Source organism: Aquila chrysaetos, chromosome 7, assembly GCF_900496995.4.
Source record: "Aquila chrysaetos chrysaetos chromosome 7, bAquChr1.4, whole genome shotgun sequence".
Taxonomy (NCBI): domain Eukaryota; kingdom Metazoa; phylum Chordata; class Aves; order Accipitriformes; family Accipitridae; genus Aquila; species Aquila chrysaetos.
This window is the reverse complement of record NC_044010.1, coordinates 10,963,443-11,207,235: the sequence shown is the minus strand read 5'-3', so window position 1 is coordinate 11,207,235 and position 243,793 is coordinate 10,963,443. Positions and strand designations below refer to the sequence as shown.

The following is a 243,793-nucleotide window of genomic DNA, read 5'->3' as shown; positions in this document are numbered from 1 at the left end:
AATGATGTAAACTCGCATCATTTAAAGACTTAACTCCAAGAACTTAAAACTCAATCTAATACTATCAAAAGTTCAGCCGGTATGACGAAGACTAATAGAAAATTATTGCTGGAGTCCAATTTGGTAAACTGTTGTGCTACAATGCAAAAAGTAGGGAAACATCTTGTGCTATAGAAGAAGTACCCTGTTGAATTTGTAGCTTTAGATCAATTACTAATGATCATTTTGCATCTATTGGTAGGAATCAATGCTTGGTTATACAATAGTGTAAGTCAAGATAGCGAATAGAACAGGCCAAGTGATACACTTCGCCTGCTTTTGGGATGTATTTATGAGAGCAAAACACAAAAATTGAACATAAGCAAAGACAGAAACTGGCAGATGGATCTGTTTGGTAGTCTGAATTCAGTGAAACGTTACTCTTCGGTTGTAGTTTATCTGTATACTATTTGCCACTTTACCAACACAAACTGTAATTGGCCCTTTATGCAAACTCTGAAGCTGATTTGGACTGTGCATAGTAACTACAACAATGCCAGTGTCTGTAAAATGTAAAAGGTATGTGTATTGGTGTATATGTATATCGAAAAGTCACGGTTTTAGGTTTTTCAGAATGGTGAAATAATACTAAGGTCACTTTTGAAAAACACATTTGCAGTACTTTTTGTTTACAGGAAAGTTTCACCAAGTCGCTCAGGTATCTATGCAAAAATAAAGGAACCCTCCAAGGCATGAAAGACAAGTCAATTATCTGCAGTATTTTCTTTTCCATACAACACTCCTTTTTCTAATGCACAACATCCTGGTTATTCAAAGCTAAATTAAAAAGAAACAAACCCAAACATAGCCTGTCAGAATTTTTGCCAGTAAACTCTACCACTCTGGTGGCAAATATAAAAGTGCAGAACATCTGGACCACATGGCTGCCCAAACATCGCTAACAATGGTACATCTGTCCAGGCTGCCTTGAGTTCTCTGGAACAGGTTTTAAATTCATTCTACAATATAAACGTAGGCATAACCTATTAATATAAACCATCTTAGAACTTAAATCTTCATGTACAAAAATGACTAAGAATATCTAATAATAACTAGTGCAGTGCGTCAGTGTTTTTGTTGTTGTTGGTTTTTTTTGTTTTTTTTTTTTTTTTCATTTTCATTTAGAATAACTAGGTATTATACGAAACTAGTTGCCGTACTCTCTGGTTGGTAAAAGAGATGCTGTGTGAGCTAACAGTAAAGGCAGCCTTTTTCACACCAACCACCTATTTACTGTTTAAAAGCCTTCAATAGAAAGCAAGCTCTGGGATCATTCCATTTCTGTTCATTAATAGACAATTAATATCACCCTCCTACATACTGGGTTCCGATTTGAGGACCTGGCCCAAGTTGCTAACATCTGGCTTCCAGTGAATTCTGGGCCACTCAGAACAATAAGCACTTGCTTGCAGTCTATAGTTTCCATCATATGGACTGACTAGCTTCCCTTGGTAAAGACAAGGCTAGGATATTAGGTAAAGCACAATGTTTTACAATAAAGTGGAGCTTCACTGGTCAGCGCAGGAAATAAGCACTGGAGCCTGAGACATTTCATTTGGCTGTCCGTCATGTGGGAGAGGTGTGGCCCTCTGACTTCTGCAAAAGAAGAAAAGAAAAGCCACCCATCATTATTTGGAGCACTGGAGGTGCTTTTATCAGACCAGAAAGGATGGAAAGCTGCACATGATATGATTTAACATCCAACATTACAGCACCCTCACTCCCTGCTGCTACAGATGTCCACATACTGCTGTTACATGCTTTTTTTAGAGGTATTCCTGCAACAGTAACACAATATCCTAAGGGCAACCTGCAATGCAATGCAAAGTCAGGCAAAACCAAGACATGATGGTATTTGACTACACAAACCAAAATGCATGGCTGAAGAGTTAAGTTAAGAGCGCACAAGTGCTGTTACTCATTTTGTAAGGGAGTGACTTCAGCCCTCAGAAGCGGAAAGTGCAGCTCATGTGTGGCAAAAGAAGGTAAGTCCAGAGAGGCCTATGCCATGTTAATGCGAGTCAATAGCCAGCTTTTAAGCAATATGGAAATATACCCAACAGCAGAGTTGCACATTGGGATTATTCCAAGTTTCATGACTTAACACTTCATCAGCCCAGCACAACATCTCTTTCATTACTACAGCAGCGTTAATTTACAAATGATCCCCTGGCACAGGGTATCATAAAAATAAACTGCGCCAGAATTATGTGCTGGAAATCAACATCAATCATGGTAGCAGATGGTCTTGGGAGAGCTCCTTTGCAGCTTGTCTTTTAAAATACATACACAAAGCACGTCACTGCCTGTTATCTAATCTCACAAGTCAGGTTCTATTTTTGTTACAGTATGTGTCATTTGCAGCAATGAAAATCTGGGGCCCACTTCTTATTTACGCAAGGGCCACTTTACCTCACAGCTAAGACCCCAGCAGAAATGGAGGTACTAACGTGCTCCGCACAACCGGAGTGCAATGAAGTGGCCTTTGCACAAAATGCAGCTCAGGCTTACAGCACTTAACTGGGGTATGCTCAAGGTAAATAAAGCTAAACAGAAGCTTCAACTGAAAACCACGCTGTCACTTCCAGATAAGCTCTAATTACAGTTAAAAAAGAGTTTGGCTTCCACGGCTCAAGGCTCTGTAGAATTATTTAATAATTAAATTCAGACACTGAAAAAACATATCAAGCAAACCTCTAATGCTGTTCTTTTCATTTCTGGCTATTTGCAAATAAAGAACTGAGTTGCAAAAGATAACAAACAGTCGACAGTAGAAATGAGAGGAGCACCTAGCCCATCAGATTTAGTTTTCTGTTTTGACTTCCATTTGCCAAGCCTGCGAGAGCTACGGCTAAGTTTCTACTCGGAAAGAGCCCTCCCCTGTTGTCATTTCCCCCCGGGGTGATTACAAGATGGAGTTTGCAACAGTTGCTGGACATTTGCTGGTTTGGTGTTTTCAGGCCTCGTGGAAGGTGCTGCATTAATCTAGCAGCATCATCATGATGAGATGACAAAAGGTGGGAGTATTAAAGACAGACCCAAGCAGAAGGCTATGTAAAACATTAGCTCACTTCAATATGGACAAGAGGAGGACAAGAACTCTTAGAGGAACAAAGAGGGAAAAAACCACAGCGAAGCGAATCCTGTTGTTCTTGTGCAATTCTGGTCAGTGTTAACGGAAATCAATGAAACCACAAGGGTGTGAGTGAGAGCAGAGCTTAGCACAGCACTTCCCCAAGTCTCACTTCGTGGCTTCTGACCACAGAAGATGACAGAAACGAGTTCAGCCTTTTGCTGTTTTAATGGCAGACACTTGTTTTGCAAGGCTGGGAGGAAAGGCCAGGCTGACTGCAGTGTGAAAACACTTCTCACCCAAAACAACACTGCTTAAGCAAGACAACAGCTTCTCCAGAGAAGAGCTAGCAGGCTGGGTTCACCTGACTTTTTTTCTTGTAGGGCCCCTGAGCTTCTAAAAAGCCTTTCAATGTTTGATGCACAGCCTGAATACACAGGACTGGGTTGGTCGATGGGGGCCATGAGATCAACAGTAAACTGAGTTTGTGAATGGTTTCATCAACTGTTGCCTCGTGGAGTTTCTTAGGCAGCCAGCAATCTGTCAAATGCCATTTGCTGAGGCTGTGATTGTTTCAAACTGTCCCAGCATTTCCTCACTGACTTTCCACTGCAGTAAAGGATGGGGTTTCACCTCCAATAAGCTGCAGCATCCAAGAACAATACTGGGTAATTAAGAGCCAAGGAGGACTTGCTGTCACTGATCTCATCCCATCACAGGTCTAGGATGCAGGATCTGACCACGCTGAGCTGATCCAACAGACCTACATAACCTGCACATTCTCCACCTTATCTGTATAGATGGCCTACTTGGTAACTGAGAGGACCAACCCAAATATGACTTTCCATCACCCAGAATTGTTCTGCCCTATGACATTCTGCAGACGCTTTGCCTCCTACACAACAAGGCACAAGAGTAAAAATAACAAATTAGCTTCCTTCAGCCACGTTCAGCATAAAAACTTCAGCTGAAGCTATATGAAATTCTCTCCACAGTCTTAGGCCACTGAAAAATGCAAATCAGCATGCAACAGCTGTTTAAATCTGATGTTATCTGACAAATGGCACCTGATAATTAGAAACCCTCAATCATTAGGTTCTCAAGAAACATATGAACCTGTTTATACACAAAAATTAGTAGGCAAGCTTACCAAGGAGGATCACTTTACTGACTACTGAAATAGATCACATTGTCATTTAGGTGAAGACTTAACACTGCTAAGCAAATGGTATAAAACAGACATTCATAGAAAGCTGTGGAAGAGGAAACACAGGCCAAATTAAACAGTCTGCAATTCACATGCTTTCTGAACAAGCTGGCAGCCACATACTACTCACTTAGACAACAAGGGGAAAAGAAAACCATACCTGTGTACGTTTTCCATGGCTGCTACTTCTGCCAGTGCAGCTAAGCTAAAAAATGCAGACACCGCTGGCATATCTGATGTAATACTATGATTTTCTTCTGTCTCTGCATTTCTGGAGCATTCACTGTTGCAATCTGTTTCTGCACTTGATGTTTTTTGAAGAGTATTTTGTGGCAGCTCTTTTGGCTTCTCCTCTGCAATAAAAGAAAGTTAAGCTTGCAAATCTACCACTTAAATTCACAGCAGCCCATTGATGCTAGTCTGGTGTTAACAGAATCTTCGCCTTTAGGACTTCGATTTTGCAAGTGTAATCCAATTCATACTGCAACCTCTTCTGACCCAAGCTATTGGCAGAAGCACAGTTCTAAGGTTTATGAAGCAGTTTACTGATTTTGCATTCAACTGAGTTTGATCTTTTAGGTCAGGCAAGAGAGCTTTTGTGTACATTTCAGATACAGAAGTCCCGGAAGATTATCTTAACTGCAGAGGACCCCTGCAAGGACTGTGGCACTGACTGTCATATTATGGAATTCATTTTTACATCCTATAAGTAGGTGCAGTGTCATTTCTTTGCTGGACTGGAAACAAATTATGAAAGGTAACTGTTTTCCATTTCATTCTGTATCAGCTCTCAGTTCTTGGAGAGAAACATCCAGGGAGAGAAGACAGATTTGGGCATTCAAACCAAAAAAGTTGGCCATTATGGACTCACCGATTTTCCAGTTGATTGATACCTGTGTTTTAAAGAATGACCTTTCTAAGCAGCTATGAAACCAAGCTAACTGAAAAATACTTCCCTGATAGGTTGCTCATACTCCAAAACCTTCTCCAACCATTCAATTTTAGCAGATTTAAACTCTTAACTTCCTTACCCAGTGTCCCTCCCGCTGGTGACACTCCACCATCTGCTGTTCGGACAAGATGCGTGATCTTGGTTTTCCTCGCTTTCCTTTTCTGGCTGCCAACTAAAGGCTCATGCATCATTGCTGGCTCTGGAGTGTTTAGGGCAGATATAGAAATTTTATTCTTCCAGGCAGACTCACTGGAATTTCTGTCTTCTAAGAGTATGGCTGAAAGAGGACAAAAATGCAGTTTTACACGTAGAATAATTCAGCTACTAGCTATGCTCATTTACCATTTTGCATCTATCTACATAAAGCGTTCCCTCACAGGTACTCAGAGCATAACCCATGGCAAGATATGATCTGAATGCTGCAGATATTTGCAGAAGAATAGTAGCATCAGCTCTTAAAGATATCCCAGGGGATTCAAGTTTCTAATATTTGTAAAGGAAACTGTGAGACGGGCAGTAGCAGTTTATACAGTAGTCTGTATAAAACACTCTGCAACAGAAGATGCCAGCAAGTAGCTAAGAGACAAAATGTATTTAAAGAACAATAATGGTCCTCACGTAAGGTCATCTTAGCTCATAGATGGACTCACAAGCAGAATCCAGAAACTACTGACTAACCCCCAGTCTTCTCTCTATATATAGTCACTCTACGTCGTCTCCTCTAAGCAGAGGGAAATGCTGCCTTGTACAAAACAACAAACCTTAAAAAACACCCAAAAGGCAGCAAATACAAAAGCAGAACTGGATCACAGTTGAAGACAAGAATGCTAAAAAAAGAAAGTAAGCACAGGATAAAATACTGTGATGGAAATACTGCCTACATAAAGTCAGAGAGTGAGGAAGAATCATTTGAATCGTTCTCAACAGTACCAGTGTTGGTGCTTCAAAGCAGCCTTCTGCCCTGAACTGGAAGATGATCACAAATTTTCATGCGACTGAACAGTCGCTTTAATCTTGTTCATGAAGAAACTGGTCAGACAGCAACCACAAAATGTATTTAAGCTTCCAAAGTCTGAGATCAGTGCATAGCCGTCAGTCTGACACCATAGGGTATCACTAGTCCATAAATTCAATCTGGGACATCTTTTTTGCTCCTGTGATAGAATTATTATGAGGCCTACCCCATCTACAATCACCACAAGCTGGGGTCAGAAAGAGACTACCGGTAGCAAAGGGAATGCCCAAGTCATTTCTTACAGATGCCTGTCTAACCCATTTTGAAATTGGGAGCACTCATGGCATCTGCATCAAGTCCTCAGGGTATTTTTTCCCAGTGCACTGCCATCCTGAGTTATTTCATTTTTTTTCCTAATGCCTACACCTCATCTCCCCTGCTGCATTTTCAACTCATTATTTTCTTTACCACCCGTCAGGTTATACCCCATCTCTTTGCCACAGTCCTTTATATATTTCACAGCTGTGTCTACAGTTCGCTTTCTCTTCCCCGCAGTTTATTTCAATCTTTCTTCCCGTTTTACAGATACATTTAAGACCCATTTGCTCACTTTCTGGGCGGCAGGACCAGCAAAAATTTCATGCACAAAACTCAAGCTGGAGTGCTAACAACTGTTCTTTCAGAAGGGCTCAGCACTGAACAAGACCAATCCCCTACACTGAGACTGGTTGTGTCACGCAGGAGCACCCAACTCCACAAACCGCACACAACAGCCAAGCAGTCTGCATGGACTTTGCCCTCTTTCATTTTAGTGTGTATTTACTGTTTATTTATTGTTGGTATTTTTGATTTAATGAGCTTCCTATTCAAAGATATGGTTAATATAACCTCTATCTTTTGCTAGCTTCTTTAACTGTTAATTGTGAGAGGACGTGGACTGGGTGAAGAGAATAGCCGTAACACATTTTATCTTGTTAGCTGTTGCCCTTTGCTCTTTTGTTTTAAATGGGAAGGGACCTTTTAATGTTTTATGGCATAAGAATACAATCCGATCTAGTACATATGTGTAGAAACATTTGGAAATGTTTCAAACCTTGATTTGTTTATGTTCTTAATTCGCCTTCATATCTTCTCTTGTAAAACATTTTTGAACTTGTGCACGCTCTTTATTTTGAAGAAAAGCACACAGCTTCAATTAGCTTTTCTCAGTGTTTAGCTATAGCTGCTAACCTTTCCAGAGCAGAGCTATGCTGTAAAACTTTTTGTAAAGAGAGCAGGAAAAATCACAAGAAAAGATCTGTCCCGTAACAGTCCAATTCAGTAGAAGCGCCAATGACTGCAAATGTAACCTTCAAGTAACTCAACTGGGCTAACAGTGAGATGTTCAGATAAGCTGACTGCACTGACTGAGACCAAAATCTTAATTGGAATGTGTAATTAAATGGGCAGCTTTCTCTCTAGATTTCTTATTTGGGAATTCATAAACTTTGATTATGTATTAATGTAATGGTTTGGGTGTAGTCCAATACTATTTATTAATTCTGATTTGGGGATTTGCTCTAATTAGATAGCACTTTGACAGTGCTGTTTAATTCTAGTTTGATTGAGTTTATAATGGCTCTAATATTAGTATTACAAGTCACTTTTTTTTTACATTCAATAAAAATTTTAAGACATGATTTCAAACAATAAACAACACACAACAGAGCGAAACCTGATTTGTTATGTTTTTAATTTGATGTGTTGTATATTGCAGGCCATGTCAGGTCACTGGAAATTAACTTGATTGGTCAATACAGCAGACAGCTCCCTTTTACATTTGTTTTCTTTCTCATATTGTATGAATCAAAAAGCTTAAGAAATTAAAGATAAGAAAAAGATTTTGAAAGGTAAAAATAAAAAGAGGTGATAGTTATTAAAGACATAAAACTAAGAAAATACGCAACCGATTAGTTGCAGGATGTTGCCACGTTTGACTAAGGAACAGCAGAAGGTGGCTGACAAACTCAGGGTGCAGCAAGCATATTCCCTCTCCATGTTTTAAGGTTTCTTAATCCTTGAAGTGAGACTTGAGAGTCTCCCCTCTGTGTTTTAACTCCTCCAGCTCCAAAGTAAGTTCTTTAGCACTTCACCATAACACTGCTGCCATACAGCTTTGAAGAAGGAAGGATTAAGTGTGAGCAGTGAATGAGTATTCTTGGGGGGGTGGAGGGTGGGTGTTGAAGGGAAGAGCTGCTTTGTTCTTCTCTAGCAGTCTTAGCGAACATTGGGATGAGAAATCATTTCACTGACTTTTTCATGGATCATTATTCGAGCAGACATAAAACCTAACTTGGAAGAAACCGTACAAAGGCTTCACTCCAGCTGTTCTGCTGCTGCAACACCGCTCACGGGGCCAGGTGGCACACGGAGCTGCAGCAAGGGCTGGGGACTAACAAGCAGAGCGACACCGGCTGACAAGGCAGCAGACAGTCAGGCCAGGTGTACGGAACAGCCGCCTGGATGGGAAGCTCTGCTGCATGAGCCCATGCTGACCCAGCCCTCCTCCAGCCTGGATGGATGCCAAAGGCACGGTGGCACAGAGCTGCTGGCTCCCTCTGGACTGCAGGCCCCGCACAACACGGCTTTCTCAGCAGAAAGTAAAAAAAAAAAACGTCATTCTGCTAATTTTCTGCACTTTCTGTTCTTGCTCAAACGTACGTGCTAAGGCTGTACAGACTGATGTGCGTGTGGGAGAGCTGGTGGATGATCGGTAGCAGGCAGTTAGCTCTACCAGCCACAGGAGGCTGTGCTCCTTCGCACATCAGCTACTGTTAAGACTGGTGTATACCTTCGTCTGGTGCAAAGGCCAACACCGTATTTGGTTGTTACACAAACCACGCAAGAACCCTCAGCATGGCTCAATAAAATGTACCTGCAAGGAGTCAACGGTTGTGACTTACCCCTTGTTATTTAAAGTATTGCTTCCCACCAGAAAGCCTTGACTGTGGAAGAAAATACATCTCTCAGCTGAGTGGTGTTCAAACCCCCCAAAGAGGGATGGGTCCAGCTGTGCTTCTGACAGCCTTCCTAAGGAAGCGACATATCTCTGAATATATTCAGTAGCATTACTGTGTGCTCTCTGAATATATTCAGTAGCATTACTGTGTGCTCTCTGCTAGGAGGAGCAGGGGTTGTGGCATGTCCGCTCGTCATTTTACTGGGCTGTATCTCTGTAGACACCTGCAAACTCGTAGTAGGGCGATTTGCACTGCTGATGGCTGTGCACAATGTGGTCACACGGAGTCAAAATCCACTCAGATACTCAAACCAGAGACAGACCCAGACAACATGATCCAATCACATCACAATTTGCCTTTACTGCACTTACTTTTCTTCATTCAAAACACAGACACACACTTCTCAAGATGACAAAACATGAATCCATTATGACCCATGCTGAGAGCAACCCTTCCAAGTGTCTCCTCTACAGCTGTCAGAATATTCAAGCTCCTTCCTCCAGCAAAATGAACTCCGTAAAATCCAAACCCACACATATAGACTTGTGACTCACCACAAGTATAGACTAACCACAAAAAGGAGTAAAATTTAGTGTTTTGATTCACTAAATCCTTGTATATTTGAATTGAAATGAAGATGCTGGGATTTCCAGCTTGAATGCTGCAGAGTATGGGACAGTGGAGTCAAAGAGTTTAGGGCCATGCTGCCTAGGAACTCACGAAAGGATGAAGTTACGTAGGCAGCACGTGATGGTGAGGCTGTACGCTACATGCCAAGGCCATACCTACACTGCACTTTTCTGATCAACACTTTATTTTCAGTGTTACTACATGGTACACTTAAGAGTAGGCAAGACTGCAGATTTTCTCCCCTTTCTAACTTAGAGAAAATGCAGTTCCCCACCAATATATATACCCACTGTCTTTCCTTTGATGATTTCTATGTGAGCTGTGTAATACTGCTAAGCTCCTCGTGTCTTTGCTTCAGTCTTGGGAGGAACTTAGCAAACTGGCCCTACTCCAGTAAACGCACAGACACATCTTTAATGTTTAGACATGATGACGTTATTCACATGCTTAACTTCCAAGGACATGCCTCTGTGTTGTGCTGGAACCAGGCCAGGGTACTCAACACTTGCCAGGCTTGAATCTTTGATCACAGTGCACACTTCACTCCATATCAAAACAGGCTGGTTTCTTTTAACCAAATGGAGGTTTTGACATTTTGTTTAGCCACATTCTGTATCTGCAGATTTTAAGATATTTGTATTTTTGATTCTATCATGTATTAAATGCTTTCTGTTTCTTTTCCCATAGGAGAATTTAAACACTCATCTTTCTTACTAATTTGTCTACATGGTGTATTAATAATTCAGGGACAAAAATATGAACGGAACCCAATAAAAGCTCTGTCTAATGTATGATGCCTTTTTCACACCAGCATGGAAGCAAGATAGTTACTTCTCACCAGCGACTCCCACAACATGTTTGTTGTACAAATACAACGTAACAGCGCAAGTAATTTCAAAATATTTGCACACTTGAATGCAGCAGAGCTGGCAGAGCCTATGTGGGAAAATAGTGCACATGCACCACAGAGGACACAAAACATAGCATCAGGAAAGGAGGGGAAGTGACATGGCCAAGCCTTAGGGAAAGATATTAAGCATAAAGGTAGCTGGGGGAACTGGAGATGGGGATAGTCATTTTATTATCTTAAAAAGAGACAGATATTGATGAGGAAAAAAGTGGAAGAAATTCATGGAGCTACTGAAGTAAGCAGAACCAGAGAGGCTCTTCTATACCACAAGGACAATGTGGGAGAGAACTCCACTGTGGAAGGGCTAAGGAACAGCCTGGGTGTGATTTGGATAGTGTGGGCAACATGACTACAAAAGAAAAAAAGAAAGGGGGGGGGGGGGTGTCAGGGAAGCAGGCTAAGCTATAATCCTGTACATACTTTACACTTGAAAATGCCCCCACGAGTTGTGAGTATGTAGGTATGCAGGACCACAATACTGTAACAAGAAAAAAAGACTCTGTAGACCTGCCAGCAGGACAGAGGGCAGAGCAAGTCCAGGATGTAACTTAAAAAACTGTCAAAGTCATCTTCAATCTGAAGCAAACAGAAAGCTGGTTAAGATTTCTACAGAGGGAGGGTTGGTTTAGGTTAGTATTTCTGAGAGCTGGTGCAGAAACAAGCTTTTACATCCTGACCAGCTGCAGTCTGCAAAGTTCTAGACAGCAGAAAATCACAGGGAGAGGAGATAGGGACATGGATAAAAGCTCTGGCAAAGGGATAAATAATACAGTCTCTGATATAGAAGGGATGGATGTAAGAGCAACCAGAGGACTAGAGCTACTTGCTGTGGAAGATAAAGAGTTCAGGGCCAACTGCAGAACTGCCCTTGCTTTGTCAGCTCTGCTGCATGCTATTTGAAGCAGGGAAACTGTAATTAAGGGAGATGCCAATTAAACCAAACCAGCATCATACTGGAATAAGGTAATATGATCAACTGGATCCAGGAGCTAATGGAATCAAAGCAGACAGGGAAATAAGGGACCAAAGCAATCAAAGACTAGAGAGCTGAGTAGCCTCAGTCTAGAAGCATTTCCCCAAGACTGAATTGAGAGAGAAGGTGTCCCAAAACCTTAACTAAGTAATGCACCAGTACCTGTGTCCGGAACATTAAGCTTCTCCTTTCTGTGCTTACATTTGCTGACAATTTTGTGGAATAGGGTCTTTTTCTGAGACTGGAATGAACCTACAGACAACATTAACAATACATACTTTTAATTAGCAGTTTTAAAAAGGGTACAACAGTCACAGTATGTACTATACAACCTCCCCTTCCACTAATACAGGATTGCATTTCATGGGGAAGCACAGAACCTGACCTTCTGCCCAGAATGGACTCTGGAGGCTTTCAGCAGGCTGTACTTCAATCCATTAGCTCCCAATGCTTAAGTGCATACAAAGCATTTTGGAGAATGATGACCTTAGGAAAGCTTAACCATACAATAAACCAAGGGGTTTGCTTGCTTGTTTAAGATACGCTCTCTTTTGGATGTGTACCGAGTTTGGCTGGAATGCAGTAAACTTTCTTCATAGCAGCCTGGATGGTGCTGTGTTTTAGACCGGTGACCAAACCAGCGTTGGTAACACACCAATGTTTTAGTTACTGCTGAACAGTGTTTACAGAGCATCAAGATCTCTCTTTCTCACTCTGCCACCCCAGCGAGTAGGCTGAGAGTGCGCAAGAGGTTGGGAGGGGACATAGCTGGGACAGCTGACCCACGCTGACCAAGAGGTATTTCATACCATATAACATCACGCTCAGCAATAAAAGTGGAGGGAGAGTTTTTTCTAAAGTAGCTGTTGCTCAGGGACCAGCTGGGCATCAGTTTGTTGTTGGCGAGTGCTGGCTTTTGCATCACTTGTTTCTTCCCCCCGCTTCACTTATTAAACTGTCTTTATCTTGACCCATGAGGTTTTTTTCTTGCTTTTGCCTTTCCAGTTCTCTCCCCCAACCCACTGGGGGAGAGTGAGCAAGTGACAGGCTGGGGACTTACCTACCAGACAGGGCCAACCCACCACAGAATGCAAGAGTTACCTTTGCCTTTTTGGTGACCAGAAATGAGTTTATACTAAGTGCAGAAGTAAAAGCTCCCAGGAGAGGAAGGTGAGGTTATACCCAGCTCATGGTACCATTCCTGCTTTGATAGCAGAGTCTTTACTAGTAGTACTCGGAAGACATCTTATGTGACAGCAGACCACAAGTATGCCACTAGCAGAGGTCATCAAGAAGCTATCCTTTGTCTCGCTAACAGAATAGTGATACAACAGCAACATAGACATAACAGATCAAAGATGTAACAGATGCATGATCTCTACACTGCAAAGCCATTTTTATGGAGTTACTTTTCAGAAACTCCACTTTAAAATCTTATTTCCAAAGATACAGCAGGCAAGCAAGTCTTCAGGCTAGCTCAGAACAGACCGTCCCAAACAGTAATGAGATGTACTGCAGGTGACAAGATGGCTTATAGTCTAGCAAGAGGGTGTCCTTCCCATCTGCAGCTGACCTGGAATAGGATTCTACCCAGCACAAATACCAGCCTCCTCCACTCCTCCTCATCCTTACAAGGAACCAGACACATACATCGGCTATTGAGACACAACTGCAACCATGTACTAACACATGATCAAGGTAAGTCTACCTCACGCATCTGCCATTTGCCACCACTGACTCTCTATACGCAGGGAAGGAAGGAGGAAAGTGTGCAGCATATGGAAGAAGGATCTAGTCTTATGAGGAGAAAACCATTCATAGACACTAGGCTGTTTAAGTAATATTGAAAATTACTAAGAGAAAGCTAAAATCCAGTCAGAAGCAGGCACAGAAACCCTAAGATTTTGTACATGTTGGCTTTGTGGCTCACTGCTACTTGGGTTTTACTACTGAAGAAATCAAAACTTTGGGAAAAGATTAATAATCTCCCAAACCCCTAGAAGTCAAACAACAAACCAAGCGAAGTCCAAGCGAGACACCATCTTAGACAACATCAGCTTGAATCTGAATAGCTTCACTAGAACTTGTACAGAAAATATCATAAAGTTCCATAGAAGAGGCCATATTCACTCAAACTGATTCAAGTGTTGTTGTGCAAATTTTACAATAGCTTCCCGAGTATCACAGAGTTGGAAAAGCAGTCTAGTGTCAGTAGAATAAAAATGCCAAACAAGGAATGAAAAAGCTCGGGCAGGTTGAGGGAAAGCCTAAGTGAAAAGACTGAGCTTTTCTGAAGACGAAGGTCAAACACTTCATCCACATCAACTGTCTTCCCACAACAGTTCCACAAGAAGACAGAGGCAGAGGTACATAACTAGATGATTCTTATGACATTTTTATTGTTTTTTAAAAATTAGAAAATTAGTGATTTTTGCAGGTGCTTGGAATAAGCAACACATTACATAGTATCACAGAAGTCTCCATTTCTACAGCTCAGCCTGCACCCTATAGACCATTTCAATCAGTATTATAGACTTTCAGCCAGTGCCAGCAACTCTTAAGCAGAATAACTGAGATGAAAAATAAAATAAAAAAAAAAGATGGCAAGCATTGCATGAAGTAAACATGTCTTTCACCTCTTTTCTACCATCCAAGGCACCCTTGTCATAAGCTTGTACCTGTGACATGCAGGGTACTCTGAGGCACACACCACTTCCATGTAAAATTTTGTTCCCAAATGAAAAATCCAAGGACACTGACTTCAGTGGGTCAAGAGAAGCTGCCTTTTCAAAAGAAAAATTCCAATTTCCTACCCTTTTAGCTGTTATTCCTGTAAGGCAGTGCCCATTTACACTTGAATACCCTTTGGCCATGAATGCAGTGAAAGAGAAGATGGGCTAATAGCTAAATAGGTCAACATGTCATACTCAGACCTGAGAATGTAACTTCTGACTCCATGAGAAACTTCATCCACACTCCCTGCCTGCACTATGTAAACTAGAGGATATGCTCACTGTGCTCTGTGAAAAGCCAAATTACTATCAATCATTCTCACACTTACACATACAAATTGTCTAGTAATTGCTGAATAGACTATCTGGCAGCTCTTTGAAAATGGCCACATCCCATCCTGCCTTTAGATTAAGGCCTAAGCCAATGAACTACCAAATACAGGATCTGTGCATGGCATATTCAGGTATGAAAACCAGAGCTTTTCTTTTAATAGAAATTAACTGAACTAAACCAATATGGAGAAGGCAAAATGTAGTCTGGACCGGAGAGAACATGTGCATGTAGGAAAGGCTGAACAAGGGGGCATTCCTGAGATCATGTGCTGGTTTTGGCTGGGATAGAGCTAATATCCCTTTTCAGGCTTCCACTAGCAGGTGCCCCAGGGGCACAGTTTAGGCACACTCACCCATGCAGGAGTTCACAGGACGGAGGGCCCGGCTACACCTGTTTCATGGGGACAGCAGACAAGTACTCTGAGACTTCGAACAAATGCCACTCGTCAACCTTCAATCCAGACAAAATCCATAACTGGAAAAACTAACTAACCTAAAAGGCTTGCTGTTAGGCAGCGGACCCTGGATGTGATTCATATAGAAAGTTGAAAAAAAACTTTTAATGTTAGTTTACATGCTATTGTTGTACAGCCATCTGCAAGCGTAAAGTAAGTTCTTTTCTCCTGCTCCTCGTTCTCTATTGGAAATATTTGACATGGCTCTTCCTTTCCCTCGCACTTCAGCAGTTGCCACAGAATTTAAACACCTGCTAATCCCTGGCTTGTCCATTGTGCTCACTGAGGGCGGTAAGGATCCCTCCTGGGAATACTTGCTATGGCCAACGGCAGCTGCTCCAGAAAGCAGCAGGCAAGAAAATGAACCCACCATACATAATGAACCATAACTGCATTTCCTCCACATTTCTGCACATATGCTCCCTCTGTTCCGACAAAGTTCCCTATTTTAAAGGGCCTGATCAAATAGAGAACACTTCAACATGATCATAAGAAAACCAGGACAAACAGATTTGTCTGTGTATTTCTGCATCTCTCAGGAGGAAGATGCTGTATTTTTAGGTCATGATCTTTGGAACACTACAGCATGCGATCTCCAGGCATCTGAATGCTTTGATCCAAGCAAAAAAAACCCCTGAGCTAAGACCGAGAGGAATGCCACAAAGAAGCATCCGTTTTAAGTTGATGCTTTATTTCTAGTCCTAGAGGCCACAGACAAAAAAAAAATTGTAGACAATCCCTTTCCCAAATAAAAGCACACTATGCATTCCTCTCCCTGCCTTCCCAAAATGAAAGCTTTAGTGAAGTGCTTAGTGTATAAGTGAGCATTTCTTCACAGCACAAGGCAGAAATAATGACTATGCCTGTTGCTCATTTTTGCATACAAGCGGCTTAGTGACTCACTGCAGACTGCTGACTTCTGTGTGGTGGGATGTTTTGGCACATATGCCATTGGAAAGAAGAAAAAAAAGAAATCGGTCACAGCTCCAGCAAATGTCAGAGCAGGCCATCTGCACTGATTCAGTGTAGTTGTATTTTTCAGCCATTTTATGACATTATTATTTTATATGCACACTCCCAGTTCAAAATGCTTGAGGTAGAATTTGCCAAAGCATTATGGCTTATTCAATCCTGCTCTCACTGACGGAAGACCCCATTAATTTCAGGAGGAGCAGAATCTGGACAATTTGGAAAGCTCTGGGGAAAAAATTGCCTCTCATTTAAGAAAGTTCAAATTTTCCCTTATACATGTGCATTTGAAACAGCTTTCACATTACAGGGTTCTTCAGGTGTTTTTATATGAAAAGAACCGGCTGAAGTGAGGACTGGACATGACAAGCACAATGGAAGGAGTCAGTGGGCACTGACCCACTCATTTTCCACTTAGGGGTAAGAAAACATCCTGGCACTCTTGGCTGTTTGAATTAGGTAGCAGATCAGGCCTCCTGTAGGTATAGGTTAATGATATTTGACAGAAAATCAATCTGGCACCATTTACTCCAAAACAAAACATATTAAGGCATACAGCCCTAGTTATGGGGGGGGGGGGGGGGGGGGGGGGGGGGGACACGACACCCCAAAACCAACAAACAAAAACATTTCTCCATTTTTATTCACGTAACATCCCGGGGAAGGTTCAGTGCGCAGTACTCCAACCTACTTTCCAGATTTTGTATATAATTTAGTAGGCACTGATCTGTAGACTGCAAAAATTAAGTACTTATCTGAGAACTGAGAATGCCTGGGAAGTTTATGATCCTGCACATGCTTATTCATAAAAAGCAGGGAAGTGTTTACTAAACCTACCCCTAGTGATTATTATCTGGCATTTGGAAACACGCAGAGGCCCCAACTACTAGCAGGCACTATTTGTGCTGGACATCTCTTCTAATTACTTTACAGACAGAGACAACGCCAAGGAAGAGCAAAGCAGCAGAAACAACTCCACATGACGCGGTAACGCAGAGCACAGCAGAACAAAGTTAAGGTCTCCTACATCCCAACAGTCACACCGGTAAGACTATATTGACCCTTCACTGTTCGCACTCATCACATTGCAAGAATAAGATGTTACTTTTGTTTAATTCTGATGGTGTAAAAAACCATGATAATTCAAAAAACCCAGAACCATTCCAAACCAAGCTCCACCATTTTGAACAACATGCCATTTTCATTTCCTGCAATACTCGCAGAAGCCTGGTATGCAGACCTGTATGCTTAACACCTTTGGAGGTCAGTATTCTCTAAGCATCTTTGGACTCGCCACAGTTCACAGGCAAGCCACAGCATGACAAGGCTGAATGGCCTGTCAGTACACCACAAATTAAATTGAGGATTCAGCTTAATGAATGTTTGGCTCAGTTGGATCAGTTTCCCTATTAAGCTAGTAAGCTTGCTTGCATGCAATTTGGTTCAGGTTGTTTCAAAGCCACAACTCACACCCTAATTTTAAGCATCTGAACAAAATAGAACAAGTTAAAATCGACCCATTGACATGGAATGTTTACTTTTTAGCAATCTTTCTTTTCCAAAAGAAAAATAGTTTGTCGGAAAGTTTTTCAGCTACTTCTTGAGAGCTGAACTTCACTCTCCAGGGAGCTGGAATGACTGACACAAGCTGACAGCTTGCTGGGGTAACTTGAGCAAATTCAACATTGGTTGAAATTAGGAGCAGATATCACTAGCTCTGTCTGGATTTAGTTTGGGGCTGCGGTTAGATGTTCACTACAGAAACAACAGTGTCACTATCAGATATTCCTGCCCTGGGGCTGCTTGTTGCAACCCCACAGCTCAGTCAGTGGAAAAGTTCATGTGACTGTTTACCATCTGCTTCAGTGCAAATCAGCTGGCTTAGTTTAAAGACGCCTTTTTGTCAGCTAGAGGCAAATACTCCGTAGCCTCCTCCAAAGGGCTGTGCCAAAACTACTTATATCAGGCTTGTAGCCTGCCTGCAGTTATGCTTCTGACCTTCCCTTGAGGCACGGCCAAATATATTCCAAAGCTCTTTAAGTGATGCAAACAGGGATAAAAATTAAGCTTTTGCATATGAACCTAGCCAAAAGCAGAATGCCATTCTGGGCTACTTGACTTGAGGTAGCATTCTAGCATGCTATTCCCAAACAATGTAGGGCCTGCAAATTTTTTAAACATACAGACACTTGAACAGGTAAATACTGTAGCGAGAAATCCAAGGAGCTGCTATTACAACTTCAACTGCCAGATCACGGTAGATGAAGAGATCTTGTTCCCAACAGATGTTGCTTAATTAACCACTGTATTATCATACTGTAAAGCAATTAATTCATGCTCGTTGAAGAAGTTCTGTCAAATACATAGCATAAAAAAATGAAAGGCATTTGAAGTCAGAACTCACTTGGTATTAGCAGAAGTCTAATTTTGCAAAAGCGACACTTCCACGTCTAACTATATAAGTACAAAAATCAATACCAAAATTGGCATGCACTAGAAAAGAACAGCTGCTCAATCCTGCATACTGTCATGTGTGTAATTTGTGAAGCATTCAAAAGGCATAGATCTAATCCAGGGTCACCTGGTGAAAATAGCCATATTAGATCTGAAAACCTGTCAGTCAGTGGAACTACCATAGTAGCAGAAAAAGAAACCAGCTTCACATTGTGAACTGTGCACAATGAGGATTCTTTTGAGCATCCTTTTGTCTTGTAGAATTACTGGTACGTCATTCCTTCATTTTGTGATCCTTCTGTATGTATGCATCAGTACTTCTGCCACAGTCTAAAAGCAGCTTTCCCTACCATATTCTCACTTCTCTATCACCTCTGTGTCACAGGTTGTCTGTATACAAAACAGCCAAATATGTCATAAGTTTCTCCCTTCAAGAGCATCAGCAACAAAGCTGGGTATGGAATTGGTTTTCCTGTCCTCTAACCTTTTTTATCGTGTCAGGACATTTTTGCTCCAAAGTTACGATAGAGAGTTAGAATCTTGATGAAAAAAAAAATCCAAATGTTTCCTTCAGACACCTCTGGTATCTTATGTTTTAATTTATAGAGCCTAAAATTACAGTGAAATGGAAACTGGCATAAAACTACGTTTTGAAAAATGTCAAAATGTAACCTTTTGATCGTCTGCCATTTTTTCCCCATTTTCTCCTGCGAAAACTCGTCAAATTCACTTACCTCACAAATATTCATGTTTTTGATAAATTTGCTCGCTATGAGGAATATATTTCACGTACAAACTCTAACCAGTTCTACTCCGCATGAAAATCAGAAGTGAAGATTGCAGCCTGAAAACTAACCCAGGTGAGAACCAACTAACTTCAGTGCTAGAAAAATATTTTCGACTTCACACTTCTCACAAATAACAGTAAAGTAAGAACGTATAAATTCCTGCGCTTGTCATAGCATTGTTGTTGCTTAAAAATGTATTGCACATGTTAATTTACCTTTGTTGGATTTTGGTTGTTCGGATGAGCCGCTTCCAACCTTTCTCTTTTTCCTCGGAACAGCTGAATTTTTCCTGTCAAAGGTAATAGGACTGTATTGAGGAAGGCTGTTGAATTTCTTTTCAAATTCTTCTTCCAACTTTGCTAAGCTAAAGGGGAAACAAAATCAATCAAATTAAATGTAACTCTGTTTCTGGAGAAAAAAATATTGTTTAGGAGCATGTGTGCGTATATACATACCTATCTACCTAGAGAGAGTGGGAAAGAGGTAAGTGCACGCACACTGTAAACACCAAACTAGTATATACTAATCCAAACTTGGGATGAGAATGTACACTTCAGCTTCTGCATTTGTAATCCAGTACAAATTGATTACATTAGTTGCACATATTAAAATTAGAAAAAAGAAATAAATCAGCATCATACTGGTGACATTTAGTTCTGCTGCACAGATTCATAAAGGAGATTCGTCTGTTTTGTGAGGGGAATGAAAAAAAGACAATAAAACCAATAAATAAACAAACCAATAAAATAACTTCACATAAAAGTTATTACACCAGAATGAAAACAACAATTCAAACCAGAAGAAAATGTCAAACTATTCAATCTTCTAGGGATATTCTAAAACCTGATGCTTTGGGGTGGGAATTAGCTTTGTATTTGTTCTGGGGGATTATATTTTCTCCTCTCATATTTTATTTGTTGCGAGATGAAAAATGCAGCTAGCTCATGCTTTCATGAAACCCAACATCCCTCATACTTCAGACCAACCTGAATGACTGTAACTAGGTTGCTTACAACTCAAGAAATTCACATACACGGTATTGTTTTTCCTAATAGCCAGATGAAAACAAACCACTCTAACAGGATGGTATGGCATAGCATTTCTGGCTGTAATGACTACGCTGGCTTGCATAAGCACTCTGTTCCAGCAAATTTTTGCAGCCAGGCAGGAGAATAGGAAAGAATTGTATTTTAATAAAAGGCAGTGTGCACAGCTAGGCAGATTATAAATAGCACTGTCAATGACGGGGGAACAATGACATTTTGTACTCGTATTTAATTGTTTGCTATGGAAAACCTGAACTTGACGAAAGTTGGCATAACTGTTGGAGGGATGGCCCTTACACACTGTACACTTGGAATTATCACAAGAAACATGGCATTTTTCTTTGCTCTCTGAAGCAGCACTTCAAACAAATTGCATTCTGAAAGCTTTGCTACACACAATGATACCTCATTTTATCTCTGTAATCATTACTTCTTTCGGTAAGCAATCTTCCATCTTAAAATACAGCTTCGGCTCTTGGCAGACCGCGTGCATGGTGGGGTTGGTTTGGTTTGTTGCGGTATTTTTTTTTGTGTGCGTGCGTGCACATGTTTTGTTTTGTTTTTAAATCACAAAGATACCTGACATTAGTCATGCTCAGCACTGCTACCTTTCTCTTCCATGCGGATGTTCCCTGACAACCACAAAACAAGCTGATTTTCTGCTCTGACAGCTGTCATGCAATTCCATCCTCAGCCCCAGCTCCTCTCCCGCTGCCTGTTGCCACCTGCCCCAAGGGCATATGAAGGGCTGCAGCTCTAATTGGGAAGGCCCAACCCTGAAAGCAGTCGAGCTGCCATCCTGGCTAGTAATTTATAGCTTGTGCGACATGGAGGCAGCGGTGGGTGCTGCTATCACTATGTCAGCTATTCATTATTTACAAAAAAAAAAAAAAAAAAAAAAAAATCATTCACATTGTCATGAATTTTCAGAGCATCTCACAAGCCTGGTTAGACACACGTAGCTGAGCTGAGGTCTTCAAGCTGTACAGCCCAGTCCTGCCAGGAGACACACGCAGGCAGAGCGCTGCTCGGCAATGGAGTGGGCTGCACGTGGACAAAGCACACCTGACGGGGACCATCGGGGACGTGTGGGCAGCTACGGGTGGAGGGGGTAGGAGGATGTGGGGAGAAAGACGTAATTCCGAAGGGGTGAGGACCCTCCCCCCTACACACTTACATGAGATGAGGCTGAAAGGCGATTCTGAAGGGAGCAGAAGGAGTTAAGAGGAGCAGGTAGAGGTAAAACCAGCTCTTCAAGTAGCCAGAAGATCAGGTATGGCAACGAACAGGGAAATGGATACCTTCTCCAGCACTTACGCTCCACAAATTAGCGATTCTGCCTTTACAGAATTCACTAAGTAATACTCATTAATGACACGACTGAATCAAGAAGCAAGATTGGTGAGTATGTATTTTCCCCATCCAGCCAGCTAATGATGGTAGAACAGTATTTGTCAAATGAATTAACCATTTACACAATTTTCCTAGCTACTCTGAATAAACCATTTGTAACTACAGGGGTTTTTTGGCTAGGAGATACATTCAGTTTTCACGCCATTAGGTGTGAGAACTTTTCAAGCTTTCAATTTAAATTTAAAAAATATTTACAAAACTTATATACAATGCACTAAAAATACAAGAAGTGTTCCATTAATTTTTCTTGACTATTCCAAGCAAGCAAGACTTGGAGATTTTCATCAATTTAGTATCTTTGTTGTAAAGTGAGCTGCAGCTAAATTTCCCATAGACTAGGTTATAGGAAAGGCTACCACAAGCCTGCACAGAAGAAACATATTACAATTTTAACCAGGAAGTGTGGAAAATCTACTCCTTTTTAATTCATTTTCCCCCTCTGAATTCAGATAATTAGGAGTCTTCAAGAATTTGCAAGTAAGTATGAATGGCTAAGCAGATTTAACAACTATGCCTGCAGTTAAACACATCTGCAATACTCTGACAAAAATTGTTATTCATACACTAGAATAGTAATTCTGTGTGGCCTTGCTAAATTTTAATGCATTTGTAATCATTAGTTATTCTTCTGATATATTTAATTTCTTCAGGGTGTACATGAACAGTTTAAATATCTTGTCTCTACAATGGAAAAATGATCTGTTTATCATAATTATTTGCCAATATTAGAACATTGTTTACTCTTCCTCTGTAAGTGATCTCTCCAAGAGGGCAAAGAGTTCTATTCTTTCTAGTCTAATTCTGCTTATGATGACTGAACACCTACATAGAACTTTAAATACTGCTCGCGAAGTGCTCTGAAAATATAAGTAATCCTCTTCACCACCTCTTGAGCAGGTAAATATTGCACTTTGGTTTTTTCAGAGGTGAGCAAATAATCTCTTTCAAATCTGTTTACAGTGGTGTAAACCAGGAAAGATCTCAAAGGAATTACTTTGATACATAAACAACAGGTATCTAGCGCATGACTCATCCCAGCAGGTTTTGTTATTTTCAAGAATTCTGTCTAATTGTGATTATTTGGGTGTTGGATGCAGTTCACTTGGCTGCAACGAGGACGATTCACTCTTAAGTTACCAGGCTGACCTAACTAAAACTTTGAACAGTGTTAAGCTGCAACTTACCCGAAAACAAACTCTTCCTTTGGCTTAGGCTTTTTCAGTTTTTTGTTCCCACTTGTCCCACTTTGGGAAAAAGCCCAGTTTTCCTCACTCCAGCATCCTTCATGATCTGAGGAGTTGCCTTTTCCTGAGCTTCTTTTTCCTGGGATGAAGGCAGAAAATTGTTTCTCATCTTTAGAAAAATGTGCCAAAACAAAGTGGGCTCAGAAGGAACTGGTGTACTCATTCAGTACTGCAACTTATGGTGCTTGACCTTCTTGAAGGGTATTTATTTATTTTAGGCTGGATAATGATGATATTGGCAATGATTTCCTCCTCCTCACCCCCCACCCCCATCCCGGTTTTTATACGACCTCTAAAGTCAGGATCTCTTGAGGTATAAAGGAGCAGAAAGAGATTACTAGATTCAGAGTAATAAACTTCCCTAAATTACAAACATATTTTTCTTCTCTGACTGTTCTATTTACACATATAAGTCTACTAATCGGAAAAATACATTTCAAGACATCTCACTGAAAGCTTCCAGAAATTATCTCAAATTCATCCTTCCACAAGGTAAAGGGTTCTCGCTCACCACCTACAGCAAAACTAACAATCAAAGCAAAAGCACAACACATTTGCCTCTTGTAGGACTGAGAACTATGCTCACAACCACAACAGTTGTTTATATAGAAACAAGCTAATTGTTCAGGGTTACATACAACACAAGTCCTGCATACATCTATCAGCAGGCTGACAAATTAACCAGCAAAGCCTTTGGCCAAAAAGCTAAATCTCAGATCATAAAAAGACTAAAAGGGACAGGTTAAGAGTTCGTGAGGTAAGTAGGAACACAGATGGCAGGACTCCAGACCACCTGCTCTGGACCATGGAGTCCATCCCCTCCACCTGCCCCCAGCATCTCAGGTGACCAGACACAGCATTCCCATCACACACTGCTCAAACTCCAGCTTAAACAAGGACTTTTGTTTTTCCTCCCACTCCAGGCAGGCTTTTGCGGTCCATGCTGTAAATGAAACTCAAAGCCACCCACCTCTGTCCACGTTAGCGCGCAGAGATGTAAGCATGCCCTCTGACACCAGAGTTTTATAAAGAGCACCTTTGCAAGATCTCTCCGATTTCCTGGAGCCACAGGTTTCTATCTTTTTAACACAGTCATTGTCCTCAGTTTTGACCTGTCCTGGTAAGCTTTGGGGTACCACCTCCTCTGTTGGGGTCAGTGGTTCCACTTTAATGTTATCAGAAGCCTCACATGGTACTTCCTTGCTGGCTGCAATAGTAAGGAAATCAGGAGGCTTTGATTCTTTGGTGGTCTCCGTGGGTTTCTCCTTTGATGTTTTCTTCTCTTTCGATTTCACTTTTTTCTTTGGTGATTTTGTATCCAACACGCTTCCCTTCACATTTGAGACAGGGCGGTTTTTTTTGCGGGGAGCTTCTGCGAGTCTCTCAGCACCCCAGTCCCCCTTTGCAACGGCTTCAATTGTATACATTACACTTTCAATGTCTGACTCTGAGGACTGCCTCTTTTGTTTCTTGGGGGTGGATTTTTCATTTGTGTGCCGGTCCAGCTTACTTTTTTTCTTTTTCTTCTTGATCTTTTCTGGCTTTAGCCCGAGGATATTCATGTCAGCCATTGAAAGCTCTGGAGAACAGCACATGTGATCCTTTGTGTTATCATTTCTCTCAAAAGGACTGTTCTCCATTGCAAGACTAGTAAAATCTCTGCATTTTGCAGTTTCTGATTCCTCAGCTTTTGTCTCATCCCGGTTTTGCATTTTCTCCATCTCTGATTGTTCTACTTTTCCTTTATAGGAGTCTTCTGTTGTTGTTTTCTCCAGTTCTTCTACTTCCATTTCTTCTGGAACTTCCCCTCCCACATCTTCCGGTGCTTCCACTTTTGTTTTCCCAGGTTCTTTCACTTTTACTCCTTCTGAAGCAAGGCACATCTAAAACAAGTTTAAAAACAGTGCGATGAAACAAACACCAACTATTAACATTACTTACCTATATTAACAGGAGCATTACACAGGGAATCTCGCTGGCATTAGTTCAGGAAAGCAAACTATGCTAAAAGAACAGTACTGAAAAATACGTTGAAGCCCTACTGAAACTGATGTGACGTGATGATAGCTGAGCAGTAGAATAAGGCTGGCGCGTTCTACTGCTCTAATAGAAAGAGACTCCAACTGATCTCAGTGGTGATTCTGTGATCCTTTAAGTGCCTTTTTTATAACCTGGAAACCCACTGCTAGACTGATTTTCAGAATACCCCAAATGCAATGGAACAATACAGTATCTCTCACTATTGCCACAGACACGTTACTTGAAATCTCATATCCATAACCCCTTCAACTCCCAAATGTCCCTATATCATTCTTCCGTCCATTTTCCAAAAGGCCCTGAAGGAGGGGGGAAAAAAAGTTAACTGAATGTCAGCAATTGAGATTATTTTCTTTTACTTGAATGTGCAAAATAATTTGGAAGGTAGTAAAAAAGCCTTCCAAATCTTTCTTCTCATGTCACAGACTTATTTTGCAAAGAACTGCAAAGCAGCAGTGGTTGCCATGGTTATCTCCTCCTGAAGATAACATTAATGGAAACCAAAACCCTCATACTGTATGAGGAACAGCAATATTCAAAAAAAAAGAGCTGTAAAAAGGTCCTTAAACTGCCATGTTCCTGCAGCACTGACTTGGGAGATCCTCTTGGTTTTGGATCACCTGTAAGCTACACTGACACTGCTACACAGCGTAGTCCTTCACAGCACCAAGCAATTGCGCTTGGGAAGACATGCTTTCTCCTTCTTAGTCTCACCCTCAAAGCCCCCAAGCTGAATTCCCAGTGTTATTTTGTTTTTAAAATGAATGTCAACAAAACAGCCACCTGGAGCAAAACCAGATGGAAGAGGCTTGCTTTGAACTAGATATCAGGAGCTTTCCTATCCTGCAGCTCAGCCCACAGGCCATGTGGTCAGTATGGATGTACCCTCCAGATTATTGGGTTCTCTTTCGGTCAATTTTAGATTTCTCAAATCAGCAAGGCATTTTTTCCTTGCAAAATATAAATATCTTACACCAATATACGTATGAGTCTAACACCAATGATAGAATGCTTTGTAGTAAGTTTCTGAAATTCTTGCTGCACAGGGTAGAAACTCCTGATCTGGTTCAGGTCAAGCTAGGTTGAGCACTGGAAACAACGAAGCTTGGGCAGCATAGCGTCTATTAGGAAGCAGGTTAAATTACACAGAGGAAGAACCCCACAACTATGCTGAAGTGGGTTCTCGGTACTTCTGTGACTTTTTTACTGCACTGCAATGTAAACAGAGCCTGTGATTTTCAAAAGCTAAAGATCAATCTTTAAAATGCAACTCATTGGACAGTAATAATATTTTGTGAATTCAACACGCACACCCCTCGCCAATGGATTTTTTTTTTTTTTTTAAACCTTTGCTTCTTCTGCAGTAGCCAATAGTACAGAGGGCCACAGATGTGGCTACAAAAAAGCAACTTCTGTTTTGTGAGCTCTAAATAAACTTGCAATTCACAGTCTTTAAGACTGGGAAAGCTTAAAAAAAGAAAAAGCTTAGAAATAGAAGAAATACAACATTTCAATATGAGGCCATTGGTTTTAACTGTTCCCAGAAAGAGGATCTGGTGAGAGTATAATAGCAGAGTTTCTACAGAAGTTATTGACCCCACTTCAAAAAACGGTAGGCATGAAAAGCAAGAATAAATGAAAGCAACTAATGACCCTTAACAGCAATTTGTAATGGCAATGCCCTAATCTGAGTAACAGACTCTCTCAACAGTACTCCAGCCCTCTCAACTCCTTGTGCCCCCCGGCTAAACCAAACAGTCAAAACCCCAAACCCTAAAACAAGGAATTGAAACAATTTCAACTGTGATTGGAAAGTCCCTTTTGCCACCAGGGACTGGTACTTCTCAGATGCAGCACACTCTTAGAAATCTCCAAGTTGATGGCTAGTCTGGGGAAATCTTGACTTACGGCACCCAAGCCACGATAATTTATGCTTCGATAAGCAACAGTGTAATTATAACTGTAGCACTGTTCTGTCTTCCAGACTATGGGAATCAACATCATTAACTTCTCCACCCCACTGCACCTGTGGTAATTAGTCACCAGTGTTTTAATATTACCTCTGCCAGCTGAAATAATGCTGATGTTCCACACTGTTTTGTTAAATCAGAAGGACCTGAATGGGATGTACGTGAAGAAATCTAAAGAAAAAACAGAGGGGGATCAAAAAAACCCAACATTCTTTTACCAGCACAATTCTTTTATGTTTACCACACAGCTTTTGAATGGATTGTTTCCTCCCTCTTCCCAAAATTAATTTGTAAGATTATATATTGAAAAAGAAGTGCAGACCTGTGCATGCTGTTATAAATAAAACCCTGCTCCACAATTGCTCCGGTGGTTAATACCACTGGACACTAAAAGGTATTTGCAGATTTGGGGATCTGCTTGTCAGGACTCCCTTTGAAGAGTACGATGAACTGAAGCACATGCTCTCTCACACAGGAACAGACTCCAGCGGCTAAACACGAAATCTACACCAGGATGCAACCCAGCTGGTGGTGTTTTTGAAAGCTTAGTTGGACATTTGATTGCACAATCATTTCATTGTCATAGCTTAAAAAGGTTACTCCTGCCAGGCTATGGCACTGCCTGTTGGTGTCCTATAGGACATAGAAAAGGGATGCTATGAAACCTAAGTGAAGTAGGAGCCCTTAAGTCTTCGGTAACCTTTACTAGTCCTCAGACTACAGGAGGCTGTCTGGCAAGCAGGTAGCTGATTATTCTGCAGAATCTTTTTCCTGTATCAGGCCATGATCCTCTTCAATACTTTAGAGTGGTTTGTATCAGTTTTAAGCTAGGTGCAAAGAAATGATCTTTTTCTAAACAAATTAAAAGCATCAGTCTCAGGATTAGCCACTAGTATGAAGAAGAAAATGTTCTGGGTTTAAGGACATATCCCACAATCTCTCATCAGGCTTGCAGGTTTCTTATACTTGCTTCCTTAGAAACAGGTGGAGTTCTAGGGACTGGGGAACTAAAGTGATCACAACTTTTTAGCTCTCCCTATCTCCCCAAACTCAAGTTTTCATTGCTGTCAACCAACATGGGCCCACAAAGTCGATTTTGCAGAAATCAACCCATCGCCGCCATAAAGGAAATAAACAAAAAAGGTTAACAGTGCTATCTCTTTGTCTCCTGGAAGCTGCAGCTCTTTGCAGCATTTCCCAAGCTCTGACCACTACAGCTCAAGTCTCCAAACGTCGCTTACAGCCAAGCATTCTTAGTGCTGTTAGCCCTCTGTGGCAGAAATGGCCGCCCTGCCTTGCAGAGGTGATGCGCACCCCCACCGCTGCCTCCCTTCACGCTCATGCCTCTGTGCTGAAGGCTAAAGACAAAGCATGCATTTAGGCACAGCAAGAGACTTAGCAGAGCTGATCAGCAACAGCCTCCCAGGCTTCAGACTGCAGAGCAACTGCTCCAACCATTTTTAGAAAATTAGAAATTCTCAGAATTTTTTAGAAAATAATTTAACCCACTTCTGCATTTTATTTTACCACCATCTGTGAAATACTGTGAAATATCAAAAAGGAAGGCATAGGGAAGAGGGGGGAAACAAACAAAAAAGAAGATAAAATTGGTTAATCCACATAGCAGAGAGACAAAGGAGCAGCAGAGCAGTGTGGTGTGCTGAAGCAGACAGGCTCCCACACGCCAGACCCCTGCCATGCCAGCAGCATGGAGAGCGCAGTCCAGTCCCCTCCAGTGCACAGCATCTGTGGTTTGGAGTTACAGCAGCATGGCACAGATGCTTGCCAAAGGAACTTGCAAACCTAAGACAGCCGCAAGGTGATAATGAACACAGTTTATATGGGATGCTCCAAACCAGGTCCTGAACTGCTGTCTGAAAACTTAAGCCAAATTTCTCACATTTTATTTATCCAATTACAATCCAACATTATGGAGAACTCCAAAACTGGGAGGAAAAAAAAAAAACACCAATAGCACTGATGTCCTACAAGTGCTAGAGACAAGGAGAATGTGCTTAGCACATCTGCCATGCTTTTCTCAGTTTGAGTCAGAGCCTTTAACATTCATTTTGTAGGAATCCATCTGAGCAATAACTGAGAGAGAGATCACAGAAACCTGTCCAACATGCAAACATCACGCTGCCAGACTTAGCTTCACTTTTCTGCACTCTTGTGGACAAGCACCTGTCCTTTCCCCAAATTAGGGCTTCACAAGCTTCACAGTCACATCACAACTTTCAATGCTGACTTCTGAAAGTCAGGCTGCACTCAGCAACAGCCTTACCCCAGAACAGCACTACTCAAAACCTGCTGCTGTCCCATAAGAGTACACCTCAAAAACTTCTGGTGCCCCTGACTAAATACTACCACCCTTTCTGCTGTCCCAGGGCTACAAGAGCCAAATGCCCTTACGGATCACTGATCACAGTTAGGTATAAGCACTCTTGCATAGGCACTGCTGACAACATAGCATACACCCACAAACTCTACAACTGCCATGGACTGCCTGTAGGGTAAGGCAGGTTTTCTTCCACTCATCTAAGTCCCTATAAAGTCAGAGAGTAGCATTACTATCCATGGAACAAGGCACGAAATATTTTTATTTCAGTGCTTTCAATCTCTGTCTTTTTTTCCCTCCAAGAGGGATTAACCTCACCAGCAAGAATATATGGCTGGATGCCACTAGATGGGATCCAGAGAACCATTTTCCTCACTGAAACAGGATGTGCTTTTGAAAAAAAAAAACAAAAAAAAAAAACCAAACCAAAAAACCCACACCCAAGCAAAAAAAGTGTATGAGTAAGGTGCTAGCATCCTCCCTTATTTACCTGGAATACAGCATGTATTTTCATCTTTCAATCATCAAGAAGAATAGTATTTGCACACCAAGCCTCAAAGGTTTTTGGGCAATTCATTCATATCAAAGAGGAGAGCTCTACAAGATTATATTTAAGAATCACAGAGAATTTCTAGGACTTCTGGGAAACCTGACCTAGTATTCTTGATTGCTGCTGACGGCTGCCAGTTTCAGAACTTAATACACTGCTTCAACTTCCAACTCTACATACAGATTCCTCGGAGTCTACTTTTCTTATTCTTCGTCTCCAACTCAGCAATGCACCTTCCAGTGCTTATAACCAAAGCTTTACTTTTCGAATCCTGGTATTCAGCTCCTCATGAAGAAGAACACCATTGTCTCATCTTTGCTATTGTCCTGAGCATTGTTTTTATTATAGTTATAAGGCTAATTTTCTAAAAAGAAGCGTAACTTTTTCTGTGCTGTCTCCAAGAAACTATGCACATTAACAAGTGTATAAGGAAAAGCTAGGTCCCTGGGGCCACTGCCACTGCCTAATTCTCTTGCTATTCCGTTATTTACTAATTTATGCATCTGGAAATACCAAATTTGATACTAGAGCAGACCTTACACAATTCATACTTTTTGGGGGAAAAGATACACACATCTTCCCATCGTGATGCTAATCGGTATCACTTTACCTCTGCCAACTGGAAGAGTGCCAACTTCCCACAGTGCTTTACAGGCTCAATACTTGACAATTGGGAAGTATTTGATAAGATCTAGGTTTTAAATGAACAGACGAGAAAATATTTCAGTAGCACACAGGGAAGACAGAAAGGAAGGGTGAAAAAGAAGCAAAAAATTAAGGAGTTAGTTAAATCAGCTACTTTTAGATCTTTCTGGCAGAAGGCCCTACTTGAGAGAAGCAATGCAATTGCAAGAAACACTTAACAGGCATTTAGAAGTCAGCAAGATACAAGCAAATATAGAATTTCTTCCTTAGATTAGGCTCATGGATTGTCTTCTACGTTTGTATTGTCCACAGCTAATAGTCTATCATGCCCAGTGTTCTATGTGACTAAGTGAACAAGACATACCAGTTGCATAAAAACATGAACTCTGGTGGTCAAGGTTAAATAAAATTCTCTCGGCAAGCCTGGGCAGCATTTCCCATTTGGTTAGATATAGAAGAGGACCATTTGTCCTCACAGGCACTGCTTGTTTCACTTTCTTTAGTTAGAAAAAAGAAGTAAGACCTTGAGTCTGGAGATCAAACCTAGCCTTCTAAACAGATGTTGGTGTGCCAGCACCAGCACTCAGTAAATAACTACACTGCACTTCAGGGAATTGCTTTCACAGCTAATTTTTTTCTGACCTGCTTCCAAGTGCAGCATTATGAGTTCACCAACACAAGAATTAATCATTATTTCTTATAGTTGATCTTTTTTGGCATGGCATTACATGGTAGTATTTGACCTGGAAGCCTTGAAAAGCCCTAAGATTAGGGGAAGACCACCAGTGTGGCATCCGCCTCACCACAAAAAACATGCTTATGACCATGATCTTTCAGATGCAAAAATTATCAGCTTAGCCTTTCTCTTTACATTTAATGTCTTTCTTTTGAACTAGATTATTTGAAGAGTTTACTTTTCAGTTGTGAAGGAGATTGATTACACCACCCCACCACACACCCCCCTGCCAAAATCCAGGACATCCATTTTACTGCAAGCTGTTTAAAATATGGTGAATAATATTTGAATGTGGAGTACTAATAATTTTTAATATTAAACTAAAATAATTCAAAATCCTAGTTTTGCTTTGAGACAGTTCAGTGAACCTGCTCAGGACCCACTGCAGTAAGTGATATTGTACGCTGCACTTTGCACGAAGAAGGCCTCAACTTTTTATCTTTCTACCATCATAAATTCTCAGCTCTTAATGATTTTTTCAGTGCAATATGAATGGCAGAAAAGGGACAGAAAAACACCCACACACTGAAGTATAACCTGAGAACATGCAGGCATATCTTGCCTCCTGATGCACAATGTGAAGAAAGAGTAAAGAATTTCATTTTGACAAGAGAATGGGTGCTCCTAACAAAATGCAAGTGAGATCCCTGTAATACTAATAGAAAGAGAGGAAGGCAACATTTCACTTCAGCAAAAAAATCCTCTTCATAGTCAAGAAAACAAACTGCAAGAGACATAAATGTAGAACTCATTCTGCTGAAGTTGCTGGCCAAACATCAGAAATAAGAGGATGGCTGATCAGTTGGCTCTCAGTGAGATTACAGATCTCGTTCCCTGTCTTAACACCATCTTCCAGTTTTAATTATAAAAAATCAGAACCTGCAGTACTACAACCACAAATAGCCCCTTCTTATGTAGAGGTTTAATCTGAGGATCATTAGGATCAAGTTATTACCTTTTATTACAATGCAGGCCAGCATTTCAGCCACTATATTACATTCTGTGTGTCTAGCCACAAACATTACATTCTAGTTTGCATAAGAAGCATGTGCTATGGTACATGCCACTTTTTCATCTCCCTCCTAGAATAGGCATTTCATTTCAACACAGATATTTAATCATTTCAGTATACAGGCAAACAGCAAATATATTTGTCTATTTTACGTAACAGGTTTACCTGGGAAGATTACAGCTTTACCTAAGGGAAGGCTGGAAGAGAAGATACTGACTAGCTCTCACACTCCCAATTTCAAGGCATTTTGACCAAAAGTTTTGGATTCAAACCTTCTGTTCAGCACAGAAATAAACAGAAAGGGTTGCCCGCAAGCCTGCTCAAAGTGAGTATGTGAGAAGGCAGCAGGGACAAAATCATCCTCAGGCATGCATATTTCTTAAATGATAGTAACCTACTGGACTAGCGAAGAAAACTCCACCTTATTGCATGCTGCATGAGATTGTTTTTTTGATTAAATCACCTAAAGAAAAACTTCAGAAAAGCAGCTGAACACTAGGTGTTTTGGCTTCATATTGTTTTTCAGATGGTTAAACTAGCAATTTTATTGCTTTCACTCTCCGGAAGCATTTTCTTTGTTTAGTAACAGATGAGAGTTTAGCTAAGTAAGTCTAAGAGGTACTCCTGTTTCTTCTCAACAAAGCAGTCATCACCATCTGTTCGCGTTTGCCAAACACACATCCAGAAAGGCCAAGAGAGCAAGGGGTCCCATCTGCTCTGCTTCCCTCACATGGCAAGGAGGATGACAGCAACCAGCCCATGTGAGCAGACAGCTTGCAAACAGCCACCGCGTTAAAGAACACAGCCCACTGCTCAGAAATCACTGGCCTACATAATGTCTTTCCATAAAGGTACAAATGACAAGGACAAAAGTAAGACCAAGTATTTGCAAGATCAGAGCAGAACGAGAAAGCCAAGAGCGTAACTTGGCAACACGCCAAATTTCAAAAGGCTCTTAGGAGGACATCACATCATCTTTGAAGACCTCCAAGGTGCTTGCCCACGCGTCTGCAGGACCCAACAAAGTCCTAGTCCTGGGATTTTCATCATCTGTGGCAAGTCACTGGGCAGGCCTCATTAACCGTATCCTCAACAGCTTTAATTGACGACTATAGCACTTTGGACAGACACCCAGATGAAAGGCTAACTGAAGCTGTAAAGATGAGAAGAATCCCATGCTATGTCTACATATAACAAGCTGTTTCTGAGTGACAGGGGGCTCGTACTCCTGGGGTAAAGGTGTCCATTTTAAATGACAAGTCTACTCAATGGGATCGCTGTCTTCACAAAGAGGCACTCTTACTCACCCTGTCGCAAAGGAGGCGCAGAGAGAGGGAACATATGAGGAACACCCAGCCAGAACCAAAACTGAGCTGGGATGGCTGCCAAAAGTCTCCAGGCACATCAGAGCACAGCACACTTCACATTTCTTCACAGGTCTACTTGGCTACTGGCTAAATAACTACTTTCTCTCCCTCTCATTTTTCTTTTGTAGCACTGTACGCTGCTGACAGCAGCCTACTGCAAATTGCTTACTATAATTTAGCTTACTAAATGCAGTAATGCACTCATATAGACAGGACCCAGTAAGAAGTGGCACAGTAAGGAACGGGATTTTTGCCAAACTTGACAAAGACACCCTGTGCAAATGAAAGCCCTTATATTTGAAAGGGCACAAGCAGCTTTAACAGCGGGGGCAGAAAGCTTAAAGAGGTTCTGTAGCACGCTCAATACTTTTCCCTGGAACAACCCAAATGAAATCAGGCTGCAATCTTAAAAAAATGCCATTGCTATATTGCTATAGATAAAACATGATGTTGGTCACTGCCATTAAGGTTTCACAACAACAGTATAACACAGGAGGAATAACCATGGCCAACAAGGTGGGTGTTTTCGGTGGGGTTTTGTTTGTTTGTTTGTTTTGTGGGGTTTTTTTTGTTTAGTTGTTTTTTTTTTTTTCTTTTCCAGATTTCTGTCCCATATTTCCAGACAGTGAAAAAACACAACCAAAAAATACCCCCCCTCCAGAGTGCACACACGTTTTAATGTTTTTACAAGAAAAAGAGATTAACCTTGACTTTAAAACTGCCCTCACCAGTTTCTAATTAACTTTCTAAGCACCTCTTCTACCTAACATTTGATGATTCATACATGCACTCCAATGTGCCAAATGAGCTGGCTCAGCGTAGTGGTATGCAACTCAATGCACTGTCACATCCATATGACAATTTTCACGTCTGTCATTTTGTTGTTTGTTCAATTAGGAGAGGACATGATTTTAGGTTCTGTGAAACTTTGACAGTATGGCTAAGTCAGGTTTTACGTGACAATTTGAAAATGCTGTACTAAAGGCAATTCATACCCTGTTCAACTCTGTAGGTATCTTAAAATTGCTGTTTAATTACAATGTAAGATGGCTAAGATTTTGGAAACTAAGTTAGCAGATTCACTCATGCAATATTTTGCAATAAAATTCACAAGAAATGTTCTCCAACTTATATCTTTTAATTGGTTTAAAAGGTTGGCTTCAGCACATGGCTTCATCCTGCTCAATTCCACTAATTTCCTCAAAAGAGCTTTCCAAATTTACTTGTAACTTTAATACCTTTTACTTGGTTTAAAAGATTGGCTTCAACGCATGGCTTCATCCTGCTCAATTCCACTCATGTCCTCAAAAGAGCTTTCCAAATTTACTTGTAACTTTAAAAAAAAGTGGCACATATGAAAACATCTTCATGATTAGAGATATTAACTCTATTGTATCTTATAGGGGTATTTGTAGTCAGGTATTTTATGGCACCTGAATCAGTAAACTGTTTTTTCTTAATTGGGCCTCCTAAGAAATACAAGAAGGCCCATCCTAGCCAAGCTAAAAACACACAGTACACAATTAGCTGAACATTTAACAGAAAGAAGCGTGTTGTATGTAGTCAACCTCTGTAAATACATGGAATAACAGGGCATCTTTTCATCCCATTATCTTCCCCCACAATAGCACCAGCTCCAATCCCAGTCTTTTCAAACACACCCTGAATATACCTTTAGCATAACTGATTCTGCAAGCAGTACCAGACTCCCCCAAATGGGCAGGAAGAGTATAAGTGTGGAAAGTCAATTCATAGAGGCACATTAAACACATGCGAGAAGAAATCCTTAAAAGCAACCTTTAAGAACTCCAAATCTTTAATACGTGGAGGAAGGAGGATAGCTTACATACTTATGGGTAATTTATAGGCTTTATAAGCCTAACAATGCTGTTACCTATCCTTGTAGCTGTTGTGATAAGCTTCCTTTGACCTGCAAGGTTATTTTGCAAAGCATTCCTGCCTCTAGGGCAGTTGCCATTTTGCACTGCTGCAGCCTCTTCCATAGGCAGTGCACAGTGTCATTTCAGAATGTCTTTTGTTTGTTGTTTTCCTAGATGCAAATTAAAAGGCCATTTGGAAAATATGTCTTTTGGTATGGAAGGCCAGGTAATGTTCACAAGCCAGGTACCTTTTGTGTATACTACAGTTGGTAGAACTGGCCAGTCTCGTCCAATCACTGGTTATTCCCCCCCCACAATTTTCTTAACACAATGCTGTCATGAAGATAAACATCTACTGATGGGAATCTCTTATCAGACAGGGTGCTTAGCCATTCAGTGACAACTCTGGTTCCTTGCTTCCTCCCATCCTCCCCCGCCATATTTCAGCCATTGTACCTCAGCAAACTGGAACAATGCTGACTCCTCAGTTTGTTTTACGGCTCCAGGTGTGCTCGAAGAGATCTGTCAGGAAAACAATTATGTTTGTATTACCTAACTCTCCAGTTTCAATATCAAACTTCAACGTGCTAAATTTCTGATCCATCAAACAGAAAGACTCCTGGTACCTAAAAGCATGCGAACGAGTCCCAGCACACCCAAACAAAGAACAGTATCTGCTTTCCAGGAGACACATAAATGGGTGATCTGTGAAAAGGTGATCTTGAATTATTTTTCACAAGGAAAATATTTCCTAGGATCAATAGAACAGGCTAAGACTTTTTTGAAGGGCTTTTTTTTGCCCGCTGATACGTCAAAACAGGGTTAGCAACAAAAACTTAACACTATATTGCATTTCACAGTTCAGTGAGAGACCTGAGACAGCAGAATGGTGGTGCTGATAGAGCACAAATTGCTACTTAGTGTGGAAGGCAAGTGTGGACAGGGACACAATGAGTGCAGGTACTTTGAGATACCAGATCTATCCCAGACACTAAGGTAACTGCATTTTACACTATTTAACTTGTGGCAATTATTTTTGTTGCAAACGACACCTCTGATTAATGTTAGATCTTGGTACAAGTACCAATTATTTTGCCATTGACACACATACCTACCATGCACTGGTTAGGTGCAGCCTCACTACAGGCTGTTTAACATCCTTGAAAAGTAAGACTAGGTAAAATGCATTTTTAATTACTGATCATCAGTGAGCTACTTCTAAACCTCACGTTTTAGCAGTGCAGATGAGCTTGTTTCCTGGCACCCACTGAAGAAGTTCTTCAATGGGTAAGGAAAAGCCAGTGGTCGGTCACAAGCCCTTAGCAAGAGCCTGTCTTGCAGCACACAATTCCTGCCTACTACCACATGGCTCTGGCACTGTCCTGCTTGGGCACTGTAAAATGAACCGAAACAATTAAATGAGCTGGTATTTGTCTTACTCTTTAAAAGATTTAGCAGTGAAATTCAAGAAACAGACTGTTATCAAAAGGAACTATGCAAAGTATGACATTGCTCAACTGACAGTATAAGTATACAAACACATCTTAGAAATACTGGAAGATGGATGTTGAATTATTACCGCAGAAGTATCACAAGTGACACTGGAATTAACCAATTTTAAGGAGCTTCTAAGTATTGCTTTTCATTGCTGGCACACCAGGCATTTCCTCTACCTAATAAGAAAAGCCAGCAGGCTGTTTAAGAGCCTAATTACAGGTTACGTACTTAACTTTGGCCAATACCTTCAATCAGAAATACAGGATCAGTGCTTTAATTTATTTCTAAAATGTTTTGAACGCCTCAGATCTTAAGTTGGAACTTAAGGTCTTGTGGGTTGATGTTAAAGCAAACAAACAAAACTCAAAACAAAACTAAATCACATTTTCTGTGTGCTATGATTTGCAATGTATCTGCTCCTTAAGTGATGATGTTTTGGGAGGAGTATGAAGGTACACACAGCAATGAGTATTAAAGACACGGGAACCAGATTCACAGCTGGTGTGAAAACAGGTAATAAAAAGAAGCCCCTGCTATGACAAAATTTCTTTCCATATGCACTTACTCAAACACTACCCAGCATCCGGTACAACCAATATTTATACAGCTAAATATTTGTATGTCTCTTGATTATGACCATTTCAAAAGCTGGAAAGATACAAACAAGCAAGTGATGCTTGCAGAAGACCAAGATTCCTTGCAACCTCATTCTTGTTGTGTTATTTATGTCAATGAAATCCATTAAAACCTGGATGAAATAGTGCATACTTTACAAAAACCAAACCACCACAGTTGTACTTCTAGCAATAACTGGAAATACGCTGACAAAAATATTGTACGGTGCAAAACTAAAGCATACTTGCACAGAGCTATTTGGTGGTTATAGAAGAAAATTCTGGAAATTCCAGAACTACAGTTGTTTTTGATGGAGTCAACGACTAAAGCAGCCACAATAGATAAAGGACATAATGTAACATCTAAATACAGGTTAAAACTTCAGTTAGTAAGACTTTTGTTTAAAACTAAGTGCAGGAATGACATCTGCAAATTACTGCTTAAACCACAGCTCCATTACTGCACTAGGGTTTCCACTATGTGCTTAAACACACTCTCCTGCACTTCAAGTCTGACCGATCTACCCGATAAATGATCCAGTACCATAAACCCAAAAAGAAGGAACAAATAAAAGCATGTGTTAAAGATTTTTGATTTCTCTTTCAGCTGACCATCAGATGCTTCTTAAAAGGAGAAGACAAGCCTTTTTAAAGAAACTCACCTCTGCGAACTGAAACAATGATGACTTCTGACAGGCTTCTGTAGAATTAGTTGCATCAGTCGGGCAAGTACCTGAGGAAACCTGAAACAAGGAGCGTGCAGAGTAAGACCTCAAAGGTGCTTTTTTCAAGCTAAGAACAACAGTGAGCAAAACAAAATACCAGGCAGCAGTAACAAGAAACGGTGTTTAAGAAAAGATGGGCACTCTAATGTTTCACAGTCCTGGACAGGTTAAATCAAATTTATAGATGAAAACATAGTTCAGCACCCACTTTAATGCATTTGAAAAATTACCTAAGAAGAAAGACCACAAAAATACCAGGGATTTCTTTGTCTTTCATAATTCCAAACTTTGCAAAAGAGTTTCATGCAACAGTATACTAAACTGACGATATTGGGCTACACGCACAACTACGTTGTATTGGTGATGCTATCAACACTGCTATACCTGTAATTTGTACTACCATTCTGAATAAGAAAATTACTTAGAAGCTAAAAAAATTTTTTTGGAGACACTGAGAGTTGCTAAGTGACAGAAATACTTACTAGAAAAATAATCCCCAATCACCTAACAGCATGAAAATAAGTCGTTAAGGGTACCACAAGCCTAAAATTGATCAAATAACGTACCTAAACATCCATTTAGGGGTGCTTATGAGAAGCAGTGCAAGAAAGAGTCATAACTTCTGAAATCAAAGAAATGGCTGTTCAAAAACAACAGCCTTATTTGAATTAACACAGAGCTTAGCTGTACTGTTCTTACTAGCCAGTTAATAAAGCATCATTCTGTAAGGGAATTGTATCAAATATGATATATTTGTCAAATGTCACATTTGAGTGTGAAAGGTTTACATGTGTAACTCCTAGAAGTACGAGGTACTGTTAGTATAAAATAAGGTACATAACATGGCTTACAGGAAACAGAAGAAAGGAAGGAGGCTTTGCGGGATTTTAGGAAAAGCAACAGGATGGAAATCTTTACTTCTCTAACAATTTTTAATTTTTCCATGAAATTTCAGTTTATTTAAAACATTTCGATGCAAATATGTTTTTTCTCTTATTTACTACCAAAACAAGTATGCCAATAGCATTTACTAGTGAACACATACATGAGATTTAGCTAGCCACTGCATCTGTTGCCAGTAAGCACAAAGCACCACCAGAATAAGCAGGCCTACAGCACATGCAGTTTGTATTGCTGCTCCCGCTGCTGTTTATCCAAGATGCTTAAGCATTGCAATAGCAGCAGTAGCATTTTGTTTCAGGAATCCGCTATCCATACTCCCCTGAAAACACTAAATCCAAGAGCAGCAACCCATAGGCCAAGGAGAACTATGGCACACGACTATTTGCTTACATACACAGTCAAACTTTTCTTCCCTACCATAAAACCAAGCAGTAACAGTGCCTCCTATGATCAATGCTTCCTTATATTTATTAAGCATCAAGAATGATGTTTTATCAGTGTACTATGGGAGTATACCAACCCAAAGGTTTACAAAGAATGTATTTCTAATGCCTGTCTCTTGCTTTTTCAATTTGTGTTTCAAGTCTGTGTTACTGTTTTCACTGATATAATGTTTATTACTGCTTTTCTCTGGTTTCTGTATGAACTGTTTAAGATGTTTGCAGTGGTGTGGATTGTACCAGGGATGCGTACCAGTCTTGCTGCTGAGTGACCCGTCTCTGAAAGTCTGAGTCTCTGCACTGGTGTGAAATATATAAGGATGCTGCTTGCACGTTTGAGCGCTCATTTGGTTATTTCAGCCACTTCACTGGTGGGATTCTCCCAGGAATAACCAAATTTGGGATTTGGTCCCCCATATAACTTAAATTTTCTGCAGTTCGACCAGCTGCCTTATGTAGCTTAGTTTGTGGTGTCTATTGAAGCAGTTTGTTTGCAAGCGGAGCCTATTCAATGTGCCGTATGAAAGGGCACTACTTTCCTCAGGAGAAGCGACGTGAACAAAGAAGCCGTGTGAAACCCTTCTGCTCCCCAAGGCAGGGGTGCAGGGCCACGCATGCTGAACTCTGCCCACCCACCATAACGGAGACCATGGCTTCGCAGATTCCTCTGCCTGTCTAGGGGCACGTCCACATGAAGGCGTCAACACACGCCTGGCACAAACCAGCTCTGCGTTAGGAGCCGTTGACTCACGCCACCCCAGGAGCACCGTGCTGGAGCGGAGAAACCCTCCCGAGAGGGACCACTACGGCTCAGCCTCTGCAGCACAAGTGCTGTAAGGCACTACTCGCTCCGCGGGCTGGCGCGGAGAGGGAGGACGAGAAGCTGCCTCCGAGGCCACGTGCTGCGGGTCGGGCACAGGTTGTTCACTTTGCGGTACAGGAACCCCAAGCCGTGGAAGGTGTGAAGCCCAGTTTCCTACAGCTTTGTGTGCAAAGGACAGATTGCTGGTGCCCAGTAACTCGGAGGTGATTTTGTGGTTAGAACAACTACACTCCTCCTGTCAATTTCCATTATCTTTAAAGAGTTAATGCTGTTGCCTTTGCGTGACAGAAGCACTAATTTGAACTTGTTTCTTCTACTCTGCTGCTCCCCACACACTCCTGACTTGTGGGAAATTTATTATCTCCAGGACTTCTAACCTCTGCCAGGCTGAACCTGATCAAAGCATTAAAATAATTACCAGAGGGAACGGATGCACAGATAGTGCCATTGTGTACGTCTCATTTCCTGCCGTAATAAAACGTCCTCAACATCTCCTCATTTCTTCTCCTCTTTCCCCCTCCCAGCCTACCCTCAGCTGCACCAAGGGAGTTTTCACTCCTGATTTACACCCCAGGCAATACCACCCCGCACAGACCCGGCATCGCAAGCAAGGTAACCTTTTGTTCTTAAAGAGATGGAAACCACAAGCATAACACCTCCATAGCTTCCCTTTCCCTGCAGGTTACCGTAACCTGCTCTAAAACAGATCACGCCGAACGAAGGTGAAGGACAGCCCCTGGCTCACCTCCCACCCCGACCGACGCGAGGCTTTAACGCTGTCCTGATGTGCAGAGCAGCGGCAAGGGGGGAAACTGGTAAAGAGCCAGGTTTTGGACTACACGGCAAATTCCAGGATTTCTGGGCAGTAACCTACAGACAGGCCACTAGGTGCTGCTGTAAGGCAAGCAAAGGAGTTCAGCAGGGAGGGAGGTGAGCGGGCAAGCAAGGAGCGCTTCTCGCCCAGCTTCAGCCTTTCTGCTAATAGACCTGCTGTGAGGACCGGGCTTTGCCTAGCGCAAGGACAGTAGCTGGAGCAGACCCGTCTGGCGTTTCTGCTCGGATGTTCAACAAAATACGCTTATACACGCACCACAGTCTTGAGTAACTGATGAAAGGACCCGAAAGCCAGGCAGAAACACAATGCATCTCCAAGTCCTCTGTTTACTGCTGGTAAGGCCTGTAGTTTCTCCTGCCTCTCTGCTTAGTAACTCCAGCCGCTGCTTGGAAATAATCACGTACCGACACTGAATTCTGTTATCAGAAGAAAAACTCTCTAGTCCATTGAAAAAAATTACAAAAATAGGAACATAACTGGCGACATACAGAGATGGCAACCGAAGCCTCAACACATTTTTGTAAGTATCGCTGTTGTGCCTCTTCCAGTCTTCCCACTAGTGCCTGTTCACTTTGTTACCTGACATCTGGGCTTCTGACAACTCGAAGGTTAAACACCTGATTTGAAAAGTCCCTATACATCCATTTAAGATACACTTGACAGGAAATCAGCAGGTGCTGAATACTTTTATGTGGGATTAGCAGACCTTAAGTATCATTTCCCTCATCTTCTCCCAAGTTCTCTCCTGAGCAAACAATGCCAGTGCTGTCCTCCTTTCTATTAACAATTTTTAAGACAATAATAGTATTCAAGATGTATGCTTACAAGGCCACCCAAGTCTGCATAATCATACATACGCACAGTCAAACTGCATGTTGACAGGTAATCTTATGTCTAGCAGTCCCCCAGTTCAAGAACCATATATATGCACATGTATCTTACATGTGTACACACACACTTTTAATGATAATGAAGACTACGTGATATCATTTAGAGCATTCTTTTAAAAATGACATTGCATTTTTTTTTAAATAGAAATGCCAGGGTTTTAGATATACAACATATATTTATATACTTACATGCACATAAAACCAATACCTGTATTTTCCATAGTTAAGCAGCTTCTGAAACTCTTCACTGACAATACCTCAGCAGTCACCTTTCTCCCTTTCTCACCTCTTACCAAATTCTCCCTCACGTCAATACTAACTCTAACACAAGTAACCCCCCTCCACTGAAGAGGAAAGCAGCTTACCAATTCTACAACAAATTCTTGAGTTTCTTACTGAGCCTGTCATACCACCTCCTAGCACGTTCTGCTAACCTCCCAAACGCTGGTTTGAGCGTGAAACTGTTTGCAAGCATAAACATGGAAATCCAACCCTACGTTTTCCCACAGGCATGCAAAGATGAACATCTTGTGTATCCTCTGTGCACACGCCTAAGGATGGGAAGCCAGAAATGCTGTTCAGTTATCCAAGTCTAAATAGGTTTAGGATCTTTACTGCATTTGGGGAAACACAAGCCTAAGAAATATTTGCTCCATATCTAATCACCACTAAAACACTGAATCAAAAGGAAACAAAGGAAAATGGAAGACACAGCAGGGCTGCCATGCAAAGAAACTAAGGAAGTTTCCCAGTGCACAGAAACACAGCTGGAGACTTAATTCCTGCTGATACACAGTTAGGAGGACTGAACTTCGTCCATCTGGGTCCCTTCAAGAATACCAAGCACCCAGATTGTTCTGAGGATGTACTTTACACATAGGGGACCGTCTGAAAGAATCGGAGGTGTGCAGTTTTGTTCCATGGGAAAGTGCTCTGACATTTACCTGCTTCTCAGATAGTGTAGGACAATTAAAATATGGTAACTCATTAGTAAGGATGGGCTAATTTCTGGCCCATCATGATTCTAAAAACAGCCAACAAATCCCTCAACCAGTTTTGTTCAGGCTGTATTTATGACAATTATTTTGCTCTACATTTGGGGGGAAAGCAGATTACACAGCTTGCCTCTTTGACGTGGAAGGCCAGGTTTCAAAAGAAGACTACAGGCCTAAAAGAGCACAGCATAGTATAGCTTATACATGAAGTAAATATTACATCACAAGCCATGTTGTGTGCTTCTATCAGAAAAAACGGGGTTCATGTAGGTGCATGGGAAATGTGTCTTTTGCTCAAAAAAAGAGAGTACCGATTAAAAAAACCATTCATATACCAAAACAATTACACAACATCCTTTTTGTCTCTAAATTCACATGTAGATTTTATTCCTTGTCGTGCTTTAACCCCAGCCAGCAACGAAGCACCATGCAGCTGCTCACTCACTTCCCCCCCCCCCCCCCACCCCCGCAGTGGCATGGGGGAGAAAATCGGGAAAAGAAGTAAAACTCGTGGGTTGAGATAAGAACGGTTTAATAGAACAGAATAGAAGAAACTAATAATGATAAGGATAACACTAATAAAATTACAACAGTAATAATAAAAGGATTGGAATGTACAAATGATGCACAGTGCAATTGCTCACCACCCGCTGATCAACACCCAGTTAGTCCCCGAACAGCGATCCCCCCGCCCCCACTCCCCCCAGTTTATATACTGGGCATGACGTCACATGGTATGGAATACCCCTTTGGCCAGTTTGGGTCAGGTGCCCTGGCTGTGTCCCCTCCCAACTTCTTGTGCCCCTCCAGCTTTCTCGCTGGCTGGGCATGAGAAGCTGAAAAATCCTTGACTTTAGACTAAACACTACTTATCAGCAACTGAAAACATCAGTGTGTTATCAACATTCTTCTCATACTGAACTCAAAACATAGCACTGTACCAGCTACTAGGAAGACAATTAACTTCATCCCAGCTGAAACCAGGACATTCCTTCACTGCCATCTGAAATTGTACTACTTGAGGCACTTTTCATGTAAAATCAAGAAAGCTCAACTCAAAAGGTCATAGCAAAGACCGTTCTTAATGGAACTGAGTATCTGTGACTACAATACACCTTTCCTCTCATTTAAATGTAACAGCATAGTAAAAACAGTTTTTAAACTCCAAGCTGAGAGATTCAAAAAGTTTGAAAACTACAGGACATTCTCATTTTAGCAGAAAATAACTGATTTCTTTTCACTTCTCTGCCAAACTTACCCTCATGTTTCTTATTTTTCATGCTGCAGCCCAGAAAGCCAGTACCCACATCTGCACAAAGACTTCCACTGCTCAAACTGGTATGCAAAGCATTGAGGAGTCTTGGCTCAGTCTTGGCAGTACAGGAGCCATCCATCTCAACTGCACTACACATTTTGCATTTGGGGGTATCACATATAGATAGTTAATTATTGCTTTTCTTCCCAATTACAACAAAAAAAGAAAAAAGAAACCTTCCTCACTTCCACTGCTCTTCCTTCCAGACTAGAGATTTATGGCAGTGATTACCTATTTCACCCAACATACAAGCCACCTTTTGAACAATTTTCAAAGCTGGCCCAAAAAATAGATCACAAATAATACCAGTCTAAAGAAAGACCAGAGGTCTCTGCACTACTGGAGATACATGGGAACAATTTTATTTACTAGACTCCTTCGTTTATTTACTAGACTCAACGTTTGTGATGGCAACTGAACTACAAACTTCTTTTTAGACGTAAAGACTTCGTGAATAGAAGTAGCCTGGAATACTTTGATTACTTGTTAGCACTCACATGGTTTCAGAATGCATATACAATGACACTGACTGTATGGAAATTATTAGGTATTTATTTTGCTATTAGTGCCAAGGCCACAGTTGCGCAAGGCATTGCACAAACATATGAAATCCTTGCCCAAAAGAGCTGGCAAACCACCTATTTGTTAACACAGTCACTGCATTTCAACCCTTCTACCTGTGACGATATCCTCTCACAGGGCAGAGTCACCTGGTCTGATCAAATATTCAGTCTGAAGAGTTAATATTGAACTGATATAAAAACTGGGCCCAACCTCTACGTTCACGGTTTGGATACAAGACTCGTATCGCAGGCCTCACACTTCAGTCCCACCTGAGGTTACCCAAGATGTGTCTTAAATTTCATCTCCCACTGGTCAAACATTCCTGTTCAGAGCTCTCTTTAAACTGAGGGCTCGCGGTAAGGGAGAGAAGAGAGTTCCTTACCTCTTGAGCCGTGAGGGCGTGTTCCCCTGCGAGAAGCAGCATGCTGAGACCTCCCATTTGCGTAGGATCTGTTAAAAGAGTAAACCCAAGTCTTAAGTTTATTCATTTGCTTGTTTAAAGAACCTACCATTTGCAGTGTTAAACCCCCAGAAGACTACTTGTCACAGACACTCTAAGCAAGCTGCCATAAAAGGCAATTCAAGAGAATCACAAATAACCATTTCTGTACCCTCTGGGAGAGGCTTTCAAAGCTGTTTGAAGGATTTAATTGGATTTGTGTGCTTAACACCCCATTGCGTGGATTTACAATTCTACTGCCAAAGGTTTTATGTACTACAGAGATGGATATCTTTAAAATTGCAACTGTAACGATCTCTCTCATACATAAATATACACAAAGATGCTCTAATATCGCACATGTTTATAACTCAATGGACGCTCCTACCAAAGGAGTGGTTCCCTTCCTTAGCCACTGAATAAGTAAAACGATGGAACAAAATGACATGATCAAGCTCTGAAGCAAAATTTCTAGTTTCATTTAGCTTTAATTTAGATCTGCGTTTAATGGTGAAAAGTGCCAGCCTGACAGCTCTGAAGCATGAAGCGCTTGATCCTCTGTGCCAGAAGAGTGCAGGCACTGGCCAGGCAAGCTGCCTGTCTACTTGCTGCCCTGCCAATACAATACACAATTAAGGAAAGTAAAATGGAGATAGAAATGTTCTTTCTCCAAGTATTTGATGCTGACAGCTTCTCGCCTCCAGCCTTCCTGCACCTCAGGAGCTCGGAAAACAACAAGAAGTGAAAGCAATGAACACTGGCACTGCATTACTCATGGAGTGAGTCTACATGGCTTTTCTACTCAGAACAGTGGTTGCTCTTCATCATTATGAAGACTAATTGTCTGATTTTGGGGAAGTGCCTTGGAAGCAATGCAGGGGCCCGATTTAACAGTGTCATGTAGAGAGAGGAAGACACTCTGTGGCCCAAATGTCTCACACAACAGCCACAATGCGAGAGAAAGGGAAGCATTATCCTTGCTGTATTGCTGAGACACCAACTTCAGTGATGATGAGACACCAAAGTAACTTTCCCCAGGTTTCACTAAGCATGCACTCACGTTTTCCGATTTCCTTTCACTGAACTATACAAAAACTCTCAACAACAACAAATTACACATGCCCACGACCATTCCCTGGAATGGAGGTGTCCTAGTTCCAGCTGTTTTACCTTTGTCCATTTGGTTGCATTTTGTTATGCAAAATTTGGATGCAGAATAGCTGCAACCAAAATGCCCACTGGGAAATCCCCTGGCCCATTCCCACTCATGAGTGGTGCCGAGTAATTTGTTGAGCTTTTCAGCTGACACGGGCCAAACCTGTACCTGTAAACCTCCAAACGATTTAGTGCTACAGGTGATCAAGGTCCAGTTCACGGGAATACTCACTAGTACTGTTTAATTCAATACCACAGATGCTGCCAAAAGTTCTCCCTCAGACACCATCTTGCACTGATATTTGCAGGGTAAGTTTTTTCAATACTCTCTTGAAATAGCAGTAAATAGAAGCAGAGGAAAGCAATATGAATATACCAGGCTCATCCACTATCTCAAGGATAGAAGAGTGGCACAGTATCTTAAGAACACAGCCTAAATAGCATCTGGCTTCAAACTCAATGTTTAACTGGAATTAACTTTTTCCTTTACCATAATAAACAGGTAGAAATTGTGTGTGGGGTTTTGTAGTTAAAAAACAAAAAATTGTTTTTTAAAAAAAATTACTTTTAAATAAAAAAGGGAACAAAAGATATTAAGTTACTACAAAGAGACAAGGCACCATCAGAAGTGTAGGGCCTAGGAACAAGCAGTGGTTGAAGAAATGGAGACAGAAAATGGAAAGGGCCAGTAAGTATACCTAAGCACAATTCATGAGTGAAGCAATTCTGTCAGCACAGCACTTTTTGCCATCAAAATACTTGATCAGAAACCTTTCAGTCCTTCAAACAAGAGGACATCAGAGCAATTAAGAAGTGGTAAGTGAACACGTCTCTTGAAAGGTAAAGCCTGAGCAGGCAGTTAATTTGGAGGAAGGAGAGATGGCAAGAGATCTCCAGGCCCATCATAAACTTACTGAGCTCCATATTAAACAGTAAGGGCTTGGCTGGTTGCTTTCTACTTTCCTTATTCTCATTGGAAGGCTGTTGCAGAACCCAAATTGTCTAAACATTAAGAGCTTTCTTCCAGTTTTCAGCTTAAATTTACTCAGGGCCAGGTGGTACACGTTTTTTCTGGTGCTTGCATCTTTTAAGATTAAATAACTGTTCTCCCTAAATAGTATTTCCCTCTTCTGCGTTTGCAGGAGTCATCCTACTCTTCTTCCGCTTGCTTTCCTAGCCTAAGCAAATCAAGATCTCCTGACGTCATCAAGCATGTCCATCTCCCACAGTCCCAGCGATGCCTGTAGCTCTCCTCTCCCGTTATTCCAGGTGGAGTTCATCCTTTTTGTATGTGAATGACCAGCTGGGCAATCACATCAGATGAGCTGTGCTCTATTCAATGGCATTAACTCTCCTCTACAGTTCCTGAAAACACTCTGCCTGACATGCTGCAATATAGCACTTTCTGATGCCCACATCACACTGATGGCTCCCAGCTGCTTTCTTGTGCTTCACTTTAGTTACCTGAGGGTCTTCTTCCTGCTCCTCAGTTTTGGCCAACTGGAGAACACCCAGCTTATAGCTCTAAAATTCTTCCCTCTCTTCTAAGTATCTTCTTGGTGGTCTTAGCTTTCTGCCCTTCAAATAAGTAGCTTACCATAACCAGACAAGGATAGGACTGTTTTTTGCCCAAGTACGCAAAAACTTAAACTGTTTATTTAAATGTAAAAATTAAGAGGAAGGAAAGAAATGACAGCTAATTGGAAAGTGAAAGTTTAATTTGGTGCTTAAACAACTTGAATACTTACGCTACAGCTGTAGCAGAGGGCTGGTGCTTAGATGTCTGATGATGATAAAACCAAAAATCCTTTCACTAAGGTTTCAAATTACAAAATAACTTAATCTAAGGGAAGACAAAATGTATGTATGCAAACACTGCCATATGTTTATAGTGCCTTCTCAGCACAATAACGTTTCTCTTATGGCACTAAGAACTTACTGGTATGAAGAATAAAGAATTTTAAGTGCTATTTTAAAGCAATTTACAGTTAAATCAACAGTAGTGAGAAAATAGCACACATTTGACTTGCAGAATAGGAGGCAATTCGTGACTTTCTCAACAGCTTTTAATATTGATGAAACTTACAACCATCTCACTACTTGGGAATGACATACTTTGTTAGTATTGGTCTGGTTAGATACTCAGCAGGCTGGCTTGTTCACCACCGCAGTTTTTCAGTCAGAGGAAATAAAGAACTGAGGAAGAACTAAGCAGAAAGAAGGCCAGCAGGTACCAATTTCAACTTTTACCTGGGTGCAGAATTAAGCTTCTTTCTAAAAACCAAAAATTGCATCTCTATCAGGATATTGCCTACTCTAGAAGTGTCTTTTTTCCACCCTTTGCTTCACTAAAAAGCTTTTTGGCACAGATGGTTTTCTTCTGATGCAGAAATGTGAAAGTATTGGGAATCTTGCACATTTGTATAGCAAAGGTGTTGCTCACTTAGCTCTGTAGTTGGGAGGGTAGATGCTGCAATGGTCATGTTCACATGTGAACAGTAGTTGTCTTTGCCTTATGCCCTACAACAGATCACAGGTAAGCCACGTTATGAGAAAAACATGCTCAATTACAACTTCCAGGCTGGATGAGCAAGGACACCTCTAGTGGGTCTGCAGGTCAGAAGCCCAATGCTGGTGCCACACCTCAGGTTCTTGACCCAATGATAGGTCAACACAAGAGGCTTAAAAGTGGGGTGGTTATTGTTGGAATGCCAAAAATACAGGAGAGAGATTAAATCCTGTGTGGGACTCAAAATAAGAGAGGAATATCTTACACTCGATACACTACATCCTCCAAAATGAAATATAATATGTAAAAAGCAATCAAGACAGGATTAACAACTACCAACAAGTGAAACAGATTTCCTGGAATGATTCTGGAATCATATAATCCATGTCCTAAGGAAGCTATCTGCCTTGAAGATGCAAGACAGTCAGTGGCATTTCAAAGGTGTTTCTGAGGAGGTTCAGCTAGATCTTAGTTCATCAGCTACTATACAGCCTGGATTTTAAAAGAGGTTGTGCTGGATGGAAGAGTCAGAGTTGAACTGAACTATCACATGAAGTCAAAGAGAGAAGAACACAACAAAACATGTTTAGCATGAACTGGTATATAGTTGACAAAACAGTAATCCATTTGGCATGGCAGACTTGTCATGATTTGGATGCTGCTAACATCTCCGTCAGAAGTTGTTGTTATTTTATGAGCTACTGTTATACTGAAGAAATAGCCAGCCTTCAGTGGCACGAGGACTGGAGTCAGACCCCTATGATGATTACTATGCTCACTGACTCAGTCTGCAGTAAATAAATAAATAAATAATAAAAAATTAAATCACATGTAGCATAGAAGGGCCTTCTTCAGAAATGAATGACTCTATAGATTGGATTACATTACTTTCTAATTAATTCTTAAGTTCTCTGTCCTCCGCTCTGACAGGTCTTGAGTCAAGATCTCTCTGTACTCAGAAACTCTACATTTGGATAGCCCGGCAGCAGCATTGGGGATGGCAGCCAGGTAGACCAAGACCTATTACTTGTTCTTTGTGTTAAATCAATAAACCTTTAAGGAGCATAGAAGTTACTCCTCTGATAGCAAAAGCAGAATGGGATGAAGGGCCTTGTGATTTTTAGAACTGGTGTCCCATATATCATAACTACGTAGCATGAAAAACTTATTTTGATCACATTTCACAGTTCCTTCATAGCCAGAAGGAATTTCATTACAGGCATTTTCATACCGCTATACTAGCAAAAAGGTATATATGCTTTTTTATCCCTTTTTATCCTTTTAGACTTGTTCCATAAAACCATTTTCCACTTTCCAGCTCATATCTCTCTAAGCACAAAAGTCCTATCTGCCACACACTTGTCAAACTAGGTAGGATACGACAAAGTTTCAAATACATCAGTATTTATAAAATTAGAAATGTCAAACTGCAAAAAAGAAAAAAAAAAAAAGAAAAAAGGATGGAAGGATGGTAGGGGAAAAATTATTTTCTACTTTGACTGTTAGGTTCTTAAGCCGCCAGTACTTAACATTAATGTCTCTGTATTTCAAGGTCATGATTGCAACAGTTCTGCTATTTGTGGGTATCAGTGAGAGATTATCTGCCTTTCACCGGTTCAGGCACTCCATGTACACTTATTCAAGGATTTGTTTGGTTTGGTTTTTTTTTTAATGTTTAAAAGGTTAGAATCCACACTTCCAAGGTATAATGGGTAAAAGAACATATTTTAAGTGAAATTAAATTACGCTTCTCTTGATTTAACTACAAATAGTTAGCTCCACCAGTACATTCGTCCACAAGAATGTTAACACCTCCAACTTCATAGATACCCATAAAGTATTTTTGTAAACAGCAAATTACTGAACATAGTACAATGCTCTATGAAAAAGAATGCACACAATCAGCATTTTTCCTTTTTTACTAGAAAAAGAAATCTCTAACAGCAGATAAGCCAGAATTAAAAATCAATCAAATCTGGACCCCAAAAGGGGTATGGGTTATGATGCCACATATCTGGACTCAACTCTTGAAAGCAATCATGCACTAAGGAAAATTTTAGGAAGTTGTTATGCAAAGGTCTAACTAGAGTCTTGGCAACTTCATTTGGGACATGAAAGGTATTTGCACTACAGTACCATGTGCAATAAAGAAAACTGCTATCGCAGTTCAGTTTCAGTGCCGCATCCTCAAACAAAATGGTGATGCTATGTCTGAGTAACATGGATGGAAATCTCACCTGCCATTCCAAAGTTCAGCTGTGGCATTTCTTCACTTTTTGTTGCTTTTCTTGGGCTTGGCAAGTCTTTTGCGGCATCTGATGCAAAGGCCCATAACTTTTTCCTGTTTGTTACAGCAGATGTCTGAGTTTTTACAGGTTTGTTTGTTGTAGGGCACCACTTGTAGCCTGGATTTGCTTTCATAAATGCATCTTTGTACTAGAAAAGAAAAGGAAAATTACCAGTCATGTCAGTCATGACATTACACTATCCACAGGGCAATAAACTGCACTGTGTGTAAGAGGATTTAATACAGTAAATAATCCTTAAATATCTTGATTTTTAATAGTTTAATCACATGCTTAGAGTCTGACCGCCAACACCATTTAATAATAAGAAATATTAAGTAGAGCTGTACTTAAAATAGTGGGTTTTCTCTTTCCTCTCCTAAGCGTTTATCACCCAGAGCAGGCTGAAGTTCTGATCCTGCAGACTGCTCCCCAGTGCTTGTATGCTCACTCCCTCGAGAAACACAGGTATTTGAATTCTTTTGCAGGTACAATCTTTGTTTACTTTCTAGTTTCAATGAAATGAAAACATACATTTAGCAATAAATGCAGCATGATCCTCCTTACCTTGCATTCATCTTTCTCTAGTAGTTCCATATTTTAGAATATTTGAGTATATGCTTTCCCAAACCAGGCACCGAAAATAAACCACTACCAGTATCATCTCATTTCCAGTAACTTCTGATACATCATCCCAGCGTTCCTTCCAAAATGTACCACGCTGCATGGCTGCATAAAATAAACTGGGACCATTTAAAACTTTCTTTGGCCTTGAGGACACAGCACACATCTCAGTTGTTTGCTATATTCTTGGTATGAGGCAGCAAAACGAACAAAGCCACACTAAACACGGGAGGTGGGAGAAAAGGTCTGGATCCTACACAGTTTGGGGGTGGGGGGAAGGATGGGGACCTATTTTATTCACAAAATGCAACAGTGACGTTTTCCAAGTATCTTGCTGACCAGACCAAAACAAGATTTTTGAATGTTGACAGCAATAAAGAGAGCACACAAAAGAGTATTTTAAATGTGTTGCTATGCAAGGGGGAGAACGGGCGAATCAGAGCAATACGCCACGCATTCCAGCTGCAAATGTTCGCCGAACAACTGATAGGGTCGTACAGCACTGGCTCCTGTGGGAGCCTACCCAGTAAGTACCAGTGCTCACCGCAGGGAGAAGGAACCCAATACCTCTTCATGCACTAGGTAGCTCTCAATGGTGGCAAACAACCAAAAGAGTGGTTTTATCCTGAAGTACATGGCAGGGCAGCTGCAGGAAGTTTCTTCTGTGATTACACATGTTCCCACCCACCCAGCTGCCATCAGTCCCAGTTATGGCACAGAGAAGCACCTACGTTTCATGCACAAGCCTGCACAGAAACACGAGCAGAGGGGAAAAAAATCCCTTGGGTATCAAATAAAGAAACAGCACTGAAAACCTTGTCCTCTGACACTGCAGTGTTTTCCCAGATCAGTAAATGGCATGCCTTGTGGCAGGCTCACCACTGCATGTGTATCACTTACTTTCATTTCCATCTTAACCTATTAGCTGGTACTTGCTACCTTCAGACTGTAGCAAGCATAAAAACGTTTCAGTTTACAAGAAGCACAGCACCGTGTGAACCCGCTGTGTGAAGTCCCGTATTTATAGAAATGGCTATAAATAATAAAAATCTGCAGGGACTGCTGACCCACATACACACTGTTTTTTCTGAATAGGGTGTATGTATCAAATCTGCAAACTAAGGACTGCGACACCTCTCACCTCACCCCTTTTCCCTTTCCCTCAGTTTGGTTTGGGAGCTCAGTACACCACAAAAATAGCCTGGTGGAGGGAAGGGAAGGGGAGGGGGTAAAGGAAGAGGCGGAAGGAAAATACACAGCGAAGCAGCTTTGCCTTCCATTGTTAAAGCCACAGCCCAGTCACAAATCATGTTTCCAGCCTGCAGAGTGCAAAGCACAGAATCGCTAGCAATGAGGTACATAAGCTCTTCCTATCAGCATTGCTGCTTTGAGTAAAGCAACTGAATTATTCTATGGAGTAATTTGACAAGCTGACAGGCTGCCCATCAAATGAGAACCAGAATGCATGCCATTTGTGAGACGAGGCAGCAATAAGCTTTTAATCAGTTTCTAACAAGAGCAATTCAAGTGAGCTGGTGTATTAATGGATTTTTTCCTCTGCAAAGCCAAGAAGTGAACATTAACTGCACTCTCTGAAGGAGAGGAAGAAAACTGAGGGAGGACAACTCATCAGCCCCTTTCACAGTTTCAACACTCAAGATAAATGAAAATGTAGAAAGTTAAACAGTGGCTAAGAAGTAGTTTTATAAAATACATACAGGGGCCTGATCCAAATCTCAGAAAGACTTTCAGTATTGATTTTTGTGACTATTAGACCAAGGCCTAAAATGAAGTGATAGATTCTGCTTCCCAGGTCATGAGAAGATAACTTAAATGAGCTACAGAGTCATGAGAAAATGCCAAAAGCATTAGCAGAGCTTACTGTTTTCCTCCATTTGACCAACTGTGCAGTAAACCAACTTAACACAGCCAGCCTAAGGACATCTCTACAGTTGCTGTAAAAAAAAAAAAAAAAAAAAAAAAAAAGGTAAATCCTTAAACTGGAATGCAAAGACACCACCTTGGCTCCCGCGCAAGTCGCAGGGACAGCCCTGCAGGGTCCTGTCCCAAAATTCCAGGTAAGATAAAAAAAGCACAGGATATGTTTGTGGAATCAGTCTGATGTATCATTTCTGTTTTGTGAAAGCTTGGGGAACGATGTGCTATGCAGTGGGACCAGTGCCATTTTAGAGCTGAGGTTAAAAAAGGCACTGTGCTTTAGTGCAACTCCCTGAGTTGCTTTCATCACCAAATAAAAAAAGATTTGCTTTCTCCAGTGTGGTGGGAACAGGAGCTCACAAGTGGATTCCAGCTACACCTCAGGGTAGCAGTTAGCACATGCTTAACTTCAAATGTATGCTTAAATCCCACCAACTGGCTATTAAGTGTCACATGAATCCCAGAGATCTAACAAAAAAAAATTTTAAATAAATAATAATAATAAAAAATCCCCAGAAAATACTACACTCCGTTTTTCAGTCCTGAAGGACGCAGGGTTCACATTACACGTTACAGTCCATACGTCACCCAGTGAACTTGCCAGACTCCAGCCAGCATGCCAGAACATTTGTCGCTTCCTACCCTGACACAACTGCCAAAGCAGCGACATTGCAAGGATAGCAAGCTCCCAGTTGGGCTGACTGTACCTGTGAAACCACTGGCCGAGAGCTCATGAGGAGAAATGTCCAGCTCTGCCACTGAATTTATCAGGCTGCTCCCTACAGGAAACAATCCCAATTGCTTGGGTCCTACCGATGCAAACATACCGATGAAATACATTCAAAATGAAGTGTTTTCTAGCAAGGGAGACAGGGCTTGAACAATAATAATCTCACTGGATATTTTCCAAGGCAGCTGAATATTCCCAGTAAGCCCTGTAAGAGTCAAGAGAAGAACGCTACCCCTATTATTGTAGTAACCAAAAAATGCTGGAGCATGTTTATGAGTGGCCAGAATTCATTTTCCCCTCAGTGAAGGGAAATGCTAATGAACAGGATGAACACTCGTGGGTCCAGTAGGAGTATTTATCAGCTACTGGGCTTATATCCTAGATAATGAAACTTTCAAAGTTAAGTTGATCTAGGAAGTCTGCAGGATACAAATAGAAAGCCTACTCCTAAAGAAAACACCAGCAGAAGCTGACACCGAGCTCCGCAGGCACAGCATGAGGTCTCCAGAGAAGGTGTTGCTACAAGAGACCATAAACCACAAGACTGAAAATAGAGGGAGCATGGGGCAGACAGGTACATAATGGGATTTCCCAGAAGTGCCTGAATTAACTATAGACCTGATCATCCTCTCAGTGGGAATCAGGAATAGATGTCTAACTCACCAGGAAACGTCCCATAATTCCACTTGGCAAAATGTTGGGGTGCCTGGATTTTCCAAAATCCTAGATCTTGCACATAGCTAGACATATGTAAGTAAATATACAAATGCATTGATTTTTGCACTGCTGAGATAGTATCACTGCTGGTACTAAGCAGGTAAGAAACTGAAAGCTTCTTGCTTGATGCTTGATCTAAGCTAACTGGCTTTCTAAACTATGGCTTCAAGTAGTAAAAACATTCTCGAGACTATAAAACAACAGGGGTTGTAGCCACTGAAGCAGGGACCACTTCCGTCAGGTCCATTCGTATCTCTGGAAGAGCAATTCAGATGCTCAAGGTACACAAGACATGTTGCGGGGGTAGCGGATGTGACACAGGGATCTCCTTTGGGAGATGTGTGCCCTGCCAGGGCAGCGGCTAGAGGCTATGAGGTGAAAACTGGAAGTCAAAGGGCACTGAAAGGCTACATTTAAGTAACAGAAGCTCATCCACTGTATTTTAAACCTCCATGAGCTTATACATACAGGTACTCAAACAGAAGATTACTGGTACAATGGTAATTTTATGTCCTTCCAAAGGCATTCACCTTCTTGACTTTTACATGAGCTGACCATAGAAAAATACCAATAAATGGTTCGCGCTAGAGTTGACATTAACATCTTTCTGACAGTCTCAGCAGTAAGCCTAACTACAAAAATGAGTGTTAAAACAAAACAACCGATCCACACACACAGAATAGGCCTGTTGGTGAAGAAGGCCCAAATACATTCAATAGCACATTATAGCTGCTAATTATTGTTTTAACATACAACTGTTTAAAGAATAAAAATTATACGCTATCTCTCTTCTACACATTCTTGGAACTAGTTGTAATGATGTAAACTGCTTAGATTTCTTGTTTCGCTTTGACGTTGAATATGCAATTTGTTCTTCATGCCAAGAAAAATAAATAAATCACTACAGGAACAATGATTTCTCCAACAATATGATTAATAGTTTCAGATCTGTCACTTCATATAGAAGTTCTGCAATTATTTTCCTTCTTAATGAATGAGCTTCCTTCAGCAAGACAAAAGGCTACAAAACCCAGCCATATCAGGTTTGTTTCTTCCAAAAATTATTTCTTCATTTTCATCTTTCCTTCCTCTGTATCTGTACTGGATCTCCTAATTGCCCTTTTCCCACACATTGCAAGAACCATTGCTAATTTGTAAGTGGGAATGCAGAACAAATCAGGAATGGCTGGACAAAGCTGAGACTCAAGTATTTCAACGCTGTGTCACAGACAGGGAACTACAGAGGTACTACAGACCCTGCTTCAAAAAGGACCTGCCATGCAGAACACTTTGTTTTTCCTGCGGACCTTTCCACGCTCACACAAACCACTGAACAGACCTTATATACATGCGTTAAAAGTAGTAGACAACTTCAGGTGACAGGGCAGGTACAGATAATAGTTTCCCCAATCGTTTCACAGCTATCTGTACTTCCTGCAGCGTGCTAGCATTACTCGACAAATGAGAGAGATGTTCTTCCTTCTCACTGGCCCTCCATTATTTTTTCTAAGATTGAATTCAATGGTTGCCTGCAATCTACATCACACAGGTAATTACAGGGATCTGTTTTGGGGTGATGGTATCAGCCTAAGTAACTGTCTGTGTGTGTCTCACTCTGCTATCAATATCCACAGCCTTCTTGGGGCCAGCTTACCAAGCAAGCTACTTCTTAAAAAGCCTCATTTAAATTTTAAGTTGACATCAAGATACTTTGTGAAATATGGGGATAAATCTCTTTTCCATGCTCCCAGTTAAAGGACTCTGACTATGTACTGCTCTCTGATTTGGGTATTGGACTCTGCCTCACTGAAGGTTGCTCTATCAGAAACTGGTTAACAACACATAGGGAGAGTACTTAATGAAACACTAATAATTTTTAAATTCTTTAGCATCACAGGAAAAAAAGGACTACATTTGTTGGCTATGCTTTTGGTTTGGTCTACCTGTATTATAGTAGCAACCTGTATTATCAATAGCAAATGCACAGCTTGAGCTAAATATCACGAGTCATCTGACACTGAACTGCATGTTATTGCTTTCAGTGGCCACTATCCACACACTATCCACGTGTTAATGCTTGTACTGCAGGAATTATCAGGTGATATCTATCACAAAGTGCATACATTTGTACCAATGACTACTACAGCCAGGTTAGTTTTCGTACACAGACCGATTTCTTTTCATTCTGGTCCAAAGGACCAAGTGAATCAAAGCAAGAACAGCAGCTGCTCTGGGCACTATAATCCCACTGGGGAAGCTAAGGAACTCATGGAAGAGAAAGACCCCACAGAAAACATTTAATACACAGAAACAGAAGACAAATAGATACTGAACTCCCTTTACATCCACCATTCAGACAGAACATACCTCCTTGGCCATGTCAGTGTATTTCTGCTTTTCTTTTGGATCTAGAACAGCCCACCAATCCGCCAAGATCTTGGTCGCGCCACGATTATCGAGGCGAGGGTGTTCTTTTCGCACGAGAGAGCGATGGCGTTTGCAGAACAAGAGAAATGCATTCATTGGTCGGCGAGCTCGTTGTTCTGAGGACTCGTCATCTTCGGTTTCATCAGCATCCTGCTCTAAACCATCAGCGCCAAGGAGTGGCACCTACCAGAACCAAAAGGGAAGGGGTGTAAACTCAGTTATCCACGCTTCTCATGGAGACTTAGAGTCTGTGTGTGAACACGGGAGATGCACGTGGATACACGCAGCTGTCTCCAAAGGCCATCTGTTCCATCCAGAAGACCCGGGGTTCTACATCAAACCTCCTCACCTGATGGTCCAAGGTTCATTCATGCTCTCTGCAAGACTTAAACTCCCACTTGCAAGTGGAGCAGATTTCTAAGCTGAGGACCATTCTCTAGTAACAGTCCTAACGGGTTGGAGGGAAGAGATCCTTCCTACCCAATTCCTACAACCTAGAAATCATCTCAGTGGGATGAGGTGAGCAGAGCTACCTTGGACCTCAATCATACATGTTTGCAACTACAGAGTGCATAGTAAGGAAAGCACATAGGTAACAGTTGTTTCCCCATCTCCTGCCGTTCATTACTCAGCCTCCAAGCTGTGCTGCAGTGCAGCCACTGCACAGCTGCCCAGTCAGAGACAGAGGGCAAATCTCAACACTGCCAAAATATGGTCTCTCCATTTACAGCCCAGTGTATCATTCCTACAAGGGACGCACCACAGAAGACTAGCTCTGACTGAATGAAATGAATTACTGTCTGAGACAGAAAACCACCTCCTACCTAACTGCAACGCTGCTATTTTATATCACGTTGTGAAAGTGACCCGTAAGGTCAACAGAAAGCACTGTCAGTGTCAGGCTCTTCCTTGCTGCTCCTTATCCTTGTCAAGGTCATCCTTCCTTATCAGGTATGTGGCTCAAGGCAGGTCTCCTCAGCACTGACCTCTCCCTTCCTGCCTCAGGAAGGCATCAAGGAAATGCAGATATGAACGTTATCCACGTGATGGAAACATCACATTTCCATAACCCATTCCCACTTCCTGTTACAGAGGATGGGTTTAACTGTACATTCGTTTGGTGCCACATTGTAGGGTCCTTACAGAAAAAGGGCAAGGCCAGCATCATTGAACAATACCAAAATGCCAAGCGTCAAACCAGAGACAGATTATTCCACCTGTGCTCTCAATATTCTGGAAGATAAGTTGAATTTCACATGCAAAGACAGTAAAAATAATTCACAGCTTTTTCCTTCTTTTTCCACTTTTAATCTTTCTATTTTTTTAATCTTTAAAAAAAGAAAGAAAACTATTAGCTTCCTATGTCCTCAGAGCCACTAGAAGCAGGTAACAAGCACAGGCTAACTTCAAGTCTAAAATAAACAATTAAAAAACCCATGTCAAAACCCCACCTTGAGCAATTGAGATGTGCAACACATTATTAAAACAACCCAGTTAAAACACTTACAGTCTAATTCTAAAAAAGAGTTCTGTCCAAGATTTTAAAAGCATGATTGACAATTCATTTTTTTGTGTTACTTGCTACTTGCCTTTATAGCCTTATGGGCAGAGCATCATTCTTTTCATCGGCTGTGTTCGTTCACAAAACAGAACAGCAAGAAGCAAACAAAATAAAAACACAGCTAGGGAGAATCTGACCCACGATTAACATTGTACCGTCAAAGCATCCAATGAAGTCTACCTTATCAATATCTTCGTCGTCTTCCTCCTCTTCCTCCTCTTCAGAGAAGTCAAGGAGTTTCTTGGCAAGCAGGGGATGCCACTGAAGACACTTTCTTTTTGGTCGCTTCCCAGTTCCTTCTCCTTCTGTCGAATGATCCTTATTCCTACTACTGCCTTTCATTACTGTGACCTGTCATGCAAAAATAGTCAGAAGTTCACAACAAACCCTTAGGCATAAATGACCATCATATAGATAATTAAACAAACCAGTGACAAATATATGGGGCTTTAATGCAAGACTCTCAGAAGTTTTGGCAAGATACTAGATAGAGAATTTATTCCAATTATCAACAACAGCATGGATGTATCTTTTCCACTCTTAACATTTCCACCTAATGCCCAGATTAACTAGCAACATAAAATTTAAGAGCATGAAGCAAGGACACTAGCCAGTCCAGCTCTCAAATGTGCTCATGTCTGAAGGATAGCAGAGAAGCCCTCACACTTCATTAGTCAAGTGAGTGAGAGACCACAGCTCTCGCACACCTGTGTCCACTGTAGTTTTTCACATTTTGCCACTGAAAATGTCAGGATATCCCTCTTTTTAGCAGTGGAACATATTGCCAGCCACTCATCTGTTAATGATGCACTTACATATAGCAATGTTGATGCAGAACCCCATGACACTATGAGCTAGGATTTCCCAAGTGCCATTAAAAGGTGCAATAGAGAAATCTGACTCCCTGCCTAAGAGAAGTGAATTTTAATACACGAATTTGAAGCAAACAAACAGAAGTAGTTACCCTGATGCTTCCAAAGTACTCATCAACAAGAGCCCCCACACAGCAAACGAAACAAACCATCTGCTGAACCAAGTGCATGCAGAAAAATTAAAAATGGCATTTTCCTGGATGAATATTAGAGTTTTTTAGTTCCTCCCTGCTTATCAGCAGTACCTGGTCCCCACCAGTTAAGGACGCCTGGTAACTTTGTAGTAGCTTGCCATTAAGCTCCACACTTTGCGGTCCCCATCATGCCACTTCTATCTGGAGCACATTTAAACTTTGATTTCAAGGCACCCACTCCTCTGTTCATGTTCTGTAACCAACTCCTGTCTTTTCAGCGAGTGTTACATGGCACATAATCACACACCATTTCACCTAAATCTTTGTCCGTAACTTGCAAAGCAGATCCAAATACACAGAAACAACCAACTTTGGCTTTAAAAGAACATTAAAGTGTGGAAAATCAAGCTGCAATCCAGTATCATGAAATGCAAGTCTGAAATTGTTTCTATCCCACTGTGACCTTCGCCATGTACCACATTGTACCATGCTCCCCATCTGTCTCTCTTCCTAAAGGGCTGAACCATCATTTGCTTCTCTTTGGGCTATTTTCGGACACAAATCGACAAAGTAGCTGAGTTACTGTTTGAGCAGTGACTTCAGCTCCTGTGGGTAGCACAGATTCGTTAAGTCTCAGAGTTTGTTACGTGACAGAGATCTGCCTATTACCGTAGTCAATAAAGTACGCGGCCTATTTCTGAGCAGGATAAATGTACTACAGGTACAATGGGGAGTCAGCTACTCCAGCCCTTACCATTGACTTATCTAGGCAAGCTTATTGTATGGTTTCTGCCTACAGTCAGTCCTAAGTAAGTGAAACTAAATTAATGTTTGAAGAGTGCTCCATGATTCTCCTTCACAAAGCTCAGCTGACGTCTCAGTGCTGTTTGAACAGCAGCATTGCCTTTAGCTGGCCCCTCTCTGCCTCCTGCCCTTGGAAAGATGAGCAAGAGAAAACTTCACAGTACTTAAGTGATCCCACAGTGTATTTTACACATGTTCTCCATCACCCCGGAGGCCCTGCCTATGCTCCACGCTGAGCTCAGCAAGGCAGCACAGACCCTAGGCATCGGTCACCTTGTGAATTCCTGAGGCGCTCGCAGTGCGTTACGTCTCTTTACTACCGCCCAGCTCATGAATAATTTTTGTTTTCCATGCATGAAGGCTAGGTATTGAACACCCAGTTATGCCCAAAGTAAATTAACCAAAACTCACTGCACATTAGTGCTGAAATAGAAACGTATGCTCAGCTCCAAGAATTCAAGGGATGTTCATTAGGTTGTCTTCTTAAATTGTTAACCATTTTACCCTACTCGTCACCCTGAAGCAGCAGTTCTACTATAAAGAGGCTTTTTAACAAGATGGGTCATCATCCTATCAGCTGAACAAGCATTTAGGAGATCCCACACACAGAGTAAGTCAGATCTGGCTGTTATACAGGCACCATTTATTACAGACAGACACACAGTCGCCTCTTCGCTTGCACTTTGGAGTAAATCTCTGCAACTGTCAACAACAAAAATTCTCCCGATTTAACACCACTGATGGAGTGACTGAGGCCACAGACTGACTTCAAACTTTACTTTTACAGCACAGCCTGGAAGCCCCCCACCCCTTAAGTATGTCAAGATATATACTCTATCCTCTATGCTCTCTCTTCTTTCCTGTAAAACAGGGTGTCATTCATAACATGAACAAACTATTTCAGCCCCTATTTTTTAATACTTCTGTGTTTCCAAATCTTTTTTCCCATTTTTGCTTATCCAAGTTCTCACAAGTTTTGACCTACATTTCAGAGACTTTCTTGGTGTTTACTTTTTGCTGATGCCTCTCAGTCAAATGTAGGATTGGCATAATGAAAAATGTTGTAATTCTCTATTACATCGCATGGGACTTTTCCTCTTAAACATGGATGCTGACATAGTGTGATGAATTTGTTTTTCTTTGGATTGCTTCATCTTCCATATTACTACCCCCACACTTCATGGGCATTTCTGACATAACTGTTGATATATTCACATACAATTATATAATTATGAAAGAAGCTGGCCCATAAAAAAAAATCCAGCCAAATGCAAAACACAGCTAACATAGACACTTTCATTCTTTTTTTGTATGGAAGATTTTGGCAAGACATAGTGTAACTACTTAGACAAGACGCTCCACGGTCAAGTGAATGCATGTATGATTAAATGACAGCACAAGTTTTACTGGCATTATTTACTTGTTGAATGGCAAAACATCAATAGAATCCACTTAGTGGACTCTTCAGATTATATTTATTTATCTGATTTTTTTCCCCTCGACACATCATCAATAGCATGTTCGTTGCTCATTTTGTATGGGAGACGGGAAGCTGGTAGACAGTAGCAAGCAAAAATACCAGCTCCTTCTCTCCCTCTCAGGGATCCCTGATTGCTGGCAAGCAGCCCTACCAGCAAGCTTTTGAAAAGAGAGCTGGACTTGGACCCTACAAGAACTGAAGCATGCATTTAAGTTTGGCAATGAAATAGTTCCATAGTAAGTCACAGAACAAGTCATGGGCAGTCTTTGCAGGATTTAGGGCTTAAAAATACAGGAGACACACAGCACCCAAGATACACTGCACCCAAAGTGCAACGTTTGCAATAACTGGAATTTATGAACCATATCACAAAAAAATGTAATTTCTTCTACAGTTATCAGTAAAAATATCGTGTACCTTTTAAGGCAGATGTAAAGGCTTTTAGAAGTTAGCAAGAGGAAAAACAATTAAAAGCAGCTAACAAGATTTTACAAGGTATTTCACAGCTTAAAGATGACAAAAATTGACAGACACTAGGGACAAAGTAGGAATATTCCAACAAGACAAGACAAAAGTATGGACAGCTTTGCTTAAAATAAGCCACATATGCTTTATAACATCACCAGAGGATACCTGTCAAGGCTGAAATTCATGATCCACTGACAGCAAGAGATACCTTCAGGGTGATGTTCTACACCTACCTTTTAGCGCACATACAGATCAAATGTAGCAGAGATACTATACCAGTAAAAAAATTTAACAATTTTTTTTTTTTTTTTTTTGGTATGCTGGTTGTATTATTTCCTTTCTGGTCCTAGAAACATTAACCAAAGAATCACAGTTTTCTTGGATGTCTTACAAATACATATACCTAATAGGGCTTCAGAGGAAAAAAAAAAAAATATTCCTTAAGAAAAGAGCTGGATGGTGGGGGGAAGCGGGGGAGAAGGATTGTTTAGCTTTTTACAGCATACGCTTCTATTTCAATTACACAACTGTATGCAAGTCTACCTTTTTTAAGTTTTCATTAACAACAAGCATTTGATTCCCTTCACAGAGTTTTGTTTTCCTCCTATCTTCCTCTGTTATTTACTAAACCTGATATAGGCAGGTGACCAACTTCTGCAGTTCTAATTTTGGGACTATCTCACCCCACAGTTGATCTGTCACCAAGAATGATGCTAGTGCTTGTGCTGAACAAGCTGCACTCACCAGACATTCCCCAAACTACATCCACAAAACCCAAAATCCTTATAAAGGTTTTTAAAAGTAACCAAGCGCTGTAAGGCACATGGATTTCTTTCTAGTTTATAGTACAAGACCTGTAAAAGCAGAACCCGAGATGTGAATTGTGACTACGGTGTAGTCCCTGTTGGAAAGTTCTCTGTGGAAGAATGTCTGAACTTCAGCAACACTCATCTTATTTCCATGAGGACAGTGGAAACGAATTTCTGTTTTCCTGTTACCTTAAAATCACATTTCCTGGAGTCCAGCTGAGTCCATGCAGACTGCTGGTCCAAAGGAGCAAAGGGAAAGTTTCAAGTGGATTTCCCACACTTTCTGCTCAGTTTTACACTATCTAAATTCTCTACTACTTTACAAAAACAAATACCAAAGAGAAAAAAGAGAACCGAACTATGACACTAATGGCTTGGTGTTTTTGGGACTACCGAGTCAGTGACCTGAGCTGTTTCAACAAAGAAACAGGAAACTGGGAAATGAGTTCATGTTCTCACTGATCTAGTGGGCTGAAGAGGTATTTGAATTTTCAAAATAAAAGCAAAAGGAGACTGCTGGCAGTAAAATACACCTACATGAATACAGGAAGTTTTTTAAAAAATAAGTATCTTTTAGGTCTGGAATAACTGAACCAGAATATTTCTATAACAAAGGACAAAAACTAGTTGGCACTAATTACTGACCAGTCAGTGAATATAATCTTGTTTCACAGCAGAAAGCCATTAATGAGCTTTCTAATTTTTGGAGATATGATGGTTTAATGCGGGACATGCTGTGACTCAATGGAGTCCTGTTTGCTTGCAGAGGTTTGGGATAGACACTCACCACACGAAACACTTAGCAACACAGCAACAAGTCTTACTTAATTTTTAATGACATGCTCTTCCATTTTCATAAATGATTTTAAACTATTCCTTATTCTCTTAAACTCAGATCTGAGTTGCTTTGCTCTCCAATACAAACTTAATCCCAAGATCATCAAAAGAATGTCAACAGCACTTTTTTGAATTTTGGGGATTTTTTTTAAGTGAATCTTTCATGCCTACCAAAGAGAAATAAAAAAAGTCAACAGATTTTAAACTTCAGCTCTACTCTTCCTCTGCTCATTCACTGATGCACAAGAAATAAGACGTTCTTTGGCATTTTTTAATGCAAAAAAATCAACCACATTTTGTCTAGTATGAAAAGCACTTTATGTTGAACAACTGTACTCACCATTAGCATGGTATCAGGATGCCTCAATTAAAAAAAGCAGGGGGGAAGGAGGGAGAATAAATTTGTTACTAGTTTTCACTTGCCTTTTTTATGTGCATATTATTTAGTGTTGCTTTTGGTTAAGCCTTCACAGCTATCGGTAAGAATGGTTGTAAGGGCATTTCACGTGCTAGCTCTCTCCAAATCTGCTTTTAAAATGGAAACCACACAGACAGCAGGTGCGCAGGATGGCACATGAAAACCTCACATTGAACAAGAAAATCTCACGCATTCAATACACAGAAAAAACTTGCCTATTCTGTGCAAGGAATACTCTGTCCAGATATGCTTGTGTCACCACTTCAGGCAACTGTGTTTTAAAAGATACTAAATGAACATGAATCTCTCCATGAGACTTAAGCATAATACAAGAAATGAAGCTTGAAAAGTCATGAGGAGATACATAATCTACTGCAAAGTCTTTTAATGATGGCTGATTTTAAGTAACAATTTCTCATTTTGTTTTTCTAGTTCTCTTTTTTTCTTCTTTATTTATAGAAGACAACAGGAAGAAATATAATAAAATAATATTTTACTTTGTAGGGAGTTCTTCAGCCTTTAGGAATGTCCTTTTTAAAATAAGTGAAAGACAGGGAAACCCTGCCTGCTATAAAATTGCCCTCAAAAGACACACTTAGGAACTGGATCCTATCAATACAGTGCATGAGTAAACTGATTAGAAATTAAAAAGACAAAACTTAGCATAGATCTCAACTACTGGGTTTTCCTTAACGTCCCTGCCAGAGAACAAACACAGCTGACTGCACCTTACTCGGCCAAGTGAGTATTTCAACCAACACTCGGCCTGAAATTTAGTATGTAACCCAAACTTGGGAGTGCTACATTAGCTACCATACTGGAAAACCAAAGTTTAGAGTGTATCATGGTTAGGCTGCCAGCAAGTGCTTGTTGTCAGAAGGGCAAACTACTCGTTAAACTACAACTTGGTACTTTTAGTCTAGAAAATATACTCAAAAAAATTAAAAAAAAAAAAAAAGGAAAAGGAAGCAAACAGTAAAAACACGGGGGGGGCAAGAGTGAAAAAAGTGCATAGAAAAGAAAAAAGAATTAAGAAAAAGGGCAAAGAAAAACAAAGGAAAAGCTCTGTGAAAACTAGCATCATTTAGCTTGACAAAGACAAAACAGCAGGCTTTGAATACATAAAAGACATCAGCAAATAATCTATTTTCCACATCCATAATGCAGAGCGCAAGTGGGTGGCCTCTGCTGACGGGAAGGAAAACGGAGGCCAAGCCCTGGAGAGCGTTCCCTCGCAGGCAGTGGTACAGGAGCAGCAGCAGGGAAGTGTCTGCCGGGGGGGGGTCACCCAGCACCCCGGGACCCCCAGGGCTGTGGCATGCAGGGCAATGGCACTGCTGAACAAACCATCCACGTCATCATGTGTCATCACCCCCAGCCCATACGCTAAACGTAAAAAAAAATGAATCTAATTATGAAAACTAAGTGGTGCATGATATTTCAAATACATAACTAAAAAAGTATTTTACAAATGTACTCAAAATATACTGAATGCAAATATGATGGTCAGATAGGAGTTTGGACAATCTTTGTAAAAATGACCACCCTCCCAGTTCTGTAACGTCTTCATTATGTTGTTGCTTGGTTTTTTTTTTTCCCTCCATTTGGATGTTTGTTCCCCAGTGTGAATGCCAGGTAACAGCAACTTATTAGGTAAAACCAAATCAGTACACGTATCTTCAGTTTATCAGTGCTAGAAGGTACCAGCAGGAAGGCTTGCAGGAATCAGCTCCCGGAGCTACACAAGTAATTTTTATAAAGTGAGAAATAGTTTAGAAGATGGTCAAGCTTTTGTTTTCTACTATGCTTTACCCTACATAAACCTAATCTCTGAAAGAAGTCAGAACTTCAAACGGTAATTATTAATTTTTAAATAACCAAGTGACCAACACTTTTCAAACAGACCTGCTGAGGCCGGGCACAACAATAGAGGTTCGGCTCTATTTTGGACCAAGCTTTTAACGAAACTCTCGTGGATGAAACGTCAAGCCACCGACCCCACAGGAAACGTTTGCTCCGTTCGGGCAATGCAGTTTCCGTTTGGCAGAAGCACACCGCTTCCACGTCAAACCAAAACACCGGTGCCACTCAAAACCAAGGCACGTCCACAAACCCAACGCCTCCTCAGCAGGCGAGCATTAAATCCCGAAGAAGGAGGGGGTACGGGAAACACGCCTGCCCAAATGGCACAGCAGTTCAGGCCCAGGAGGGACTGGCACGCCGCGGGAGGGTGGCTCAGGGAAAAGGAGGAGGAGGAGGCATCGGAAATGCTGCTGCTGCTGCTGCTCCCCAGAGTCAACAGCGACCCGCCCGGGGCTGTGAGAAAGGAGCCGGTAACCGCGTCCCGGCACCGGTACCCGCGCTGGATGGAGCGGGGCTGATAAGCAGCGCCCGGGCTGCTGGAGGTGCAGGGAGGTGCGGGCAGGGAAGGGCTGCGGGGCAGCCACGGCGAGGGGCTACGGGTGGGTGCCCAGCAGCCGGTGCTGCTGCTGGGGCGCGGGGCTGCGGGCGGGTCCCACCGGCCGGCCGGGCACCGCTCCCACCGCACCGAACCCGCGGGCGAGGGGCCGGGCACGTCGGCTCTTTTGGGGCTCCCGCACCGACGTGCCCAGTCCCCAAGTGCCATCGAGCCACCCCCCCCCCCCCCACGCCCCCCCCCGGGTGTTTTGGGAAGAGGGAAACGGCAGTAAGTACCTGCTGCGGGGGGGAGAGGGGAAGGGCCTGGGGACAACCCCGGAGGTGGCGGAGGCTTTCTCGGAGCGGGGCTCCGCGGGAGCTGCGCGCTGGCGGAGCGGGGGACGCGGAGCCGCAGCGGCGCCCGGCCGGCAGGTGAAGCGCCTTGGGTTGTGTTTACTTCCGAACGGGCCGCGGCCCCGGGGGTTCCAAACCGCCCGCCCGGCGGCAGGGGGAGGGGGCGGGCAGGGAGGGCAAGGGGGGCTCCCACCTGAGCCTCGCCCTTTTCAAAGTAAACGTAAAAGAACCCACAACACCCCCCTCTCCCCCCCCCAAAAAAACCCAACCCCACCAACAAGCAGCACGCACCGTGGAAATAAAACACCAGCCAACCCACCCAAACAACTTGCGGGCAATTGTCTCTGCGAAGCAGCAGCTCGCTGGGGCAGTTGCAGGGAAGGCTGCTCATCTCCCCCCGGGGCCGCAGAGCGTGCGTCTTCGATAGAAGAGTTTGCCTTGCTGAAATAGGTTTGGGGGTGTAAATCACTAACATCTTTATTCAAACGCATTAATGATCCAAACAGGAGCCTCCACAGAAGGATGCAATTTAAACGGTTTGAAGTAACCAGCCATAACCCTTTCGTATTAACTTTTTTTTTTTTCCCAGATTGTGTGGCTTTCTTCCAGAGTCACTTGAAAAAAAGCAGTTGTCTGAAGACTCAGGTCTTAAACCAAAACAGGCCTTTTTTTGCCTTGAACTTAAGTTACAGTAGGACATTTGCTATGGCAGGATTAATTTCAGCCCTCAGCAGCTGCAAAGGCAGAAACAACAAAACAAGAAACCCAGCGAGTCACAGGCCACAGCTACACTTACTTCACCAAAATGTTAACGGGACTCCAGTGACACACTCTGCTAGCCAAAAGCTCCGCGTCGTAAAGTGCAGAAGACAAGCATTTGTTAGAGTGAGAGCCGCCTTTCCGGACACCAAGCACGAACCACCCCACGTGCCAACCCGATGGCCACAGCAAGCACGTCTGCCCACAGTCATGTGCATCCCCTGGGAAAATCCACCTGGATTAGCCTAGCGGCTTCCTTTGCCTGGAGCTCTGGGAGAGCAAGCCAGGGTTTCCCTCACTGCATCCTCTGCGCAGTGCAAAGGAGCCAGGCACTGGGGAGCAGCGTCCGGCCTCCTGCGTACGTAGGTGAGGTCAGTCACCCAGGGGATGGATACACTGGGACACCTGTGCTACTAAAACTGGCCCTGCTCCTAGGTGAAGGAGATGTGACCCACCCAGCCAGAAAGCTTTGGCGTCCTTTCGCTCCAAAGCAGCATTTCTTTTTGCTCCTACATCTGCTGCCACAACAGGAGAGAGCGCCAACAAACCCAGGAAGGTGAGCAGCATAAATGCCTGAAATTCAAAACACAGAGGAGGCAGAGCCCAACCTACTTTGCAATGCTTCCTCCCACGAAGATGGGGGATAATGACAACACGCGCTACAAAAGCCCTCTGCTGATGCCAGAGCAATTTATCGATAGCGCACTTTTCCGCCAGGAACACAGAGTAGACTATGAAATGCAACCACCTCTCGGACAGGAGATGGGTGCTTGTCGGCAGAGCATCATAGACCGCAGCAACAGCACAATCCAAAAACCACTGACTTTTAGCAAGTTAAAGCCGGAGAGAAATTTTGACAGAGAGAACAGTTGCCCAACAGCAATGAAAACAAGGGTCCAGAACTCAGAGAGCATTCACATACACACCCCGAAAAATTTGCTTTGTGCTCCTGTGTGATCGGGACTACCTGTGCCTGCATGAAGAGCAGCTTTTCTAGAAAGACAGCCATCACTCCTGTGTTTTGCTGTTATTTTAATATAATCCTAAAATGAAAATCTTTGTGATTTGTTAACTGGATCACCAGGGGTTCCCTCTAGCTCTTGCAAGGCACTAAGCGGTTAATCTCGGTGTAAAGAGCTTTAGAGCCAGTGAGATCACAGACAGGTAAGATGGCCACAGGAAATACTTAATGAATTTCAGTGCATGGGTACTCCCATCAGCTCATTCCCAGGAGGGCATCTGCAGTTCAGCAACAGCTTTCTCACTGAAGGGCCTATGGGCTAAGAACTCAAATTTAAATTTTATGTGAACGTGAGGCACGGCCTGGAGTTCTGCTCACAGCCTTCAGATGATGACACCCTCTGAATGGGGGCTGGGGGGAGTCAATCTTTTTGACTTGCCACTCCAAAAGCTTCATTTTTATCTTTGGTTAGTAGGCATACAAATTGCTGTAGGGTCCAGCCACGGCAGAAATGCAGCCAAGTGCTTTTGCGCAGCACGAAGCAGCACAAAAGAGGAGACGTTACTGCAGCAGACATCGCAGGGTGAGCGTGGCTGAATGGGAAAATTGTTCGACTCTCCTCTTCACCTCTTGTTGATTGTGTCCTAGTGTCTTCTGCAAAACTGGGACAATGCGGCTGTGTCCACCGCTACTGTAATCCATTCTAAGGTTTATCATGTGCGTAACGAAGCTTTCATAATAAAATTCAGTCATAATTACTACCAGTGTCAGGGGAACCATATACAGCTGTATAAGCAAATGAAAGAATTAGACCCTTAATACATATTTAATAGGCCATAAAATATCCTTGTACAACCCAGTATTACAGTGTGTCTACTTTTGCTCTCTTCAACTCAAGTACAATAGGCTAAGACAGTTGTCCAAACAACCCCTCAAAACAGCTACTACCCACTGCTCCTACGGAAGAAGAATCAAATTAATGGCTACAGACAGTATTTACTCAGCTTTGCTCATCTTCAGTATTATTAGCTCGTAAATCATGGTAACGTAACCCTCATGCATCTCAGAAACAACAATAAAGAGGCTACATGAAAATTTGAAATAAAACAGGCTTGTACAATGATGACTGACAGAAATACCACAAGATTGACTTGATAATAAATTCCTAGCTACTATCATATTTTCTGCAGAATCGAATTGTCACAATCTCCTTCCATCCTCTCCCCCTACCAAGAGATAAAGTGGGTAAAGCAAAAAATTAGTGAACAGTGAACCCCTGGGAGTCTGTTCCCTGTCTGAACCCTCCCCTACTGGACTCTGGGTTAATTTCCAAGCTATTGACCTAAATAGTATTAAAAGGAATATTAAAGCAGCAATACTTTGTCAAAATATGTTGTATCTCAAATTAAGCAAAACCCAAGAAGGTAAACAGAATGCCAGGGCAGTGCATAGTTTTGTTTTAAAAGCTGGATATAAATAAAAAAAAGTGGAAAACAAACAAATTTGCAGAGATTTATCAGTTATACGTGTATTTCTCTTCTTTCTAAAGGCAGCATTTTAAGCATCAGCAAAGAGCTTTTAATGCAGACTAGATTCCTTAGTGCAGTGGTTTAATTTGATCACAGAAGAAGGAGATACAGCTAAAAGAACTTTAAGGCTGTTTTTAGAAACACCACCATCTCTCAGAACTATGCAGATCCACATAAAATCCTTTTGGGTCTATCAAAATTTGTAATGATTTTGAAAGCAGATGTACTATCTCAATATACAATTTTCAAGTGCCATCTAGTGGTTATTTTCATTTTTATTTCAATTTGGTATTTAAAAATAACTTTCCCACTTTTTAAATTAAAAAAAAAAAAAGTTTGTTATTTCTATCACTTACTGTTACTTTATCATGCGACTCTCAGTTCTACAATGGTAAGTAGATGCTTAAATTAAGCCTAAGTTTAAGCATTCTGATGGACTGAAGTTGGGCCAGAGGACAGCTGATTTCAGGACTATGGAATTGAAAGAAAAAGGGGGAGGGGGGAAATCTTATCCATCTTATTCATAGAAACAAAACAAGGCATAAATGTCAGTTCATTATTTAGAGCTTTTTCAGTAGAACTTAATGACTTCTCTTGAGAAAATTCTGACATGTTGAAGTCCATTAAGTAATTAGGGCCTCAACTGAATGTATGAGAAAATTAAGTCCCATAGTTCCGTATCTCATTGCCTAAATTGTTGCACTTCATTATTCAATTAACCCATTAAATAAAAATTATTAGCAAAAGACTTCCCCCAGGATGCCACGCAACACCAAGCCTAAGTCTACTGCTTTTTTGCAGGTGAAATGTAAGCTAAAATTCTGCATGCAGTCTTAAACTACTTCATTTGATGGAAAACATCTAAAGGTCAAACCCATACAGCTTAAGCAAATTAAGAAGAAAAAAAAGGAATATTTTTACGCTTTCATACAATAATTTAAAAAATTGCTTTAATTGAGAGCTGCATGAATACCAGTATGAATTAGAAAATCCTGTATAATGGTAAACAATATTCACAAAGATCAGACCTGTATAAATGAATGCACCCATATTTAATGGTTGGCATTTCACTGTAGCATTATAGCCACATTCTCCTGAAGCTTAATGGATGTTGGGCATGAATGACTTCAAACTCCTGGAAGAAAGCAAGCTACCAAGAAAATCTGTTCTTTGCCAGGGAGGTAGCTTTATGCCATAAGACATGGTTTTCAGAGGTTTTCCCTAAAAATCTCTTTCTCAAATAAGCTTCAAACTAAATCATCAAAAGTAAGCAGGGCTGTGGACAATGCTCCCATTCTTAAGCCATATGCATGCTCACTAATGTTGCAAAAATGCATCACCACCTCGAGTTCTGCTGAGCATAACGGTCTCTTTTAAGGAGAAAGAGACTTGGCTTATTTTTAATTCATGGAAAGACAATCACATGATTCAGCAATGTCCACTTCAAAAGATCTAAGGCTAGGAATTTGACATGAGCTGCATGTGAAGGATTTAGGGCAAATATTTTTCCATCGTTCCCCTTAAAACTAGAGAATATAATTATTAATTTTCATGCTGTAATGAACCATTACTTCAAGAAAAGGGAAATATTAAAGACTACATTCATAGCACCTGGAGGTCTTTAGTCCTGCTCAAAGCAGGCCTAGCTTCAAAGCTGGATCACGCTGCTCATGAGCCCACCCAGAGATGGAGAATCCACCACCTCTTCCAGCACCTGCTCCACCACCCTCACAATGGAGGATATTTTTCCTTATGCTCAACCAGAACTTCCCCTGCTGCAACTTGTGAATACTGCCTCTTGCCTGTCCTTTCACTGTGCACCCCTAAGAGGAGTCTAGCTCCATCTTCTTCATAACTGTCCTACAGACAGCTGGAGTCAGTTGGAGCCTCCCTCAGCCTTCTCTTCTCAGCCAAACCACAACTAGCTCTCGCAGACTTTCCTGCTATGTCATGTGCTCCAGGCCCAACCACCTTGGTGTTCCTCGAGTGTGTTCCCTCCAGTTCTTTGGTCACTCTTGCATGGGAGTCCACAGCCTCAGAAGCGCAGAGCAGAGCAGGAAAACCCCTTCTCTCAACCTGCTGGCTACGCTCTTGCTCACACAGTCCAGCCTTCAGTTTGCTTCTGTGGCTACAAGGTCATGCTGCCGAGTCCAATTCAATTTACTGCCCATTAGGATCCCCAGGTCTTCTCTGCAAAGCTGTTTTCTGCCTTTGTTTTTCTTGAACTTCATGGGGTTCCTGTTAGCCTACTCCAACTTTCTGAAGTCCCTCTGAATGGCAGCTCTGCCCTCTTGCATATCCATTATTTCCATCAATTTGGTGTCACCTTTGACTTGCTGAGGGTGCACTCCATCCCATCATTTGTATCATTAATGAAAATATTAAACAACACTGGCACCGATATCAGCCCCCAAGGAATACTACCAGTAACACTCTGCCAGTTAAATGCTGAACCACTGGTTAAGCCAATTTTTCACGCACTGGGTAATCTATCCAACCATTCATCCAGTCTGTAGCCAATTTGGCTCCAGGGATGCTAACAGAAGTGTCAAAAACCTTGGTACCATCCAAGTAAGCAAGGCCCTCTGCTCTCCCATTGCCCACAGCACCTTGTCTCCATCACTTCATCACACTGATCAGGCACAATTTGCCCATGGTAAATCCATGCTTGGCTGTTCCCAGTGACTTTCCTGTCCTTCATGTGCCTGGAAATGGCTTCCATGAGGACCAGTGCCACAATCCTCCCAGGGACTGAGCTGAGGTCAGCCAGCCTGCTGTCTCCCAGATGTTTCTTTGTGCCTTAGAGCACAATTAAACACCTCAGGGTCTGATCTCTTCCTCTTGCATGATCCATCAGAATGATGACACTGCTTCATTTGACCTGCAGTAACCTGAGATTACAACCATGTTACCATACTTGCCAGCAATTCTAAATGCCGAAGAGCTGGAAATACCAGTAGCTGGAGAACAGGTAGCACAGCTTGTTTGGCTCATCGCTTCCTGTATTTTTTCAGAAAGCTACCCAGTACTACAAATTCAAGTTTGCAAACACCTCTCCCCCACTTAAAAAAAAAAAAAAAAAAAAAAAAAAATCCGTAAGATATAAACATAGCATGGTATTTTCATTGTGTTTGGAAATGTGAGTCCAATTTAGTCCGAGCTTTCCCTCATATTTGATTTTTTTTAAAGTTTGTTTTTCAGTAGGGGGAAGAGCATGAAGCTACCTTGATTCTGAGGAGCAAACAAGAGGGCAAGTGAGCTTCCTGGTCACATAATGTGTGTAATTTAAGAATAAGGTAAGAGCACCTGGCACCTAATGAACAAATTCTAAAATCCAGATGTTTAACATCCTCAGAGATCTGTTGTGGACAGGCCAGTTCAGAAGTCTGTTGCTCTATGCTCAAAGGCCTAAACACAAACAAGTCTTCCCTGAAAGTCTAGGTCCCTCCCTGGTGAGCTGCTAAGCAACTGGACAGACAAGCCCACGTGATTTGCTGAACAAAAGCTTACCAGAAACTGTGAAGATGCCCAAGAACTTCAATAAGCTTGGACAGGTCTTTCCAATTCAAGTTTCAAAAATAACTTGCTCTGTTTGCCACGGTTTGGAGTTTGGGAGGAAACAGGTGGAAGGTCTTTTAAATACTATAGAATTGCTATGGGATGCATTAATTCGGCAGCTATTTGTGATACATGGGTCTTTCACAAGCCTTAAGTGGTGACACAAAGGATCTCCTTGGAAGAGACTGAAGTCAGCCCACTGAAAAATCAAACACTTAAAATCAACTGAGACAGTTCCTTCTACGAGTAGTCGAGGTTTGCACTGAAACTTCATCAGGAAGCAGGAAAGGATTTTTCTTTTCTTTTAAAAAGACTTTAAGTGGAGGGGCACTTTGGAACACAAAAAACCTCTCAAACCTGGCTGTGGATCCTTCCTTATTAAATGCTGGGCTCTTAACAAAGCCCTCTCAGAATGGGTGGATTTCATGCGTATGTGAACGCAAACACATACCATTCATTAAGCAGTAACTCAGAAACCTCTGTCTCTGAAACACTGAGTGGTCCTTTGTCTTTATCTTCTGATGCCCATTCACAATCAAATACAACTCACAAAACTGTACACTTTTTACCATTTAATAAACCAAGATCTTAAAAAAATCTCAGTTAAAAAAAACCTCTTAAAATACCAGTCAACAAGCCACAACTCATTCAGGCTCTCATCACTCTCAAAAAATTATTCCCATGTGTATCCAACATTTTCAAAGCTTGGGGAAACAGATGGGTTTCTCCTGAATGCTTTACGTTTCAATAATGGCAGGCTACTGTGGACCAGAAAATACTCATTACACAGCTTACTGTTCCTTGTGCTCCTGTAGAGAGTACATTCTACTACCTATGCTATATTCATTATCTATGACCTGAGTTCCTTTGCAGATTTAAACTGCGACATTATGGTAAGGGAAAGAAGAGGACTTAACTGTGGATGTGCCTGGTTATTTGCTCAATCCTAACTTCTTTATGCTACTATCCAAACTCAGCAGGGGGACTCCTTTAGTTCAGTGGACTCCAAGGACATTTATTTTCCCTGTCAACGGTAACAGAGTCCTGAATTCCTGCTCTTTGGGAAACACTACAACATCTTCATGAAGTTACACTGCAGACAGCTTAAAAATCTCCTCCTGATTGGAAAGATTTTGTCTGGAATGCAAAAAGTGGAAGATGAACTAACACCTCTGTGCTTCAACATCTTTCCTGCTTTTCTGTTTTCATTGCGTCAGATTAAATGATTCATCCCAGTCGTAAAGACTAAAACTGGAGTTGTGAAAACTGGCTCTTGATAACTCTTTCTGACACTGGTATTAAATACCTCACTTTGCCTTACATCACAGTTAAATTATGACAAGTCAAACATTTGGCTGAAGCTTAGGAAGAGCAAATGAGTTCTCATCATTGTAAATATTCTCAGTACAAGGGCAAAGTCAGCTCAGAGGAAAAAGTATGCCACTTCCAAAGTCAATTATTTTTTAATTCACACTTCCACTGCACAGGCCTACCATTGAAGAAGAAACCCACAGAGATAGACAGCACAGACAGGTTCCCCAAATGCAAAGGCAAATTTACACACTGAGTATTTTCTTGAAAAGAAGGATGCCTCAAGACCACCCATGGTAGCAACAGCAACTTCCAGTAACAACACAACCACCCAGAAAGCCGATTTAAAGAAAAAAGTAAAGGAAAACAAACTGTAGGAAAACATTTGACATAGGCACTCCTAACACTGGGGGCTGGAAAGAGAGCACTAACACATAAAACACAGGTTCCCTCTGCTGCCAAGTCCCATGGCCTGGGATTCAGCTCTTTGTGCTCATTATGAATATAAAAAGTGTGGATAACAGCTGCCTCTTCATTTGGAGTTTTGTTGTTGTCAGCTATTCCTTTTTAATAAAGCCTTGTACACCTCAAAAATATGGAGTAAAATTTTAAGTTGGAAAAGCTGCAGTCAGAAATGATGTTGCCACAAGTAGAGGATCTCAGCCTGCACTGTTTCATTATTATCTCCTCTTGGCAGGGTTTTCTGGAGAACCACCAAGAAAGCACCAGAGGCCCATAAAAACTGAAAGGAGAAGTCCTCTTAGTAAGAGAGATTATTTAAACGTTGGGTTCTCATTTTGTTTACATTATCACCTATTTAAAACTCACATTTCTTAACTGACAGTCAAAGAAGAAGTGGCTTCATGAAAAAAAACTCCAACACTCTGGCTCCAGCTGGGTGGCAAAAACTGTTTCTGTAGTTCCCTAGCAGAAAAAAAAACCAAAACAAAACAATAAACCTCCAGCCAACATAAAAAAGCCACTTCACAAGTAAGCCACACCTCAAACAAGATTGGATAGTTAAGAATACAGGTAGGCATTATGGTTTTTATCTTCATATCTTTATGACCACAGAGAAACAAAGATGGAAATACTGTTTTTCCCAGTTCTTTTGATCACTACTGGGGATCTTTGCTGATTGTTTAACACATGTAAAATTGAGTTTTTATGAATGCCTCCAAAGTTTTTATGAGCTTTATTAAATGTATTATTATGCCTATGCAGATATTCCTAGATGGAAATACAGATACACGTTTAGACAAGATGTATCTACATCTAACTATGTATATACATTAGGTTATAAACTCAAGGTTTTACATCTAGCTACTCTGCCACCGGCCAAGGAGAAACTGCAGCTGTGCTTGCAGAAAAGTCAAAACATAGTTTACAGAAATGAAACTATCAATTCAAAACTATTCCTGTAAAGAGAACAATTGCTGATGAAGCCCCTTCCTCTAGGGTTAAGGACTGAATCTCTTTGAGCAGAGGAGAATTTCCTGTTTTCTCTGTTCAGTGGCACAGCAATGACATCAAGGTTTGCCCTTTTAGTAACTATTTGCTGCATGGTCAATGATCAATTAAAGAATTGATAATCTCAAAGTAATTGCAAATGATACAACGAAGTCACAGATTGTGGAATATTTCCTATTTGCCGTAATTTTGGTTTAATCAAATGTGGTAAATCTGCCTTGAGTTTTTCTCCAAAGCAAAATCAAACTCCCTTTTCCATTTGCATCAGGAACCAAAGCAGGTAGTTTTAAACTACAGAGCAGAACAGTAACAGTCACCCTCCACTTTCTCTGCTTCCTGCAGTGAACTCACTTGTTGCAGCAGAAAAACTATTTGCCCATCAACCCTCCCCCAAACTTTGCCTTGCCCAGAACATTCAGCCATCCCCTGGAACAAAGGGGAGCAGAAGCCAACAGGACAGGACACTGACCATCCAGTGCCAAGTAGGAAAGAAATAATGACCCCACACTGCACCCAAACAATAACTGCCAAGTCTTCCTTACTTCTGCTGTGTCCTTATGAACACAGCTTGCTTTGAAAACATCCAAGTCAATGCAGTAGTCACCATCTCACAGCATTCTTTTAATCACACTACCTCATGGCAGGTGAGTGCCTTTGGCCACCCACATCCCTGCCTGCAGCTACCGCAGGGCAACATGATGTGTTAGAGCCACCAGGGCAGCTGAACAGCATCTTGGGCCCTTCTCACTGCATGCGAGGGGCTGCAGGAAGGTGAGTTGTGGGTGTCCAAGGACAACAACTGGTGTGGCAGGGCTGACAAGTGCTTCCAGCTACACGATTAACCTCTAGGTGTTGTGTTTTTTTTAAGCAGCAGATTCCCTTCCTCACTACATACCTCAGTGATCTTCCCATGTCACCACAGTCAGCAGAGATTTCACCTGAAACAGCCACAGCTGCCTCAGAGCACTGCCAAGCTCAGGGCTGTACATAGCACCATCCGCTCCACAAAGCCCGCTCCCAGTCCACCACCAGTCTCCCCTCCAAGCGCTTAAAAGTTAGGACTTCTGTACACCTTCCCATCTGCAAGACTCACACCTGCAACAGTGGCAAACTGACTACAAAACAGCCTAAAATCATTACAAGAGAAGGGGCTGCATAGTGAATAAGCAAACAAAAAGGCCATAAAGACCAATACCTTCCAGTTGTTATTACTTAGATGTTTTCTCTAAGGTTGATAAAAGAGTGTGTGCGTGGAGAGGGGGGACGGGACAGCAGATAATATTAGACAGCACACCTTGGACATTATCATTTTTTGTAATAAAAGCTGCCACCAGTTATTGCTATGCAAGTAACAGCACACCAAATATACTAAGTATCTGCTAGTACTTGGGACGACTCCAGGCAAAACTCCAGAGGATGTCTCCTGAAGTCCTAAGATGATGTTAGGTCTTTGTCTTACACAGAATGTAGACCTGAATTTACTCCGTTCAGCTGCAAAAACATCTTTAGAAAGCAGTGTAATGCCTGAGAAAACATCTCTTCTTATTAAAAAGACTGTGCATTTAAGTAATTAAGTTTTTTCCTTGACATTCATTAAAAGAGAACAGTAGCCTCACACACAAAATTATAAACAGGCTGTGTCTGCAAAAACCATCACATACAAAAAACTCAACCCTGCAAAGACATCTCTCTGGAGAAGAGATAAGGGATCAAAACAAACAAAAATCCTAGGTTTCTCCCCCTGCCCCCCCATCTTGTTTTGCTAAGGAAGCCCTAAAGTCTCTATTGTGTTATCAGAGAAACCCCATAAAAATATACAAGGTTACACCAAGCTTAGACTCAAAATGAATTTAAATCTGCATGCACAAGAGATGGGAATACAGACAGACCATTACTGCACTACTGACACCCTTGTATTCAAAGGGTTTTCTTATTCATCCTCAGACAATTTGAGATTGTGCCTTCCCTGTTGCATGGAAAAGCAGCTTTTACAATTCAGGCAATGACTTACAATACCTATACCAGGCTATGGAAATCAAATCTTGTCGAAGGAGAAAGATCCAGAAAGAGCGAAAACAAACTGACAGCTTGTATGATGCTTGAAAACGTCTCCTGAACCACTCTATGACGTTACTCTGGAGCATCTCTTCATCATATAGAGTCCCCAGCAAAGGCAAAGATAAGTAAGATAGATAAGATAGGATAAGTAAGATAAATACATTCAGGTTTGTAATTTCATATTTGTAGACTCGACAATGTAACTGAGCATCTTGTATGCATTGTTATCGCCTTGAATGGGTATTTAGTGAAGAAAACCTGACTTTTGCTGGTTTTTTAACTCCCACCTGATAAAGTTCTAATGCAGTTTTTATTGCTTTGCACAATAAAGGCACATGGGAATGCAGATAGTGTTTTAAAATGGTCTCACTGGAGAAAGTAAACAATAAATAATTTGCCAGAAATCACACTTTTTATTCTGTTGTATTATACATATAGTGGAAATAATGCCTAAATTGAAATAGTTGAGATACAGTTTAACATGTACAACTTTTGGATTTTGTGGCTCTATCAAACTTGTTTATTTTACTGTACACACATATTTAGAAGAACCGGGAAAGGGGATTTTTACCCTCAGAAAGAGATTCTTCTGAATTATGAATTGCTTTGTGACATTAACACCTAGCAAGATGCATCTCAAGACTATTTATGCTGCAGCCTGCTAGAGCTCAGTGACAAGACGCACTGTATGCAACCTCTACATCAAATCAGAAGCCAGTTACATCACTCACTGAGTGTTTGGTATTTGACATTTTGCTTTCTCCAGATTACCTGTGTCACATCATTTTTCATAGGACATTAAGAAAATTCAAACAGCAAACAGACTTCTAAAATCTCCTACTTGTTTAGGCTATGGAAGTTACATTACATATACAAGAATAAGCCCTTATTTACACAGGAACTCACGTTAGCAAATGAAAACCAACTCAGATGCTTCCAATTCTTCTTTCAGTCTAAGAGTCATTTATTCTCAGTTAGCTTAGGCTGGTTCCTCAACACCATGGAGCTCAGAGGATGCCAGGGGAATAAAGCTGTACCAAATGTGGGAATCCATGACGTATGTGACTGTCAGTGTGTCACAAAAACCTGACTGATTTCTGATGAAAGAAACCACAAAGCTGAAGCCTCACAAGACAAATCATTTAGAGAGTTCACTACTTTGATTTAGGTTAAATGGATTTATGATCTTAGAAATAGGACTAAGTTACTACAATTTGAGTAGCTGAGCATACATGCCCACTTTAGCCTACAGCAGAAGCCAGGTTAGGCACACTTTTGGCTTATAAAAGTCAAATGATAGGAGATTTGAATGGAGAAAATTCAGTGAAAGATTTGTGGAGTCTACTTACTTTACTTCACCACTGGGACAAGAGTATTCCCAGCGGAAGCTGCAGACACTCAGTTATCAAAACTTTCTGTTGAAACATATCCTTGACCAGTGGTCTGCTGCAAGGTCCATCTCACCAGAGCACCAGACTGGTGTTCACACCACACCCACCAGGTGCCCACCAGGTGTCTGTGTGACCACACAGAAGTCTCCACGTGGGACAACAACGTGCATGGTGCGTCCTAGCACATGCCTGGCCACGTACCCAACACGTAATGGCCAGCTCTTAACGCATCTCTGATGATACAAAGGGTGACACAGCAACAACTCACAAGTGACTGCAGCAGGCTGGCCACCGCTATAGTAATGGAAAGCTGTCCTACTACAGCCGAAGTCTGAGTTACAGGTTTGCAGATCAGTGACATTACGCAACCCATTTGTTCAGGCCTGAATGCACTGTTAAAAGGCTCAGACACAAATGCTGGCCAGATACTCATTATCCAACTCACCCTAACCCAACAAAGCTGCTGCCCAGAGTCAAAAGCAAATAACGATTGTCTGGAGCTCAGTGTGTGCCCTGCACTCCCCAATTTCTGCATGAAGGAAACAGCACAATACTGGATTCGGTAAGGCTTATTCTAACATGATATTAAAGATATAAATATCAGCTTGAGTTAGAGGAAAATGGGGAAGCAGGCATCTTCTGGCAGTGAGAGATTATTAGATGCCACAACTAACCACCACACTCTTGAATCTTGTTACCTATTTTAAGTCACAGGTACTACACTGATTCACAGTACACAGACGATCTGCCCCATGTTATCAACGAACTCCCTGTGCCCCCCGAGCTCTACAAACCATTATCTCTGGATTGACAGGAGTAAAATTTACCCACCTCCTTCCCATCAGGACTCCTGGATGAACGTCAACTGCTGCTAAAACCAAGCCTAACTGGAGAGAAGAAATACTTCAAGATTTTGAAGTATTCACCTAATCTCTAGCAAAAAGATTACTGCTGGTAAAGATGTTATAGTCGCTGCAGGCCAGAGATGCCTGCCCAAGCCTGGGGACATGGGCTCAGGAGCCCCCCAGGACTCCAGCGGGCACCATCTCTATGGGAAACAGAAGCGCCATGGCAACACAAGTAACGGAACACTGAATAGCCGCTCCCAATGCTTGTCAGGACACCTCTTACCTGTTTGCTTAGCACCTGCTAACACTTCAAGTACTCTCCCCTTTTGGAGGGATCAAGTTTGAGAAATGCCATCAAGCAAGTGGGAACTGCAAGCAAACCTGCAGGGGTATCCCTACAGCCTACAACAGCTGGCTTCACAGCAGTGGCTCAGTTTCATTTACCAGCTCACTAAGAGCCACCGATGCAACAAACAGCATCCTCTAGTAAAAAGCTTTTTCAGGAGAGAGCTGTATGATACCAAAACTTCCTATGTTTCACATATGGTCTTTTCCACACACGTGAGCAATATAACCCTTGGCCTAAGGACCTCACAAGTTAAAGAGCACCTGATACAGAAAGCTATACAAAACAATAACCAACCTCTGAATTGGAAAACCCTCAGAAAGAAGCTAGAGATCTGAGAACTATCCCGACTAATCACATTATATGTTACGATCCTGGGTATAGAATCATAGAATCATTTAGGTTGGAAAAGACCTTCAAGATCAAGTCCAACCATTAACCATGCCCACTAAACCATGTCCTTAAGTACCCCGTCCACTCGCTTTTTTAATATCTCCAGGGATGGTGACTCAACCACTTCCCTGGGTAGCCCATTCCAATGTTTAACAACCCTCTCCGTAAAGAAATTTTTCCTAATATCTAACCTAAATCTCCCTTGCCTCAACTTGAGGCCATTTCCTCTTGTCCTATCTCCAGCCACCTGACAGAAGAGACCAACACCCACCTCACTACAACCCCCTTTCAGGTAGTTGGAGAGAGTGGTAATGTCTCCCCTCAGCCTCCTCTTTTCCAGACTGAACACCAGAAAACGCAATCCCCCCTAACTTCTCAGGGGCTTACCCACATGGACTTTGTCTGAAAATCAAACAGAAGGTAGTGATACAAGCATGGGAAGTGCTCTTCACCATCACCTCTCAATAGATCCCAAGTCTTGCCTACTAACTCCTAAGAGACTTTAATTCTAAGACACTGGGGGGGAGGGGGGGGGGGGAGGGGAAGAGAAAAAAAAAAAGACAACATAGAGACATCTCATCTGAACACCTACGGGCATGCTATATACATCTACCAGAATTAGTACAGGTTGTTGCTACCATCTTTATGCTACATTAAGACAGAGGGTGAGATAGGACTGAGAAGAGAATGGGTTTATCCTGAGTTTCAAAGTAAGTTTTCCTTCCTTCTCCACAGCTTTCCCTTTGGAGGGAACAGGGTGAGTGATAAAAGGGCTTATCTGATGATATCCAATCGATAACCAATTTCAAAAGGAAAAACATAACTTTCATAGGTTAATTCAGCTTACGCCCCCAAATAAAGTCATGCAACAGAATTTCTAATCAAGACAAAGCTTGGCATAAGGCATAATGACTCCTAACATTATCCGTATGAGCAGAAGTTACTTCCACTTGAATGTTTATATAGCTTGGACAAGTTTGCAAACATGGCTGTCAAGAGAGAGTTGAAAAAAACAGTGGTATTTCCTTATGTGTGCTCCTGGGCTCTTTCAGACCACTCGAACTACTGGAGACCAGCCTCTTTGCCTTGCCAATCTTTTCCAAGCCACCATACCTGCTCCCAGAGATGCAGAACTGTTCAGCAAAGAGGTTGTTGACAGTGCACATCTGCCTGTGAATTGGGCACAGCAGAGCCACAGAATTGCTATACCCACTGCTACTGCTATGCAACAACTTCTGAAGGAGAACAGCAGGAGCTCCCTGTTGCCCACGTGGGAACACATTAACCATGAAACAAGGACCTGCACAGTGGCAATGAAGTTAATGAGACCAGGAAGGTGCCTGTGCACAGACAGCTGAAGCATGGGAAGACAGGTCCTGAAAGTGCGTCAGTCTAATTCCAATACATCTAACAAGTTCATTTTAGTGTCCTCCCCAGTCTGAAATAGCTCTATAATCTTGGTACAGTACCTGACATTTATTTAGTACCACATATACAATATATTACCGCAATGAAAAGCTTCTGGGAACTATAAACAGGTAACTGTCAAGCAGCATAAGGCAAATTTTAATTCCACTTAACCCATTCTCTTAATTCTCCAAGTGTTCCTCAAAACGCATCCATCGCAAGCAACTGTAGATCATCAAAATAATCTGTAGTCCAACACATTTTGCACTGAAAAAATGTTTACCTAGAGCATGAAATGTTTAGTGCAAACAAAGGTTAATCATTTGATGATACCAGAATACCTGTATGTAATGATATTGCTTGTTTCCCTGAGCACCATTTCTTAAAAGTACATTAAATGGGAAAGAAAAGAAACTGTTCTTTTATTTTCAGCCCCGATTCACCCAAGTTTCATCATTCCTTAGAAATATTCAGGAAAACTAGAAAAAGAAATTAAGCAAAACATTAAAGCCAAGTCTTCAGTAAGGCGGAGAGAAGCATAAATCCAGCTTCTTGTAGCTACAGAGTGGGCAGTCAGAACAAGGCAAGTGAACAGGACCATCTAAAAAGCAAGAGCTGAGCAGTCCAGGGAACCACAAAGCAGAGCAAAACCGGAAGGCAGTGAGGTGGAGGTAGAAAGGGAGACAAGGAGTTCCAGAAAAGACAAGCTGAAATACAAGCGTCAATCAGTCTTCAATAGCCTTTGGGACTTCTCAAGTGTTTATTCAAATGAAGGTGTCTTCATGGTATGTCTTGCAACAGTCAACCTCTTCAGCATACACCTTCTGAAGGCTGCCGCAGCAGCTCTTATCAGGCAAGCACAATGCTGCAGTCTAGTATGACCTTCAAGTATCATAATTTCAATCTGAGTATACTGTACCTGCTATTGTTACAGGCAACTGGTAATATGCTTATAAGTGAGAGGAGGTGGGAAAACATCTTCCATTTGCATATATTCTTAACTGTTACTCATCTCACATTTTAGTCTTTATCAATGAGCCACACAAATTTAGTGTCCGTTCACACAAGCTGCAGAATTATTCAGCTAAGAAACAAAGGCAGAAAACAGAGGATGTTGAAAGAGTTCTTTGTACTAAAAGGAAGAAATCCTACTGCATTTTAAATCTTATGTGTGAACAATGTCCATGTCCTTCGCTTCAGCTCTGTTGAGCACTGCAGCTCACAACAGGTCTTTGCCAAACTGAGAGGTACGTTTGTGCATAATTGAGGTCACTGCTCTTTTCTCAGGGCCTGCGCAGGGGGATGTTTAACAGTCTTCACACTAGAACAGCTGAAAACGAAAATGCACCGAGTGAGCTCAGGGAAAAAGAAAGATAAGAAGAGGCCCTTTTGGTGTTGTTGCTCTCATATATCAAGATACTTATACTATTAATAAGGTAAGTAGAAGATACAATCTTACAGAGAGAATGTCTTAAGACCAGAGGAGATTCCAGGTAAATGGTAGAGTCAACAATTGCATTTCAAATAAAAGTCATTATGAACTCTGTAGTTCAGTGTCTAACTCTGAAGCTTCAAGGACTTGCACTTGCAAGATTTTGTTGGGTTTTTTTTAAATAGAATCATCAGGGGGTTACTTTAATTAAAGTCAGGAATTTTAAAGTCAGGAATTTAAATGAACATAATTTTAAGAGCTGAACCTCCAAAACAGTCATTAGATAGCATGAAACCCATGAAAAAAAGAGCTGTTAATAGCAACATCTCTTTGAAGACTATTTTTATAAATTCTTGTGTATGAAAAGGAATTTTATCACAAATAGCTGATAACCACCACCACACCACCCCCCCGGCATTCTTGTGCCAGGTATCAGCACACTCAATGTCTCTATCAACTAATCAAACTGCTAACACCATTGCTCAATAAACCTGTTACTACAATATAGGCACATCCCAGATGTTCTCTCGCTGTTTTTGAAATTTGGATAATAAGCAATAAAACAGTTTTGTTTATGATCCACAAGACAGTGTTGAGCAAATCAATTCTGTTACTGTATTTTATTAACATACCTGCTATTGAAGGATAAAAAAGGGAAAGCATAGCCAAGACAAGTAAGTGGGCATGAAATTCTAAGATTAGGAAAGAGGTGCTTTTTATTAATCTCAATGTCATTTAAAAGAAAATTACTAAAGGCATGAATTGTAAGGTATTTCCTATGTTATACCTTAAAAATACAAAGTTTGGCTTTATTCTCTGTTGGTGCATGTCATCTCTTATACCAGTGCAAAATGCTTCCCACCTGCGTGGTAGAACAGTCTTCTAACTTCATACTGGGAAAAGAATTACAGAGATGTAGTGCAATAATGGTGGTTTTGGCCCCAAATATCAGGCAACTCATTTCTATCTGCAATATTCTCTTGTTAGTTCACTGAAAGGAAAATTTAGCAGGCTCAGTAGACTTTAAGCACAGAACATATGAATATACACAGCTTCTAATGTACAAAGCGGGAGAAGGAAGGCAATCAAGCTTGCCCACCAATCCTGTCAATGTTATTTCAAATAAATCATAGCAAGCAAATTTCAGAGGACTGAAGCAATTCAGAAAACATAGCAACAATGAAATCCTTAATGAGGCATCTTAAACTAAAATGAAAATGGTAGTTTTTCTATTTGCTTTATTAAAAAAATCCAATGCATCGAAAATGTTTATTTTCATTAGGCAACTATTTCTACTTCTTTGGATCTAATTAATTATTAGTTTGCAGTTACTAATTTATTCAGAGAAGTACAAGTCTGCCCTCTAGTGACTAAAATATGCAAATTGAGGCGATATTAAAGCCGTTATCTTCCCCTCCCCCTCCCCCTTTGAGCATTAAAATACTTCAATCCTGATGTTTCCTGCTCCTGAGATTAAGGTGGGACAGACAGAAAAAACAGGTAAGAAGGTTGGGATTCACACCATAAAGATAAGTTGACCAGTGGGGTTTGTTAAACTTGTTCTCATCCAGAACAAAATTAAGCCAGCCTGATTTGGTTTTCTTTGGCACCATGGAAGCCACATGGTTTGCTACAGGAAGGCAAACAAAAAAACCCCCTGAATCTTACAGGAAGGTCCTGGGCTGCACAGAATGCTGAAGACATGCAGACTGCTCCAGGTAAGACAGAGACAGTAAATGACACAAAAATAAAACAAAAACCAAACCAAACAAAAAACCCCAAACATACACACACAAACACCCCACAAATAAACCCCACCAACCTGCAAGTGGGATTTGCTCTTTTTTAGGATCTGAAAGGAAACACCCAAATCCAAACACAAAAAAAGGAGATCAGAGGAACTGGGTTTTTCAAAGGGAGTGTATGTTTGATTTGAGGCTGAATTAATTGGGGAAAAGGAAATTATCTCTTCACAAATTATAACTATGTATTGCAAAAACGAACATTTGGCATCCCTAAGTTACAGGTTAAGGCCAAGAATGTTAAAGCACTATTGGATGAATCATTTCTTCAGGTGTCCTGCAGAAGATTACTGAGGAAATGGTTCCTGAACCCTGATCCTCTTAAAGATCCTCCTCATGCAATGGAATACACTTGCAAGGCTGAAAAGCCGCCCTGGGAATGGAAACAGAAACACCTCCACCCATGTTGCCAGATTAGACAGCTTTATAGCTTGCTGTGCGGTATTTGGGAAGTAGCCTTTCATACCTCCAAATCATATTCTATGTTCAACTCAGGCATACAGATATGGAAAGTTGGATGGTATGATTATTCCATTAGCATGTTGCAAATTCTTGAAATCCAGTGGTTTCTGCTTTCCTTCAGAGGAAAAGATGACAAAGTTCATAGCTGCAGAGGAATGTCTGCAAACGTAATTCGTATGCATGGGAATTAAAACCCACAAAGTTTAAAAAGCATCCTTGTCCAACTTCATTAAAAACAAGGACACATCGGTAAGCAACCATTGCTCTTGGATGCCATTTGTTTTGTGTTGGGTTTGTTTTTTTTTTTCCCAATGGTTGGAATTGGCCCTGTGCTAGAATGAGAAGGTTCAGCTGCCCGCTGTATCACTATGACATTCAGAGCTTAGGATGATAATACAGTTTACAGGCCATATTCATTATTGCATGCCGACCCATTTGTACTAAAATTATCTAGGCAGTTGAAACTGCCGTCCTCATCTGCTGAGGAAGGACCAGCACATATCAAAGGATGACATGGAAACTCCTGGCCTCCTGAGGGTTGTCAGACATTGGAACAGGCTGCCCAGGGAAGTGGTTGAGTCACCATCCCTGGAGGTATTCAAAAAGCACTTAGACAAGGTACTCCAGAACATGGTTTAGTGGGCATGGATGATGGTTGGACACGATGATCTTGAAGGTCTTTCCCAACCTAAATGATTCTATGATTCTATGATTCTATAGTAAAGTGTCAGGCACAAAGCAAACTCCCTGGCCAGCATTTGATGGAACCATGAAGATATTCAGAGAAAAACACTGGGAAGGGCTCAGATTTCACTTCTATAACCTCAGCACCTGGGGAGGAAATTTTCAAGCCTCCTACTTAGTATGCAATATACAAAATTATATAAAGTTATTTACTACATACATGTTTTTTATATTTTATATATATACACACACATATAACCTGAAAAAACAAGAAGGAAGTTTAAGCTTTCTGCAAAATTTGTTATACTGCTACTTTATACTCCACAAGACACATTTTTTTTTGTTAAATTGTCCAGTCCTATGTGGAACTGCAACCTACATGTTATTTAATAAATAAATAAATAATAAATACAATGATGTCTCATTAATTCTGCAAACTGTAGTAACAAGGGACATTTCAACTCCAGCGCAGACACATGTGTACCCCTTTATTATTCTGAACAATACTAATTTCAAAATCTCATCTGGATTTCTTTAACTACATACATTTTAACTGGACTGTCTCAAATTAAAAACTTTGCACTATCAAGCTGCTGTTTACTATACAAAATGGAGAAAGTGTATGTGCACGAAATTACATTAGGAATAAATATCCTTTCCCTATGTACACACTCCTAAAGTAGCAACGCGAAACTGACATTTTCTGACTCGGCAGATAATCTCCCTGTCAGCGCTCACTTTAATGACAGAAAGAGTTTTATTAGTTCTTAGTCCTATTACCACCACGGAGCCAACAGAACAACAAGCGGATAAACAGATCGCAGCCTCAGCTCTGCGTCACCAAAGCCACCCGCCAGGTTTTGTCTGCAAGACCAGTTTCTGTGCATGTGACCCGTCTCCCTTTCTCCCACACTCAGCCCGACAGGAGAGCAGAGCTGCCAGGCAAGGCAGAATCAGGCCTAGAATTAACTTTATCAAGCACAGTAAAACCCCAGGAAGAACCCAGTTAACTCCGCTACCCCACGCCGAGTTGAGCAGCAGGACAAACAATGCGCATTCCTATCATTCTTCCAGCTTTTGCATTCAGCAGATTTGTCACAGAAACCCTACAACTAGCCTGCAGCCTAACAAGCCTTTTTCATATGATAACGCTGAATTTACCGGGAACTCCTGAGCGCTCTCTTCCATCTCCTACTGGCATGCTTCCCCAGTTAGTCCACACACCAGCCACCTTCAAGCCACACTTGCAGTTTTGCAGAAGCGTTTCAGTGGAATGGACGGACAGACAGGCAGGTGTGCAAAATCGCTGCAGCACTCCTACGTCTGGAACTGTAACCACGCCATTTGAGAAGCTGAAGCTACTGTGACTCTAGATGGTTAGTGCTTGGGAGTACAATTTATCTTTCGAGGCTCATTTGTGCTATGTTCAGCTCAACAGGATCCTTATCCTTATTCAATTCTCTTTTAATGCTGACAATAAATTGGAAAAGCATGAATATGCCCTCATAATAGAAAGAAAGAAATAAAATTAATGATAAAATCTTCTCCATTGTTTTGTTTTTAAATCATCTGACAGACTTTAGTATTAAAAAATTAGAGCTCTTTTACAAGAGACTGGAAAACAGTACAGTGAAGAGAAAAATTATGACTATTAATTCTTCTTAATCCTACAGAACACTATCAAATACTGAATGATGATGCATGAGGGAAAACAAAGGAAGTATCAAAGAAATTTTCTTAAATTCTCTCACTCAACAAAATCTTGAAGCACCTCCCCCCCAACACCAAACCAAAAAACCCCCACCCCAAAAACTATAGTGCAGCAAAATACTCAGCACTAAAATACCTTTTCCTACACTGCAGCTGTCAGTTTCAAACACCAGCTAGAGTGGCTACTTCTGTTTTCACACTTTGTGATCAACCAAATTATAAAACACAGTCTAAATCATGGGCCCGGATATTAAAAATATCTATATACACACACCTGCAATTTAGCATTAAGAAATTATTTTGCCCCCAACATGCTGTTCCAGCATCAGCCAACAGCTTTGCAGTCTCTTATTTCCTGGTGTACAAAAATAAATAACATCTCAGAAGTGTTGGCCTAACAGTTATCTTCAAGTTTTGTTGGATAGACTTCCCACAGAAGCCCTAAAGTAGAAAAACAAATGTAAAAAAATTAGATGCTAGGCACTCTGAGAATCTGGAAAAGCACACAAATATGTATCAAATAAATTGCAGGAAAAATATTTTTCCTAGTTAGTTTGGACAAGACTTGTTTTTCACAAGCTCTACATTTACCCACGTTGTTGTGTACATTTAGAAGACCGTGTGCATACCCTGTATCAGGCTTTCTATTAAACCCAGTAGCTATACACACTGAGAGCAGCAGGATTAACCCACGTACAAAAAGGTTACTATCAAGGTAGAATGGCAGGAAAAGAAAATTATCCTTTTCCAAACCTATCTGATGTGTTTGTATCCATAGAAATTTTCAGTGTATCAGCTCTAACAGAGCAAATGGTCTTTACTAAAGGACACCACCCAAGTAAGATTTCTAATCCAAACTAATATGAAGGAAAGTAGGAACTCTCACAGTGAGGCTGCTTTCTTCACAACCCCTCTCAAGTCCGATTTTGTCTCAAAATGGGAGGTACTGCATTTAAATTAAGGAAATAAAGATATTCTAAGTATGATTACAAGTCCACAAAGATGTATTTAAAAACACTCTTACAAGAGTTTTAGAACAAAGCTGCTTTTTTAAAAGGTAAAAAGTAATCCTAATTGCTTTTGCTGTTTCATCTCAAGAATACAACATTATACCACGGTACCAAGTTTTACACACAGATTACACAAACTTGCTATAAATGTATAGATTTGTGATGCTCTGCAATCTTTGATAATTTTCATCCAAGTGTGCCTTCAGTTACATTTTCAGTCCCTTTCTTCCTCTTCAGGTCCATGGAAATCACACAGAAGAGGCAATAGCTCAACTTTCGAGTCAGCCCTCACATAAATTTGGGTGCAATAAAAAGGAGGTGTGCTGGGATGGGAGCATCATCTTACTGTGGATTGAGTGGAGCTTTGCTGGCAAGAAGCCAGGTAGCCCATATGCCTACGTAGGGCCTCATGGCTTTTCCAAAAGCTTTTCCTATTTAGATCCATGAAAATGGACCTGTTTGGATGCTGGTCAGTGATGGCACCCACCCCTTTGAGGAGCCAGCTGTATGAGGAAAACCTTCCTACACAGGCATCCTCAAGGAAGTGTACTCTATCAGTAGGCACCACTCCAGAGTCTTTCCCAAATTCTGGATCTTAATTAGGGAAGTTTGTTATGTTTAGTGCTGCAGGTCATAATGGGCTTTTCCTGTAAAAATCGAGAGGCCATGTGAGCCTGGACAGCGCTGGAGGTGTTGAGAAGGCTCTGCTCCAGTATCTGTATCTAGCTGGCACCCCAGGACATCCATCCTATTCCAGCTTTCTGGAAAACAGGGACACCACCAGTTAACTCCTCTGTGAAGAGTCCCAGTAATGCAGTAATAAGGAGTATTAGGTGTCAGCTAGGGATTATTATTCTCCATTGCCAAATCACATATTTGTTCCTGTACTATACAACAGAAAGCAGCTTTAAATTCACTGCAGGAGTAGCCGTTTATGATGTAACAAATTCAATGATGATCAGTTACCCAAAATTAGTTTCACCGTAACTGTAAGTGGTCAGTTACAAATCACCTGAAAAACAATTCAAACTTAAAGGATGAAAATAAAAAAAAAAAAATCCACGATTTTTTTTTTTTTAAGAAATGCTGATGTCTTGCATCCTTAACTGCTTTGTGCAACCACTCAGGAGATACAAGTATTTATTTTAATATGTAATTACAGAAAGCATCTATATAAGTAATTTCTCCCCTCCTCACAAAAGGCATTTACAGATACCACAGAGCTGTTTCTTAAACATTATTAACTGGAAGGGTGACAGAGAACTGAAGCAACCTGAGTGGGCTGAAGGACAATGTTTTTTTCCCCCTCCATCAATACCACACACAGATCAACTCAACCACTGTCATCCATCAGTCCTGCACCTCTTCCTCAGCACGAGTTCCAACTCTGTAAGCATTCCCAGCATATTAAAGAAAACCACCCATGATAATCATGACTGCCTTGGGAGATTGATGCAGTGGCTGGTCACGACCCTGACAACAATTTCAGTAATTACTGTATTTTTATTAAGAGTTTCAGAAAAGCTACTTTTTAAAGTCTTTGAGGCAGTACCTTTATCTCAGTTTCTTTACTGTTCAGTAAAGAGTTCATTACTCTGAAACAAACTACTTAGGACAGGATGCTGTTGTCTAAAAACAGGCCTTCAGTGCCTGTGAGGACATGAGAAGTGCTGGAGTAGCCGAGACCTTCCCAGGGCCTGGCAGATAGGCCAGCGGACCCCCAGAAGATACCCACCCTTCTGGAGCAGTAGCTGGAGGCCGGGCAGACCATCTGGATTGCCAGTCAATATCCTGGGGACAGGAAAATGACCACCACCCTTCGCGGCAGTGCATTTACACCCTGCTTCCCTGTTCTTTGGTCACCAACTTGTGAGCGCTTACACTTGGGCTCCATTTCAAATACACAAGTCATCCCTGAGGTCAACAGAAGGGAGATTTGGTGGAAAAGTTATGCCTAAGTGTAAATATTCTCAAGATCAAGATTTAAGAGCTGTGGCCTTTGAGCCTTCACTCATTGCAGCACTCCTGTTATCAAAGTTTCACGAGGTCAAGATGGGCTCCACACAGAAGTCCCTGTCATACAAGCTAAAATTTTTTTGTAGAATCTTAAAGCAGAAGGTACAAACAAATAATAATAACAATTATTAGTAGTATTATAAAAAGGATAAAGACCATGGGATGAAGAACAGATTCATTTAGTCTTGGGAAAAAAAAAAGTAATCAGGAGAACCAATTCTTTGTTCTACCACATCCTCTTATTTGAGGGCAGAAAGGTAGGGTAAACTGGCTATAAAAATCCTGATTACACAGAGGCTGCCCCAGAAGAGAAGGAGAGTCATAGGGGAGCACAGTGCACTCAACTATCACACCCTGGTGCACAGCCAAGAGATATGCAGAAGCCAAAACACAGCATGCTAGGAGTTGCCTAAAGCCAACTCGGAACAGGGACGAGCTCCCAGGTAGTTCCAAAAATGCATCAGGAGAAACTACCTTTGCTCTACAAGCTGCTCCGGGGCCAGGCACAGGCAGCAAACTGCACAGCTGGGCAAGCTGTTATCACTGTAGTTAAAATGGGAACTGATTAATTTTCCTTTAGACGTACATATATGAAACTTTCACTTAAGGAGATGAGTCTGCACATTAACACCAGACTTAGCCATGAAAGGTCTTTGGTGATTTTACACTGAAGAACAGTATTTCTGTCTTAAGATGACATGGTAACGCTCAAATCCTCTTCCTAACAGCACATTTTGAAGTTACAGCGTGTTCTGAGGACATCGCATGGCGAGGCACTTTTATCATCTCATAATTAACTGTAATTACTATACAGTCATTTCCAGACTTAAATGTAGTTAACCATTAACCTGTATTTGTAGACCGTATTTGCTGAACAGCATGGTATGTTCCTTCATTCCCCAACGCTATGTAATCGTGCAGTTATAGACCTTATCAGAGTAGTCAACTAAAACAGTTTTTGTGGGGGTTGGAGGAAAGGCCACAGATATCTAGTTATTATTTAAACATTTTTTTAATAAAAAAATGCCATTTTTTTATAAAACTTTGTCAGGAAACAAAAATAAATTAACATGGGACTGCTAATTTTCATGCTTTCTGGACAAACCCCCTCAAACCTCCAGTTCCAGTCCTTGTGCCTATACCAGCATAGGATAAAGTGGCATCAAGACAACTCTTCAAGCTTCCAGCTGGAGTTCCTTACTATGCCTGATCTGTATATGTCTATTAGACAAAAAAGAAAGCATACTTTGAGTCTCCAACATAGTGTAATTTAGTTGTTTTTTCCATAATAATGAATGTATTATTAACATATTTGTAAAGCATTTGCAGTATTCAGCTGTTGTGAAAAAATAATTCAACAATACAGTATAAAGAACACTCTTCAGTATTTATTACCCATTCTAGCAGTGTGGATAGTCAACAACAAAACGCCAAGGATTACTGCAGAACTGTTGTATACACGAAATTATGCATATTTATTCTAGGGTTGGGGTTTTTTGTTGTTTGGGTTTATTGGAGGGGTTTTTTGTTTTGTTTTGTTTTTAAATGAGTAACAGTTAACAGGTTTGTGCAATCACATCTACGGAGCTTGCTCTGTATTCTATCACAAACTGAGGTATTACAGACCTCCACCAACTTTAAAGAAAAGTACTTGATGCAGAAATATACCACAAGATAAATTGAGGTAACTTGTCAATCACACATATGTAATGGCTACTATATTCAAATAAATATCAAGTACTGTATGTGAAGTCTGTTTTGCTGCTCCTTTAAATTTGAGAGGGAGTAACAGAAACGATTTAGAAATTCAGAATACATATCAACTAGTTACCATCAGGACTCTACTTCCACACAGGATCTGCTGCAGCCCATCTCAGGCTGTAAAAGCCCTGCTACAAACAGTTCATCTCTTCGGAAACTCAATCTACAACTTTCAACTGCTTGAGAAAGACTCCTAGCTGCGTGCTTGGCCAGTGTGAGGTGTTACTTCGAGGTGTCTAGCACCACCTTACACAGAGTTTCTGCTGCAACCTCATTTAGGGAACCAAGCTTTATTAAATAAACACGGATTCTTTATCCTCCTTACTGCACATGCAAAAAGCAAATGTGTCATCTTGTCCAGCATGATGCATTGGCACAACCCGTTAAGCAGATTGTTTAGTTGCAAATTACCTGGAAATACTATGCTGGAAAGGAGACAGACTGAGATTATGACTGACTTCAAAGGATTCTCAATAAACCAGTGAAATTAGCACTAGTATCATCCTAAAATGAGGTATTAGTACTAGCAACTGGTATTGAAGTATTTCGGGACTCTTCTCCCATAGGTTTCCTGTTCTGAAGGCCAGGAAGGGTAAAGAAAATGGTAGGAGTTTGGTCACTCTGGTTGGGGAGGACTTCTCTTGCACCGTAGGGTGGCCTAGGCAGTTCCCACACAATGCACTGCAACAGGCTTTTACACCAAATCCAATTCTCAGCAGTACAAAAAGCATTCATCTTAAAGCAGCTTTGGGAGGATGAGGAAATCTAATCCTAGAGGGAACCCCCGTGCCCATGTACAATAGAAATCCCACCCACACCAAAACAATTTTCTGGATGCACATCAAAGAACATCCCCTCTTCAGAACGAACACTAAATATACCCGTCGCAGAACTGTGTCAATATTGGCAGTAGGAAATGAAACCTGACTTCTAAATCTGATGCTGGGAAAGATGCCAGTTGTCAGAAACTTCATGAAAGCCCAAGTACAATGTTACCTGTGCTTCAGCCAATAGTAATACAAGTACAGACCTTTGCAAAATACAAGGTTAAGGCATGCAAATATCCTGGATTTTTGTAGGACCAATTAAAAGTTTTAGGAGCTCTTGTTTAAAGACACATCCAGTTTACAGTTATCTAATCCAATACATAAATGAAAAGGCAAACTTCTTCAAAGACATCTGCAAAGAGTCCTCAACAGGACTTTAAGTTCACAATTAAATCTTACTTCATAGTTAAATGCTTGTATTTGAGCGGAAAACTGTTGCAAGTGGGTAAGAAATATCTGAAGCTTTACTTCTTAATCCTAAATCCAGTAACTTGTTGAAGTAAAACTGCTGTAAAACCTTGTCTCAAACAAAATTCTCCTTTTCATTCAAGTTTCTCAGACTCTGAAGGAGTTTGTTTTGTGGTTTGGGTTTTTTTCTAAATAAACACAACGAAACCCTCATTATCTGTCTCAGCCTGACCATTCTCAGTACTCCCTTCCCTGGGTCTCTGAGGCACAACAAGACATAACATTACCAAGTACACCAGTTGACCGCTCTGAAAATTTACTATACTAAGGGTTGGAACAAAGAATTATCAAAGGGAATGGCTATTCTATCACCACATCATAGTCGATGAACAAGGAAGAAGCAGAAAGGCAGGCAGGCAAGCACAGAGAGTCCTGCAAGCTAGAGAGATCTGCAGACGGATGACGGCACCTTGCTCAGCCTTTTCCCTGCTGCTGTCGGTACTGCTACTTGATTTAATTCAGCCACTTGAGAGAGGAAGTTGAACATAAAATATACCACCGTCACTTGTGCTCCTGACTGCTGCAGCAGCCCAACTAATTCCTGAAATGCCAGATGCCCTCACAGTTGATAACCTGTACACATCCCAGCATGTCACTCGGGGCCCAAGAGAAGGCGAAGAGGGACCAGGCAGAGGCTGGGGGAGATAGGACCAGCACACATGCACACACATGAATGCCTCTCCCTTTGGATAGTTCTAAATAAAATTAAGCCGCTCATGTCATTTCCACTGCCAGATTAGGTCAAGCATAGTAAATTTCCAATTCAGCTCATTCACCTCACTTTGATCCATGCTACATGCTGCCTTCTATTCATATCCACAACCATCACTGACAGCAGCAGGAAAAGCATAAATCCAACAATAAAACACTTTCAAGAGTGATAAGTTAATGGGAACTACAGGATTAGGAGTTTTTTTCTTTAATTTTTAAAAATTTTACTAGTCTGATATTAACATGCTGCAGTGTAATTACTACTACTAATTTTATTTCTCTTGCCGCACATAAGAGATTAGAGCACTGAATTCAGCCAAACCAAGTAAGTTTAAATAGACCGTCATCAGCTTCCTCCCTAGCCTTGCCCCTGAACCTTCCTCCTTGACCTTTCAATTAGGCAAGGCAAGGGATCTCCTTAGAACTATGGCTTTCAAGTAAATAGATAAAAACATGGAAGTCTCAGAAAGCAACTTAAACAGAACATGCAGTTTAACAAATGAAATAATGAAGCAGCAGCAAGAAGGATGGAAATTATTTAAGCAAATACCCAAAACCAGTTTCCTTATTTCAATATTTCTCATCAGTTTTATCATACTCATCAGTTTTATCATTTACAAAACATTAGTCTATTTTAAATTATGAGTCATGCAGTTTCCCTTCAGACCAGTATGAAATTGCTATAGCATGGCTTCTAAACTTACAAATCCCAAAGTATGGGGTCTTGGGGCAGAAAAGAAGGTAGGGAGAAAGGGAAGGATGCCTATGCATGTATATCAAAGCATGCATATTTTGAAAGTGAGAGAGCGACCAAGAGATAGGGGATGTTTGCATATATATGAAGAACTGTATGTATTACATACACATTCTACATGCATAAATAGAAAGTAACTGAAAATCCCCATGTAACAGCTGCTTTTGTATCATGTCTTTGTGACACATCCAAAGAACTAAACCCCAACATAACTGCTGGGTAAACATAAGCCTCGAAAGGGACATAGGTTTGGGTTAAGAAAATTCTAGTCCTGGTTTGCAAAGACTCCATCCACAATTGCATTTTTGGAAGCTAATTCAGAAGGGGGTTTGGACTTATCAACAAGTCTTATGTATTTAAGAGAGAAAAGGGAAAACTTTAGCTGAAGAAACTTCCAAACACGATAGAAGTGGAAAGGCCGGTACACTTGACCCTTAGTTAAAAAGTAGATATATACTCTTAATGTATATTAAGTTTAAAAACAGGACTAGCGCTGTGCTTACAATGAACACTGAAGCACTCAAGCATTACAACTTCAAAGAATAATATAAAATCTTCACAGATCAAGCCATAGTTCAAGGCCAAGTCTCATCTCCATGGGATTCCTGGCTGACAAAAACAATTTTGAAAGAACAGTATCATCAGCCACGTGCACTGTTGTTTTATCCAGCACATACTTTGCAGCAGGAACTGGTCATATTTAATGGCAACTAATGATTCATTATTACACCTCAGAAATAAAAATGGATGTCAGAGAAACAGATGGAGCAACAATGCTACCGCCTCATCATCTAATTACCTTGATAAAGTGACTATATACTTAGTACAGACACTGGTAAATACATGCTTATGGAACTGAAGCAACATTTATGCTATCTCTAAATGACAGGAAGACTACTTAATCCCGAGAATCGTAGGGTGAGTGGACCCTCTGAGTATGCAGTAAAATCTGTAAGGAGTTTGTGGAAACTCTGCCTGGGCCTTAATTTCAATATAGTAGTCTCTTCAAATTTTTTCCAGCCTAACGGGATTCATCCATCCACAAGACGCAAAGAAGAGGCAAAGATAGCGTTATGTTCCTGCTGGTTTGGGTGGGGTTTTTGTGGGTTTTCTTTTTTTGAAAGCTTGCAGAATTGGAGTTCTAACAGCAGAGCTCGACATAAAACCAGGCATCACTTGTAGTCTAGTCAACAAGTAGTACAACTTGTAAAATTAGCTTCTTCACATGTTCATTGCCTCAATAAATCCACCCGGACTTTAAGGAGGTCTGGACCTTTGTCTTGCAAATGCTTTCAAAGTACCCATCAACAAACCTCACAAATTAGTGACTTGTAGAGGTTTATTATCCTGTAACTACTTCAACTCAAACTAAAAACCATGTTAACACTTCCTTCAGTTGCGAGATACATAACCTGTTTATTTTGGTGGATCTCATTCAGTATGGACCAAGAACAGCCCTCTCTTTCCCGTACCAGCTCTTCACCTCCACTGCTTTTTTCAGCTCCTAGTTTACCTACCAGCAGGCTGAAGGAGTCATCTAGTGGCCACAGATAATTCCTGCAGCCTCACCAGCTCCTGCGGTCCAGCTGTCAGGGCAAGACACAAGATTTTTGAACCCTTAAAGCACACATAGCACTAACAAGAGTCTGTTGGCAGGGCTTCAGCTGAAGGTCCAGTATCTGAACCGTGATACAGTCCTAGCAACCATGTTCATGATGTTCCATGTTCATGCTCCCTATCACACCCTAAGTGTTAGTTTCCCACTTCTGGCCCACGGCAAGGCCAAATTCAAGTTCTGTCCTTCCCAAACATGCCTGGGAGTAGACACGGCTGTGTTGTTTCCAACCCATACATAGCTCACTGTTCCTCTTCAGGGGCAGGCAAACAGATTTTCTGAGTAACATTGCTACACATGCAAAGCACCAGTTCAGGTAACAGACTTGCCCACCAATTAAAAAGCGAAGCAGCAGCACAGCAAGCTAACTGATCTTACTCAGTTCCCGTCCCTCCTCTACCACAAACTCACTGCGTAGGTTTGGACAGAGCACCTAAGTATTTAGGCAAGGTATTTCAGTCATGGAAGAACCATTTGCCTAATAACATGCAAAACTCACTAAGAACTGTAATATGTTAAACAGGTATTCAAAGCATGATTTAAAATAACACTTTGATAAACAGTTATTAATATCTATAAAAATCTTATTAAGCTTCATAAAAATATGTAATGCTTTATCAGTTCTCTGTTCAACACCTCCAGTCAGGTAAGCTCCAGAAATTTAAGGCACTATTAATTTTATTGGAAAACCACAAATATTCATCCCTCAGATGAATGGTCATTTCAACTATATTAGAAATAAAAAAGTGAAAAATCAGTACTGATTTTTTACATACACACCTTAGTTTGAAACAAACTCAGATTCTGAACAATTTTTGTTACTCTGTGTTAATTTGTGTCATCTGTTGAGTGACTGAACTGCAGGCACCTGACCAAAGAGCAAGATTGTCTTAAGTTTCTTTTTGTTTCTGGAAATCACTTTGCTGCAACAGTAATGCCAGGCTCTGGAAGAAAGAGTTGCTACTCTTCCTTCACAGAGTAGAGATTGCTGTTTACATCTTTTCTTTTTAAATGCCTGCACTCTTGCTCAGAGATGATTCTAATGCAGTGAGCATCAGGTGTTAAATATCCGCCCCCCAATTTTCTAACGCACACACACTACCTATGCGGTTTAACATCTCATAACTTAATCTTGGCAGCAGTAGCCCCCCCCACCCCCCCGGAAATCAGGAACTGTAAGTTCTTCAGACCTCTCATGGATGCACCAAAAGACTTCCTTAAATTCATACTCAACCTCCCTGTGACTCAGAGCATCTATCTGCCTAAATCACCTCTGTCAGAAAGGTGTCACCTAGCTTTCTTCATCAATCCTATAAATCACTTGGGTAATTCAAGTGAAAAGTGCTGTAAAAGTGCAAATTATCATTATGGTATTGTTAAGGAGCTCTGACCTATTTCAAGCTGCACTTGAAGGTGGAAAACAGTGGTACCACAACTATACTAGCAGGTGAAAAAAAGAAAAATAAGCCTTAATGTCAGAATTAAATAGAGAAGGTTCCTTCAAAGTGGTGTGGTATGAGCAGCAGCTAAGTAATCTTTAAAGCTAGTATTTAGCTCAGCTGCCCTCTGAGCTCAGTAGACAACACCTTCACCTTGCTCATTCACAGGTCTAAAAAATTAAGTGTTGGTCAGATCTGCCTTACATGGAGGACCTGGAGAAAGACTGGCTCTAAAACACATTTATTTCTGTAAGGTAGGGGACACCTTATCCCTTTAGGTCAGTAAACCACCAAGACCTGTTTTCTTCCCACTCACTGCTCAGAGGCCCAGTCACAGAGGTGTCTGGAAGTTAGAAAACAGTTCTGCAGCACTCCGAGGTTTGCACAAGCACACACTAGATCTATTTTTCTGGTTTTTCAATAGGTCTAATTTGTATTGTCAATAAAAATAATATTGATATTCTGCAGTCTTAACTGGCTGTCCTGGTTTCGGCTGGAATAAAGTTAATCTTCTTCTTAGTAGCTGGTATAGTGCTGCGTTTTGGATTTAGGATGAGAATAATTTTGATAACACACTGATGTTTCAGCTGTTGCTAAGCAGTGTTTATACTAATTCAAGGACTTACCAGCTTCTCATACTGCCCTGCCAGTGGAGTCTGGGGGTGCACAAGAAACTGGGAGGGGACACAGCCAGGACAGCTGACTGAAACAAGCCAAAGCGGTATTCCTTACCATATGACATCATGCCCAGTATATAAACTGGGGGGAGTTGGTCAGGGGGCACCTCAACTTGGGGATTGGCTGAGTATCGGTCAGTTGGTGGTCAGCAATTGTATTGTGCATCACTTGTTTTGTATATTCTATTATTATTTTCCCTTCCTTTTCTGTCCTATTAAACCATCTTCATCTCAACCCACAAGTTTTACTTTTTTTTTCGATTCTATCCCCCATCCCAGTGCAGGAGGTGGGGAGTGTGTGAGCAGCTGTGTGGTGCTTAGTTGTCAGCTGGGGTTAAACCACGACACTGGCCCACATCATATGAAGGGCAAGGACACTCTTAAGACTTTCACAAATTTAACTCACTCTAATTTTATTTCTTTATTTTATTTATGTATTTTACATGTAAGATCCTCTTTGGAAAGAGCAATGAAAGAGTGGGTTCACTACTGGTCTAGAACAGCATGCCAAAAAATTTCACTGATGAAACAAACTGTAGACAATAGTAGACGTCTACTGATGTATACCATGTTAGGCCAAGTCACATTGCCCTGTCTCACATCATGCTCTCCATGAACTGCAAAGAATGAATGAGGAACAGTAACAGTCACGCAAGCCCACTCTGTCCTGCTATTACAAGAAAGATGCACACCATTTTTATTATACACATATACATACACACATAGACGTATGCGTTTATGTGTGTATGTATCTATACATACTTTTTTGCAGGTACATGCAAGATAAAAACAAACACCACACAGTAAGCTGGTTTGCAAAGTGTCCAGGCAGAAGAAAAATAGTGGCAGACTGGAATAAAAAGACAAATTGCAAAATACCACAGCCACTCTTAAAATACCTACCTCCCTTTGTGCATTGAAAGTAAAATGTGAAGCTCCTTCTGGAGCTTCTACTGCTTCTTAATATGCATATCAGCCAAAGCATGGCTGTACTTTTGTTAGTGCTGCAAATACCTGGGTTGACATACTTCCTTTTGATAGAAGGTTTATTATATTGATCAGGCTTTTATCATCTCAAAAGACAGACATAATTTGTCTTTCCTAAAGGTCTTACCACACACTACCTGGGAACTTTGGTTAGCTGGGTAGCTGCTCCCCCCCCCCCCTGCCCAAGATGTTTCACAAAGGGATCATATTATACTCATCTTCCAGAGATGGCACAATTTTCCAGAATTATTTCCAGGTATAGTTCAAGGAGGCTGACCATCTTAAAATAAACACATTACTGACTGAAGCCTAAATATCTCAAAACAGCCTCTCTTCGCACCTTAACTACTCAGCAGAAATCTGCTAAACAATATCAGTCAACTGAAGATGCCTTTCTCTAAGGGCCCTGTCCTCCTATCGTTCCTCAGCTTCCTGACCTGCAGGACAAGCTGAAATACCTCTCTCAGAACTGCCAGGAGCAAAGGATTTATCGGCTTTTACATACATTTGTCAACTAATACTGCAGGAAATTTAATCAGAAGCAACAGTGTAAATTGCTGGTAATATTTAAAATACATTCACTTATTCTGAAAGCTCAGCCAGAAAGTACCTTTTTTCCTCTGCCTAACCACCACTTCACCAATGCAGCAATCTGGATTCCTTGTCTCACTAGAGGTCCACCAGAGAGCAGATGTCCCCTACCCGCAGTGAACATTTCCAGGTGGAGATTCAGAATTCACAGAGCAGAGACTCCAAGTCAGACATTCAGTGAAAGCCCAGCATCTAATTCAGAAAGCCTCTACCACATTCCTGTGATCATTTTGAATAAACCATGAACACCACCACAGATGGGAAGACCTCAGTTGTGTTGTTAGAATATGTCATAGTCTTTTCAAATGGGGCCTGGCTAGCTGGCTGCCTTCTTGCAGCCTTGAAGGGGGAGGAAATAGCTTAAATCTAGTAATTCTTTATTGGCCCTGACTAACAAGAACCTGCTTCTTCAGTGAGTTCCACCAACACGGGAGGTATTACTGCTGACTGAGATTTTGCCAATGTGCAGAGGCCCACATGGAATTTGCTTGCAGTTTTACCCAAGAAACTTCTGAGTGTTTACACACCTGATTGCTACTTCTGAGTTACTCCATACATTAACAAGCTTCAAGGGGCACCATGGGTCACAAAAAGAAAGTAACTTAGACAAGTATGGAACACTTACAGCCACATTTTAAACTTAAGAATCATACATTCTTGTAGCCAGCTGGGAACAGGAAAACTCAAATTATTTTCACTTCTCTTACAGTTTCACTTTTGAATTAGTTTGGAAACAAATATTTTGCTAGAACATCTGCATAAAGATATCCCTTCAATTTGAAAGTATTTTAACCTCCTGATATCATAAAACCACTTTACCGTACAGTAGTGATCTAACAGATAAAAGGGGAGGGATCCATTTTGAGTAGCTTCACTCTGCAGTGGATCCTGCCCATCTTCAGTTGAAATGCACAAGTTTTTCTGGTAGCACCTTTTGGGGGGTGGGTGGAAAGTCCCCTGTGAAGCATTAGCCCTTATTACAAAAAACATGTCCCACCACACTCAAGTTTCACATCTGAAAAATCCCAGATGCTGCCAGGGTTTCAACTCAGGTTAGCTAGCCATCAGGGAAGACTACGACCCGCGGCAGTACACCACACCAGCTCCCTGCACCACCCCTCCACAGCTGTGACAGCACTTCCCAGTGAAGCTCTCCCAGTATCATCCCGGACAGAAGGCCGTGGAGAACACTGCAGCCATTACAGCATGTCCATGCAGAGGGTGGACACAACACTCTTAGAAGGTGCTGCAACAGGGGCAGTGACTCCATGTCCTCACCAACAGAGGCTGTGTACTTCCAGAACCATGGTTATGGCCCAGATGCATCAGCTGTGGAGGTGTTAGGTCCCTTGTATTTTGCTGTAATTTGCCTAACAAAGAAAGCATTACTTTTGTGATTTACTCTCATTAACTAGCTTCTCCAATTACAGAAAGAGGAGGGAGACTTATTTTTCCCTCCAAAAGAAAGATACAATCAAACCGAACTGCCAAAAATTTTTATTTTTTTTTTTATGCTTGGGATTCTAGGTAGTTCTTTCAATCCTTCTGCTTTTATAAAAGCCAACTGAATTTCACGCTGTGCAGGCTTGATAGGAACATTTAAATAAAGTTTTCTTTCTCGTCCTGAAACTATCATTCCTTTTGTTCCTCTCCCACAAATACAATTTTTGTTTTGTATAAAGTTTTCATTGGACAGCATCGTTTTGTAGCTTCAGGTACTCTAAAGTATTACTCAAAAATCTGAAGAGTCAGTGTGCCACATTTTGCTATGGGTTTTCAGTTTACTTTGGTAGGGCAAGGGAAGGAGTAGAGATGGTATTTTCAACTCTTAACTCTACTATCTGAACAACTTCCAAGCAAAGCAAACATCGATCCTTTAATCCCTTGTCAAAATCCACTAGCATGGATTCCTGTACTTGCACGGAGTATCACAGAGGGTAACAAGGTCCTGAACAAATGCACCCATCTCCACTAGCAAATCTCAAAATTGGATCTTTATCTTGGGATGTAACATTCGACTACCCTAGCCAAAACACAGCCCCAGGGAATTCATGTAGAAATACTTATTGCCGCTTTTTGCCAGCACCTAACACACATAACAAAAGCTTGAAAACCACTAACAAAAACTTCCTGCACTCCACAAATCACACACAAGCAACAATCACCCTGCTATTTAAAAAACAAACAAAAAATACTATAGTACGGGCCACAGATACATACTCTTCTTACAGGCCACTGGAGGAGAAGCTACCTTCTCTTTTAGATATTCTGCCACTAGTCAAGATCTCAAGAGTAACTGATCATATGAACAATCTACAGCACCAGCTCCAGACTTAAAAATGTAACCAGCACCTTGAATCTGTAGTAAACTGGTATTCTGCATCCACAGAGAGCTACCTTGCTAAAATCACTTATCAAACACACTCACTGAAAGTCCCATGCAACTTTTAAGAACAGCACAACATGTAGCATGCTATGCTGCTTCACTCGAAGGAAAGCTATGCAAGGTAGCACCTACTTCAGAAAGGATCACAGGAGAAAGATAAAAGCAACATCACAATTAAGACATGTTATCTTCAGCATCAGTAACCAACTGATGCTATCTGGACTGGAAGCTATCCAGACTGCAAAATCACATTTAAAAGATGCATATATGTCCCCAGTAGAAGAGATATAGACAACAGTGGTCTATTTCTGGAGATATATCCTCCTTCTCTTGCATTTTACTTAGCCTGCCCTTAAGGCTCTAGCTTGACAAGCAGTAAGATAGCATAAGCCAGCTCTGAAGCCAAAAGCAGTCCTGTCCCCTTATCCTGCTTCTATTCCCCACGCTCCTGGACCCCTTTTTTGGGGCAACAGAGCCGTTCAGTTCTCTGGTCTCATTCATGACACAATATATGATCCACCCAATGGAGGTCAGTTCTATCGTTAGTGGACAGAAGAAGTTAAGCTAATAAAACCCATCAATTTTAGCTATGATCTGTCCTCCAGTCCAGTTCATTACACAACTGGAAAAACACTAGCACGGCCCCATGGGGTAGGATGCAGGTATCTGAGGCTGGGACTGTTTCTTTCAGTGACAGTGCTGCCATTTAAACATGGTGCTTCACTATTACCTCTGTCAAATAAGTCTTATTCACTTCTTTGTCAGGGAGCTGCAGTTCAAATAACGTATCTTCTATCTATGTTGAAGATGAGGTCAGCATTACACATGTAATGAACAGAAGGTGAAAAAAGACTCTGGGAGCCATACCCTTCACTCTTCTCTTCATGCCTACAAATCAAGAGCCCTTATTAATACCCTTGCAATCTCTCCAACAGAAGGATTGAACTTGCAGACAGAACTTCCCATCCCCCTCCAGTGCACTCCAAAATAAATTAACAAATTTCCACAAGTTAACAGAAGACCAGGTTGCCGAAATGTGACACAGAAGTAGCAAATGCTTTGACCCTAGCTGTCAGCAAGGCTGGCAAATCAGTTATAAGCACAAAATTTAGAGCCACTGGTACGAACTCCTGACTCTACTGTTACACGCTGGACTTTTTTACAACAGCCTCCTATCAATCAGAATGAAAATTTTGAAAATAAGTACAAAATGAGTAAAACAGCACAGAAGTCCAGCAGCTGTTGGGCTTGATGCTTAACATCACGTCTGTGTTCTCAGTGCTGCAGAGTTCCTCTACTGGCAGAACACGAGTAAAAAGGTAGTAACTTTGGCAAATAAGAGTTGGGTACTTGGGCCCACATGGGAAATACACTTGCATCTATAGGATAAGCACATTTCTCACCCATTTCTTGTGGAAACATTAGCATTATCTTTAGAATCAACACACTGAGGCAAAGGGGCATGCATCATCTTTCTAACAGACCAATATGAACAGCACATAAAACGTCTTTAATCGTGGTTTTATCCCTCAGAGTGATGCCATAACACAGGGTTAATTTCTTGAGCACAAGTCTATAGCAAGAAGTAGATATAACAGCAATGAATTTACAGATTGCATGGAGGCAAAACCAGGCAGTGCAGTATACCCAGCACCTGAAACCAAACACAAAAGATGCAGGGCCATACATGAGTGGAAGTTTTATTATTACTTCCTATACAATGCTCTTCCACCACTACCACAGACAGGCCACAGACTGGGCAACAGAAGTCATTTGTTGTTTTTCTTTTGACCTTAAACATTTATCTACAAAGCTTTTCAATTACAAGTGGTAAGTGTGGCCCAGTAATACAACACACTCTTAAGAAAATACGCTCCTACTTGCCCTGCAACTGAAAGAAGCTGTGCTAATTTCCACCAAGGAAAAAAGGATAGTCGGTCATGCCCAAAAATGTTACCACAAATCAAACCCCAGTTTCTAATTTACCATACCTCTTTCATTTTCCATAAAAATGCATCAAACTTTGAAATCGAAGTTTCCCTGGAACTGTTTTCCGCACAGCTACTGAGGAACTTCACTGGAAGAGAGGTGTGCCCCACTCCTACAACTAATCAAAGACTAAATTTATTTCATTTTATAGCAGAACCAATAACTTCAACTCAGCATCACCAAAACCAGCTACTCAAAGTGTGCACTCTGGTCTGGATCAAGAGCACAAGCAATTCTGGTCAGGCCTCAGAGGTTGGGACACATCGTACCTCCCTTGATCCTGAACAAGATCCTTGATTTCTTCCTATTGTTCCTTGTCACCTGGGAAGCAGCTGAGACCTGAGGCAGTACCCTGTAGCTATGATGGCAACATCCAACACCGGCTGGCCCACCACAGCTACGCTTTTTGAGTGGCTTCCTATGAAGAGTCCTCTGCAAAATCACTCAGGGCACCTCAGTCAGAATGAGCAAAGTTGTCCCATTAACCTGACTGTTAACAGGCAGTAATGAGAAGGCAGCAAAAGAAGGACCACAACACAAAGTAAGTAGCTACCTGCCACCAGTTATGGATTAATGATTTTAGAGCTCCATTAGAAGTTACACAGAGAACGATGCTCACCTGTTTAAGAAGCTGAAAGTTGTTTAATGAACCTGTGGTATTTACATTCTTCACTCGATAAAGAAAAATAATTTAAAAAAAAAAAAAATTTGCAACAATGTAAGAAGACACCTTTCTATACAAGTTGCCCGTTTGTTGCAACTGAGATAGTCTTCTGAACAATCTGCTTTCTCTCAACCAACCTGGCTTCCATCCTGAGAGATGCTCAGCAACTGTAAAAAGAATTTTGTTTTTTTCCTTTTTGTTTTTTCTGTGTGTAATTTTATTTCCACACATTATAAAATCATGTCATTCCTTCATATACATCACATTATTCTAGACCTGCAGTTACTACTAAATCACTGTAAAGTTTCTTTCTGGCATTCAATTGGTCTAAAAGTTCTGAAACTACCTATCCGACTGTTTTTTCTATCGTAAGTTGTTTGGAGCGAACCTTGCCTTTATCATTTGTCCTTTATGGCTCTATTTGTGCCCTATCTATCTACACTTTTCAATGAAAGAAAAACAAACTTACACACTATAAACTTTCATTGACTACAGTTCTTCGCTACAGCAAAATCCATCATTTCCTGAGTAAACTCCATTACAGTATTAGTAGGAGCAAAAGCATCTAATCAGAGAGCATAACAACATAATTGCTCATTTCTTGTAATTGAGCCAGGGTAGGTTGCGAGTCTCGGTTCCACCTCCAACAACTCCCTGGACCTACGAGACGTAAAACCAGCACTCACCTCCTTCGCCTTCCACAGTCACAGAGCTGGCACAGAAATGTTTTCGGTGCAGCAGTCTACCATTCTGCCTACAGCTCTGGTTCGCTGCAACAGAACAAAATCACCATGATACCGCTTTTCCAGCTCGGCGTGTTAGCCTGTCAGAAAGAGAGCCTGCAGCCACCCACAAAAATTAACTCCAGACCGATGAAAATAACTCTTTCAGGGGAGGAGGCACGGCGTTTTGAGGAAAATGAAAAGCAGGAAGCTGATCTCAGCAGCGCAGGGAGCACGGACGGGGCGGAGCAGAGGCACGGAGAGAGGAAAAGTGGAGCAAAGACTCGCCGCTTATAGCTGGGCTTTGGCACTACGGCCAAATACCGCCGCATTACTGACATACCAGCCTCACGGCTAACGCGAGCGCCAACGACACCCCCGCCCGCACACGCAGACCCCCACCTCCGCGCGCGTGTGTGTGTGCGTGTCTGTGTGTGTGTGTGTGTGCGTGTCTGTGTGCGCTCCCCCCCCGCCCGGGCGGGCCGACGTCAGCGGCGGCGCGCGCCCCGCGCAGCGGCACTCACCGCGCAGGTAGCGGCCGCCCACCCGTGCCGCCTTCCCCGCTGCCACCGCCGGCCCCCGGCCACCAAGCGCCCTCGGACGCTGCCCCGCTCTCGCCCCGGCCCAGATGAGGGCTGCCCGCGGGCGCCACGCCGCCGAGCCCGCTTTCACGCGTGAGCCGCTTCGAAAAGGCATGTCCTGCAGGACGGATTCACGGTCCTGCTCCTGCAACTGGAGGAAACTCTTAAAAACAACACACGATGCTATCTTCTGACAGATCGAACTGCCGTGTTTTGCGCGTAACTAACTTCCTTTGATGAAGTTATATAAAAAAAAAATACAAAAAATAAAAAAAAAACGGGGGGGGGGATTCTTTAGGAAAGCAGCTTCGAGAACCACAAGGCTTTTCAGGCTAAAATTCAAACGGACACCAAGCTGGGCTTTAACTCAGTAACAGCATCTCCTGCTCAGCGTGAACCTTCTCTCCCAAAGGTGTACGGTAGCCCCACCGAGGCCCCCCTTCCCGGGGGACGGCAGGCCGCAGGAGCTGGCTCCCCCCAGGAGGGCCGATTCTGCTCCTGCAGCGCCGGGCTCCCCTGCCCTCTGCAAGCGTCGGGCTGCATCCACTGCTTGCTGTGCTGTCCCCACCTTCCTCAGGAGCGAGCTTTGTTCGCATCTTTAGGATGGCATTACAAAAACCCACGTAAAACAGAGCGGTACGTAACATTCGAAATAAAGGGGAGTTCGGAAAATGAAAGTGTCGAGGTAAAGCTAAAAAGATACAAGGCAGGGTGGACTGACTACCATGGGAGCCATCAGCTGTTGTTTCAAAAGAAGAATTAAAACTGATAATGGAAAACAGCATGTCAATGGATCAGCCTAACACTCACACAGCCAGGATCTGATCTGTACCTCTCAATTAAAAGAAGATAATCCCTATTCGTTTATGGGGTTTTTTTAAATGAGACCATGGAGATAACCACGGAGAGTACTGGGACACTTGTCTTACTGTCTTTCAGGTCTGAATGTTACGCCTCATTAGCTCTGCATGGCAAGATTTGCAGCTATTTTGCACCGGGGGGTACAGAGGGGACACGGGACCAAAACAAAACAAAATAGTACATCAGTTTAAGTCAAGTTCTTAACACTTTTTAAAATCCTGTCTGATGTCCTCTACGCTAGTACTGACAGGAGAAGGGAAAAGAGAAGCAAGGTGGCCAACCAATTTGATCTTTACCACTTCTTCCATGTATTTTCTCTTGTCTGCTCAACATGGGAACCTGTAGTATGTCTTTAACAGACATTTGGAAGATCCCATTCCAGAAGCTTATGAAACCCAGCAACTTTTAACAAAGCATTGAATGACTCCTTTGAAATTCACTGTGCCTTTTTCACTTTTTGACACTGTTTCAAAGTATGTCCTATACTCAGTCTGTAGTCAAATCCAGACTGAGCTGGAGATGAAACCACACCTCTCTCCCTATCTCTCTGCAGAGCCTGGCGGCCTTCACTTCCAGAAGTGGACAGACATGTCCCATGCCTTCGTCTTCAGCCTTCCCAGTTCACAGTCCACCTTTGGTGACTGAAGTTACATTAACTCCACAGGCTGTAAGTTGAAGGTCACTGATGCAGACATACATTCCTATCTACAGCTACTCTGATGGAGCTAACTGCTCCAATGGAGTGGATGCAAAGCCTCATTGCAGCAGTATCTTCAGGTGCTGCAGCAGCATCAGCACAGCCACAAGGAGACTAAAGGCAGCCTACATCTCAGCATGCAGACGAGGCCAGCCAGTGTATGAGCAGCAACTCGCCAGATCCTATCCACCTTAATCTCAATGCCATGTCTGCACTAGTGTCCATGTAGTTTGGCAGCTTTATCCCTTTTTATTCATATACTAAGACACTCTAGTTTCACTTTCAGGAGAACTTACTCGTTCTTGTTGGGGAAACTATTAGCACTGAAGTGACATAGAGCTGCTTCCTTACTAAGAAAACATACAGTTTAAAGCCAGAACTATATCAGAAGTGGGAATGTAATTTATACACTCAGCTGAACAGATTTAGTGAGTATTAAAACCAAGAATCCACAAAACCTGCATGGGATATCGTGGTGGCAGTGGTGTGCGGACCAACAGCAGGCAAGGTTAAAATACAGGTAAGAGCTCAACTTAAGAGAAACAGCAAAGATATTCCCAAACCTTTTCTGATACAATTACTGTTACATAAACGCTTAGGCTTCTCTTCAAATCAAAACCAATACCTGTACAGCCTCACTCACAGCTCTGGGAGTCCAGCACATCAGAGAGACATGAGCTCACAAGTCCACCTCCAATCCCAGAATTATTCTGTGTATTTCAGAGAAGCTGGTTCCTACCTGCTTTATAGAAGGGAGATTCTACAGCACCGAGTACTGGTTTTCCCCTGCTATTCAAGCTGGTACTTGGTTTTGAAATGGCACTTCTCAGTTCTCACAAATACTGGTCAGGTATGCTGTTGCTACAGTGTACTAGCCTCCTTCCTCCTCTCTACTTCTTCAGTTCAAGTACATGTGTACACCAGTGAGAGTATTTCATTAGATACAGAAGAGCAATCTCTGGCACTCTTGACATGACAGCCAAAGACAATTTATTCCAGCAACACAGAAAACACCAGAAGCACTAAAAAAAAAAAAAATAAAATTATTCTTAGTTAGTAAATAAAAATCATTAACCAATTTATGAGGTTCACTAACAAATCACTTAAGGCACATCTTCAGCAGTGTACATCTTTAACAACAAAGGCACATCTTCAGTCTATCTTGACTTAGTAACACCCTAACCACTCTCATACATGTTTTTAAGTAACTTGCTATTACTTATTTTTTGTAAGTGTTCTGAAAGACCCTCCTCTATCAGCCCACTTCAGTCTTTTACTGTTGAAAGCACTTCATCCTTGAGATGATAGGTCATACAAAGAAAAAGTTGGAGAGACATCAGCTGAAGTATTGCATTGTTTTCAGTACAAAAAGCTCCATTTCTTTAATGGAGAAAGGCCCTGCCTTTCTACGCAAGAAACTTCCTTGAGAAATTAGAGTAGCATCTGCTTGTACTTCAAATAATTATTCTCTGCTTCTTTGCCCCTCCCAAGTTTCCTTGACTGAGGTCATGAAAAATAACAAGTACATTTTAAAATCAAAGTGTACCATTTGTAGGATTTCAGGGGCAGGACTGCAAAAGTCATTATTAGGCAACCATTCTTCTCAAAGTGAAACAGTTTGTGCTTAACGCTACCAAACAGTTAGACTTCTGTCATTATCTTTGCTGGCTAGTGTTATTACCCTGTCCAGAGGTCTCTGACTTCAGTATAGATACAGCGTTACATCAGCAGTTTTTACACTGCAGTCATTATTTCCTACGGGTCTGCAAAAGTAACTAAGAAGATTAGTCCATTGTTGGTAGGCTTACATTCATTTTTCAGTCATCCATATCATCTACAGGACACTTTTTTAGTGTTGTTAAAGTAATTAAAAAAAAGTTGAAAACCCACTACTTTAAATTGAGTCAGCTTTTCTTGCAAGGAGAATACAAATTTTTTGAAAGCTTGAAAATGGTCATGAAAAGGGATCATCTAGCACATAATCATCTATTTATCATCAATTTAGCTACCTGACAAGATGAAAACCTACATCAGAAAGAAGGCATGAAGTAGGAAGTAGCAAGCACCTATAAGTGTCTGCACTCCTGTGCTTTAAACTCATTCACACACACTTAGAAGTCCAGGCACTTCCAATCAAGTAGTTATTCTGTACTGTTTTAACAGTAACTTGAAATTTTTGTATTGCTTAAGCTACAGCTGTCAAAATTCATTTATATGTGACAGTTTCTGACCTCTCATTCTCTACATTAAAGGCAGATGGAGATTAAGCACAAAATTATCTCTACATTTATTTAAAACAAGCCAACCTGGATATAGTTTGATCACAAATTTACTCACTCCATCAGTACATCTATCTTCTGAACTGACATGACAGGATGACTTCTCCTGGCTTGTTAGTCTGGTACTTTATGAGCATTAAAATTACTTAGAAAATGACCAAGATGGGGAAGACCTGGTGAAAGAAGATACAAAGGGAAAAAGTAACACTGATGAATTGTGCATGGCTGAAAGCTTTCTCCTGCTAACCAACAAGGAAATATAACAGCAAACAATCAAAGAAACAAACAAACATTTTGAGAGGATATATAAAACACTCCAAAACTTAACCTGGAAGTGACTGTCAGTGAAGACATCCAAACAATTCCCCCATCAATCAAATTTGCACTATCAGTCTACTACTGTAATCTTGCCTCCTGTAAAATTCACAAGAGAATTGTGCTCACATACACATACAGAGTTTGCAGTAGTATCAGTAAATTATCATCTCCACTGAAGCTCCATGTTTTATTCCAATCCCATGAAGAAATACAATATTAATCACTAAATCTAAACAAAGTCACTACTCAGCTCAAAATGGATACAATCTCACAATCCAAGGCTTACATAACTCTGCAATACTACACGGTTAATAACACCAAACAGAAAAATTAATTCATAAAACATTCCAGAAAACACCATCAACAATCTGTGTATTCAGAAACAGCAGAATCACCATTTTAATTATTCCTAGATCTCAGCACTTCTAAGAAGTTGTATCACATATTTTCATATATGCACATGCACACACAAAAGCTTTCTGAGCTATGTAGTATATTAACAGCATACATGCAACAGCAGATTTCCATCACCAGAAAGCCACTGCCCCGTTACCTACTACACACACCTACACATCACAAGTGTCAGAACAGCTTTAGGTACAAATGTCATACCTAAAAAATGTGTAAAATACCCAAGCCAAAAGTCCTACCACAAGCAGCATGCTGTCCCTTCCTATCCCTCCCCCACACCGTTATCCCGAGACGTTAAATCCCAGTTCTTTTCTCCTATAGGTGGAAAGCACTCAGATACTACATACAATGTGGCAGAATAAATCCTAACACTGCTGCCTCTTTCTAGCTTTATTACCAGAACAAGATACTGGCACGTTTAGAGATGCAGAAGTTTACTTTCCACAATGTAAAAATCACGCATTACCTGTAGCACAAAAAACCCACCACATTTCCAATATCAAAATTTCTTAAAATTAGGAGGGTTTTGTCTAGTTTTTGCTTTACAAATAATGAGAGCTGTTCTCCATGAGATTAAAATGCAGAACAGACTTTTTAAAAGAAAACTGCATTAGTATAATCTTCTCTATTTTCTAGTTCTATCAGAAACAATTTATTAGAAAGACATGTACTTCTGGCTTCTAAAAGAACCCAGTTTTCTTCCTAGATGTACTGCTGCAATATTCTGTAAGCATATTCTTAAAAGAGATACGAAGGTTCAAAGAGCAGTTGCAAAGAAAGCTATTTCACTCTGCTAATTTGCATCAAGTTTTATGGTTCCCATCCTCCCTCCTAAATGGAAAACTAACTGTGATAAAACATCAAGCCCAATTAGAAACAGCCACTACACACAACTATTTATTTGAATTATTTCCTTTAGAGTACATTTAATTGTTTTTACAGAATCCTTTAGTGTTTGGGCCAAATATTGTCATCTTTTCTTCAGAAAAAAAAAAACTTCCTCCAGCTTCACATCTCATTCACCAAGTACTTCACTGAATTCAAATCTGGACAGATATAAAAATAAATCTTTCAAATGTAATTTATTTTAGTGAAATGCTGGAAAACCACTATGGCATCCCGAGTTCTGCATTCAGGATACACTTGTGATTTTCTTCAGGTTACAGTATAAGCTTGCACATTAGAAAGCCCAAGTTTGGCACTTATTTGAATGTTAATTATTGAGACGGTGATCAAGTGCAATGTAGGACTTTAGCACCAGAACTAGAGCTCAGATTTTTGGAGCTTGGTCCCACTGGTATCACATTTGCCAAAATCCTGAAGTTTAGCTTCATTTTGGGCGGTAATCTATGATCCGTTCCTTTCAGATTTCAGGGCCAAAAATCTGACAGACCTCTGTAGGCACTGGAAAAAGTTGGGGGACGAAGCGGGCAAGATTTAGAAAACAGGCAAGTGACTTAAAGAAATGTGTTTTGTCCACATCTGTGGACGGCTGGTGGCTGTGCCAGCCATAGCAGGAGATGAGATCAGCCTCCGTGGCAGCACAAGCGAGAGAGGAAGCAAGCACAGAAGAGAGGTCAGGTCCCTGCAGGTGGGCTGCCATCCCGTTTCTTGGCATATCCAGGTTATATTTTCCTCCATAAACACGCTTTCTGGAAAAGCGAGCAGGGCAGCAAAAGCGGCAGCGAAATCGTTTTCATTCAGTTTGACTTAAGAGCAAACCCAGCCTGACCTTTAACTGTCCTTACACTGCTTTAACCTACGGCTGCTCTCCCACCTCCGCAGCCTCCCCTCCCGCCCTTGCCCTCCATCAGAGGGGGCCCAGGCCCCCCACCCTGCCCCGGGGTGCCCGCCCCGCCGCAGGGGTACGGCACACCAGCACACACCACCGCTTTGGCAACAGCCGGGCCTGGCACAGCCGCCCCCGGGAAGCAGAGCTGCGAGGAGGACGGCTGGCCCCAGCCAAGGCCATCGCAGCTGTGAGCGAGGACTGAGGACTCCTCCCTGGAAACGCGAGGGGGGGTGGGCATGCCAGCAAGAAAGCGCCGTGTAAGTACAGTACCCAACGTGCAAATCCAGCAAATAAAATTTCCAGTCATCCCCGTGGGTTTATGAGATGTCACCCAATCTTTAGCTATTCTTTTGTTTCACCAACAAGCAATTCCTCTGAATGACTGCAAACAAACTGAACTCAAGGTGCTTCTGCAAAACAATTAATTAGCCTTGGCTAATTGCAAACTCACTTGAAAAAAACCCCGTATCATTTCATCTCCAGTAATAAGTGTTTCTTAGGATTTCATACACCAGAGCATCTCTCGTGATGATGTCCACCCTTATCCAAAGACCTGACATCAAAGCCGGACGTGTGAATCAGTGGCTATCACATGGTCTTCTCTTAACTAAGAGTTTCTCTAAGTTTTGCCAGCATACTATCTAAAACTAAATGAGTCATTTTTCTCATTCAATCAAAAAAAAAAAAAAAAAAGGCGCTCTTTCTTCTCTGGTCTGTGGTTTCTCCCCCCAGTGTTTGTGTGGGACTCTAAAGCTAAAAAAAGTTTCTATTATGCAACACTTAACTATAAAATAACACAAAACGGATTACCAACATTCAAAATCCATATTTTACTTCAAACACATAACCCCCCCCCAAAAAAAACAAAACCAAACTTTTTTTTACATTCTATGCTCAGCCACCAGAAGTCAATGCACTATGTAAAGTACTGATTGATGCACATATAAATACAGCAAACCTCTTCATCAAGGAAAATCATACAGGTTTCTTGCATTCAGGTCTAAAACACATCTATGGGATACCATAGAAGAGGATGGGTCTCTTCCTGCCACTCCAGCATGAATGCAAGGAACACTGATACCAATCTACATGTTAGCTACCTGCCTGTATAAACACAGTAATACCATTAATATATTGGCCCTTCTGTAATATACAAGAATCTTTTTTTTGTTTTTAATTGACAGAAAGAAAAGGTTTAAGATAGGCCACTTGTTACCAAAGGATGCAATGCTTTATAGACCCAAACTAAGTCTTTGGTCTATGTAGAAGAGCAACAAACACTCTAGTTGTTGGCATACAACACCAGCTTCCCAGTAACACAAATTCTCCTATTCCTGCATCTGTCCTGCACTCTAAGTTAAACACGGGTTAACAATAACAGCTATTTACATGAAAACCTTATGCTGTGAAACGTGGCGGCTGCAGAGCTGACCCACTGGTACTTTTGCTACCGATGCCTTTTAAACTGCCACAGAAAGGTACGATGGCCCACGGGAGACAGTAAAACTTCTAGCTGCTGCTGTTAAACTTTAGAAGAGTCATCAGTTGCGTCCCTGTGTCTCTCACCTAGCCAACCACCACCGCTGCTCTCTGGGACCCTGACTGGTACAGCCCAGGAGAATGAAGGAGAGCGAAAGCAACTGCTAGCTTTGGTGCTGAAAAGACCTGAGAAAGGGCAGGTGCAGTCCTCTAGGAGCAAGAGGCTGCTGTAACAAGCAACCTGGAGAAGTTCAACATCTTCTCTGACATTCACGTCCTTGTCAAAGCAATTCCACTATTGTAATTTGATCTTCTGACTTGGGTGTAGATGTGGGTTTTGAACTTAACTGCATCACTTGTAGACCAATGTGGTATTCAAACCACACAGACATAGTAATTCCCTGTCAATGGACACTTATTTAAGTCTTCAGCATACTAAATGCTGTATTGATTATTATTCTTTTTTTTTTTTAGTTCTATTTTTTCTATAAGAGAGTGGAGGGACGATAGGGGAGAATGTTAAACACGGCCTTGAAGGATTATGTTGGTATACAAGCACAAGGCTTGGCCCGGTAATTGGAGCACTAGCTAGTCAGCCATCACATTTACAGTTTCTTTTAATTTGGACATACCTGACTTCCTTGAAGTCACTAAAAGACCCGCTTGATCTATTTAAGGAATGGGTACTAAATAGATACTAAACTGAATGGCACACACTAGATACTTGAGATAAACACAGGTAACTTGGCCTCAGTGTTGACTTACTTCTGTATTTCACATACATTCCCAAGGACTCTAGTTTTCAATTACAGCTTCTTTAAAGAAAGGCAGAAGAGCAGGGCAAAAGTTCTACTCTGACCACCAAAGGCAATATGGTCATCCTCCCCTGCCTTCCCCACTCCTATAAAACCCAAGAAAAATAATAATAATCTTAGCCCCAACTAGTTTTCACTTTCACCAATGAAACTTAAAATAAATACCAAGTTAACTGAATAATAATTTCCCAAGAGAAAGTACTAATTTCAACATCCAGTGCGATAAAAGAAATCCATAAACAGGATTTGCAACTTGCTAGTGTAGGAAAAGTTGTTACTGCAGCCTAACCAGATTTTGCATTTTGAAGGAATGTCCAAGACATGCCCCCACTGCATACGGCACCAACTGTCAGTGACTGGACCCAAAGACTCCAGATGGTTTCAGCAGCCCTATGCTCCTAAACACAGAAACCTGATTTAGACCAACTAATCGAGTACAAGGAACTAACTACAGCAGCCCTGCCCAGCTCTGCATAAGCTAATTTCCCCTTACTTGTGCAGGCTAAATTAGCACGTACAGAGCTCCATGCTATCACGGCCAAGCCACTTCTGACACTTGTTCTACCTTATTGGAAGCACACTGAGGTAACTACAAAACACAGTGGTCTACAATGTAGACATACCCTTAAGGTTTGAGATTATGCTAGGTTTTATCCCTAGGTGGGATTTTAAAATGCTACATTTTAACAAGGTGCTTCCAAAATGTTGGTAGTAAAGAATCTTGAGTTTTTCTTTAAAAGACCCAACTCTAGATGTCAAAATCCCTCAAATCCAACTGCAAATCAGACTTGGAAGGGATGCAGATAACTCTTAACTTTGTTAGTAAACAGGCAGTACATATTTGCCTGTTTGGCTGGCTGGACTCTTCAGTTGAGTTTGGCATTTACCAGAGGCCAGTGATGCCCTGCATTCCCAAGAAGGTCATGGAGAAGAGGAAGCACTCGGCACCTCAGTAGGCGATTTGGTGGATGGGACGACTCCCAATTGTCCCTGAATTAACTAAAATCAACAGAATAGTTGAGACATTTAAGACAGCGTTTGGCAGATAGGGAAGACCCCAGGTTTTCTTGAAGAAGATATTTACACTGGAGAGGCACATTGCCTGGGTAGTCCTCTTCACCTCCCACCTTTATTTCCTCTAGTAATACTGAGATTAATTTGGAGTTATACAGCAATTGGCATCAATTGCCAAACTATGCAGTAATCTTTACTAGGCCTCCCAGTTCACTGTAATAATTTTAAGTACACCACAAAGCAGAAATCTCTCATGATCATTTGTTTGTCGCTGCTGAGAAATGCCACCCAGCATCCACTGTTCTTTGGAAAGCTACCACTCTGCCCAATAAGACATGTCACTATACACTCTGGAGCCTTTTTCTGTATTGACTCTGCGGTCGAATTAAAGCAAGTTGCTTGCACTACTCTTTCTACCCCTGGCATTATCATGATCACGGACCTTTTGTGCATAAAGAAACTTAAGAATCAAACTTTACCTTGCTATAGTATTCTGAACGTGCAGTGGTAGCAAACTCTGTGCAAGCCACATTAAGGTCCACGTGTTTGTAGCATGCAGGAACTACGCTTAAAGAACACTCGTGAACACAGACACCTTGGTAATACCTGATCTCCCATCTTGATGTTTAAAACTGATTTATTCCATCATATTTGCATACAGATGGGGAGGGGGAGTTGAGTATTTCAAGTCAACATAAGTGACCCGTTGCTTCTGAGTTGCAATGGAAATGAGGCATCTAACTCACTTGCATGACTGAAAATCTCAAACAGAAGTAATGACAGATACAGCTAAGTTTGTTTCAATAAGCACCAACTGCTTAATAATTCACAGCTGATAGTAATTTAATTTAAATACTGATAGTCGGTCCAATCCTGTTGGTACATAACTGTGTAAATCACGTGCCTTTTCAACTGCATAGAACAGATTTCAGTAGTGTGCTCATCAAATGCTGAATCCTTGCTTAATTATTTACTTTCCTAATCATTATTTTAGGATGTTTATGTAAGAACCAAAATCCTTTTCAAATTACAAGCAAGTGAAAGGTGTAACCATTGGAAAACACAAAATTTTCACTCTGAAATTGTATCGTCTGACTGCATCCACTAACTAAAATTATTCAGGTCAGCCCTAACAACAAAGATTTTCCTAAATTTCATGCATTGCTGCAAATAGCGGTATAAAAAGAAATGCTTCTGAAGCTCCCATATTTTGGCAAGACAATGGTATATACTACTCCTTTATGGCAGCTGCTGAAAACACTCATGTCTACATCTTGTCCTGCCACCTCTGTCAGTAAAACGATGTGTAGGTATTTTACTGGACAATGCATGCTAGTGCAACAAGTCTGTAAGTCACTACAGAACTGATTTTAAATGTTCTCAACTTAAGTTGCTTCCATCATTGCTAAAAAAAGAAATAACACTATTTCATATACAGGCATGGAAGAATTTTCACTCAATTCACCTCATATGGCTATTCCAGATACCCCCATCACAAATGCTTACATTCTTTTTCTACAGCATAATGACAAGCAATTGACACAAAGTGGGATGGGAGAAACTGAAATTCTGTGTAAAAGCTGAATTATTTTTACTCCTAATACCTGTCTACTGGTTAAGAAAGCTACCTATTCTCAATTTCACTGTAGTCCTACTGAATTGCATTGTCTGTCCACATAAACAGGGTTGTCCAATTCCCAAAGATACCTGGCTAATATACAGATCTGTCCTCTCATTCAAAAAATAAAAACGGACATTTACTGATTTAAAATAAAATCTCTTAACACAGATCAAGAGATTCACAAGTCTCCAAACCAACACTTTGTTGTCCACTGAATCAGGGCCAATCACTTCATCTTACTACTGTTTTGTTCAGTGTTACTTCTGCCAACTAGAACCCTAAAGTCCACAGATTTCTTCTAAGGCAGGCCAGAGAGATTTTACAAAAATGAGAGACTCAGAACTCAAAGTGCAAGGTTAAGCAAGCATGAGCATATAACCACAGGTCTCAAATCATGCCTTTGATAAGACATACTTGATTAACCCCCTTGCTCTTTTGCAGTGCTTTACATCCTGATCACATAATGTTTCAGGAGAGTGCTGACCATCAGCAGGTGAGGGGAAACAAAAGCAAGAAAAAGTGAAACAAAAACTCCAGCAGCCTAAAGAAAGATCGAGGCACTGGGAAGAGAAAAGAATACCTTTCAGCCTTCTGCTCAATATACTAGCCAACACAGTCTCAATAGTTGGGATGAGCTATTTTGATTACTTCCAATAATCCCCAAGCTTGGATACTTTTAATGCCATTTTTATTCTTCAAAGTTTCCAAGGAAAAACATCTCTATGGTCTCATTAAAGCAGCAGAGAATTCCCTTACTTCCGCAGTCCCTCAGCCCCAGCTGCTGTGTCCCACCTCGTGATCGGCATTCCCACGATGTCAAGGTGAGTTTGCAAGTTAGAGAAGCTTACTGCCAATTTGTTAAACTGTGAACCTCATATGCCAGCAAGTTCCTGCATGGCTTCATCCCTGCTCTCCATTCACAGCGATGATGCAAATTACAAGCAAATTACCACCGAGTGAAAATAAAGGTCCTTTTTGTTGACAAAGTAAGAATGCTTGAACTTTCTCTTTTGAAATAAGATTCTTGAGGATAGAATCTCATTCATTTGCCCAAATTATTCAGAAGTCCAAGTAACACCTATACAAGGTCGGGTTTTGAAATTTGGGTCTAACTTGCTCATGATTCAAATGCATGCAACTAGCAAAATCAGTTTATTACCTTTACCTTCCTTCAGACCATGGCTCTAGTATAGAACAGTTAGCTCCTGCCACCTTGTGGGACTCCATGGATTTCCCTGAAAGCCTGTTTCAGCAGCAAGCTAGTCACTTAAAACAAATAAAACATGCAGGAGTTACTTTCCTTGTGTTTCACCATGGTGAATGTTAAAATAAGAGAGAAATATTTATGGAGAGGGTACACCATTGTGATTATTTTCTGGTTCATTATTCCAAGCATTGTTTATATAGTTGAACTGCTAGATATAGTAATATTATGGAGGGTGTTTTAAATATTTAAATATCTGTCAAGAATCCCAAGTTTTGGAAGCTCATGCATCTTGAGTTTAAAATAACACTATGATCAAATACTTGTCACCAGTAGTAAATTTCACATATTTGAAATAGATTCCACATAGAAATAATAGGAATTTAGGCTGAAAATCCTTGCAGTGAGGTGCAACTTCGGAACCCATAATAATCTCAGTCTTACAAAGAATTATGCATGTGCTTAACTTTTAATATGGTGATAACACATGCCCAGTTCTCCCAAGAGATCTGATTACAAGTGATTGCTTTTTAACTGCAATTTGACTTTCTGTATTATGTTCTTCCTCTTATCCCCCTCCACCCCTATGATACATGGCCAACTTAATGAATGAGTGAAGTTCTCCAAAGAATTGAGACAACTGGAATGGAAGAACTTTTTCAACACAGTAACAAGCACGTGAAGATCCATGGATCTCTGTCCTCATGTCTTACATGTTGTCTACTGCCTCTCAGACAGGTAACTCGTCACACCTACTTTGTGGAGGTGCAAGAGACAACAGCAGCTGCAAACAATAGAGAGATGAGGTTCTCTTATTTAAGCAAAACTTCTGCTGCTCCAGATCTCAAAAATGAGAAAGCACAGAGGAGTGCAGATGATGTGACTCCATGAACCTGATCAACAGCCTCAATGAACCTGCTCCTTTCCATTCTGAGCTAAGTGATTTGTTACAGATGCACAGAAATGCAAAAACAGTTATGGAGCACTTCTCCCCATCATCCCACAACTGCTCCACTGAACCTGGTGGAGATCTATCATGCTATGTACTTGATGTCAACTGTAGCAAACTTCTCGGAACTTTGTTCTGGTAAAGGAAAAACTGTCAACAGACTCAAAACAGGAACAACTCTTCCTGATGTCACAAGCAAATCATCTCTAGTAAAGGCCTTACTAGCTCATACAAAAACTCAAGAACAGTAATTGCAGATCCACAGCCAAAGGAAATACAGCAGGAATGTCCTCTCTCATCCATAAGCAATATGCATTTTTGCTGAAGAGTTACAAATTATCAGGCAATTACAAAATATCAGGCAATGAATCAAGTTGGTACAGTATACCTGAAGGACAGATATTTTGTGTTCTTGAATAAAAAGTTTTATGATCTCACAAGCTTCCCTGGTAATTTCACAAGTGGGGTTGTCTCTGATAGCCATCATATTCCTCCCCCACCATGTCCTCCTGTATACTCTTAAAGTCCTAGTAGCCATACAATTAACTTAGAAGCCAAAGTTCAGAGGTGTCCGTGACAATCTCCAACCACACCTCAGCTCCAGTACTGAGAATCCCTCCCAGACTGAACTGTGTCCTGACTGTCTGGAAGACACCAAAATGCTCCTTACAGTTGTCCTTACCCATCCCAACCTCCCCTACAGGAAACCCAGACAAACAGGCAGGGAGCTCTAGAAGAGTCCTCAGCCTGGATGATCAGGGAATCAGAACTGCAGGGCATACCCTACTTGCCCCAGATACAACTAACACCTTGCAAGGACAGCCCAGGTACCACTATACTCTTACCTCACTCTGGGTATCAGGAATACAGACATCCCGTCACGAGTTATTTGGTTCAGCCTTTTCCCTGCTCTGGAGTACCATGATGTTAAGTCAGTCTCACTGTAACTGCAGACATGTATCTAAGAGCCACCTTCAGTCCTTGGCTACAGAAAAAAAGAAATAGCATGCTCTAGCACCAGAACGGATCAGATCTAACACTGCAGGTCTCAATAACACCATAAAGCATGAGAGGAAAATACTAGGACCCTACAAGAAATTCCACTTCGATGGAAGTGAATCATATCCTGCCATATCCTCTTATTCCCACTTTGTTTCTCCACTAGTCCTATATTCTGCAGTATCACCAATGCAGTGGGAAGCCTGAGCTTTCTGCTTGCCTACATGCCCACAGCAGTCTAACTGCAGTACCAGGGAGTTGAGCTTCTACCTTATTCTTCAGGATGGTTTGAAACCAGTGGTAGCACAGACACTTCTCATACTCTGACTAGAAGTCCTCTCCTTGGCGAGTGTAACTTAGTTGGACCTGATAGTAACAGCACTCCCAAGCAGCAACAGACTGAAAAGTACCTGATTATTTTCAGTTCTCACTGCTGTCCACAGCATTCTGAACACCAGCAGCAAAAACTGACCAGCATTAACTTTGCCTGAAGTTGCAAATTCTCTAAGGAGCCAAAAGCATCTGGTCCAGGTAAAGGAAGCGTCACGGCATGGCTTCAGCCTGGTTCCCATCTGAAACACTACTGCTTAGCTGTCAGGGTAAGATTTGTTTTACTTTTTCTCAGAATATTTATTTTTCTGCAAAACCATTATTTGGCTTTTGCAAACTTTTGTTGAGGGAACTTTCCAAGCAGTTACATAAATTAATTACTTTATTCATGCATTAACTGGAGGAAGAAGTATTAAAAAAACCCAACAAACACTATTGGGCCACTTACCCCTTCTGTTTTTATTTTATCTACACCCTTATTGATCTCCCTTTGCTGTCAACTGTGTAGCCTTACATTTTAAGGAGAAAAGAGGAAAGTTCTGAATAATTGTCTCTATTTCTTGAGAAACATCTCTAAAAAGCACTCAGGTTGCAGAATTTACAAACTCCTGTATGTAACAAGTCTTATCAGATTTCCAAAAGGACCCTTGCTGCTTCATAAACCAGAATCCACAATCAGATCCATCTTCACCGATTGTTTCACTGATGCCAAGCCACAACAGCTTACCCAGAACTGTGCACGTGCCCAAGGATCTGTGCCAAAATGTCTCAGAGCAGGATCAGGTCCCTGTAAGATTAGCTGCATGTAGGACTTCAATCCTGCAACTGCAATAGCTCAGGGAGACTGCTATGACAGATGCATTGCAGGACTGGGCCCTAAAATAATCAAGTGTATAAAGATCTTTGTCCTCTCCACAACTGAAGCACAATTCTTAAAAACCAACGGAACAAAAAACTTTTGTATTTGTGAAATAAAAAAATCAATTCTTTGGACAGCAAGCAGGACCAGCGTTCTTCAGGCCAAGCTCCTTAAGATCTATAGGCTGTTCCCTAGTTTTTGTTTTGTCAGGGTTTTTTTAGAAGTTGTTTTTCAGTTGCTTTTTTTCTTGAAGATAAATATTTTTATTTTAGTAAAATTCTTTCCCATCCTCCTCAGATGAAAACCCCACACGGCCCTTTGTCTTAAAGATAACCACAACACAGGAAAAACTCTGTCAAAAAGATGCAAGTTTGGCAGCATTTAAAAAAGGGTCAGCAGTTGAAAAAACTGATAGTGCTGGCCAGAACTGTAGAGCAAGGATGGGGGGTAACTCCCTTGGGATCTACAGGTTTTTACTGATTATCTTCTTAGCTTTCTATCATTTTATTTCACAGTATAGCACACAGATGGCTGGATTTGAAATCAGAAGGTGAACAAGATATTAAGAATTTTCTGTGAAATCGAGTTCTGGTATGCTCAAGACTGTACTAACTGAGAAAGTGGAACATGCTTTAAACCCTAGGCTGGCACAGAAGTCCATAGCTCTGAACAGTAGTAGCCTAAGAAAAGAAAGCACAAGATCCATGGATTCTCGATCTAATCTGCTTTAAAAGACAGTCATTAGGCTTCCTTGTAGTTTCATTGCAGGTCAGTAACAAATTTAAACTTGGGACCTGAACTACAAAGTGCCCCACAAAACCCCATATTGCCGACTTCCTTCAAGACCACTTGCGCCAATGCTTACAGCAAGAAGCTCAGGCTAGAGAGCTGAACTGAACACTCTGAAATATATAAGTACAGACCAAGCCTGGCCTAAGAAGTCCTTTTGAGCAGTAGGACATTTTAGCTCATGCCTGGAACCAGCATAAATACATTTCTATCACCTTTACACATCTTGGACCACGTAACAGAACATGCTTATGCATCCTTGCAAAAGTCACTTTCAGAGAAGTAAAAAGAATGGAGGGCAATATTCACACAGCACTGAGTTAAGAAGACACCCTGGGTTGGAAGAACAAAACACCAGGTTCAAAAGCTCTGACCTACAAGGTTAGGTTTCTATCATGCAGCACAAGCTCTTGAACGCAGAAGAATTCTGAATTGAACTTGGATGTTAACAGATTTGCTAAGTTCACAAATACTTAACCAGTAAGCCTGAAATCAATACATGACAGTTCAGTATCATTTTTTTCACCTACCAATACGGAAAAGTAATATGTGCATATACACAGGGCAGATGTTTTAGTCATGAAGAGGTAGCTGGTGTAATAAATTTGACAGTGACGTAGAAACTTGCACAAAGTTCAGGAGTTCTGTACTTGGCTCTGCCACAAGCCATCTGGTCTTACCTGAACATCCCTGGGTCTACTCTGCAATCTGCAAAACAGGGTTGGTAACACTGGTTCTGAAATGTTTGTAAAATGTAGTTAGTTGATGCCTGTAAAAGTACACAACAGGAGAGCAAAGTATTATTACAATCTAATAATGTGCTGTTTAACAATATACGTAACACATAAATGACAACACCGCCTGTGTTCTACAGTACACACTCTCAAAGACTTTGTTTATATACCTATATTCATGTGAAAATGAACTGTTTTGACTCTCTGGTAGGATGAAAAGCTGAAAGTCAACCTGAAGTCCATCTCTCTAGAGAAAGAAGGAGGCATATTTTCTAGATCTTCACAAACATTAAACGAAACTGAGCCTCAGCGTAAAACTTTCCCCAAGTACTGTCACACCACCACAATTAATGGAACTGCTGTTTTACCCTATGATAGGGCCAACACATGGTAATTTAAAAAAAAAAAAAAAAAAAAAAAAAAAAATCTGGACAATTCTTCTCAACTTTCTGCCCTGCTACTCAGAACCAAGTTTTTGTTCCAGAGATTGCACAACACTTTACAAAGAAGAAGCCACCACCATCCCAAGTTCGTAAATGGAGAAACAGACAAAGAAAGAGGAAGTGATCTGCCCAAAATCATGAAGCAAGTTAATAGTAAAAACTTCAGGACCAGTGGGGTCTTTTTCCTGTTGCATGCAGCACAATTTTCACCCTTTGCCAGAATCCTGGAAGGAAGTGCTAACGTTTCATTTGCTTGCTAAAATGTAAGTGCAGAGTTGGAATGTATTTTCACCCATCCCTCTGCCTATATTTGAGCTTAAATAGTAAATTGTACTAGATAGAGCATTGCGTATGCCCCGGGTCATATTTCAAGAAGTTCATTCAGTGTCTGGAACACATTTTACTAGAAACTCACTCCAAGATCACTCTTCTTCACTCCTAGCACCACCAGAGTATAATTTATGCATTATTCTATGAATTTGTCTACCTTTGAAAATCATCGTTTCAGCTATACGAGAACACAACTGGAACAAGTACTACAGCAACAGGATACTAGTCTATACCTAGCAAGTGATTTTTTTGTGTGCGCGTGCTTCACTTATACACTAGTTATTATACCAGCGCTACCTCGAGGGACAAAAAAGCAAACTTGCAGAAATGCAAGCACACCCTTGTTAAAGGGATTTTAGTGGGTTTTTTTTAGTCTCCGTAGCTGAAAAAGTTGTAGTGACATACTGTACCTTTATTCTAAGGTTACTGCATCCATGCTCATACTTCCACCCACATTTGTACAACAGTAAAATTCACACCAATCACCAGTATCATTATACTGGTAAAGTATTGATGATCCTTAAAGAATCCTCAGTGAGATTCACGAAGGTTTTCTTATAAGTCGAAATTTATTTCCACTGAAGTCAATAGCAAAGTTCTCACTGAGCTCAGCATGACAGTGATTAGACCTAATGGGGCACAGCTCCTGGGTAACAGCATAGCTCCTTTTTGGATGGGAGGTGGGGGACTCACACACATGGTTAGCTGCCCCTGTCACTTTTGGGGGGGGGGGGGGAGAAATACCTGGGAAAGTAACGCAATCCATTTGGCAGACAGTGAATAATATGTATGATACTTTGCAAAGGATATTCCCCTGCAGCTTACCTTATACAAACCTGGAGTGCTCGGACTAAGATAGCACACCTGCCTTTCCACTCCCTCTATGCTTGGCTAGAGCTGCCATGAATGCAGACTGCTTGGCAGCAACACTAGTTTGGTTCAGCACTAGCAGAAACGCTTCTGGTTATGAAGATACGATTTTCTGGAAGTTCCTGAGTATAAAACTGTTTCAAGAAAAAGACCGACCTGTCATCTAAGTATCGACTGTTGGTGGGATTATTTCACGAAGTTGATCCATCTGACTAACTCTCCAAAGCAAAGGCAAAAAAGTGAGCTTTAATTGTAGTGATGGGACCAAACCCCCCCCCCCCCCCCCCCAAAAAAAAAAAAAAAAAAAAAAAAAAAGGAGTGAGGGTGTCTCATTCTTCTGATCAAGTGTTACTGATGTAGTTACAGCAATATTTTAAACACACACTGCTCCTAGCTGGTTTTGCCACAATCCCCATGACTAATGCAGCCAAATTCTGTTCAGCAGCCTCGGTGGAATTGCACAAGCTCACACCAACTCTGAATTCAGACCAAAGTGAATTTTATATCCAGATTTTTTAGCCTGACCAGTAGCCCATTCCAGTGTAACCTAGCAGGAAAAAACACTGCTAAGCACATGCTGAGTAACAGGCTTCTCTGAGACATCTCAGACAGAACACCCCCAAAGATACCAATTCTCCTGAGGAAATCTTGGCTCAAATACTTATTTTTTGAAAGGGAAGAAAGCCTCAACATTTCACATGTTGGGGGGGGGGGGGGGGGGGGTAGTTAGAAAAAGAATAGTTCAATCCTATGGAAATGCAATAACTATAAAATCAGCTGCATTTGTAAAGCATTCCGTTTAAACACTAATGCTAAGCAAGAGCTAATTGTTTTAGGGTAGCTTCATAAAACATGAATGCTTCAGCAATAAACAGCTTCCATGAGAAAAGTTGCCTAAATACACAACTACTTTATTTTCTTACTGATCTTGTACCAAATGTATGTGAAAATGAAAATGACGACCCTTTCAGGATGAGTGATTCATCTTACTTTGGCTTGTTCTCATCTTAAGAAAAGGAGTGGGTAATACTCAGTAATCTTCCCATTTCAATTTTTTAAGGAAGGTTTTTTCTGTTTTTTTTCTTTTTAAAAAATTGACTGTTTTAAACATGTGACCTACAATAGCATTTTGACCTTTGCTTCGATTTTCTAATTTCTATTTACCTTTCTAATCTAATCTTTTTATATTTAGTTATACAAGACTACAATAACTGTTGAGACTTTGAATACCCTATATATTGATATGAAAGAATACAGAAAAACAGGACAAAGACAGATCATGAAACCTATGCTTGTGCTGGGGAGAGAAGCGCATAAAAACACTTCTTGAAGTGTGTAATTCCTCCTTGGGCGGGGGGGGCGGGCAAGCAAAATTGCAATATGTGAGTAGTTCGTATAACTGTGCCACCAGGCCTCAGGCACACTCTAGATTTCTGAGCACAACCTTTCTACTACCTGAGGTCTAACTCTGCATTCCTTAATGGTCACAGATACTGCTACACAGTTCCCCTGCTGCAGAAAAACTGCGTGGAGCTGCAGAGTCAATACATGTTATCAAGCTCTTTGACTCTGCCCAGATGCTATTAATATTTTGGTAGGGTGGGGGTTAGAATTCTTTACCTATGTTAGCCCACAGAGTTGCTATGACATATTTACCTTTTTTTTTTTTTCCTTATTCTTTCTTCATCTAATACATTAATAATACATTCAGCATCCAGTAACCAGCGTGGTTTCACTTTTTGGTTTCTGGACACCAGTGGTGCTAGATTCATTCCTGGAAGTTATAAAGTCCCCCTTCAACCATTAAAGTCACAGTCACATGCCACATAGTCTAGAGAAAAGCTTGCAACAGCAATTTTAAAATAATCACTTCAATTTTTTTTAACGTTAAGTACATATCTTTGTAAACAGACAGGTATCTGTTGATCTGTATCAGCTAGGAGCTATGGAGGGGGTCTAGCTCCCACAAATAAAAGGTTAATATGGCCACAGTATCACCTAGTGAGCTAGTCCGCATTCCTTGATGGCAGAAGATACTGCCCAAGGCATCTGTTATTACAAATAGAAACTTCAGATAATGGATACTGAAGTCGTCTGAGAAAATATATTCAGCTTAACAGAAACAGATACAGTTACAAATTAATCCTTTCTGAACAAAGAAATCAGATCCAAATTTTAATCAGATGTTATTGGTGCCAAATGTATTTTAATAAAAATACCTAATTATAAATTACCTTTCAATTATGACAAGCCAATGTTAAATTCTACTATAATATTATATAACTCAATTTATATTAGATTAAAATAAATTGCAAATGTTTGATGTCAAAACTGTAAACAAAGTTCAAATACTGAACAGGTAAGTCTTCATCGAAGGACCAAGAACAAGGTTTAGAACTAAGTTACCTGAAAGCAGTAACTTCCACTGCATTTGCAGAGAAAATGTATTTGCTCCGTAAGTCACTTAGTGGAGTTTGGTGCAAAGTTGAGAAACTAACTGGGAATTGAAAAAGCAAGATCACTTGTTCTCTTCCTCATCTGAGAAAGCAAAGCAGAGAAGTTTGAGTTTTACTAGTTCTAAAAGCTTGCGTTCGGCTACAGTAGAATTGGTTACCTTATTAGGGATAATATTTTACTTATATTTTAAGTGCAAACTCTATTTGCATTAACTTGTGTGTACGTGTGTGCTCGTGCATGAGTGTGGCTTTATTAAATAGGACATTTTTTAAAGGCCACAATTTAAAAAAAAGCACAATTTGTCATGTCCTAAATCAAAACTTTCTTAACAGTTGCCATCTAAATAAATGCATGTAAGTCAGGTAATCACTTAGAAAGTGTGCAAGCATACAGTGCATCCGCTGAACTAAGAAAAAAGTAGTGCCAAATGTAGTGTAAAGGCTATATTTAGCAACATATTTTAACAGTCGTCTACCAATAGAGATTGCTTCTGAGAAAACAAATACAGAAATACCAAAGCATAATGAGATTAAAAGCACAAATTTAAACCAAGTGTTTACTGACCAAAATCATTATTTAAATCAGTTCAGTAGGTATAACGGCAATGTCAAGGCAGCAGACACGTACAGAGGGGCTCACAAGGGCCAGGAATACGAAGTGTAAAAATCTCCCTGCTTTCGCTGTGCCTGCCCCCACTCCCTCCTTCAGCCCAGCTCAATCTCTGCAAAGCCTGTTAGCGCTCCACAAAACACCATCCCCCACTCACAAAGATTTTTTTTCTCTAGAATCCTTGAATAAGAACACATACTGTCCTCACTGAAGACCTGCACTGTGCCCTTCTCTCCTGAGACCGACTGCATGGGGATGTCTGTGATGACTGCCTCACCTCCCGTTTTGATGTCTCTCTTTCTGTCTCCGTAAGTGAAGAGTAACAGTAAACTTCAAATGCAGCCCTGCGAGTCCATCCAGGAAAGCAAAACTGTACACAGAAACTAGATCACCCGTGGCACAGAAACCAGCAGGACAATTCTTAGACAAAACAGTATCTGTCCAGTTTTCTCAGGTGCTTCCCTCCCCACACTCCAGCATCCTCTCGCTTGCGTCGGCCCCATCACCACACAGCGCAGCAAAACAGAAAGCTCAACAGGGACATCCTCGAGAGTCCACTTCACTATCTAAATAAATAATCCGTTTCCTCTAGACATGTCTCTCAGGAGGGCAGGATCTTCCTTTGCTGATTAAAAACCAGGAAGACTTTGCAGGCATGCAGGCCCAAAGCTTTGTTTGGAGCTCCCACCTGAACAACAGGCCACCCCTGAGTAACAGCAAACTAAGCGGAGATTTCAAAACCTGCAACTAAGCATCCAGATCCCTTCGACAGCTTCCTCCAAAGGAAACTGATGGTCCACACTGTGGTGAGGGCCCTCACACTGTGAGATTTTGCCTGGGTCACTTTTAACCATAGACTTTATTTACATTCTGCTGCTTCTGGTACACAACGCTGAGGTGAGACAGATGAGCAGAAGCAAGCACATACAAGAGATGCAAGGAAAATACTGAGTTACTACCAAGGGAAACACTTAAAAGATAATTTTCCCCTCATACGCACAAGGGCAATTCTCCCTCATATTAATGGGAAATGGACACATTCAACCAACCGTTACATTTAGCCATCCGTAATTTACTTCCCTTGTTTAAGGTTTTCTGTACTAAGAAATAATGTTTAAAACTTCCTCCCCTTGCTCTAGTTCTGACACTTGTGCTCTTTATTTAATCCAACAGTTTTAAAAGAATGGCACTGGAGCTTGTGCTCATGTTTTCAGCAGCGGAACCCATTTTTAATCAATAGAACAGAGGAAGTAAATTGTGAATAGTTACTTGCATTAATGTATTTGCTACCAGTTTTGTCATTCTTCATTTTGCAGACACCAAACTTCCCCCTATAAACACCTCTGTTTCTCCAAAAGCAGCTGGAAATTAATGATGCTATTTTTATTTTCTTATTAATTTGTATGCCATAGCTCTGTAATCAGTGCTGGATCATGCTGCAATTTTGCGTACTTGTTTCAAAATATATTATGAGCACTTGATGACTGATGTTTAACACAATGTATGAAAGAGTATCTTAAACAAATTAGAGGGAATAAATACAAATAAAGACACTTTACTTAAGTAAGAAAAAAAAAATTACAGACATATTCAAACAAGAGGTAAACCCTGAAACTTACAAGTTTGTGACACAGAGCACTCACTGATTAGAACTGAGCCGGGCAGGAAGTTTGCATTATTCAACATGAAATCTGGGTACAAAGAAACCTTTTGCAAAGAGAAAGAACATCTGAAGCCAGACTTACCAATGAAATGGAGGCAATAATGCTACTTCCTTCCAAATCCATCATCTCCAAACATTGATTTGCAGAACATCAGAATGTTTTCTTTGCCTAGCCATATAACCAACTTGGGAAGCAAACATACTTGAACAAAATGGCATACATGCCAAAAGATGTATCATCTACCAAACGGCATTCTCACACTTCATGCTCTTCTACCCTCTTCTTATTTATGGGAACTCTGCATATTTCAGCAATGCCTCTGTTCCCAGCTCCTCCTGCATTGCTCATCATCAGGTCAGGGACTGTCTATAAGCTTGTGCACTGATCACTCAGTACAACAGGTGCATGACCCTGGCAGGGCTATCTGCACATCAATAATTGAGAATAATGTGAAATCTGCAGCTTTTCTGAAGAATTACAGGCCGCCAGCAACTTCAGGCAGCAGATCTGTGAAGGGGTGCACATTGCTGATGCAGCTCTGGTTCTGGCTTTTTGTTCAAGAATCCAATTGCACAGTTGTAGCTGCAGGATTGAGCTCTTCAGTAGTTAGGACAAGATACATTGATGTCTCTGTACTTTACCCCATAAGGAAAATAAAATAAAATCAGCATGATGTGGTTCACTGTAGAACTGCTATTGCTCAAAGACCACTTGTGGAAAGCAAATCAAACACGGCCAACCACAAAAGTGCCTTTTACATCAACCTGGCAAAAAAGAGTGACTTCCTCTCAACTTTCACAGACAGATTTTAATGCAGAACATCACAACGTTTCAGCTCCACTGACTTTTGTGGAGTTACTTCACACTGAAGAGGCTAAAAGATAGGAAATGAAGTTCTCCCTCACTCCTTCCATTCTCTCCCAAGTTTTTCTTCATCCAGCTTCCTCTCCAAATCTCTTGTGATGTCGTTCTCTTAAATATTGCTTTGACAACCACAAAATAACGCGTCCTCTCACATACACAAACAAAAACCTAGGATTATTTGCTTCATAAAAGAACACACAGGCTGAAGAGTGAAGACTTAGTATTCTGCAGCAAGAGACATAATCCTAACTATTACCGTGTGACATGCCTTCCCCACTCCCATTGCTGGGTAACTCCTGATTGTGTAGGACATGGGTGCAAACAAGAAACAAAAAACCCAAAAACAACAAGAAAGAGACAGACAACTTCTGACGAGGCATATGTTTAAAAGTCCTTACACAGCTGGCAGAAAAAGTATGCTGGGGAAAGAACTGAAAGGTAAGGGTTCAAAGCCATTAACCCAACAGCATTAAAGTACTGCCTGGCACACTCAGCAGTACGGTGTAGTCACCAATACATGACCCAGCCCACCAGAGACCCAGGACCAGGTTTAAGCTTTCCTCACTTGAGTCCTGCCACGGGCCACTTCAGCTCTCATCAACAGTACCAAGGAGGAGCCCTTTCACGTGCGTGCTCGGCCCTGCCGCGGGGAACTCTGGGTTTCAGAAGAGCAGGACGAAGCCCCTCCTGAGAGCGCGGACAACAGAAATCTTCCTGTTGCTACAACTATGTAAGAGGAGAGTAACCCCACAGCCGGGCACGCAGTTAGTGTGGTTTCACAATGCCTCAAAGCCGACTCCTCAACAATTTGCTACATACATATTGCCTTTCAGAAATAAATAAATAAATAAAAACCAAAAAAACCCCCACCACCAAACAAAAATCACCAAACAGGCAGAGGGAAGACACACCTTCCCACTTGCCCTCAGCAAGGGAAGGTGTAGACAGGACTTGTTAAGCTTCCCGTCAAGAGAGCTTGAATTAAGTTCCATAGATCCCATGTTGTGCAAGTCCACTCAATTATTCTTCTTTCCTGAATGAGGCTCTTTGTGACACCAAGGGTCAATAAAATGCTGTTTCTTATTTTCAGCAATTGGTACGTTTTATAAAATCTCTTATATGGAAACACCCACGTAGAAGATTTCTGACAATAAAAATTCCATGCTTCCTAAGCAACTGATTTTCTTCGTGTAGTCTCATAAAATCCTGTTAACTTTCCTTCCCCTCGCTAAAAATTGGAATTTTGTTGTACTAGCTTTATTTGTACGCAGATATGCCTGAAGCTAGTTTATTTTCACATGTTGAATTGTCCATGCTCATAAGGACTTGCTATTACATTATGCATTTGTGTGCTATAAAGGAAAAGGCGTGAACGCTGGAAAGTGTCAAAACCATGCTTTTCCTCTCTGTTGATTCATCTTTTATGTAATCAAATTTATAAATATTAAAAATAATAAAATGCTGCTATCATTGTGAGAATACTACAATTAGGTCTATGTTTAGGCATTAAGTAAAGTATGCTCTCCTCCTCAAATACAACTCCTATTTTAAAATCAAAGTCAACCCATATGCTCAGGAACAAAACACTAGTAATCAGCATATCTGAAAATCTTACAGGATGAAATATGTTTAGCAGGTTTAGAAATAAAAGTTCAATTAGTAAGTTACTCTCTTTATGACAATACTGCTAGAGCGTCAAAGTAACTGCTTCTGTCAATTCCATGTTTCATAAGAAAGTTGTGATTCCGCATTAGATTACGAATATGAAAAATAATTTAATTGTGAAGAACTATTGCAGACCAACGCGTATTTTTAAAACTTTGCTATAAAAACCAATATCTTCATAAAATTAATACAAGGAAGTTAGTATAATAAATAGTGTAACATACACAGCAGCTTAAATACCACGTTTAGTGGCAAAAACTATTAAGTAAGCTCTCCACCTACTTTAGACTCCCCTGTCAATAAATATAACTGAATTGAAAGTCACTAACTTCACACTATTCTAAAGGTGTTTTGGGTTTTGGTTGGGTTTTTTTTTTTGTTTTTTTGGTTTGGGTTTTTTTTTTTTTTTTTTTTTTAAGTAGCATTATGAATGAAAGTTGAGTATTAGCAAAAGATGCTCACCTGGCACAGAATTCAGTGAGACTACTCACATGTCAAGACAGTTATCTACAGGAAGTCTTCAGAGTGGTAGCATACACCAAGGGAAAGGACACAAAACTAAGGAGTCAGATACAGATTTTATTCCATTCCCTGCTAATGCTAACCTACTAAGTGACTGCAGGCAAGCCTACGCTCCTTCACTGCTTTGTATCTCAGATGCCTAAAACAGGGATAAAAACGATGGTTCCTTGTTTTGAGGAGTGTGATTACAGTATGACTTACATACTTCACCAGACAGGACATAAGCACATGAATAAGGACATAAGGCTACAACTGCCAGTTATTAACAATATCATTATTATTGAGAGAGTAACGTGATTTTTTTTTTTTTCCTTTTCTAAGCAATGCAGTCAAACAGCAGCCCATGAAGCCATTCTTAAAGTTAGTGTAATTCTTATGCTGATTCAGGTCTCACCCCTTCTGAAACTGTCAAGAAGGTTGACAGCTGTAGGAGTCTTTTGTGAAGTTCACACGTCCACTAGTAACAGGCTCACCTAATTGCTCTCGGACAGAAACACTGTATCCTCACTGATCTTAAAAAAATAAAAATAAAACAATAAAAAGGAAGTAAATCCTAATAATCATTTGACATAAAACAGAATGAAAAAGCTTCTCACAATGATACACCAGGTAAGGGGGAAACATGGTAGAAGGAAAAGAATTAAAGTTAATACTACAGAAGTCAGAAATTTGACTTTTTCCCGTTTCTTCTCAAGAATATTTTGAAATACATACAACTGTTATTTCAATCCAGCTTTAGAAACTCCTAAGTAATAAAAGAAAAACATAAATTAAGGTTACAGTAAGGTAAAACACTGCTTTAGAAAAAAAAAACCAACTTAATTCACTCAGGAAAACTGCTCCAATATAGGGGTACCATATGATTTAATGATACAGGGAAGTATCATTAGTCTCCACTTGCAGGTGGCCAAGGGACATGTGGCTGTGCTTCCAGGAATAAACTCTGACCCTGGAAACCACCAGCGGGGCCATGGCAGTGCCACTGACTCCACCGACGGCTGCGGCAGGCCACCCCAAGTGGCAGTGCATGGGAATTCCAACTTGGGTCCAAAATTTGGAAAGCAGCCTCTGGTTTTGACTGCATCGCTTGTCAGAGCTCACAGAGACAGCCTGTGGCACACCCAGAAATTAAAATCAGAGCTTCATTTCAGTTCCAACTGTAATTTACAATACCTGCCTCCACCAACGAGCCACCTTCAGATAAAGAGGGAGGCCTGAACACTACATGTGCCACGTACCGTCGAAAGAGAGGCAGTGTTTCACCGCCCAGGTGCCCAGATTTCACTGCAAGTGCATTTACAACCTTCACACTACAGCAGAGCCTTGCACACCGCAGGTGTCATCTACCTTACCTGCACTTTCCCCACCGCCACATGCTCTGGAAAAGTAACTCTCCCCAGCTCCCTGGGTCAAAACTTCCTTTCTTCATACCACTCTGCTACCAGCTCTATGCCAGAAGACCGCCCTGCCTAACACCACGTTGACTGAACTTCAGAGTCGTTGCGCATCCTCAGCCCGCAGACCACGAGTGGCAGCAACCTGGAATAACTTTAAGCTCTGAATGTGAGCAACTGTATCAGTGAATTTAACAAGACTTGTCATCTGCTTAAAGATATTCACATGCTTACAGGATCGCAAGCTCTGGAACCACTAATTTACGAACAAAGTGTGTTAAGATCATCCTGCATGAAAAGGAAAAATGTTACCTATGAAATAACTGCACGATTGCCTCTGATATTTTATGTGGAAAACTGACATTTAATATCTTTAATTATTCACACAGCAGCTATGAAAGAGAAAGGTTTTTCTCCTTGAACAGGAAAATAAACATGGACAAATTCCTCTCACCATCACTCCTACACTCCTTTCCTAAATAAACCTCCTGCTGAAACCAATGGAAGTTTTGAAGGTGACGGGTTTACAGCAAGCAGCCCCCAAAAAACTCAAAAGCAACGAGGGCAAGCTTCTTAAATATTCCAAGTTTACCTCAACACAGAAACCAGTTACGTTTCTGCTAAATTATGTGTCTGCTTGAAATGGTTTATCAGCTTGCTGTGCCAAGAGGGGCAGTAGTATGCAATGAACTTTTGAGACCGTGGGCCAATTTTTGAAGCATTCACAAGGCCCCTCGCTAAGCAGCTCACCCCCTTATAGCTTGTGACACACAAGCACTCCACCCTGCGCTTGTTAACCAAGACCAGAACCCAGGTGTCTCTCCTGTATGTCAAGACTGAATTACTAAACTCAATTCATGAACAGTTACTTTACTGAGAACTGTATAATAAAAGAAATCTTTGCTTTTACCAAAATAAAAGCTCTCTAAAGTAAATGGAAGTTTCTGGTCATGGACAAATCTAACAAAATCTCTATTCTCCCCTTAACTAGGCACATTATTTTTATTACCTTTTTTTAAGCTAAGAGGAAATGTATTTCTCTGCTTTCTCTAAAGCTTCTATTATGCCTTTTTCTTCAAAAAGATACCCTGCCCTTCTTTTCTTTGTAATTTGTTCACACCAGTTCAACATCAGGTAAGACCTACATTTAGCACTATGCACAAAATTGAGGTCCATTCCTCTTAAAGCAGTGGGCAGATTATGATCACCACTTCATTTCTAGGATCAAAATTCCATGCATCCAAAAGACTTCACCACATAAAATCAAAACCAGATAATGACTGAAGATACTACCTGAAGCAAGGTCCCTGAGCTATTCTTGTTCAGTACCCTTTACTATTACTCCAAATAAAGAAAAAGTCCTTGACACTTACAGCACTCTAAACTGACTCTTACCTGAAAACACAGAAAATTAAGTTCAGAAACCAGTGCATTTGTATTTGCCTCTGAACAACAGTTTGAAGCCTATCTGCCAGTTTTTTAATTTGCCAATGCGTTTTTACTTTGTAAAAATTTTTGCACCAATTACTCTACACAGAACACGACCCTTGTAAGTTATGCTATAAAACTGAAAGCAATATTATCCTATGCAACCAGTCTGTCAAAGAATTTCAGTAACTTAATTTGGCATTTATACTCTCAGACCTACGCATACCAACCTCACTGCCCACAAAATCCGAAAACTGAAATTTGGGTGTCATTCTACAGGAACTGGAAAACAGGCAGAATCCTCCCTTCGAACTATCTCCCCACAGTGGTGATCCCAGCCTCAAGACTAGCTTTGTGGTCATAATATCACACCAGAACAGCTGCTACCAACAGCCCCCTTCAAGCCAGTGTGTTTGGGACCATCACTTATCCTACGTCTGCTATACACTGCCTGGAAAAGGTCAAGAGTATGTTATTAATCATTCGCATTTAAGAGTACTAAGCTTACCCCAAATACATGTCTTGTCTTGTTTTTAATTATGTACACAATAGTACCATGAAACAAATATTACCTCCCACTTCCCCATTTTGGGCCAAATGCAGTTCAGTGCCACCATGGGTGACTGTATGAGAAGCGCTCCAAGTGCCAGTCATTTTATGTCATCTACAAACATGACCCCACAAATTTAGAGCCTCTTCTTTAAACTACCACTTCAGCTTAGAAGATGTCAAACCCTTCAAAAGGTGTCAAAACTTTTCCCAGCACACAGGTTAAAAAAAAAAAAAAAAAAGTTTGTGTACCTGAAAGCTTAGGAATACTAGTAAATTAGTCACTAAGATTCATCTTTCAAATTGATAGGTACCTGCATTAATCAATGCCAAAAGAAAAAACACAGAAAGAGCATGGATGGAATTCTAATTAGCTCTCCGTTTATGTGTTAAAACTGAAACAACTCGTGTTGCAGTAGTATTACAGTTCTGCTAAACTTCTCACTGATTCTTGACCTCCAGAGATTTCTAATTACCTATTCTGTTTATATTTTCATACGCTTCCTACCACTGAATTTTAAAAGGACTTCACGTTCCCATTAAGTTTTCGACCTGTGTGCTGCACTTTGCATATTCTAATGTTACTTTGGGTTAAAACTTTTGCCCGAAGTCAATCGGCTGGTTATCTTTACAAAAACAAGGTTTAAGAAAAAGAAAACGAGAAAAAAAGAAAAGAAGTGAAGAGAGATCTGAATATGCACAGTCTTTTAATTCTCAGGTTATTCAGACCCACCCCTACATACAAACTTTGTAATCTAGCAGTTGCTATGAGCACCTGGAGAAGACATGTTTTCTGAGGCACTAAAACCTGAATAAGCATCTTCCACGCAAAAAGTGGCAGCGTGAGGACCTCTACCTTATCAACGAAAACCGAATTCTTTTTCCGTGTGTACAGTTTACATACTTACCCAGGAAGGCAAATGGAAATTACAGACAGACGAAGATGAAGCTGTCTCAAAGCCTTTGTCATGTGATAGTGACCTATAAAGTATCAAATAAAGGCATATCATCAGCACACCATGATTTTACAATATTGCAACTCACCACAACGCCAACAAGAGGAGAGATCCCAAAACTTGAAACTTGCTTCCTCCTCACCCCCACCCCAGATAAGTTGTCATTAAAACAAGATGACAGTCGCAGGAAACCGTAAGGAGCAAACAAAAGATGCACCGTGTCTTTAAAGGGCATTAGGATTGGGCAAACAGAGCAAATCATCTGAGTGTGCATCAGCAGGGTGGGTTATTTTTCCTCTGTGTCCCTCGTACACAAGGATGCGTGTTTACACGCGCACACAGACCCACATATGTATGCGCAGGGATGCATCATGTAATTATTTACACGCACACACAGAGAAACACGCACGCATTATCAAAATAAAAGGCAGAAAGTTGACCCCCATCTGCAAGGAGGCATACATAACAATAACCCACGGGAACTTACACAAGTGAGCGATCAATCCCCGCGCGTGGACAAGCCAAACAACGCAAAATTAACACCAAGAATAAGCCGCCAGGCTGTAGGTACGAGATCCACCCGGGGAGACAAGACAGACAGACAGAGGGACGGACGGAAGGCTGCAACACCGTAACACAGTTCCAGGTAATGCCCGCTCCCCCCCGGCGGAGCCCAGCCGAGCCGGCCCGAGTCCGGCGACCGCCCAGCCAGCCCCTCCACCGCCGCGGCCCGCGGGGAGAGCGGCGAGACCCCCGGCCGCCGCGGGGGGAGCGGCGCTCGCAGCCGCCGCCCGCCCCCGCCCGTGCAAAGTGTAGGGCCACCGGAATCCGGGCTCCGGGGTGGGGTGGAAAGAAAAGGTATTAAATATGGAGAAAGACCGCCGTGACCCAGGGTTTTCCCGTCTTCCCCCCCCCCCCCCCCGCGCGCCCCCCCCGCCCCCGGTCACCATCAAGTTTGCATCTTAGTTACAAAATGTCGATCTTGAAGGCTGACAAGACACAGGGAGAGGGGGAGAGAGAAAGAGAGAGCGAGCGAGAGAGAGTGTGAGTGAGAGAGAGAGAGAGAGAGAAGAGAGTCCATCTTGCTTTGAGGGGGGAGGAGAGGAGCAATAATGCAGCGCATAAATCTCACCCTCCCGGGGGAAAAGTCTGCACAACACCTTTGGGGGCGGGCGGGCGGGCAGGGAAGGGGCGGCGGCGCGGGGAGGGGGCGCGGGGGGCTCCCCGTTCCTCCCAGCTGCCCTCCCCGGCGGGATCTGGCGAGGCAGGCTGGCAGCAAACACCTCCCTGCTGCTCCCCTCCTCCTCCCCGCGGGCCCGGGCGATGATCCCGCTGCTGCCGCCGCCGCCGCCGCCGCCGCTGCCACCGGGGAGGAGGTGCCGCCGCCGCCGGGAGAGCCACATGGAGACCGGCACCCCGTCCCTGCCCCGGCGGCCGGGCCGGGCCCCTCCGCCGCCCCACCGGGCTGCGGGACTTGGACGTGTCACCAGCAGGACGGGCAATGGTTTCGGCGCCCCAGGCCCGAGTGACCACCGCCGGCCTGGCGGCGCCCCGGCCTCCCCGCACACACTCACCTCCGGAAAAAAACTTTTAACCGCGGGCCTCCCCCGGAAAAAGTGGCGAATCCGCCCCGCACACGGTTAAAGCCCCGCGGCCCCCCGGCTCGGCTGGCGGCGAGCGGGGGAGACCCGGGCACGGTCCTTCCCCGCCCCGGCGGGGAGGGAGGGAGGAGGCAGGCAGGCAGGCAGGGAGAGAGGGAGGGAGGGAGAGAGGGAGGGAGGGGGCGGGCAGCCGCCTGCCGGTGCCTCTCGCCCCGCCGCCGTACATGTCGCCTCGGCGGCTCTCGCATCGCTTCGTTTTACCTTCCTCATTCAGCGGCGGCGGGCTGCCACCGATATTTCTAACGCAAACCTGCTGCCGTGCGGCGCCCGGGATTAACGCGATTGCCTCCCTTCCCCTGCCTCCAGCCCTTCCTTCCCCGTCCTCCTCCTCCTCGCAAACCTACACTGGATCGGCTCTCCTCACAGCCATGCAAGTTTCATACATTGCAAATAAACCCGAGAGGAGGAAGAACGAAGCGGCTGGCGGGGGGGGGGGGGGGAGGAGGAGGAGGAGGAGGAGAAGGAGGGCTGCTTTCTGTAATTTACCAGCGACCCGATCTCGCAGCAGCAAATAACAGCCGAGCACCCATCCGGCTGCCGGCGGCGGAGAGAGCCCCCCCCCGAGGCGGCCGCCCCCTCCCCGGGGCGCCCCTCGCCAAGTTTTCTGTCATCGCGACCACCCAATGTCACAACTTACCTTCAGAAATAGGACTTCGCGCGGCCGAGGCCTGCCGCCGCCTCCCCCCCGGCCCCCGCCCGCCTCCCTTTCTCCCTCTCCACCTTAAACTTATTGACACAACATAATCCCACATCCACGCGAAACTCCGGCAGGGCCGCCCGCCGCCGCCCCCCGCTGCCCACCGCCGCCGCCGCCGCCCCGGGTGCATCGCCGATGACTACCGGAAAACGCACAGCCCAACTCTCCGGCCGAGCCCGGCCGCTGTTGTTGTCGGGGTCGGCGCCGGGGTTTTTCCTCCCGCTCCCCCCCCCCCCCACCCTACGCCCCGTGCGGCCGCCGGATCGGCTCCCTCGCCCTCTCCGGTTTTATATCCCGGCCCCCCCCTTTCTCCCGGCGGCGGCGCGGAGCCCCCCCAGGCCGGCGGCAGCCGATACCGATCCGCACACTCGTCCCTGCGCCTCGCCTCGCCGCCCCTCGGGATGAAGTTTCGTTTCTGCCTGCCGCGATTTCCCTGTCAAGTCCCCCCGGAGGCACACACCGAGCGGCGGCCGATGGCCATCCCTCCTCCTCCTCGCCCTCCTTCCCCTTCCTCCCTCCGCCGCGGCCGCCGCTGCTCTTGCCTCTCTCTCTGTGGCGGCGAGAGGTGCCTGGTTTCAAACGCAGCCTGGCACTGGCTGGCCTACCCCTGTCGCCTTCTTCTTCTGGGTTTGTTTTTTTTTTTTTTTTTTTTTTTTTTTGGTTGGGTTTTTTTTTTTTAAATGCACTGCGCTGTACTGCGATTCACCTCGCCGGCCCCTCCCCGGTAAAACACCCCCGGTCACCCCTGCCCTCCCGGCCGGGCAGAGGGCTGGCGGCACCAACCCACCCGTCCTCCCCTGCCCAAACTTTCAAACGAAGGCAGGGCTGAGGAGAGGGAGGAAAAGTGACTGGGAGCCGCGGCAGCCGCCGCGCAGGGCAGGGGAAGCTCCGCGCCTCCCTCCCGGCCGCCAACGCCGCGGGGGGGGCCCGGGGGGGCTGCCCCGCCGCCGGGGCGCGGAGGGGAAAGTGTGGGGCGAGGGCACCCCTCTCCCTGCCCGCCGCTGCCCGTCCCCGTCCGTCCCCCTGTCGCCCGGCGAGGGGGGGCGGGCGGCGCGCACTCACCTCGGCGGGGCCGGCGGGCGGGCGGGCAGCGCGCCGCTGGGCCGGAGCGAGGCGCGGCGCGCAGCGGAGCCCCTCCGCCTCGGCGCCCGCGGAACGCGGCTCCACACAGAGCCATGCAACCCGGGCAGCGCCACAACACTCCCCGGGATATAAGGCGGCCCGCCATTGGCCGGCGCGCTGAGGGACGGGCTCGCCAGCCATTCAGCGGCGCCGTTACACCCGCGGCCCGCGAGGGAGCCGCTGGCGCACACACTCCCCGCACACACTCACACAAAGATCGTCGCGCTGCTCTTCGCAGGGTTTGAGGAGCCGGCGGTGGCGGTGGCGGAGCGGGGCAGGTAGTGGGGGCCGCCGGCCGCCAGCCCCCGGCGCCGAGGGGAGCGCGGAGCCGCGCCGGCCACAGCGCCGGCAGCCGCTGTCCATCGGCCGCCCGGGGAGGGCTGCGAGAGTAAACTACGCCGGCCCCGGGCAGCGCCGCGGGGTAACGGCCGCGGCGGGGTGCGGGCGGCGGGCACGGCCCGGCACGGCCCCGCTCGGCCCCAGCCCCGGCGGCCCCCCCTCCCCCCCCCGCGCAGCAGCCCCCGGTAACTTACTCTGTCGAGTTGGGCGGGTTTCATTCAGAGGCCAAAACACGGCGAGCGGAGAAGTTGAGGGAGGCAGCCGTGCATCCGCACAGCCCCCGCTCGGGGAGTAAACACGGGAAGCCGGCCCCGCGGCCCGGGGGGGGAGCCGGGCAGACGGGCCGAGGCCGGCGGTCGCCCCCTGACCCGGCGAGCGGGTTTCAGGCGGCGGCGCTGCACGGGGATGCGGCGGAGCACCGGGTGGTGCCTGCTGCCTTCGTAATCCTCGCCCAAACGTGGCGGAGAGGCCCTCACCGGCCCAGCACCGGCAGCCCGGCAGCCTTCAATTCACATCGGCTTTCCGTAGAGACCGCGGGCGCTTGTTTGGCAGAACTAGCAAAGTATAACGCTGGCGTCCGCGCCACGCTCCGTGTCCTGCCCGGTTCTCTGCCCTGCACCTCGTGTACGTTGCCAGCCACATGGATGTGAAATTCATCTGAGAATTTGTATGGCTCGCAGGCTGATACAGACAAAGCGACAGTGTGAGGCCAGCAGCTTTTGGGTGACTGCGTGGCGATTGTGCTGACGGGTGTTGGAAAAGCCCCGCGGAAACCTAGTCTAACTTTTTGGGGAAAGCTCCTTTCTCCTGCAGGAATCGAACACAACCTGAAAGCCTACCATGCACGCTGACCCAACGTATTAATGTTCGCAAGGGTTTGAATATATGCAACGCAAGACCTTTATCTTTTTCAGGAGAAAACACGTGGCATTTATTCTTACAGTTAGGAAGCACTAATTTTTGTGCGGCACTGTCTCCAGGTGGGACTCCTGACTTCCAGTTGGCAGGTGGCATATTAAAAAAAAAAAAGGTCAGAAATAATAGTAGTTATAACAACAATGGAAACTGAAGTGCACTCGTTTTTTCCCAATAAAAGAACAATGTTTGTGCTTCACAACGGCTTTACGTAGCCAACACTCCAAGGTTGTTGCAGGGTTTATTCCGTATGTTCTCTGTCCTGATCTTTTTTCGGTTGTGGTATGGCCGATTTCAGCATCTTCCCATTGCTTGCCTACTCTCCTCTCACAGCACCCCCCCCCCCCAATTTTTCTTAATGGCAGAATTATGTTAAATAACTGAAATAGTACTTCTCATGTCTGAATAAAATGGTGGGGTAAAGTACAAGCTGATTTTAGAAAACTAAATTGTGTCCATGTTTCTGAGAAATTTGAGATTAGCCTGCACATTTTTTGTTAAGATGTGAGAAAAGTATTCTAAATGCCCCACCATCTTGCTTGTTCTAAGCAGGGGTGGGTTAGTCCATGCCTGAATAATATAAAAATAACAGGATAAACATACTCTGTAATTAATGCATTCTACCTCAGTTTTTCATTTTCAGTGCTAAGAAAGGAGAGCTGACCATCCATCGGCTGGAAGTCGGGTGCATGTCAGGTGTCACAGGCTGGGACACTGGCAAGTGAAGGCACACAAATTTCATTAGTCACATATGAAAAAGTTGGCCTAATTTTTAGGCAGAGCTTCCTCCTGTCGTTTCTAGACTGTGAAGCGCCTTGCAGTTGTAGGTAAGCAGCATCTTTTCAGTATGCATGAGCAGTTGCTGGTAAGAGGCCTAAGTGAGACAATTGGAACTTACATGGTATAGCTTCTTGCTTGTCAGTATTAGCGCCTTGTTTCTTGGATTCTTTTACCCATGTTAATAATGGTATACCATGGAGCCTCTTGTACCTCTTCATTGCTAAAATCCTGCCAGAGTAGGTAATTACTGAGTAATACAAGTGATGTAGATGCTCGATAGTATACATGAAGTTAATTTTAAAGGATGCTTCATTTTGTTGTTAACAGGACTCTCTATTACACTTGATGCCTTTACTGGCCATTTCAGAAAAGAGGTCAAGATAGGGACACCTTGCATGTAATGTAGTTGTTTACAGCTATATGAAATGGATATACAGGGCTACTAAGTAGAACAATCATGTTTTGTGTCCTCTTTGTACAGTTACAAATGGCTTCATGAGTTGCAAGGCAGCCACCTATTAGGCCTGTAGAAGCAGAAGCAGAAGTATTTTGTCACCCTTTAAGAGAGATGAGTAAGCTAAGGTACACTGGTATGGTCAGAAAATAAAATGCTTGAGTTTCCACTGCCTGTGATTTATTTTGCCCATAGTGAAAGAGAGGACTGTATTTTCTTGGGCTATCAATCCAGGACCTTCTGCAAACACTGAGGTCATGAGGGGTAGAGGGAGAGGATAGTGGGTATTTCTGGGTTTCCAGTTCTCTCTATATGCTTTTAAACAAATTAATCTTTTTGCATGCCCACTTGGAGATATTTCTGGCTTTAGTCAGTCACTGTTATCAAGACTTACGAGGTGCTAGCTAGAGTCTGTGAGGAATTTTTTGAGGGACAGCGAGTGCTGAAATTTTTTAAATTGCTTGCTGATTATTAAGTTGTTTTAAAACTCCTCACAAGTTGCATTTCCAGATTTTTCTGCAGAAACTTGTATCGTCAGATGGCACTTTTCTGTCACTTCTGTGTAATTGGTACTAGTTTTTAAAAGAACGATGCCCCAACCTTACCTTGTGGACTGTTTGCCTGTGCTCCTGTGTACAGCCAGCGCTCCGCTGGAGGCGATGCAGTTAAGCACAGATGAAGCAGTTTGCTCAGATGCACGTGCAGCAGGATTTGGGGCTTCGAAGTTGCACATTTGTGGCATTTGAGTTCATCTGGGTTTGCCTGTTTTGCACTCAACTGATGGTGGAGTATGTCCCTCCCAGCCGTGTGTCCCCTCTTAATTAACCCATGGCACAACATAAAAGACATAAGTAGCCTTGTGTCTATGCTCTGTCAAAAGGGAAAGAAATATTTCCCTTCGCTTTGTTGTTATTTAATAATAACAGGAAAAATAATAGCATTGCTATAAATAATAGTAACCAGGATTTGTTCTGTTCCCTTCCCTTGGGGCCTGCCATGGAGCTCACTAAGGCTGGGAGGGGGGGCTGAATTTGGTCCTTGATTACCATTTTCTCTCCTCCTCCTGCCCAGGGCGGAAGCTACCTGCTGCCTGTGGAACCGAGCTGACCACTGGTAGCTCTTCTGGGCTGAGATAGACGCATGCTTCCATGGCCATTTAAAATGTATTCAGATAATAAAAAGGAAGCTTGGACTAGCCAGCTGCAGCCTGAGCCTGCAGGCCCTGGATCCCTTTGAGCTGCTACCATGGCTGACTACAAGTGACGGTTGTCATGTGAGCAGGGAAGGAAGGCCATAAGGCAACTCTGGGAGCATATGCTTTATCTGCGTTAAGCTTTGCACACAGCCTGGGGAGAAGCATGGGGAAGAAAGGGTGAGGCAGATGCAGCCTTATGGAGCCTGTCCCACCTCTGTTGCTTTTTTCCTGTGGCTTGTGCCCACCCACAGTCCATGGAATAGCATGGCATCCTCCAGGTTAAAAAACACTGGAGCAGGACAATGCATTAGCGGGCCTATTTTCCTCCCCAATGCACTTGTATAACATGGTAACATTAATAGCAATTTATGTGCAAGCACTGAAGGGAGGAGGCATTTTATCTGAACTAAAGCTGCAGACTATCCACTGTAGAGTAGGAAGAGAGCCACAGGATCAGTGCAGGACAGCCGTTCTTCAAGAAACACACTTTTAGGAAGTTACCATTCCCACCTCAGCCCCTTTTAGGAACACTTTCAGTTTCTTGAGAACTCAAGAAAAAAGTTTGTATAAATCAAAAAAAGGGCCAACTTTTTCTGTTGGTTTCTCTGTAGAAAGGCACAGTTAAACTCTGACTGTATTTCTTTGCTCCTATTCCTTTCACAACATTAAAACAATAAGGATATTTTCTTCTTTGTACTTTTGAGACACTGTTTCTGAACGTTCTCTTTCTATACCTATGTATCTAATTCCCACTGTTTCCTATTAACTCTTTTTCTTATTTTTTATGCCTCTTTTTACTAGCAGAGCATTAACTACTGCAACGCTCTGACAGAACCAGCCACTAAGAGCGTTAGATCCTACAAAGAACCTCTGGCCTAAGCTGCTAGCAGTTTCATTTGACAAGTTAGACAAGAGAGTAGGAAGGGGAACAGACAGGTGAAAGGACTTGCCAGAAGTCTCATAGTATGGAAGCAGAAAAGTCAGGAATCAAATTCTAACTTGCAGTGGATTGCTCCGTACATTTCTTTCTCTGTTGCTCTGAGATTTCTCTTTCATAGCACCTCCCTTTTTTCAGAGAAACATTACTACACCTTCAGGAGCTATTTACCATTTTTTCCTGTTTCAGAAGAATTGAGTAATAGGTTAGCCAGAGCATCCAGATTCGTTTGAGTCGCTCACCTCTGTAAAAACTCCTTCTGATTCTGCAAGACATTCAGGTATATGTTAAACTAATATGTATTAACTACTTAACATACTAGTATATGTGAAATACACAATGTCCACAATAATGAAACAATTGTCTGCTAAGCTCTAAACACAGTAGATTTTCCTTGTCCTTATACAAGTACACTGCATTACAAAAAATACGTAAATCAGGTCAGACCTACTCACCTGAGGTTATGTAGCCCATTGCATTCATTTAGTGCAGGCAAATCGGTTTCCATAGCCAGTGACACACAAGAGCAGTGGGTCTATCATTCACATCCAGTAACTTGGGATTCCTTCAGACTTACTGACAAAGTCCCCATTAAAAGCTGGGCTAAAGGATAGCAGCTTTCCCTCAACCCCGTACTTTTGATTCTTACAGTTACTGCTTTAACGCTCATGTAAACTGCAATAATATTTAACTGCTTTAAGCATAAAATGTAATTGGAACTCATTTTTCAATTTTAGATTGTTTGCCCCTTATTACATTTTAGTGCTATCAAGTAGCTTTCTCCCTCTTCCACCCAAGGGCCTCTTTTTCCTATCTCTGTTTCTGGTATTATTCAAACATTTGTTTGTTTGTTTGCTTGCTTTCCCTTTTCTATAAATGGTGTTTTAAAGAAACTACAACTCTGTTCTAGTGTTGTCCTCCTATATACCACCAGAGACTTCAGAGCTACCTCACAAATATATATTTACTTCTGTCTAGAAGAACAAGGACAATCAAGGAGCAAAAAGTTTTTAGCCTGCTAAGTCCACTGCTTAACTGAAGAGGATGTCATTGAGTCTGTGCTTGACAAGTGGCAAGTCTCTGAAGTGACTCAAGTGAAAGAGCAGCACCCATTAGGTCCGAGCATAAATTCTTACAGCTTGGTGAGCTTCCCAGATGCACGTCTCATTGCCCCACTGCCATGCCCATAGTTATGTCCATTTTGAGACCACAGCACACTTCTTTGGCCGCACAGTGCTGCTACCATTTGTAAAGTAAACAAAGCAAGTGACCATTTGACCTAAATAACAAGAGCATGCATTAGTCACTGAGCTACTCAAAGATATGGTATTTGACTCTTAACTTGTTATATCTAGGGAAATACACAGCACTGCAGATTTAATATTAGTGATCTTGTTCATCTCTGCAAAGGAGAGGCTTCAAAGAGGCAGAGATCAGAATTTTATTCCTTCCGGTGGTAGTCATGTGGGGACACAGTGAAGGAGTCCTGGCTCAGTTCCTGGCAAAGAGGGAAGAAGCATCCAATCCAGCGGAACCCAGAGACGGGACCACATCTAGCCTTGCCTTTTTGAGGAATTACTTTTGGAATTAAAATTACCAGCTTTGAAGAATGATGTAGGGTGGGGAACAAAACTGGATGGATCTTAACGCCTTCCAGGAGAAAAAAAAAACGAAGGAGAAAACAATTCACATCTTGGACTAGTGCAACCCACTATAAATATTCTTGCAGGAGCAAGGCTGTGCACTGCTTCAGTGCATCCAGGTGAGAGGCCTCATGGGAGGAAATTAAATCAGAACATTGCATTGTTTCTGTCCCACTGGGTTAAAATGGAGAAGAAGGTGAAACTTAAGAAGGGCACTTTCTCCTGCTCCTCCCTGCTCCAACATGAGAGTCATTGGCAGGCCAGCCTGTAAGAACTAGCCCATTTAAAAATATACAGTGTGCCTTCCTGCATGCCCACTTCATGTGGCTTTTCCCTGAAGTCACCAGGTTCTCATGGCTTTCCCCAGTGCCAGTGCTGTAGCAAGGAAGATATTTTACTCTATAAAGTAGGCAAATTCCACACTGGAGCCTGTCTGCCAATCCTGCTTGGTTTAGCCGTCCCAACACCCGTGGTGGATGTGCATTTCCCTTCTTTTGACTGTCTGCAGCTCAGGTGAAGCATTTGTGTTGAGATCTCTGCATCACTAGAAGTTACAGCCTTCCCCGGTTGTAATGCTGTCTCTCCTTATAATTTTGTAAAATGTAAGTGGTGGAGCTGATCCATATTTTAAGCTTTAACTTTATCAGCAAAAAATCAGTTTGATAATAGTGGGTCATTTTCTTCAAATGATGAGTTTTGTCAATTGCTGGTTTGGGGATTATGTTTATGTATGTGGAGGAGAGGTATAAGGACCTGTATTTGCATGCAAAAGTCTAAATTTTCAAATGCTTTCTAAATGAAACATTTTAAATTATGAAACAATTAAAAAAAATCCTTAAAAGTCCTCAAACCTGAAACATAGCATTTTCAGTGCACTTTCCTGGCCTTCAGTGTCAATTTTCTTCAACGAAAGTTTTTGAAAAATAATCAATCCAGGTTAACACAAGTGATCTGTTGTGCCTTTTTTTTTTTTTTTTAATGTTCCAAAAATTTGAAAAATTGGTGGTTTGCATAGCCCTGTCTGCATTTTTTTCAAATTGAAGTTGTGGAAGGCATGCAGAGATCTACGGTGAGATTTATGGTCTGTGATGAACTGGGTGTTCATAAAGAAACCTTAAATCTGTGACTCTGTTGAAGTACTACTGAGAAGAACTCAAGTTGTGCATGCTCAGCAGTGTTCAGATTAAGTTAATAATTATTTCCCCTTCATTCTTAAATTTCCAGGCTGACTTGTTGCTTCCACTCCGCTTTTCCTGCACATATAAAAACCTTATTTTGAAAAGTACTAGAGTGCCTTACGTCCAAACCTAGGTCCAAGTCAAAGGGAGGTTTATATACTCATCCATTGACTTTGAGGGAACTGTTCATGCATTTAAGTTTAAGCCTGTGCATGATTTTCGTTCTTCCAAGACCTGCCTGGAAACAAGTGACTATTGCTTCTAAAGTCTGTCGCTTTTCGATCTTCCTTGCAAAGCTGGAGCTTTGTGTTGAGACACCTTTCTTGCTCTAAAACTTTACAATCAGTGAGTGAAATCCCGACAGCATGAAAAGCAGTGATGGAGCTCTTGTTGACTGCAGTGGGATATTCTCCTGCTGTCATCAGTTTATAAGTACTTGTCGGGATCTCTTATTTTGTAATACAGATGGCAACGGCTAGACTGAAGACCTGGTCTGAGATTTCTCAGTCAACCAGTGCTGCATCCCAAATTTTTGTTACTGGAAAGAATTGAGGGAATTAGGTAGTATAACTACATTTGCTTTTATAGCTGTTAAGTTTATGATCATTTTTATTTATTTATTTTTTCACTGTGCTTCTGAGTTGGTATGTGAAGTAGCAAAAGCCAAACAAAAATTGCCTCTCACTGGCAAGTCTGTGTCAAAGCTGGTCTCCACATACTTCAGTAACAAGAAAATACTCCTCGCTTTCATACTTTTGGGGTACAAAGCGATTTTTATCTGCGGATGAAATGTTGTGTATGATGTTTGCTAATGGGGGGCAGAACTAATGCTTCCTTGGGGACAAATCCATCACATCAGTGCTGACGAAAAACTCATTAAAAGGCAGTGTAATGGCACTGGCCGCCAAGCAGGGTGTCATGTGGAGGTTCTCATGTCAGCGCATCAGCTCTAGAGTGGGGAAACCCACTGCGCTCTCTCAACTCCTCTTGTCTGCCTGCTCTTGCGCCAGAGGCCCGTTCCACTGAATATGGGTTATAAAAGCAGATGAGGAAGCAGACAAATTAACCTGGGCCCTCGCCATCCCAAGTGTATGAAGACAGCAGAATGTGGCCCTAAGGATTTGGGGGAAAATCTGGCAGATGCCATGGTGGAACAGGAGGTAGGTTCTCAAGCAGCTGAAGTGACAGGTAACGGTAATATCTCTGCATGCTAACAGTAACAACAGTGTGCACGTATATGTACTGGGCTTTCTACAGAAAATCGCTGACACAGAGGGCTCGTAGCAGCCTTGCAGAGGGATTCAGCGTTAGCTGTGAGGGAACCTAAAGGTCTCAACAAGCCCTTGTGGGCTTGGGTCACTGAAAAGATAGAAAGGAGCATGCAGCTTTACCTAAGCTGCCTTCTGATTCAGTAGCAGCTAAGGTTCAGGACCAGAGTCCGGTCCTGTATCCATTCTTTTACCCATGGTGCTTACATGTAAATTACTGTACTGCTTCTGAACTGCAGGCGTTGTATGTTCATCTTATTTCCAAATGGTAAGAAAGTAGGTATTATTATGTCTGTTTTACAGGTAGAAAACTGAGGCACAAAGAGGAACAATGGCTCTTTCCAAGCTACAGTGGAAGATGGTGGCCAAACAGGAGATTAAACTGAGTTTTCTCCAGCCTGAAGCTGTAGACAGACACCCAGAACCATCCCTATGCCTATGGGCAACCTGTGAACCGGCTCAGGGATCCCCCAAAGCCAGTCATTATAACTGTTTTTTTAATGTTCACATGGCTTTCAATTTTCTGGCCTATTCTCACTGTTGTCATATACCTGAATCTGTGCTCAAACTGGCATTCAGTCCTGTATGGTCACACTCATGGTTCTGTCCTGCACCAGTGCAACTCCTCAGTCAGCTGGAAGCAGTTGAAAACAATTTTTTTAAATGCACTTTTAAAGCACTCTGTGCACGCGTTATTTCATGAATAATTGTGAAAGAAGATGCTGACTTCTCCAAAAAAGTTAAGTCCCTGCCTGGCTGCCCTCAAACTGATACACAAAGTGATGGTGTGTGAACCCGTTCTAAGGAGGGTCCTGTACCAAACCCTGTCAGAGTTATTGGAAAGGATCACATTCATGTCAATCAGCACAGGGTGGTTCTCAAAGCTCTGCTGTTCTGATGGGATTGGTATAATTTAGAGCTCAGCATCTTTGCGTCCACACATGCAGGTGTAACAGGCGTGTGTGGATGAGTGGAGGAGAAGCTGTGACCATGCACCCTCTTCTGTTTCCTTTCCTTACCACATAAAGCGTTAGCTGACGTGGGAGGTGTTATTTCCTTAAGGACAAATCCTCCTAGTCTTTCACATTATAGTCGACAGGAACCCCTTCACCTTCCAATTTCAAATGAATACAGTTCATTAGAAATTTTTCGTATTTCTTGTGCAACATATACCAAGCAGAACATTTATCTTTACTGAATTGTTTGCATTTACTATCAAAATTAAAAAAAGTTTAAGTGGAAATAACTTTTCCCCATAGACATTCTTATAAAAACAAACAAGCAAGCAAGCCAACGAAGAAAACCCAAATAAAACCCAGTCAGCTTCCTGGCAAGAGGCAAATTGTATGGGTAAAAATATCTGCTTGCTTGATTCCACATGCAGCTCTTCTTTTCAGGGAATGGAAATGCCTTCATTGTGGAGGCCTCTAACCGCATACAGGCAGAACCTGATTATGTGAGGCTAGATTGTGGAGCTGTAATACGTGTTGGCAAGCACTTTCTCAGCAGGTACAATGAACTAAGTAAATGCCCACCAACACGAATAAGGTCTTCACAGTTCCACCTGGCTGTTAATATACTTATAGAGTGAATATTGGACTGAGCTTCATTATGCACACAAGTTTATAAGCAGGAACAGCTAAATACATGGGAATGGGGTAAGCATGCAAGTCTGAATACAGGTTATTGACAGGGATAAGTTCACTTACACAAAATGTACATTCACCCAGTACGTTTGTGAGGTTCATCCCACGCACGCAGGGATGAACATGCCCAAAATACAACAATTTTTCCTAAATTGGTGCCTTTCCACATAGGGAACAGCATGGGTTATACAACATATATCGCTATGGATTTGAACATTTAATTGGTGAGTCCATTCCTAGAATGTTTTATCCTGTTTCTGAAATGGGGGAGGAAAAATAAATTAAAGACACCATTAAGATATGGTGTACACAAACACGAAATATGGACTGAAACTATAGGATATCAATTGTGATTGGAAAAAAATTTCTGGGGGCTAGGACAAGAATCACTTCAGCTATCTGCTAGTTCAGTAATTGGAGATGTTTTACAATAATGAATTCTCTGAGCGAAGTATTGCCAATCCAAATGAACTAGCAACAATAGGCTCAAAATGGTGCTAGATGGAAGGGCCTAGTTTCACAGGTGCCTGACTGAGCTGCTTTGAACGTCAGTGCCTCTAAATCATTCAACAGTTAGACACAGCTTGTGTCTGAGAGGCTATGAACTTGCATGGCTCTTACTAGCATAATGGCTGGAGAATAAGCACCTCTCCTTCAACGTTCAGGTTAGGTCTAATATGTCCCTAGTCCTATGGGAAGGTATCTTGTAGGAAAATGAGAGCACAGGGATGCCACCATACATGGAAACTCTGTTATTGAAGTAGGTGGTTCTACGCTAGGGATTTTTTGTAGTTCTTCTTTTGTCAGTGTTGCTTCTGTATTAACTTGGTTTGATTTCTGATTATAAGCATTGCCCCCCGAGGGAAAAACTCTTGCTGACTGTTTCTGTGTTATGTTTTCTGCTGAGTCGTTCTGTAACTGTAGGAAAGGCTGGAATGCCCCTTGTCCTCCAAGACACACTCAAGTAGGAATATGGGGCACACTCTGTTTAATGTATTTTCTCCACCACCTTCACTTCTCTTTCTATCTTTTCTCTGTGTTGTTTTTTCACTCTGCGTGCACTCAGATGGGTATTGCCCCCATTGTTTTTCCTGCTAGTTTATTTTATTGCTTTTCTTATTTCAGAATCTCTCCTTACACTGAACACAACCTCAGTAGCACTTTTAATTAAGGAAAAATGAGTTCATTCACATCTATACTCCTTTATGGTTTAGGGCCAGTAATAGATACAGAATCCTTCCTCAAAAGTAGTTTTTGTAATCAACTGCAGTGGTTTAATGAAAGGTCCCAAATACTTGAGGCATTTTCCTGTTGCCATGAATAATAATGGACTTTCTCCAAAAGTATTATTTGATTTTGGCTAATCTGTAACACCAAGAAAATTGTGTGGTTGCTACCTTCCCTGTTAAGACCATTCAGCATCTTCCCAAGAAAAGACGTAGTTGGTGAAATCTTGGTGCTGTTTTCATTAGAATGCCAACTGTTATTTAAAATATTGTTTTGACCTCTTTTGTTCTCCAGCTTTGTTCAGAGCTTTTACAGTGACACTGAAGTAAGTCCAGGGTGTGATTTTGTCAGGTTGTCGTCCCCGTACCGAGGTCTGTAGGGGTAGCCTGCTTTCTTGTGGCGGTAACCGAGCACATACATTGCCACTGGAACACATTGCTTTCTTTTGCAAAATTTCTGTGTTCTTGGAGAAATTTTGTGGATCGCTAAGTAGTCAGTTTTCACTCTGAACAGGCATGTGTGTATGTGTATGTGTGAAATGAAGAAGGGAATAATATCCTACAAAATGTTTCAGTATTGCAATTGTTCTAGTCCACTTTGGGACTCCTTTACGTATGGTGAAGTAGTATTTTAGCATAATAATAAGATGAAGGTCTTCAGGTGAATTAACTTTTAGAAGCCCTCATTTTCTTACTATCCATGGATGCAGAGATAATACAAGGATGCTAGCACAGACTGTTTCAGCATTTACCCTTTCCCAGCACATGGTTCTTGATAATAGCATCTTGTTGATCTTTGTCCTTTGGATCAAGCTCTGTGAAAGGCTGTTAGGAAACAGTTGTGGTGCTGGGGACTGATGAAGCCATAGGATGCTGCTGTATCTTTGTTTCAACCAGAGATTTTATGAAAGTATTAAAGGGTTATTTCTTATCTCTGACTAAATCCAAGGTTTCATTCCCCAGCACCATCAAACTAACACCTTTCTTTAGTATAATGCATACATGCCTTTACAAATATTTTAAAAACAGTCATCCATCATGTGTTTTAACAGAAAACTAACCATTAAGAAGCAGACTTCCTTGCTTATTCTCCAAGGGTGGAATTCAATTATGCAGAGGAACAAAACAAGGTTTATGTACTATCCAAGTCCCTCATAGTCCTATTTGTGCTGACTCTTTACACACGGGTAAACTCTACCACAAAGAAGCAATTTCTGGGTGATGTTTGAGTGCCACAATCAATTAAATTTTTTATGTAGGACCCCTGTCAGTATTGTGTGTGGAAGATGGAAGAGATGCCAAGTGGAGTTTTATGCCCAGTGGGCCTGGCTCGTGCCCAGCTGAAGTCAGTGGAACTTTTGCCACTCCTTCCAAAATCAACAGGATGGCTCCTCCACTCACTCCCTATTTCTCTTGCTAAACCACAGTTTTCTGATATTTTCAGGCACTCGTGCTCATCAGCTTGGAATCCACACAAGGTTGGGTTTCATAACAAAAGGCAGTCCTGATTCTTTTAAATTCGAGTAGATAGAAGAGAGCAAGGTGAGTCATTTTTTTTCCTTGCTAATCTTGATGGGATGCTGCAGGTTTGCCAAAGATTACTTGAGTTTTCCCTGGCTAAGGTGTGAGTGAAGACTGCAGCAGTTTGAAGCAAACTAACTGGGGTGTTGTTTTCGTAAGTTTTGTTCTTAATTCACTGGAAAGGACAAAATGCACGTGCAGGACTATCCTAGTGCCACTCCCTCAGCTGTTTGCATTTTAGCAGTGAGTGTCACCTACTTAAAAATACTTTGTATTATCCTCAGTAAATGATCTCTCTTAGTCCAAAGCAATATGTTGTTCCAGAAAGGTTCCCGTCTCACAGAGAGCTAACAGCACCTTGCAGGCCTGACACAGAGCCTTTGAAGTAAATGGAAAGTCTCTTAATGACCTCAAGGGTTTAGATAGTGAGCCCTGTGGACTGCACAAGACAGGTAACACTGTCAAAAGCACCTAATAACTACTGACAGTCAGTTCGTCTTAGTCTCCAAATCACTTGGATGACTCTGAAAATATTTATCCCAGGGCTCGCTATACATTCTCAGCAGTACAGAGCACATGAATGGTACTCAATGAATAATATAAAAATTCTTCTAAGTACAAAAATCTCTCTGTTCAGGAAAATGATAATTTTATGCTTTGCTATTTCTTTTGTGTAAAACTCTTTGTAAGTATCCCTTTGGCTATAGTATTTACTTAAAGTACAAATATGTATTATGTGTCAAAATAAAATATTTATTGAATACATTTACTTTGTGTCTGTTGAGTTACGAGTGGGTTCTGAAGTGCTTCTTTGCTGCACCTGTTGGGGCCATTTTACATTCTCTTGGCTGGAGACAATGAAAACTTGATGCCTCACAGTTCTGCAAAAAGAAATGGTTGAAGGGAATTTGAATTAAAACTTAGCACAAACATTCACTGTTGCTGGCACTCCAGGACCAAACACAGGACCGCTTAAATCCTCAGGGTGGGGTTATTTATCTCTACCAGAGCCAGTCCTGACTTGTAGGTGGGCTGAAACTAAACGGTACTGCAGACTGATGGGTGCAACTTGTCCGAGGATGCTCGAGGTGAACTATGGCTTTCCTGATGTCCCCAGAGGGGGCAAAGCCCAGGGCTTAGTTTCTTTTCTTCTCTCTTCTTGCAGTAACCCAAGGAGGAGAAGTGTGAGCCAGTGGACGACTGAGTCTCTCACGTCATGGCCTGCATCACCCAGGCGCTAAAATGGGTTTTGTAGACGACCTTGACATTACTGAAGGAATGTACCGCTACGACCTCTGAGAAGAAAAGGCAATGTACCTTTCCCAGCCTCCGGGGAGTCTGCATGGTAGCTAACAAACTGAAGAGATTTCTGGCACTAGCAGAAGTTCAAAAAACCAGCCTTGGGCCTAGACAGGTGGTCCTTCCAGTCGGAGACGTTTACTCCTAGCCAGAAGCGCAAGCTCCTTTTCAGATACTGACAACAGCAGATACTCATATTGGGTTTACCTGATGGAAAGTGATTCGGTTGGTGACAGATCATCAGGAAACAGGAGGGCACCCTCTCAGAACCTCATTGTTCATGTAAGCACCACCGAGGTGGAGGTGGGCATCGGAAGCTCAGGTCTTAGCTTTGTGTGAGACTCTCCTTTGAGACACCAGGTGCTGCAGCTGCTGTCCGCTTCTGTGGTTGCTTCACAAGGTGTCCTGCAGCCCTCACTCCGTTTCTTTCCCTGAGTATCTGTTAGAAGAGATAGCCTTGAGGCATCTTAAGCCTCTTGCAAGAGGTGAAGGACAAACAAAGCCATTGTTATCCAGTTATGTGCTTTAATTCAGAGACAAAAGCAAAACTTTGGGCACGTTTTTCAAGGAGAATCTATGAATGACTAACTGGTCCTGTGCACAGGCTCATAACCAAGGGGTTTGTGAATGGGGAGATTAAGTTCTATTGTAGCTGTCTCTTTGTTAAGTGATCGGGTCCTTTGAATATGTAAGCAATAGATTATGAGGCCCAGAACAAGTAAAATTAGGTGGGGAGTCAGTTTAGGCTAGTGGAGAGTGGTGAAGTGGTGAAGAGACATACAGGCTCCTCTTGGACCTAGACTCACTCTGGATTTCTTTTGGTGGTTGCTCAGCTCCCCTCACTGTCTATAAACAGAACCTGAGGAGACTGTCTTTTGACAAAAATACTTAGGTGCCTGAAATTAGGTGGTATCACAATTCCACCTAGCTTTCCTGTATGAAGATTTAGAAGAACAGAGAACCCAAAAAAAATGCTAATTTCCTATCCACTGGATTTAAATTAAGCATCGAGGGATCCCTGCCTCAAATAATCAAGTTTGTACAGTTGAAACACATTCTTCAACCCAAACAAAAGACCCAGTTCAGTCACTATTTTATTTCTTCACCCTGTTGCAATCATTGCAACCATCAATATGATGCCATTATTTTTAATCCAACACAGGAAACCAATTATTTTTACTGATTAACTTTTTTACCTGCAGTGGGATATTGACTGCTAGAGGATGGGAATAAAGGTCTATCAAACCAAAGAGACCGAATAATGACTGGTCCTTCAAATGATAACTAATTTCTTAAAAAGCAAAGAAATATCAACCCCTTCTTTTATCTTTCTGTCTCATATCATACAGAAAGAGGTCTTGACACTCTTTGAAAGCAACTCAGAAGCTTCCACATGAAGCATGCATAAAGAGCTTCAGCCGATACGTAAAAAGTCTTCTTTAAAAACAATTCTGCAACTGTGGTTAGATCCACTGGGATCGAATAAAGTAGTCTTTAATTATACCTCCCCTGAAAAGCTATGCACATGCAGAATGTTTCCACAGTTTGACTATACCTTGAGAGTTGTTTGCGAAGACAACCCTTGCACATGTTGTAAATGGGGTTTAGCCAAGTTACAGAGATGAGCTTATGCAGTTGCCTGTATGATCAGAACCAAAGACCCTCATTTTGAAAAGATTCAACATATGTGCTTGCTTTGCAGGCAGAGACCTATCCTATTGAAATAAATACACCTCTGTGAAAAGTTAAGCATGTCCATAAGCTTTTGCAAGCTGGGTCTGAGTTTGTGAAAATGTCTTGGGAAACCTGTGTAGGACCTCCTCAGTCTATTTCAATAAGAAAACATGTTAAAAATCCTGTCTGTATTGCTGTAGAATTACATGGTTAGCTGTATTAAAAATAACATTTTCTTGCAAAAAAATTTCTGGTTGTTTTAGCAGATTTTGTTCTTTGACAGAAAATGTATTGATCTGATCCTGGGAAAGTGACTGTAGTGCTCAACAGAACAGTTCCTGCCATATAATTTTGATGTTCATAAGGTTGTGTAATATTTCATATGAAAAGCCTCTGTCAACTTCCACTGATCGTTGAAACTTAAAATGATTCATCCACACAAATATATTTTTCAGGAAAGCTTCTGAAGCAGGAGGCTGACCTCATTGCAAAATACAATTTAATTGAACATATGTTGATTTTAGAAGTATGTACATATCTATATATGTTTCTTTTCTCTTTTCTGATTTATTTTTTGTGACTCATGTGGAAATCCAATGTTTAAAAATATATGAAAAAAGAAAATTCATTAGAAGTAATACATTTTAAAGAATAAACTTGCAAAAGCATGTATTTCTATTTTGTAACTTTTTATGTTTACATATAACTAAAGAAGTAATGAAAGTTAATATGTGAAGCAGTTAAAATTGTCAACATTTCTCAGTTCTGAACTAAACAAACTTTATATTTCCAATAATCTCAGTCCAAGTTTGTATCTTCAGATTTTCATGTCAGTATATCTGAATGTTGTTGCCAGTCAGATTTCCCATGTATCAATGGAAAATCTGATTTCTATTCCTGCCTTTTACAATTCCTCTTGCTCTTAATTTCATGAGAAGAACCATCCATAATAAAGTAGAAGAGGAGAGACTGGTTCCACTGACAGCAAATTAAGGTTTTCCAGTTAGTTCACTGAAGTTAGGGGTTTCAGTCTCAAGACATAATTACAGATAAGGACAGACATGTTGAAGTTGGTGGTTAGCCATTGGCATTAAAGGGGACACATTTCATCCTCAAATGTTTTATTTCATTAATGTTTTAAAATATTTGTGTGACTGTATCTATACAAACACACACACACAGAGGTTCCTCTCACTCATGTTTAATATGAGAGAAAACATGATAGGCTCAAAGTAAAAGTGCACAAAATACGGAAATAACTTGCAATGAAATTTTCTGGTTTTTGCTCTAACCCAGACAAAAAAGACTTCTTTTTCATGAAAGAAAGAGTTTTATCGGCTTGTCTCTGACTATGTTGTCAGGACCACTGCCTCACTCGTGTGTGATGTTATGTTTTCCCATAAACTTTGGTAGGAACTAAATATAGAAACTTTAATTTATTTCTTAGTCCTACAGCAGTCAGTATTTTACAAACTTACGACTAAATTTCATAGTAAGTGTTACAAAGATCATTGTGTTGCATAAAGCCACAATTTCTGAAGCATAAATATATTACTATTTAAAAATCTTCCAACCTTTAAGATAAGCTTACAATTTTGTGACCTGTTGCACGTTCACATGTTGCAGTATTCAGCTTGAAAGCTGAGCAAACTGGAGGTGAATGCAGTCCAAACGTGCCAATCCAGGTGAGACCAATTTGGAAAATTGTATCTAAAAAAAAAATCAAAATCATAGAATCATAGAATAACCCAGGTTGGAAGGGACCTTGAATGTAGGGGTTTTTTTATATCTGCTCTCTAAGAACAAAAGAAGGCCCAACGCAAGTATTGTACGTCACTAAAATCACTCGACATGATTAAATTTGATTTAAAGTGGTGTAGAGGTCTTGAAATGGTCTGATTGACTTCACCTTTGCTGACATTGGGGATTAAGCTATGGATCTTCAAAGTGAAACACCGTAAACCTCTGCAAACCATGAAGACCTGAGAATTTTAACAGACATTTTCCATGAAATGGCTGCGGATGGAGACAAGAAAAACACCCTGATACCAATCAAAGCTTTATTGGTATACAGTTAGTGTAATGCTTCTGCAGTAGCTGGATGAAACCAAAACCACCAATTTGATATGGATTCTAAGCAAAAATCGGATGGAGAAGAGAAACATATCCCAATACTGACTGAGTTCTTCGCTGTATAATTTTCATTGCCCCTGATAAAGAATTTCAGTTCACAGATGCAAAACCCTTTCAAGAGAGCGATGCTAGAAATTAGAGACCTCAGAAGCACTGACCTAAATAAAAGCTGCTCCTTCCCTAAATGTAACTTTTGAGGTTTCTTTCTGATTTAAGGGCTATTTCCCCCTCTCCCATTCTAATTAGTGCCAAGGAAAAGTGCTGAGCTGCCCAAGAGGAATGCTGTAGCTTTTTGCTGAGTCCAGTTGTTCCACTCAAGCAGCAGTCTTTGGACATCTCCTGGTCCTGTTAAATAGTTGTGTGTTGTCTCCATAGAGCTATTGGGTCATTGATGCTGTTTTACTCTTTTCTTTTATTTCCAATTGCTAAATCACTTAAAAGAAGAAATGATATAACACTGTCCTAAGATGACTATTCCAAGTGAGCAATTGCTGTTGTTGCCATAGGGATACTGAATGAATGCAGATGAGGTAGGAGATATCCAGAAGGCTCTGTGAGCACGAGTTTCTCCTCAGCAGCCCAGTGCGACCAAAAGAAGGAAGATTTCTGCACCTCCACAATGCTGGGCCACGGCTGCTGCGTGGCCTACGCTGAAATGGCCGCCTGGCTGCCTGCACGCTGCTTCGACTGGAGACATGGGCACCTCGCTCACCATTGAAAGTGGAACTTGGGCTCTTAGGTGATTTTGAAAATGTTACCACAAGTTCCCTAGGAGCAATACTTAGAAACAGCTGCTTACCACAAGGACTACAATACCACTAATACTGCATTCATAATAAATCCACCAAGGGAAACTGTGGAAGCTGCATACAGATGAGACCAAGTGGTGTATTGGGGGACCTACAGAGTCTAAATAAAATCAACTAATATTTGGAGAAGAATAGCTCCTCCACAGAGGAAGGAGCTATTATATAGAAGGTGTTCAACACTATGACAGAGGCAAACAGTCTTTCCATGGAAGAGGACTGATAAATGAGCCATCTCTCAGGAATACTTTGGTTCTAGTACTATTATTTTATTGATGACATGGGGTGAAAGTGGTCAGCTGCATATAGAATGATGATAATTTTTAGTTTGCCTGTGTATTTGTGGCTGTTCCAAACAGGACTAATTCAAGGCTCTATTCATTATAGATATAACCTGTAAATACAATGACATAATTGTTTTAACGTCCTCAGAAAACACTAATGAACTTAAATGATAACTTGGCAACACACACCAGTACTCACAAACTCTACCTTTGGAGCACCATTTACTCCCAACTTACTCATGTAAAGAAATGGATCTTGTAGCCTAAAGGTCTCCATATTTGTGCTTTCCACTGAAAGCTACAGAGAAAAAGACCACTGACATTTATGACAGCAAGAGTCAACTCTGCCCTCAGGTGCTTATTTGCAGTTGTGCACGAGGACTGAGTTTAGCACTAAATTCTTTGGTTGAAAATACACAAATAAGTACAGATTCAGACTGTACTTTTTTCCACACTGACATAGCTCTTAATTATTATGGCAGGGCTAGAGCCTCAGCTATTGTGGATCAATGTACTTCAATTGTCTTCAGAGAAATTGTAGTGATTTAATTCAGGTCACTTAGAATATCAGCTCAGGCTTTCAGTCCCCAAAATGCAAATTTGTGCTGGAAAAAAACCCATGCTGGCTGGGAGTAAGCTGCAAATCTAATGCTCTTTTTGGGCAAGGTGGTATGATCCCAAGCACTGTGCATTGGATGTATTAACAGTGTAGGATACTCTTGAAAGGATTAACTCTAGAAGGTATACCCAAGTTTGAGCCAGGCTAATTAATTTGAAATAGTGAGAGGTGTGAATGGGATTTTATGAGAACAGATGTAAACATTCCCCAACTAAATGGAATGAATTAGCAGCCAAGGAGGAATTAGAAGACACATGGTTCACTGATAAATAAATACACAAAATCTAACTTGTCTTGCTCAAGAATGGACTAGATGGCTCAGTAGCTTCTCTATTCCCGTGCATAAAAATACAGTCTGTTCTTCCTGTTTACACCTACTTTAAGCTTAAAGATCTGCAACTTCTTCTAAAACATCCTTCCCCCTCATTTTTAGGATTATTATAGTATTATTAACTCTATGCATTAGTACCTTTCAAAGTTGTCTGGTGGAGGTTAGAGGGTAGGTTCAGATTAGGTATTAGGAAGAAATTCTTCACTGGGAGGGTGGTGAGGCACTGGAACAGGTTGCCCAGAGAGGCTGCGGATGCCCCATCCCTGGAATTGTTCCAGGCCAGGTTGGATGGGGCTTTGAGCAACCTGGTCTATTGGAAGGTGTCCCTGCCCATGGCAGCAGGGTCGGAACTAGATGATCTTTAAGGTCCCTTCCAACCCCAAATGTTCCATGGGTCTGTGTATCAATCCCTTTTAAACTACTCAAGACTTAATTGAAATAAACAAACATTACCGTATCCATCTTCCAGCTGAAGGAGATTAATCACAGAAAAGTTAAGTTGTTTCTAAAGTCATAAAACAAGTCAGTAGGCAAATCAGGGGTAGAACTAAGCAGCCCTGGACTTCTAGACTCCTACTGTAATGATTGCATTAGCCTGACTTCCTAGAACCAGTATGTCTGAATGAGATAATATTATTCAAAAGAGTTCTCAATTATGTTCACATTTATGCTTGATTCCAGTATTACTGTAGCCAGTGGGAAAAGAGCAGCAGAAGATTTTGGTAATAATACATCCTTTTCAGTGAAAGATGACTACGAGACAGTGTGGGTGAAATAATTTTCCTAATGGGGTATTTTTTTAATATTAGCAGGTGTCAGTATTATAAACTTGGAAGAAAGGCCAGGTGCTGTGTTCCGGTATGATCTCACCTTCCTTTGTAAATGAGCATTTAATATGTCTCTAATTTCCTTGGTCAGGCACACCTCCCTCTGCCTACTTTCCTAGACTATTCAGCCTTACCCTATCCACAGACGGTGATGACGATGGGTAATACCTAGGGTGCAGGAAGGGTCACTTGACCAGCCATTACTGTTGCTGTGGACCCTCCCCTGCTTTCCAGTACTTGATAACAGAGTGTACAGAAGACAGGAGGGAGGACAAGCGTGAAGGAGGGCTGCTGTTACGCACGGGTGGTGATGCAGCTCATGCCTGGGGGCTGCTGTTGGGGGGAAGGCCCCCAAGATCTGGTGGCTGTTGCAAGTGGGTCCAACCACCGGGAAGCAGGGTACGCTGCAGGTTCTTTGGGGATGGTGGCCTCTGCAGGATTTATGCAGAGTACCTAGCCTCAAACTGACCCTTTGGGCTCCACAATATACTGAAATAACATGGGCAGCAGCTTTCTGAGGGGTGCTGGACATACCCTCCATCACCCTGAGGAGCAAAACCATACCGGGGCAGGTCTACCAGGCCTTCCTCCTGCTCCCTCCCTGAGGCAATAGGATAACCATCTGTATACCACTCTGATATGTCAGCACTAAACACCCAGCTTGTACATGACACGCTTTATCTACCATTCTGTACACAGCCTATTGACACATGACAGCGGTAGCAGGACCTCAGCGATTTTCCTGATTTCTCCTGTTTATTCCTGATTTCCACTGGCACAAGAGAAATAGTTCATTGCTAGGCAGCTTTTTACAGAGTGACTAGACCAACAGTGGAAGGAGAAAGAGCTCCCATTTAATTTCTGCTTGAAAAATACCAGTGATGAAAAGGGCTTGTGCTAAACTTACGAAAAGGCCTTGTGCTAAACTTCTGCGATGGTAGACTTTCACCCTGTTCGGAGTAGTTTAGAGGAGACAATTGAATAACCCTTACTATTCAGAGCAGATTTAAAATATCTTAATCAATGCAATCATACACACAGAAATTTAAGTGTAGCTGTAAACCTCATTAGCACATGACACCATGCTCAATTTCACATGCAATTACCTGGATAGACCATGTAATTATGCCACATAATTACTCTTGCATTTTACAAATGAAGTTGCATGTCTGCAGCTCAAGATGATGTAGCTCCTTCATGTCAACCAAAGTCCTCTGGCGCATTTTCCACCTCACACACCTTCTCTTTTTTAAAAGCAAGGTCCAAAATATGAAACAAGTCCACTAAGAACACAAGAAAAAAATTAAACATTGTGTTTTTAGGCAGTGAATTTTGCTTTAGGACATTAGGACCAATTGATGGAATTTATTGGCAGAAGCTTGTTTAGAACCCGTAAACTATTATAAATGTAACCTGTTATTGCTGGTATCTATTAAGCCTGTTAATATGCTCTAGGCTCTCTCTGAGGCCATAAAAGAGACAAACAAATAGGAAATTCCCGGGCAGGAAATAATGCCAAGCCATGTTCTCGGCTGTATCTAAATCTACTCAGTGCAGCAAATAGCAGGAATTACACTGATGTCGGTTATAATTCCCAAATACTCTGTGATAATCTGTTTCAGCCTCCGCATAGTTTTAGCCATATAGACCTTATCGTAGTTTACACTACAGAAAAGCAAGACTACCTCTAGAGGCCACCTGTGTCAACTCTGGCTGCTGGACTCCTGCCTAAATCGTAGAGGCAGCGCACAGATATCACCCTTAAAGACGAAGGGCCTGATACGCCATTGCCTTGTATCTTACTTTGCCCTTTAATTGTATTTGTTCAAACAGAAGCGGGTGTAAAATGCCACAGGTCTGATTGCATCGGTCTGCAGTACCATGCAGAGAGTGGGAGGAGAGTCTTACGACTGACTGCTGCTGGATGCATTTGTCATTCAAAAAATAAAAAAACAACCCAAAGAGGACTATATTAAAAATATATTTCATATGAGCTCACTCAAAACATTTTATTCTGAGAGTTTGAGAGTTTCTTTTAATCATTTTATTGTTTCTTCAACAAAAAGAAAGCAGTTTTAAAACAAAAGCAGTTTGGAGAAAAGAATTTGGTTGAAATAAAACCTACCAAAAAGAAATGCAGTCATTCAGTAATGCAGTGAAACAAAGTCATACTCACACCATGTTTTCCTCATCCCAAAAGCAAGGTATGTGCCAAAACAAATTTTGGTGATTAATATGCTCACCAGTAGTGCCAGGTCAGCTTTATTTTTAGTAAGTAACATAGCCCTTGTGCTCCTACAAAACAAGGCCCATTGCAGTAAGTGCAAGCTCAGCCCTAAACACATGGGGAAAAAGGTAAGGTAAATGGTAAGGTAAGCCACATATGGAGCTATAGTCCCAACCGCTGACATGGCCTTTAGAAAATTAGGCAGTTTTAATGGGTCTGCGTTCCCTGGGAAGTGGGAGTAGCCCAATTGTTCCCTCTGTGAGTATCTTCTAACGCTGGCAGTTAGCTACATCTTGCTCTCTGACTGGGGCGAGGGTATTTGGACAAGATTAAGAGAGAAAATATACAAAGGAAATGCCCAGACAGAAATTGTAGTGCCTTGTCTATATAGTGTGACAGTTAATGTCAGTCTAGAAATCTTAACATTTGGCTTTGTGTTAGCTATGTGCACTTGGTAGCCCATTAAAGAAAAATGAAGTAAGGTGAACTACCATCATGAGTTTTCTCTTGGGTGTTAAATCAGAGCAGAGTCAACTGAAAATAAAGCTTGCCTTATTCAGAGGGCATTGGGGGATCTTGCCCCCAGTGCTGGCCAGCATATCCTCAAAACTATTTGTAGCAAATTTATAGCATCCTAAAAATCTAAGACAAACTAATTTGCCATTTTTCTGTGAACATCTATTTGCACTTAAACTTCAGAATTCCTGAGCAATTTTGCTCTAATTTAGATTACAATTTCCTTTTTTTTTTTTTTTTTTTAATTGCTAAGGCTGATATTTAAAAGGGCATTTTAAGAGTTTACTTCTTAAACACTTTTTAAAAACATACCCCAAGGTCCTGTTGTCCATGTAGACTTAAAGAGTATACAGTATCGTACTGGATAAAGTTTACAATGAAATCTCCTGTCACTAAATCTGTGGCAAATTAATAGTATCTATTTCATACAGTAATTTAAATGTGTAGATCTCAAAGCCCTTGAGGAGAGGGGTTGTAATCATCAACACTGACGATCGCTGCTGATGGGGAACCTCAGGAGATAAAGGCATTCGGTGAAGGTCATCCCGCACGCCAGGGCCGGAGCTGCACCCTGCTCTCCTTGGAGCTAGGCCAGCACTCTATCCCGTGGGTCGTCCTGCCACTTTAACAAGTTGAATTTTTTTTTTTTTTTTTTGCTTCAGGTGGGTTGGAGCTAAGAGTGCAGCATTCAGCCAGAGTGCACGCACATGTTTCCCCCGCCACGCCACCTTTTCCTCTCCTCCCACATTTAATATGTCTGAGCTAATTTTTTTTACAAGGATTTGCTGGAAGCAGTGATAGATAACGGGAAAGTACTCCGAAGGCTGTAATAAACAAAAGCCATCATTCGGGTTTAACTGATGTATTCATCACCTTGCTTTGCCTAAAAATCCTTGCATCCAGCTCTCTTCTATCACAGGCAAACAGGTCGTGCTATCTCTTTTATAAATGTATCACTTTACTGGATAGATTTCCTTCCCTCACCTTCCTCCTGGAAGGTTGCTCCAGAGCCTCTCTGATGCAGGAGGTAGAAACTGTCTGTCGTCAACTTATTCATAGCTAATTTTGGACCATCTGTTTCCGTGCCAGCATTATCCTTTAGGTTAAACACGCTTCTAAGCTTTGCGTATCTCTGAGTGTATACCCCCACAAGCCTACAATTGCTGTACTGAGTAAGAGAAGCTATATAATACATTAATCTAATGAACACAGGGAAAAAAAAGAACTTCCTTCTACTTGCCTTATCTCTAGCTAAATACTGTTTAGATGGCTTAAGTAAGATATAAAATCTGTCATGGCTGTTGACAAAATTTAAATTCATTCAAGTTTGTTTCACAGTTATAAAAAATTGTCCTGGCTGGACCTGTTTGAGTATTTTTCTGGTAAAATACTTTTGTCAGAGACATGACAGTTTTTTGAAAAAACAGACATTCATTGAAAGAATATTCTGTCTTTTAATGTTTTGTTGTGAAAATCCATTTTGAAACCACATTTTGTTTAACAAAATACCAAATATAGAGCAATTGTTATGGAATTTTGAATGACACCTTCCCTTTCACCCAGTAACATTCCCTCCCTGGGAAATTCTGTTTTTGCAGAAAATGTCAAGTTCCTTTGATTTCATTCTGGTTTGCCATGAATAGTCCTTGAAATCCTGAATGCTTTCATGGACAAGAAATTCTGTTCCTTCACAGTTCTGCTCCTGATCCTCTCCCTTACCATTGATCAAGTGTAGATCTATGGTAGTGAATGAGACTGCACCTGTGCTTGGACATAGGTTTTAGCCTGTGGTAATTATTTCAATTTTGCTAAGAGGTTTTAACCTATGATTAATATTGGCAGTGTTAACAATGCTTATTATTGGCAGTACTCCTGAGAGTAAGAGTGGTGAGGGGGGAAAAGCCCATGGAGAAGTGACTTCACAACAGAACTTCAAACGAGACTGAGGACAATGTACAGAAAATTTGATAAGAAGAAAAGATAAGACGATAGAAAACCACCTTGCAGTCTTAGGCTTTCATAACAGTTTTTTACAAGCTGCCCTGGCAGCTCTGTCGGGGTGTGCACAGACTGCTTAGACATCCATGGGAGATGGCAAAAGAGAGACATTGCAGGAGTTTGGAATTACCATGATTGTCATCCTGCTCTCAGATTATAATTTTCTCAGGCTGAATCAGTGTCCTTCCTCCACCACCATGACACAAGCATGGATCCATCATCCCTGTCTGCCCTGGGCTGCCCTCTGTATGTCCTCAGAGTGGTTAAACGCCACAGTTCCCTTTATGTGCTGTTTGATGGAGGGTTTCTGCAGCTAACTCGGAGATCCTGCTGCCTTGAGAGATGCTCCAGATTCATTCTGAGTGCACTGTCCAGATATTTCCCTCTCCTTTTTCTCTGGATGACCTAAGAGCCTGTGGAGCTCTCTGCTACAGCATTTGTTACAAATTCAGTATATCTAATACATAGTATTTTCTCTGAGAAATTTACTTTTGAAGGTACTTGATCTCCGTCTATGCCTTTGGTGGATTTCTGGCTCTCACTGTCATGTGCTGAGATAGAGGTAACTTTTGCATAGGGTATCTGTAGTTTTGCATTGGGAATCTGTAGGATTTTTCTGACCAAATCCTATTTAAGCAGACAAATGTATCTCCCTTATTTCTTATTCCTCTGGACATTTCCTTGGCATTACAATGCTGGTGAATTGATTTACTTGTTGTATTCTTTCTGCTTTCTAATAACATGCCTGAGTCGCAAGGGAAGGAGTCTCCAATCTGCTCTTTGAAACAACCGGCTTTTCACCTCATTGCGTTGCTGAGCTCTCCTCCCATCTTCCTTGCAGATTCTTCGGGCTCCATCATCAGTGCAGTTTAGCTACTGTAAAACGCAAGTATTGAACTATAGAGTGTTTACGTCTGTGACTATATGAACTCTGCTCCGACAAACTGTTGTGAGGCTACAGATAGAAAATTTTGCTACATTAGGATCTGCCTCATCCTAATGAGACGTTCAGGATTCAGGAAATGGAGAACCATAAGAAAACATGAATAGCCCTGTCTTCTTGTTCTCAAGAGGCTAGGAATTACTGAAGAACAATTGTATTTTGGAATAGAAAACCAACACTCCAGCATAAAATCCTTACACCTAATGTACAAATCCAAGCCAGCAGCTCTCTGACTAACCCATCATCAGATCCTTGGTAGAAGATGAAGATTGCTTTTGCTCATTCTTTTCAATTCAGTGTTTATTACCAGCAGCATTGCCAAGAGGAAGAATGAAAAAGGAAAAAAGGAAAAGTACATGTAGGAAGCAATTTCACAGAAAAAAACCCCATCAAAACATACAGTCACTTTCCTTTTAACTGTGAAGAATATTTGGGGATGAGTACCAAAGAAAGCCAAATTCAACAGAATTAATGCCTTCACCAAACATAAGGGTTATGTTTCTGGAAAGCTAAGCTGCTCTTATAACAAGTCTATCAATCAAAGGTAGGATCCATCTAACATTATATAGATATCTATGGTTTAGGCATCTGGACTGCAGATATCCACAGCTGAACAAGTCTTTCCAGGCTTCCTTTGAGTCCATGGAAGGAAAAATAGGCATGTCTAGGCTGTGATTAATTCCATCTAAAGTAGGTCTAAAATAGGTCATATGAATCACATCCTGCAAGTGCCTGATTCCCTCCACTGGCTGTAAGGTAAAACTAGCCTAGATGCAGGTATCTATACCTTGCAGCCCTCTGAAGATACACAAAGTGGATGTCAGTTCAGACTGACACTCTGTTCTGATACAAGGAGTTTCAGAGAGAAAATCTAGGGGCAAGAAAAGAAATCAAATATAGGCAAGAGACATGTTAGGACAGGTAACTGAAGACATTAACAGGTTGGTCAGAAATTAGTCAGAAAAAACCCCATAAATTGCAAGGCATTGGAGCTTGCACCATCTGACTGTACAAAATGAATGTGATGGATGTACTAAAGAGACAGAAGAGCGGTGTTAGTAAAAGATGACAAAGCAGGAATCTGCTTGATTTAATCCATCTTCATACATTCCTTCATACCTGAAGCCATACTTTTTCCTTGTTATTAGTGGTTTTGGCAAGAATTAACTCAAGTCCGAATTTGATCTTTTGGATCAAATTTTCGCAGCTCCACTGAATCCACACAGTGTTTTTGTCTGAGCTAATGCCAGTTAAACCACCTAGATGATGTAAAATGTCCTGATGTCAGTGGAGGTACAGTTTTTGCCTGGTGTAAATCCCCGTGGTCAGTTTTTGCCTGGTCATTGGTTCTCTTGTCATTTATTCTCCAGAAGTGGTTCTGCTTCTCTGAGGATGGTGACACCAGAGAGCTACCTGCTTAAGGGAGACCAGGGAGAAGCTGTTGATGTGTGTGCTACATGACCAGAGTTCACCACTGAATTTGGCCCAGAGTCTGCAAAAAGAAACAGGCAATTTATTAGAGAACTCCTGCAATTTACTGTCTCATGGAAAATAAGCTTAGCAAGATTTTGAAAATATTAATGCAAACTACTGAGTTGTTTTTTTAATGCCTTCAGATGATCTGCACAGATGTCATATAACACACACATACGGGGGAGCTTGAATTTATCTTAAGAGACTTAACTCATTTTTCCCCAAGAAGTAAATGGACTCAAATAGATTTTCTTTCAGAAAATAATTAACTCAGTCTTGTGTTTCTCTTTGGACTGATGGCTGTGTTTACTGTGTGTTCTTTTCTACAAAACCACTCGAGGAATTTCATATTTGCAGAACAGCTTTTTTTATTGAGACCCATTTGCTCAGAGTACTCTTTTCTTCATGATTTAGCTACTGTTTTAGATCATTTATTTTTATTGACAGTGAGACTAGTCCATTTGGTTGACTTTCTCAAACATTAACTGCTGTAACTTTCATTTAGACTGCCAAGGGTTCCTCATTTACACATGAAATCATCCCATTCACCTCTCTAAGAAAAGGCAAGTCAGACCTGGCGTTTCTTGCTCTCAAGGAGAGAAAGAGGAGAAATGGTAGCACCACCTCATTGGCATTGCTCTTTCTGATTTACAGCTGTCACTACTGAGGACTCAGGGAAGACGGGCAAGGGCAGCCACCCTCCATGTTATCTTCCCAAAGCTTCTTACAAAAAATGTTGCTGTGTCCTTTAATCAAAAACTATTTCTTTCTGATTCACCACCGAACTATAGCAGAACACTGTCAAACTTGGGTCATCTTTTAGAGCATTTGTGAATCAAAGACTTCCAATGGCTAAGATGGAAAAGCCAGGACATGGGATAAGCAGGCAGTGATGACAGTAGGGTGGCTGCCTGTGATTGCAGTGGATGGGGTTTGGTCTCTGCAGTGGTTCTCCATTCTCTGTTTCTCAGCCTCAAATCTCTAGCTGGAAGCCAGAAAATTGGGTCTGACTCTCCAGGGAAGTAGGAAGAATAGCTTTAGAAAACAGACTAGGTTTATCAGCTGTAGATGTGATTTTTAAAATATTTTTCAATGCCCTAGTTCATGAAGCCACCACAAGCTCTTATGAGCCACAGACCAATGGCCACAGGACAATTAATTGAGAGTATCAGAAAGTTTACCTCATCTCATTTGATGAATATTCTGATCACCTCACATAGCCTTCTCCAGGGGAAACACTGTAAGTTATTAAAAGTGAATGAAACAATTGAGTTACGAGTGTTTACCACCAGGAATTAGATTGCTATTTTTCAAGGATGCATTTTTCTTTAGTTAAAAGTTCCTGGAAATAATAATTGGTTTTGTGTTGCTCAGAGAATTCTATCAAGAGAATTATTTCTTGCAGATAAGGCATCAATTACTTGATGACTTCTGCCCCTTTTAAATCAGCAACCCATAAGCACTATTAGATGTTGAATCAGAGGGAGCCTTAAAGATATGATCTAGATCCTGTGCACATATGCCTGACCCAAACTGGGAAAATCAGAAATAATCCCAAGAAAAGAATATACAGTGTTAGAAATAAGATCAGGATTTTACTCTCTGTTTCATGTCTCTGTAATCTTGACTAATACTCAGTTTGAGGGACTAGATCTACAGTGTTACCTCTTCTTGTGTTTTCTATACCTTTTTTCTAATCTGCATCTGAGAAGGATGCACTAGAAATGCAGGGCTGGACATACATTTCATGTAAATTAATGCTCCACTGAAAATCAACAGAGCTACAATGCTCTAAAACTGCTAAGGATCTTTTCCTACATCTTATTTATATATTTTTAGAATGGACATAATATCTTAGTTCATATTAAAATGTAGAGTTCATCACAGCAGTAATCTCAAAGACACAGGCCTGCCTATTTTTTGTGATAAAAGAATTACATTTCTTGTAGTTGTGTTGATAAAAATCTACTGTTCCTGGGAAGATGACTTTCTGGAACCTGGGTAAATTGAGCATACCCTTACTCAATGCTAGGAGTTGAAGACATGTTATTGCTGACCTAACCAGTGAAAGAGGTCTCTGATGTTAATGCAGTTAAGCTAGCAAGACTGTGCTGGTGTCACTCGGGGTGGATAGTGTTGGGGTTTTTTATGTGCTGATAAAAAAGATACAAGTTTGTTACTATTATTGTGGCCATGCAAAATGCATGGATCCAGTACAGGGTACCAATAAATTGGCACAGTATATATTGTAAAAAATGTAATAATTTCCAGTAGGCAGAGTTCAGCTGTGTCACAAGATTTAATCCAGTCCACCGCTTGCTCCTTGTTTTTCCTGAAGCCTGTCAAACGTGGCAAGGGAGCAAATAATGTTCCCAGCTCAGAGGTTTGGTATCTCTCAGCTTGCTTCCTGCTGTCCTTTTTCTTAGGGACCTCACACTGTCTGACTGCACTAATAAGGTGCATACATACGAAGTGACCAAAACAGAGGTGTCCCTTTATTCATGTGGCTGACTGTGGAGGTGTGTCAAGTTGTTTGATGGGGCTGTAGGACATGCTCCTCAAGTGTTGGGAAAGCATGGGATCAGGAACACAAGCCAGAAATGTCTGCTCATTTGATGGAGGAGGCAGGTACGGTCTGTTGTGGTCAAAAGGTTGGACAATGTTGGTGCAAAGAAGTGGTTCTCAGACAATGGCTTGCAGGCAGTATCATGCCCTAAAACTGGGGCTAAGAGCAAAGTATAAATTGCCTGCAGCACATCACCTCCTCAGCAGCTTTGCCTGCGGCTCAGCCAAGTCACAGGTCTCTGGCTTAACCAGCAAATATTCAGCCTCTTTTGAAGAGGCTGTGAACATAACTTATTCAATTATCAATTTTCAAATAAATATTTATTTATTTTTTAGACTCCTGAGTGCACTTTCTCTTTTTATTGATGTTACTTTACACTACTAAATGCGTGAAATATTTCCAGTTGTAATTATGCAGCGGAACATTTCTTTGTTGTTTCTGTTTGAGTTTTATGGTCTGGATAACATTTAGTCATGGTGAATGCCTGCCATTACTACTCATTATTTACTGTTTGTATTAGAACAGGAGGGTATGAGAACTGGACAGCTAATACATCAGATGACTTAGCTGAAAGTGCGAGTACAAAGCCTTGCTCCAGACGATTGTCGAGGACTTCTTCAAGTCAACGCTGCCAGGAGCGAAGTCAGGATCCCTGCGTGCATGGTGCACACTGCCATGGATGGAGCCACAGCATTGACCAGCAAGGTGGAAGCCCCAGCATCGGGGTGGCCGCTGGCCTGCTGCCGTGTGGTGTGATCCAGCCGACACAAACTCACCGGTATGATCAGAAGGGAGAGGAAGAGTGGGTCTAAAACAATTTAGGGCTTTCTAGCTAAACCATACTTTGAGAAACACAGAGTCAGACACATTGCTTTGCCCTGCAGGGCAGTCCTGAGGGACAGTCATGGAGAAGGGGACCGGAGAAGGCAGCACAGGTGAAATGGCTTGCCTGACATGAACTTTTAATTGCCATTAAAAGTGGGAATAAAACATAGCTCCCCATGTTCCCAGCTCAGCACCGCGACTACTCAAGGACATTCAGTCCTATTTGCTCAGCTTTCCAAAATGGCTGGTCTCACCCCGCCATCCCCCACCCCCCAAGGAAGTAGCAAGCCACCTACAATCTTTTTTCTGCCCTAGTTTCTTTTTTAAAAAAAAATCACAACACCGCCAACCACTTCTGCACGGCAGTCTTGGTCGTCTTTCACTACGCTGGTCCATCCAGCCTGTTATTTAAGTTCGCCTTAAAAAAACCCCACCACTTTCCTCCACGGTGCCCACACAAAGTGAGTCAATGTTCTTTTCCATTCATCTCAGAGAGACCAGGATTGCATCCAACATGTTTTCTTAAAAAAAGAAAAAAAGAAAAAAAGGAAGAAGCATGGGTAAAACCACCAGGATATTCATACAAATCAGCTGAATAGATACACAACTATGTTTCTACAACCCTTAATCTTCCTCATTCACACCCTCCGTACTATCAAACATACCATGTGGGCCTAGCTGGTTAACTATTAACTTACTTTGTGCATAACAAAATATTAAAAAAAATACAGTGGCAACTTTTTTTCCCATGTGATCATGCTTTTCTTCCTGAGATGGATCACCCAGTCAGAGATTTTGAGTAAGAAGGTCCCCCCTATAGAAATCTAAGCTCTGGCTGGTGGCTCCATCTCTGCAAAATTTTGGCTCTTCAGTTGTCATAGCACAGGCCTTGTGGACTCGGAGAGCAACATAAGTGCTTAATTTCCTTGATACTGATCTTGCTTGTTTCTGTGGAGTACTTAGATTCACCCTTGTTATCTGTAAGGCTTGTTTCACTTGGCCATGGTACCCCTCAGTGTTCAGTGTGAGGAACAGCGCAGTCCCCTGCCATAGCCACTGGTGTGCACTGCCATTACTGGTTTGGGGCAAAGTCTAATGGGTGAGGAGTGACAAATCACCAACAGGTTCAAAAAGTAGTATCAGATATGCTTAAGAGTTTTTCTGAATTTTTCCCCAGATTTCAGCTAGAATTAGCACAGAGAGCTTTACTTCCTATCGCTGAGGTCAGTGATGACAGGTTAACTCGCCAAGGCATCGAGACTGCTTTGGATTTTGTCCGATGCTGGGCTGCTCAGTCCATGGCCTGTCAACCAGTTACAGTCTGCCTGAACATGTCAGACCTTCAGCCTCCTTCTAGCAGCTGCTTGGGAGTGCACGGTGTTGACTTTGGGTACGGTGAACAGCTTCGCTCCTGGCAGCATCTTGCGGCAGTAGGGTAAAAAGGGTAGAGCAAGAGGACTTCTGCTGCCACTGGAAAAGCCCCATTGCTTGCTGAGACAAAAAAGTTGGGCATTACTTGTCTGGTCTTTTAATGGATAGGTTTGAGTAGTATATTTATATATGAAAAAGGATTCTCACACAGCCTCACCATACTTTTGTACTGATATGTGTCTGGGGTCCAGGTACTACCTTAGAATGTAGATTTTGGTGTGCTCGTACTGGTAACTGACAAGGTGTGACAGTAAAGATAAGGTTTCATTGATACAGGTCTTTCCTTTTCTTCTAAGGAACCAGCTTTAAATACCATTAAGCCAAGTTAAAGGTCCATACTTTATGGAGCTGCTTCACTTGAATCACAACAGTTATTGAGATAGCATAACTGAGCAAATGATACAGAAAAGGCTTTCACATGTAGCACCTGCAGTCTCTTTTCCTAAACTATAGAATAATAGTAATAAAAAGGAACAGACTTTTTTCCTAGGTGAAGCCTATCAAAAAACGTGAGAGACCCATGGTCCTGCGTGCCATCTTTTTCTCTTGTCAGGAGATGCACAGGGGTCAGGAGGGGAGCAAACAAGGCATTTCTGGATGCTGCATGTCAGTGAGTTTCAGACCTCAGCCAGACTTTAACAGCCCTAGTGCATCCTCATGGGGTTTCTGTAAGGTAGAAGCAGCGCATTATTCCCATTTTACAGCTAAGACGTCGGGCTGCTAAGCGGCTGTGTTCTTTGCGCCTGTTCATTCAGGAAACCAGAAGAAAAAGCAAGATTTGCACCCCCATCTTTGAAGACTCAGGAGATGCTTCTGCGAGCCCCAGGGGCGATGCTCCATGGTTGGCAGTGGGATGCCGGTGGGGGGGACTGGCCTGTCCCACGGTGTCGCAGCATCAGTGCCCAGTGACAAGGCCGCCTGTGAGGAGCATCGCGTGGGAGGGGGGGACCTGCACCTGAACCTCCAGGTCCAGGTGGGGGGAAGGTGTCTGTGCTGTGCTGGGCACAAGCGAGCAGCTCGCAGTGCTCATCTTTGCATGCTGCAGCTCTTACCCCCGCAGCACAAAGCTGCTGGCTGATCAGCATTTCTGAATACCCCCCCCAAAAAAAACCCACCCCCAAAATACCCACCAAGCTACTTATTTTAAGTGCACAAACAATTTTAGGAACCCAACTTGTTTTATAAAATACATTCAGATAAAAAGAACAATTTAACGGCAATTTAAATATGGAGGTGCCAAAGCAGGACATTTCCCCCCAAGATTTTTCAGAAACCTCTACATTCAGTTAAATTCTGCAAACCCAGACATGAAGCTTTTTGTAGAAAGGTAGCGCATCCCATTCCTGAGTAATTATGGTTCATAATAAATTTTCAGCTTCCCTGAAGTCAAATTAAATTGTAGAATTGATTTCAATGCGATCAGGATTTCATTCATAGTCTGTAAGGCAGCATCCTTGGTTTTGACAGACTTAACCTTCCTCGTATTCCAAGAACAGTGTAATTGTTGAGGGTTTTCACAATTTGTTATAATTTAGTGCCAACTGTATTCCAAAGTCAAAAGGAAAGTTTTAACCTGAAAAAAATCTGATATCGTTAAAACAAATACACTCACCACTTCCCTCTGTAGTAAGTCACAATTATGAAATAAATGTGAAACATTCTAGGTCTTCTGCTGTCAGCAATTAGAGCAACTGTATCTGAGTATGCTTAAAGCTATACCAGGGTACAAGATATGCACACAAAAACAGAATCAGGGCCACTGAATGCAAAAATGCTATGCTAACTGTTCATTCCTGAAGTAAGGAGAACAGACTACTGGATTTTCAGAGGCAACATGTGTGTGCTAAAGGAATCAATGTGCCACTGCTGTGTAAAATTCACCTCTGTGTAGAAGGCCCTTATGCAACACTTCTAAAGTGTGTTTTAAGGATGAAGTTTTACAGAAGTCTTCTACTGAGCTGGAGGGAGGATTTCATCCCCTCCAAGCAGAGACTTCAGGAGCGCTCATCAGTGAAAGGGTGAGAAAGCTCCCTTTACCTTGTCTCTAGCCTTCCAGCAAGCCAGGAAAGACAAGGTTTGGTTTTAAAAGTAAATAGGTGAGTTTTAGCTCCTCTGAACCGCCAGCTGGCTTCACTGGGTAACCCATTGGAGCTTTCTGACTCTGTCTAAGCTTTGCACTGGGTCTGTACATTGGTTTAACACTGAAGTGTGGGTGAATCACAGGGGAATGATAGACCACAACTTCAAAACAGAAGGAAGGAGTCCTGCCAAACAGGAATAATTGGCTGCAGACATGAGCTTTCCCCAGTCTCCAGCCCATTCATTTCTGCAGAACGGCTCTACAAAAGCGTCAACATAAATTTGACATTCTTATGGAAAACCACCTCTAGGTGGAAGTATTGACCCTGCAGACAGAGATGAGGTCATAAATATCTATGTGGCAGAAGTGATGGCAACGTTTTTTTAAAACTACTTCCTCCAATATTTTGCTCTTGAAACTGTAATTAGATGAGGTGCCTTGAGATTTATGTACCTGAGGGCAGGTTGCAAAGCTCACTGGAGCCAGGAATTTGTTTCTTGGCCCAGATCCAGATACCATGGTTCAAAGAAGCGCTTCAAAGGTGCTGGACATTCGCCTTTGGTGAATGTTGCAGCGAAGGGTGCATTCTTGGCTATAAACATGTGCTTACGTGCAGTCCTCAGACACTGTGCTTGCTATCTTGACTGTATTTTGATCAACATTATGTCCTGAATCTATGGTTCTCGGCTTATTCAGTGTAACAGAAAGTTTTGATTTTAACTGGACGAAACAAGAACATTGCTGCGATTTCTCTTTCCCTCTTTTGAGAACAAATTGTGAACTCCTGACTCCATATTTGAGTAGGTAATTCAAAGGATTAGTCCTGTACGTCGTGCGCTATGGATTGTAAGCGATATGTAAGACTAGGTACTGTCTCTATTACTGCCTTGTAGAGTGAAGGTGTGATTCACAAGGGATCAGAAACTGGACTTCTCGGACTAATTTCTGCACAGATGCCAGAGTAGGATGGATTGTTTAGTTCGCTTACCCAGATGATCGTGACACTTTCTCCTTTCTCACTGTTTAGGCTCTTTGTTAGAAATTACGAGGGAAATTTTCAAAAGGCACAGAAATGCTGACTTCCACTGAATATTGACAAGAGTAAGATGCCCAACCTGCCCTTTGCACTCTAAAAGTAAACAATATATCATTATGCTATCAGAAAGGCTTCATTTCCTTTATTTACTTTTTTTTTCTGTTTCTGTTTTATACTGGAACCTGCTGAGGGTTTCTGATGTGTTAGGCCAATGTTTTCATAAATGGCTAAGTGATGTGGGAGTAGACCTGAGCACTTTTTTTCACAGGTAGGTTTTATTTACTGTCAAAACCATTGTTTATATTGACTGAACATCTCTCAGTGACCATTTTTCATACAGGGGAGAGGCTGGAAGAGAGATGGGGCAGCTGCTGGTACATCTTAGAGCTCTGTGGTCACAGCTTGTACCTGCCTACAGGGACAGTGGTTCAACTCCACTTTCTATCTGAGTGAATTTACTCGTTTCTCCCACCCTTCTGATGAATGCCATAAATGCTATACTACTGGGTACCTGAAGATGCAGCCTTGTTGATAACTACTGGTAGCTCTGTTCCTCCCTGCCTGCAATACTCCTCCAAATTAGAGAGCAAAGTTAAGTTGAAAGCAAGGTACTGATAGAATAACTTTGGATCTGAATTCACTGCCGGGTAGAAAAGCTTGTGCCTAATGCTTTGTGTAGCTCCTGAGTCTGCAGGAAGGGCTCTGACATTTGTGCAGCACCTAAGTGGTGTTTCCACCAGTGTAGTTACTTCTCACTGGCTTCCAGTGAGGAATTGTTTAGTTTTCTCACTATTGCCATCAGGTCATGCCTTAATCTGAGTTTCCTGGGTGCCGTTGAATTGCACCCTGGAAAGGAGTGTGTGTGCATGTGAGCAGCCAAGTCAACGAAAGAATTAATTTCCATCCACACTGGAATGCAATGTCAATTAATTCAGGCATAAAGCAGTGTAAATCATTTGTTCTTTGGAGGGAGGTGGCCAAAAGAGAAAGAGGGAGAGGGCTAACCCAGCAAACTGAGGCCAGTAGAGACTGGCCAGCTCTCCAAAGGGAGACAGGAATTGATGGAGACAAAAAGTATTTTGTAGCCCATCTGTAAAGAAGGATATATCATATTTCTATGTATTTTGTATCTTTATATCTATATCTGTCCTTACGTATATTGAGACATAAATACATATCTTTCACTATGCATCTCTCTCTATAGATTTACACATACATAAAGCTAATTTCCCTAGTCAAGATAAGCTCAGATCCATTACAAAGACTCAGCCATATCATGAACACCTTTAGACTTTCCATCATGACACACCCAGCTGCGGTGGTGTGTAGACTGGACCAACAGTTTGAGAGGGGCAGGGAAATTGTGTTACTCTGCTGAGTTTAACTCTCTCTGCCAGAAGATGCCAGGGAGCTTGACTGTTAGTGGACTCCAAATGCCAGCTCGTCCTAGTGCACTTCTCACTGAGACTGACCACTGGTCCTGTTAGAGCCAAATGTGAGCATCTTGTGCAAGTCTGGAGCTGGAGAACTGTTTTTATCACCCACACCAGATGGAAAGCCAACACAGTATTTTCTAGATGCTCTTATTTTTAAGTAAAAAACTAGATGACCAGGAGAAAAATAAGGTTCTTATTAATAAGCAGTTGTGAATGTAACCTTTTCTTCAAGCTGCAGTGGCACAAGCCTATACACTATGTTTTATACAAAACATATCATTTTCTCATGATCTCTTCAAGTATCAAGTACAAGGAAATGGCTTTTTGTTCACAGGGTAGCTCACCAATTGATTATATGTTCGTACAGAGTCAAGGTCTGATCTTATTTATACCACTGAAAACTGCATGAATTGCTACATTCTTTACAGAGGAATATCACTTTAATGTTAATCTTTGTCACCATTAAAATATTTGGAGTAGTCACCACTGATTGCTCGGAGTTAGTCTGGAAATTCGAACCTTGCGTTCTACCTTTCTTATCTAGTTATCTAAATGACCAAGAAAGAAGCTCAAAGATGCAGTTGCACACTTGGGTTTGTGCTTTGGATTCTGGCATCTTTTTTGCACCCTTTCTTTATTAGGGAAAAAAAAAATCTAAATGGCAGAGCATACATCCTCCAAGCATTTCATTCCACCCACACAGTTCTTTTTCTTTAAAAGAGTGGCTTATTCCCAACTGGAAAGGCAGCAGTCTAGCTAGAAGACAGGTTATGTTCAAGAGAGAAAGGAAGGAGGTAGCTGAATCATAGCAATTTAACTCCGGCTGGGTGGATGTAAATCCAGCCACTGGTTGCTGCTATCACAAGCATAGTATGATTTCTGATACAGGGAATGGCATATTGTTCTGGGTAATGAGGGCTAGAGGTCAGAGCAGGCTATGCATTTGCCTTTATTGCTTGCACTCCAGCAGGTGCAATATTCATTGCCTCTGCTCTGTGCACAGCCATCTCTAGCATTACTAATGAAATGTCAAATCATATTTTTATTTACTTCCTTTCTTCATCACCTGCAAATAACCACATTGACAACTCCCAAACTGATCATTTGGGGATTTCTATGAATGCCATCAGTAAAAGTCAGTCATCAGTAAAGAGCACTGCTTTCTGGAAATAAACTACACAGGTTCATTTGAGGCTTTTCATAAAACAAATGTTGCAACAAAATTAATTTGTCCAGCATTAGTCATCACCCTTTCTGCATGTTAATACAGCTTCTTCTGGAAGAAACTGGATTTTTTGTGGTTGAAAATATCCTCTGTTACACTCGGCACTCACAAAGGGCAGAAAAGGCACACATCTGAGTGTGTCATATTAACATGCTTCACTGTCCTGCATGGCCAAGTCATGCAGGCTGGTTTTGGTCACAGATCAGTTGTTATCATTTTCCCGTGGGTAGCTACTTATACCTGCTGTCTTGTCAAAATCTTTGCTGCAACAGGCAGGAGAATGGCTCTCTTTTGTGTTGATTTGCCTCAGAACTAGGAGTCTTTTAAGGAACATAAACATTTAAGACGAACAACGTCTTCAGGAATGTGGTAGAGTTGCCATTGCTGGAAGTTTTCAAAATGCGGTAGTACAGGGTGCTAGATAATCTCATCTAGGCTCCCTTTCCCTCGAAAGGTTGGACCAGATGATCTTTTGAGGTCCCTTCCAGCTTGGGCTGCTCTGTAATTTTGTGATTCTGTGATTTGGTCAGATTGTACCTTTGCACCAAAAATCTTCCAAGAGAAGCAGTATTTGGTGAGTTTCATTCCCAGATAAGTTTCTCCTGTGATGCATGCTGTGCTAACATAGGTGTGGAAGTGGGTGTGTGGAGGAGTCTTCTCTAGACGCATCCCCTCAGCCTCCTTCCTTTTGTTTCTTTCTTCTGGAGTTTGGCTTTTGCTTTTTATGTTGAGGGGTTTTTAGGGAAGGGAGTATTTTGATCACAGAGGGTTGCTCAAGAGGCAGAAATTGCTGTCCCAGGGCTCTTGGTTACTCCTGGGGAGTGCTAGGTTTGTGGCTGCCCACAGATGGCAGGGAACTCACCAGGATTCATCTTCAGTAGCTCAGAGATGGATGTCTTCTCCACATCTGAATGGCCCCATGTTTACTCATGGTTGGAAACAGAGAAGGGGATGGGAGTTTACTCAGAGCTCTTGGGTGGGACATGTTGCTGCCTCTCCCATCGTTTAGCCCCGAATGTAAATTTCCAACAGATGGTTGACAAAGGGCGGTGTTTGGGGCTCTTGTTTCATATGCAGATATTGGACACGAGAAAGGCAATATTTTCTCCAAGGAGGTGAGCAATCCGTCTGTACCTACAGGTGTCTCTTTGATTACAATTAATTAACCACAAGTACATGTTAGAAATGTGCCAAGCACTCTCTGATCAGAGAAGGTCCCAGTCAAAGGACAGACACATAGAGAAAATTTAGAGGAAAGCCAGGCATTATGTTACCCTTTGTGGAGTAGCTGCTGCAAGAACAAATGCATAATATTTTGATCTTTTGTGGGGGGAATATTTTAGGAAGCCTACAGAGAATGCCCACTAGGATTAGAAAAGTACTTCATAGTTTCTGATGAAGAGGATGTTTGGCCTCCCAGCCTTTTCTTCAACACCTGTTGCTTTTCCAACCTATGCCAATCCAGCTCCTGCTCAGAATTAATGTGGTAGGTAAGAGAGAAGTGACAACTTTCTGTCAAAGTGTGCTGAGGATAGTTCACCTGAGTTACATTGCAAAGTGTCTCAGGCTTTTGAATCAAGTACTGCTTTCTTAGAGGGGTTTAGACACGTCTGTTGCTTTTTTATTCTGCTGGAGAACTTATAGAACATGGGAGATGGTGGACACTTACATTCCTCTGGTCTTTCAGTTTCTCTGTCCTGGAAATAGCCTTTTGTTAGGTGGACACTTGAGGGAGGGGAAGAAAAGCTTTGATTACTGACCCACTCCGTTGTGACTGGCTGGAAAGAGATGATTTCAGGCTTGCCTACAGCTCCTCCTCAGAAGCAGTGCTCTCTTCTTTGAGGGGAAAGCATTAGCCTGATACTAGATCATTTTAAATTTAATCCTGTGAGGGCTTTAAAGATTTATATAGATTATCTGTATGTCCTTTTGGGTGCATAATTTCATAGTCATTGACCTAAACTGCCTTCACAATCACTGCGCTGTTCCCCAGCATTGCAGAGACGTTTCATCAGCTCTGCCTTGTCCTCTGATTGGCATATCACAGCTTTACTTAGGATGAGACTTAAGTACTTATGCCTAAGTGCAGATTCATACCTGCCCACCATAGGCTCTGAGTACCTGTCCTGGAAAGTTATGAGCAATAGCAAAATTCCTCACAAACTCCATGGGATTCTTGCTTCTGAACATGGAAACTTTCCTTAGAAGGATTGGAAAAGATCGTGGTGTGCTTTTCAGTGAGAAAGAGGTGTCAATAATGTGATACTCAGCAAACCGAAATTTCTATGGAAATGTGACACCTAAAGCACCTTCCATGGTGCTTTAAGACACTTCCAATGATTTTACTCTTCATTAGACAGCTAAATAACTTCCAGGTTCTGGATTCTAGCACGTTGCTGAATTAGTGTTATTAAAGAATGACATAATATGAAACAGTAACATAACTGTCAGACTGTTATTTACTGTGGAAGCTCCTGCGTAAGTGTGCTCAGATTCATCCAAAATGAGGATCCTCTTTGTACGGACCTCAAGGCTTTTTTCATTGACCGCAGCTGACCTGTTAGCTCACAGTGACAATCAGCAACAATGTCTACAATGTGCTTGCTCCCCTTTGAGAGGTGTCTTGCCTAAAGCTTAAAAGAACTGAACTAGTACCTCAAATGACCTTAATTCCTCCAAATTAGAAGTTTCATGTCCTACATGTCCCACAGATGGAAAATGAAATAGAACAATAAAATATTAGTGATGATCTTTTTGTGACAGAAATACTAAATTTTGAAGTTGTTTTTTTCCATAATCAGAGGACCAGAATGAATTTCAAGATCTCAGCTTAAAGGGAATGTCAGTGTTTGAGACCAGACTTAACAAAAAAGCTGACCTTCCGGTGATGTCAGAAAGAAAGATAAAAAGTAAAATTTGCTTCTCCTCCAAGTGCTTGTATGCAGCTCCATTCCTCATGTATGAGTATACCAAATTTCAACAGCTTAGCATCATGGGAATGTGGAAATCAATTCTGTCAGTCATTCACCCTCATGCATACACCTGTATTATCCTAGACTGCATTTCTCCAGTGATCAAACTCTGGTGGCTCAAAGGATTGCTTGCTGTGTGGGAGACATTGCAAAAATCAGTATTACAGTTATAGTTCAATGCATTATTTGATACTATGGACTCCATTACAGAGGGTCTCTCTCACAGGAAAAAAAAAAAAAAGCTTTTATTTTGTGCTTTCCCTCAGGAGAGTCAGTTCGGTGGGAACAGCTGCTAAAATTGTTAATCCACCAACTGACTGGTCATATGACTTCATGGAGACCTGCTATTATTCATAGGCAATGTGCTCTTGCTTTCTTTCTCCATGCTCTGGGTTATGCACATCTGACATCAGTACTGCAGCTGTATTATACTGACTGCTTTTTATTCTGAGGCCTCACTTCTAATTACTGAAGAAGAACGGAGATCTCTGCCACATATGTTGGAGAGGGAGAAAGGCTGAAGTCCTACACCAGCTCCACCGGGGTTATATGTTTCGTTCAGGCTCCCCGTGCTCTGGTCAACAGCAGACTGCTCACATGTTACACACTGTATTTTGTTGTCTACCAAATTAGCACAACCCTTTATTCCTAAGACCCGAGGATCTCAAGCCTTTCCACAGCCTAGCCATGGCTGGACACATCAACCTTATGGTCCCCCGTCTTGCATGGACCTGAGATGTTCATGTCTTCAGTAGCTTGAGAGACTGAGACTCTATAGCAATGGCCAGGGTAAATTGCTATGGATGTGTGGTAGCTGGAGATGGTCGTACTTCTTCCTTGAGGGTCGTGAAGTACAGTAATGCTGGGTCTGTCAGGATGTGTGAGGCAGGCAAAGCATTGGCATATTAATCACCCCAAGAAAAGGGGCAAACAGAGCTTGCCAGGGCACTGAGGGGAGATAGGAGTACGTTACATGGACAGTGCAGCCTGGCATGAGGATTTTTGTGCTTTTGGCTAGGACCTCTGGGAAGTTTCAGAAGCAGGCTTGGTCTGTGCTAAGGTACAAATCTGGATAGTACAGAAAGGAGGAAGATTGGTATTTGCTAGTAGCATTTCTTTTCTGGTCCCTACAGGGGTCATTAATCCCCCTTTTTTGGCATGAGTGATAGATGAGGTCAGGAATGCATAGCTTGTCCTGTAGTATAATATTGACCACCTGTGGGCTGAATTATGGGGGAATGTGTACTGTTTCCTCTGGAGAACGCTGCAGGGGCCACTGTGGGCGATACGCGCTGGACTCGATGCATCACTGGGCTGTTCTACACGGGCAGCTGCGGTGTCCCTCTGAAAGGCAGCGTGCACTGCGCCCGTGCTCTGCCATTCGATATGCCTTCCTTCCCTCCTCCAGGAACAGCTTCACAGCCTGTCACAAGGGTGACCAAGGGAAAACCAGATGAATCACTAAAAAGACCTCTGACTTCTTGAAAAAGAAGTGAGTTTTAAAAATACAGAGCCATTAAGCAGCAGCACCCTGTGCATTCAAAGCAGACTTCAACCAGTAACAGTTCAAGATACCCCTGCAAGGCAAACACACCACTATTTCCTCTGTACTTCACAAGTAAGGAAACTGCAGCATGAGTGACATAGCTGAAGTTTCAAGCTAGGTGAATATCAGAGAAGAAATTAGCATTTATGCTCCTTAACTACCAAACCTGGTGTTTGCTCTTCAAGGCAACAATGCCTCCAAGGTCTTGTGTTGCAGATTGAACAAAACTAATGCAACTTTAATAATGTCTATGTATATTTTATACCTCCACCATAAGGACATGGATTCCTTAGGCTATATGATTTTGACATATAGTTGAGAGCGGTGCAGATGTAATGCAAGAAGATGATCATGTCATAAAATCTGTAACAGAAGAGTTTTTCCCTCGCTGTGCATCTGATTCCTTTCTTAGCATGAAGTCTCTGGTTTTGGGGTGGGAATGTGAGGTTTTCTAATTTACCTGGATCCAAGTTCCTCAAGCTAAAACAAATGTTGATTTTGCTGCCATGCTGTCTCATTGCCACTTTCATATCAGAGGTCCTCACTGCTGAACAGATTACATTTTATTGTCTGAAATATGCCAGTTCTTCTGCTCTGTAACTGTAAGTAAATATGTTTCCAATGGGCTGTTTTTTTCCTGTCCTGATTGGGGCACAAAGAGGAACTTACATATCTTATTTTTATCTTCACAGATTAATGGAGCTGGAGATTTTTTTTAGGAGGGTAGTTTTTTCCTCTTCAATGCGGGGAGGGAGTTAGGTACCTAAGAGTGTGTGTACGAAGATATATGAGAGGATGCACCCTGCTTTCTGTTGCCAGTGTCAGACTTGCTTAACTGCATAAATGTCTCTGTGCAGCAGCTACAGGAACATCAACGTGCGGGTGAAATATCTGCATGCTGTAAAAACAGGGGAGTCGCCTTTAAATTCAGGATATGAGTTTCCAAATACAGTTTTCTGGAAAAATACCATCAGAATTGGCACTGCTTCTCCGGTGGATAGTTGTATGTGAAACGACACGTATAGTAGGGCTCGGAAGCCGTCGCTTTCTACCTAGATACAGAGGATGGGATTTCCAAAACAGAGCCCTCAGCGATGCCAGGGGTAAGGCAGGAGGGAGGAGGTTTCCCCGCGTGGGGCTGTCAGCCTGCAGAGCCTGCCCGGATCGCTCCGTAGAGCAGAATTACGTGTGGGGAAGAAATCTTCCTCTCCCCGGCTCACGGGTAGAGATATGGGCCATCTAGTGGGGAGAGAAATTAATAGCTGAGGAAAGCTCCCATTTCTGGTCTCTGGCCCGCTGCCCCCCCAGCCTCTGCGTATGCCGACAGCACAAGAGTTAGAGGTAAATAATTTTTCTCAAATTCAGGAAGGAACAGCAAAAGTCAAGTCAGTGTAAAACATCCAGAGGTACTAACGTTAATGGCATTTAGACCGCACTAGTATCACGAGACCTTTGCAGAAGTAATGAACTGGTTTTGGTCCTTCGCTTCAAATGAAGTGCTCTGCCGATGTGAAAATGAAGCCAGACTATTACGTGTGCCCTCTCGATATCTCTGTGTCACATTACTTGGGTAAACTATTCAATTGCATTTAGTCCATGCCCTATAGTGTCAGCTTAGCTTATACGAACTGTTTCATAAGTTCATAAGGCTGGGTTTACACTGACTTATCCTTATGGGCCACAGGGAACTGACACACATCACATAAAGATTTGCATTTGTTTTTATTGAAGCCTGATTCTTTACTTTTATTTCTTTTCTTTTTTTTTTTTTTTTTTTTTTTTTTGTCTGACGGTACCTATAAGGCTGCTCTATGCTAAATATCATGAGTTCATTTTTAATTCCTAAAATAGCTTGTCCCTATTCTGCCCCCCCACCCCCCCAATTTGATGAATGCTCTTATAATAAACTTATTGAAATGTTGTTCCAAAAGGCAGTGCTTTCACAGGAACAGTGCTCAATCTCGTGTAACAAAGATCTATATTAAGATCCATAGATTGAATCTAGACACAATGCAGTCACCACGACTGCTGACAGCAAGAAGATCCCCCCTGCTTTGCTGTGCTGAAACACCCATTGCAGATGAATCCATGACCCAGCTGCAGCTGTACGGAAAAAATACTGCTGCTGTGAGGAAGGGAAGGAAGACACTCCTGTTTCAGGTGCCACATGGAAAAAAATCTACCAAAATTTATTTGCATGAATAATTGTTCTTTCCCCTCCAGTTGCTGTGATCATTAAGATGCTTCATCAGCTTTCATGGCTGGGTCCTGCTGTTGGAGTACAGGGGTGGCTTTGGCCACATGCTGAGGTTGTTGCCTTAAAAAGGGGCAGCTGTGGTTTTGCTGCCAGTGTCAAACTGGCCGCACAACGTGCATCCCTCCAGTTCCATCACCTTTCTTCCCGCTCCTGGGCAGGAGACTGGGCAGCACCTCTGGACTGGCTCCTTCAAGCACAGGAGCCAGGGTCCAAAAGCTGGTGTTGCCTGGAGCTGGAGAGGATCCATCATCCAGAGAAGGCAAAGCCCTGGCATTCTGGATGTTGGACCTGTTTGGGCCAAGGAGGAGGTTTCCTTGGACTGCTAGGAGAATAATGCCGCTCACGGAGGGTGGTGGAAGACATCAGAGTTGGGGTTGTCATCCCTGGAAGGGTAAAATCATTTTTGTTGGCGCTGCTGAGGCTCTGCTAGGGTGTGTGGGCTTCCCGCACAATGGGGCAGCCTCCCGTGAGCAGGTCTGACACTCCAGCCAGCGATGGATGTGCCCTGTAGCAAGACAGGGACTGATCACCTTGGAGAAATGGATAGGACAGAGAAGGATATTTACTGACAGCAGAATGCCTTGGGTGGTAGTCCCAGTTCCAAGAAAAAGTCTTCCCCAACTCTTGTTTTCAACAAACACTGAAGCCATACAGGATTTGAATCTGGCCCTCGAGCATTACCTCACTGGCATTGTCCCACAACTGCTCTGGGGTGGGAGCAAAATCCACCACAAGCCATCAGGTGGTCAGTTATGATGAGACTTGATAAAGCCTAACTAACAACCCTCAACAAGGCTAACTGCAAATATTACTTATTGATTGCAAACATTCCTCCCACAGTATTTGATTCTTAGGGCAATTAGTGCTAGTGATTATATGGCAATTGTATGATGTAAATATAAGCTTGAATGTAGCAGCCTTTAAGGTAATGTCTCCCTTTTCATTTTACTGTTTATGAGGGGGGTGGAATATAGTGAGAACTAGGGAAGCTGTATTTGCTGCTCTGCTATTGTTGCAGTTTTCACAGTTTCGAAGGCAGTGTCTTGGACCATTTAGATCGGTGAGCTCTGCTGTGTTGGAATTCCTCTGTGAACCGGTTCCCTCCTGGCCTCTTTCACATTCGTGGCTTGCCGTGATCCCAGAGAACATAAGCCCTGGCTAACAAGGTCCTATATTCAGAAACTTTCCAAGCGAGTTCCTGGAAAGTATGTGGTAGATGTGTGATTCTTGTCTGTATAGTAGACTTGACCTTATTGGTTGTTTTTAACTTCACAATATATACATAAAATCAAATTATGCAAAGTGCTGGAAATGAAAGCAAACTACAACCCCAGGTTTCACAAATTCCTTGAGCGTCTGCATAATTCAAAATGTGTGTGTCATCCCATCGGCTGGAATGCATTTGCCTAGATTTCAGCTCATTTTTTATGTGTTTCTGGAAGCTCAGCATCCCACCAAGTATCTGACAGAGTGATTTTCTGCTGCAGTGAGATCCCTGTAGTACTGACCACACAGGCTTTAAACGCACTGCTTGCATCGCTGCTGCCACGACGAGACTTGCACCTCCGATGGACTAACGTCTTTTTTAGAAGCCGAACCGCATGTCGCAGTTACTCATGCTGGAGTTCCTGTGAGAAACACCTTTTTTTCCCTCCTGACCGCATTGGCAACGTTTACAATTCGGGCAGGCACACGTCATTTATTATAGCTCTGTGCCTCCCTCCCCTGCCGCCGCTTCTCAGGGGCTGCTCTGGGACTGGGTCTTCCCACCGGTGAGCAGCAGACGGGTGGCAGGGATGCCCCAGGGATGCCCTCCTTGCTCTTGTCCTTGGGGACAGCTCACTGGGAGCAGAGCCAGCCGCGAGCAGCCTGCAGATGCAGCTTCTCCGTTGGAAACGTCAACCGCCTGGCCCTGGGGAAGCTTTCGACAGAGCGTCCTCCGAAACAGCGGAGAGGAGGCAGACGGCGCGCGTTCACCTTCAGCCGTTCCCGAAGCTGCGTAATCAAGCCGCAGCCGGCGCAGCGTGGCTTCCCAGGATGGAGACGGAGGGACGGTCGCCCGGCCACCGTGAGGGTCCATCAGCTAACCGGACCCCCAGGAACACCCCCCCGCTGCTGAGGGGGTGCTGGCGGGCGGCGGGGAGGCCGGCTGAGGTTCGGCGGGCGTCCTGCCTCCCGCGAAGGGCCTGAGGCCCTCTGGCCGTGGCGGGTACCAGGCCTGGCCGAGGGCACCCGTCCGGCCCCTTCCCGCCCGGCTTTCCGAAGGGACCCGCCGCCCGCCTCAGCTGGGCCCGCGGGGGATCGGGGCGCTGCCGGACCCTGGGCAGCCCCTGCCCCCCCGACACGCACGCGTGGCCTCGGCCTGATAACTTCATTACCTCCTTTGTGTTGCAGGGCTTGAATACTGCGATTGTTTCCACGGCGCAAAGGCATTCGTTTAACAAGGAAGGCCCGGCCTAAGTTTAGTTTTTATAACTCCAGCTCCTAATTTTTTTTTTTTTTAATGAGCATTTATTGAAACGCTCAGAGGGGCAGGAAAGCCATCTCTGGGCTTCGCATAAAGCCCGGACCTCCCTCTTCAGGATTCGCTCAAGAAATTTCTTTTCTTTTTTCAGTCTCTCAGCCTGCATGCTCTAGCCGGTGCAAAAGTGAAATTGTCGTTGTTTTTACCAAGCTGCTGAGATGCCATGTTAAAATACCAGCCCAATAAACTCATGGGGGGGATCCTAATTATGCTGGCACAAGCATAATTTAATTCAAATTGCTATAACAACAACCAGTGTCCATGCTCGCTGTAATCACGTTAAGGCCTATATACAAAATAATTAGCATCTTTATATTTGGTAAATAGAGGTCCGCTCCAGGTCAGCCTCAATGAGGACATGGCATTGTTAGAAGCCGAGGCCTTTTAAAGCTTGTGCAGAACGGGCATTTGCAAATAAAACTCTGCTGAAAAGGACAAAAGGAGGGCTTGATTATCAAGGAAGCACCTCCACTTGCCTCTTACTCAGTTTTTGTTCCTCCTTCTGAAGAAAAATAGCAATTCATTTATTCAAGCACGAGGAATCAAAGGAAACTGCGTATAATAGACGCACTATTTGCTCAGTTTCCTTTGCACAGCCGAGCATGGTCTAACAGACTTCTGAAAAGCCAAGGGTGCATTCCTGCAGTCCAAATCTGACAAAGTGCAGGGACGTTTGTTTATTTATTAGACATTTCTACGGTCATTTCGCCTGGGACAAACTTGCCAGAATTTCCAGCAGTTCAGAGAAGTTGGAGGACACTTCCACAAGTAAGCCAGGAGCTGAGAGGCCTTTGCTCCAAAGCATCCCAGTCATTTCTGCAAAGGTCTTTGTTACTTACATTTACATAAATAACATCCCAATAGTTTGAAACTGGTAGAGATTTTTAGTTTAGCTAAACAAAAGAGGATATGACAAAGGTAGGTATGCTACCAAGTGATATGGAAAAAGTGCGCGCGTGGAGGGGGTGTATTCTATTTATTCAGAGGTAACTGATGCTTTCCAGTGAAAAATGGACCCTGCTTTATAATTATAGGACTTTTCACAAAATGAAGTCACTGCATTTGATCTTTCCAGTATTTTGTAACAGTGCCACAAAAATCCTTACCCTTTTAGATTGATTCTAAAATTGAGAGAACATCTCAAACATTTTTACCTTGCAGTTTTGATAAACAGAAAATGTTGGTTAATAATTTTAATAAAGTGCCATCAATTAAATTGCTTGAAATTCTCTGGAAACTCTCACAGAAACCTACATTTAGGTCCACAAGACACAATATTGAAATTTCAGCTGCTTCTCATCCGTCTGCTATGCATGTCTGTTTCAATACAAGGTTGGTCTGCTCTATCAAATTAAGAGACAGCTCATTCAGTCAGAGGGAATCGTCATATATATTAACGTCATCAACGTGTAGATCAGCCTGGCATGTGGATATTGTTGAGTCCAGAGCTCAGGATATTTCAACAGCATTTGTTATCCATTTCTCTGGCTCATGGAAAAAGCTCTTATGCTTCAAGAAGAACAAGTACCTTTCTCCCCACAGACATCCTCTCCCTTTCCAGTGCTGTGCTCCTGAAGCAGCTAAGTTTCTCAGGAAATTTCAGGCACGTTCCCCTTAACCTTAGGTCTTCATACCCCTCTTTTTTTTTTTTTTTTTTAAACTTCATTTAGTTAATCTCCAGTCTATTAGGCTTGGTAATTTCACCCCAAATATAATATTGAATGCAATCAGAGAGGGAGCATGATGGCCTGGCAGAGCTTACTTCCTCTGGGGATGCTTTTTCCTATAGAACAACATTAATAAACCACCCTGTGAAATTCTGCATGCCTAACCAATGCTTGTTTACCTAAAGTGTGTTTTCTGGGCTGTTTTCTGAAAGCTGGTGAATGTTTTTGGGCAAAGGTGAACTTTTGAAAGTGTATGTAACAGAATCATTTAGGGCATTTCCAGTCGAGATCAGACAATAGTTTCTCAACAAAACTAGAAAAAGCTCAAATTATCCTTTTAAATAATTACCCATAAAAATAAGTTTAAAAGGGTTCCAGAAAAAGGAAAATTGTGGTTTGTTTATTTTATTTTTTTCTTTTAATTTATGTTATCTCAATTTGTTTTGGAACCAAAAGGGTACAAAAACACTTCCCTTTTGAGTTCACAGAAAAGTTATTTTCCTGATTTTTTTTTTTTCTATTTAAAAAAAATAGTTATTCAGGTAGCTTTATATTCTCTCAACTGCTCTGAAGTTTTTTTACCTGGACTTACATGTGCATGCTCATACAGGTACTGATGGTTTTCTGTTCCTGGTCTTTTAGCACTGATCATCAGAAAAACCTCTGTAACTCCCCCCTGCTGCCACCAGAGGTCAGAGCATCTGCACGGTGTGTGAATGGGCCCGTGGGGAAATACGGTGGTGGCAGTTTCGAAGGATGATGCCTTTCAGCACACCCAGCCAGAAAATCCCCTCTGTGATTTATATCAAGCTCCAAGTCATAAATGTGATTGGGGCTTTCTCAACTCCTGCTCTGAAGTGAGCATGCTTAAACAACAGCCAGTATTTTATGGAATTTCAGTAAAACCCTCGGACAAAAAGCACGGGGTGGGACTGAGGGGGTTACGTGCTGGGGCACTCCTGTAGCCACAGAAGTTGGGTTTTGAAATTTGGGCTGTATGAATGAATGGATCTCTACATTTTCTGCCTCTCTGAAGGAGAAAGTCTCAAGGCATACGGATGGTGGAATATATTTATCAGTAGCAAATCTTACATGATTTGTGCTATTTCCCTCAATGGTGTTTGTGGTTGGAGTGATTCTGTATCATTTACACTGACAAACTAAGGAGGAGATAGACGTTTCCGTTTATTTGTCTTTCTCCTACTTATATGACATTTCAGAGTCCATGTCTCTTCCTGACGTCCTGCCCTGCAGAGGTGTCCCTCTGTCTTTGGGGCTGCTGATGGCAGTGACAAAAGCGCTGCGCCAAGACCTTGGGGTCCTCCCAGATCTGCTTTCACACCTGTAGGGTTTTGCAGATGAAATCAGCTCAGAAGAGTTAAGCTAGAATTAAATTTACCCCTGCCCCAAGCCATTGCTTACTGCTTGCTTCGAAAATCCTGTTCTGCATATTTGGTGATTTACACACTTTGCCCAGAGATTGGGGATGAGCCAGATCTGAAAAGATGTTGTGGTAAAGGTGCTATCCCAGGGGAATTACTACAAAGCTTCCTATAGGCATCACTTTGCAATTTTTCAGGAAGGCAATCAAATATCCTCGTTAGGCACTCTGTGGCACGGTCAGGACGCATGTTACTAACTCATACACTCTTGCTGTACTTTCCACTCTCTGCTATATAATCATGAGACCTGCCATTGTTCTTATTATTTGTACTGTACTGGGCTTGAAGGTCACACCTGAGTTCAGGGTTACAGCTAGCTAGGACTTTTTTGGTGAAATGCAAATGTGTCACAGTTTGCAGGTTTATTGGAGCCAAAGTCTTTTGTCAGCGCACCATGTTGTGGTGTCACCCAGGTTTCAGCAGGAAGGGGTGTACCATGTGTGGGGCTCCCACGGCAGGACTGCCTGGGGCTGGAGGAGGTTGCACAAATAAATGCTTGGGAGACTTGGTTCGGTGCCAAGTGAGAATGTGAGCAAATCTGGAGAGCTGTCATGTCCTTATTCTGTCCCCATCGCTTTCTGGAGCCTGTTACACCAGGCACGGTGCAGAGAAAGGGCAAGCCTGCCTTCCCCGCTGTGCTAGCGACCTGAGGCGGCCCAACAAAAGGGTGGGAGAGCAGCACTGTTATTCCCATAGAGCACTGCGTGGCTCCTCTCTACCCGGCAAAGCGGCATGGTTTCTGCTGCTGAACTGCTCCGTGTGTTGCTGTGAAAAACTATTTGCAGCTCTCCTTACACAAGAACTAGGAAGAAGCCTGTGGGAGGATGCCCTTCAGCTTCCAACAGAAAAAACATCCTTCTCTCTTCCTGTAACCCTCAAAACTGGGCAGCAATGGCCAAAGCAGTTCACCACACTTCTCCTGCAAAAGGCAGGAATGCAAATTACACGTATGTGTCTTGTCAGAAAACAGCCCGGCAGCCTGGCTTAGACCTCGGTGATCATGTTTTGTACCATTCATCGATGATCTGCTTTCAGAAATGTCTGGAATAGTGCTATTATCGTACTGACTCTTATTGCCCCTCTATTTATGATTTTTTTCCCCTGAATAACTAAAAGAAGCATTTCAGAAAAAGTTGTAAAAAATCTATTGTGGAGAATTTTTCCTTTTGCTTAAGTCACCATTTGAAGAAGTTGCTTTCAATGACTGAAAGTTACAGGCATGTATATGGCCTAAGGAGGGATTTGCTTCTTTTTATGTATTTTTTTTTCTTTTCTTTTGTAGCAAGAGTTTTCTAAAGCACTACTGAAACACTTTATTTCATCCTTTCTCCAGCTCTTTTTATGTTCCACAGGCAACTCAAGAAAAATCAGGAATGAAAACTTTGCCAGGCTCATTTCATAGATGACCTCTTGGTTTTCTGTTGCAAGAATTAAAGACAAAACTGCTCACTCTTCTTGTAATCATTTACTGTTTTCCACAGCTGTCACACTGCCTCTAGCTCAACAGCCCTATTGCCACCAAGATCTCCATGCAAGAAATTCAGAGCGATCTTCTACTCGCTTTCATGGCTTGCTTTTGGACGCCACCGTACGAGGAGCAGGGGATGGTGCAGTCCTTGCAGAGGCAGAGCTACATGTGCCACATAATTTGTCCCCAGCGTAGGACGCAGCAGTGCCGGAGCCCTGGGCGATGCGGGAGCACAGCCTGCCGGGAAGCGCAGCCCAGCTGCACGGCAGGACACGGGTTTCCCATGCTCGCATAGGTGGAGCTTATCCTCTCTTAAGGTAAGGGGGAATTTTTTTCGTCCTGTACAAACCATGCGTGAGGATACACTACAAAGCATACGTTGTCCACCCTCCCCCGCTTCTTCACCTGCCACAGTGTTGAGGTGTCTTCTCCTCTGTAATTAGGTTAAGTAGCTCTTGCAGAATGAGCTAAGAGGAGATACAGGGCTGGAGCATGGAGACACTGAAGGTCAGTTAAGGTTATTAGGCTCCAGCAGCATTGCTGCAGGAAGAATGCTTCCCTCGCATTTTTACCCTTTTAGCAAATCCTTGTGGGGAACAACTTGCCTTTAAAGACAGAAAATTTTGTGTTAGAAGAGAAAGAGCGAGAAACCTGCTTTCAGCAATCAGCAGACTCTCTTTCTTACTCAAATGAGAGACCGATGTTTCCCTGCAGTGTTCTGGCTCTCCTGCCTAATATAGCTGCTTGGCTTTAATTTATATGTTGCCAAATGTGCCTTACTGCTGTTTCAAAACAAAATGTCTTTACAATGCATGTGTGTGTGTACACGCACATACACACACGCACTTCAATAACTCGTTGCTTGCTCCTAGTGTGTATATGTGGAAAAGAATAGTTCCAAAAGACAGGCATTCCTATGTCCAGAAAAGACCTTTTGAAAAGCTCATTTGAGATGGTAGTCATCTCTGTTTTTAATTGAGGAGATGATGATGGGGAGCTCTGAGCAGAAGTTGCTGATAATGTGGTACTCAGTGCTGTGCCTGGATGTAGATTTCCTCAGCATCGGTATGTTTGTTCACAGCTGAACAAGGGAACTCTAAAATACAGAGCTGGGCAGATCAGGTTCCAGAAGCAAGGTCCCTGGTGATTTTTTTCACTTGTACTGGGATGAACGCTTTACCTTTCTTGCAGCAACCCTCTTCAGGCTTTGCCTCACACATCTGAGTGAGAAGGTGGTTCCCAGCGGCAGCCAGGGCAGCATGAGAGAAGGTGTTAACAGAATTGCACAACCAGAGTAAAATGATGTCCAACGATATCAACGCCTTCTTCATCCCACAGCCTGCTTCCAAGCAGGGCATTCACACAGAGCCTTGCAGCTGTCTGAAGGGGGACATGTTTGCTTTGGGTGGAAATGCCCAAGAAGTCAGTGTGGCACAAGAGGTTCCTGCCAGATGTTAATCCAAGATCTTACGCAGATTTTGGTGACTATAACCATAGGGTCCTACAATAAAGCCAGTGGAAAGACCCAGTCCCAGCATTTGTACTGGGAGCACAGTCTCTGCTGGACTAGAACATCAGGAGCTTAGTGAGGGCACAATCCTGGGGCAGAACCTTAGGGGCACTTCATAAAATACCCTGATGCTTTCTACAGCTGAGCAATGAGCTGAAATAACATTATACCAGGACTTGAGAATTTCCATGCTGGCACCTCTGCCCTCCCATTTTGACCACTAAGTGAGATTAAAAGTTCACTTATGAATTTCAATGATGAAGCCAACCACCTTGTTTTGAGGAGGTTGCAGTGAATTAGATTAGCAAAGGGACAAGGTAATACGAAAAGAGAGGCTTACAGTTAATTAAGTGAGCAAGGAACTTAAAAAAGGAAGGTTATGGGAGGTTGGTGTTTAAACGGAAATAGGTCATGACTGCTGCTGCAGCACCACACTTAAGGCTTTACATTCAGAGGAGTCAGCCTCAGCTGGCACCTTTTGTGCCACCACACTGAGCCTACTTGTTTGTCCAAAACTTGGAACTGGCTGGCCAAGGGCATTTTATAGTACACATGCAACGGAGCTGGCAAGGACAATATTGAGCCGTGTGATGGGGAGGCTTGGGTAGGGATGGTGGCTTTGCAAAGTCTGACAGTGTTCAAGAGGTGGCTGAGGGAAGGTGTTTTCTGGACTGCAGATACTGAGCAATACTGTCACTCTGGTGCAGCTCAGTGTCTGAGTAAATAGCTTTATTTCATTTTTTTTGCGGCATGAGCACATGTTTATCAGTAAAGCACTGGGAGGAGAGAATGAGTACAACAGGCTGTCCCATGGAAAGTGAAATACTTGCGTTTCATTGAAAGTCACAGCTTGTAAATGCATTGGTTGCTTTCATATTCAAGGCTTCTAAAAGCCAGTATCCTTAAGCTTTCTGAATGTCTGAGAAATCAACATAACACGAAAAGTCTCTGCCCACTTGAATTAAAACTCATAAGGGTGAAAGCACATGGGCAAGGAAGAGCATAAACAATGAGAAGTGGGCAATGAAAGTGAAAGAGTGAAGGGATGGAGCAAAGGGTAAATACAGGTCAAGTGTTGGAGCTGGTTCCGTAACAAAACTGCGGTTTCTGGAGTAATGAACTAATACTGAAGTCTTCACTCCTCGGGACCTTCTGTTTCTCTTTGTTTGGAAACATTTAGATAGCTGTGGCATAGTCATGAAAATGTTTATAAATCCAAAGCTTCATAAATCTGCAGGAGATGTAAATCATTTGTCATCTGCTATTTGCTAGTCTCTTATAAAAATGTCAATCATCCAAGCAGGGTTTGGCTAGGGTAGCCAAATTCAAATAGAAAATACTGAATAGGGGCTAAATCAGGAACTGACAGCCAAGACAATCTGCTTTCCTTGAACACATGCTTTTTCTTAAGAGAGGCCAGGGTGACTTAATGTCTGGGCATTATAGATCTCAATAATATAGGCAAGAGCTTTCCCTTCACTTAAATTGGGTTTACCATACCTTGCCGTCTGTCTGGCGCTGATGCCTTGGCTTGCTGCTGCTTCGGCCCCTTTCCTTGAAGTGCACCTGGGCAATGGTGAAATATTCTTCAGGGAGAAAAAGGCAAAACAGCAGTTCCCTAATCTCATGGGTGAAAATAGAGAGATACAACACACTCCCCTCTCCCCACTGCCTTCATCTCTTGTGTCATGCTTTTTGCAGAAATTTTCCTTTGAAAAAGAAAACATGTAGGGTGTTTTACTCCCTGCCAGCATGTTTGAAGCAAGTGGCAAAGCCGGGGTACCCCTCCGCTTGGAGCACATTAAGCTTGGCCAGCCCCATCCCGGCATAGGGCAGGGGCCCATGGTGCCAGCCTGGAACCTCTGCCAGGCCGTGGGGCTCAACCATTGCTTGTGTTTGTGCTTGTCACCAACCTGCTTGCACAGCAGTCACATACCACTCTGCAACATGACAGATCCGTCCGGAGTGCACTTGTCCACATCTCGTATCCCTTGGGGCTCTCGCAGTCCCGGAACAAGGCATGGAGAGGCCATCAGGGTGGGAGAAAGAAAATGTTGAGTTGTGAGATGAAATAGTACCAAAGACACATTTTTTTTTTTCAGAGCTGTGCTGGGCTTTGTTGGTCTGCAAATATCCTAAAATGACAGGAGGTCAGCATGGCACTTGCTGGACTCCAGTACTTTCTCTCTACTTTATGCATGGGACCTTACTGACAGAAATGGAGGTGCTGCCTCCAATGGTCTTGCCACTGTTTGGCAGCAGGAATCCCATTTTTGACTGATTCAGTTATACACTGTGGTTTACCCAGCTTTTACGAGGCTGGGCATGGCTGGAGGATAAGGTGGAAGGTCTCAGGAGCCCTTTTGCTTTATTATAGACAAAGTGTAGGATCTTACTTTCACAGCTTAATGTGGATTCCCGTTGCAACCCTTTCAACAACACTTGCAAATCTCTGCATCCTCATGCAGTCAAGCTAAATTTACATTAAAATATGATGCCATGGAAGTATATTAGCAGTAATTGCTCTTAAATGAGGCAGGAACATTTTAAGATAATGATTTTTGTGGGGAAAAAAAAACAAGCAAAAAAAAAATTAAGTGGCTTAAGAACTTGCACAGTATGGAGAAATGCTCTTCATAATAAGATGACAGACAGGTTCATCTGTGACAGAGCTATCCTCAGTTCCCCAGCTGCAAACCCCCGTGTGTTTAGGACTCTGAGGAACAGCATGAATTACCAATGACTGGCTGATGCTTTCTGTGCAAGGATACACCATGGATAGACTTGCGTGAAATATTGTGATAAAAAATATAGTCGACCAAAAAAATTACTGAACACCTCCTTTCCTCCTACCTCCTCCAGTGGATATTTTTGAGAATTGTTGCTGACACGAAAACTCCAAACATAGTCATTTTCATTTTGCACTGATCTTTTTGCTCTGCTTATTTGGAAACAGGCAACAAGTTATTCTTTTTTCAAGATCACTGTTAGTTGTTTTTAGCACCATGCAATTACACTCATACATCAGGACCAGAGCACATTAGGTCTGGAGTGACCTCACTCCAACAGTGTCGTCCAAGCTACAAAGAGCAACAGAGTATATATCACGTATCATAAGAGTTTTTTAGAAGTTAAGTTGCCTCATCTGTACCAGCTTGGAGGAAAAGTCCAGAATATTCTGGCTGGCCAGCAACAATTAACAATCTTATTCTCTTGGATGGCCAACTTACCACCTTTAGAAACTACTAAAACAAACAAACAAACAAACAAACAAACAAACAAACCCCAACCCAACAAAGTTGTAGTTTTCCTTTCCTCAGCATCATCCTTGGACTTCTGCCTGAATCTCCCTGGCCTGGTTAACTCCTGCTGGCATTCCAGGAAGCACTCACCCACGTGGTGTCTGCATTGCTGCTGATGGAATGGTGAGATAAGATACGCAGCAATAATCCTGAGAGATTACTTTGTTCCACTGCTATTTAATACGTGAAAAAGTATCCCTGAATTCTTCTTATATGAGGCATAATGAAATAAATGTGACATTATTTGAAAACCAATTTTTGAAGGAGTTTCTTCATAATAAAAGCAAAACTATCCATTTGTGGGTGTTCATAAATGTGAAGGTAGACCACTTTCATTTGCTGTTTTTGAGTGATCAGATCTGTGGTAGCTGGAGCCTTAGAAACACAGGAGTCTAAGCCATATGGTCATAGGAAATAGGATCACCCCATCTATTCCCCTACCTCACCCAGGTTACAATGTCATTCCTAGCAGATAGTTCACTCAGGTATCCTTAAAAACCTGATGGTGAGACTTCATGGCTGTTTCAGGCAGCCTTTTCAAATCCTTCATGATCCCCACAGTTACTCCACCAGTCAGCGAGGACACGAAATGGTTTTCTCATGCCACAAATGTTTTGGGGATGTGGTGGGTTGACCGCGGCCAAACACACAGTCAGCCGCTCGCTCACCCTCCCCAGCGGGAAGGGGAGAGAATAGAAAGAACGAGGGTGAGAAAACGTGTGGGTTGAGGTAAAGACAGGTAGATTGCTTACTGTTGCCTGCAATTACTGTTACAGGCAAAATAGGCAGGGCTTGGGGAATTACCTTAATTTATTGCCAATTAACATAAATTAACATTACTGATTCAGGCATTGGGAAACAAAGAAGACAAACATTTCAATACTTAGGGAAAAGACTTTCTCTCTGCCTTTCCCAGGTTCAGCTTCACTCCAGACAGCTCTCCTCTCCCCTTCCTGGTCTCCACTCCCCTTGTTATCGCTGCACGTCGCACTCACTCCCTTTGGTGAGGCGGTGGGCAGTGCAGGGGCTTGGGGTCAGGGCGCAATGGTTTCTTTCTGCCACTCATTGTTTCTCACTCTTTTCGTCTGCTGCTCCTTCCTTCTCACTCTTTTTCTGTCATCCTCCGTGGGTCCTCCATGGTCTGCAGTCTCTTCGGGGGAGCTGCCAACAGCTTGCCACACGCACCCAAGACAGGAGATTTCAACCATTTTCCGCTCCATGCCTGAATGAAATAGACTTCAATGTTTTTGTACACAAGAAGTCAGAAAGTGAGACTCACTCATGGCTAAGAGCAGGTTGGCTACTGTCACAGAGCAGAGATGCTCACCTGAGTGTCTCAATTCGCAAAAAGTGTCTTAACCTGCAAACTACTAAAGCTTGGGGTGGAAAAAGGTGGTGGAGACAGGAGTGGTTTTCTTCTTTTGGCTGTGGGTCACCAATGCTAAAATACCAACATTTTCCAAAGTAAAACAGATCTGCTGAAAAACCCTGATCTATTTTCCAACCAAGCATGTTTTTGGAGGCATCCCCATAGCAATTCCCACAGAGAAAGGTTGCTGATCTACTCCACCACTGAAGGATAGGGCAAGTGAGCACCATCATGAAAGGAGAGTGCCTCTTCGATCTCAAGGTCTGCCTACAAGCAACAAGGATGATGGCAGTCATTTTGTTAAGAATTTTCAGGGTGATTGAATGATTTTGATTTGCATTTCTTTGCTTGAAGGGTGAAGAACAGGCCTTACCCCATGAAAGCATGTTCCTGCCGACATGTTCCACTCAAGGACTTTTTGGCAGTTTTAAACACACATATTCTGGTCCTTAGCTAGTGTAAATTGGTGTAGGTCCACTACAGCCAACACATCTCTATGAAAAGATGAAGTGTGGACCTATGTGTGAGGTAAAGACCAGGAATAATACTAAAATAAAATTGGTTTAATGGCTCTCATTCTCATCTAAACCCATGTGGACTTTGTTTGACCTAAGTACTCTGATTTCACTGGTGTTGTTACAGTAAGGGGACCTCAGAGTCTGGCATTTTGTACTTGTAGGTAGAAGTGGCAGTAGATTATATGTATTATAACAAAGGATGTAGTAAATACACACCCATTTCCGTCCCCAAGGTAATATATTTCTCTTGAGAAAGCAATGCAATATTAGGAAAGCATGATTTTTATAAGCCTATAATTACCTTTTTTCACAGTTCTATTTCCCCAGGGTTGAATTCACATTTATTGGATTACCGAAGTAATCCGGAGCAATGTCACACTGTTATGGGATATATTCCAGGCGGCCAAGGCTACTCCAGCAGAGGGAACTGCTTGATCATCTGCTTTCTCTGAATCCCTGGGAACTTTAGAAAGACTCCAAAGTCAAAATACCAACTTTTCTATTTCCCTCTGCTTGAATGTGTCCTCACTGTGATACTGTAAGCAGACTGTACAAAAAGTTTGCCGTTTTGTGAAAAGAAATCTCCAAAGTGTCAGAAGTTTGACAGTGAGTCCTTTATGGCTTAAAAATCTTCAGATTCATCACAAAATTCTAGGAAATATGGGATCAGTCTTTCTATCTTCTCCCTCTAAGTCTTATAAGACTTGCGTGACTTGGTCTCATCTTCTGATACACTCTACCTTGTTTTTTTACTTCAAGTCTCTTTCTTATCTAGGTCTGTGGTTTGATAGCAATATAGAGAATTAAATCCAAGGGACACATTTTTAAAACTCACAAAATGTTAAATCACCACAATATTCCAACATCATACTGTGAAAGAGCATCTTTATCTTAGGAGCTGGAAAGCTGCACCACTCAGCAGCATGCCCTGCGATACTCAGGATGCTGTAAAGAAATAAACCTGCATCTCTAGAGTGCTTAAACCACAACTCTGTACTTACTGCCATACATTTCTTTGACATTTAAGTTGTAGTCATCCACAGAATACCACACTGATTCAAATTAATTTCTGTATAGATGGAAGGTAGGATTGCAGCAGGGATGGTCTAAAATCGTAAGCAAGAGCAAGTTTGCGGGCTTATGGAGAAGGAAGGTGTGCTCGCATGACTGACTGCTTGCCAATTTTTACCCCATTTGCATTAGTTAGTATTAAAAAAGATAGATTTACATACAATCTACATACATACGATCTACATAACAAGTCCTTACCTTATTGCACGCATCAAGTGTATCTTTTACCAGTATCCGAGAGCCTGATATTCCTTCATAACACCAATCCTTGCCTCACCTCCCCGCGGACAGAGATTATTATCGCTGTATTTATGGTGGTATGTTACTGCCGTAGGAATCAGTGGGAATTCTACCGTCCCATCCCCAGTGGTGAAGCCTGCCCGGGCCAGGTCCCCGAGCATGACCGGGTGCTGCCCTCGGCCCCGTGCCCTGCGGGGAGGCTGCGGCAGGGCCAGGAGCAGCCGCTGGTGGATCTGGCAGGGCTGCGCTCTGGTGCTCGCTGACCCCCCTCAGGATCAGGATCTGCATGGATACACCCAGAGTCGCACGGCAAATCCAGGGCACCATGCCTGGCTGCTCTCACTGCATCTGTATGCTCACGCAGTACGGTGCACGCGCCTCCCTGACGCATTGCTTCGCTTCAGCTGAGCTCAGTCCCAAGAGCTCTCGGTGGGAGTAACGCTGACCGAATGCTAAGGGCTACGTTGAAGTGAGGAACTGCTCTTTTCAGAGTCATCACTTTTGCATTTCTATGTGAAAACTCAACGCCTTGTGTTAAAGACTAATACCACGCAGAAAGAAGGAAGGTCTTCTTATAGATTTTACAATCATGATACTACACCATTCATAAGCATTGCACACCACCCATTTTCTTTTTGGTCTACAAAGGGATAAGTAACTCTGTCTCATATAGGCTAGGAGACAATCAAATCCTCTGCAGCAGGAGGAGAACCGGTTCACAAGTTCTATTTCTCTTCCAAGGAGAAGCCATGTTTTTAGCAGTGATAATGAAATACTGGACTTGAAATTGGATCTTTCAATTAAAAACAAAGGTTTCTTTTAACTATTTAGAATATAATAATGTCTTATATTATTGAGTTGTCTGCCATTCCAAGTTACAAAGGGTGGCAATGAAGGCAGACCAGCTCTAGAAAGGGAAAGCTGAAAAATAGTGAACACCACAGATTTAAAGACATTCTGCGATAGAAAGTTATTTCAGGACAGAAGCCGACAACAGGAAAGTGAGGGGAGGGGAGGCAAGGACAGGAAAGGGAAGGGGTAGCATGTGAATGATTTATAGGCAGTCATTTGGCACCATGCAAATACTGCATATGTGGCTTTGCACCTTGGGTGTGAGACTGTCACAAGAGATGCAATGGAAGCTCTGAACTTGAGTGGTAAGACTGGGCCAGCTGCTCTTCGGACCAGGAGAACTGCTGAGGGTGGAGGTCCCGTGGGGATGCACCAGCCACTGAGGGCTTCAAAGTACTGAGAACCCATGCAGTATCCAGAGCGAAAATGGGAGCAAAGTAACTGGCCATCTGTACGTATAATGGTGTACAGGAGCCTGTCATTTGGTGTGTTGGATTTGTTTAAATATTAGTGTCCCATCCTATGTCAAGACACTGTGAGAGCATGGGCTTGCTTCTTTTGCTGCCTGTGCTGCGTTTAGATATTTGGGAATGATGAGAAGCTGACCCAGTAAAACATCATTGGTCTGCACTGGCCCACAGGATAAAATTCAGATCATCAGCCTTCTCTTCCAGGAGGCCCTTTCAGTGCCATACAGCTTCTGTTTTCTGAATAGAGAAGCCTAAAGGAGAACTATTGGTTTCATCTGACAGCCTAAATGAGGGTGGGGTGGTAGGATACCAGGAACAGTAATAAAGTGAGGGTTGTTCTTTAGATGTTCTTCAGATGTTCTTCCTTCTTCCTTTTGCCGCAGTCTCTTGACACCCAAAAGGAATGGAATTGTGTTTCACAGAAGTTAAAGTTTACACAAGTCTAGTAAAAATGAAATGAATGTGACAACAGGAAGATATATTTCTCTGCTGAAGTCAGAAGGATATGGAATAAAACAGGCATGGTAGTTAAAACATATTTTCTATTATTTCCTCTGTTCTACAAACTGCATGTGGCCAAAAAATATCAACATTAACTTGCTTTATTTTCAAGAAGAAAAGTATTGGATTAGATCATTGGGCTGTAGATGAAAATGGCCTTTCTGAGGCATCTGGTAGGCCACCACCTGAGAACACACAAAAAGCATAGCTGAGGCACCTTGGGTGGACCATAACCATGTGGAGCAAAGCCCCAGGCCATGGGCTCTGTCGCTGCCCCTCCTGGACCTTGGTGAGTGCTGGTTTTGGAGGATCTCTGCCAGCTTGTACCTCTGAGGTCTGAGTGTGCACTGAACTGGGGGAGGGGGCACTTTCAAATTGCAGACTGTCCTCTCTAGTGGTATTTTTGGGAAGGCTAGGATACAAGAACTGTGCACACTGGAGCCATCATCATTTGTCTGGAAAAGCAAGAACATTTCTTTTCTAAGCTCCCTCTACTTTTTTGCCTTTTTTTTTTTTTTTTTTTCCCAGAGAAGAGGGGAAGAGACATAAACGATGAAACAGCTCAAACAACAGCTGTAAACTACTCTATTAAAAATACCGATGGGCTGCACTGGTCCCCAGAGGTGGGGCAGCTCCTCTGCCCTCCTTGTTTTCTGCCTCTGCTGTTGGGTCGGGGAGCGCTGAGGACCCAAGAGGTGGACTTTTGCCTGGGCCATGGCACAGGGATGACCAATAACGTTTTGGCACCCTAGCATACCTGCCTGAGCCTTCCTCCCTGCAGCCTCTAGGGACACGGATAGTGTCCTGCAGAATATTTATGTCCCCATGCACACAGGCAGTGCTGGCCGGTAGAACAGAGCATTTCTGTCATTGGGAAAGTGGCATCAGTCCTTGATGCGGTTCAGCACACAAAATCAGATGCCTCGGAGAGCCTGCGGATGGAAATAAAAAGGAAGCAGCTGAGGAGCTGGAAGGACTGAATGTTTTGTTTTCTTTTTTTTTAATTGATAGTATTAACTTGCTTCTTGAAGGAATCACAGCAAGGATGAGTCATTGGCAAAGGGAGGGGAATGGCACAGTGGAGAAACGCGTCTCCCCTTTGCCTGTGACGGCATGGGGCAAGCCATGGAGATTGTCAGATGGGGGGCGAGCAGGGCCGGAGGAGCAGGGGGCAGAGGAAGCAATGTCAGCTGAGGTGTCTCGAGGACTCTGCCCTTCCAGCTGAGTATTGCAGGAGAGCCTAAATGATGGGGAATGATATTCACTGGTTATGGTGCTTTTCACAGAAAGGACGTGCAACAGGGTACTATCACTGGGAAGAGCACAGGCTGTGCTACAGCTCCCGGGAGGCCTCCCTGACGCCCCTGAGGCGCAGGGTCCTACGAGCTGAGCGCGCTCGCGGGCGCAGGTGGAGAGCAGGGGGTGCTGCCTGCAGCTGGGACGTTCGCAGGTGCCGGGAGGAACACACCGCACTGGGCCCACTAGTGACAGTGTCCCCCATCCCCAGCAGCCCAAAGGTGAAAGGAGGGCATGCCCTGAGGGGCAGGAGCTTGTGGGGGTTTAAAGCAGCCGTCAGCCCACAGTGAAAGACAGGGAGTGTGAGAGTGGTGGTGGCACCAGGAGAAGACAGCACGGGGGGTACCAGTCTGTGCTAACTATGCGTGGCTGCTCGCAGTGCTGCAATGTTGATGTAGCTGAGCACATTCATGATAAGCAACATCTCGTAAGTTTCTGCTCCATAAGAAGAAGAACAAAACCCAACCTATTACATCAAACCTCTTCAAAATACATCAAGCACCGTGATTGTGAGCAATATGCACAATTTGACCTTGAAACTGCCATCACGTCCTCTGACTATAGCATACTCCTGGCAGTTAGCTGCAGTGGGACCTGAAGGTTAGCTGAATTGGGACCAACGTCTTAAAGATGCTGCAGATGCTCACATAACACACTGATAAGGTGCATCTCATTATCATTGAAGTGCCAACAGTAAATGCATATGTTCCTGGTGCCAAAAGGATGCTCTGCTGCATTTCTAACCACTCATTTGAATGCCTGCAGTTGTATTCTAAGATGCAAACCTGGTGTCAGGTTGTAAAAAGTCAGCTGCCTTTGGAAGAAAAGGAGAGTGACAGTTTGCATTACTGTCATTATTAAAGCAGGGATACAAGCAGAACAGCAGACTGGAAGGGAAGCTAAGCCCTCTCCCACTGCAGCAGTAAAAGGCCTTGGAGACAGATAAATCTTATAAAAGGTTCTTGTGAGCCTGTGCTTGTACACAACAGAAGAGGAAAACTGATACAGATCCAACCTCATGATATAACACCACGACATCCCCGTGAAGGAGTCATCTCAAAATCTCCCATCCAATTGGTGCAAAGCTGCATGTGAAATGCTCTGTAGTGCAAACTATTACTATGTTTTGTGAGATCTTCCCCTTTCAGCTGGGGAAGTCAAAGCTGAATGAATCATGAACAAAACCTGCAAATTCCCCAAGTATATGTATCATCACCAGGCCCAGTCACAAACCATCTGGATACTGTTGATGATTAACTGTCTCTGGTCAGGAAGCACTGTCTTCTAGTCAGCTGCAGGTGTACCTTTGATAAGACCTTCTGGCTCTGAAACCCAGAATCTTAGGAAAGATGGAGCCAAAATATCATTTGCAGCCACTGTCTCAGAGGAGAACAATGATATTTGTTTTACAGGTATGAAGGGGGAGGGAAGGATTTGGTCACTTCAGCAAAGTGAAGGTGGAGAGCATGATTGCTATCTGTAACACACAGCAGAAGGAAAAAGGAAAAGAGCCATTTAAGCTGGCATGAGGACAAATAGATACCTGTGATGCATACCTACGCCTAGGTGAGGAACTGGAAGATGCCTAACTTTCTTTGCTCTCTGCTGCCAGCTACTGTGAAGATATAACGTGATACTCTGTGAAGGGCATTACAGGGTTTGCTGCCTGTAATGGCAAGGGGCTGTGCTGCCTTTTGCTGCTAATTCTCTGTGGTGTGTCAAAATGTTACAGCATCTACATTTGAAAAAGCTGGTGATTGACAAGATGACACAGGCTTCTGAGCTCCTACAAGAAAACTGGGACTTTCTGAGGCATGGCCGGGTGTTGCAACACAGAGAAGCAAGCTGGTAAGTGAAGGAGAAAGTGCTGGTTTGAAGCACTGCATATATTTGCCTTATGAGATCATTCTCATTTTGACCGTGTGCTGCTGAGGTCTTACCAGTAGGTGCCAGGACAGAAGCAAAATTATTATCTGCTGTTCCTAGGAATCTACATTTAGAGGAACTGGAAAATGGTTAAAGAAAGTGAAAGAAGATATCAAGCAATGACATCCCAAAGCATGGTCAGCACATTGGTTTGCATAACCTCTCACAGGATAATTGGACAGATGTCCATCCTCTTAGTCAGACTGCAGTTGCTGGGTCTTGCTCCTATGCATGTTTTGAGCAAGGACAATAGTTGCTCAGAATCTCACCTTGACAGGTAAAGGGCAGCCTGTAAATTCAAGCCTGAGAAACTTGAATAAAGTTGGTTTTGCTCTACAACTCAGACTGAAAATGAGGGGTTGTTTCAGCTGTTGTTCCCTGGTCTGAAAGTGTCTGTAAGATATGGGGGATTCCAGGATTATAGTGAGGCTACAAAAACACCCTGGCAAGAAACTGTCCATTTTAGGGGAAAGCATTTTAACAGGACGAGTCTGAACAATTTTGTTCAGGGACCACTTGCTGACTGATGAGCAGCAAGCAAGCAGCAACAGGCATCGGTGCCATGGCCACAACCTTCTTCCCCATTGCCTCCTGCAGACTCACCAAGCTATAAATGTCATCCCTGTGCCCGCGAGTTGTCCTTACCAGCCTGTGTGAGAAGCAGGTCCCTAAGGACCTGCCTTCACTATTCACCTATGCAAAGTCTCACAAGCAAAACGTTGGGTTGCCCACGAGTGCCGTTGCCCACCCTTGTTGTCCTTGTCTAATAACCATGCGCATGCAGCTAGTGAGGGAGACCGGCTGTGTGACACCGCACCGTGCTCACTGGTAGGCTCAGACAGCTTCAGAAGCAGTGTGTTTTCATAGGGAACTCTATTTTGCTTTCCACAGGCTGTTTGGGCAAAAATAGAATCAACTTATGGCCTCTGATTTTTTCCCACAGCTTGGAGAAGCAGCAGAAGGCTTCCTAGAGGAGTTAGCTGTCTGCTTGCACAGCCTCCAAATGTCAGAACTCCTAGCATGAAATGGGGAGGTTGCTTTCCTCTCTTCCCATAGGCCTTTATTAATGTAAAAAGGATATACATTAGTCACAGTAGCTTGGAAAAGGGAAGTCCCCAACCTGGACAACAGTAATGTCTGGAGTTTCTTTTAAAAAGTCTATACAGCCACAGAGTTTGATTCAAAGAACGCTGTTGACTTTGAAGACCACTGAACAGGCACCATAAAAGAAGAATTATACAAATTCTTCAAATAAAAATACCCAGTTGTTCTCTTTGAGTATTGGATGATACCTAAGTGCCTTCCCTCCTTTTTCTCTTCTCAGTCAGTTTAATGAATCTGCCAAAAATAGGTTTGTGCATTGGTGCGCAAAAAGCAAAACCAACTTCCCGGTAATGTAAGTCCAAATCCAAGTGGATGGCAAAGTTGTAGTTGTAAAAATTTAACAGACAATATTTATAAAAGCCCCAAAAGGGGAAGGCGTAACTGCAGCTCTCAATCCTTCAGCAGGGGAACCCAATCTGGATGCAGGTGTTGGAGCATGAATTGCCTTCAGGCCTTGCTATGAGCAATGCTGGTTGAAGGGGAAGAGCCTGGAGTCTGGCTGACAGTGTAAGGAGATGCATGTGTCCAGGCTGAGGTGGGGAAAGTGTGCAGCTGGCTAAACCCAGCTGCAGAAACATCTCCGGTCAGCTGCAGTAACCCAGGAGCTTCCACTTTCCGCTGCAGTGGGACTCCAAGCAAGTTACACCACCAGCAGCTAGCATGTTGCAGCATTAATGGCACAGAAAGCAAACTCCTTTCCAAAGGATATGGTCCATACGTGACACCTCCCATAGTAAAAGTAAAGGAAATACATGCTTATAGAGCTCTCTGTACGGAGTCAAAGTACCTGTGAGCCCAAAAAGCTGTCCAGTTGTCAGTTAACCTAATAAGGCTTATTACTTCTCCCTACCAACCTTGCCTTTTTTGTATCCTCAGACTTTTATCATAGCTAAAGCAAAAGCTCTACCAGGAATAAATAGTTACCTTTAAGCAGCATAGGCCTATAATGGTTTAGGCTCTCTCTGTGAAGTTTGTTCTTCTTCTGTGCTATCAATAACACATGTCATTCGGCACAGCTTAATTTCCTTTCTCAGTCATCCAGTCAGGAAGTAAGAACAATAACAAGTGATGTATATGATAAATATGAGTTTCCATGTCCTTGAAGTAAGCCATGTGTAAATGTCTAATAAATGGGGAATTATTCTCTCTCCATCAATACTGAAGTCTGGAAAGGACCAGGGCAGTGCCCTCCCCTCTTGCCCTTATTTCCTGAAACTTTTCCTCAAACTCCCTGCATATTCATTTCCTAAATGAAGGTGCATAAGAAAATGGGACATGTCTGTGAAAAATTCCAGTTTACAAACCCAAACAAAGCTTTGCTTTGCAAAATAAGATTTTTTGTTCTGTTTCCCTCCCCAAATTTCCTCTATTAAAGAGAAGTTTTAAAGGTAAAAGGTGTTGAAAGAGAACTTGTTGTTGAAAATTCTTGCTAGGAAAAAAAGTTAGAGGCTTTTCAAACTAAGCCACAAACAGGTAACTAACAAAAAGAGAAGGCAACATTCCAGTAATTTACAGAATGGAAGTAAAGTCTCACAAGTTGAGAGATGGGCTATGCTTTCACGGAAGGTGTATCGCAGCAATTTAAAAAAAAAAAAGATCCGGTTTATCATGAACATCTGAAGACTTTTATTAATGCCATCTCCACTGCCCAGCTGATTCGAGCAGCCATCAGCCTGAGGATGGATACTTCAGGTTGGGGGGGTGTTGATTTTTTCCTGCTTCCCCGGGCGAGCATTTTTGGTTCGCTCTTGCCCCCTGCTGTCAAACTGCTAGCAACGAGCCCTGCTCCGGGCTAGCCCGATTCCGCTGAGAGGAAAAATTGCCTGAATGCCCAAAAAACCGCGATCGGCCAAAAAAAAAAAAAAAAAAAAAAAAAAGAAAAGCTGCAAGAATAGCGGGTGCTAAAGGTGACTGCGTGTCCTTAGTCAGACTAATCGGGCCCAAACCTTTAAGAACGGGATTAACTGACAACAAGTGGCAGGCCAAAATGGATAGAGGGTGCTGCTTCCCTCTGCTTGGTCGTGGGTGACGTATCTAGCTTTTTTCTGCAAAATGTAATGTGATGTCCTTAGCGATCGGATGTCCTTATGGCAGAAATCTACCGCACTTGGAAAAAAAAAAAAAAAAAAAAAAAGGTTTCCAGTTATAACATCTTGTCAGGAATGAGTGTGTGGCATCAGTATTACGACTTCCTTTCAAGAGGAAGATGTGTACATTTGCAAACACCTTGTAAAGGGAATAATTAGGCTCATCTCCATCAGAAAAAAAAAAATTATCAAAGATGGGGAAAGTAAAGCAAAAATCTGCTGACATCTTCATTTCATCCTTATTATTCACAGAAACATTTATATATTGCATAACAGGTATTCAGAACTTAAATCACTGCATCACCCACCTTTGCCTTTGCTAATAGGACTGGCTTTTATTGTTTGTGTTTGCCCACTTTCCGCAAGCACCCTTCAGGTGGTACCGACAAGGACACCAGGCGCTCCACACAGGGACCAGCACTGTTGCTGTCGCGAGGCACAACATCAAGGCCTGATTGTCCCAGGCGTTTTCTTGGAATCTAACAGGGGACAAACTATTAGACAGCTTCGCTTTTCTAGCTGAGTTTGATTTTTCTTTAAAAGTTGTGTGTCTAGCTGACATATTTTTCCTTATGAGGCTCTCCAAAAGCAAAACTTTAGTTTCTCCAGATTGCTCAGTGCTCTTTCAAGCCTTATATTTCTGCTTGACCTTGACAGGAGAACTTTTGCCTCACAATTCCACAAAAAATCATCTGATCTTTAAGAGATTTAAGCTCCTCGCCTCTTTCCCACTCAGCTTTCTAGCCACCATCAAGTTGTTTATAAATTACTCACCCTGAATTTTAAAGGCATTTCATCCTCCTCAGATGGTTTGGGCTGCTCTGTTAAACCAGCCTGTCCTTGCAAACTTTGCCTCTTTTACGTCAAGCCTCAGTGCTTTGTACAGCCTCGCCTTGCTATCGGGGCATCCCTTGGTATGAGTTTGCCCCCTCGCTACAGCCATCCCCTCAGCGGCCCAGGCAGGGACACGTGCCATTGATTCACAGGGGATTTATCACTTTCTTTCCAAAGCAAAACCAAATTTACCCACTTCTCACCTTACACGAGACAGTTCTTTCCCCCTACACCCTGCCTCCGTGGGCAAAGGGGTTCCTGAGACCCCCCTGGAAACGAGGAGGAGGAACGGCCACAGGGTGCGGTGCCCTGGGCAGGCGGCTGAGCTTGCCACCCCTCCTGCCTGCTGGGACTCCCAACCCAAAATGAACCAAACCCACCCCTCCACCACTCCCCCCAGCTTGCAGAAAGAGGTTTTGTTGGCAGTGGGGCCAAGTGTGTACCTGGGACGATTGCAGGGGTTGGAGCTCAGTTGGTGACCTGGTTGAAAAAATTAATAAATGTCAATGTCAGGAAGCATGGAGTGAAACAGAAAGGAAATGGGAGGCTGTTTCCTCAGGGGTCAAAGTTGTTGAACAGCCATGAGACGATTCGTGCACGGTCCAGATGGTACGTGGGATAAGTGGGATGCTGGTGTGGCAGCAGTCCTGAGCTTGGGGTGATGGTGCTTTGCCAGCTCAACCATGTGTTCCTGTGCAACTCACCTAATTACCCTGTTTTAATTTTTCCCTACCTATAAAATGAGGTTGCTACTGTATGGAAAGACTAGATTGGAAAAAAATGAAAGACAAGATAGGCAGACTTATCTGCTGTCTGGAATAGAGCAGATGTGGGAGAAAATAACCTTAGAGAAGTATAAGGGAGGGTTACCTGCCTCATTGGGAGCTGAAAGGGGGGCAGTGGCACAGTGGGCAAGTACTTTCCCTGGCACCCGTGCATTTGCCATTTGATTTTTAAAGGTGCAGATTTTTTTTAAAGGACACGGGGAGAAGAGGAGAAGGGAGAGCTTTAGACTCCAGTGAAATACCATTTGAATTTTAGCTGTTTAGGAAAGAATGAATATAGGGTAAAAACAAACAAAATGAACATTTTTTGTTGACAGACTTGTAATGCGGCTTTACTGTAAGGCTGAAGAAAAGTTGGTCTGAAGCACTCTGGCTTTATGCTTATTTTTCATAACTACGGATGTTTCACAGACTCTCTGGCCATTTCACAATTGATCTGTGTGGACACTGAAAGCTGAACACGTTAAGCATTAAAAAGACTTTAGAGTTCAAATCTGGTTTAGAGTCCACGGTCTGAGCTTTCAGAAAATGAGTGTATAAGCGCCAAGAGGGTGAACACAAAATTGTGCTGAATCACCTCTGAGCAAGCTGATCTTGTCGTGTTTCCCTGAAGTTGAGTCCCTAATGCTGGAGGCACTGCATACAATGTGGCCTGGATACACACCGTATCACTCCTGGGATCCTCGTGTTGTATGGATAACTTCGGGTGTCTGATGGCTTTGGCTGTACTGCAAAATGCATGAAGACACTAGTGCAGAGAGATCAAAGGAAGGGAGGGACAAGCGTGTACATGGAGCAGGGGAGCAGTTACCCGGTGCGACTGGCTTCACAGAGAGATGCATGGGAGGACTTGATAGCCAGAAAATTAACATTACATGCACAAGAAAGGAAAACGGCAGCAACAGAAATGTTGGTGTCAGAAAATGAAAAAGTATCTACAATGCCACTTCCACTAATGGTATCTTTTCATTGATATGATCCCCAAATGCCAGTAAAAGAGGTTGTTCCACCGGAGAGTGCAGTAAGATCAGAGGGACCCTATTAAAGGGGAGATCTAGTGGGAAAAATGCAGCGCCAGTCCTTCAACACACCTTTAAATGTGGCAAACATTGAAGGAAGAAAAGCCACAAATGTAATATCTATTAAAAAAAAGGGGAGGGGTGAGGGGGGAGGAAGAAGGACTCAGGCACAGAATATGCAGAAAACAGAGACATAATGAAATCAGCTGAGAAGAAGCACTAAGAATGAGACTTGGTTGCTCTGGAAACTAAGATAAATTGGAAACATGGACCCAGGAACCCAAATGATGCTGAAGCTACCAGAGATGAATAGATGAGCAAAGGCAGCATCTCAGATGCATCAGATGCTTTCCTATCAAAAGCATAATCACCAAACCTGGGACAAAAGCAGAGCGAGCAGGACACACCAGCTCAGCCTCCTTACAGGCTCGGCAGTAAGCGTGCATCGGAAAGCACGGGTGCGGAGAGCCATGGTTGCCTGGGACCAGTAGCTAATGGGCAGGGTTGAAAAGTTAAATGCAAATCTCTCTTTGGTATTTGCAAATTTCCCTGGATAAATAAAAGCTCTGTGTGGAAAAACAATGTTGTTGAGGTGTAGTCATTAGTGGTTCTTGATTTATTTTTCCTGCCTCAATGTAACAAATATTCTCCTGGATTTAAATGACAATCCTTTTCATCTTGCATCCTGTTTCTGATGGTGGTCAACACCAGCTAAAAGTGAGAGTAAAGCCTGAGAGGATAAAGGTGAGAGGATATTACTTCTAATGCTAAGAAATGGAACCTGGCTACAGAATTTATAATCAGCCCATGTGAAAAATGTGCTGCAGCGTCAGAAACTGGCATCAGCAAATGATTGCAGAGTCTGTTCTGGATCTTCAGATGCACAGACGGAGACAGAGTAGCTGGTCTTCCTTCCCTCCTTCCTTAAATTGCTTATTTCCACTGAGGAAGCTGAGTCAGCCTGTCCACAAAGATGACAGAGACTGATCACATCAAACCCCTGTTAGCAAAGACAGACTAAAATAGGTGACTGGGAAAACCTTAGCCCAAAACTGAAAAGGTTTTTTAGAAGATTGATGGGCTGTATGCATAATCCTTCATATAAAGAACCAGTTTAGCTTCCAACATCCCTGTCCCCTAAACAAACAAACAAAAGTATTCCTCCTCCCAAATACTGAGAGATTCTTCTCATGATTACTGAATGAGGTCTTGGCAGACATGAGCAAAACAGAAACCAGTTGTTCAGGTCTGGCAGTGAATATTCTGTTTAAAAGTAGCACTTGTCTGTGAACTGCTTGATACCTTATGAAGAGCAACCATTTGGGAAATCAAATAGCTGGTGAGAGATGCTACCGTGCTTTCTGGGAGCTGCTACACATGCCCTGAAGGAATCCTTGTTCATTTCCTAATGACGTTATTTCCTTGAGGAGAAAAGAAGAAAATGTTTCTTGTGCCAGAGCTAGAACTTGCATTTATCAGCGTAAGTGCTGCTGCATGTGTTGTTTCTGTTCAAAGGCTGTGCTGCTTCGTCCCTGGCAGGCAGCTGTGGTGGGGTTGGCCTGAAAGCTGCATCCATAAGGTGCATTAACTGGGGGTCTCTCACAGGAGTGAATCGAACCTTTGTGCCTAGTCCCAAGTGTTAGGTTAACCAGGCCATGACATGAATGTCTGAAGGAACTGGTAAGGTAGGTGTGGGCTCTGTGGATCACACATCAGTGCGGGAGCACTCCCTGTACTGGCTGAAATGTCCAGCGGAGATTTGAGCTTGTTCATCCCTGGGAGGTCCAGTGTCATGGTGGTGAGATGCCAGATTGTCATAACGCACTGTTTTTTCACAAGGTGGGTATAGGGGCCCTTTCTGTGAGTACATCTGTAAGTTTGGAAGTTCTCTACCCAGAAATCAATACATCTTTATACACTTAAGGTAGGTAATTTTTCATTAAATAAATAAATAACCCAAAGAAAAGAAAAAAAATGAGGCCAACATCTTGTAAACTTATAGTTCTGTCATGGTTTAACCCCAGCTAGCAACTAAGCACCATGCAGCTGCTCACTCCCCCCACCCCCAACCAGTGGGATGGGGGAGAGAATTGGGCAAAGAAGTAAAACTCATGGGTTGAGATAAGAATGGCTTAATAGAACAGAAAAGAAGAAACTAATAATGATAATGATAACATTAATAAAATGACAATAGTAATAATAAAAGGATTGGAGTATACAAGTGATGCACAATACAATTGCTCAGCACCTGCTGATCGATGCCCAGTTAGTCCCTGAGCAGTGATCTCCCCCGCCCCCACTCCCCCCAGTTTATATACTGGGCATGATGTCCCATGGTACGGAATACCCCGTTGGCCAGTTTGGGTCAGCTGCCCTGGCTGTGTCCCCTCCCAACTCCTTGTGCCCCTCCAGCTTTCTCGCTGGCTGGGCATCAGAAGCTGAAAAATCCTTGACTTTAGACTAAACACTACTTAGCAACAACTGAAAACATCAGTGTTATCAACATTCTTCTCATACCTAACTCAAAAACATAGCACTGTACCAGCTACTAGGAAGACAATTAACTCTATCCCAGCTGGAAAACAGGACAAGTTCCCTTATTCCTGGCTGTTCCTCTCCCATCCCACTCTTCCAGAAAACACTCTAGCTTCAGATAACACACCTGCTAGTTCATGGTGCTATGTCTTTTGAGAGGAGAAAGGGGAAGAAGAAACTTAGGAGGGGGACTGAAGAGTGCTCTTGTATTTGGAAACCAGTTCCCACTTGGCTGTAACACAGGTAAATAGCCATAACACATGCTACCTCTGTGGCCTTGGTTTGACAGCAGTACTGCTAATTCATACAACATACTTCATTTGTATGATTCATACAAGGTACGTTATATTCTACCTTGCTTTTTAGTAGGAAACCTTTTCCTCTTTCATAGCTTGGCACAAAAGCTCTTCAACTTTTCACCTGGAGGTGCGAAGCAGAAAGAGCCCATTTCATAATTCTTGTGGCCAAAGAAAGGGAAGTCCAGCCTCAGCTTTTCAGTGTATCTTGTCTCTTCACTCAGAATATCTGTTTCTAGGTTGCAAATCATCCCTTTTAAAATATGCAATAGACAGCAGGGAAACACTCTGCAGCCATGGCCTCTCCAGGGCAGGGAACTTGAGTAAACAGTTGTTTATTCTTTTATTTTATTTTATGCTCGCTTTTCATTAAGCTGAACAATACTTTCCTTTTATTGGGATAGCTCATACATTACATGTACTTTCTTGCAAATATTTACATTTCTAGGTGTAAAATGTCAAGTAGAAACTTGTGTGTTCTCATCATTTCTGGAAGAAATTCTTTACTGAATGTTTTGATAAAGGGCATATTTCTCTCACTGGAGATGGGACCTGTAAAGGGCAACCCCCACTACTTTCTTCCTCTTCAATACCTTCAAAGTCTTCTGTCCTATCTTTATTAGCTAAAGCTTCTCCTTTTCTGAGGGATCGTTAAACCAGCTGAAGCCATTAAGTCAGTTCTGCACACAGACAAGACTTTTGTGGTGGCATCAAGGTTTGCAGAGGCCCAGTGGGTTATCTTGATGCAGCAAAAGCCATTGGTATTGGCAAGCAATTTTCTTTATATCCTGCAACACCTTTCCTGTACTAGTGTGAGAAGTCAGTGTCAGGTGGCTGATATAATTACTGAAGGTTACGGTGGCCTGCTAAGGCTATGTTATCCTCCCACGTTGTTTGAAATGACACTTTTGCCCTCCTTCCCTGCAAAAGGGAGAGCTCTCGTTCAATAAGTGGGAGGCTGGATCTCTTGAGGGAAGAGACATCTCCCATCTCTTGTTTAGTGTTAGGCCTGCCAAGCAGCCCTGAGTGCTGAAGGAAGGGAAGCACACGCAGATTCTGCTTCGTTGCTGGATTTAGAGACATGCAGGAGTACAGAAGATAAACCTATAAATGGAACTTGTGATCAGAGGGGAAAAAAATAATCAAGATCTTTCATTCTTCTTTAAGATGCCATTGTGCGCATTCAGAAGGGACCAACCATATATTTTTTCATGATGTGAAAGACCATCAGATGGTAACATTATAGTAGAAGTAGGCTAGCTCAGTCATTAGTGATGTGTAAGGTAAAAAAGAGAGTCTTAATTGCTTTTTAAACCAAAAGCACCATCTGTAAGCAGTTTTGTATTTCACAGAGAGGAGATGGTGGTGTGCAACGAGTCGGATGAGCTGGAGATCTCAGTCTGACAGGTAGTGGGGCCACTTAAACTAAAGAAAGAGAGGAAATCCCTAGACTTTGAAACCCAGAGGTAGTGCTCCCATGTGGCCCATTTTTGAAGCAGCAGATATGACTTCAAGTGCAGAAGAGTGACTGCAGTCAGACAGCTTCTTCCCATCCCCAGCTAGTCCTGTGTGTCACAATATTGTTTGCTTCTAATCTCATACCTCTTCTCTGTTTAAGGATCCCTTTCCCCACTTTATTACTTCTGCTCTCAAATTATATTCCCTAAACACTGACCTATTGTACAATCTCTAGTTCCTTCAAACACACTACTTTAACTACCTGAAAGCATTCAAGGAGAAGAGAAAGGAGAAACCTAAATTCTTTTTAGATATATTTTACTGTATCTTTAGCTACATTTTACCCCAACCTAGCAAGCATCCCTGACCATCATCACTCCTTTTATCCTAACTTCCCTTTTATCACTGTTACCTAGGGCAAGCCAGTTTGGCTTCTGCCTTGCTTGAATGGTGTGACTGCAGGGCTAACTCATTTCCCAATCAAGCTTGAGAGACCAGACCCTCCCCTTGAACCTCTTCCTTGATAAGTCAGACTTTTAAAGAAAAATAAGCAAGTCTGTTTAAAAGGTCAGCATGTGAGTCTGGGGCTGTCAAGTCACAGGCAGCTGGGATGACATGGGACTCCCTCCCTCCCTCTCAAGTGGTAGCTATGAAGACAGTGGTGGAAAAAGGTGCATGGGTCTAACTGTGTAGGAAGAGTCCAAGCTTTATGGGAAGAAGCGCAAGAGGGACTGCGATGGTTCACTCTCTTGACAGTCGTGTGACCCAGGCTCCAGAAATGGCTTTTGCATTTATTCAGTACTTGTGTAAAATACAGACTGTTTGGGGAGCAAAACTAAGCAAGCAGTCCTCTCTCTGCTCATCTGAATATCCTAACTCCTAGGTTGGAAAGTCACATTTCCTTTGTGCTGCTTTTTTCTGTTTCTGCTCAGGATGCTCAGGGGTACAGACAGGATCCTATTTAACATCACAGTGAAGCAACAAGCTATTTCACATCATTTTTGCATTAGCATAATAACCAGAAAAAGACTACTGTGAGTTCTAAAGAACCTTGAAAGCATGATTTTTTTTTTAAAAGATATCTCAGCATCTGATGATGCAGATCATCAGATCTGCACTCCACTTAGCTACACTTTTTCATATTTTGATTGGTTCTCCTGCAGTATGTACCATGCAATATGGGGAAAAAGGGTGCAGTGGAAAAGCCAAGGGCTGGGTGCATGTTGCATTTGAAAGGCTTTACAACTTTCTGCCCCACAACCATATTGTCTGTATGTGCACCGTGATGTCTAGATCTGTAGGGACCAGTGTAATGGCTATGTTTGTGTTAGTACCTGCAGATAATGGGTCTGGCCTTGAAAACATATCCTTCAAGGCTCCATAGAGGCTGTTCCACAGCTGGGTCAGAGTTTCAGGCCACCTGAGTGCCTAATGGGCCAGTTGCACAGCTCCTATGGATCTCTTTGGATTTATGTACGTGAATGATTTTGAATGAATGCAGCAATGAGGGTGCACAGCAAGAAATGAGGTAAAGTAGGAGAAAGGAGACAGGTGTGCCTGAGATGGTGTCATGGCTTGCAATTCACTAAAGCAGGATGGCTCAGAGAAAAAACAATGTCCCCCAAAAGCCTAGTACTTGATGAGTTTGCCCCACTAGTGAGCCTAACTAGTGTGCTGTTTTCATCCATAGAGATTTGCTGTCATTTGTACCAGTAAGAAGTGGCTGATTTCTTAAAATTTCTCATCCTCAAAGACTGTCAACTACATCGACAAATTGTCCTGGCACCTGGAAAAAGGCTTCCAAAAAGCAGGAGAATTTTTTCTTCTCAATAACCTCATTTTAAGGGGTCTGTCACGAGGACCAATTTCTACCACCCTCCAGTGCTATTTCCTAGCTGCTAACCGCCATCAAGGCATGTGATGGCAGGGGAGAGACAAGGAGGTGAAGACCAAAGACAAGGGCAGCCGTGTGTCCCCAAGGCCCCTCAGAGCACAAGGACACACGCAGCTGCCTCCTCACCAGCGCTGCTTGCCGCTGCCCTGCCGAAACTGCTTTGGGGTCTTCATGTCCTGCCTCACACCACTGTGTGGTGGAAAGGATGGCGATGAGTCACAGATGGGTATACATTGTGATGGTAGATGGGGACAGAGGGGATGAATTCATCTCCACATACAGGAAAGTTGTTTTATCTTTCCCCTTCTTATCCCAGTTTTCCCTTCCTTCCCGTGTCCTGCCATGAGCCTGCAATGCTGAACTGGCAACATCTCCTGCCTTCCCCCTGTGGTGAGTCACCATCTCTCAAGCACAACAACAGATGCCGACTCCTCTGGCTGATTGTTTAGGGAAGATGCTGGGCTTGGAGACAGAAAGCTCATCTCCACCTGGAGAGATGTGAAAGCCCTTCTGGAGGGATGATGAAGAGCAATGCCTGGCATCTGTGGCTCAGTGCTGTAGGGCTCTGTCACAACCAAGTCAAAGTTACCTTCAAGAGCAGGTTGTAAAAAAACCCTCAAATTGAGCATCCGTTCGAGCTGATGAATCAGCTTGACACTTCGATCACAATGTGGTTATTTCTGTGGGGCTTCGGTCCTCTTTCCTTTTTGTCCTGAATTTGCAACCAGTCCCACTGATGTGGTAGGGTGAAGTGGTGAGTGATGGAAGTAAAACTGGTCCTTCCTGCAAGTGTCTTGTGCTGGCTTGGGATGGGGGTTTGCGGCCATGCTGATTACAGGGAGTCAGTCTTACAATTTTAACATCCCCTATGGATGCTCATATTTACACGTTCTGATCTGATGCAGCACATCAGAAGCTAGTTTATCCAAACAGCTGAACTGCGTGGCCATGACTCACACCTAAGGTAAATACAGGACAGGCGTGTAAAATATCTGCATACATCTTTGAAAGTTCATGCAACTGTCTTTTAAAGCATTTACAGGAGCTGACTATCTCAAAGTGTATTTGTAATTGGGTTTTTTTTGGTACAGATTCTTCCTAACCTCAGTGCCCTGAACACAGAGCAGCACAAGTGGTTTCTGGGACTGTTGTTTTTCCTTGATGGTCCCCAGGGTAGGTGAAAGAACCTGTGTGTTATTTTCCCCCAAGCTAGTGGTAGACATTAGAAAATTGAATTTAACATTCCAATGTGCCAGGCATAAATATGCTTTGCATATCTCACAGCAAACCTAAATGAAAGGAAGTTCTGAGAAGGCAGATAGCCATTTTTCAATTATATGTGACAAATGTGCCATTTCTGATAGCCTTGTCAGTAAAAAGCAAGAGCTGGAAATGCCAAGCCGTTTAGCGAAGCAGGATCAACATTCCTAATACTTCATGGGATCACTAATAGCTTCTGCATCTTCCGAGACAATCAGCCTTGATTGTTCCTCTGGATGCATTCCTCCAAACTTCATCCCACTAATTGCAATATTTCAGAGCTGATACGTGTAAATATTAACAAGGACTGTAAGCGTGAGGACTTTGAAAAGAATGTCCCATTACCTTAATGTTGTCAGATTGTTTGTGGCAAAGCAGTTTACAAAGTACACAAGCTACAAATCAAAGGAATGGGATGTACTCTAGTTTTTTTCAGGCAACTTAGCATGGAAAGGATGAAATTGTGTTTGTGAACTTTATTATTCAAGGTGACGAGTTAATGTGTGGGTGATGGTGAATCTTGTAGAGACATTTTTTTGCATCTGTGAAAGTAAAATATTGAAAGATACAGGTTTTCAGGGGCCTAAGAATCACGTTCCTCCTTCAAAAATTTACAGGCAGCTGGACCTGAAATAAAAGCAGAGGTTGCCTGTTGCAGACATGCCTTAGAATGCTGCGTACACAGATTTTTTTCTTCCCGTATTTAACTTTCCCTTCAGTGATTTAACATTGCAAAGAAAACCAGTTAAAGATCTTCCACAAGCACAGGCAGTGTTTTCGTATAAAAGAACCAGCACTACAACAAAGTGATCTCTCCAAAGAATTAAACAGCAAGAATACTCAGTTAAAGTTTTCAAGACATTCTTATTAATCTTCACAGTCTTTGTGAAAATAAAGTCATGTCTAAAACAAGCATTTCTCCATGTCAGCTTTATTTATGGGAGGCTGCAATTACTTCATATTCCTCCTTGGTATCTGAACAACAGCTAGAATCACTGGCTCTCCTCAACTTACTCCCACAGAAAATGTCAGCAGGATCTAATTATCTGAATGAAATGCACTTTCACTGATGCCTGCTTTCTTATCTGCACAATAGGTGAGATAGGCATTCTTATTATTGTCGTTATGAGTTTGCACATTTCATTCTCTTCCTGGAAAAGGTGTTCAGATGTACGTACCCCACGTATGACTAAGCTAAAGCAAATCAAGCCTTGGGTGAAAAGGCTGAGAAATGGTGTGGCACTAGGTGAAGGATTTCTTGCAATTCCTCAACTGGTTTTAAGGATTTCTCCTTCCTCTGAAACACGATGGGTTCTGGTTCTGCAACTCTTGGACCAGGCACGCAGCGTCCCTGTGAGCTGCAGTTTGCCTTACGCATTTCTGCAGGGAATGGCTTAGTGTTTTTCATCTGAAAGAAAGGTGGTTGTGTGACTGTGCTGCAAAAACATGTGGGACGCAGAGTACTACAAGCCCAAGAAGCACACAGTTCATTTTCCTACCCTTGGGCAGGGTCAACTCTCTATCGGAAAGGTCCAGAAGGTATGTGGTAACTTTTAAATGTCCTCTGCTAATGCCAGCGCTGAGCAACAAGTCTGATCAGTGACTGCGGGAAAGCTATCTACAAAGAGTTTGAAGAAGTTACTGAGGCAAAACCAACAAAAGAACCAAAGAGTATACAGGAAAGAAAATGTCAGAAGAGTGGTAATGGAGTGTTGGTAGGGTGCCTTCATGCCTAAACCAATTGTAACTGGATTAATCAGGCATGTGCTTCTAGGCAGCAGGATGGCCTGAGCTGAGCTCTGCTTGTCCTTCTGCCTGTCCTGCTGATGTTTACGGCATTTTTAGCCCTCTCGCCTGCACTGCGCTCAGAGATTTTAAGCTGGGTATGGACAAACAATGTGATTGATTGTTCTTTATAACTCCAACCAGAGAGCCTCCCCGCTCCAATGTGCTGCTGCTAGCTCCCCAGGAGTGGCAATGCCAAGGAGCTTGGATGTAACTCTGTTGATCCAGACTAGGAATTGGGATGTAAAAGACTCCTCTTCACCATTTATCTGATCCTCTTAGACTTTTGGTTGAATGAGAAGTAGCTCTCCTTTTCTAGCCCTTAGGTGAGAGAGTATCCATAACCTCCTTCTCAGGGGCAGACAGCTCCCTCTCAAGATGGATGGGAAAGGCAGCCCTGCGCTCATTGCGTTCGCTGGGATATCGCAGAATGAGACAACTTGGCCTGTGTCACCTACCCCAGTTTTTCATTCGCGTCACTCATTCCTCTCTGCGGGTATGTCCTGGCTCAGGCTGGAGAACAAGACATGAGTGTTCCAAACACCCTTGTGTGTTTTTAGTGCCCTTTGGCTCATACATGTATGTAACTGCTGAGGGTGAGCGTCTGTGTTCTATCTGTATCTCAACCCTAGACGAACATGACGAATATAGAGGCTGTGTTAGTGCAAGAAATGTTCTGGAAAAAAAACCCAAAAGCTGAATAGGACTTGGAAAAGAGCAAGGTACATAAATAGCCTAACAATTCAGGTGCCTGTTTCCTCTAAATAAATCTGTATCTGCCATGAAAACACATCTCACTCTAACTAAACAAATTGATGAAAACACAAATCTTGCCAGGTTTAGTTAGACAGCGGCACTGAAGATCACTAGACATCCATAGAAAATGCACAGAAGATGCCCATTTTGCACATCATGGCTTTATTCTGCAAATTCACCTTGAATGGACAATCAGTAATGGTATAAGCACCTATAAGTGCCTGGAGGCTGAAAATTAGACAGCAGCTATACTGTGTAGTATAGTTACCTTATTTTGTTTGAGTTTTTTCTCTAGTTTTTCATTCAGCCGGAGAATTACTGACTGTTCCTTTCTACCTAATGTTCCTTTGGATGGAAAAGGATGCTTCAGAAAATCTGACAATTCCTGTGGTACTCCAGATACCAAAGATCAAGGACTTATGTATTATATCAAGTGATTAAGTACTGCAGATGGGAGACAAAGTTAAATACTAAGTTCTCCCCCACTCCCTGATTGCCCGTGACCTCCCTCAGCTGGTATTACTTTTCAAATAGGCTGCAGTTTTTTTCCCCAGCACCAGTGCCACTGTTTTATATCCAATATTAAACTGCTTAACATAATATACAGTCCTTGAGCTTTGATACTTGTTCTGAGAAGTACCAATGGATGTGCTAGTGATTTTGATGAGGTGAGATATATTGCAGTCAGTTCCCAAGAAGCATTGTTTGTCAAAGCAATTTTGGTGCACAGGGGTATAAGCTAGCTAACAGAAACGTAACAACTCGCCATGCACAGTACTCTGCCTATCAGCTTGAAGTAACTTCTTAATTTTTCTTCCAGCTGTAAAAAAGTTGAGCGGTGTTGTATTGTTCTTCCTCCTCCGACAACTGGGAGAGATTACAAAATTGTCATTTGTTCCAGATAGCAATTATTCTCTGTCATTTTTTAATTCCGATTGGAAACAGAAAATATGTTAAATGTTCATCTCAATTTTTCCTAAGTGTAGAAGATCCCAAGCAAAACCCCAGCTCCTGCTGTGGACAGTACAGGGAGCAGTACAGCATTTTTAGGCACCAGGAACTAACGCTGGTGTGCCCATTTGTGCTGGCCCTGATCCAGGTAGAGCACTCGAGCATTTGCTAAGATTCAAGCTCATGCTGAAGTCTTCCTCCCTTTTACTACGTGCTTCTCTAAGCCAGCACCCTGTCCCTGGGAGGGCTTGGTGTGCTGCAAGGTTGGTTTGGACCCCCCCCCCGCGCCACCGGCCACCTCTCAGGCACATCCCTGCAGAGGGTGCTGGCAGCTTGCGAGGTCTCCGCACGGCTGGGGTGGGTGGGCTGCGGCCGCTCGCCCTCCCCAGCCGCCCGTGACCCCTTGTACAGGCGGCTGGAGACGGAGCCAAGGTCTTAGGGATGGACAAAGCGGTGGGCAGGTCGGTTTTGCCGTTTGATTTTAATCGAGGTGGTGTTTCGGGGTTTCCTTTGCTCGTAAAAGAGAGTGTAGCTGGGCAGGGGAGATGGTGACAGTAAGGACCCAACGGGAGCGCGGGGGGACGCGGCCTCGGCCCTTTTCCCTGTCAGGGGACGCGGCCTCGGCCCTCTTCTCTGTCAGGGGACACAGACTCGGCCCTTTTCCCTGTCAGGGGACGCGGCCTCGGCCCTTTTCCCTGTCAGGGGACATGGCCTCGGCCCTTTTCCCTGTCAGGGGACGCGGCCTCGGCCCTTTTCTCTGTCAGGGGTGCCCCTGGCAGGGATCCTCGCCCTGGGCCCTGCAGGCTGGTGCTCCCGAGGAAGCCTCCAGCAAACACCTCCGGGCCTTCGAGGCCAGCTCTCGGTCCTCGCACCCCAAAAAGCGCCCGACGCTACGGCGGGGATCCATGTCCCCGTTTTGGGGGGCGCGGGGGGGATCTCCCGGCCGTCGCAGGGTGACGGCTGGGGACGGAGCCGCCGGTCCGTGCCCCTGGGGAGGCACCGGCGGCTGCGGGCGGGCCGCTCGCTGCCCCCCAAAGCCGAAGCCGGTGGGATTCTGCCGGCACCGCTGCAATCCCCCCCGAGCCCAGCAGATGGTAACGTTATCTTACATATGGGCTCGGCTCTGCTGCAGCCAGCCTGCAAGTGAGCGCTTTCCCTCAGCGAGATGCCCTGCGCCGTTCTACACAGAGTTAAAAGGAAATTTCAAGGAAATTATTCTGGCTTTTGGTACTGCGTAAGTGCCCCGAATCTGATCAGGCTTGCTTTGAAGCTGTGTAGAGCAGCTTCCTTTTGAATGTGTCATTTATTAGTTTATCAGTTGTTGAGGTATTAATCCCCAGCCTGAGTTACAGCTTTAGTTTTCAACCGAAAAGTCTGGCGTTATGTAAGGATCACGACCACTTTAAGCCACGCGTGATTCTCATTCCCACAAAGGTGACCAGAGGAGTAAGCGGGACAGGGAAGTGGTTTGGGGGGACGTGCTTCCTTAGTCCCTTACCCCCTTACTCCCCTTCATTTTACCCCCCAAATTTCTGAAACTGCCTTTGCACCTTTACCGCTTTCGTCTATTCATTTATTCATTATCTTCTTTAAATTCCAGGGTATTTACAAGGATTCAGACTTTTCTGATGAGAACTAGTCCTTACTAGAATGAGAGATAGGGGGGCAGGAAAATCAGTACAAAACAAGGAGGGAAACCTGATGCTTTGCTTTGCTTCCCCTTCTGCTCTCCCACGTTTCATCATGTTAGAGCAGAGCTGAGAGAACTCCTTGGGGAGAGCATGCCAGCATGCTAAGTAGAGGGCCCACAGCTGTGGGGAACAGGCTGAAGCCTTTGCCCCCAAACTGTTTTCTAAATGAAGATTTGTAGCGACAAAGCAGTGCCCAGCCGTTGAGTCTTTCATTTCAAAGAAAAATTCTGGGGCAAGCATAAGGGCACTGCAGACGTAAGTGTGAACCAGCCACCAAAGCAGCATTTGAGGCAGCATCAAGCAAAGCATGCAAAAAAGGTGGCCACGTTACAGTGGCAAATCCAGGAAAAGCCTGAGGTAGCAAGACAAAGACTTAGACGGCAGTGCAAGAGCTGGAGGCAAAGTGTCCCAGCAGGCTCCCAGGAGAGGGTCGAGGCTAAGGGGACGACCACAAGGTGCCAAGGTGTGGGAGGTAGCGAGAGGCCACTTCAGTTGTGGGCCAGATTGACTAGAAGGCTCTCGAGTATCTACCTCGTTTTACCTGAAGCAGTTAACCATTGGGTATGTGACTTGAAACCATTAGTAGCAGAACTGTAGGATGTGTACGTGCTTCTAATATAGGGTTTATTTACTAGGCATTGAAAGATCTCTCAGTCAAAGCTGTTTTCTAGGGAATGCAAACCTGTGACTGAGATGTGCATGTGTGCATGCCTCACATGCAAGAAATGGTGCAAAGTGATCCACCATTTTAGTGCTGGTAGTGCATGTACTATGTACCAAGGAGATCATCTTGGTAAAATTGCCATTTTGTGCCTAGAAGAAATGAATTAACAAGTTTGATTATTTGTACTTGATAAAATTTTAAACCACACATGTCAAGTCCCAGACTTTAATTCTATTAGTATAATGTAACCCTCTTTTTTTTTTTAATTTTACTTTCCATAGCTTCTTATCTTTCAATGTAATTTACTTAATAACACTTGTAAGTTCAGCAGTAATATTAACTTTGTCTTTAGCTAAGTAAGAAGGAATCCAGCAGAACTATGATAAATTTGATACGATTCATTTTTAGCCTGCTTTTGCTGTTTCTTTTTGTCTTTTGAAAATAAGTGCCCTGTAGTAGAGTGAATTTAATTTTGTATTCTGACACTACACATACTGCAGCTTGCATTAGTACCTTTAAGGGAGGAGCAGAGACCTCACTGCCATTTGGCTGGGCAAGGTCATTTTAACCTTTGAACAGAAGTAGATGGTTTTTAGTCCCTTGGGACTTCCTAGCCTACCACAAACAGGTCTGCAGTTAGCTGTGGATGGTGTCTTGCCCATGGGTTCCCTTCAGAGTTCCTCAAGATGTATTGGCTGAAGTTCCCATCAGCTACACATTGCAAAGTCCACCGGTTTTGCATAAAGTTGCCAGTCAGGAAAATGAAAAAAAAGGTGAAGTAAATACCAGTGAATGCAACAGTACCGTACTTACATCTTGGTAATGATAATTTAAAGTATAATGCAAGTGCCCATAGGAAAGATGAAAGCAAACTTCATTCAGGTGTGTGAAAGACCTGAAAGTGTTGATTGGTGCCATGAAGAATGTATTCCTATATAAACATTTGATCTTGCAAACTTTTATAATGCTGTGAACAAATCTTTCCTGACGAATGATGACTCAGAACAGAGCTTTTTATTTGGCATTTGATAATTCATTTCAATTGCAGCAGAAAATAATTGTTCTATTCAAGCATACCGGGATGTACTTACTCTGTCCCTAATGAGTACATTAGAACAGGCAACTCATGCCTGTCTTATTTTAGCACAGACCACAAACTTTATGACTGACTCATTATTCAGTCACCTCTCAGTCCTAAAGAATAAAACTCCAATGAGTTGCAATGGTTTAATAACAGTGTTTTCCCTTTTTATAAATCACTCTGGTATTCACTGATTTGTTGGAAGAATCTGGGAATCTTTGGGAATACTACTGGTGAACCTCATGTTGTATTCTGTCTATTTTGCTTGAAAGGCTTAAAAATGGAGCAATATACTTTTGACTGTGGAACAGACTGACTAAAGAAAAATAAATTAGTTTACATTTTGTCTACCGTCAGGATACATCCTAAATAAATAGTTCAAATGTAGGCAGAGTTTTCAAAGAAAAGTGGATGACTCAGAAAAATATGTCATACCAGCACTCAGTATGCTAGTATTGCCTATGAGACTGCAGAGGCCATTTAGCATTGCTTTTAAGGAGGCCTGAGTCACCAACAATGTCAAAGACGTGTATCACTTGGGTAAGAAATTGCTCTGCTGCCTCGGTTACCCTTGACTCACTCAGAGAACATGAGAGGTGTTTGCTTTCCAGAGTGTCCTTTTTGGTTTTGCTTCCACTAGGAAAGACATAACTGGACCCTTCAGGCTACCCAGCTTGTTGGGGGCATGAAGGTGTAGTGAAGGTGCAGATCAGCCCTTGTAAAAACTGTCAGGTTTCAGAAAATGATTTGGTCTGTTTCTAAATCCTGCAAAATAACAGGGGAAAATTTGGTAGGTGTATCATACGGCATGGAACATTTGTGTACTTAATTCTCACCGGGGCAGTCTCGCTGTCTTCGGGGAAGGTGAATGAATATACCGAAATGTCTCTATAGTAATGAAAGAAAACTCATTGTGCCACTGGAGATTGAAGCTGCATGGCCCCGTGGGTAATAAATTGCTACTATTCAGGCTCATGAAAGCATCAAGGAAAGCTGATGCAGAGTACTCTAATGACCATTATAACTGACTGCAGTGAAAAAGCCTGTTATTTAAGAACATTTCAAAATGTACTGTAAATTGGGCAAAGGTACAGCTGTGCTTATGCGTTGAGACAGCCTCCGGTTTTATTCAGTCTGACAGACTTTGCTCTTTGAATTTAGGTTTTATCTATGTGAGCTGAATGCTCTTAGTAGTTATGCCCCCCGCTTGTAAGGGAAGCAGCAAAGCCAGGGAGAAGTGGTCGGTTAACAGAGGCTCCAGCCGGACAGCACAGGCTTTGGGTGAAGGCAAGGCAGTGGAGGGTCCAGTATCGCACCATACAGCATCCCGCTGTTACCCTTCCCCAAAAACACCTACTTGTACCTCACACCAAACATGACCCCTATGAAGGCAGTGTTTCTGAGTGAACCTAAGAAGGATCTTTGAGACCAAGTGACAATACTTCACAGACAATTACACTGCCATGGAGAACCAAGATTTTTGCTTTATATGACCTTCTGGATGCGACTCTCCTCCAGACTCTCCTCCCCATTGCACATAAGCCAGGTTTGTTTGACTGATGTATACTCCTACCTCACTTTATAGGCTACTTGGTTTACAGAACCATTTGAGTACTCATGTATACCTATTTGCCTGAAAAGGGAGGGAAAACACAAAGTTTCTTTGCTGTGCCATATGGGCAGTGAAATTTACGGCATACTGTCAGTCAGTATGATACATCCTTGCCTTGGAATTTCCAACTTGAGGTAGGTCAACAGCTCTCATCTTACGCTTTTTTTGGCTGGGTCCTTCATGGTTGACTTTGCCTTCTGGCTGTTTGGATCTTTTGGGTCTAGTTGGGTCTTTTTCTTGAGGGTAAGAGGCGGTGTGCTATGTATTCATTTTTTTCTGAGGAGACTTGCGGATATTGCGGAGTCATGCAATATGCCCATTTAAATCAGTTTATCACCTGGCAGGTACATTGTGATCAAGTAACTGAGACAAGCAACTTGCAGTAAGCAAGCTGCCAGCAACATTTGGGCAGCCAACAGTGCAACAAATCATCTGTGTGAGCCTCAGGTTCAGCACATGGGGTCAGACCTGCGCTTCCCAGGAACCAACTAATCCCCAATTTGTTTGAAGGGTAGTAAATAAAGGTGGACATCTTAGCTAATGAATTAGCCATGGAGAAAATAAAGCATACAAATTACAGTCAACTGCTTATAATCATGACCTTCCTAGAGAATAAAATGACTGAGTCAAGATTAAAGAATTATTGCATGGGTGTTTGCTGACACAATTTGGTTGCTGAATAAATTTCCAGTAATTGGTGGTAATCAGTCCAGTCTTTGTCAGACAAAATGGAGACTTTTCCTTGAGTGAAGTCCACAAAAGCTAGTGGAAAGACAAATGTCTAAAAGATAGAGCAGTTTTCTAAGGAGGAGCAATATGGTCTGCATGAAGCTTGAGGTGAGGACATCATCCAAATACTGATTGTGTCCAGAGCATTGCCAAGTGACTGTAAAGAGAAAGGAAGGAACTAAAAGGTTTTTTTCTTCCAATTGATTCTGAGTTTCCAAAGATTATTGAGAAGCTGCACAGAAGTAGCTCATTAACTCTCAACCTCTTGCTTTTTCTTCTTCTTCATGTCTGTGAATAACAAGATTACTTAAGTCACCACTCAGATGATTAAAGTTGATCGGCATTTATTAATAGGTCAATTTCCTTATTAATGTTGAAGATGGTATAAACAAGTCTACAAAGTTTTTTTTTTCACATGCCTCCAAACCTTCTTAGGTATTTACTTCTCATGGTATCATGATCTCTGCACCACTCCTGAATCCAGAATAAATTCAAGGAAGCAGCTAATGTTACATTGGATATGCAGTGTCTAAAAAGGGGGATCTGACCAAGTGTTTCTCTTTCTAGGTTAGCTTCCTGCAGGATTTGTTTGATTCTTTGTCTGTTTATGACCATTTTTGAAACTACTCTAAAGCATGAGAGCTGAATGTCTTGAATCAGCTGAGAACACTTGTGTTTAGACAGGAAGTTAAAGATCAGAAGTTTTGATGAGTGGCAGCTGTAGAGGAAATAGGTGCTAAACACTGTCAGCCTGCCCAGACTAGGCTCCTTCAGGCAGATAGCTAGCTGGAAATAGTAGCTCGCTCGTATGAAACAGTTGTTCAGTGTTTGCACTGAACAAAATCTCTTTTGTCTTTACTCATTTCCAGTTTACAAAAGCAAAACAAAGGGCTGTCTCCATCACAGTTTAATACAATCTCTGTCATTTGGAGCCTTTTCCTTTATGTATTTGGAGCGTTCGGTCCATGTGTTACCCAACTTGCCCAACGGTCACTGATTCTTCTGAAGAATCAGTCTTTTTTATTTGCCCATACTGCTCAAAATGCCTCATGTTCAAACTCCCTCCATCAGTTTCAGGCAGGCTAAAATCAATTTGTACCATGTTTTGACATTTCTTTTGACACTTGCCAGCTTGTGAATTCATCTAGTGACTATGCTGGTAGGGTAGAAGCGTGATTAGGCAAAATTAAAGTCACCAGTGAAAGGAAGAATTAAATATAGTTAAAGGTATTGCCAATATTCTGTGGCATTAAGGCTTCAGAGCTGTGAGGAGTTTATGTCAATGGATATTATTTTACAAATTGTATTATTTTAACTCACTCTGTGGCCTGATTCTGAAGGAAATCGCTTAATTAACTTCCTACATATCTGATAATAAATTTCAAAGGAATCAAGAAGTACTTAAAACATAAAATTACAAATAACTCTATTTCTGAAATATCTGATATTGGTTAAATATATATCTTCTAGCTACATTTAATTACATTTTCTTTTAAAAAATATCTCCTGGTTTCAAGAATTAGGTCAGTTACTACAAATACCTTGGCTCTTTAAACAGTTCTGAATAGTGCAGAAATTATGAAAACTGACATATATAATGTTTATAATTTAACATAGTTTTGGGTTTTAGTTAAATAAAAAAATTCTTATGCCTCTAAAGTGGCGATAATAAAATAAAACACCTTATTTGTAGTTTCAAGTCAGCCAGAGACTTGCAGTTGGCTGCAACATTAAGGCAGACAGGTGGTCATTGACTTCAGTGTGATCTCCATCAGGCATACAGGCTGTTGTGCATCCCTCCCCGTGAAAGTGGCCTCCTTTGAAAAGTCTTTTCCCTTACGACTCTCAAACCCACGAAGGACTCAGAATTTAAATGGGCCAAAATTAGTTGTGCTTGCTTTAAGAAAGGAGCTCAACCTTTGTGTTACACAGGCTTGAATAATTCTGCTGAAACCAGTGAGGCTCTCTGAGGGTTTTAGCTTGCTGCTGCGGAAGCAACTGAAAATTGGATCTGGGTCTGAAGGAATAGCGACTCGGGCATCACTAACACTGAGTGAAAGCTAAAAAGCTGTAAGCGTGGAAATCTTGCTGGAGCATTTATACCATCTAACCAAAGAGTGCTTTGGGCTTTTCACTTTGATGTTGTGCATTGGAAGAGCACACTTCCTTCCTTTGATTATATACAGAACTGGGCCATGAGCACTTGGGTTAAATATCAAACACACCTAATGTCAACAGTGTTAATATGCCTCCACTTCTTGTGCAAACCCCTATTCTTTTCCATGTTTGTCCTAGGAGAAGGAAGGCAGGCAGCTAGGAGAATGACACCTTTCTGAAGAGGACACCTGAACTGAGTGGGTCCCCAGTTAGGAGAAATGGCACAATGATGCTCCCGTCCACATCTGGAGCCATCTGAACTGCCTATGAAACCAGGTAGTCTTCCGAAGTATGCAGAAGCACACTGGCACAAGGCTGACTTCCAGGTCAGGGACTGAGCATAGGAGATAAATACAACTACTGCTGGCTTCAAATGCTGTTGGCTTGAAAGGTCTAGAACGCTAAGGTGACAGTTGCGCAAGGCTCATTCAGTACAGGCAGGGTCACATGCTGTTGGTTCAAAACAAGTAAGTTACATACCAAGACTACTCATGTCATTTTTCCAAGCACGGACAGCAGTTATCAGTGAAGACTGCAAAAATCTGAAAAATAAAATACCAGTCGGCAGATGCTAGACATGAAAGCGAGACACAGTTTGGGATGAGGTAGCATATTCCTGAAATTGTCACTGCTCACGATTTGACAGTGTTACAAAGGAAATAATTTGCCCAGTTTTGAAATATGCATTCGAACGTCTGTTTCATTAAACACACATCAGTATGTTGCCACCTGTTCCAGTCATGCTTGATAATGAATGGTATGCAGAGATAATACACCTGCCTGGCCTTGTAAATGTTCTGCAGGGAAAAATCAAAATTAGGTAGTGTAAGTCAAATTTGGATGGATAGTCCTGTTACAGTCAATGTTAAATCCAGTGCCCTTAATTACTTTGTTGCCTGAATTGGAAACCCTTCAAATAATGAGGGGGGGAAATAAAGCTTCTTGACAGTTAAGAGCCAAGGAATATAATTTTGTTGCAAGGTCCATCAGTTACCCACAGATGACAGCAAATCCCCATGTAGATCAATCAGAGAGGTAGCAGAAAATGAAAGTAAGGGTTGGCTCACACACTATTGAGAGATATTAAAGCTAATATTGCCATGACTAAAGACAAAGCAAGCAAAGCTGCCATCAAGATCCCACTGAAATCAGTAGGAGTCTTCTGTTTCCTTGCAGACTGTGGAGTAGGCCTTGATGTACATATAAAAAAAAAAAATTACGAAGGAAAAGGCACCAATTAAGGCCAGGAAAGGGATTAACTTTAAGCATGTATGTATGTGCTTAAGTACCTCGAACATCAGCTTATTTTCTGGCTAAAAGCTGGAACTCTTTTAATAGCTTCCAAAAACCTTTGTCTGAGGTAACCTCACTCTCACATCCATGAGGAGCAGACTTGGGGTGGAAATTTCTGTCTAGGAAGGTTTCCTGCCTAAATATGTAAGAAATTTAAGCTGTAGGTGTCTCTGCTAGAGCAACTATGAAGTGCTGTAAATCAGCAAGAAATAAGAGGATAACATGCACATCTCAGGCACCGACTCCAGCCTGTTGGGCTATTACACGGTGTTGACTCTGCAAAGAATCACTGCCAAATGAGTTTGCTCCAAACGGGCTCTTGGACTGTTATCCCACCATGGCATTTCATTACCCATCATGTTAAAAGACAGATGAATCATTGCAAGGGCTCACTGTGCTTCCAGATTTCCCAGTTTATCAAGCTCACATATGGCTTTCCTAGGTAGGAGCTGTGTGAAACTCAGAAACACCTCTTCCTTCTTCGATTACTGTTCTTATGAGAAACAAGTACTTACAGCCGTGCTGCCTGCGAGTCACTTGGCCATTCATTGGACCCTAATCAACTTGCAGTTACAAAGTGTACCCATCCATCACAAACTGGGTGCATGCTATATAACAGGTAGCTCAAATGCTTTGTATATCACATTTATATATCACATAACACAGCCACATGAGAAATAGCAAATGCAAGTGAATCAAGGCTGGACAGAAAGAGTCAGGTTTTATAACTAGTTAATATTCCTTTTGCAAGCTTCTCCCATCAACAAGCTGTCACTGGACAGCAAGATACTAAGATCATGCCTCTAGATATTTCATCTAGGAGCTGCTCTGATGTGACCAGAAACTGGCTGTGAGCCACGTCGCTGAAATCCAACTAGTGATGCAACTTTCTCTGAAGTTCAAGGATCATCACTTCTGGATTCAGGAAATTATTGCTCATCAGTTGGGATGTTAAACATAGTATTGCAGACAAATACCAGGGTAATTACACAGGGAGATTCTCCTACCATATAACTTAGGAGCTAATTTAGGCACCCAAGTCACTTAGAGAGTCTGCAAAGAGACACTGATTCCCTCAAGGGAGAATTCAAAGCTTCAAAATTAAATATCTAGGAGAGTTTAAAATAGCTGATGTGAACATACCAGCTGCCCTCCATGGTTTGTAATTCCCCTTGTACTTTAAGTGGTCACGACATTTCTCACAACCTCCTTGTATAAAGAGCTGTTGTGTGATCCTGCAGAAGTCTGCTAGACTTCTATTGCACCCCACAGTACAGGAGGCCGCTTTTGCCTGGTCCCCCTACCTCATCCTTTGGTAGCAGAGGAACTCTACAAATTTATGTAATAGGGTATCTATAAAATATGATTACACATTTGATCCCTGATGCTCCCAATTGAAGATATGATACTGTGTTCATATAAAATGCCTCTGTCAGTAAGCGCTTGAATTGCTGTATATTCCTGAGGTGCCTGACGCGTTATTAATATGCTTTCTTATTCCAGGCTCTGGCTTGTGAGGCTACTATACGCAAAGTGTGTACTACACATCACTCACCCACAATATTATCCCATGAGTTTAAGCTGAAGCAAGGCCTGACACATATGAAGAAGAAAAAAACATTCAGCAATGTTAATCTCTGCATTGGTACCCAGAAAGGTTCTTGAAAGGCCCGATCAGCCCGATCCTTTTCTGACAGATGCCAACGACAGAATTGTCATTAAGTGCAATGTTGTGAGAAAGGAGGTTTTCTATCACATAAACAGTCTTCATAAATACATGTAAAATGTAGAATCATAGAAAAGAAAGCTGGAAAGGAACTTAAAATGTCACCCACAGCAGGCCAGACAGCCTGATGGACATTTCTCTAACCTCTTCTTTATGAAACCTGCAGATGGACCTTCCCCAAGTGGGCTATTCCCCAGCTTTACTGCCCTTATCTGAGCCAATGTGCTTCCTGATGTCTTGCCAGAATCTTTTTTTGCCGCAGATAAAGCCCATTGTTTTTCGCCTTATCCATCATGGATGCAGAAAACGGAAGGCTCCCTTCCTTGCAGCAGCCTTTTATGTATTTGAAAACTACTACCATGCCTCTGCTTCATTTTCTCTTCCATAGATTGCACAGAACCAATTAGTTCAATCTTTCATTGCAGGTCATGTTTTCTAGTTCTCTGATCATTCTCAAGCTGAATAGTAAGAGCTTTGTGAAAGGAATCAAAATTATTGTTCTGGTTATTATTATTATTATTAAAATTAATGATTCAATCACAATACATTTTATTTGGGTTACTGCTAATCTAACTTTACCTTTAATGCTTAATAATGTGTACACAGATATATCCCTGTGGATTGTGCTTCTGTGTTATGTTGGCTCACAGACTTTGTGAGTTGTATTTCAGGAAATAGAAAAAGCCTACAAGCCAAATAGACATGCTCTCAGGGCTAAGAAATAGACATCCCCTCTTTCTCACTATATGGTAGCTAATGCTCCACTGATAAGAACAGACACTTGTCTGAAATTGTGTATCTGCTACCACTGCACAAGTCCACAGCAGTGGTGTAAACAGCTGTAGCTAAACTCTCCTTCCTTGTCCTGTTGGGCGCAGCACCAGTCTCTGGGGTTTCTGCAGCTTCTGCCGCAAATCCTCGACAACCCAGTTATCCCTCCGGTCCCTGCTTATTCCCTCAGCCCCATGGGTGACCATGGTCTCAGCGACCGCAGCGTAATGGATGGGAGGGTTGAGTTTAGGTTACACTGCCGGCCTTAGCACCAGCCCTCCCTGTCTGACGAAGCTGCCATCCGAATAGCCTTCCTTTGGGCAGAGGTTGGAGGAGGGAGTTTTCACGTACTGCACATGATATGAAAGTCCACGTTCAACAACACTTCTGAAGTGTTACTGTACATAGGGTTTCTGATTTGGCAGAAGTTTGCTTTGAATGGAGGCTTAAGTGATAGTCTTATGCAGTTTACCAAATGTAAACACAAGGGCAGTCCCAAGGGGCTGTTATCAGAAAGAATCTTCACTTATTGACCCTTCTAGCATTCTTAGTAGCATCTAACAATAAAGCTACTGAAGTCCAATGTAATACCAACAGAAACTTATTGTGTTTGATCCATGCGTAAAGACTTAGTGCAATACTTCCATGGATGTGTCATTGGGAAAACACTCTGTCTGCAATGAATGCAAGAAGAAACTTGGAAGTGTGTCTACCAAAGTAGATGGTCCTAAGTAAAGGTAAACAGAATTTTTGATTCCTATTACCTCAAGTGCTATAGAGAGGGATATCTGACAATCAAAGGGTTAATCCAATTGCAAAATGAAAACTTTTCATGCAACCTGCTCCCTTAAGAGGTGCATTCTTCATTTTCACTCAAAATCTGTAAGAAAAAAAGAAAGGGAGGATAAAAGCTTCTAGAAAGCTGTGCAATTTAGGGGAGAAAGGAGAGGAACAAAACCAGAGGGGAAAAAAGGAGGAACAAAAGAAACTCACTCAAAAAAGGAAGAGCAAAGAATATCCACTAAAGACGAGAGAAAGGCTGGCATCAAAAGAGGTTTTCAGCCTCAGAAAGCATCCAGCAGCCAGACACTGCAGGTAGTATCACCACCAAATCCCCTCTGTAGAGAGAGATACTCCTGCAGGACATGCTACTGGTGTAGGGGTTAGGAAAGAAAGTGTGATTTTACAAGACTGAACTTCAGAGGGGTTCTCTGAGCACCAGGATTCAAGCTGTTTTCCAGTTACTGAATGAAGCTCAGTGGCCTGTTTTGCCTTTTGGGTTTCTGTTTTTTGATTTACCTGTTATTTTTGGACTCCTGCTTCAGTGAGCTATAATAATTAAAAAAGACTTAGCTTTTAATTTAAGGTACAATGACTTCGGATTTTGCTCGCAGAGAAAAACGTTCCCTGTGGAAAGTTGGTATTTTTATATAAGAATATAATGTCTCCACTGGAACACCCTTTTGAGGGAGACACAACAAAAGAAATGGGATATGATCAGAATTTTATGGACTGCTCTAGCTTCATATTTCCCTTGTAAAATTAATTATGCATTAATATCTTTGAGTTCCCTGGGTCATCTAACACCTAATATCCCCCAAAGGATGCTCAGCATCCTAATACACCCAACCATGATGTCACATCTGTGAATCGCTGTCACCAGAATCAATTATTCACAATCTGTCACGCACATGCTCTCTTTTGCTAAGCAGTGGCCTTGGCCCTGCGAAGGCACTGTTCGGAGGACCGATCGTTTCCCCCCAGGAAAGCATGTGCCTTTGGCTTTGCACTCGCAGTAGTCTGGGGACCCGAACGCAATCCCCGCTCAGCTCCCAGCACCCCAGGAGCAGAGCAGGGCAGCGCACCGAGCCCACCGTGCCCGCCGCTGCCCGCGAGGCTTCCACCCCAGCGCGTCTCCCCTCTGGTGCCGATCTGTCTGCGAGCAAAAACGCAGACGAGGAGATTTCATTTTCCTGGAGCCATTCTCAGGGCAGGAGCTCCCCGTTTCCTAGCTCAATTCTTCAGGCCGTTTACGAGGCTGTTGTTAGCTTGGGGTCTTATAATGTTAAAAAAGCCGAAGAGCTCTACGAGCCGCAGAAGTAATGAAACCGACTTTCCAGAGGATTTGTTTCTGTTGCTTGAGCGACTTTTTTAACTGAACTAAAAGACACTAGTTTCTTTTCAGCTATTAATTGCTCCTTTAGTTATAACTAACCCCATTAGCTGTAAAACAAGCCCCGTTCTCCCTTGCAGCCTTCCTCCCACAGAGGGTTTGGTGGTAACACGCCGGGTGCTGTGCACGATTTAAATGTTAGAGCTAAGAGCGTTGAAAGCGGGTTGGGAAACAATATGATTGCTTGAGCCTCGTCCCATAGCTCTGCCAGTGGCTATTTTATGAAAAGGGGAGAAGTTAATTTATTTAGGAAGCCTCTACTCCTCTCTCAGATTTGACTGTTTGAAAATCATGGAGAGGGGAGTGGCAAAGCAAACGGACGTGCACAGACTGGCTTATTTTTGTAAGAAACCAAGCTAGAAAATGTGCTTAAAGTATCTTCAGGTACTGCACTGACCTTGAGCTCTCTCACTTCATTAATTTTGTGATTTTATCACCACATTTTCCAATTAAAAAAAAATTCTCTTCCTCCTTCCTGCATAAAAATTCATGTCCCTCCTTCTCCCACCCCTCACCGATCTCCCCCTTTCTTTCAACTCTCATAATCCTTGGTGTGATGATGGGTAAGGAAACGTTTTCAGACAAAAGTCTGATATTTTAATTTTGATAACCTCCCCGAGCAGTGAGGTTTGTGTGGGATGGAGATTAATGAAAGCAACACACAATGTGCCCCTGTCACCAGGTAGAGTTAAGAAGCAGATAACCCTCAGGGAAGGAAACGGTTCAAAAGGGGAATAAGTAATAACACATTTTAATTTTTCATGCATCCCTACCCACTCTTTAATGGAAGAAGAACCCAAACTGCAAGCGAAGAGAAGATGAAAAAGAAACAGCAGCCTTAGTCTTTGGATGGGCGCATACAGGAGAGGGGGCCTGGGGGGCCCTGCCAGCAGCAGTAATTGGAACCGACCCAGGGCATGCTGTAGCAAGGGGATGTTTTTCTGCACATTTTTATCACCTATCCTAAGGAGCCAAATAAGCTGCACAGCCCCATAATCCCCAAATCCACGTGGTGCCTGCTGTCATGGCTAGCTGAGGCAGAGGGGGGGAGGAGAGGTGACGGTGGGGCAGAGCCCTGAGCAGCCCTCGCAGGGCTTGCAGGGCACCGTGAGGCACCAGGGGTTACGAATCAGGGCCCAGAAACCACCCAGCCAGGGCTGCGGGTGCTCAGCCACATCTCGGCAACTCGCCTGCCTGGCAGAAGGAGATCCCCGGCTCCCTACGGATGCCTTTACTTGCCATGAAGCATTCAGCTGGTGGGGATTGCCTCGAGCCCCGAAAGGTGCTGACTAACCTACTCATTCTCCTCTCATCCCCAGGGCTTGTCAGGAGGCACCGAACCCATGGCACAATCAGGTCCTTCAGCAGAAAGCCTCCCGCTGAACACTTGCACAGCCAGAGCCTTTCCTGAGGCATGGAGGTATCTACCTGCTGCTATTTAGTGCTGCATTTCCCAGTAAAACCTATCCCAGGAGTCCGTCCCTGGCAAAGCATGTCCTGGGGCAAACACAGCTGCCCTGATTCCCCGTTCCCTCCCTTGCAGACTTTCTGCATCTTGCAGGTGGCCACCACCAAGAGATGGTGTAGACTTGGCCAGAGACGTGAGGATTTAGCTCCTTCCTAGTGTTTTAACCACAAAGCCTGATCTCTTTCCTAATAGCTGCCCTTGCCCCTAGATTGTGATCAGACTTGGATATTCCTGTAACAGTTTATTACTTGGATTGTTTTTTAACTCTTTGAGTATAGCTGTCAGCCTTTACTAATCTCCCATCACCTTACTCAAATTGTACAATGAGACGTTACTAAAATGACTGAAGGAGTCACGGATAAGTAGCTCACTCCTTGGCTTTTCATCTCATGAAAAAAGCTTCTAAAAATTGTTTCTGAAGTGTTTCCTGAGTGATAACAATGCTCTGTCAAATGGTTTAAGAACCTATTCCCAATATTTTCTGAATGAGTAGGTAGCCCAAGAGAGCTGCTAGAATGAGGGGGGGGAAAAGGCTGCCTGGAAGCACGGATGAGACAGGATGAATGATTAAAAACATGTAACTACAGTACATACACTACATAACAAAAATGCTGAACTGCAATAAAAAAGGAAAATCATGGCTTTGCATGGGACAACTTGAAGCTGTTACCCATCATGATGCCTTCCTGTCACTCTGCATGAGGAAGCTACAAGAATATACTCGCAAAAGTGAAAGCAACATCGCCAAAATGCAGTCCCCAATTCACTCTGCTGCAGCCAGTGGATCTGGGCTCCCGAGAGAGAGGATGGCATTTAGGCAGTGACAGGGACCACCCCTAAATACAGCACTGGCTATGAGTAAGAATTATTAAGTAGGTCAGACAATCTGGGGATCAGTCCCTCTTACCCTTAACTATGAGTTCAAGTGTGAGCCTTTCAGTTTCCAGAGGGTCCAGACAGCAGCCCACTTGTCAGTTTGTTGTTGTCTTCTTAACAGACCAGACCTGTGCAACCAACTCCATGTACATTTGGTGATGGTTACCCCCGGGACTGCTTGCCCTCCCAGCTGGGTGGCAGGTCTGTCCTTGAGTCCTGGCTCCCTGCCTGCAGTCTCACTGTGGCTGCAGCTCAGGCAAGTTTCGACATCTTGTGTTGTGCTTTCTTACTTGTAACGTAACTGTAGACACACATTGACCTCTCCTTTACCTGTCTACTTGCTGCTCTGTCGACCTTGTGTGTTTAGTTTGCTAAATCTGTGGCTGGGCTTGAGCAATAACAGCCTAACCAGAAAGCTCAAGCAACTGCATGTTTACACCCCCACACATAAATAATCAGAGAAAAAATTATTCAACTTATTTCACATTCTAATAAACAAAAGCAACACCTATGCCACTGACCCATGTTACATTCATGCTGTTTTGCTACAAGCTTTTTTCAGCATCAGAGATTCAGTGGCAGAGCAGACACTTAGGCTGGTGAGACTGCATCTCATTTTGGAAACGCCGCCAGATTCTGGGTTCCCCTCAGACATCTTGAAACTCCCCCTTATATCTCAAATATGACATACCATCGAAGAACTTGTCTCGCAGCAGCAGATGTTTTCCTGACTACATGTTTTTGATAGAAGCTTCTGTTCTGCTCAACTGTAATCCTTTGGTTGTAGCCAGGTTTATGGATTCATCTGTTTTGTAACAACATAGGAGTTTGTAAAAGGTGTTGTGCATAGGTACCAAAAAAGTGTCTGCTGGGACTACTGGCTACCCTGATATGCATTGCATAAATCAATAAATCTCCACCTTAACTGTAGTTAATGTTGTCTCTGCTCTTCCTTCCAAAGGCTCTTCCCCAGCTTATATTTTTTCATGACTGGAAATCTTTTTCTGATTTGCAGCCTGAGTTTATCCATAGGCAGGGTGCGCCTGTTTGTTTTACCAG

At 42.4% G+C, this 243,793-nt stretch overlaps 1 protein-coding gene across 26 annotated transcripts; it reads right to left on the bottom strand.

The window, feature by feature from the left end:
- Positions 1-1,159: 1,159 nt before the first annotated feature.
- BBX (BBX high mobility group box domain containing) lies at positions 1,160-144,410 on the bottom strand. Of its 26 annotated transcripts, XM_041124847.1 has the most exons (21): positions 140,975-141,086; positions 140,440-140,512; positions 130,786-130,917; positions 126,683-126,771; positions 113,481-113,595; positions 111,883-112,165; positions 108,969-109,052; positions 59,874-60,044; positions 58,073-58,315; positions 51,649-51,847; positions 45,691-45,758; positions 38,481-38,561; positions 36,164-36,229; positions 27,270-27,350; positions 24,143-25,055; positions 23,113-23,251; positions 19,685-19,833; positions 11,901-11,990; positions 5,351-5,548; positions 4,480-4,672; positions 1,160-1,635 (listed from the first exon to the last, which is right to left on the bottom strand). In XM_041124847.1, the coding sequence occupies exons 8-21, from the start codon at positions 60,033-60,035 to the stop codon at positions 1,548-1,550; spliced, it is 2,670 nt and encodes an 889-aa protein (XP_040980781.1). In that variant the 5' UTR covers positions 60,036-60,044; positions 108,969-109,052; positions 111,883-112,165; positions 113,481-113,595; positions 126,683-126,771; positions 130,786-130,917; positions 140,440-140,512; positions 140,975-141,086; the 3' UTR covers positions 1,160-1,547. The 26 variants fall into 26 exon arrangements, with proteins under 26 accessions (XP_040980781.1, XP_029875506.1, XP_029875510.1 ...); XM_030019646.2 differs by lacking the exon at positions 130,786-130,917; XM_030019650.2 differs by lacking the exons at positions 108,969-109,052; positions 130,786-130,917.
- Between the last annotated feature and the right edge of the window lie 99,383 nt (positions 144,411-243,793).

What these genes read in the sequence shown, in the direction of transcription:
- BBX (XM_030019660.2), bottom strand. Translation starts at nt 60,035, where the DNA reads ATGAAAGGCAGTAGTAGGAATAAGGATCATTCGACAGAAGGAGAAGGA. An exon ending in GCTGAACTTTGGAATGGCAG is followed by an intron (nt 45,759 to 51,648) that starts GTGAGATTTCCA and finishes CTCTTTTAACAG; the next exon opens with ATCCTACGCAAATGGGAGGT. An exon ending in CATTGTTCCAGTTTGCTGAG is followed by an intron (nt 27,351 to 36,163) that starts GTACAATGGCTG and finishes TTTTTTCTTTAG; the next exon opens with ATTTCTTCACGTACATCCCA.